Below are 288,358 nucleotides of genomic sequence, written 5' to 3'. Positions count from 1 at the left end.
ATTTATTTATATTTCACTTATGTATTTTTAAACATACTCGTAGATAGGTTTTTGGAATCACCTGGACCATGTACGTTCTGTGTGCACTAGAGACTGGAGACACTTTGTGCACGCTATTTTCAAGTACAGACATCACGCTGATATCGCTAGGATGCAAATAAAATCGCCACTCGCACAGAATGCCTGTCACATATACAATGATATGTTACAGTGATCTTGAGTGGCACAATAAGAGGACACTCCTCTTAATGAAAGCATGCGCACAAATCCACGCATGTCCACTTGCGGTTATCACTATACCGCTAAAGGGGAAATGAACACGGCGGAAATCATACCCTTGATATTTTTATATGTTGTTTGTCTCTACTTTCCTTTTCAGATGGAGCCTGGCAGTTGACACACACCCACTCTTACGTAATATCACGTGGAGCAGCTACTCTGCCCCCACCATACTGACAGGATAGGGACACCCCATCCCAGTAATTTCACTCACATAGGGGAGTTACATCCTTGCCCTGAAGAAAGTCCTGGACCATTTTTTGGCCCCTTTATTGGACTGAAACATGTCGGCACTAGGGTCCTAGGACCATAACACTCCTATAAGACCCACTTTTAACTTTTTTTAATTACCCAGACAGACCCAAAAATAAAGGGAAACTGGGGATCTGCCTGAGGTATTTTATTTAGTTAATCCCCTCTGTCTTTAACATATTAAAAGCACTCCCAATACTGTGGTCGAGCCCACCCGGACTTCTAGGGGTCTGGGTGACCCGATGATGAAGCATGACACCACTAGGGTGTGTGAGGGTAACTTAAAGAAATACTTATTTCCCCCACGACCACGGTTGTATTAGGCACAACCTTTATTTCAGGAGTTTTCATTTTCCTCTTTCCTTTAGTTTTTTGGATCCCTTTCTAGGTCCGTTAGAGTATTTTTTCGTGAATATAGTTACTTGTAGGGAGGATATACTCTACACAACTCTGCCTCTCTTACCCTTTAAGTCATTGGGATTTCCCAGTGCCTTGTTGTGTTATAGATAATTGAGCAGCGCACAGCTGTGGGTTTGAATACCATTATCCTGAGAACTGAACTGTCTCTCAAAAAATTGAAAAAGAAAATAGCTTAGCACTTTTGTCTCCTCAGCTAGTTTTTATATTGTCACTAAAATACTTATGATTTAAAATAAACATACACACACCACATACCTGCCATGGCTGAACAACTAGGGATTGGTTATACAGACGAGATGGCGTCTGCTATCTTAGCAGGACCATCATTGCTTCCAGACACAAATATTGGTCAGAGTCTTTCCCAAGCACAGAATTGGGATGAATTAAAAGAACTCAAACGCTGCCAGATGAGAACTCTCCTACACGGAGCCATCATGACAGAATATCTCCGTGGGAATATAGCAACCAACAGGCTTGTTGGTCTCGAATGCACCCATGATTTTCCTGGATGATCCTCTTTTTAAAAAAGAGTGGTCACTCATTGCATGGCGCTGTTCGAGAGATTGGCTTATCCTGATAATTAATACAGCCAAGCGCTTGTCAGATGCCATATTAATCAAAATCAAAACCAGCGAGGACCACCTCATTACAGAAATTAAATTATCACTCTATAAAAAGAAGCTTGAAGAGGTGAATAAAGAGATTATTGAACACAAGGATTACCTCATGCAAAAAAAGATTTCCAAATTACAGAAAGACCTCAAGAAATTTAGCCATGAGAAGATATACCCTTACATAAAGGACGACTACAAAGGACAGGACAATTAGGACACAGGGTCCTCACGGAATGACCAATCGGGATCCTCTGATTCCGAACAGGATAGCTGGTCTAGTGATGGCTCATATAAGAATTGGCAAAACAAACCAAGAAGACCTCGACGAGGGGGCTACAATCAGAGATTTGGACACCCACAACTGTACCCATGGTCTGGTCCATTTGGCCCAGTCCCATTCCAAGGACCACCACAATATCCAATGGGACCCTACTTCCAACCTGAATTCAACCAGCATTTTTTAGGTCAGGGCGGAAGGAGGGGGAAACGAGGAAGACGTGGCAACAGAAGACTACAATGGGAGGAAGACAGGCCAGGACCAAACACAAGGAGCAACTCCAGGGATCAACAACAACCGGGGACAAGCACAATGAGGGACTAGTAGTAAACCTAACAGATATAACCCTCACTACAGATGAGATGTCAGTCTTGGAAAGAGGCCTTGGATTCGTTCCAACTACCCACTTAGACAAATTCCAGTTACGCTGTGAATTCGGAGAATCCTTTAGGAAAATCAGACTCAAGGTTTTCTTCCAAGACAAGGAAGAAGTCATCAGTGATGGAGAGTATACTGATTTAAGACTAAAATCAACCTTCTACCCACCCTCGAACATGATGCCCCCAGAGGTACTAGCTTTCGAAGAAGCAGTTGCTAAAGAAGTAGAAGAACTACAACCCAGAGTGAATACTTTTAACAACTTAAGTAACAAAGAACGCACGGCCCTGACAAAATTAAAAAATCGAACAGAAATAATAATCAAACCCGCTGACAAAGGGGGTGCAACAGTCATTCAAAGTTCATCTGCCTACAAGACAGCATGTCTCACTCTTTTGGCTGACACAAAATTCTACAGAAAAATTACCCGAGATCCTACAAAAAAACTCAAGACAACTATATCGACACTAACATCAGATGCACTTGGTAAGGAATGGATTACCAAAAAAGAACACAAATTTTTGAATCAAGAGGAACCTAGAATTCCGCTATTCTATACCATCCCCAAGATCCACAAAGGGAAATTACCACCTCCAGGGAGACCTATAGTCTCAGGAATTGGCTCGATCCTTGAACCACTCTCCCAATATACTGACTGGTTCTTGCGCCCTCTGGTTAAACGAATAACATCGTATGTACAGGATACTAAACATCTCCTGAATCTTCTGACCGACATTGAATATGACCCGATGAATTGTTTCCTAGTATGTCTAGATGTAGAAGCACTATATACTAGTATACCCCAGACTGAAAGCATCGAGGTCATTGAACAACTCCTGGAAAATGAGGACTGGCAATGGACTGCACCTAAGAAATGGATCATCACTTTAATAAGACTGGCACTGACGGAAAACTTCTTCAAATTTGAAAACCAGCTGTATTGGCAAATCCATGGAACTTCTATGGGTAGCACCTTCGCTCCTAGTATAGCATGTCTATACATGAGCCATTTTGAGAACCTACATATATGGAATACAAACCCATACACCGATAACATCTACAAATGGTATCGTTATATCGATGATATCTTCATGGTATGGCGAGGCGACACTCAGAGTCTTTCAAACTTCACTCTATGGATTAATGGACTTAATCCTCACTTACGATTTACCATCAATAAAGATAGAGAAACAATTCCATTTTTGGATATCAATATCATTGCAAAAAATGGCACACTGAGCAGCTCGCTATACACTAAACCCACTGACAGAAACAGCCTGTTGAGATTCGACAGTGCCCATCCACGATCTCTCAGGGAGAATCTTCCGGTAGGACAATTCCTACGTATACGTAGAAATTGCTCCGAACTCCAAGACTACAGAAAAGAAGCGGAAATACTCACAGACAAACTTAAAGAAAGAAGTTACCCAATCAAAATCATTGAGCAAGCCAAGAAAAGAGCACGGAACACTCCCAGAGAGGCCTTGCTTGAAACTCAAGAAAGACAACAACCCCAGAATATGATGTGTGTTACCACATTCAATTCATCTTCAAATGATGTAAAGAAGATTATAAATAAGAAATGGCCCATCCTTATCTCCAACAAACTCTCGTATGAAAAACCCATGTTCTCTTTAAAAAAAAACCGCAGTCTAAGAGATACTCTAATCCACACAGACACATATGGAACCGTGGTCGACGTCCAAACAACATTATGGAATACACCGCCAGTAACCGGGCATTATCCCTGTGGATCCTGTGTAGCCTGTGAATTCACCAGACACAGTAAAACTCTAGAACTTGGCCTACGTACCCCATGGGAACAAAGATCACATACAAACTGCAACTCAGAAGCAGTTATCTACCTTATCAAGTGTCCATGTGATTTGACTTACATAGGCATGACCAGCCGCAAAATAAAAATCCGGATAAGTGAACATAGAAGCACGATCAGACGTATGATCACAGCTACCAGACTCACAGCACATTTCATGGAAAAACAACATAAAGACACAGACATACGATGGACAATCATTGAGAAGATCAATGGTACCAGAAATCTACAGAAAAGACTCCTGGAGAGGGAACAACGCTGGGTATATCGTCTGAGAACGCATGAAAAGGGACTCAATGACTCTATACCATGGAGCCAGCTGAACAAATGATATCCTCGCTTCTCCAATGCTAAACACCAGACCTTGAGTTGAGGACATAAATGTAATACCTATGGGCTCCTATAGATATCCTTATGTTCTATCATTCCATCACTGAGATACTAAATTGATAACGATGAACTACCTGTGTGGCAACACGTCTTATATATCACTACAGTGGTATCCTTGCACTTAGGACAGACGGGTTCCACAATATCACTTACATACGTTGACAATTGAATATTCTTATCCAACATGTAACACCAAGTATCCTTATTCCAATTTTGTCTCCCTCCGTGTTCTTTGAAGGATTCTAATAACCAGCAATTTGCAGACTGAGCAGCGTCTCCCGTTTTATTGACCTCTATCTAGTGCTGTTTAAATTATGTACTACGCACCATGACACAGTAGGCAATCTATATCCAACCACGTTTGCACACTAATTAACCTTGGTTGATTATACCTCCCTCATCTTCAATATCGCCGTCTTTACATACACACGAGCACTTACTACGATTCACTCGTAAACTTCTATAGTTCTTGATGGACCCATGACGAGTCCGCAACGCAAAACTACATTGCCCAACTAAAAACTACAAATCCCTCCACACAAGTTCCGCTGCACGTCGTGACGTTCAACGTCATTTCCTGTACCCGAGGGGCGTGGTCTTAATTAGCCCGATGTCCCAGCGCGCTTTGATGATACTTAAGCGCGACACCAATACAACGAACTTGCGAAAGCCGAGGACCAGAACCAAACAGGTAGCAGGCAGGGCGACCGATCTTAAATAAGTAAGTACTCTGTAACAGCGCGATTTCTGCCTTCACCGTTGTGTGATTAGCACTCGCCATTACCGACCCCACCTATTCGGATCCACACAATGGCAGATCTACTATTTCTGCTCGTTGACACACCTTCTCTTCACGGTTCCCCCCAGGACCGCCCATTCTGACTTTTTGGTCCTGTGAGATACAGTCAACCTCCCCGAATTGGGTAATGTATAACTGGAAACTAAGTATGATTGAATGTGTTGTATGCCTGTGTATTTATTTATATTTCACTTATGTATTTTTAAACATACTCGTAGATAGGTTTTTGGAATCACCTGGACCATGTACGTTCTGTGTGCACTAGAGACTGGAGACACTTTGTGCATGCTATTTTCAAGTACAGACATCACGCTGATATCGCTAGGATGCGAATAAAATCGCCACTCGCACAGAATGCCTGTCACATATACAATGATATGTTACAGTGATCTTGAGTGGCACAATAAGAGGACACTCCTCTTAATGAAAGCATGCGCACAAATCCACGCATGTCCACTTGCGGTTATCACTATACCGCTAAAGGGGAAATGAACACGGCGGAAATCATACCGCTGATATTTTTATATGTTGTTTGTCTCTACTTTCCTTTTCAGATGGAGCCTGGCAGTTGACACACACCCACTCTTACGTAATATCACGTGGAGCAGCTACTCTGCCCCCACCATACTGACAGGATAGGGACACCCCATCCCAGTAATTTCACTCACATAGGGGAGTTACATCCTTGCCCTGAAGAAAGTCCTGGACCATTTTTTGGCCCCTTTATTGGACTGAAACATGTCGGCACTAGGGTCCTAGGACCATAACACTCCTATAAGACCCACTTTGAACTTTTTTTAATTACCCAGACAGACCCAAAAATAAAGGGAAACTGGGGATCTGCCTTAGGTATTTTATTTAGTTAACCCCCTCTGTCTTTAACATATTAAAAGCACTCCCAATACTGTGGTCGAGCCCACCTGGACTTCTAGGGGTCTGGGTGACCCGATGATGAAGCATGACACCACTAGGGTGTGTGAGGGTAACTTAAAGAAATACTTATTTCCCCCACGACCACGGTTGTATTAGGCACAACCTTTATTTCAGGAGTTTTCATTTTCCTCTTTCCTTTAGTTTTTTGGATCCCTTTCTAGGTCCGTTAGAGTATTTTTTCGTGAATATAGGAACTACACTGTACCTGCCACTTGATGTAGTGAAATGTTGGGGGTATCATGGGTACCCCCCCAATGCACCCTCACCTCCCCCCACCACAAGGGGGCCCGCAAAGGGCCCCCAAAACCAAACTTTGCCAGCCTTTCAACTGAGGTTGCACTGCCGCGGAAAGGCTGGCTGGAGACCGCATCATAATTTGGCGGATGGTGCTTGCTAGGCACCGGCACCAATTTGTGGATGCAGACTGCTCCGCCTGGCAATCGTAACGATTGCCTTGGGCGGTTCCGTGGTGGACGGGCTTTGCCTACGCTGCGATCACGGTCTGAATCCCACCACCTTTGTAATTTGGTGTTGGGAGAATCGCAGTCCACAGGGCAGGTGGACCTCACTGCCGGCCCGGCGGAGGCAGTCCTTCACCCATCATAATGAGCCCCTTAATGTTGATAACTGTCAATTTGTATTGTATTAATTGAAGAGAGATGTTAAAAATAAATGTATAAATTACCAATGTATTTTATTATTTATTACCAATACATTTTTTTAATTAAAATAAAAAATATGTAAACATTTGAAGTGTAAAAGAAACACAACACAGTGAGTTACAGCAACACTACAATAATAACTAGGAAAGTGCATGCATGGTGGAAACATGAAATGTTTTAATAAGGCATTAATAAGATGGACTGATACAATAGATACAAACTGAGTGGGTCTGAAATGGTAAAATTGTGGATATTTTTTTAAATGTCAGTAGTGTATCCATTGCAAAAAGTAACATCACAAGTTATTGGCTGCTGGTGAATGAATGTTTCTTGTGAGTTTTCAATGTTTTGATCAATGAGGAATCATTCCATAAGAATCTCAATTGTATTGTTCATTGATTAATATTGATTGTATAAATGACTTGTGTTATTAAAGTTATTTTGTTCTCACTTGGATTTTCTGTTCCAAAAATGAGAATTGTGTATTGTTTTCAGGGGGTCTTTCTGTGACCTGCAAAAAATGAGAAATAAGTACATTTTGTTAATTATTATTATCAATACATGTTAGATTTTGTAAGTGCTAATTTTACCTAAAGTTGACTGTACTTAGTTGAGTTTAAGATATTTTTTCTCTGTTGTAAGCATTTACGGTGATATGCATTATTTTTACATAATCTCCAATTTTACATCTGAAATTGGTAGCCTTTCTCTTCCATTTATTTAAATGCTGTCACTGGAGTCTTTGATTAGAATTGACTTTATCTGGGTTGCTTGACCAGCAATGAACACATTTTAGGTTATTTCTTCCTATAAAACAAAAAGATTTGTATGAAAGTTGCATATTATGCATACAATTAATTATTGTTAACTTAGTATGCTATAGAAAATCAGTGATTGAAAGAGTAGCCATTCTGTAATAATTGTTATTGTTATTATTGCTATGTATGTTAAGAGTCTGAATGGATATGGCTAAAAGAGGGTTTACTCTTTTAAATGTTAAAATCCTGTGGGTATAAAGACATGCTTACCATTTATTAGGAAGCATTGTTTGGAAATATAATATTAGAAGTGTTAGCATATTATGAGGATTGATAGAAAGTATAATGTTATTACTGTAGAATTTGCAAAGAGTTAATAATTTGTTTACTTTTCTTATTTATATTATATAGATTTGTGTTAATGTATGAGACTCTATTAGTTAGTAAGTTTAATAAATGGTTGGGTCATTTATATTATGGAATTGCTTACCTGAATGACATTTCCGCTTACGGACATGAGCGTTTTTAAATGAACTTGTTTAATGCTTTTCAATGGTGACATTGGTGGAGCTAAGGGTGATCGGTGGTATTTGGTCAATTTGGTTTTACTTGGTTATGAGAATAACCTTAGATAATTTCTAAACAGTATTCCATAATTTTCTTTGGTTTGATTATAGTTATTTTCATTCTAGCATGTCCCTTTTCTGGTTTCAGTTTGGTCTGCAGAGTGTTGATACAAGACTTTGTTTTCATTTTTTGCATTTTTATAGTTTGTTTTTGCTGAGCATTTGATTTAGTTTGCTTTTATTGGCTTTTGATATGCTTTGTTGTTGTCACTGGTTGTCATATTAAAATTTCCTGTAATGGTAATCCTCTGTTTGGAAAAAATAAAATGATATTTTAGCGCATATTATGGTGTGGGCTCTGTTGTATTTCATTTAGATGGATTGTATTGTACATGGTATGATTATAATATATTACTAGGAATAGCTATCCATAGCAGCTTATGATCATGGTAGTAGGTTTCTAATGTTCCAAAGTGTTGTAAGTCATCATGACTATAAATGTGCTCTAATATTGATTTGTAATTAGTTGTATAGTTATTAACTAATTATGAGCATTTAAATCTATGTTGCATACATGCTGATAATGTCAATGCATGGCTATATTGTTTTGTGATAGCAATATTAAAGTCGCCAGGAATTATATATGTATAATTTAGGTATAATGTAATATTTATTAGTAACTGTAAAAGTGTTTGTATTGGTATTTGTGATGATATATGAAATTCATTTAATAAATATTTTATATCAGTAGTGTTTATTCAAAAAATATAAAATGTCAGTTACATCATGATGTTCATAAAGTGGTAGTATAAATATATGTTTTTGTGATATAAAGCTGTACTGTGTTGAATTTATTGATCATGATATTTGTCATAAATGAAGTGATTATAACCTGCGATTGAAAAAGTAGTGTCAGATGATTGTCTTGCAGTATTTATTTCTGCAAGACAAATATTGTCTGCACTCATGAAGTTAGTATCAGATGTCATTGATGTAAAATTGGTTTTAATGGATCTGAATTTATGGAATTTAATTTTGATATGTGTGTTGTATGTGTGCAATTGTGGAATGGCCAATTGGAATGGCCAATTGTAATTGCATGTTGTTCTTAATCATATCAATTCTTAGGATAAATAATGTTTTTTTCATTAAAGGTTCGAAGGTATATATTATTAATGCGTTTTGCTCGGGTAAAGTCAACATAGTGTAAATGATGTATTTTCTTATAGTTAAAGTATATGTAAATTGGTTATATTGCATCAACTTGTGTTCTATATGTAGGTCTAGCTGATAACTGGCATAAAGAAAACTGTTTATGTATTACTATGTTTTGTGCACTGGAATTGTCTGGAAACAGCTTGAACTAGTGTCTAATCCTTAGCAATAGATGAGTGGTATAAATGTTCGTTGTGCTATCTTGTTATTTCTCCTGTTTTTAGATTATTAACAAATCCAAAATATAGAGGTTGTGCTGTTAATTGTGTCCATATATTGCACTATGTCTGATGCTCAATTTGTTAATCCATAATTTACTGCTATATTGTAAGTAAAATCATACCGTAGTTTAATAGCAGTATGTAGGGTGGGGTAGAGTCCCACTGTTTTACTTGGATGTTTTAATAATTTGTGTATTATGTTTTGTTTGACTTCTTCTGTGTAATCTGAAATGATAGTGTCATGTGCTATTTGTTATAAAACTATCACTAACTTGATTAACTTCATTATTTACATAATATATGGGATATTTTTGATAATTTTGTCATTTGGTTTGATTTGCCTTTTTATATGTTTAGAAGTATCTGTTTGTGTATGTTTACCTTCTCATAAACTACTTATGGATTCTGCACAACTAATGTCATTAAGTTCATATATTTGAAAGCTTGTGCCCATAAATTACTAATGAGTGGACCATTGGAGTACTTACAATTTCTAAAGATGCAGGAATCAAAAATAGGTTTTAAGTGGTGAAAATCACCTAAAGCTAAAGTGGAAATGCCACCAAAAGGTTAATTTGAAGATGTATTTACCGTAATCTGTTATGTATGAAATTGAACATATTTGCACCAACCATAGATATGTCATCAATTATTAGTACTATTATAAGCATTACTTGATTTTGAAGAAAAATTATTTGTTAATGGGATTGCGGTTAGTAATTATGGGATTGCGGTTAGTAATTAAAACTCTGTAAAACTGGTATTTTGAAAGTGCTGTGTGATGGTTTCCCATTAATATTATGTGCTGCTTTACCTGTTGAACCTGTAAGTAATATCTACATATTATCTAGATTTTCACCAGCTTGTGCATTGAAGTATCATAATTGTTCTGATATAGAGCAGTAATTGGAAAGCTTTCTTCCAGCTCCTACACCACTAGTAAAGAATATATAGCATGATGCAGTTTCTAAAGTTTTCTCCAACAGTAGTGCTTTCAATTCCTAAATCTAATGTTAAATCATAATAATCTTTGTTTTCATTAGTTGTTTCAATAGTATATGTCATTTGGATGGAGGCTGATGATACTTGTGTATTAATAGTTATTGGACAGACTAGTTAGGGGAGAGAGAGGAGGTGTGAGTTTAAGATCATTATGAATGTTATTTCAAATGACTAATGATTTTTTATTGACATTTTACTGGTTATGATTGTGATCAACAATTGTTTTAACGTGAAGATATTTTTCATAGTATGTGTTTTAATTTCCAGTTATTTTATGTGCTCTCCATGGGAAGAAAAGCATTAGCATTTCTTGGTAATGGTTTTCTGTGTCATTTTCTTTGTTAAACCAGTAGTATTGTATAATTTCTTTTTACTGTTTTGCTTTTAATTTATATGTTGTACATTTTTGCATATTGTACTAGTTTTCAGTTAATTATTGTATTTCTAAATTTTCCTCATCTGAACTGTAAAAATTAGTTTCAAGAAGTAAAAGTGCATTGTCTTTTGTAATATTTGTAGTTTTTTTGTTTGGTATATTGATATGAGTTAATGCATAGCTGCTAATGTAAATTTCTCTGATGCATTTGGGTGTCTTATGGATATATTATATAATATTATCATATTTCATATGAGTTGATGAGTCTGGTAATGAATTAGTGGTCTCTAAATCATTCATTAGATGTGTCTGTTTATCTTGTGGATTAGTATAGATAGGTACAAAATGTCTACAGCATTTTCATAAGGATAATTGCAGTGTAAGATAAGTGGCTTCTTGTGCACTGATTTATGTACTACTTTGAGGTTTGTTTCCAACGTGTTTTGGTTGTTCTTTTATATTTGGCCTGTAGTGTATCTCATGTGCAGCTTGAGCTAATCACTTACTAATACCTCTTTGTGATTTACTGATGTAAGACATTCTGTACACTGAATAAGCATAGACCTCTAAAATGTATTGTAAATCAAATATTTGCTTTTCAGGCATGTGACAGTGTAGAATTATAATTGTGGAAAAATATTCAGCTGGCTTTCTTTTTAGAAATCAAGTTTTTGTATTAGTGATCGTAGATGCTTAATATATTGCTCATGATTTAATACAGTTGCTAACAACAATTGGTAAAAGCTTGAATTGTTAAGTTCTGGATTATGAATTGCCTCTTAAATTTTTGTACCATGGTTTTGCAAATCATTCTGTGTTATTTCAACAGGCAATGGCTCAAATATCGTGGTATGTGGAATTGGGTATGTAGGCTATTGATATTTGCAAATTTTTGTGCTTTTGGCGACAGTTTTGTATGTGTGTATGTTTTTGTTAAGGTTTAACATTTTCTAAGTTTGGATCAATTCACTTAGAACATGTGGTAATATTTATCAATAATTTTGATGGTTTCATTAAGGTATGATTAGTCATATCAAAGGGCACGTTCAATCAAAAAACGTATAACATGTTATGCACATATATGTGGTTGTATGTGGTGTAACATTACAATGTATGAACATGGGATGTGTTTGAATTGGTGCAATACTTTTCAATGATTTTTTATGCCATAATTAGGTGTTTGTTTTTTAAAATATGTAACTTTTTTAGGGTTGCTATTTAATGTGCTTGTGGCAGTATTCCTTTCATTGATAATGTTAAAATTGGTAGTATTTCCCTTGATACGTTTGATATCTGTTTGTGTTAATGTTGTATCAGCTTTTCTGTTTTGTCCCTTATTTTAAAGTTGGTTGGCAAAGTGTGATATTTAAACATACTGGTTTTATTGTGTTGGTAGTAACTGTTGGTTGTGATGCATTTTTTGATGTGTTTTGTATAAGTGTGTGTGTTACAGTATATGTGTTTTCATCCGTATTGTGTTTAGTTAATATTGTATTAGAGCGTTGGTTATGACAATTTGATATTTGCTTTGCATGGATTTGTAATGATATAGCTGTAGTTGGCTGTACTAAATCAGGTAGAATTGGAATGCAGGGTCTCATATTTTCATTGATTGTAGTAGGTATTTCATATTGAAAGAAAATTATTTATCTATTAGTGTTTGCTGTTTTTTGTATTTTACTGTAGCAGCTAACAAGTATTTTTGTATTTTTTTAATTTTAGTTTAGATATCAATCAATCAATCAGAGTACTTGTAAAGCACGCTACTTACCCGTGAGGGTCTCAAGGCGCTGAGGGGAGAGGGGTGCCGCTACTGCTCGAAGAGCCAGGTCTTGAGGAGTCTTCTGAAGGCGAGTAGGTCTTGGGTCTGCCGTAGGTGGGCAGGGAGGGTGTTCTAGGTCTTGGCGGCGAGGTAGGAGAAGGATCTGCCGCCGGAGGTCGTTCGTTGGATGCGGGGGCAGCGGCGAGGACGAGGCTGGCAGAGCGGAGCTGGCGGGTGGGGGTGTAGAAGCTGAGTCTGCTGTTCAGGTAGGCTGGTCCGGCGTTGTGGAGTGCTTTGCGGGTGTGGGTGAGGAACTTGAAGGTGATCCTCTTGTTGACGGGGAGCCAGTGTAGGTCTCTCAGGTGGGGAGTGATGTGGCTGCGGCGGGGGACGTTGCGGATCAGTCAGGCGGAGGCATTTTGGATGCATTGTAGTCGTCATAGGTGTTTGGCTGGGATTCCTGCGTAGTGTGCATTGCCGTAGTCCAGGCTGCTGCTGACGAGGGCCTGTGTCACCGTTCTTCTTGTTTCGGTCGGGATCCACCTGTAGATCCTGCGTAGCATGCGGAGGGTGTTGTAGCAGGAGGAGGAGACGGCGTTGACCTGCTTAGAAATGGAGAGGGAGGAGTCGAGGATGAATTCTAGGTTGCGTGCATGGTCGGTGGGTGTCGGTGCTGTTCCCAGTGTGGTCGGCCACCAGTAGACGTCCCAGGCTGAGGGGGTGGGTCCGAGGATGAGGACCTCCGTCTTGTCCGAGTTCAGCTTCAGACGGCTGCTCCTCATCCAGTCGGCGATGGCCTTCATTCCCTCGTGGAGGTTGGTTTTGGTGGTGTGTGGGTCCTTGGTGAGGGAGAGGATAAGTTGGGTGTCGTCGGCGTAGGAGATGATGTTGAGGTCGTGATAGCGGGCCACTTGTGCGAGGGGGGCCATGTAGACGTTGAACAGCGTCGGGCTGAGGGATGAGCCCTGGGGCACGCCGCAGATGATGTCGGTGGCTTCGGATCGGAAGGGTGGGAGGCGGACGCTCTGGGTTCTGTCGGAGAGGAAGGACGTGGTCCAGTTGAGGGCCTTCTCTTGGATTCCGGCTTCTTGGAGGCGTGTCTTTAGGGTGCGATGGCAGACCGTGTCAAAGGCGGCTGACAGGTCCAGGAGGATGAGGGCTGTTGTTTCGCCGTTGTCTAGTTGGCGCCTGATGTCCTCTGTGGCGGCGATGAGGGCTGTCTCAGTGCTGTGGTTTTGTCTGAATCCGGACTGGGACGGGTTCAAGATGTTGTTGTCTTCGAGGTGGCGGGCCAATTGTATGTTGACAATTTTCTCGATGACCTTCGCAGGGAACGGGAGCAGGGAGATGGGCCGGAAGTTCTTAAGGTCCTTGGGGTCCACCTTGGGCTTCTTGAGGAGGGCGTTGATTTCGGCGTGCTTCCAGCTTTCCGAGAATGTCGCTGTTTCGAAGGAGATGTTGATGACCTTCCGTAGTTGGGGTGCGATGGCTGCGTCTGCTTTGTTGAATACGTGGTGTGGGCACGGGTCTGACGGGGATCCTGAGTGGATGGAGTTCATGACCTTGCGTGTCTTATCGTCGTTGACGTTGGACCAGGAGGTCAGGTGGTTGGTGCTGGTGGTGTTCGCAGGGGAGGTGGAGTCTGGTGTAGTCGGGGCGGTCGTGGTGTTGAAGCTGTCATGAATGTCAGCGATCTTGCGGTGGAAGAAGGTGGCTAATGACTCGCACAGTTCTTGTGGGGGTGGGATGTCGTTGGCGTTGGTGCTGGGGTTGGAGAGTTCCTTTACGATGCTGAAGAGTTCTTTGCTGTCATATGCATTGTTATCCAGGCGGTCTTTGAAGGAGGTTCTCTTGGCTAATCTGATGAGGTGGTGATGTCTGCGGGTGGCGTCCTTGTGAGCGGCGTGGTTGTCCGGTGTGCGTTCGTGGAGCCATTTCTTCTCTAGTTTCCGGCATGCTCGTTTGAAGGTCTGGAGCTCGTTGGTGAACCAGGTGGCTCTCTTGCTGGCGTGGTTGTTGGAGGGTTTCTTGAGCGGGGCGAGGGTGTTGGCGCAGTCGTCGATCAACTGTTTGAGGTTGCGGGCTGTGGCGTCTGGGTTGGTCATAAGTGACACAATCATTATTTAGAGCCTTAATACCATAAGCTAGTTTTTTAAATATAGGTAAAGAGGAACAAAAAAGGAGAGGAGAGAAAAAAAGCAACATTGATAATTGGTTGCATGCTTTAAAAAAAATGGTAAGTGTGTGCATGGGGGAATTCCCAGCTGGCAAACCAGATTTGTGGCTCTATGAACACACAATTCATGAGGCAAACAAAAAGTTTGGGAGCAATGCATGGCATACGTATGAACAAGGTCTGAGACTAAAAATGCAAACGTGACCCACAATGGAATGGGACCACGAGGATCTCATAGGCCAAAAAATGACAGTTTCGTCCAGCAGCCCCCAAAGGAAAACAATAGAAATTCAAGCCATTTAATACAGCCCAGAAGGGAAACGTAATAGAGTCATATGCTGGAAATAAAGACATTGGAAGTGCTCTTGGGGACCAGCTTGCAAATTCAAGCAAGTGTGCAGCATATATAGAGGACATCACCAAGATGGCGAGTGTAAAATGGGTTAAAGGGCAGGCAACAGGAAGCAATAAACACAAGAAAAGCAATAAGGAGGGTAATCTCCACAAACTATCATCATTACCAATAGTTAAAAGTATGTTAAGGGGATGCTAAACCATTACCACAGAAGAGAGGACCTGCCAAAGGGTTTAAGATACAATGCAAAGATCCCCAGGTGGACAGTCCAAGCAATTATATTTAATCAGCCACAGAGCGACTCACAGAAGTTAAAAGAATAACTGAGAAAGAAAGGAAACTTGGTAGGGTGGAGGACACATGTAACATCCCACCAATGAGCAATGTCATGGTTTCATCACTTGGAGGTGTGCCTAGGAAAGACCCTGGACAATGTATGGTAATTCATCACCTGCCTTTCCCTGAAGTGAAATCTGCCAACAATGGGATTATGCAGGAGCACTGCTCTGTGTTATAAGCCTCAATGGATGATGTTGTGGATCTGCTGAAGGCAGCAAGAAAATAAGAACAGCCTTCAGCCTCCTACCACTCCATCCAGAGAGTTTCCACTTCCTGGATTTTCAATTTGAAGGGAACTTCTACTATGACAAATGCCTTCCAACGGGCACTACATAAGCAACACCCTAACACAGTAAACTTCATTATCTTGATGAGTTTTTACTTTTCAAGGAAAGCCCACTCAGAGGAATGCGTGATGCTGCTGGATATGTTCACAAACCTAGTGAGTAACAAGGATTTCATGTTAGCCAAGTTCAGACAGTTGCACCTTCCACAATCCTGAAATCTGTATGGGGTGGTTTCCTATCACACTTCAACAACACATTAATATGTATGGAATCCTGGATAACATCTAACCAGCTGGAACAGTTCATGGATGCAGCGGGTAATGTGAGATTCAGGGCAATGCTAGGGTCAGCTTGGTGTGCAAGGAGATGATCAGCCTCCTGGTAAAGCATTTCTCCATAGTAGTAGCCACCTTCAACATATGAGAAGAAAGGTTGAGAAATGAAAAGCTGCCACTAATGTGAGCATCAGGCAGACGGTGAGCTGCCTATTGGTTGTGCAGTTTTTAAAGCAACTGGATATGGTCTATTTGTGGGCGAATGTTGAAATAAGGATGAGGACTATTCCAGGTTTCGACAACCCATTAGCTCATGCCCTTTCTCCTTTGCAGTAGGACAGACGCAGAGAACCTGCCCCACACATGAACCATCAGATCACGTCTTTCCTCAACAGACTAAGGAGACTGGTAGACCTGATCCGAGCCCTCTGTTGGAGGAAGCTTTGGCCCCAAGGACACCCAGGAATGACCGTAGATACCTTGCCACTTACAGGCATGTGACAGGTATGAACGGAGTGTGCAAGGGCACAGAATTAATTGATATCTGCATAGAAACAGGCACATGAAGGGAAGTCTTGGGCACAAGCACATGGGTGGCAGAATCATACTTCACAATATTCTGCAGGGGGACAGACCCAATAAATATCTAATACCAGCCTGCAAAAATGAGAGGGTGGGAAGGCTGGAAGGTGGAAAGAGAGACCCACAGACTGCCAATGGACTTTAGCAGGCTGACAACACTAATAGGGACTACACTGATAAGCGATACAATTATAAGGACTACAGAAACTGAATGTAGCCCAAATTTGAAACATTGGATAATAGAGCTTGGAAGCACTGGGGAAGGTAGAATCATGGCACATACATAGAAGGAAGTGAGTTTTTTTAGCAGCATTTACTACACTTGGCACCTGAGCAACATTTAAAGCATCATCCAGGCTGTACTTTCATCACTCCTCTCATGACTATATTGTAAGGAAGGTCAAAAAGTGAAGAAACTCAATGTGATGTGAAGATGTCCCATCTGTAACAGTTCTTCTGTCACTTCTGCTTTCCTCTAACCACACTTCGAAGAGGATCATTTCTTCAGCTCTGCCTACAGCTCCCTTTCTCTTTTGCTGCCCGCTTCTTTTTCCCTGTTCCTTAATGCTGCTGTGCTACTCCCCTCATCCCTCCTTACACCCCATCTGTATTCACCCTTTGTCACTCTCTTATCCCATGCCGTGCTGGAGCTGGACTGCGTGGTATCCTCTATCACCCCATCTGCATTCAGGTGCAGCAGGAGACAGAAGCAGACCGGCTGTGTGCTGCTACCTTAGTGCTACATTTAAGGCTGGATGGTGCGCCAACTCTTCAGCTCATCCAATCCTAAAAGCAACCCCATGTTCTCTAGTAGTCTCCAGTAAGTTTCCTGTGTCCCATTTTAGATGTACAGTCGTTGCTGTTTAGGGAAATTTCTATATCTAAATTACATCTGCTAAGCACATCAGCACAAGTGCCAGAACGTGAGAGTATGCTTAGATTCCATTGATCAATGTCCCAGAGAAGGACAGGTCAGTGTTGTGTTCCCCAAAAGATTAGGGATCAGAACAGTTAGTTTCTCTGAAACCCAAAATGAAATTACAACCTTTTCAGAGGAGAGTAAATCTGACAGGGGACTCCTACCCCCATCAATATGTTATACATGTGTTAAACAGGGTGTTAATAGTCAGGCAAGAACCTATCAGAGAATCAGGTTCATATGCAGGTGATATTGTGGAGTCACACCCAGAACCTTGAAATTAGTACACACACATGTTGATAATTTGTTATATCATTAGTATTTATTGTATGCTACTATTATAGAAATTATATTAGCAAGAATTACATCATGTATACAAAAATCTAGGCAAGTATAAACAAAATAAGAGTGAAGCTTGATTACAGCCTAAATATCAGGTTCATCCCTATCTTAGTAGAATTTTATACTAACAATTTTTGTTTTTCTGGTTTACAGCTTGATACTTTAAATGAGCATATTATTTTCTGAGTCATGTAATAGGCCCCACATACCAGTAACTTTTAGCATCTCTAAACAGAAACTAATCAGTTTGTTTGGTCTGCCCCAATAACTAAGGTTTTTTATTAAACTTTTACTGGTCTGGCTTGATAGCGCAGCTGTCACCAATTATCTGAGAATCAGCAGGAGAGGCGCTTTGGCTCCGCCTAAATGTTGGGCGCCAGGAGTACATGTTTTGATTAGGCAGAAGTTGTGTGATTCCAAATAAAAGTGTTTGCCATCCAGCCGGTTGTGGTCATTTTGTTTATTTATCCAGCTGCCTGAGCTTGAACTTTCAGGGTCAAACATACAACATTGTAACACTACTAAAGTGTCTTAAATACCCTGAGAGTTTATTGTGTTTTTTCTCGAAGCAGCTCAGATGGAAGGAAGGCTTTCATTAACTTACATAGATTTTTTTTTTAAAGTATTCTAAAGACTTCTAGATTTAAACATGCAAAGGTGGCCCTGTTATTTTTAAAATTGTCTACAGACACACTGACCCTGTTCTGCACTGTAAACTTTTTAAGGGCAGCCATCAGACTCAGAAACACAAGAGGTACCAGATGAACAAATTGTGATGGGAGCGAATATATATCACTTCTAAGCTGTCAAATTATTATGTTCCTCTCTTAATGTTGATGTTTTTTATATGTACCTTTGTGGCCCGTGATGTTAGCCTCTCATTGGTCTTTAATATGAATTTCATGTGATAAGGGGTTCCCACTCATGTCAGGATCGAATATGTATTATTTTAAGCAGTTGATTGTTTTGTTTTTATATTATGATGTATTTGATCTGCACTTTTATGGTATTTTTTTTATACCGAATAAAGTATTATTATTATTATTACATAGATTTTAGATCTAGCTTGACAGTGGAACTGTCACCTGATCTTTTAACCTACACCAATATTATTGTACAGTTCTTTGCTTCCACACATATACATATCCATTCCAATGCTATCTTCTTGTAATGCTTCACATTACCATACAACATTCCTTTAAAGCCAGATCTATTGGCATTGCCAATGCTTCTCTTAAATTGTGGTCTACAGGGCAAGGGAGGGCTTCTGCGCTCGGGTCTTACACTTGTTACACAGAACGGAAGAAAATGCCTCTACTGAATTTAAGAAGCTCACATAGATGCTAGTCCCTCCGGGCCAGAGCTTGCAAGGTCAACTTGCAAACAAATCTTTAGCTGCTGCGAATAAGCAGAGCATCTGTAGCTTTCATTACTTGAGAAGAAATACTTGGCAATTTTTTCACATGTAAGTTGTGTTGGCCTGCACCTGAAAATTATGCCAAGATCTCACATTAGTAAAGGCCTGCTTTAAGTCTAGTAAACTATATGTGAATCAAGTGTATCAGTGCACAGAATACGCTTGTTAACAAGTGCCAAGACCTGTGACACATATAACATTGTCACAGAAAAGAATGCACACACACAAGACCAGTCTGTTCTAAGTTTGCTCCCTTTTCCCTCTTCTCCCTACAGCCAATTCGTTTACAACTAGTCCAGGTTGATTCAGAGTCTGACTCAGAATTTGCTCTTGCTGGTGAACCCTCATGGTTAAATGCCACAACCTGTCAAAAGTATCATTTTCTGAGGTGTAAGACCTGGGAGGTCACCTGCCATAGAATGGCACACTGACTCTGGATGTCACAGTAAAGTCTGCCCTAGTGAAGGCACATTCTACCTGGGAGGGCCTCACTTGTAAAGCTACCATAACCAAGCATCATTTTTTTTTAAATTAGAAAATAAGATAAACACAAGAGGGTCCTCAGGAAGCACAGTTGGCACCAATACATAGTTAGAAATATCCAGAGACAGAGCTGCATGCAGAACTAAATAAAAAGAGCTGTGCAGAGCAATGATTAGCCTGAATGGGCCAAGCAGGTGTGCACAAGATTCGGTAGGTAGAAGTGTGTAAATAAGTATTACATATCACTCAAAAGCAATGGATGGGCTTAAACTTATTATTGGTTTGAGCTGTGGGAACTGGTAGCTCGGCAGAAGGTAGAATCATGAGGCTCTAGCCCTCTGCCAGTGTGGGGCTGAAAGATTTGGGGCCTGATTAAAAGTTTGGTGGTCTGTGGCCCGGCAAACTCACGGTGGTGCGGCGGTGGCAGTCCGCTCACCACAGCACCAGCGGTCCAACCACTGTATTACAACTTTGGCAGTCGGCCCTCCATTGGACTGCCACAACCGCCAGGGAACCGTGTTCCCTAGTGGTGGCACGGTGGTCAGGGGCTCACAATAAGCTGTTGGTAACGCTGTGGCACCACCATGCATATTACGAGTTTCCTGACCACCACCAGTCTCATGGAGGTTCTTACTCCATGAAACTGCTAGTGGTCAGGAAACAAAGGGGGCCTTACAGGGCCCCCCCTTGCCCCATGCATGTTGGTGCATGCAAGGGGGCACATGTTGTGCCCCCCTGTGTGAATGCACCCCCAGTTCCAGTAAGTCATGGACTTTGCAGTCCATGCCATGCTGGAACACGCTTTGGCGGTCCTGCGGCGATGCAGCATTAAGGCTCACACTTGAACCTTTTTACTGCACCCCCGCTGGACCGCATACCACCCGCCCACCAGACCACAATTTCACTCGTAATCTAGCGGTCGGCGTTCGGGCTTGGTGGCATGGGAGCAGGGCAGTGGCATTCCACCCCGCTCCCACACCACCTAACTCGTAATCAGGCCCTTTAACTGTGGACATGAAACATAGCCATTTATGTCATGTTCTCCGCACTCTAGCAGCTAAGGCTGGAGTGTAACTGGGCTCCACTGGCTGCTAATTTGTATCCCACTTAAATGCTGATTAGATTTTTATGGGCCTCTTCTGCCTGCATGTCTTCTGTTTGCTTCTACGCAAGTGTAAATCCTTCATCAGAGGTGGGGCGAGGGAGTCCCATGGGGACATCATGGAAAGTTTTGAAGAATCCACAAATTTTTGGATTTGTAAGTATTCACAAACCTCTCCATGACCCATTCCCACACTGGAATCAGTCTGAGATTTACTCATTTTTTGTTTCCAGGGTGGGAGTTGGGAAGCAGAAGCCCGAAATTGGTGAGCGTGGAGGGAAAGGTGTTTTCTTTGGAGAATAAAAAGAGATACAGTTGCACACATACAAAGGCATTTGGTGTGCACGTTTGCACACTATATAAATAGTTCATGCATTGCTGTCACCATATGGTCATAATTCACAATTCATGATTTTGTTTCTAGGAGTACCTTTGAAAATATTCTACAACCCACGCTTTCAAACATGCTTTGGGATCATCTGGGAGTTCCTAATAATCATAAATCAGCCCCAAAACAAGGTAGTAAATCTATGGATTCAGATTTTCAAGTTTCTTTATGAATCTGTCTCATTATGTGAATGCTTATAACACTCGTAGTCGCATAGAGCCAAAGACCTTTCTTCCTAATGATTGATTAATCCTTACATAAATAACATCATCAAACCTCCTGTTTATTTATATAGCATTTATCAGAATATATATGTTTGCTTGTGATGAAATGTGTTGCTGTTAGTTTTGTGTTCAACTTTTGATAAATGAAAATAATAATAATCCTATGAGGAAAAGTGGGACTCCAACTTGGCCATGACAGGGGAAAGCGTTCCATCCGCTCAGGAGGACAGGGCGTGTAGGTGGACACGCCCCCTTTTTGACGTTATGAAGCATTGGAAGGAGTCGGGGTGTGCGCGACAGGAAGTGTGCACAGACGACTTCACTTCAGACGCCGGACAGGAAGAAGACGAGAGGACAGAGAAGGCGGCCACGACAACGGAGGAGTTCTCTTTGGGAGTTCCACCCTGCACCGGGCACTCAGCTGAGGAAGTGTTGGAGTGCCCCGAGAAGGCCGGAGCAGAGGGCCCAAAGGAGAAGCTGATCTGCGGAGTCAGCTACGGGACCAGTGAATGAAGGAGTGACACCAACGCCTTATCTGACTCCAACCACTGCGACCCAGGAGACGGGTCGAGGTTCAAGACAAGAACCACAACCCAGCCGGTGCTTTTGGTAGGGATGGTGAGGCACTACGAAATAGAGAGCACACTAGTAACAGCTGGCATACAAAAGTAGTGCGTGAGAGGTCGGGGGTAACCTGCCCAATCCCCCACCTCGAATCCCCTGCTGTACACTCCCTACCTGGTAACGGTGGCACATAGGTGAAGCACCCCTTCACGGAATAGCCCTTTTCTAATTGGATGTTTTTGAATTCTTTCTTTTTATTTTTTATTTTATTATTTCCTCTTTCTACTGACAGTGATGTGCGAGGAATAAAGTGTCCTGAAGACAAAAAGAAGATCCCTAAACGCCCACCTGCTGACATGAGAGACTATTCGGGACTTATTCCTACCTTGTTTCCGTTTTAATTGTTTGGTTCCCCAATAAAAAATAGAGTAGTTACTCCAAGAACCATATTGCCTGTGTTCCTGCTTTGTCCAGTACTACAAATCGTAATGATGCTCATCTTCAGATTTTTATTTTTTAATCCCCTTCGTGACATCTAATTTTGTTTTAGTCATCATGTGTTGGGTATAGACATGACTCTGGAACTTTCTTAAGTGCAATTACATTCGCTGCAGTGTAGTCCTAATGTCGTATGGAAAGGCTCTAGTTTATTCATTTTCTGACAAATTGAGACTCCAGCATATATCTGAAGCTTTGATCCATGAGTAAGAGCTAATGTTCAGTCCTCAGCCTGGCACTGGAGGGTGGCAAAATAGGGTGTAACCCCAGTCCAAGGAAGGGACCCAAAGCTGCACACACCCCCAGATAGCCAAAGTGGCTAACCCTCCCTCCCCTTCAGAGACTAAAACAGCCTCAGTGTGGACCCTGATTTGCTCTGGGCACACTATTGATCCCTTCTGGAGATTTGCCGCACCAGTAGAAACTGGAGGGGGACTATGGACTGGTTTGTTGTGATAGACAGGATCTCCAGTTCAGTGTCCCTTCTTGCTGCAGTGTAAACACCAGGCCTTAACAGGATCAAAATGTTTCCCTTTGTACCCACTATTAGGCTGGAAGAGTTCTTGCCCACCCCCCTGACCAGGATTTTGGGGGCCTCTAGAAGAATCTTGTGTTTTATCTTTGGGTTTCTCACCCTCTTTCCCCTGGGGAGGCTTTGTAACCCCTTTCTTTTGGTCATACCCATTGGTTGTCTTTTGTCCCATTGGTCCACCTTCTTGCCCAATTCTTGAGGAGAAGTTGGACCTAGGTCTACCAGATGCTGATACAACCTTTCATTGATGCAGTTACTTAAAATGTGTAAAAAATGATAAAGTCATTCATAATCATGCACTTTGCTTCCCATCAACTAGCCATGCAATATTTTTATTAAATAGTCTATAAATTCCACCCAGGACTTACTATGGGATTTCTGAGCCCCCCTGAATCTAATTCTGTGCTCCTCAGTAGTGAGTCCAAATCCCTCAATCAGGATGCCCTTTATGAGTTCATAAGACTCTGCTTCTGTCCCAGCAAGGGTCAGGAGCCTGTATCTGCACTTACCAGAGAACAGTTCCCAAAGGAGTGCCCCCTAGTGAGTCTCCCTCACTTGTCTGGCCTCACAAGCCATCTCAAAGGCTGTGAACTACTTGGTGATATCATCACCCTTCTTAAACTTAGGGACAATCCCTTTGGGGATTTTAGGATCATAGGATCCTTCCCTTTCTTGATTTTGTAAGTTACTGTCATCATTGAAGGGTCCTAGGCCCATCTCTGCTCTCTCTCTCTCTCTAGAGCTAGGAACCTAGTCTCTAGCTCTAGTCCTCTGGTCAACCTTGCTAAAAGGCTGTCCTCTTCAGTGAAGCTGTCCTCACAGACTGGTACAGAGTTAGCCCTACCTCTGTAGGATCTAGACCTTGTGCTCCTTGGATTTGGACGTTGGGACACCAAGTTCCCATCCTCCCTAAGTAGTTGGGGTGGGTGGTTTAAGACCTCATCATCCTCACTACTCTCCCCGTTTTCCTGAAGATCCTCATCTTCAGCAGTTGGGTGGTTCCCTCTTCCTTCTGCTGATTGGCTGAAAACAGCGAGAAGGTCAGGATTGGTTTGTAAAGGAGGACCAGCGGTTACGGGGAGGAGGGAGACGAGTCGGGAGATGGTAGAGAATGCCAGAGTTCAGACAGAGGCAGAGGCAGCAACCGAAGGAGGATTGGAGGATGGGGTCCAGACGAAGAGCTGGTCGATACTGTAGACCGATATAACCGAGGAGAAAGTGGCTGATGCATCCATTGACCAGCACAAAGAGCACCGGAAGGAAGACTTTCTGGACGAGGCTGAACCAGTGTGAAGTAGGGTTTCTATACTCATGACTTTCATTAAGTACACAAGGTTTTATTGGTGGAGGACCTCTACAGTATAGAAGGCAGAAACTTAATATCCTTTTATTTATGTTTCCTGAAAGTGCTGAAAAAAGAAGCCGGACCGGTTGTACGGAGAAGGATCCTGGACCCTCACCGAATAAAGAAGTGACTTCCTATCCCATTTATTTTGATTACTGACAGATCGTAGTGATACTTTGACAAAAAAATAAAACAAAAGTGATAAAACAACTTTAGTGGGTATAGATTCTCTTGTCCTGTCACAGTGCTAAATAGATTTGTTGCAATGTTCATAAGTCAAAAATTGTCAGAGTTATGGATATGTTATGGAACAGGTGAGAAAAGACACAGTCCTGCTTCATATTCTCTACAATAAACCTGACCCAGATGTGCCCAGTGTTCTCATCAAGGCACATGTTCTTACAGGTGATGACACTATGAGCAAAATTGGAAACAAGCTTTTTTAAAAATACGTTATCAATTTTCAAACAATACATGCAGTTCCTCTTTAGTGACAGCATATGAATATAATGTAGCAAAAATACAAAGTAGTTCCAGGAATGGGAGGAAGCGCAAGGTGAGCATTTAGTTCTACACAAGCATTGACAGTTGTAGTCAAACGTGAGCCCATCGAGCATCATTAAATTACTTGTATGGCTGTTTCAACCAATTCAGGCCCGGAGGGGTGGGGAAGAAAAAACAAGTTCTGAGGAAAATCAGCACTAATCATGGAGGTCTCAGTCTGTCCCGCCAAGGGCTTGTTGCTGTAAATAGAGGCGTAGCTGCTGCCAAACGTCACATGGATGGGATGTATAATGAAGCATACAGCTCGCTAGTGGTATCACAGAACACAAGACTCTTAAGCCACTGTGCGGCGGTGGGATGGCGATTACTGCCAACATATCCCAACTTCATATTTTGCCAATAATATTGCGATTGCTGTGAAGCGTCAGAGCCCCTTTGGGACAACACACGCATACCCTAGCAGCGCCAGGGTGTGGCGATTGAGCCATTTCCACCATCAGGGATAGTTGTGCAAAAGTATTTGTCCAATAGTTGTCTATATGCGGACATGTCCACGCAAGATGTAAGAAATCTGCGTCATCAGCGTGACATTTAGGGCATTTAGAAGGACAGTGAGGATCTATCTTGGCCATGAAACTGGGCATAATGTTTGTTCGTCAGAGAAATTTAAGTTGTATTAGTTTGAGTCTGTAGTTAGGGGAGAGTAATTTGGTTTGCTGACAGCAGTAGTACCAGACATCATCTGGGAAAGGACGCTGCAGGTCCTCTATCCATGCCCCTCACAACTAATCATCCACCGTGGGCAGCATAGCCAGGCATGCCTGGTATAGTTTAGATACCAAGTGTCCACCATCTGTATCTTCTATGAGGTTTGTGAGGGGGTGAAATCCGTGGAGCAATGGGGTAACAGGGAATCTGGGCATGCAATGCACTTTGGGTTCGATGTAAAATAAATCTGTTGATTGAGGTAGCCATAGCAAATCATGTGTCCTCTGCCCAGGAGATGGCTTGGCCATCTGGAAATAGATCCCTGGATGTGTGTAACACAGAGTGTTTCAGAGTACTTTTGACAATGGCTTCTGACAGAGGGAAGAGCCGTCAATTATCAGCAAGCAGTAGTGCAGGGTAGTATAGTCGCCTCATCCCCAGGAATCATAGGAGTCTGTTACATGCCCACCATGTGGTAGACAAATGTTGGATATCTGTGAGGTGTAAAGGTAGGGCAACAGGGAATATGGCATGGAGCAGGATCCCACCAGCATGATCTCGTTCCACATCTTCATAGGGAAGGTGAGCATCTCTATGGTACCAGTAATACTCGTAATGGCATTGCGCAACTACATAATAAAGGTGAAAATGAGGTATCCCGTAGCCACCACTTTCATAGTGGAGAACCAGCATACACCAGCCCAACCTCGGTCTGCAGACCGCCCAAACAAGGCGTAGTAGAAGGCTTCTCAATGTGCTAAAGTAGACATTTGTGAGGGGAATGGGTATACTGAAAAACAAATAACGAAATTGGGGAGGATCCACCATTTTGATAATGGTGATTCGCCCTGCTATTGACAGAGGCAATTTAATCCATCTCTCAATCTGTGTTGTCAGCTTATCGACCGTGGTCCATAGTTCAGTTGTAGGATCTGCTCTTTGTCCTGGTGAATATGAATTCCCAGATATTTAATAGTGTTCTCCTGCCACTACAAAGGATAAGCGCAGTGAAACTGCGTCATCACCGCGGGTCAGCGGAAACAACTCAGTTTTCCCCCAGTTAATTTGGCGCCTGGAGTTAAGGCCGAACCTCTGACTTTCTTGGATGATGGGATCGAGATTCGTAGCGGGGTGTCTAAGGGAAACCAATATGTTATCTGCATACAATGAAAGAAGTAGTGGACCAGGGTCGAATTGCAATCTGCGCTGGAGGTGTCTCTCCTGCAAATGTCATACCAGGGGGTCCATGGCGATAATAAATAAAACCAGGGAGAGAGGGCACCACCCCTGCTTCGTGCCTCTGGCCAAGGTAAATGAGGTGGTCAGGGACTCATTGATGCGAATGCGTGCCGTCAGCTGGGAGTAAAGGAGCATGAGAAGGGATGTAAATCTACGCAGAAGGCCAAGTTTCTGAAGTGTCGCCAAATGAAAAGGCCACTCAAGGGATTCAAAGGCCTTTTCATCATCAAGCAGTGCAACTGCCACTGGAACGTCAGGAGAAATCCTATTCAGCAGTGAGAACAAGGTACGCAAATTGATGGAAGTGAACCGATGTAGAATAAACCCAGACTGGGGAGAGAGTCTGGTGGTGATAATTTTAGCAAGGACTTTATTGTCAAAATTCAGTAGAGACAATGGACAATTAGACTGACAAAACTTATGGTCTTTCTGGGTTTTACCAAAAGGAAAAACAATTGCTTCTCGCAACGTAGAGGGGAGATGCCCACCTCCAGCGCTTTGGCATAATGCTCGAGAAGACAAGATGCAAGTAGGTGTTTATACGTTTTATAAAATATTCCCATCAGTTCATCAGAGCCCAGGGCCTTAGACCCATCCATGGAGTCAATAGCAGAAACAATCAAGTGTTAATGGCTCACTAAGGAGTTGCTGCTGTGGGGAGGACAGCCAGACTATAGCAACCTCTGAAACCTAATCTGCCAATGCACGCTCCTCCCCAGTGTAGCAGGAGGTTTCAAGTCCAGTATAGTAACGCATTCATTCCGCCAGGACCTCAGCATTATCCGCGGCTTGAGTACCATCTTCAAGTGTGAGTTCCCGAATATAATCACTGTTCCCCTGCGGGCGAAGCAGTCTAGCCAGTGTGCGACTAGGGCATTTAACCTCACCGTAATGGCGGCCCTGGCATACTTCCCAAGGAATTTCCACTTCTGATCTGGAAGTTTGTGCAGTTTGTGAAATTCCTCAATCGTCTTTGCCTGAAGTCGTAACTGGGCGTTATCGAGTCACTGGGTCCCGGCGTCATTGATTTGCTGGAGGGCAGCCTCAACCCGCACTAGGGAACACATATTACGTAGTGTTCTGCACTGTTTAGCTATAGTTTCCCCCCACGTATATGGGCATTAAAGGCCTTCCAGAGAGTGGCCTGTGTGGCAGTTGTGCTCAAAGTATTCAGTGATAGCAGATCGGCGTTCGTCCTGGAACACTGAATCTGACATGGAAATCTCCACACATATGCCACACCCCCCGGAAATGGAATGTTTAACACTATGTTCACAGAAGCATGATCTGACAGCGTGCGGGGAAGGCAGTTCACCTCACTCAGCCTTTGCAGAAGCAACATCGATAGCAGCTAATAATCTAAGCGGGACCTGGTGCTCTGTGTTGCCGAGTAGAAGGTATGACCCGGAGGTAGGGTGTGCCGATGTTGTCATGCATCCCTAAGGGAGTACATGACACATATATCTTGTAGTAACTGAAGTCCGCTTGGTTTCCCACCAGGGCCACTCACCATTGACTCCGGAGCAGGATTAATTCATAAATTAGAGTCGCCCCCCCCATCATAATGTGGTCTACTGCAACTCCCATAAAAAAATAGGTGAATCTACATTTGGTGTGTACAGGTTTAATAACAGTCATTTCTGGTCAGCCAGCGACCGCTACAAACCTCCCCACTTTATCGCTGAAGCACGCTGAATTGTGAAGGGAACTGAACAGTGAACTAAAATTCAAACCCCATGAGAGTAGGTGCTGTAGGTGAAGAAGAATCTGTGTGGGCACCAAGTGGAGGCATAGGACAGGGAGGATCCAAGAGAGACATGCATGTCCTGTAAAAACGCTACCTTCACCCTATCCCGGACTAAATAGTCTCAACAGCCAATCCCCATTGTATACATGGAACAGTAATGATAGCACTGGATAAAGGATACATATGAGTATATAATGGTAACCATAAGTTAACTAATGTAGCCATGGCAGTATAATGTATCACAACATTGTTCTGCAGCAGAGTCTCTGCAAAGGCAACTCAGTGGCGACCATCCTGTCGGAAGGCACCTGTGATCAATCCATGGGAAACAGGCCAGAGCTGTTAGTAGCCTGGAGGTCAGGGGGAGTGGTTAGGAGAGTTCCCAGCACCTGGTTGCGTTCTTTGGCATATTTTTTACAAAAGGGCTGGACTTATGCGGGGGAGTAAAATCAACGTGGTTTACCCTGAACAAATGGACACCACACAGGTTTTTATATCAAAAATAAGGATTCTTTATATAGAGTTACCACAAGACCATTAACAACAAAAATACACAATACTGTTACTTTAGATGGTCGAAGTTTGCTTAGTTCTCTTAAGTTCTTAAATGCAACACTTTAAGTCAATGTACCTTAGATGCGACACGCAGGGCAACGAAAGTGTTGCAACGATGCTGATGCGATGAAGTTTTTGGTGCAAAGAAATAAAGACGTGAAGATCTTCCAGATGCGTCACCCCTTTACGCGATGCGACGACAGCGGCCTTGGCAGCGGCACTCTTCTCCGACGTTTGCGAGACACTTCCGCTCGATGCGATGCTGCAGCGGCGTCACCCCTTTACGCGATGCGACAACAGCAGTTCCGACGGCGGCACGCTTCTCCGTGGATGCGAGGTGCTTTTCTTGATGCGGTGCAATGCGACAACTACGATGACTGCGATGGCGACACGCTTCTTCCTCGATGCGAGACTCTTCTCTTGATGCGGTGCAATGCATCAGCTACGATGGCTGCAATGGCGACACTCTTCTTCGGCGTTGCGAGACACTTCCGGAATGATGCGAGACACTTCCGCTCGATGCGATGCTGCAGCGGCGACACCCTTTGCGAGATGCGACCACAACAGCTCTGATGGCGGCACGCTTCTCCTTCTCGAGTCGCGCTTCCAGCTCCTTGCGACACGCAGTCCCTCAGAAGACCCAACAACAGCAGCAGGCACTTCCAAACGACTCTGGGGAGCTGGGGGTGAAGTCCACTGGTCCTGGGACTTCGTTCAGGGGGCAAGCTCAGCACAAGCCCTTGGAGATCTTTTAAGCACAAGTTGAAATAAAGTCTTTGTAGTCTTTTCTCCTCTCCTTTCAGCAGCAAGGCAACCACTGCAGGCCAATCCCCCAGGTCAGGGACAGTACTCCTCCTTACAGCTTTCCCAGTTCCTTCTCCTCAGGCAGAGGTTCTTCTTGTCAAGCAGGATCTAATTTCTTGGGAGCAGGGTCCCAATACTTATACCCCTAATTCCTTTGTTCCTCTGGGGTAGAGGGGCCTTTGCCCAGTCCAAACCAGTTCTTGAGCACTTTGTTGACATGACTCTGCCTTTCTATTCAGGGTGCAGGGCAGAGACATCAGTCGCTCCACAGGAGGTGGAGCCAGCATTGTGGTGGCAGAGCACAGCCCTATTCAGAGTCCAGGTGCACTCCTCCCACCCATCTGGATGTCAATCTCTCCATTCACCACCAGGCCACCTAGCCCTGCCCCTCTGGGTTTCCCCAGCCCTGTCACTCACACAAACCAGACAGGCAGATACACATCATAGCAGAGGCGGGCTGAAATGGTTAGGCAAGCAAATACCAACTTTCTAAAAGTGGTATTTGCAAACACAGAATATTAAAATAAACTTTACTAAAAGATGTATTTTATTATTCTGAGTTCAGGCATACTAAACTCGATTTTCTACCATGTTCCCTGGGTCTGTTAGGATCGTAGGATGTAACAATTCTAACAGCCCATTCTGGCATATGGAGAACAGGTAGCCTTACAATAGTGAAAAACAAAAATGGCTGTAATTCACTATTAGGACATGCCACACACATCAGGGCTTGTCCTACCTTATGCTTACAATGCACCCTGCCCTTGGGCCTACCATAGGGGTGACTAATATGAAGTTAAGGGAAGGTTTAGGGACTGGGAAGTGGGTGCACTTGCCCAGTCAGCATGACAGTACCAGACTGCACGCAGGTTCTGCAATGGCAGACCTTAGACACATTTTACTAGGCCGCTTCTGTCGGTGGCACAACCAGTGCTGCAAGCCCACCAGCAGCATTTGTATTTACAAGCCCTGGGCACTCCTGATGCACTTTACTGGGGTCCGACAGTAAACCAAATAAGCCAATCATGGAATCCAACAAACATATATATTTTAAATAGGGAGTACTTGCACTGTGGCACTGGTTGGCAGTGGCACAGTGCTCTGAGTAGCTAACAGCAGCAAAACACATGAGGCACAGCGACAAAAAGTGCAAGGGAGACTCACGCCAAGGTGCCAGGTCTAACACGGGTTATAAACCCGAAACCGGTCCCAGGATGCTTGTTTCCGGTCCAGGGAAGACATGGCTTGGCAGTTCGGGCTGGACTGTTCCCAAGAGGCACAGGGTCAGACTGATTTGCATATGGCCATGTCTGAACTGGGGTGGTAGAGTGAGCTAAAGGATGATGATGGATTAAACCCAGATCAGTTGACTGGGGGTGAATGTTTGATTTGCTCTAACGCTCCCTCCATCAACCCCTTTGGTATCGCTTTTTTCGCCCTAAGTTGGCAGGGTATGCCAGACGTGGGTCCCTTGCTCACTTTGCCACTGGATTCAAGATAGTCTGGCTGACGAGGGTTATGAACCCGAAACCGGTCCCAGGATGCTTGTTTCCGGTCCAGGGAAGACATGGCTTGGCACTTCGGGCTGGACTGTTCCCATGAGGCACAGGGTCAGACTGATTTGTATATGGCCATGTCTGAACTGGGGTGGTAGAGTGAGCTAAAGAATGATGATGGATTAAACCCAGATCAGTTGACTGGGGGGGAGTGTTTGATTTGCTCTAACGCTCCGTCCATCATCCCCTTTAGTATCGCTTTGTTCGCCCTAAGTAGGCAGGGTATGCCCAGACGTGGGTCCCTTGCTCACTTTGCCACTGGATTCAAGATAGCCTGGCTGAGAAGGGTTATGAACCCGAAACTGGTCCCAGGATGCTTGTTTCCGGTCCAGGGAAGACATGGCTTGGCAGTTCAGGCTGGACTGTTCCCATGAGGCACAGGGTTAGACTGATTTGCATATGGCCATGTCTGAACTGGGGTGGTAGAGTGAGCTAAAGAATGATGATGGATTAAACCCAGATCAGTTGACTCGGGGTGAGTGTTTGATTTGCTCTAACGCTCCGTCCATCATCCCCTTTGGTATCGCTTTGACAGTGAAACAAAGCAGGCATCCATAGCCCTAAACCCCACTTGGATCTCTGCCTGCAGAGCTTCCGTGGTTGCAGGCTGTGCCACCTCGGATGGTCCCTCCGCCATCTAACAGGCATCGCCGCCTCGTTCCACTCAGCTGCACGTTCAAATGACAATTTCCGTTGTTTGAGGTCCGTGCGACCCATTCTGTTAATGATGCAGAAGGGAATGTGGGGGCCCGTAGGTAAAGGCAGCACACACCAGAACCAGCAGCGCCACGCCAGGGATCCATACTTCAGGACCAGGTAGGGCTCAGGTCGACATATACCTCTGGTGTCTAGGTGGGGTATTCCATATTTGTGAGTCAACAGTGCCCTGCACAGTCTAACTCACCAGGGCAGCAAAGAGGTCCCCACCTCACACCCCCCCGGGTCCCGGCGAATCCCAATACCAATCTTGGGATGACACTATCAATACCCCCACTGGGGCAGGGGGTTCAGGGCCACAACTCACCGCTCCTTCGGGTCATCTAGCTACACTTTCCTGCGGCAGCAGCGATCTCAGCAGCACTATGACAGCAAGCAAATGTGAGGGCCTCGGGCAGCAGGGCTCCGGCCGGGCAATGCAGCTCCGGAGCGGCAATGAGGGCGTGTGCATAGCGGAAGGTTCCAGCAGGGCTCGATACGCCCAGCCTCAAGCCCGCACATGGCCCCTGTCGCCGCGGGCCTCCGAGCTGAACCAGGCCCGCACCCCAAGCACATTCATTCCTGCCCATACCGCACCTCCCCTGACCCACCTTCAGATGTCTGCTTCACCAAGTGGAGGGCGGAAATGATTTTGGGTGGTGTGGATAGTCCTGGTGCGGTGGCTATTCAGTTGTTTCTGGGATGAGCTGGCGGAGCTTCAATGCTGTGCGGCCATCTTGGTCACCACATTAGCCACACCCCCCAAATTGGAACAAAGCTTGAATCTTTAACTGCCGAACCTGTGCAGTTTCTAAAAGGATTTCCTGAGACATGTGAGAGTGTGACTTTGAAGGCATAGAAAAATACCTTGTGCAAATGTGGAAAACGAGTTCTGACTGTCTCACATTTGACAATCTGCGGTACAGTGAGTTCATGAGATCAGTCCCGCTGAGTTACCTTCCACCGATGTCATATTCTGTGCGACACATTAAAAGAGCATTCTACTTGATCAGAAGATGTTTTAATGTTTTGGATCATGCACACGTAGAGAAAGATCCATGTGAATTTTGTTGGGAAGATATTGATGGGGTGCTAAAACCTACAAAATTTCCAAAGCCTCTACCCACAGAACTTAGACGCATGTACTTGCAAAACCTGTGCTACTAAAAGATGTCCCTGTGAATATGCTCATGTCAAATGTTCAATATTCTGCAAATGTACCACGAGCGATTGATAAAACAAATAAATGAAGGGAACTATAATGTGTCAAAAACAGGAGTGATAAACATTATTTTTGTTTCATATTCAGATCACAAACATTGTCTGGTGTATACCTAAAAGGATTAAAAACCATTATTATTTGTTTCATTTCTAAATATGTCTCTTCTTCCTCCAATTTATCCGCCATTTTGGAAAATGGTGGAAGGGTTTCTCTGAGAAGGTATTTTCTGTCTCGATAAGATCACTTGAAGCCCAAAACAAAATGAAGTATTTAGGTCTCATGGTTCCTGAAATATTGCATCAACACATTCGACATTTTTAAAAATATTGTCCATAAAAATTTGCCCCTTGATCAGCAATGTCTTTCCAAGCTAAATTACATCTCTAATGATCCAAAAACAGAAATCAAAAATTAAAATCTCTGGAAAACCATTTTTTTCTGGAGGTATATCAGTGGGCCGGGATTATGTTCTTGGTAATGTGTTCTTTGAGGGTAAAGTTGGTGTTCAAAGTGAATGACTGATTTGGTGTTTAGATCTGTAGAGGGTCAAGTCATTGAGTTTGACTTGAACAAGTTTGTTTTTCTTGGTGAATAATAGAAATTCTCTCTTGGTAAGGAGGAGCTTCAGTTAAGTGTTGTACATTGAGGTCTGGATGAGAGACAGTCAGTGTGTAAGGCACTGGATATCTGGAGCAGAAACCTTTATTAGAGTTGTGAACTTGTGAGTTATCAATGTGCTGATGACTTTTGATGCTGGTAATGGTGAGTCTGATCCCTGGTCTCTGTGCCACTTCCCCTGTTGCAGCTCCTTGAGACTGCTGCATAGCCCGCAGCCCTCTACACCGCTAGTTCTATCCCACAGTCTCGCCATCCGCTAGATTAAGCCTCTGGTATTTAGCATTTTGTCAACTCTGCTTTCTTTTTATTCTGTTTTGTGTTCTGTTTGGCTAGTTTTTGCATTGTTTTATTTTGCATTTGGCCCAGTGCTTCCTCAGAAAAAAAAAATCCTGCCATTTTCCCCCACTATCGCTGCCCTCCCGCCTACCTGCCAGCCACTGTCACCTCCTAGGACTACTTATGGAGGCTGCTGCATGGCCGTGCCAAAATCAAGCCTTTCTGCGCCCGTCCGTGCCCAGACCAAACCCAGCACCAAGAAACCTGGCCCTCTGCACTCCCAGAGGAACTCCACCGCAGACTTCCATGCCCTGGACCCCGGACAAAACAACAACTGCTGTTTCGCATCGTCTTGCTCCACAGTGAGACCTTTCACCTGCAGCCACCACAGGTTCACCTCCACCCCAGTGCCAAACACTATCATAGCAACCAGTGGCATGCCAGCCCCGGCAGCCAAGACCATGCCAAAATGATTCAGCTGCCTCCCGATCAATGCCAGATTGCTCTGCAAACACAACACCGAAGTCTGGGACACTATCTCTACCTTCACCCCCGACGTGACCTTCATCACAGAGACCTGGCTCACCCCCTCATCTGCCTCGGACATCGCAAACACAACACCAATGGGCTGCACCAGCAGACACTTGGGCAGCATAGCCATCGTACACAAAGAATCAATCACCTGCACCACCACTGATGACGAGACCATACCAGTTATGGAACACATGAACTTCCAGCACTGCATTGATGACAAAACCCCCATCAGAGGTACCCTCGCCTACAGACCCCCATGACCATGAACCGGCCTCAGCATCTCCATAATGGAATTCATCATCCTGCTTGCCATCAAATTTGAACACTTAGTATTGCCGGGAGACCACAACTTCCACCTGAATGACCCCACTGACCTTCTGGAATGATTGGACAACATTGGCCTCAAACAGCTGGTCACAGATCCCACGCACAAAGCAGGACACACACTGGACTGTGTCTTCACGTCCAGCAACAGAATCAAGTAGAGCCACACCACGGAACTCACCTGGTCTGAACACTCCATTGTACACTTCACCAAGGTCACTCAACACCAAAGGACCAACACCCTCAGCATCACCCAGCCCATCATCACCACAGACCTGAACCAGGTAGTAGAGAACTTCAAAGCCTGGATTACGAGCGCTGCCAACGGAGTCGCTCCCACCAAACCGGCCATAACACACAGATCCACCAAAAAAAGCCAGTTGGTACACCCTGGAACTTAGCAAAGTGAAAAGCAGATGCAAACAACTGGAAATAAAGTGGCGAACCAGCAGGAAGAACATGGACTGAGCCACCTTCAAGTCGGCCCTCAACATCTACCACCACCAGCTCAAAGCTGCGGGAAAGAAGGCCCAGACACACAGGATCGAGACCAGTGCCAACCAAACCAAGGAACTCTTCACTATCGTAAAAAGTTCACCTGCCCATCAGCCCTCCCACTCTATCCCTACCTCACAGGAACTTTGCCACGCCCCCCATGACCACTTCCACAAGATTGCAACCATCTACAGAAACTTTGATCCCCAGCTCACCGACCTCCACAACATCCCATCAACCACTGCTGCAGACCACCCGCTCACCACATGGGAACAGCTCAGCAGCCAAACACAAACACTGTAATGGACACCATCCACTCAAGTGCACCCACCGACCCATGGCCCCATTGTTTTCAACCTTAAAAGGGGCGAGATCAGCGACATCCTCAAATCCTACATCGCCACCTTTCCCAATGCCTCGAAACACGTAGAGATCAGACCTCGCCTCAAGAAATCCTCTGAAGTCCCCAGCGAGCTCCAGAACTACCGTCCCATCTCACTGCTTCTGTTTCCCGCCAAAGTACTGAAGAAGACCATCAACCTCAAACTCTCTGAATACCTAGAGAGAAACAACCTGCTAGACCATCCCAAATCAGGATTCAGAGCCAATCACAGCACCGAGACGGCCCTGATCGCCTCAACAGACAACATTTGCACCCTACTCAATAGAGGAGAATCAGCCACCCGTATTTTCATGACCCGCACATCTCCTTCAACAAATATGAACGCTGCATTCCCTTGGCAAAGCATACCATGTGTACATTAAAGATATTGTGTTGATTTTGACTGAACACAATACTTTCTATGTTTTATTTTTCAGTTGGCCTATATCGAGACTACATTGCCCAAAAGTCTGTGCTGCCTCACAGGCCACACAGTTTTGGGCCACTGACTCATAGCCCGACAGTTTCCTGCCATTGTTATTGATGACTCATAGGAAGTTACTGTCATGAACCTCTATGGCTCCAGTGTGAGCAATGAGCAATAGCATGGTTTTGTGCGCAATGACGTGCGGGTAGTAGACTTGATGAACGGTTGTGCCCATGTGTATCACAGAGATCGCAGTAGATAATAAGGATCTTAGCAACAGCATACCTCTATGCCTAGTCGCTATATGTTTATACTATTTAAATATGCCTTGTGTATCCCATTGTTCTGTTTGTTTCGTTTTGGCATTCTTGTTTCCTTTTGGTTGCGGTCGTTATGCAGGACTCGCAACATGACCCGATGCAGCCGCCATACACTTTCAGCCGCATAACTCGCAACATGTCCCCGTGCGTCCGCCATACTGTTACACACTCATCCACCTGTGCAGTAAGCAAGCATCCCACTTTCGCACTACAACACCCATAATGCACCACTTCAGGGTTCGAGTTGTGTACCGTCCCAATCCCTCATTGCACGAGCTCATTGGTCCGTCCCTCATTGCACGATCTCATTGGTCCTGGATGATTTAAAACTAAGCTCCGCCTTGAGTTCATTGCTTGGCTTCTCAAAGCTCTGGCGAATCTCGTTGGAACCCTTGTCTTTCTGTGATCTGGATTACCTGTATTCCCTGGACAACGGATCTAGCTGTACTGAAGTTCCCCGATCCCTGGTGGGTACTTCCCTGCGCTGCTTGTTGTCACCGACAACCCTTAGCCGAGGATTGTTCCTGCAATAATGTCTCCGCTTCCCGTGTAAAGAACCCCGGGTCCCCGCGCTGCCTGCAGGGGGAAGGATTCTCTTTAATTCTTCCGCCTACCGCATTGCACCAGCGTCAGGAGACTTCATCCACAGTCATCAGAGTCTCTCTCCGCTCCTCCTCCCGCTCCAGTTCCCAGCATTCTGGTACGTCACACGCGCAGCGCGCGTACAGTTGTTATTGATTTAACTCTTCTCAGGACTCTTGCTACCATTTCTATTCGCATCCCGGCTGAATTTGGTGATTACGTATTCAGGGCAACAAACACTCGAGACTCTGCCAATCTACTAAATTGCCTCTTGCGCAATCTCAAAGACTTCCTAGCGGATTGAGGTGTTACGTTTTGTTTTTTGTTTATTTTTCTTTTTTACAACAAAACTTTATTGACACTATTCGCCCTGCCTTTCAAGTTGCTTGGAAGCTGCTTCAGTCAGGAGAGTCAAGTTCTCCCTCATACTTCATGCCTAGCTCACTGGATGGAACATCCGTATGGTACTGAGCAGAGTCATTGAGAACAGCCACAGATTGCGAAGGTACACACCTCTCTTAAAACACATAACGTCTTACATAGTGAATGGGGGAAGAAGTGTGGTTTAGCTTATGGTAATATTGCCAGTAATTCTTCCCTTTCTTTTTCCTTGTTTATTATTTTTCCTGTGCTGCAGCCTTCTGTGTCACTACCTGACTCCTCCCATCTGAAACCCTTCAGCCTCCCTGGTGGGCTACCCTGAGATCCATCCTTGGTCCCGGCTCTTCCCCTGGGTATAACTCATTACTCAGTTTATGGTCACCATTGATGATGACTATACCCTAGGGGAGAGTTGTGATTTTGATCTTCGCTCCTGTGGATGTTGGCGTTCGCTCTAAGCTCATTCAAGTAAGTCAACTAGCCTGAGTGACACATACGCTCGCAGCCACATATAAAGTGTGACCACATCCAACTACGTACCGCGGATTAACAGCGGTATCGAAGAAGAGCTGTTCCTTGTTTTCGTCGGCTCCAGTGTTGCGCCTGACATCGTTGTAAGACAAACCTCTACCAACGCGCATCGCTCAGGTAGGACAGCCTTTAAAGAACTTTGGGGGCTTTGTTTGATGCTCCACACGTTGTAAGCTATTCGGATAACAATGTGGGACAATATGAACAAAAAGATTTTCTTTTGACAGTAACTGTGGAATGAACAGTCATTGGCAAAGCTTTTTTGCACAAAAAAAGACAAACATGAACGATTGCTGGCAACATATTTTATTGTAACTGTGAATAAACAGATATTGGCAAAGTTTATTGTGCTGGCAACATATTTGATTATAACTGTGGATGAACGGATCCTATTTGTGATTCAAGCGTCCTAGAACACTATTGAAGTATCTGAAGTAGAAGCATACCACAGTATTGAGTTTTTCTTTTTCACAGGTAATCTTCATTTGTTAAAAAGCATATCTTTATAGTTGTGTCCAAACCTCTTTAACAGCTACATGACATCATTCATGGACATCCTGAGAACCCATGAGATCAACATTGTCTCCTATGCTGATGACACCCAGCTTGTCTACCTTATCTCAGCGGTCCCCACTACAATGAAGAATACTTCCACAACTGTATGAAGAACGTCTCAGCCTGGATGAAGAACAACTGCCTGAAGCTCAACATGGACAAAACTGAAATAATGATATTTGGAAGATACCTCCTTCTAGAATGACTCTTGGTGCCCCTAGGTACTCGAACCCACCCCCACTCCGAAAGACCACGCCCGCAATCTCTGTATCATCCTGGCCAGCGAACTCTCCATGAAATGTCAAGTGAACGCTGTCTCCTCTGCCTGCTTCTACATTCTCCAAATGCTCTGCAAAGTCTTCAAGTGGCTTCCCATAAGCACCAGGAAACTGTGACACAGGCCCTCATCACCAGCCGACTAGACCTCTGCAGCACACTCTATGCAGGTATCACCAATGAACTCATGAGGAGACTCCAGACAATCCAGAATGCAGCAGCCGGACTGCTCCTCAACCAACAAAAGAGGAATCACATCACCCAGCACCTGAAAGACCTCCACTGGCTCCCTTTCCAGAAAATATGCCAATTCAAACTCCTGACCCACGTGTGTGTGATTCCCTGCATGGATGTGTGAGTGGTTGATTCACTGGGTGTAGTGGGTCATGAGTGCTTCTGCGAGGGGCTGTATGGGTGAGTGAGCATGCGTATGGCTGTGTTGGTGAGTGACTAGATGTCTCAGTGGTGTATGTGTGAGTAACTACACATGTGAAAGACAGTATATTTGAGTGTTAGAGTATCTAAGTGACTGTATGGGAGAGTGAGTGATTGTGAGAGTGGCTGTATGGATGAGTGTGTGCTTGTGTCTGTGACTGTATCAGAGAGTAGTAACTGTGTTAGTAGCTGTATGAATAAGTGAGGTGGTATGTGTATAACTGTATAGGTGAGTAAATTGCACTGAGATTGGCTCTGTGTGTTGCTCACTAGGTGTGTGAGTAACTCTATGGGTGAGTGGTGGTGTGTGAGTATCTGTATGGGTGTATGAGTGCATATATCAGTGACTGTATGGGTTAGTGAGTGGTTTGTGTGTGTAGACCTATGAATTACTGAGTGGGTATGTGCTACCTGGTATTAGTGTGTCTATGGTTTCGAGAATGGTAGTCTGTATTTTAGAGTGGGTGTATGATAGGTTATATTAGGGTGTTAAGAGGTGCAACAGAGAGTAAGTGGATGATGTCATCAGTGATGTCATCAGTTATCTCCTTTGAAATGTCATCAGTGATGTAATCAGTGATGTCACTGACGATGTCATGAGTGATGTAATATGTGACGTGTTCAGCAGCGCATTACAGGGGTGAGAGTTATAGTTAGCTCAGCTAACTATAGCGGCCGAATCGCTCTGGTTTTGTACGAGTAAAATGTCAGACTAACTATAACATCCCTGAACCCTGTGTTTTTTTCAGTGAGTTTCTAAGGTTTTTTAAATGCTAATTACTAACTATAACGTGCCTGAAATCTGAGTTTTTTTCAGTGAATTTCTAAGGTTTATTAAATGCTAATTACTAACTATAACGTCCCTGAAATCTGTGGTTTTTACAGTGAATTTCTAAGGTTTTTTAAATGGCAATTTCTAACTATAATGTACTAGTCGCATTTGCAGAGTGCTGCAGAAAGGGGGCTGGGCCTCTGACCAGCGCTCAGGAATTCCGCTGCGTAGGACTTACAGGAGGTATCAGGTGGGCTGCTTGGCCTCCAAAGTCTCTCAGGAGTAAAGAGAACTTCATCCCCCAATTCGTAGTGTGCCAGGAGGCGCGTTTGCAGAGTGGTGGAGAAAAGGGGGTGTGGCCTCCGAAGACCTCTTAGCAATACCACTGTGTGGGACTTACTGGAGGTCACAGGAGGGGTAGTTGGCCACCAAGGACAACCATCGGGGTCAACTACCCCTCCTATTACCTCCAGTAAGTCCCACACAGCAGCATTGGTAAGTTCTCAAAGCAGGCCACTTCCCCTTTGGCCACCAGTCTGCAAACGCGCTCCCAGGCGCGCTTTTGGATGGGGACTAAAGTTGCCTTTGCTGCTGGGGGTCGTTAGGGGCCGACTAGCCTACCTGACACCTCCAGTAAGCCCCAGATAGTGGGATTGCTGAGAAGTGGTCCCAGGCCATGGCCCCTTTCTCCATCACTCTGCAAACATGCCTCCTGGTGCACTCTTGGCTGGGGAATGAAGTCCCCCTGCATCCTGAGGGTCCCTGGGAACAACTAGCACTCCTGTTATCTCTAGTAAACCTCACACAGCTGGATTGCTGAGAGTGGTCTGAGGCTATGCCCCCTTTTTACACCTCTCTGCAAACGCGCCTCCTGGTGCACTGCTACTCGGCGGATGAAGTCCACTTTTGTCCTGAGGTCCTAAGGACACAAGAGGATCTCATCGCCCCACCAGCAATTCACCAATAGGCGCATTTGCGGAGTGGTATAAAAAGGGGTGTGGCCTCGGACCAACTCTCAGCAATCCCACTGTGTGGGGCTTACTGGAGGTACCTGGTGGGCTAGTTGGCCCCTAAAGACACTTAAGATTCTAGGGAACTTAATCCCCCAACCCACAACGCACCAGGAGGTGCATTTGCAGGGTGGTGCAGGGAGGGGTCGGGGCCTCCGGCGAGATGCCGGCTTCTGTTTTCTTTTTTTTTGTTAGAAGGGGGGCTGTGTGGCCCTCCTTCTCTTAATATTTTGTGGGTCCCGGGGACCCCATCCCCAGGGCATGGCCACATATTTACATTAAAAAATCCTTTTAAAGGAGGAGGTCGCACGGCTCCCCTCCTGAGGCCATTATTGGCTCCGGGACCCCATCCCCCTGGGCATTGCCTCTTTAAATTGTTGTATTTATTATTAATTACCGGAGGGGGACCGCATGGTCCCCCCCTTCCCTGGGCCTCTTTTGGCCCCAGGGACCCCATCCCCCAGGGCCTGCCTAGCATTCTTTTACAAAGCAACATTTGTAGGGGGGCCGCGTGGCCCCCTCCTCAGGCCAATTTTGACCCCGGGGGCCCGGCATTATTTCCTTTTTCTTTATTATTTAAAATTGGCGGGGGACCAGTGCAGCCCCCCTACCCGGGCCATTTTGGGCCCCAGGGGCTTGGCTTCACTGTTGGGGACCGCAGGGGGAGCCCCAATGCCCCCGCAGTCCCTGCTGGCTCCCTGCTGACATGCAGCTCCCTTTGCCCAAAAGCAATTCTGCTTCGCTTCATGGAAGAGAGAGCAGGTTTCCTCCTCACACTTCCATGAAGCAAAGCAGTGTTTGCTATGGCAGGACAGGAGCCATGCTCCCGCCCTGCCACAGCAAACTGCAATGAGAAAGTAAGGACAGGGTGAAAAGCCTTCTCATATCTGGTGCCCTCCTTATGGAACCAACTTTCCACAGCTTTAGGGCAGTGCCCAGACCATCTGAAATTTAGGAAGGCTCTGAAAACTGCCCTTTTCTAGATCTGTCTCATCGTGAAAGCTTCCTTTTGTAAGTTCGCGAGCGCTGAGATACCCCTCTGGGGGTGATTCAAGCGCTATATAAACACACAAATCAAATCAAATTTCCCGGGGGTGGGCACCCTGGGACATTGCTGGAGCCGGCCTAGGGGGGTGGCGGTCCCCAGGGCCAAGGAGGGCTCCAGGAGGGGGGCCGCATGGCCCCCCTCCAACAGATTTAAAGCCTCGGGGAGGTGCCGGTCTCTGGGCCGGGGGTCCACTACAGACCCCGTATTTAATTTACTCAATGCCCCGGGGAGGTGGTGGTCCCCGGAACAGGTTGGGGGGCCGGAGACGCCCCACACTTCATTTAATATAATGCGGCCCCCGGGGAGGTGGGGGACCCCGGGGCTTGGAAGGGCCCATGAGGCCCCCAGCCCATATTAAACTAATGCCCCAGGGAGGTGGCAGTCCCCTGGGCTGCTGAGGGCCACGTGACCCCCCACATTATTGATAAAGCCCCGAGGAGACGGCGGTCCCCAGGGTTGTGTGGGCCCCAATAGTCCCCTCCATAATAATTAAATATTGCCCCCGGGTCCGGGCCCACCCAGGCGGGAATCACGCACCCTATGCAAATCCCGCCGAAAATATATTTTTAAAAATGTTTATTTTGGCCCTGGGACCCCCTGACCAGGCCTAGGGGGTCAGGATGTTTTTACCCTGCCCCCTTTTCTTGTTTTTTAATGTTTTTCTCACCTTGTTGCTTTTGACTCCGTTTAACCAAGTCACAAGATGGCTGCCAACACTTCCGGGTTAGAAGTGTTGGCAGCCAATCAGAAACAAGCTTGTGATCGGGAGGGTTCAGCCAATCAGATCTCACAATTCTCAAATATCGATATCTGTAAATGTTTAAATTTCTCAAAAACTACTGAACGTATTTACACTATTTAAAGGAAAGAGTGCTTTCTGGACCAAAAGCTACCTTTTTGCCAAATTTGGTGTAATTCCGTTCAGCAGTTCAGGCTGTATCTAAAGTTCCCTATGGAAATTAACATGGAGAAAACACGTTCTGGGACCCCCTTTTTTCTTGGCCCTTGCTTTATGAATCACCCCGAAGAATTCAAGACGGGGGCTGACGGGAGCGCCCCATTCGTTTTGAAAATTTTGCGAAGATTAGTGAACTGGTGCCAAAGATATTGGCAAAAGAAAAAATTATTTTTGAATAGAAACAAGGTTCTAACTATAACTACCTACTGGCGACCGCCACATCTGAGCCAGCATTTAAAGTCACGAGATTACAAGACCAGGTAACCAGCCTCACATGTGATCAAGGCTCACAACTGAGCTGAAACGCATTAGGAACGAGGACTTGCATGTTGTCACTTTTGATTTGAAAATATAACTCCGAGATATGGCTTCAGCGTCTTCTGTTATTTGTTGGATTTCAGTATGGGCCTTCTTTCCCGTTTGCTGAAGTCGGTGTGGATCGTGGGATCCCTTAATGGAAGGATGTATGTTGCTGCTTTCCTGGACTTGGGGGCCCTATCCAGCTTGCCATTGGGTCAACACAGGATTTTCCTAAAATCATGACAGAATGAGGCAAGTAAAGCAGGGAGAGGTAGCAAGGAGCTGCTCTCTCCTGTTTTCGAGGTTTCAGGGATGATTTATAACTGGTACAATGTAAGATAAAATTGACTTTTTTAAACTTTTAAGTGCTTGCAGTCACTTTATTTCTCCAAGCACGATTGCATTTGAATATTAAAAGCTACTGCAATGTTTAATGGTATTTAACCTGGACGTGACTCATCGCAAATATGCTGCCATAACCTGCATATCTTATCCAGATGCATGTTGGGTGTTGTATTTTCTTAGTACTAAGGGGCACATTGGAGCCTGCATTTAAAGCAACATGGTTACTTGGCCTGGTAACAAGCCTAACCTGTGATCAAGGATTGCAACTGAGCTAAAATGCGATAGGAATAAGGACTTATCTTTACAAAATGCATGTTGCCACTTTTGATTTGAAAATAAAATCCTGAGATATGGCTTCGGCGTTTTCTGTTTTCGTTAGAGATACATATATATATATATATATTCACTTAAAAAACCATAGGTTTCACACATGTTATAGTTAGGTGGACATTTCACTCGTAAAAAAACAATGAAATTCCCCCGTTATAGTTAGTTCAGATAACTATAACTCGCGCGCCCGCAATGCACTGCTCATGACGTCACATATTACATCACTCATGACATGGTCAGTGGCATCACTCATGACATCACTGATGACATCATCCTTTTGATAGAGTGGCGGTCGCGCGAGTTATAGTTATCTGAACTAACTATAACGGGGAATTTCATTGGTTTTTTACGAGTGAAATGTCCACCTAACTATAACTTGTGTGAAACCTATGGTTTTTTAAGTGAATTTGCAAGGTTTTTTAAATGCTAATTCCTAACTATAACGTGTGTGAAACCTATGGTTTTTTCAGTGAATTTGTACGTTTTTTTAAATGCTAAGTTATGTATTTATTATTATATTTTTTATATATTTATTTTACAATAAACTACGTATTAAAACATTTTTTTTTTTTTATGGTTTTTCACCATGCGCGCACCCCGCGATTTTTAAAAAAAATAATTAAAATGTTTTTTTCTGCCTTCGTGGTCCTTCAGGGACCCCCTGACAAAGGCTAGGGGGTCAGGAACTCTCTACCCTGCCCCCTTTTCACGTTCGCCACCTTACTTTTCCACTCTCGCTCTCAAAACAAACAAAATGGCGGCCGACACTTCCTGATATCGACCAATTCGAACGTTGACTGACATGTAACCACCAATCAGAATTACGCTTGCGCACGTTAGGGTGAGCACACGGTGCGCGCACGGTGCGCGGCTATAGATATTTATGTACTTTAACTGCAATTTTCTCAGGAACTACTGAACAGATTGACTCCATATATGCAAAAGGCACATCCCTGACCTGAGGACTACCTCTTTGCCAAATTTCAAGTAATTCTGTTCAGCCGTTCGGGCTGTACCTTCGACTAAAGGTCCTATGGGAAAATGCATGGGGAAAACGCGTTTTGGGACCCCCCTTTTTACTCGGCCCCCGCTTGACGAATCCCCTCGAGACTTTCAGGGTAGGAGCTTAGCGGAGAGCCCCATTAGTTTTGAAAATTTCGCAAGGATTCATCAACCGGCGCCAAAGTTATTCAAAATAGAATTTTGAGATTTCCTACGGAAACACGGTCCTAACTATAACTATCTACTGGCAACCACCAGTAGATTATATATATATATATATATATATATATATATATATATATATATATATATATATACATACACACACACAGGTTAGTGGAACCAGCAGCTTTAATGAACCAGCATGAGGCGTTTCAACATGACTGCCTTTCTCAAATGCTTCAAACAACAAGTGTTGCAGATGTTCACTGTTAAAAATGGCACTGGCTTCGATCTGATAGGCGGAGACCCACAAGTGGGCATGGCAGAATCCCCGATCCCAACACTCTGGGTTAGCAGGTGAAGGCACTCCAAGAAAGTACCTCCTCCCCAGTGGGTGGCGCCAGCTGTTCCCCGACACATACACCAATTGCCCAAGTACCATGTTGCCAGGCTCACATAGCCCTCATCCTGCTACTTTCGCCCTATTCAATTTTAGACTGGAGTCAGTCCCAACGAGTGTTGTTCAAGCTCTCACCATGGGCTGCGGCGGTTCGAGTTTTCCAAGAAGATTAAAACCACCACCATGTGCCACTCAATCTGCCAAACTGCTTTTAGGATGGGCGCTCAAGGTGCTCGTGGCCGCACCAAATATCCAAGTCCAGTACCTCCCCAAAAAAAGAGAACCGAGCACACACAGGTTAGTGGAACCAGCAGCTTTAATGAACCAGCATGACGCGTTTCAGCATGACTGCCTTTCTCAAATGCTTCAAACAACAAGTGTTGCAGGTGTTCCCTGCTAAAATTGGCACTGGCTTCGCTCTGATAGGCCGAGACCCACAAGTGGGCGTGGCGGAATCCCCGATCCTAACACTCTGGGTTCGTAGGTGCAGGCGCTCCAGGTAAGTACCTCCTCCCCAGTTGAGAAATGATCCCCTAAACCCCCCTTTTTAAAATACCCTTACAACCCAATACCCACCCCTAAACCCTAGAAATACCCTTACCACCCAATCCCCCTCACCCAGCTCTAAACCCTCAAAATACCCTTACCACCCTATACCCCTCCCCATACCACCCAAAACTCTTATCCACCCCTAGACCCCAAAAACATCCTTACCAATCAAGACTCTTACCCACCACTAAATCCTAAATATACCCTTACCACCGTATTCCCCTACCCAAACCACACAATAACTTTACCCACCCCAAACCCTAAAAGACCTTTTCCACTCTATACCCGTACCCAACTCTAATCCTAAAACCCCTACCCAATCCTAAACCTAAAACCCCTACCCAACCCTAAACCCAAAACCTTAGATGTGTGCATATATATCTATATTTAGATATGTATTCACTGGAAAAAACACAAAGGTTACAAAGACGTTATAGTTAGGCTCAGGTTTCACTCATTCAAAACCAGTGAAATTCAGCAGTTATAGTTTCCTGAACTAACTATAACTCACGCCCCGGCAATGCACTTACGACCTCACATATCACATCACTCATGACATCTCAAATGATATACAAATATATACATACACACACACAAACATTTATACTTACCCTATATGTGTGGTAAAGGCATGCGTGGTAAAGGCACATACGTTGTAAATACATTTGTGGTAAGAAATGAGTGGTAAACATCCTGCGCTAAAAAAACTAATTGTAAGGACTGTTCCCGTCTGTCTTGACAGCTTTTCGGATGGTTCCTTGAGTGTAAAGAGGTATTTATGCTGCTGGGTAAGGGTGAGAAAGCTTTTTTGGAGAGTCCTTTTATGAAAGTTGAGTGTTATATATCATTTTAATCAGAGGTGGCTTTGAGGGATTTGAGGATATTGGCGAGGTCTGTGAGAGACATGGATTAGAAGGATGACTTGTGGGATGTAGCAAGAAGGGATGGATCTTGATGTTGACTCTTCTGTGTTTTTTCACCTAAAACACCTTGAAAGCAATGCACTTGTCTGTGAAATGTGGGATTGGTAGGTCAGGCAAGGGAATAGTGCAGTACTCAGTTGTCCTGAAGAGTATTCTTTTTTATTTTTATTTCTTCATTAAGTTTTGAGCACAGTGTACAGAACTTAAAAGGAAAACATTACCACTCGATAATCCAGACAGGGTGTATAAGCCGAACATTCGATAGAGAAGTTGTAGTAACACTATACATTAACTGACAACGTTCTCATTTATACATACAGCGTGAAATTTACATTCCAGACATACTAAGGTGTGATAGGAGTCAGACTTCAACCTACTGACGAGTCCCGTCCCTCGTCCGGCCATGCGTCTGCGTCGTTAGTGGCAGCCTGCGCCAGAAGGGATGCCTGGAGGGGGGACCATATGTCGCGTGGGCGAGAGGAGGGTGGTAGGAGCTCAGCGTAGGTGTGCAATTGATCCTTACAAAATATAAGGTCCTTCAGCCAATCTTTAAATTTGGGTGCCCTTCCTCGGCCCCATCTACAGGCGATTCGCCGTTTAGCTAGCAAGAGTGCCAAGGAGATGTATCTCCGCACTGATGCGGCCAGGGCACCGGTATAAACAAGGAGTGCGACTAGGGGATCATCAGGAACATGCAGCCTGGTCATCTGGTCATGCGCTGCCAGCACCTCGGATCAGTAGCAATGAATGGGGGGGCAGTCCCAAGCCAAATGTCTGAAGTATACCCCATCCCTACCGCACAGTCGCAGCACTCGGTGTCTTGCAGCTGAAGGTGCATCAGTCGTGCAGTTGTATAATAGAGATGATGTAGGTATTTATAGTGAATGATGCGCAGCCTATTGTTGGCAGATATGTTCCCAGTCTGTTGACAGCAGAACCACTGGTCGTCCGAGAGGGGGGAGCTAAGTTCTTCCTCCCAGCGCACCCTGGATGAGGGGGGGTTGTGTGTGCAGTCTGTTTGGGTGATGCGGTACAGCATCGACACAACGTGTGTGGGGGTATCTTTCTGAAGGAGAGCATGTAGAGGGGTCACGTGGGGGGCTCCTGTGGGAAGCACGGGGTTAAAGCCCTAACGTCTTGTCGCAGACAGATATAGAGAAAGCGTTCCAAGGGGGTAGGTGGGGTGTTGCCAAAGAACTAATCGCTGGTGCAAAATTTACTGTTCACATATAGCTCACCCCAAGTCTGGATAAGGAGTTTCCGGAAGAGTTGACAGCAGCCTCCTTCCTGCGTGACCGGGATGTCGAGTCTGCCCTGGAGGGGCAGCAGGGGGGAGTACAGTGTAGGCATGTGGAGGCGCCGGGCTACGTCTCGCCAGGAACTGGTGGTGCAGTCTATTGTTGTGAAGGCTAGGTGTCTCGGAATGGCGGGAGCGCTCAAGTAGGCGGAGCATGGGGGTCCTGAAGAGTATTCTGTCTCTGTTTGCAGCTATCTTAATTCATCAGTTAGGCTGTGTGTGGCGGTGTCTGTATTTTACTGTGAGATTCGATTGGTAAAGTATGTATTTGTGGGATTTAGATGTAACATTGACATTCTTCTATGTAAACTCTTTTTTCTCTTTCCTGATTGTATCTGCATGTTTTTCCACTGTACTTATTTATGTGTGCTTTTACTTACAATGGTTTATACTATATATATATATATATACTGGGCTACCTAACACAAATACCTTCACAAGGGAATTTACAGCTGTTTTGCTCAGGAGATATTTCTTTGATTTCTTGGGAAGATCCCCTTCTTGTTCAACTAACTATTGTATTGCCGTAGTTTGATTCAAAAGCAGCAGACAGGTTATAAAATGTCACTTTGTTTTAGGGATGTATTTCAGCCTCTTACAATGATAAGAGGAGTACATTTTTACAGCACATAAATGAAAGTTAAGTTATGCTCGCCAGGTAGCACAGTGCATCTACCAGCTCTCTTTGTAGAATTTGTTTGTATGCATACCAAAATTAGTCTACAGTGGTTCAATAAAGAATATATCATGTAAGTTTAGGCAAAGGGGTTCCAGGTGAGAACATGAATATGAAAGCAAAATATTTGCAATCATTGCACACTAATATCTTTATTTTGACAAAATAAAAAGACGTAGCCCGTTAACTATCAGTAAAACAGATCATACTTGAATAAGCGCTATACATAAAAGTGGCAATAAAAGGGTATTTTAGGTACATTCACACACAACAAAAATCGAAATCTATAGTCCTAGAAGAGTACTATATTTGACTGTATCTGTCCTTTAATTAGCAACCAGTGTCACTAACTTAATTTAATAGTGTAAACATATATTTGATTTATTTTTCCCTCAGTGCTGGGTCTTAAAAGGTTAAGGATAAGTCAGTCAGTCAGTCAAAAAACTTTATTCGATATGTAAATATCATAAAAGTATAAAACATATACAAGCAGAGATTAAAATGAATAAAAACAAGAGAAAGTTATTACAATATCTATAGCAGCATAATTCATAGGCCCGAAGGGGAGAGGTAATCAACAATCTATACAATATGAGAAAAAGGACAAGTATAGCAGCAAGGCCCGTTCAAATATTGCTAGGGCTAGGCTGAGTCGAGGAACATTTGGGCTTGGCACAAAGGCTAACAGTTCTTAAGTAGCCTCTGTCTAATCCTCCAAGCCCCCCCCCAAGAACTTGGCAGTCCCACAGATGATACTGGGGACTGTTGTCTCGTAAGTAAGGATGCGCAGGGCCACCCTACAGCCCAGATTTAAACAGACCGGTTTCAGCTATCTAGATCGTACCTGGCTGTATGCCCGACAAGCAAACAGAAAGTGGGCAATTGATTCCGTGGGAGAGGCACAGCCCGGGCAGCCCTTTGCAGCACCCTGCTTGCCACTCCACCCTGTCTGAAACTCGTGTAGTGGTAGAGTACCATATCTAAGCTTAAGGTATAATGACCTATCGCTTGGAGACTCAATCATATCCAAAAAGGCCTCTAGTCTGGGTATGGGTTTAAAATCTAAAAATTTCTCACTAAGAATACCTTTCTGGGACCTCGAGGTAGCGGCGTTGATCCAGGCCCAGTAGATTTTTTTTACAATGGGTTTGGAAGGGGGACTCTGACTCTCCCAAAACTCGCTCAGACCTAACGCCACCACCAGTTTGTATAGAGTAGATACCCAGGGAATCTTGGAACGAGCACCAAGTAGAAGGATGTCATTTAGGGCAAATGCATACTGGCACAAGTCCGGGGACCTTCTAAGCCTAACCCAATACAATAAAGGGCGTAGTCTGGCCACGTCGCTTATGGGGTGTTTGCCTAGGTCACTGCGAAGGGGGGCTAGAGGAGTGGACAAGGGGAGTGAAACAATAGCTCTAAAAAATTAGTTTTCTGATTTAATCAGATCTGTAAGGTTATCGAATCCCCATAGTTCCGCCCCATAAAGAGATGCAGATAAAGCCTTCCCCTGGTAGACCTCTGTGGCTGCAGCAATAGGACGACTATAGGACAACTTCTGGTGTCTCGCTATAGCTCCGGCTGTGCGTTTGTGGCACAGGAGCATTTTAGAGAGGTGTGGGGCCCAGTTCAACTTGTTATTGACCCTCACCCCAAGATAGTCGAAAGCTGTAACCAGCTCCAAGTTGGTGTTATCCACCCTGATGTTGTTCTTAAAATTCTTGGAAGGGGACATGGCCATTAGTTTGGTCTTGGAGGTGTTGATTACAAGGCTCCTAGTGTTGCAGAAGTCGGTGAAGCGGGTCAGGAGTTTTTGAAGACCCATAGGGCTTTTCGAGATCAGCAGCGTGTCGTCTGCAAACAGCAGGGAGGGTGTTTTTTCCCCGTTCAGGGTTGGCGCGTCGATCCCATCAACCCTCAAATGGTCAGCCACCCCATTGATAAAGAGGGAAAATAGGGTCGGCGCCAGAACACAACCCTGACGGACCCCTCTCCCTACTGCTATTCTCTCAGTCGTCTGTCCCTGCAGGCCCCACCTGACTCTCGCAAATTTATCTTCATGGAGCCGAATAAGGAGGTCCAGAACCAGAGGGGGAATACCAAGATCAGCCAAGACCTGCCACAGCTTTGAACGAGGCACCAAGTCAAAAGCTGTCTTGAGGTCGATGAACGCCAGGTAGAGGCTGCCCTTTTCGATAGTCACAGATTTCCAATATAAGGTGCAGAGTCGGAAAACCTGGTCGATGGTTCCCACTCCTTGCCTGAAACCTGCCTGAAAATGGGACAAGATACCAGCCTCATCGATCCAGTCCCTAATCCTGGTTAAGAGGACCCTGCCAACCACTTTTTGGATCACGTCGATTAGGCTGATGGGCCTGTAGTTGGCAGGGTCCTCTCTGTCACCTTTTTTATAGATGGTCACCACCTCTGCCCCCTTCCAAGAGTCTAGTACGGGGTGACCAATTACAATGTTATTCAGGGTCAATAGGATAAACTCGGCCCAGGTTTCTCAATCGTGAAGAAGGAGGTCACCAGGAAGGCCATCGGGTCCAGCTGCCTTGCCAGGAGTAATCATATTTAGAGCCGAATGGATCTCGCTAAGACTAAATTGCCCCCCCCCCCCCTTGGGGGGCAAAAGGCTCCCGAATTGGGCCATCGGTCTGCAAGGGAGCGTCTTCCCTCGATGAATATAAACCGGAGAAGTGTTCAAACCACTAATGCCCAGTTATGTGGTTCGGTATTGGATCAGCCCCACCCCTTGCGCTAATATTTATGAGGTCACAAAACAGGGTCTGATCTTTGCGTTGTACTGCAGATTTCAGATCCTGACAATGATCCTCTTCCCAGAGTCTCTTAGCTGTCTTTGTGGAGTTGTAATAAGATTTACGGGCACAGACAATAGAAGGCTGATCCCTTGATTTTAGAGCCCCAACAAGTTCCTGCCTACTTGCCCTGCAGTCAGCCGAAAACCACAGGTTACCCGGGTTTGGTCGGGGTTGCTTGCAAACCCCGTTGGAATTAATTACAAAGAAGTTCCCCACCTTTTTAATGGTCTAAAGGTAGATCTTTTCAAAGCTACTGGGTGATGTAATGCTGGGAGGGCAAGCCCGGGCAGCCTCCAGCAGACCCGTGCTTTATACCACGATGTCTTTTATCCTGGCCAGATCTAACTCTTGCTTAGCAACTTTAAACCACTTGAGTCGTCTGTTGTAGTTGGATGGGGCAACCTCTCTGGACCAATAAGACTGAACTCCATCGGGCGCAATAGATGTGGTGATCATTTCACGTCTGAGTTGCATGGTTAGTGGGTTGTGGTCGCTCTCATGCCTAGGCAAGACTTCCATGTCAATGAGATCCGGCCACAGCTCCACATCCAGCAAGATGCAGTCTAGGCGCGAGGGGACCATAGTTCTAATAAATGTGGGTGCTCCTTTGATATCGGAGCGAGATCTACCATTTGTCGCCCTTAGATTGAACTCCAGAGTTATGGCAGTGATTTGGACAGCCCTTTTTGACCATTTTTTAAGTGGTGGTAAGCCAAGCGTGGGAATTCCTAGCTTTTGATCGACCAACTCTGTGCAGAGGATGTCATCATCGCCAAGGGGCTCGAAAGTGCAATTGAAGTCGCCAGCAACTACAATACCCGAGGTGGAAGTAAGGGCAGAAAGCAAGGACTCGAGGTGAGACAACGTAGGACTCTCTTGCGCTCCTGATGATCCTCTAGCATATAGGTTAAAGATTTCTAGGCCGTGGTGGAATTCGGACCTGCTGACTGATAGGTGGAGAATATCGTGGGATAGGCTAACATTATGCTTGGCTGACCAGTTCAACTTTATGTTCACCCAGGTAAGTAGGCCCCCCGATGGGCGCCCTCTGGGAGAGCTGATTGCCGGGACAAAATAGGTAGCGAACCCAGATCTATGAATGGGTTCCAAACACCAAGTTTCCTGGAGAAGGATGACATCAAATTTATTAATAAAATCGTTCCACACAGGATCGGTGAGATTCCTTTTTAGGCCAGCAATATTCCAGGATAAAAACTGGATAACTCTTGTTGGACACGAGGTAGTTGGAGAGACTAGCGCTCCAGCCCTGCATATTGTAGGTCTCCTAGTAAGGATAAGTCAAAAGGTAAAGTCGACGAATACAAAAAAAATAGTGAAAAGCCATACTGTGACCACTGCAAAAACACATGGACTTTAGTACACATTGACAACAATAGTGTGTTTTTTCAAGTATGCCTTGAAGTATAAAGTGGATTATAATAATAATTTCATAATAATAAAAAAGATTGCAATTAAATCTTGCGCTCCTCAACGAAATCTATATGTGTTTCACTTAGACTCACTTGCTATTGAGTGATTTATGTTATTCTGAAGAGATTTCAATGTTATGCTGAAAGTGTCCCTTAAGAGGATCCCAGGTGAGCACTTTTAGAGAGACTTGAAGCTTCACAGACATTCATTTGCTTTAGAATTTTTATAGCATAATTAGTAATTCTTACACCCCAGATATAGTACACAAGAAGGTAGGCACAGATGCTGACGTGAAGACAAGAATGGGCTAAGCAAGGGCTGCCATCATTCAGCTAAAGAAGATCTGGAGCTCCAAGGACCTAACACTGCAAACCAAGACCAGGCTGGTTAAGACCAACGTAAAATCAGTCCTTCTGTATGGAGCAAAAACTTAGAGGACAACAGTAACCACCACCAACAAAGTCCAGACCTTTATCAACACCTGTCTGAGGAAAATCCTTCAAATCCGCAGGCCAAACACTATCAGCAACAATCACCTATGGCAGCAGACTTTCCAACTCCCTGTTCCCAGCTGTGGCTGGATAGGTGACACCCTCTGCAAACCCGCATCAAACACCACCAGGCACGCTCTGATCTGGAACCCTAAAGGGAAAAGGAAAAGAGGAAGACCAAGGAACACCTGGTACCGAGGCCTCAAGGCTCATTGCACGGAGATGGGTTACACCTGGAGTCAGATTAAAAGTAAAGCCCAGGAAGAGATGGCTGGAGAGTCCTGGTTGATGGCCTATACCCCAGGATTTGTCCATAAACTTCATTTTCTCAGACTTTGCATAATTATTCAGGCACAGTCTTGATAAAGGCAAATTTTGCGGCACTTCTTGGAGTAGAAAACTGCCCTTGTTATTTTGATACCTACCTTTCTGAATGGGGGCACTCTGTCATTTTTGTTATAACTCTTTTTATTAGGTTTTGCATGAGATGAAAACCTAAACACATAACAATGGAAGCGTTGCACCCCCAACACCGTGCCTCCCCATTTTCCCCACCCCGATCGACACCTGTCATTAAGCAATCCTACCTTCCTTCTTCAAGCTGTTTCCTACTACTCTTCCCCCGCCATCTAATCATTCGTCCCTCACTACTTGCCTGTTCTGCCACTACTCTTCTGCCTTACACATCTCAAATGAAGCCTGGAGCAACCAGCAAAGAGGAAAAGAAACAATGTGCTATTAATCATACCATTTAATCGAATGATTGGAAACCCTACCTTCAACAATCTTTGCCAACTTCTTCATTTCAAATCGCTTGCAAGGGCAACTTTCCCTCCTGTCATTTTCTGCAGCAGAAAATGATCCTGAATCTTTGATTTGTCACACGTCCAGGCTTAGTCCAACTTAATGGTTTCCCCATTTACTTGCAAAACGCATCTAATGTCACCACTGACGCCTTTAGAGACTTTTCTGGCTCCATTTAACCTCTTCTCCTCAGTGTAATGCTGTTATGGCTGCAAATCATTCAAAGAAGAAACCTAACGAAGCAATGCACTAAATCCATTGATGGCAGATATATTAAAGAGAAAAGACCAAAGACGAAATTAATAACTAAATGTGTACAGCCCTTGCTAACATAGGGCTTCTTAGCTCGACATATCTTAACATTAACCAACTTTACAGTTCTCATTACAAATAACAAATCACTCAAGGCAAAGGGATTAGAACTAGTTTCATAAAGTGTGCAGAGATTTCCGCAGATGGCATCTTAACTGAATTAGTTTGAAACTAGTGTAAATTTCCACCACTCTCAGATCACAGCAATGACAAACTGTTTACAAAGAAACTCCCATCATACGTGCATACATCGATAAATTGCAGTATGCTGGCACAATAATCTCAACATGCAGAGCCACTCGGCTAGTACCAATAATCTGAACATAACAAAATCTAAAACGAGGCAATTAAAATACAGGCATTTTGTAATTTACAAGCGCTCATGATTTGGTTATTAGCCATACAAAAATAAAGAATCTTCACCAGTATTATAAAAATATATATGTTGATGCCGAGGGTCAAACATGTAAATAATGCCCCAGAAAAAAGCAATGTAAAAAGTGCTATTTAAAAAATGTCTTGGAATAAGCCACTATTAGTAATATTTTTGTATTATATCATCCAGTTAAAAGTGCTTCTTATTCTCTTCTGTCTGTTCTCTACTCGAAAATATACTTATAGTCAAAGATGTCTTTTATCATCTGTAGCCATCATTCAGTTCCGTTATGATCCTGAGTTTAGCCCCCTGTAAAGAAAAATAAATTGAAGTGAAATTCAAGAATACTACACAAGCATTCATTGAAAGAGAGTATTACTACTCATACTTTTTTTAACACTTACTACAATGCTTCAGATCATTTTCCTGCCTTTGGGCTGAATGTGTATCAATGTGATAGGCGATGTTCATCAACTATAGTAAATCTTAACTAATGCTTTCTGATTCACCATTCCGAATTCCATGTCATGCACAGATTACATTCTACCTTTCATATTGCAAAAATGAACATTCACAAACGGACAGAATCTGATAGTAATGCACGGTACCAGAATACCATTGTCAGAATACCATCTGAAATAAATATTTGTCCAAAATATCACCTCTGTGGAGTTAATAATATAACATCATCTCAACGGAACAATATTTTATAAACAACATTTAGCACACAGTCTTTAGGTCATATCCTATCTAAAGCGTTCGTTTGAAAGGTATCCATATATTTCAACCGATAAAAGAGATCATTCATCCTGGATAGAGGGGAGGAATTAAATGAACTCAAAAACATGGCTTGATAAAAGAGTAACCTTAATGAATTGATGATCTGCCAGTATTCGAAATATGACCTCCTGCTCCAAATGGTGAATATCTAAGACTTCCTACTCAGTATTTTCAGCCTAATAAGGGAAAACATAACTTCTATTTTATATTATAAAGCCATGGTGATGGCAGAAGTGTTACTATCCAACCCGTTTTACCACCTTCATTTGGCCTTCTAGGGGAGTTCCGGTCTTCGATCTGAAATGATACAGCTCAGAAACCAATACTCCTGCAAGTTCTAGATGAGGTCCCATAACACAGTAGACAAAGGCGAGCCCTATCTATTAGTAAAAATCTATTTACTGCACGTGGTACTGACAATAACACCTCTTCTTAATCCCTAAAAGATGCTCTCACTCCAGTGCTGAGTCCTGAGGGCTCTAACCCACCGCCTATGCTCTACATTTATGTGGAGCCTCTCAAAAACTTACTTTAAATTATGAGCCTCTGTTCCACCAATAATTACATATGGTACAGTCGTACTTTATTAGAGCACAATACAACCACCCCTCCAGGTGTTTAGAACTGTATTTTGCAACACCACCTACACCACATTACCACTGAGTGGGGAACTTGCTTCTAATATCCTTACTTTACTATTTCCTATCCAGATGTGGTGATCAACTTGTTTTATACAACTGATCCATTTGATTCTGATTTCAAAAGCAAGCTCCCCATCCATTCAGTCTGGACGGAAATTTAACCATTATGCATTTGGACATAAGAACTGTGGCAACTGAAACTGCAATTGTGCTGTAGACGATAAATGGTAAACTATATATCTATAAGCTCCACATTGAGATAGGATATGAGAAAAAAGGAACCGGTCCTAACACGATAGACATTGATGCTAGCTTGTTGTAGATGGGCTGCCACAGGAGGCCACGCCACAAAAAGTCTTCAGGATTTGTTTCAAGTTTTAGCTTCCTAGTAGGAAACAGCACAGTATTTGTATTCAGGTCTTTGTGACCTAGGAGCTTGTGAGTGGGCACACGCAGAGATGTTCGATTCCATTATGATTGTTAAATGGACTGATACTGAGACATTAACCACAGGGGGGCTTATTTACAAGCCCATTGTGCCGCCGGTGCGTCACTTTGTGTGACACACCGGTGGCACAACCTGCTGCGTGATATTTCCTAGCACAGGTAAAGCCACTCTGCATGGCTTTACGTGTGCTTGTAAATAGCGTCCCTTTTCACGCAACACTTTGCGTGTTAGGGCCATGACAAGGGTGTTCCCACACAACACCCATGTCCACTGATGCATTTCCAGATTTACGAGCTTTCATGAACCTGGAAATGGGTCTGAATGGTACGCCACCCCAGGGGTGGCGTAGCGAGGCACAACGAGGAGAAATGTTTTAATTTCTCCTCGTTTTTTTCTTCTTTCAATGTGTGCTGCATTCTACAGCATGCATTGGAAGAGGAAATCACCTCAATTGATTGTTTTTGTGCAAGAAGGTGCCCCTTCCTGCACAAAAACAATCTCCCTACGACGCAGATATCCTTGCACCATGGGAAAAGCACAGAGATACAACATATTGTTGTAAATATGTCGAAGCGCGGTGCAGCAAAATGACTTGAAGCGTCGTTCTGCTTAAGTTTCTCGTAAATCAGAACCAGGGTATTTATATGAATGAACCTAACTCTGCAGGGTAGTAGAGAGCTGTGCACAGAGCTGACCATTTTGTGTCGCCACATACAGGTTATGGGAGTACCGGCAGCCATTCACTAGAACAGAGGAGGAGCAGATTACATCACAATTACAGTTTGAGTTTAAAGCGCTTTATAAATTATACAGACTACAATACATAATTTGCATTAATTACATTGCGCTTTCTGGGAAAGGTGGTGATCGAATGGGGGAAATGCAGTGAGAAGATTTGGGCCTTGAGTTTTTTTCTGGAAGTAAGATGTAATAGTGCTAATCTTAGTTGAGGGAGAGGTTGTTTCTGGAGGGAGCAAAAGAACAAATTCTTGTTTTCTTTTTTTACCTTTCTGGTTTTGGGTGCAACCAGAATCACTAGATTGGTGCTGTGGGTGGTAGGCACATGATCAGTTAAAGGCAGTTTATCTGCGAGGCGGTCAGGTGCGTGTGAAGCACGTTCTGGTACTAGAAGCCAGTCCTGATAGAGTGACAAATGTTGTGAAATGAAGGATTAATCAGGTAGCTTTCAGTGTGGCTTCAGAGCCACCAGTGGGGAGAGGACTGCCATCATCAATGTGGGAGAGGACAAGGGCTTGCACCGTCATGGATGAAGGGTGTTACATTGTGTACGAAGCTGATGCTGACCAGGCCGTCTGTAAGGGAACGCTCCGACTCAAGGCGGATGAGAAGTAATTCCATTGATGGAGAGGGTTACATTTTATTCATCCAACTTTCTATCTTTCATCGTAATTTGCCATCATTATAGAGAACGAGTTCTGTTGTCAGAATATGCCAGACAAATAAGTTCCAGTAACAGATGTGCTTGGAAAGGTTAACAAAAATTAAATTGACTTCTCAAGCATGATACCTCAAGAAAATATTTGTTTGATGAAAGCCTGGGACGCTGAAAAAATGCAGTTTTAGTTTGTTAGGCAGGGGAGAACTGGAACTGGAACTGGAGTGCGTTAGAGGATCTTTACATGTACATTTGTTAGAAAGAAGCAAGGTGAGTGAGGACTGGCTACGGATTATATACAGAACTAATATGATAATGGGCATTTAATACTGACACCACTTATTTTATTTTGTTCAGTCAAGAAGACGACTTTGTCCGGGAAAAGACGCTAATATCAGCAATAAATGAACAATAAAGTCCTTTTAAACTATGAAGAAGAGAAGATGTGTGACTATGAAATTGGAGATGGCTATATTTGATTTTAGGGAAGGTTTCTAAGAGTAAATTGTATTATACAGTGTTTGTTCTTCCATGCTTATACCCTAATGTTACATCGCTTAGCACAGCGATGCTCATTTTTAGGTTGAGCCTACAGCGGCAGCGCGCATGCGCCGCTTGCTTTGCTAGGCATGCAGTATTCAGTATGGAGTGGAAGCTCCGTAAAAGCACTGCCCAATCTCTGCCCATCTTTTTCATTAGCGTGTCTTTGTCGGTCCTAAATGCTGCCTTCTCATTGGTTTTAGGCTTGTTAGTCCCTCCTTATGACCGCCATGTCGTCATTTGTATCCTTCCATGGCTACTGGCCCCTTTACTTCGAGTCCGTGCCTTCTCACGCCCCCCGTACTCCATTGTTCGTGCCTTCTCAGCCACCCACAGTCCCGTTTGCAATGCAATAGGTCTTGCATAAATGCGAGTCCTATTGCATTGCAAATGCTTGTTGTCTTTATAATAGTACATAATTGAAAACAAATAAATAAACTTTGTTCTTTTTCTTAATGTAAATAACAATTTAAAGAAAAGAAAAGAATGAACTACAAATTGTTAATAAAGGAAAATTGACAATGGGACCTGATAGGTATTTCGAGGGTGGGGGACCTGTGGAAAAAGGGGGAGATCATCACATTCACGCAGCTGCAAGAGAGCTATGGCCTGGCGGACTCGGAGCACTACAGATACTTACAGATAAGGCACGCATTGACGGCACGCATACCCCAAGGCACAAAATTGCCTGAATCCTCTCCACTAGAGGATAGGCTCCTTACTGATCATATGGCTAAGAAAGCCATATCATTCACTTACAAAAAAATCATAAATAACCAGCCAGATCCCACGCAAACTCTAAAAGCTAGATGGGAGACTGACGTGGGGGAGTTGGATGAGGCAGATTGGCAGGAAGCGTTAGCGTCCCCCAGGGAGGTGGCGATTTCGGCCCGACTTAAACTGGTACAACTTAAGATACTGCATCGTACCTATTACACGAGGACGCTACTACACAAATTACACAGAGCCGATACGCCGCTTTGCGTCAGACAGTGCGGGGAACAGGGCACGTTCTGGCATATACTATGGGAATGTGTCGCCATCCAGAACTATTGGAAAGCAACAATACGCACAATGGCGCAGGTGATGGGAGTGACCGTGATTCCCGATCCACGGGGTTGCATCCTGAATGTCTGGGAGGCAGCGGACATCACTCAGGCAGTTCAAACATGGGTGGCTCTAGGGGTGGCCTTAGCAAAAAGGGATATAGCGCAGCACTGGGGAGCCAGGCAAGCCCCGACACTCAGGAAACTCAGTGGTATGGACGAACTGATGGTAACCGAAAGAGCAGTCTACGTGCATAGAGGCTGCCCAAAAAAATGGACCAAGATATGGGGAAAATGGAATGTATATCGGGGCAACATCTGCTATCCCCCACAGGACGACTCACAATCAGACACTTCCGACTAGTAGGGGAGCACGCGGAGGGATTGGGGGAAGGAGATGAGGGAGTGTTGCAGGAGACAGGTGTCAAGATAATGAAGAACCCGACAGGGGTCTCTCCTGTTGATTACGATTGTATTCGCACAAGCTGTAATGTACGTTGTGAAACACGATATGGTAATGCAGTAAAGGTTGTAAGTAAAAAGGTTAATAAAAAGATTACAAAAAAAAAAATAAAGGAAAATTGGACTATGCTTTCATTTCAGGAAGTGTTTCAAAATAAATATGAATTCTCAGCTGTAATTATCCAAGGGAGTCTAGAAGCGATGTGCTGTCCACCTATGTTAGTCTTCAAGGCAACATGGGGCAAACATTTTTTCAATATATGCCAAAACATAAGCGGGCAATGGCAGCAGTGGGCATGGGTCAGAGGCCCTGAATCATAACAAACGGTTCATTGTCTCGTCCAGAATTCAGCATCAAGGACATTTAAGGCAGATATTACACGGACTGACCGAGGCGAACACCCATTCACAATTGGGCACCTGTAACAACTCACCATTTAGGATTTTTAGTTCTGGTGCCTTACAAGAAGGGATCTCAAAGTAATTCTCAAGAAGGGATTTCACAGTAATTTAGCTCAAAAGGTTGTCCAGTAAGAACATGTCAGTCATTTTGCTGGACACAAATGAAAAATTGTTCAGCACGCTAATAAATGCCATCGTGACAGATTAAACAGGTAACATTATTAACCATTGTTGTACACTACTGCACACTCATCCTGTCTCACACATGTTCAGCATTGTAGAATGGGGTGCCTCCCACCTGATTTATTTCTTGTCTGGGGGCTGATGCACAGCTGCCTGTAGCAAGAATACAGGCTGCTTGTTGTACTCTTGTCCCTTTGCCTACTCCTAAAATCTCATTCCCTCACAACATGTCACATGTTAGGTTGAATTCAGTGAGGGTTTCTCACTCATCCCTATCTATGATTCAGTTGCAAACAGTAGGGTTCTTGATTGATATAGTCTTTCCCTTTCCGGGAGAATGACTACATTAGTGAAAATTCCTCCTGTACATAACTGGTTTTACTTAGCAGATCCAGGTACCTGCAGGCTCACATGACATGGCAAGTGTATGTTTGTATGCATCTGTATGTATATATATAGGTGTACGTGTGACTGTTGTTCCATAGTACACAATAGAAATGACTAGCCCAAATGATGAAATTCAGGAGCACATCAATGCATCGGTTCGCCAAAGGAGATTTTCTAGCACATGATGTATGGACGAACCTAGACCAGGCATCTAGAGTTTATCAAGGCTGACCAATATGTGTCTGAGACCCATCAAGAAGGATGCTGGGCAAAACAATGGATTTCGATCTTGGGGTAACCTTAAAAAACACCCTCTGTGAGTCAGAAGTTCACTGATATTGTGAACATTTTCCGTTATTGGCCCTAATCTGGTGATTCAACAAACTAAAGCTTCCATTGCACCATTTCTGTTTGGCCATCTAGTGACAGGTCTGTATCCCAGCGAGTCCACACCACGTTTCATCTTTTCGAGCTCAGAAAGTGACCATCACTGAAATGGCTAGCAATCTGTTATCCTTAAACATAAACAAGAGCAACCCTTATGTCTATGTGAACGTGGGTACAAAGTGATCCTTGGACAGTGGCGGTCGCCACAGCTCGCAAGTGGTGAGGTGGGTGGACAGGGGGGGCATTGGTCGCAATGAAAAAGAAAATAATTAAATTAACACTTACCTTGCCGCTGGGTCCTACGTTGCTGCTCCTGCTCTCCTACGTCTGACTCCAGGAACAGGAAGCACAGCCAGGCTCCCCTGACCAACCATAACACTGCAATGCAGCATTGTGATTGGTCTGAGTGCTGTGACACAGCGCTCAGTCAGGGGCTGGAGGGATGAACATGTTCTCCATGCAAGCTGTGATGCAGCCTGCATGGAGAACAGTAAATGTGCGCATGAATATTTTGGGCAGCCCAAGAGGGCTGGCCAAACAGTCATTGCACACTTAGGAGGGTTCTCCCACTTATCCTCTGCTCTGCAGCCCTGCACCCTCACACAAAGCTGCCATAGCAGGAGGACAAAATTAAATGATAATTACATTATGTTATTATCATTTTATTTTTTTCCTATCTTTAACTGCTGCAGAGTAGTGAGCGATGCTCCTCCGCCTTAGTGGAGGAGCCGCCACTGTCCTTGGAACAAGTGTTCATATGGAGCTCATTTCAGAGAACAATCTATAGTTGCACAGACCTTTCTGTGTAGAACCAATCTTTATGGCAACATTCTAAACTTAATCAACATTGATATTTAATTAAAGATTGTAGAAAATATTGAAGCACAGCAAATATTTTTCATTAAATACGGTTCAGCCGAACCGAGTTTAATTGAAAAACAGGTATGTTATTTCAAGATATTCACTTGGTGAGTGATAAAGACGTTTCTTTAAAAAAAAAATGAAATAAGGAGAAAAAATGAATAGATCCCAGGTGTCAAGAAAACCAAAACCAAACAAGGGAAATACAGTGAAAGGAAATTTGACCATCAATGGTATATTGGTTACTTTCTATCAAAGACAGCAATGTATCCCTACTTTCTGGGTTAGACCCTTCACATACCCAGCTAACCCCAGGTTATTACAGTCCTGATGAGACCCATGTATTCCTTTATGGGTCGAAACACCATCAACACATGTACAAAGACAGACTGTGTTCTATTATTGTGATACCCTGTGTCCGTGGTTGTACTGAATATAAAGGATCAGCAATCTGTTATCAGTACAAAGAAATTGCCATAGTCATAAATGTGTGCTTTACAAATAGACGGGTATTTGTTTTATGTGAATGCTATTATCAACTAGACCACTGTTGAAAGATACCCAAACTCTGAAAGATAGATGTATAGGAGCCCTGGTTGTCGTAAATAATATCAGTGAATTTAGTTACTGTGGAAGTCCCATTTCATTTTTCCTTTTCATGACGTAAGGTTTAGCTGGAGAGAAAAAGTGCTGAATATGTTGATCGTATAGAAACACGGATATAATATAAATAAACATTTGCAATGCAATAGGTCTCGCATTTACAAGAGTTTGAGCTATTGGAGTAGTAAATGACAATCCATTTTATGTGTTGGTTTTAAAACAGATAAATAAAAGGCATTGCCATTTACAATGCCTATAGCTTAAACTCTCGTTAATGCGTGACCCATTGCATTGCAAATGCGTTCGGGTCCGTGCTATAAAAATTAAAAAATAGTGTTAGGAGAGAGTGTGTCCTGCCTGGAACAGCAGGCAGGACAAAGCTATTTGAGAGAAAATACTGCCCGAGACTGTAATTTAGGCCTACCGAGTAACAACACACGTACCGGGAGGGTGCCCCGGGAGGTTACAAAATGAGACAAGGCGGTACTAAGGAGGGACTACTAAGCCTATTGACCAATGAACAGCCACAGTTTACAGTGCACAATGACACAAGCCAATGAAAAATATGGGCGAAGAGTGGGTGGAGCTTCAAGTCCCTACCTGAATACAGCATGCCTTGCAGAGCAGCGCATGCACTGCCCAGGCTCGACCTAATCAGCCTTTAGATCCACTGAAATAACCTTTCTCACTGTTTCCCATATTGGGGCTGCTCCCCAGTGGAGAAACAGATGGTGCCAGCAGCAAAAATCCTTCATAACACCTCAGTTAATAAAGAAGATTAAAAGATTGCTAGGCCACAAATATTATGTTTGTAGCAAATTCTGTGCTGACGGGTAAGATCTCTTCTAACCATGTCCTGGGGCATGTTTTCAGATAGAATTGGTTGTGACTAATTGCTACTTTAATGAAAGTAGAATTTTCCCTTTACATGACAAAGGACAAGTGAGTCTGGGGGTGTTCATCAGTGCACCCCCAGGTCACTCTGTTTTGTAGTCAATCAAGCAATTTCCAATGTAATAGCTGGAAAGTAATATTAAAAGTAGCATTTAAGCTAGTTTTGTGGCATTAGCAGACACTAAAAGTCACACTCAACCACTTCAGAAACAAGGTATTCTGTACATGACAGGGATTAGGTTAATTTCAGTTTGGCCAAATTGAATGATCCTGGCAAGATCACTTTTGGACCCAATTTACAAAGCATGTGTAAAAGCAATGAAACATTGTAAATTCTGTATACATAACTCATTCACAAAGCCAGATTTCTCCACGCGGGTTACACTCATGCATTTAGCTAGGCAGAGATTTTCTGCATTCGTTAGTGGCAGTAAGAGGAGTAGTTATGGGACTCCTCAGAGGAGTATCAGGTGGACTGTGAAGAACGGACAGTGCAAATAAGGTTAACGTCCACACACTTCATTTTTTTTTTTAATTATATAATTTTTTTATTTAAAAAAAAAAAAAAGAGTCAAGTCAGTAGCCTCCCACATGTTTAATAAACAAAGTCATGGGGAGTGAGTAATAGTTTTCCCACATACCCTCGTAAGCGTGGTGACAATTTGCACCCAGTATGAATGAAGGAGTGGACACTCCCATACCGTGTGGAAAAAGGTACCCTCAGTCGTGCACCCACTAAGGCACCCCAGATCAGGCCGACGTCCCATCTTAACCAATGTATGTGCCACTAAATAGACTCTATGTAGGATCTAGAGTTGAATCAGTCGTATTCGCATTGGAATTGCAACTTCTTTGGGGGAGGAGAGAGCTTCTTGCCAATCATCGTCTTCTAGATACCCAAAGTCCGATTCCGATTGCCACAACTGTCGGAGATGCACCAATGGGTCAGGCTTGTTATTTATTAGTTTGCGGTATGTAAGTGATATCGCCTTGGGTGTCAGGGGGTCTGTTAAGAGTCGGTCTTCTAGAGGGGATGCCTCAGGTACAGTCTCAACACTAGCCACAACGGAGGTCACTGCATGACAGAATTGTAGGTAACAGAACGTCTCTGAGCCTGCCAGTTGGTATTCTGCTTGTAGCTCACAGAATGGGATCATCTCATTTCGCCTCCATTGAGGAGAGGATTTGGTCTAACGCTAGGGCGGCCGACCTCGAATCTGAGGACCTGGGTTCGAGTCTCGGCAATGACTCTGAACATCCTGTGATTCTGGGCAAACCACTCTGCCTAACAAAAATGAATGTGACCTCATGTAATGCAACTGGTGCTATGTAAAGCACTCTGATACCTGATTCGGGTCAAGTTCGCCCTATATAAAACTCTGTAAAAAAAAAAAAAATGGGCCACCAATGGAACAGATACCGATTAAGTCCCATTTATCAAACCCATGACACCTACTCAAAATGCCGAGCTGTTCAGATTCCCACAAGGGAGTAAGTAGTGTCAACTTCTTATGCCACCCCAGCGTTTTTGTCACCCGGTGCCAAAGTGTCACGGTCTGGGCCGTGGGGCCAGTAAGGCATTGGCGTTTAGGGTTGGAGTATAGGACACGTTGAAACCCCCCTCCCCCGAGACATTATACATTTATCTGTGTGGTATGCCGGCTCAGACGGAGGGGCAAAGACCCACTGATTAAGCACCGGAAGTTAGGAAGCCCAATAATATTGTTTTAAGTCAGGCAACGCGATTTCGCCATCGTACCCACCCCTGGGCAATGCCCTCGGCATCCATGGTACCGAACCCAGAAGCATGAAAAGCACAGATTTTGTCCAATTGATTGTATACCCCGAGTGGGCACTGAAAATAGCAAAGATATGGAGGATCCTGTGAATCGATATAAATGGTGCCGCTAAGCATAATAGAATATCATCATCATAGAGAGAAATTCTATCTTCATGTTGGTCTGTCCACTTCAAGCGCCGGGTCAAGGGGTCCCCCCTAACCCAGGTCGCCAGAGGTTCCAATATTAGGGCGAAGATGAGAAGCGACATGGGGCAACCCTGTCTGGTCCCCCTTTCTAGTCGGAATTGTCGGGATGTATGTTGATTAACCACCACTTGGGCCGTGGGGCCTGTGTACAATGAAATGACCCATTTTATAAAGTACGGGCCAAACCCCAAACGTTCGAGGAGAGCAAATAGGTAAGGCCACTCAATGGTGTCAAACGCCATTTTAGTGTCTAGGGACAGCAGGGCTGCATCTTCCTGGATAGTAGGAATTCTCCCCATCGCTCCATGTAGTCGTCTGAGATTGAGGGACACACTTCATTTTTAAGTATTCACATGCATGTTTAATGCATTTCTCAGCACCTCCAAACTATGATGTGATGAGTGATACTGGAAAGTGCACTAGTAGTCTCAATTTTTCATAGACTGTGGGTGGGGGGAGAGGAAGAAAAGACTTTGCATGGAAAACCATTTTCCATAAAATGAAAACAAGGGGATTTTTGTATTTTTTATTTCTTTAACTGAACAGTATATATTAGGATTGTTAGCAATGAGGAAACTCTGGGGATTTAGGGTTAGGAAAAGCAGGTGTGCACCAGCAGTTAAACATTGAAATGCCTTCATTCTCCTGCACTAAAGTTAGGAGCTCCACAAGACCATGTCATGTTGTGCGGCTACAATACCCAGTGGTTGTAGACGCATGGGCCATGAACATGGGGTTTATTTACCAAAATGCCAGGGTAGCAGAAGTGACATAATGCACACAAGCTTTACTCTCAGTGATATAACTCGGTTGGTCTGTTGTCCTCTTCTCCTTTTCTGCTTTCAACACCTCTTTGTTACATGGGACTACCAGGAGAGCAAGAAGTGGTAACTTCAGAAAGTAGAAAAGACTTTTTGATCCCTGTTTATTTTCTGTTCAAGAGACCAAGCGTGTCAACGGCAGTGCCAGGAGGACCAAAAGGAAAGTCAGGGTTGGTCTAAGTTACCTCTGTATACCGAAACGTATCTCTAAATATTTTATGCAAATACCAAAGAATCCTCTCCTGAAGTCATCTTAGTTGTACATGCACCGGGAAACAATCAAAATCCATGATTGTACTGGTCAGATGAGGCATCACAAGCATAACCCCTAGGCCTTGAAGCAGAGCTTCATGTTCTCAGGGCTCAATACACGGAAGTAAAAGTACTTTTGTAAAAGTAAACACTCGTAGATGTACAGATACTACTGTATATAGGATTTAAAAAAATACGCTGTCCCCAAAAGTCACATGAACAATTATGTCTATGTGCAGGCATATGTCGACACACTCCCTTACTGCAGTAATTCAGGGAACGTGTTGGCTTATACTTGAACATACAAACATTGTACTTCTACACATAACTTTACGTTTGCAGATCGTATGTATCATTGACTGCATCATTTTTTTAAAACAATTTTTATTGGCATTTAAAATAAATTCCATTACAGAACAACATGTACATTCACCATACAACTGTGAATGGAAATCGCGTCCCGAAAGAAGCACGCATATATGTTACAGCAACATGGCACCACAGAACTGATAAAGGCTACGTGTCTGTATGCTAATGAGAGGCAGGATCACAGAAACAACAATGAACAAGCATTTGAATACAATCACGGCACTCGTGCTTTAGCTGTAAACATCTTAAGCTAAAGCACGGGTGCCCTGATTGCTTCAAAAGTAAGGAACTAGAAAAACACTGTTTTCTATTGCTTTACTTTTGAAGCAATCGAGGCACCGCACTTTAGCTTAAGATGTTTACAGCCAAAGCACGAGTGCCGCTATTGTAACCAAAGTAAATAAAGAGAAAAAAATGGCGGAAGCACGTCTTTTTTTTCTCTTTATTTACTTTAGTTACAAATGCCGCACTCGTGCTTTAACTGTAAATATCTTAAGCTAAAGTGCAGTGCCACAATTGGTTCCCAAGTAAAGAAATTGAAAAACATGTTTTTTTTATTTCTTTACTTTTAAAGCAATGGCAGCACCAGCACTTTAGCTTAAGATGTTTACAGTTAAAGCGTCAGTGCAGCGATTTTCACCAAAGTACATAAAGATTTAAAAAAATATTTGCAATGCAATAGGTCCCGCATTTAGATGTGAGACCTATGCCATTGAAAAGAAGTGTCCGCCATTGCCCCGGCTGCTTCAAAAGAGAAAGCGGACATGGCGTGCTGAATGTAGTAAAGCACGTCGTGCCTTCAGTGAGAGAAACTCAATAAAGATAATAGTGCTTACATGCTTAAGAACACGTACAGTGTAACAACCGAAGTAAAAGGGCAAGTTGTCATGGGAGGTTACAGATGAACACAAGGAAGCACGAAGAAGGGACTAACAAGCCTATTTACGAATCAGAAGCCAGCATTCACGAAGAATAATGACACAAGCCAATGACAAATATGGGCGGGGCTTCTATTCCATACTCCAGTACAACAAGTCTCGCAGACCAGCGCATGTGCACTAACTCTATGCTCGACCTAAAAAGAAGAAATGGCATATTTTTGCTTTTGGAAACTTAGAAATCTACTTCAAATAAGTTCATTATAATCAAGTCTATTGTAAATTTGTCATTCGTCCCATTCAACACAGATTTGGATAGGCTGCTCCCTGTTCTTCTTGTACATACCATAATAGTATACTGTATAGTTTTTAGGCCTGGGTGTAGTTCGCAGAGTTTTGCTACGTGGAACTCCGTGAAGTTACAAAAAACCTCAGCGAAGTTCCGCGAGTGGCAGAGTGCAGTGCGTACTGCAGTTTGAGCTGGTATTCCTGCCGCTTGGGTAGAATTTCTACCCGAGCAGCAGCTCGCTCTCTCTTCTATGCTTTTATGGCCTATGGCCGAAATAAAGCTTTCTTTGACTGACTGATTTAGCAGCAGACAAATCTTTATTGATTTGCAAGTGGACAGCAGAGTGAATAAATCCTTGTCTAAAAATAGATATCCGCTTGTGAAAACGTGAGAGAAGTGAATTCAGTGCATCGTTAATATCTATGGTAAACGCTCGCTTTGGCAAGTGGGAAACAACATTCATGATGCTATTTTACACTTCAGAATCACTGGAAGGAGCATTTGAAAAATGGGAGCAATTTATACTCTAAAAGCCCATGGCAAAGGGGTTGACTTTAACTTTCTGTCTGAACTGAAGGCAATGCTTACAAATGCAGATGAGATGGGAAACACAGACTCATAGCAGCTTGAAGCGAAGTGGGAAAAGATACAGTCTAAGACGGCAGGAATATTTGGAAGGAGGGTGCTTTGAATTTCCTCAAGCAAGGAGCAAGCATTACATGCGAAAGGAGGTCACGCAGCATCTCTGCCCATATACAGAAAGTCTGAAGCCATGACCTGTCCTAGAGTTGTTTGCATGGTCTGGCGCTACATCAGTATGACCATACACAAGTACCACACAGTTTGCAGCTTTACTGTGCACAATCTTTAATACATGGGTAGAAAAGAGGATGTAAGTGCCCAACCTCGCTGGAGGTATTCTTAAGACATGAGAACGGAGGAGAACAGCTGTTTTCTGTACATGCAGCTATATGACCGATTTATTTATTTATTGTTTCACATAGTTCCAACCAACTTCACCACACTGGGGTCAGAGCACTGTATCTAAGGAGTGCGCGAAAAGACAAGCGGGCTGTTCTGCTATTCCCATGTCCTTTTAAACTCTTTTACTGCACACCTCTGCATCGCTTCTCCTGGAAGGCTGACCCCTGCATTTCCCATCCTTCTGTGAAGGAAGGATGCTTAATGTTACTCCCATGTCCCCATTCCCGAGTGCTCTCCTTTCATGGCCCCTCCTGCTAGCAGGCCTCTGCACCTGAGGCAAGCACCTCTTTGGGAGAGTGGCTGCCTCCCTCACCTCCCTTACCAGTGCCCAGGCCAGGAAACAACCTGAAATTTGGCAAATCAGTCTTCTAAATAAAATACACGTTATACCCTGTTGATGTATTCAATGCATCCTTGGCAATGTTTGCCTGACGCATCGCGCCAATAAGCTGAGTTGTAGAGCACGGTCCTGATGTTCTGGTTCAGCTTCTGTCTGGGAGGCGGAGGGAGGGGGGAATCAAGCCCAAACGTTTCAGTACTGGTTAAAAAGGCTCACCCCAGCTTTACACAAAGTTTGCACACATTTGCATTCGTTATTCAAACATATTTCTCATTTAATCTTTATGAGATGTAATTGTGTCATTTTGACCGTTTATGTCCTGTTGTGCACACATCCTTGTTTTTCTGCTTCCCCCATTGGGCCACATATGCCAGCTGAGGCATCTGCAGCCTGAGTAATCGTTCGGTAAAATGTACTGTATTGTTTTCAAAAGAAAAGTATGATTGTTTTTCCAAAGTTGGATTACTGCATTGTACATGGATTGGTCGACGTAAAGAACACATTCATGTATGCTCGGTAGTTGTTAAAAACAAGTTTTCCACTATTGTTAAATGCAGGATGGCACACTGTACATCCCCATTCCAACCTGTCCTTTGCAATGACCTGAATACCTCTAATAAATACAGATTTGCACAGCATCACCCAAGCACCACCTCAGTATCACTCAGCACCACCTCAGTACCAGTGCAGCACCGCCTCAGCACCAGCACAGATCGGCACAGCACCACCTCAGCATCAGTGTGCAGCCCCACCTCAACATCAGCACTCAACCTCAGCATCAGCGCAGCACTACCTCATCATTGCACCACCACCAGTGAAGCACCAACTCAGCATCAGCGCAGCACCACCTCAGCATGACTCAGCACCACAGCACCACCCATCATCACCTCAGCATCATCACAGCACCACCTCCTCAGTGCACCACCAACTCAGCATTAGCACAGCAACACCTCAGCACCAGCGCAGCACTACCTTAACATCAACACCGCACCATCTCAGCAGAGCACTATCTCAGCATCAGTGTACCACCACCAGTGCAGCCCCACCTCAGCCACTGTGCAGCACCACCTCAGCACCAGCACAGCCCCACCTCACCCGCAACTCAGCACCACCACAGCATCACTCAGCAACATCTCAGCATCAACACAGCACCACCTCCTCACCAGAGCAGCACCAACTCAGAATCAGTGCAGTACCATCTTTGCATTAACACTGGGCCACTGGAACACCACCACACCACCACAGCACCACCTCAGTATCAGCACAGCACCCCTTCCACATTAGCACAGCACCATCTCCACATCAGTGCACCACCACCTCAGCACAAATCCGCATCACTCACCACCACCTGAGTACCACCTCAACATCAGCACAGCACCATCTCAGCATGAGCACAGCACAATCTCTGCATCAGTGCACCACCAACAGCACAGCCTCACCTCAGCAACAACTCAGCATCCATGCAGCACCACTTCAGCATCAGCGCAGCACCACTTCAACACAGCACCACGTCAGCACCACCTGAGCACCAGAGCAGCGCCTCCACCTCAGCATGATTCAGCACCCCCTTAGCATCACTCAGCACCACCTCAGCAACAGCACAGCACCACCTCCTCATCAGTGTACCACCAACTCAGCATTAGTGTAGCACCACCTCTGTACCAGCTCTGCACCACCTCCACATTAGCACAGCACCATCTCCGCATCAGTGCACCACCACCTCAGCACAGCACCAAATTAGCATCACTCAGCACCACCTGAGCACAAGCTCAGCACCACCACCTCAGCATGACTCAGCCACACCTCAGCATGACTCCACGCCACCTCAGCTTGTTCTCAGCACCACCTCAGCATCAGCACAGCAGCACCTCCTTATCAGTGGACCACCAGCTCAGCATTAGTGCAGCACCACCTCTGCTGCAGCGCAGCACCACCTCTGCATTAGTACAGCACCAACTTTGCATCAGTGCCCCAGTACCAACGTAGCTCCAGCTCAGCACCAGTGCAGCCACCCCTCAGCAGCAACTCAGCACCAAAATGCAGCACCACTTTAACATCAACACAGCACACCTCAGCTTCAGTGCAGCATCAACTCAGCAGAGCACCAACTCAGCATCACTCAGCACTATCTGAGAACCAGCTCAGCACCACCTGAGCACCAGTGCAGCAGCACCACCTTAGCATGACTCAGCACCACAGCACCACCTCAGCATCATCACAGCACCACCTCCTCATCAGTTCACCACCAACTCAGCTTCAGTACAGCACCACCAGCGAAGCACCGCATAAACATCAGAACAGCACCATCTCAGCATAGCCACAGCACCATCTCTGCATCAGTGCACCACCACCAGAGCAGGCCCACCTCAGCAGCGCAGCATCACCTCACCACCGCACCAACTCAGCTTCACTCAGCACCACTTGAGCACCTGGCCAGCACCACCACCTCAGAATTACTCAGTATCACTCAACAACACCTCAGCATCACTCAGCACCACCTCAGTAACACTCAGTGTCACCTCTACACCAGCACACCGCCACCACACCATCACTCAGCACCATCTGAATATCATTCAGCACGACTTGTGCATCACCTGTGCACCAGCACACCTACACCTCGGCACCGCTTCAGCATTAGTCAGCACAACCCCAGTCTGCCCTCAGAATCTGGCATCTGTTGATTCTCCCCTAGTGTCCATGTGTGTTGTAATTTAGGTACAGTACCCCCTTCATAACAAAAAAAGCTATAACAAATAAGCATTAGAACAGGATGAAGAAGTTGCCAGCATTGCAAGGACAAAAAAACTAGAAGACATTTTTAATGTTCTTTTTTTAAATAGTTGTTCAGTTGTACATAATGTTTTCTTTAAACTCCACTACATAACATTCCACAGCACAAAATATAATTCCACATAATCACACACACTCCATTATATACAGTCCCACTCCACATAATTCCAATAAACTCAAAAACACATAATAAACTATTCACACAATGCAACTGTACACTATACCACATAATTCCACTCCACAAGTCCACTCCACACCACACAGTTTCACACCAAACAATACCACAACTAACAATTCCAATTAAACCCACATGATTCCACTACACATCACATACATCCACTCCAATCCATAAGACATAGGTAAGAGAAATTTACAACGCCAAAAGCTATAACTCTTTCCCTTTTTTTTAAACACCTAAACACACAGATCTAGAGCTTAGCTCCTACCTATATGTTCTTTTTCGACACCAAAAACACAAAGCTATCCACACAGTTCCACGACACACAATTCAACTCCACACATTTCCAATCCACACCACATAATTCCACATCATGCCGCAAAATTCAACAACCAACACATAATTAAACTGCATTACATACCACTCCACAACACAAAATACAATTCCGCATAATTACACTCCAGAACACAGTCCTACTCCACATAATTCCACTACACTGAATACCAAGTAATTGCTAACCATATACTTCCATAGCACACCATGCCACATAAACCAACTACACAAATCAACTCCACACCACACAATTTCACCCCACACAATTACACAACTAATTAATCCAATCCAACCCATATAATTCCACTACACATCTCATACTCACACTCCATAAACATAGGTAAAAGACATTGCCATTTACAAGGTCAATAGCTTCAACTCAAAGAAATGCAAGACCGATTGCATTTCCAATGCTTGTTCATTATTAGCTACCTTCTAATTTAGCTGGTGTTCTAGTTTGACTTTCTGTCTTTATTTACTCTACCTATCAGCCGGCCAAACAGAATACCCACAATATGTGATTAGTTAATCACAGAGTCATCCCAACTTCCCAAGGTACATCTGCACAGCAATCTGTTTATTGAGATTATCTAGATCACTGACTTTTAAACTGTTGATTTGTATGCAATGCCTTTCTTCATATGCGATAGAAGAATTACCACAATATACTGCAGCGATCTTGACATCACCACAGGAAAGACCGGCATAGTTCTGTAAACCTAGATAAAGTGAAGCCTTTGAAATATTAAACTGGAGTTTAGAAACATAGTTTACCATAACATTGACTAAGGGTGGCCACTGCAATGAATCCATTCATACGACATGTCCCGCGAGAACCATAAACTCTATTATAAAACTATTAGGCCAGGGTGGTAAACTTCGCTCCGGTCGCAGAGTTTGCCGAGTTTTCTGCACTCCGCGGAGTGCAGAAAACTCCACTTCGCGATGTGCAGTGGAGTTTTTTCCCCGCTCGGTAAGTTCGCGAGAGCGAGCTGCTGCTCGGGTAGAAATTCTACCCAAGCGGCAGGAATACCAGCAAAATACAGTATAGTATAATATTTCATCATAAAAACTATATACATTGTTTCTGTAGTTTATAATTGCAACATTTCAAGTAGCAAGCTTTTACTTCTTTCTCAAGTTAGCTCTCCCGTGCCTGCTCGAGGTGCTGTAGCAGGATATAGTGCAATGCTAGATAAAATGTATAATTTCCGCACTAGGCATAATACAATATTAATGCGGGATAAAGTGCAATATGCAATAAAAAAATATATATAACTTCTGCATTGGGTGGGGAAAAGGGGGAGCAGTGGCAAATATTATAGCAGTTGACTATTACATTTGGAAATTAAACCACGTTTGTTACTCAAAAACATTATCTTTATCTGATAGATATAAAAAATATTGTTAAAAAAAATCTAAGTAAAAACAGATAAAAATGTTGAATTAAAAACACCTCCAATAGAGAATTTAATACGGTGGGTAAACATACAGTGCAATATGTACATATCACTATGCTCTAGTCGGTGAATAATGTAGCGTAGGTTATAATTACTGCTAAACTAAGAATTTCCTTTTAGAGTTTTCTTAATAATAGCGCTACGAATGCACCACATGGAGTATAAAAACCTCGAGATGGAGAACACAATAGGTCTGTCGGTTTCATACTGAAGAAGCCTAAACGCCTTCTGTACGGTGTCTTCTCCCCATGTTCCTGCACAATTGTAGTAACCATCGTGACCTTGTCGTTCCAAAGGCGGGGCAGAAAAAGAGAACGTGAATTTCAGTTTCCTCAGCTCGGTCACACCCTGGACACTCTAATGTGTGGGAGCCATGCCACTTGTTAGTAAATGACGGAACCCTGAACAACATATTTCCGTCATTAACAGGGATACAAATTGATGATGGAAGAATGTATTTTTTTACGTGAATGTTTGCACTTAAGCACTGTGACGAAAGGCTCCCATGAGTAGCTTGAGCCCGGGCAATGCACATCTGGCTTTAAGTGACCTTATTGCTCATAACAGCTTCCTCTCCATGCAGATGCCAGCTTTGTTGTCGCGCCATGGTGAAACATGAAAACAGCGCCAAGATGACATTTACAGGCCTGTTTTCATTCACACGGAAATGAAAGCACTAAAGTATACAGGAGGTCTCCAATACTCGAACTAAAAACAACAAAGGGGGCAGGGGTGTTGTAAATGTGACCAATATAGCATGATTTACAGCCCTATTGACAGACAGCGCTGCAGCGAAGCTAAGCTGAGAGCAAGGATGCTCTGCAAACTAGAGCAGGAAATCAAGAACAACAAGCATTTGCAATGCAATAGGTCTCGCATTGGCAAGAGTTTAAGCTATTGACATTGTAAATGACAATATCTTTTATTTATCGTTTTTGTGAATTAACACATAAATAAAAGGCAGTGTCATTTACAATGCCAATAGCTCAAACTATTGTAAATGCGAGATCTATTCACAGAAGCGGCCACCATTGTCCTAGCTGCTCGGAAAGTGAAAGCACGCATGGTGTGCTGAAGGTTGCAGGAAGGCATGTCGTGCCTCCAGTAGGAGAAACTCATTAAAGAAAATAGTGCTTACAGAAGAAAAAAGATGTACTGTGTAACAACCAAAGTAAAAGGGCCAGTCCTCATGGGAGGTTAAAAATGCAGACAAGGCGGTACTAAGGGGGGACTAACAAGCCTATTAACGAATCAGAAGCCAGCATTTACGAAGGACAATGACACAAGCCAATGACAAATATGGGCAGAGAGTGGGCAGGGCTTCTATTCCATACAACAATACAGCATGCCACAGAGCAGAGCATGCGCTGCCCAGGCTCGACCTAAAAATGAGAACTTTAGGAAACTGGCTTAGTTGTTGAACACTTTAAGGTAGAAATGAGCAAATGTGCTTCAGTAGAAGGAGTTTGTATTATATGAAAATAGCCTTTGATGGTATGCAACCAAAAGAGTACAAGCCAACAAGCTACCAATAAACTTCACATCACGAGCTTCTGAACCTTAGCTATATCGCAGAGGGTATATCTTTTTTGGGCCAAATGCAACTCTAGTATGTTGCTTTTTCGTGGAGAACAAAGTTCGGATTGATTTGGGAATATTGCACCCAGTGGAGGAATCCTCATTCACATTAAAAATCAGAGTCGAACAAATGAAGACTGAAAATCAGAAATGACAGCTTATACATTTAACACTAGGAGGGTCCTTTAACATCTTTCAAACCTTTGATGAATACATGTTAAATTAAAGGTATCATTTATTGACCATGGATGGATCCAATAGGTGCAGCTAAACTGGCGGGACTCAGTAGCAAGGTAAATCAGACTTTTTGAATAAGACAGTAAATACACAGCCATTGTGTTATTTTACTATACAAATAATGTTACCATTTAATATAAAATCGACAAACATTGTTCAGTAAAGCCTAGGCTGTTTTGCAAATTTAACCTTTATACTGCGCTAGAAATATTTAGCAATTTTGGGCAAATCACAAACTCCCCAGTCTGTTTGGCAGATTAAAAAAATGTTGGTGCTTAGAAATAGACTAACAATCATTGGCAAAGCCAATCGGTCTCGCAATATGTATTTTAGCCATGTTATGTTTGGCACATTGATTAAAAAAAACACCTTCCCATAAATCTTTCAAATCAGCAAATGTATCTTGTTGAATGTAACAGGGCACAATGCGCAAGATTATATTTTGGTGCGAGAAGCTGGCTTTGTGCGTCCCAGACAGGTGAAAGCTCAGAACAAAGACGAAAAGGGAAAACGTTAAACATAAAATATAGCATTAAATAATGGCCTATTCGCTAAACTGCACCATTTCCTCAAACCGTTTTTAATATTTCCAATTAGGCAAATGCAGTTCACAGGCTATATCCTACTTTACTGATTAAATGACTAGAGTTTACTAATGGTAACCATGGCTGCTTACACGGTTTAAGTGGTGAGACGAGCCTACTGGACACCAGGGGGTTCCTTCGTATGTTTGCCATTCGGATGGCGAACATTCGATGAAATGGCAGCCAATGTGAAAAACGGACTATTGCATCTTTAGAATTCCCCCAAAATTAGTGTCTAATTACATTCAAGCAATGCAGAGACAGCGAAAGGGGTGTTGAGGCGGGGAATCAACCAATTAGCATGCAGGCTGCAGACAAACGTCAGCAAATACATTACAATCATTAAAATCATTTTGAATGCAGCAATGGACGAGTGCTGTTTTTTTTCCAACTTGCAAATGCCAACAAACGTGGAACCTTCAAAACATTTCTGTCAGTCGTTTAAACACATTCTGGGGTGTGGGAATCAGAATTTCAAAGTATTTTCCAATAAGATGCTCACCAGGTTTTACCTGTGGTAAACTTGTGCACAAATATTGCAGGATACACCATTCACGCATGAGTAAATAGCATATGTGCAATTAGCACATGAGCAAATATCATGTAACGTGAAATTACTTTCAGGCCCAAACTAGCATTTTCACTCGATCAGGGGGTAGCCCTGAATTTGGAATTAGCGCCAAAATAATTTAGGGCGAGCGGAGGCATTGACCAATTATGATCTTGGAGACGTTGGCATGAATAAGTGCTGACTCATTTTATCAGGTTGGCTTTTACCTGATAGCTCTATTTGTATAAAAAGATATTCACACTGTAACATCAGCAAGACAAGGAACAATGTTGAAACAAGCGGCCGCGAAAGAGATCGCGATCAAACATCAGAGCGGCCGTGCCGCCGCGAAAGTGAAAGTAATCGCGGTAAAGCACGGTCTGCGCACATGCACTGTAGCTCTAGGCTGGCCTGGTAGCACTTTTTGGAGCCCTCTCAATAAGTCTCGCCAGACCAGCGCATGCGCTGGGTCAGGCGAGACCTAAAAAGGTCCTAAAAGAACAGATAAACGCGACAAAGCGTAAGAATACTGTAGTTAGTCCCTGCTGCTGGGAGGAACTAAAGAGAAAAGGAGGAACAAAGAGGCAGGACTGACCACTAGCAAGCAAGGAGTTTTAAAAAACACTGAAACAAACAAATAAGAAGCATGGAATGGCTTTATGTCGTACGCTTATGCTTGGCCTAAAAAAGACGAACCATAGCTGTCTAATGTCACCTAAGGTCTTGATTTTGAAAGCTTAGCCAAGTAAAAGGCTTCTTGAAAAGGTTGATGTGGTGTCAGTATTAGTTAAAATTATCAAGTAGATAGGATTACATTCCAGTCAAGGGAATTCACAAATGATTAATGTATAAAATAAAACTATGAGAGAATGAATGAATGAATGAACAAATGAGGTACTTGTAAATTGCATTGGTTATACGTAAAAGGGTGTCCTGGAGCTAAGATCGCGATATAGAAGAAAAAGGCAACAAAACAGAGAGTGACAAGATGTGTTTTGTGTCCTGAAGTCCATGTGTGAAATGCTTAGTCTGAGTGTAGCAGGCAGAAGGTTCCAAGCCTTAACAATAAGATAGCTGAAAGGGCGAACTCCAAACCTTTGAAAGCAAAGACAGGGAACAAAACGAATGATGGCAGAAGCTGACGGAAGAGAGGGTGCGGGTGCCTAACAGTAAAGCAATTCTGGATGTAGCTAGATCCTAAGTTGTTTATGGCCCACGGGCAGTAACAAATAGCTTTAAATATGCACCTCTGCTCAATTTTAAGACAGTGCAGATTATCTAACTGTTACAACACATGTCAAAATAATTTTTGCTCTACAATCAGGAGGGCTGCAGTTTTTTGTATAGCCTGCAGATGAGCCATTTGCTGTTTTGGAAGGCCTAGAAAGACTGCATTACAGTAGTCTACCGATAAGGGCATTGTGGCTTGGATAACGGGTTTTCTCTGTTCTCACAGGGTATACATAATAAACCAAAAAGTGTTAAAATATAACATCCAACCTTGTAATAAGCAAGTAAGATATAAAGGACATAGATAGGGGAATGGATAGGCTACTCACTAAAGTTTAGAAGAATTGGTTAGTGTGGTTTTGGAAAGGACAGTTAGATGAGGCCATTGAGAGGAGCTTACCAAAGAAGTACCTCAGTTTTTAAGCATCAAGGGTTTTTCCAGTGGCGGCCGGCACAGACGGTGGGTGGGGTGGAGGGGGTGGGAGAGGATGACGTGGGAGAAGCGGGTGTAAATTTAAAAAAATTGAAAAGAAGTTACCTTCTCGCCACTTCCTTGCTGTGTCTCTCCTCGTAGTCCCTCACTCTGTCCGGAACGGGAAGCACACCCAGGCTCCCAGTCAGCCAATGACAATGCTGCAACGCAGCATTGTGATTGGTCTGAGCGCTGTGCTTCGGCGCTCAGACGCCGACTGGGAGCATGGACATGTTTTCCACGCAGGCTGTAAAGCAGCCTGCACGGAAAACATGCAAAGTGCGCATGAATGTGTGGCTGGCCTGAGACGGCCAGTCAAACATTCATACGCACTTACAGTGTGCTCACCACTCCCCTTGCTCCTGTCGTGAGAGCAGCCATGCCTGCAAAGCTGCCAGACATCATGACTAAATAAAATGATAACGCATGTTATTCTAATTTTATTTTTCCTTAACTTCACTGCTAAAAAGCAGTGGGGCGACGCTCCTACGCTTTAGCGGAGAAGCCGCCACTGGGTTTTTCACTCTGGAAAAAGTGCTATTGGAACATAGGGCCTGGTTTATATATTGGCAGAGTTCCTTCTGCACCAAATGTAATTGCCTGCGGACCTTACATCTGGCCACAGCGGAGATTACTCTGTCATCCCCATGGCCAAACTTCTCCGACGGCCCTGGGGAGTCACGGTCATCGGAGAAATGGCTACATGTCCTCCCACCCAATTTAGATGGGTGGATATTTAGTCCTTTTTTACTGTTTCTTACCGCCAGATAAAACCTGGCAGTAAGGAACAGTAAAAACATTATAAGGCTCACCCCGCCATGGGAGAAGACTCCCATGACAAGGGAGCAATATTCTTTTAAAAAATAAAATCCTGTTTCGAGAAGTTCTATTTGAGAAGAAACAAAGAATACTGTTTGCTACAGGACTACATTGGAAGGACCAACGAACTAAGGGCATAATTTAAAGTTTGGCAGCCTGAAGTTGTCAATCTTTCAGGTGGACCTTTTGCCCTCAAAACGGCTTCAGTATGCATTTTTGGACACCCTAATGGATAAAACAGTGGGGTACATTCTACAGTGCTATGGCAGCAAAGTGGATATTGTCACCTTTGAGCTAGCATTCCTGTACAGTACTCACACAACTAATGTCCCTGGATGCTGGGATTGGTCTCTTAGCACGGCAGGAACATGTAAAAAAAAATGGATGACCCTCCCCAGAAAGAAGACCCACTGGCAAGAATAATGTTGAAAAATAATTTATGTGTGTATATTTGTTTGCTTACCTTCAGTTTAGCTCCTCTGACTCTATTCCAATTGGGATCTGGAGTGCCACGAGCGTGCCCCAGATGACGAAACTGGCAGTGGCTCTGCTATTAGGAATTCAGCCTTCCGTGAAACTCGAAATGAGGTGGGAAAAAATGGAGTTGGGAGGATGGAACATCCACTGATTTTGGGCAGTTGTCCCATGAGCAATCACCTCTGAATTAGTTTTTTTTACAGCTGCACGTATGTTACAGCTTGTGGTACTTAAAATGTAGCTTTATTTCTTTGAGACATGGTACACACACTGGGAGCGGCCCTCCTGAAACCCTCTCAACTAGAGCTAGAGAGACTAGGCAGCACTCCATTGGAACTTAGAGGTCTGTACAGAACGGGAACTGGCCTTGGAGAAATAATCCTATTTGGCGTACAGTATTTCATGAATGTGTCATTGGCCTCACTTCACAGGAGCTTCCAGGATCTCCAAAAGAGGATACCCTCACAGCTCCAAAATATCCCAATAGAGAATCTCTGGAAAAATGTTCCCCTGTGAAGCCTTCTTTCCCCCAGCTCTGAGTGGAAATGAATAAGTCAGATTGCGATTGCGGCATAGAAAAAAACCTGGAGGTTATTTAGGGTTTGTTGATGAGCATCTTAAGCTTGCCTAATATACAATCAGAGCACGACCTAAGTAAGACAATCTAGCTGGGATTCAAAGGGTTATTCAGAGGTTTTGATCTTCCAATTTTAGTACTTTCTGAGGAGTGTACACCAGGAGCATCCATTATCAATCTATAATGGCCATAGCCATGCCCCTACGTATTAGTAGCAAACCCATAGGGTAGACTCTCCTGCCATAACTGCATAGAGAGTTTAGCATCTGAGGTGATCACCATGTTGAGGTTAGAGGGACAATCTAGTGTGCTGCCATCCAGTGAAAGAATTAGCACGGGTTGGAACCCATGGTCGTTGAGTCTTTCTCAGTACAGAGATGGAGCCTGGTTTCTAGTGCTAAACTTGTAAAAAACATAAGTGCCAGGGCCCTCGCCAGGAGGCCACTACAGCTTGCACCACTCAATGTCACTGCCAGTGCCGCCAGCGACTGTATCAACACAAGTACTAAACATCACACTCCTACAAGAGTGACCATTCAGATGACTCCAGGCCTCTAAAGCTATAGGAATGGCTTGGGCGGCAGGTATTATTCATTTTTAACGTATTTTGAATCAATAAACAATTTTTTTGCTCATTTCTAAATTAAACAAGTAGTGCCACCATATGGTGACTGTTATAAGTGCCGGTTTTACCAATTAAGTGCCGGTGAGGGGCACCAGAAAACACCAGTTCATATTAAGCACTGCTGGTTAGCCTGGGAGGTGGCAGAGGAATAGGCATCAGAAAGCAACAAATATGCTGGACAAGGGGAGAGTTCAGATGGTGATCAAGTGTGACTATAGCTAGAAAACTAATAACATATACAGAGGACATACTAAATAGAGTATCTCAGGCAAGTTATTAGTTTCGAGGAGTACATGTGCAATCCCTTTTTAGGTCTCGCCTGCGCAGCGTGCATGCGCTGCATAGGAGACCTTTAGCCGTCGTTCAGCTCTTTTTTGAAGCACATACTCGTGCTTGTGGCGGCATATACCTTGCGGGAGCGCGCAGGGCGGTGCCACAAGCATGAGTATGTGCTTTGAAAAAGAGCAGACTGCGCATGCATGCATACACGCACGCACCTCTCCCGGGTCAGCAAACACTTGGATGCTGCAGCTGCTTTCACTTTAGCCACCACTTGGCCGCGCGTGCACCACTCGCGGGACGCTGCAAATGTAGCTCTCAAAACAAAACTGATAGAAACAAGGAGTCTTTCATTCAATTCGGCCAGTACCACCTGCTGCACTGAAATCAGTTCTATTACCTTCTAAAAGTTAGTACATGCCAGAAACATTGCGGATGTGGTGGCTTTGGGGTTTGTTTTGGGCTGCACTGCTTTGAATGTTTTCTTTTCCAAATTACACCTTTTTGCCATACCACGGGTCATATTTTGATACATTCAGACTTTCAGTCTCTGACTTCATAGTCAAATTAAAAGGGAGCTTGCTGCTGGCTCCGGCTAGCTGCAGTCAGTGAAAATTATACAGTTTTGTCAACTCGAGTCCTGAAAACATTAGCATATAGAAATTACACCTCTCTGCTTTTGTTTTCAGTGTTTGTGTGCATTCAGCTACCCTTTTAGGCCACCACATGCCATCACAATAAAATAAAGGTATTTATTTTGGGTACCATTAAATTATATAGCAGTAACCTATAGTATTGACCACATTTTTCCAAAAGCAGGCTATTAGGATGATTTTTATTACTGTGGTATTCATTTGAGGGGTTGGTAAAGTCCTACACACAGCTATCACCGCATACCATGCTCGATTTGCACAGGCCTGCTCAGCCTCTTAGTTGTCTTTTCTGGTAGTGACGCAGTGCCAGCGCGCTTTCCAGTCCACAGTGCACCAATGCAATGCTCACCTCGTGCCCCAGTGCTCAGTCGAAGCCCAATCACTCCCATAGCCAAGCTGCATCAAACCACGGTCTCCTCATTGCTGAGCTATTTTCCCTGACTGAGCCCCCACATCAGCTGCTGTGTGGAGGAATTAGAAAGGCATTGAAGCTATGTGCGTGGAAATAAATACGGCTCTCTCACATACCGCCCTCCCAGCACTGCACGCTGCCTCCTTTCGCTGCGTGCTCTAAAATAGCATTTGATCCTAGATACAAGTATTTTCTTTAGCAGCATCAAACATTCACTGCTGCACCCAATGCCAAATAGAGAAGGAACACACGCTTTACTGTGGGAGCTGCAAACCCCTGTTCTTCCCAACCAATGGAATGCTAAATTGGTGAAAGAGGGCAAACTCACCTCTAACTTACAGATGGCCTTCCGCAATGGACCAAAGATCAGAGAAACATAAGATCTGATGGCAGATGATGAAGAGCGCTTAGCCCATCCACAGCCTGTGCCAAATTTATTTTGTGTGTTTGGGGGAGGGGGTGCAAGTACAACAGGCTGAGGGGCAGAAGCCTTTCTCCTGAGTCATCATCGAAGGGGGACAGTAGACTTTGTTTTGCAGGAAAAATAATCTAGACATGGATTTTCAGTTTCTTCTAAAAGTGGAGGAGGGATGGAATTGCCAGTTCTGAGTGCCAAGCAGAAGAAGTCTTTTCATAATCAGTGAAGTTGCCTCCTGGAGGGTAATTTTCAAGTGTGTCACCTTGTTGTCTAGGAGCGGGCCAGCTGGATTTTGCTCTGTTCAGAAGACGTAAACCTGGTGCTTGACTGCCAATTCTAAAGCTGAGTTGTCCGAAGCTGCTTGAGTCTTCATTGTTGAGGGACTTTACACAATCTGACACTTGTGTGGGGACTCATTCAGGAATCACTGTCGACAGCTAACAGTAATCTGGTGCTCGTCTACTGCCATTGTTGATCCCTACAGACTCTATTGGCAGCGTGTTTACCTTGAAGCAAGCCTTGAACAACCATTCCTAATCAGTATAGTCTTACTATTTAGTGTATTGTTTTACTGAATCACACATTGTTACTCACTACTATAATAGGACAACCTCACTCAGGCTATCCGTATAGCAATCCCTACTTCTGAATCCAATCTGAGCGTTTCCAGGGTAGTAGAAAAGTTACAGTGGTATCACCAGCCTCCTTAGCTGCTGCCCAGACACTGATTATTACCATTGGCCGGATTGCAAAGGGCTGTTGACCCACAACTGCCACAAATAGGGAAATTGAAGAGCAGAGGTGGTTCTCCCGCTATGGCAGAGGCGTGTCGCCCCACCCAAAAAACGGCAGGAAAGAAAAAAAATACAACACTTGTTTTGTTTCTCCTTTCCTGTCGTATTGAGGGTGAGGCCGGGGGGGGGGGGGGGGGGGAGGGGTGGCAACACTGAGGGTAGTGGTATGTGCACTCCCTTCACTGCACATGGCGGTTTGGCCGTCTGTCCCAACCGCTCTACCTAGGACTAAGACCTATCCTGAATCTCAGCCCGAGGATTTGCTGTTGTCTGCTCTTACCTTGCAGTTGAAAGAGGCTTTATTTAGATGGTGCAGCAGGTGTAGTGACACTGGGTCCCAAAACTCTAGGAGCTCCTCTAACCACCAACTATTGCAATATTTTACTACTAAACAGGCAGTCATAAGTGCTCTACAACATAGCTTAAACACATTAACAAAGCCAATAGTTCTGGCAAAACACTTATAAGGCCCCAAAGGCGAGACCTATTGGCCATGCCAATGCTTGTTATTTAGGCTAGCTAAAGGAACGTTACCTCACTTTACATAATGTGTGACCTTACTCTTATGAAATTGTTGCATGAGAGTCGACTTGCTAAGCATCATCTGCATCACTACAGTAATTGAACAGAAAAATCAGTGGCACGAGGGAAATCCTGAACTATTCTAAGCAATACTAAAGTTCTTTAGTTTAGTTTAGTTTAGTTTAAAGGAGCTTGTAAAGCGCCTGGTGACGCCTCCCGGCGTGTCCCCGCGCTGAGGAGAGAGTGATATGAGTAGAAAAAGAGAGCCTATCACAGATCAAAGAGGAAAGTTTTCAGTTTCTTGAAGTTTCTTGAAGTTTCTTGAAGAATATACTATTAAAAAAGATTTACACTCTTCACATTATGAAAATGCATGCCAATTTTGAAAGCATCCTGTGGTACATAAATGTTCTGTTATTTTGAAATGTTGCCCAAACTAGAATAAGATTGTAGTTGAGACATTTAAATCAATAGATGAGAACAGTCAAAAGATGTGAGATTGATAGATATGACATTTTAAGGGATTCACTTGAACAGTAATTTTGAGGGTCGTTAAATTCAGCATATGTTTTAGCAACATTTCCCCCACTGAACCAGTTCTTAAGCAGGACAATAGTGACACTGCAATATTCCAGATATAATATGTGTGGCTAAAAGTCGTACTGTAAATCAGAAGCTAAAAAACAAAACCGAAACCTTGATATCATAGGCTTACAATACCAGGCATTTATTAACATTTTATATATATATCTTTGCTATCTTAGTACTTTACTTTTGCGTACTTTGTAATTTAATTTGACTAGGGCACTGCAAAAAAGGTGTCAGAATGTGTAACCTCTTTTGTGTTCTCTACTACCGGAAACATATGCCAGGGATGGCATAAAACTCATCCAGAAACCAAACATTTACTGAGCATGGCTTCCACTCGAATCGTTTTCTCAAATACTGGATTCAAAACCCAGTTATTTACTGTTGTAAGTCAGAGCAGATACGAAAATTGTTATCACTGCGGTAACATCAGTAGAGTGACACCACTTTTCTTGGTTTACCTTGCTCACTTAGATTTCTAGAAAATTCAACAAAGTATTGGAACTGTCAATGGCAGGCCATGCCCATTAACCCCACTTGCTCACACCTCTCTTGAGCCTCCGCAGATCCGAAAGAGGAAGGGACCACCGAACCAGTAATTCACTTCCTCTTTGAAAGCAGCTCGCACAGCACCTTGATCGAGGGAGGATGGGAAGGAAGGCCCAGAGGGTGGTCGGTGAAGGCAATTTCTAAAAATATTTTGGTGTTAAAGTGGAAACTTTAAACCAAGAGTGGAAAGACTCCAAGTTCGTTTTTTATTATTAAAGAAAAGGGAAGATGGAAAGACATCATCTATTTTTTAAAGGGAAGTAGGGGTATCAGAACGTAATTATAGATAACTTATAAGGTATGGCATGGGGGCGGAGACAGAGAGACCATGAGCATAGCTCCTACATAATTAATTTACCGCTACACATCTGATCCATGGTCCCAGCTGTACAGGTAGATGGGATTTTGGAGGAGCGGGTGTGGGTTACAACATCCCATTGTATATTGGTAGCTGTAATTAATGTATTTTCCACTTGGGTTGGTTCTAAGTGACATCATAGACATACTGAACTTCGCTCTGATTTATGATATGCATTGGAACCATTTGGTGGAAAACTTACAGAATTACAAATGGGTAAGAGTGAATAACAGATGTTTTCAACCATAGAGCTCTAAGTAAGATCAAATAGACAATGAAACAAAAGGTCAAGCTGTCTTTGATGAGCCCTGTCAAAGCCCTAAGAACCCTGTCAGAGCAACTTGGAATTCAATTTTTTTTAAAAAAACAAGCTTTATTGTACTTTGTTAGAAATACAAACAACGGTTGGTGCAGGACCAACCACACCGGACCAACAATTTCTGATCACCCCCAAGCTTGTAGTGCCTTGTAGATTGATCACCAGGAGTACATTGTCACCATAGTGAGGGTGGCATAGAGAAAAGTCACTGGTTGTAAGTCGGTGCAGGGAGGTGGACGACACCAGCATATGTAAAGGTGTGGGTACTAGAAGAGCTAACATGGGGAAGCCAAACAATTGAAAACATGAGAAGAAACCAGGAAAAGGGGGGTCTGGGAGAGATCAGAGTGGAGAGAGGGAGGGCCCATGCCATTTCGAGGCAAAAGGTTGAACACAGAAATCAGCAGTTGTGTGGAGAGAGGCTGAGGGGGAAGATTACCCTCTCAGGGATGGGAACTCCAATAGAGCCCCTTACCTCTTTCACCAGAGGTGTATGCAGTACACAGGTAGAGGGGAGGATCTGGGTTATCAGCAGACAGTGACGGTTCGGCAGATGCCAGAGGATCGGACATTCTAGAGAAGAAGCCCTCTCAGATATGGGCTATGGGTCGACGGCACAGGCCCGTTGCCTCTTTTTGTTTTAGGGACATTCCCTCAACCTTTGCCCACCTGATGAGGGTGTGTTCTCAGGCCTCTTTGGAAGGGAGCGAGGAAAGTCTCAATTTCCATTTCAATATGATGGATCGCTTATCCAAAATGAGTGCCATATCTAAAATGTGAGCAGCCTATCCCTTGGGGCATTTGAGGATGCCAGGGCGCAGGTGTTCCAGGGTTTGGTCCCTATTATTCCCATGACTGCCTCGAGGAAGTACAAGACTCCGTCCCAAAAAACAGGAATCTGGTTACAGTCCCATATTATGTGCCGCAGTAATGTGCTGGGGCACAGCATCTGGCACAAGTTTCTGTGACTTCCGGAAAGATCCTGGAAATCTGATGGGGAGAGAGATAGGCTCTGTGGAGTACATAGGACTGAATCATATGGTGTTGAACATTCCTTGAGACCTTCCTCGAGTAGGCCAGCGCTCTGGCCAACTCCTTCTCATGAAGGGTCCAGCGAAACACGCCCCCAAACGTACCCCTTAGCATCTACAGTGACACCTAGGACTGTTCCGTAAAAGATCCGGCTAGCCAACTGATCAGTCTCCGGCCATCTTCTAGGCTGTGTATGGTTTGAAGAAGTAGATGAGTAGCAGGCTCTTCACTCTGGATTCCCGAAAGGTAACAAAGCATACCAGTTAGTGCTGCATATAGCAGAAATTGGCCCTTTTGAAGGCCAATTAGTCCATCAGGGCTGCAAAGTCATTGGATGGATGAACTGCAACGTTCTGCCAAGGCAATTGAGGGCCACCTGAAGTAGGCCTTGGGAATTTTGGCTGAGGTCGGGTCCTACGGAGCATCCATTGTAGCAGTTGCTTCTGAAATACAGGGGTGTCAACCGTGCTCATGTCCGCCTAATAGCGGCCCGCTAGCCAGTAAGAAAGCCCTTGTAGTTGGGCTGCTAAGAAATAATATGCAAAATTGTATGCTCCAAGTCCTCCCATGTCGGGATGGAGTTGCAATTCTGTGGGAGTGACTCATCTGCATGCGGTAGCCATATGAGGTCTCCTGAGAAGGGGTGTGAGCTCCAGAAGAATGCACTTGGAGTGTAATTGGGAGGCTCGCGAAGCAATGTAGAATATGGGGGAGCATAACCATCTTAGAGATCACAATCCAGCCCATCACAGACAGTAGGAGGGACCTCCAGAATGTCACCTGGGAACAAAGGGCCAATACATCTGCCAACAAATTAGCTTCTAGTATGTCTGGAATTAAGTGGAATATTTGGATACTCAGTTATCTGAAGGAAGTGGGTTACCAGCAGACCAAACCCTCCCCCAGGTCAAGGTGTTCTGGTTGCGTCGCTGGTGATAGGGGGAGCACACAATATTCATGTCAGCTGACCAGTAGACAAACATGGAATTCCATTATGACATAACAACAATGAGAAAGACTGTTGATAAATCATAGCAGTAAATAAGCAGTTTAATAATTTGGCATTCACACTACTGACTGTCTGAGAGCCAGACATAGCACATAGAATTGTAGATGGGTAACTGTGAGTTAAGGAAATGTTTTTCACTGAGGGCTTCCGTGTGATATCAAGTTGTCTATGAATATCCCGTAGATCACTTTCCCGTTACTCAAGTTACCCATCTATAATTTTATGTTATCTATTCCCTCCCACCACCAAATAATCTGCCACTGCTTATAACGGATGTATGACGTTACAACGCACACTTTTACAACGCATGCACTTACAACGCATTTTTTACAACGCATAATCCATTACAACGCACTACACTTACAACGCATGACACTACAACGCATTTTAAAAAACTACCTTTACAACGCATACCATTACAACGCATAATATTAAATTGCATTTAAGGTAAGTATTAGATAGTATAGGGGTAAAAACTACTTTTCTAACTCCAGGGGGTGCAACAGTAGGGTAAGTGTTGGATAGTATAGGGGTAAAAATTGCTATTCTAACTCCAGGGGGTGCAACAGTAGGGTAAGTGTTGGATAGTATAGGGGTAAAAATTACTATTCTAACTCCAGGGGGTGCAACAGTAGGGTAAGTGTTGGATAGTATAGGGGTAAAAATTACTATTCTAACTCCAGGGGGTGCAACAGTAGGGTAAGTGTTGGATAGTATAGGGGTACAAATTACTATTCTAACTCCAGGGGATGCAACAGTAGGGTAAGTGTTGGATAGTATAGGGGTAAAAATTACTATTCTAACTCCAGGGGGTGCAACAGTAGGGTAAGTGTTGGATAGTATAGGGGTAAAAATTACTATTCTAACTCCAGGGGGTGCAACAGTAGGGTAAGTGTTGGATAGTATAGGGGTAAAAATTACTATTCTAACTCCAGGGGGTGCAACAGTAGGGTAAGTGTTGGATAGTATAGGGGTAATAATTACTATTCTAACTCCAGGGGGTGCAACAGTAGGGTAAGTGTTGGATAGTATAGGGGTAACAATTACTATTCTAACTCCAGGGGGTGCAACAGTAGAGTAAGTGTTGGATAGTGTAGGGGTAAAAATTACTATTCTAACTCCAGGGGGTGCAACAGTAGAGTAAGTGTTGGATAGTGTAGTGTAATATTATGCGTTGTAATGGTAGGCGTTGTAATGGAATGCGTTGTAAAGGTAGTTTTTAAAAATGCGTTGTAGTGTCATGCGTTGTAAGTGTAGTGCGTTGTAATGGATTATGCGTTGTAAAAAATGCGTTGTAAGTGTAGTGCGTTGTAACAGTTGCGTTGTAAAGGTTGTTCCCCCTTATAACTGCTAGACTGAGGCACAAAGTAATGGAGGAGCCATACATAACATAACCTCTCCTCTCAGCCCCAACGGGGAAAATACTTTACTTGTCATCCCTAACCAACTCCGACCACCTTCCTTGCTTTCCTTCCCCTTCTGCGAGCTGGGCTTTCTACTTTCAGTCAAAGAGAGAATGAGCCGTGTACTGATAGGCTCTCAGAGAGCCTGTTAGCCTGGCCTGGAATCCTTTATAACATACCATCAGTTGGTAACGAGTTTTGTTAGCAACTGTTGCTATGTCATAGCAGTGAATTACCACATTTAGAATCTGCTGTAAACAACAGAAGCTTCGTATGGAAACCATGCATAACATATCGAATTATAGATGTGTAACAACTTCAGCAGTGCATAACCAGATTTAATCCAGTATGCAAGATACTGGTGCTCAGTGGGATACACACATAACACATTGAATTATAGATGAGACTGTCAATAATACAGAGGGATTCAAAATGACATCAAAGGTACAACAAGAGCAAAGCTTGAGTTGGTCTGATTCCCAGGGTCAAAAACCTTCCCTTTATTGACAAATATTCATTTACAATACCATACACAATATCCATCCATACCCATCCAATGGATCAGTAGTACAATGGCTGTGAATAGACAATGAACATTGTTACATCACAGCAGTAGAAAACTAGTTTTATTTACCACTGCTGTGAGTAAATTGGTGCGAATACCAGCATTTAGAAACATCTGTGCATTAAAGTGAAAGGGTAAGTGACACATCTATAGCAAGACCATTATTGATTTCCAACATAGTTATATCTTGATGGTTTTAAACATATCATAAATTATATGTTGCCACGCTTCTGGTATACTCCTGCCTACAGTAACAATAGTTATAAATAATACCACATAATGTAAATCAGAATAACTTTATATTCTTAACATATGGTTTTGAACCCAATTGTTAACTATTATTAGGGCATCTTTGTAATAGAGATCAGATACTAAACAGTAAAAAGATGAGGGAGCACTAGCTGCGTCCCCCATTTTCTAATTCAATAGTTTGAGTGCTACACAAATGTACAAGCAGCACTTAAGTATACTCAGCGGGACATACTACTGGAAGCTAGAAGGGATTTTAGGGTTAATTCATTACAGCTTTTGTTATCTGTTTGAAAGATGTAACAGCTCAGAACAGTTACTTAACTGACACAGAAAGTCAATACGATCGCAAGTACATTAAGAAAGCATAAATAAGATTTCATTTTCAATGTCTGTAGACAGAGGTGTTCGGTTTAGCTTGTTGTCTCCTTCAGCCGGGGCTACAGTTTAACCCCTCCATTTCTATCCTTCATCGACCCATCTACCCAAGAATGCTCAACAATGCAAGAGATCACTCTCTGAGGCTTCCACAAAGTGTTCTGAAAATGTACCTTCCCGTTTTTTTTATGTTCGTTGCTTTTCTGAACACGTGTCCGTTTAGAAAACTATTCTTTGAAAGGATTATCGTATTTGAATTTAGAAAGTAATTTGTCCACACTTTTGTGTCTGGAGGATTATGAACCAACTAATACATGTAAGATGTGTTTCAATGACACTTACCTGGAACTCCTGAACATATGTTAAGAAGAAGGAAACAAATCCAAAGGCCACGATCCACTCACAGATTGCACTGGTCATTTGGACTTTGTAATGCTAATGGAGATGAAAACAAAATACATTACCTGACCTGATACTTATGAGGCATGCTAAAAATATAGTCATAATTATATCTTCAAAAAATATATATTTTTGCAGTGTAACAAATGAACCTGCCGCTTTAACTGGTTTCTAATTTATGGTGTAGGGTGGGTAGAGTTGTCGCAACACACAATCTGCATTTCCGGTTTCAGTCTGAGTGTTGAACTGAAAAATTAGCACCAAGTTCTTTTCTTGTACGCATGAAGCATGTGGTTCCTACAGCAATATACAAACGTAGATTTCAGCTGCCGCAATTCGTGGGGACCAGCATATCGCAGGTAGAATATCGCCTGACATAAACATCATGTCCCACATATGGGCCGAGATTTACTAATGCTCTGCGTCAGGTTTGCACACATAAGTAACAAGCAAAGTGTCAGGTTGTGATTTACTATCCAACGTAATCAGGATTTTGTTAGATAGTCTCCTAAAGTAATGCAAAGTTGCCCTTTTTTTCTGCCTTGGGTTACTGTGTCTCAAGGGGGCGCTGCACAGATGGTGCTTTGTGTTCCCATGCAACCACTCCAGGGTTTTGACACAAATCCTTATCTACTAACAATCGTAGACAGGGATCTGTGCCAAAATTCGACACCTCCTTGAGGCAGGCGCAATGAGGAGAAATCTTTTCATTTCTCGTTGTGCACTATGGCACAGGGGTCTGTGTGTGGCGCATGCCATGGCACCAAGACAGAAAAAGAGGAAAACAGTGCCACATCTTAGTAGATAGGGTGCTGATCTGCTCTCTACCTTTCAGGCAACTCAGCGCCGCAACTTTAGTTGTTGTGCTGCATTACATTTTAGTAAATCTGGGCCATGGTGTTCAAAACTTTCATCCCATCTGCGTTAATAATAGAAAATCTACATCACATAAGACAATTTTTTGTAAACTACATTTAGGACATCATATTCTGAAATACAAATCCCATTATGGCAGGTAATGTTAGTCCAGCAAAGCCTTTCCTGGTGAGGCCTCTGATATTGGACTTTCAGGTTTTTGCTCACAGCCTTCATCTCCTTCACACTGTAGGATTCCAACCTTTCTCCTAAAAAGCTACTTCTAGTGATGCAACTGATGATACTCTTGAATCAGGCATGATTCAGTCGGAAGTTCAAGCTCAACCAAATGGAATGACCAAAAATAAAAAAAGAAAAGTATGTGGTAAGTAGTGGTTTGCGATATGGTAGTAGTGTACACCAATCACTGAAGGTCAAATGCAAATGCAAGTCCTATCCTTACTGCTGACAAGCAACCAAGATTTAAAATCTCTAGTTGTCAGAGGTATGCACCTTGTCCAAATCGGGACCCTTCCTTCTAGTCAGGTTAAGAGGAATACACTTCTAAAATAACCCCTTGGTAGCTTGGCACGAGCAGTCAGGCTTATCTCAGATGACAATGTGTAAAGCATTTGCACATAACCCACAGTAATACAGTGAAAACATTACAAAAGGACACCACACCAGTTTTATAGCCAATATTTATCTAGTTAAAACAAGACCAAAAAGATAAAAAATACAACATACAGTAATCAAAATATGAATATTGCAAAAATAGACTTAAAATACAGTTCCTTGAAGTTGATATCTCCAATCAGGGCTATCACGGCATCGTGAACAAACAGATCCAACAGTTCAGGCCAACCGCAGCATCGCAGGCCAGCTATGGTGTCGGAAAGACCCGCAAACAGTTCAGAAGAAGTAGCGTCATTGATTCCAGAGGTCGGTGCAGGAGTCGTCGGGCCCTTGAAGTCACAAGTGTTGCAGATCGAACTCCGTGATTTTGAAGTCAGGAGCACCAGCGTCAGCAGGAATTGGGGTTGCAGTGTGAAGTGGAGCGGTGCAGCGCACGGTGCCCTCAGCAGTGGCTTGGTGACAGCGTCCAGCGACATTGGTGAGACCAGGGCTGTGGTAAAAAGTGGGGCGGTACTCGCCGCAGTGCTGAAAGGTCACGGTGCAAGCAGTGAGATCATCATTGCTGAAGCGTTGTCGTAAGTAGACGATTAGGAGTCAATGGCCCCGGCGTTGGTAAGCTAAGGCTGCAATGTGGGACAGGGCGGTGCGTCAAGTAACTTACGAGCGGTGCCCCCAGGCCACAGTGCAGGCAGCAGCACCAGTGTCGTCATGGAGCGACAAGGTACCAGAGCGGTGATGTGAAAGGAGGCAGTGCGAAGTGCAGTGCCCTCCATCCATGGTGCAAGCAGCAACTCGGTGGCAGCATCGGAAATCAGTGAGACTAGGGCTTTGGTGTGAAGTGGGCAGTGCTCTCTGCTGTGCCAGCAGGTCATAGAGTTGGCAGCGGCGTGGTTGATGGCGTTGGGTTGCTTTTTCTTCTGTTGCAGAACAAAACATACAGTTCCCAGTGCTGATAGCAGATGATCCTGAAGTGTTTGCTGTTCCTGAGCCTTCTTGAACAGAGGTCAAGCTCTACCTCAAGTCCTTGGAGAAGCTCTGGAAAATAAGTTCCAGAAAGTCCAGTCCAGTCCTTTCACTGCAGAAAACAGAATCAGCCACTGGAGGCCAACACAGCAAAGCATACAACAAAGCGTTAGTTCCTCCTCACAGCTTTTCCAGCTCTTCTTCTAGGCAAGTTCCTTAGTCTAAATGAGTTCTTTTTTTTTTTTTTTGTCCTCATATGCCACCAAGGTTTTATATGTGTGATCTATAGGTTAACAAGCGATATGCTGCCACAGTACATACCGACTGGAAGGAACAGACATGAAGCGAGGACCTCGTCCCACAGCAATATGGCTTGACATACCTGCGATCTCCATATCGTAACCTTAAGTGAGTTTCTGGAATTCAGCCAGAATACTAAAAGAAATGTCAAAGCACTGCTTAGACCCAAAAATGGGATAGATGGCTTAATCATTGGACCTGGGGGAAAAAAAAAAAAACAGTCACTCAATGATCCAATTTCAAGAGGTGCCAAAAAGATCTTTTATCTGGATTCCCTACTCTGGCCAAGTCCAGCTTGGAGACCTGCAGGGCAGAAGCGAACCATTCATTGATAGAAGGGGGTGAAGAATCCTTCCACTTCCTACATATCTCCCTTCTGGCAAGTAGTATAGCATAGAAGACTAACTTCTTTGCCAATGTGGAAACCCCCTCCAGGATTCCGAAAATCACCAACTGAGGATCTAATATTATGTTGAAATTTACTGAGGACGACAGGGTCTTGCAAATGGCTTCCCAGAACTGAGACAAAAGAGGGCACTCATAAAACATGTGGATGTCCGAGGCTGCCAAGTGTCCCCATCTAGCACACACCACCATATTCCCCTGAGTAAATTTAGAAAGTCGAAGGGGGGAGTAGTAGGCTCTGTGGATAGTATAAAGATGATTCCTGCGCAGCCATGCTGGTTTCACAACATCCCACATCATTCTACATGATGTACTCCATAGCTCTTGCAAGTTAGTGTTGCTTATATCTGGCCCCCAAAGCTCATCTGGTAACAAGAATACCCCGTCCATCTCCTCCAAGATTAGGTTATACCAAGACGAAATCTCCTTCTTAGCAGGGGGTTTATCAATCAACAAAGTTATAAGGGTGCTATAACCACCTAGTGGGAACTTGCTTCTTCGAGAGGGCTGTGTAGTATACGATCGAGACCAGCTGGACATCTGCAGATATTTTAGCCTAGCTAATCCTGGGCCAATCTTCCTACTCAAACACTCCCAGGAAAGCAATTCCCCCTCCACAAATAAGTCTCCCCAAACCTCCATCCCTGCCTCTCTAATAGGTACTGCAAGTGAATCTCCCAGCCAGGGTGGATTATCGGGCAGATCCCATAAGGGAGTCCTGCAGCCATAGTACCCTATTTTAATAGATTTTAATATCTGGGCCCAAGTCCTTGCCATTCCTAATAGAATCTTCAATTTAATTTTTTTAAAGAACTTGGGATCACCAAATTTTAAAAGGAATCCAGAGTGGCTAACCCCCTCTTCAATAAGCAGTGTGGTGTATAGAGTTCCCACCCCATACTCTAATGGTTTCTTTAACAGCATCCTGGCATGAGATAGCTGGAACGCCCAGGCATACGCCTGGATGTCCGGGGCAGCCAACCCCCCCTTTTCCCTACGCCTCCTTATCTTTTTCCACGAAATTCTTGGGAGATGTTTATTCCAAATAAATGTGTTAATCTCAGCCTGAAAAGTTTTAATAGAAATTGGATCAAAATAGAGGGGAATAGTATTAAAAAGAAAGGAAATCTTAGGCAAGATAGACATCTTTACCAAGTTAGCCCTTCCTAATAATGACAATGGAAGGTGGGACCAGGACTGAAGTAACTTACGGCAATCCTTAACTATCTTGGAGAAATTAGTGTTAACAATCTGGTCTATATCCTCTACGATGTCAAGGCCCAAATATCTCATCTTCTTTCCTGGCCGTATACCAGCTATACTCAAACTCTGATCCATACCCCAAGTCATCATCTCGGTTTTTGTGGCATTGATCTCATACCCAGATACTTCCCCAAATTCCGAGGCTAGCTTGAATATTTCCGGGAGGGCCGTATGGGCGTCAGATGTAAAAATGAGAATGCCATCAGCGTACAAGGCCACCTTTCTCTCCCAACCGCTGTACGCAAACGCCTTGATACTAATACTATCCCTCAGACTTTGGGCAAAAGGCTCGGCGTATAGATCAAAAAGAAGCGGGGAGAGGGGGCAGCCCTGCCGTGTACCCCTCGAGATGTTAAAGGGGTCAGATAAGCTGCCATTGACCAGTACACAGGCACTTGGGTTCTGATATAAAAGACCAATTGCCCGGTGAAACCCTACTCCCACCTTAAATTTTGCCAGGGCCTCCGACAGATACAACCAATTGACTCTGTCGAAGGCCTTGGTGGCATCCAAAGTAAGGACCGCCAGGGGGAGAGATTCCAGAGCTGCCAAGTCAATACCCCCTATTAGGTCAAAGGTTAATTCATATAACTGCCGTCCCTTGACGAACCCCTTCTGATAAGGGTGCAGAATGTAGGGGCAACAAGAGCTAATCTATTGGCCAAAATTGAAGCAAATATTTTAAAATCTACATTTAGTATGGAGATTGGCCTATATGAGCCACATGCAGTGGATGGTTTCCCGGGTTTTAAAATTAATGTTATGGACGCACTGTCCCATGACGCCGGAGGACGACCACCATCCATTAGAATATTATTAAATAGTAGGACCAGGAAGGAGACAAGTTCTCGCTCCAGTACTTTATATATTTCGGCCGGTAGGCCATCTGTACCAGACGCCTTCCCCTTTTTGGCATTATGTATGGCCTTGATAACTTCCTCCTCCGAGATTTCACTTTCTAACATCTCGCTTTGCTCAACAGAAAGTGCTGGAAGGGTAATCTTACTGAGCCAATCTTTAATGGTAGCTAAGCTGATGTTCTTGTCTTCACAGTAAATTGTTTGAAAGAATTCTCTAAAGGCAGATCTAATATCTTCATCACGGGAGAGTGGGAAGCCACGGCATTAATCACCTCGATGTTGTTCCGGACTTGGTCCGTTTTGGTTTTCCATGCCAATAGCTTCCCCGCTCCTTCTCCATACTGAAAGTGTGCGAGTTTGCTGGCTTCCCACCTTTCTTGTATCCGCTGATTTAAGATCGAAGCAAGATGGCCCTTTAAGGAAAGTAGTTTTTCAGACAAAGAAGAGCGAATCGCTTCTGTATTAGAATCAGCGACTAGATCTAATTGAGTCTGGGTCTTAACAATATTTGCTTCCACTAATGCCACGGCCTCCCTATATTCCCTCCTCCTGTAAGCCGTTTTATTTGTAATAAGGCCTCTCAAAAATGCTTTCAGAGAGTCCCACATTGTTCCGAAGCCTACCGATCCCACATTTATTTTTAAAAAGTGGCTCACCTCAGACTTAAGAAAAAGAACATCGTCTGGGTGGGAGAGTAAGGAGCGATCAAAAGACCAGCTCCTTGCCGGCACCCTTAGCATTGATATAAGCTCCAAAACTACGGCAGAGTGGTCAGATAGATGCAGAGGGAGGTATTTAATGTCTTTAACAAAATCTACTAAGGTATGGTTAATTAGTACAAAATCTATTCTAGACTGATGGCGGTATTTATGGTTTCTATAAGAGACACCCTTCTGTTCACCTGCCCTTAACCTCCAAATATCCTAATACCCATACTGCTTCATTGCGTTTAGCAAAAGTGATCTTGATTTTGATGGAATTCGAGACCGATTATTATGGGATTTGTCCAAAGTGGGATTTAAGACAATATTAAAGTCACCTGCAAAAATTACAGGTTCTGGAAAAAACAAAAGGTGAGAAAAGATTGCCTCCAAAGATGACGGGTCGTCCTGATTAGGACCATAATACCCCACAATAGTAAACTGAGTACCCAAGATGGAAAGAGAGGCAATAACCCATCTACCTGCTGAGTCATCCTTAAAATCTAACACCCTAGCCCTAAGATGTTTTTTAAAGATAAGCGATACCCCTCTACAGGTCAGAGACTCAGAGGTAGAAATTGCAAAGTCGATCCACTTATTCCCTTTAACTAACGCATCCATTTCATCCTGAACCAGATGCATCTCTTGCAGTATGATGACCTGTGCCTCTGAGTCCCGAAGATATTGTAGTATTTTCCTGGCCCTAGATTTAGTACGCAGGCCGTTCACGTTCCAAGATATTATCTTTAGACTAGCCATAACCATAAAACTTGTCCTGACAACTGACCCTAACACCACCATGCCTTACACGGAGGCTTAGAACATCTTTCATCTGACCTACCCTTGTATCGAATAGCAGCATATCTAAAGTTATCATACACCAAGCATAGTACACTAGAACACAAAGTTGGCACATGAGGAATTTTATAAAGCATTTTATCCCGTGACCCTCCCAACCCCCCTTCCAACCACCCTCCCTCCCATGGAGAACCCTTGGTGTATCTAACCGGATCAAGTCCAGCAGATGGCACCCCCCATCTCAAGCTCCCGTAACCCCCCCGACCTCTGAGCCGAGTTTTCCCCCCAAAGTGACCAAAGTGACCATTTATGAAATGCATTTTTTTTTCCAATTTAGTAAAAAATTATTTGTTTCTTTCCACACCTACATTTATGCAATTATACTTAATACTCAAAACCCTTTCTTGATTTGTAAGTTACGAGGCAAATATTTTAACCTGCCGCCTTATTGCCCAGATCTAAAAGGAGCTCGTCCGCAGCTTGCACTGACCTGATATTAAACATCTTATTATTGAACATCACCTTCAGGGCAGCAGGGAACATCAACTGAGCAGTTGCTCCCAACTTTCTAAATGCGTCAAGCCGCCTGCCAAACTCCCACTGTTTCTCTAACGTAACTCTAGAAAGATCTGACCTAATAAGAAAGGTAAATCCCTTACCAGGAAGAGATTTTTGTTTTAGGGCTAAATTGAGGATCTGCTCTTTAAGGGCGTAGGTGTGAAAATTGACAAGGATTTTACGGGGCTTAGATCTCTGTTGGTTTCTCCTGAACGGGTCTCTATGAACCCTTTGAATGTCAATGGTCAACTCCTCTGAGGATTTGTCAAGACACAGTGACTCCTTCAGTAATTGCACCACAAATGTTTTGACATCAGAGCCTTCGGAACCCTCCGGTACATTAAGTATGCGGATATTAGATCTTCTGGCGTTGTTCTCTAACAGCTACATCCTATCTAGTAGGGCCTGATCCTCCTTCCGCAACTTAACGATGTCCTCCTCAGCTTTATCTAGATGCATAGACAACACAGCGACCGTTTCTTCTAACTCCCCCGTCCTGGTGGTTAGCCCATCAATCTTTTTGTCTAGAGATTCACAGTGTTTACGAATGTCCATCTGATTGGCAGAGGATTCTTCAAACCCTTTTTTTATGTCTCGAGATAAGGTTGAAAACATTTCAAATAAAGAGGCCGCAGAAATTGTGCCCTCTGTATCAGGGATTGATAGACTGGCTTGCTGTTGGACCAGGTCTTCCATCACCTCCCTACTAAACTCTGTGCCATCAGATTCCTCTTGGGTTAACAGACTGGGGGTAACGCAATCCCCTCCCCCTTCTCCAGCTAGATCATGCTTACCACTCCCCGGGGGCTCGCATACTGATGGTCCGGTCGAGCCACTGGACATTAAATCGCCCTTGGATGGAACTGACTCCACCTCAAAGAAAACACTCACAGGGGTGAGCGGAGAACCCGAATCCCCTCCAGCGGGGCCACAAGAGACAGGGACAGAATCTGAGAGTGGGACATCCATGATGTCCAAAACATCTGAAACAGGCGGATCTACATCCCCAGAAGCCATTACTGACAGGGGGGCAAACATGTCCTGCGCCTCCGTTAAACAGAGCACTTGCGGTATTACTTTAAAATAGGAGCGCAGGGACGGAGTTATCTTAGTGCCCAAATCCAGTGCTGCGTTCAGATCCCTTTTAAGTTTTGCTTTACCTCTGGCCCCGTTTAATCTTATGCCCTTTGACTTCACTTCTGCAGACAAATAAGATGAGGCTTTCTTACCTTCAAGTGGTGTGGACCCATTTCCCAGATTAACCAATTTTACCTCACGTGGAGCGGGGGTAGGGGCAGACTCCTTCCACAGTGCCCTTGTAGGCACCCTGCCTCTTCTGCGAGCCCCTCTACCCCTATTCTTAGGTGAGTGCTGGTGTAGCTGCAAACATTCCTTTGCGGACTCCTCCGAAACTCCCTCCACACAGCTTCCCGCGTTCTTCGTGCCCACAGGACACTCAGCAACCACTTTGCCCTCCACTGCTCCTGTTCCCGCTCCTCGAGAAGTGAACTCGAACTTCTGAGCCTGGGACTTAACTGAAACACTACATGCAGCAAGCACCAGACAGCCTGCCTTCCTGCCCCGCCGCAGCTCCAGGGCGGCCGCGGACCACAGCCTCAGAACGGCCGGTACTTTGATGTAAACTTCACCGTCCTTAGAGCCGTGCTTAGAGACAGTAGCACTCACTGCCCCCCTACTGCTCTCACCACCTCCGAAAATGCAGGACTAGCCGCCGCCGCCTGCATCTCCCGTCATAGAGAGGGAGAGCAGACAGCCCACGCCGAGCTATATCAAACGCCAGGTACGTTTTCCTTTCTTCTTTTTTTGTGAAAAACTGGAACTTTGGTCATCGAGGGATCCAGAATCTAATCACCAAAATATAGAGACATTGTTTTTTTTACTCGGAAAGTATTTATATTTCCTTCGGTCATCAGAAATCAAGACGGAGTATTACGGGAGCTTGACCCCGGAGCGCCGCAGCAAGTCAGCCGACTGCTGCCATGTTCTCCCGATTTCTCCTCCAACCTATAGTTTAAAATAGATGTTATTAAGTTCTGGGGTCAGAGGCCCAATATTTATACTACTTTTTCCTTTGAAGTTTTAGGCAGAAAATCTCTGAGTTCAGTAAAAAACAATTATGTCCTCCCTGGTCCAGCTTCACTACAGGAGGTGGAGACAGCACTGTGCAGAGCACACACAGCTTATTCATGTGCTAGTGAAAAACTCCTCCTACCACGCTAACTGCAGAAAAGTCTATTCAGTCTGGCTTTGAGTCACCCAGGAAAGGCAGGACACACCTCAACCCCCCTTGTGACTGTCCAGTGTGAATGCACATCTCCAGCTCCTGTCACTCCAAAACCAGAGGCCAATACACAAACAGACAGAGGCACACAGGATGGTTAAGTAAAAAAAATAGCTACTTTCTAAAAGTGGCTTTTTCAAACACACACTTTAAAAACCACCTTCACTAAAAAGTGTGTTATTACATCCTGGGTTCAGAGAGACTAGGCTCCATTTCTCTACCTTGTCCCAATGGAAAGTTACAAGGCTACTCCCATGTTAACCTATAGGAAAGACAGCCTTTCAATAGTGAAAAACTAAATTGTCAGTGTTAGACCCGGCCCTCGTAACATAGCCATACCTGACCCCTGCGCCTCACACAGCCCCCGAGCCCACGGCCTAGCCGATCCTTCCCACCAGAACACACACACCCGACCCGGACTTCCCCGTCCGTGGCCTTCCTCCTTTCGGCCACACCGGGCCCGCGTGCCCACTTCATGCACCAAGATGGCCGCCCGGCCCCAGCGCGACCCTGGCCTAGAGGCGCCACTCTGGCTGGAGGACATCGTGCTTCCATTGGGATGAGAGAGGGAGGAGCAGTTTCCATCGCACCTCTGAGCTTCCCTGGGAAGGTGGGTTTCGATCGGCCTGCCGGCCTCCCCGAGGGCTGGCTCCACGCCTGCTGGGTGTCTGGGACTCCTCCCGACCCGGCCCTGAAAGGATCAAAAGACAATGGCAGGAAACCCCGACAAGCGACCCCCAGGTGACAAGACCCCTGCCTGCACAGACTCCGGACATCAAAGAGGAGTCGCCCTATAACAAGGGGTGCTCTGGGACTGTCCGGGAGATTCGCCTTTGGCAACACCTGAGCCCTGCTGAGTGACTCGAGGCTCCCTGAAGATCGTAAGACCTCCGAACTCGTGCTTGAGCCTTGCTGTGTGACTCGCGGCACCCTGAAGATCGTAAGACCTCCGAATGTGTGCTTGAGCCCTGCTGAGTGACTCGCGGCTCCCAGAAGATCGTAAGACCTCCGAACTCGTGCTTGAGCCTTGCTGAGTGACTCGCGGCTCCCTGAAGATCGTAAGACCTCCGAACTTGTACTTGAGCCCTGCTGAGTGACTCGCCGCTCCCACAGACTCTCTTGGTCCCGCCGGACCCCACGACGACAAGCGTATCCCCCAGCTCGAGGATTGTGAGCTGTGCGCCGGGTACGCTCCTGCATTTGATCCATATCCCCAAAGACTGTCCCGCTACCTCCTACCCCCTCCAAGACTCTGTGAGCTCGCGCTCCACTTGTATATATTTGCCTTGCTGATCATAAAGATCCTACAACTCCGATCTGATAAAGATTTATTCTTAAGAACTCAAGGTGTGGTGTCTCTTTGTCGTGTGGTGCCGAGTGTACGATCCTAGATACGAGATTCCTCCCCTGAGGAGTCTCCCGCCAGTGCCCGGCTACGATACCTCGAGGGTTGGTCTCAGGACAGTCAGGGCCCCCTCCGGGCTCCTCTGAGGTCGCCTTCTAACAGTCAGTATTTCACTATCATGAAATGTAAAACACACTACTTTATGTCCTACCTTCCACGTACACTGCACCACACCCACAGGGCTACATTGGGCCTCCCTTAGAAGTGACTTACATGTAAGAAAAGAGACGGTTAGGGCCTGGCAAGTGGGTGCACTGGCTAGGCAGACCTGGCAGCACAAACTGTGCGCAGACACAGCAGTGGCAGGTCTGAGACACCTTTGAAAGGCTACTTGTGTGAGTGGCACAACCAGTGCTTCAGGCCCACTAGTAGAATGGGATTTACAGGCCCTGGGCACACACAGTGCACTGTACTAGGGACTTACTAGTAAATCAAATATACCAATCATGAAAAACTAATCATAACACAATTTACAGTAGGAGCACTGGCTTTAGCCCTGAATAGCAGGGAAAAAGTGTGCAAAGACATTAAACCAGCAAAAATAGGAGGCCAAAAAGCAAACAGTCAGGGGATATCTGCTAAAAATGCCAAGTTAAACACAGAGAGACCAGGAAATATTCCCTTTTCACCCTGGCAGAGGAAATCATGCCAAATTTAAACATGGCCACCATGCCAGCTAGACTTTTCCCTCCAGGCAGCTTAAGCCATCACAGTGGGGACAACCTTGGGAGAAATCTCTGTATTACAAATAACATGGTGGAAGGGCAGCTTGGTGAAATAAGTGCTACAGCTTGTGGGTACAACAAATGTCCCTTATGTAATGGGAGTTTTCTCTCAACACACCTGGGGCTACTCTCTGCAGTTCAGTGTAAGATAACTATAGTTTACACAGAATTCTTGCATGGCATCAGTGCGCTACAAATGGTGGTAGAATAACAAACCTAAATTTAGCAGATTGTCACATTCCTTACAAGACACTCACAATGGCGGGGCTGGTTGTGGCCCTGCTGCCGTGAAGGTCATCCTGCTCCATTCTTCTAACACGATGGGAGAATGAAGAGGAGTGCTAATGGGACTACTGATCTTTTTTTTAGGAAGTCCCATTAGGTTTTTAATTAATTGTTATTCAACGAGGGGCACGGTGTTTTACTTCTCATTTCCTTACAGCTCAGGAGCCTTTAATACAGTGTAGTACTAAGAAGTGTATTAGTATCTAACTCTTTGGACACCTTACTAGCAGAGTCAACATGAGTTCATTAAGTGACTTGTGGTTCCATTGTGGTTTGTTTTCTCTTGTTTGTTGTGAGAACATGGACTGTAAGTTCATAGCATAGAAGGTATGTGGAGTTCTACGTGCAATTCAGATTTTGTATTCAAAATTGAAAGGTTGATGTGTGATTTACACATTACATATTATCTGCTGTACATTTGAAAACTATATAATCCTTTTCTCCTAAGTTCTCTCATTAATTTTGATTTGCTAAGAGAGTACTAGAGTTCTGACATATTAACGGCACAGAAAAACTTTGTACTTACCAATTCAGATAAACTGTGATGTTTACCATGGGCTCTTGCAGTCTGCAATGAATACAAAAAACATGAAATTCCAAAAGTATAAAATAAATTAAATAGCACTGGTTGATCTGGGTGTAGCCGAGATCCGCCATATCCGTCCAGCAATACAGGCCCATCATTTTGAGATCTATGGTAAATTGATGTCTACACTATGCAAATAGTCGGTATGCGGTGATTGCTAAGTACCCGGTTAACAAGCTACGGATGGATCAGAGCACCGGAATTAGAACGCCATTAGGATGTGTAAATTCAACCAAATGTCAGAAAGGCATGAATAGCTCCCCGGGCTGACAGTGGGTGGGTTGGGCTGTTTGTTCCAGAGTTCACGGGCAAGGACTAGGTTATTATAGGGCAACCTTAAAATCTAAGATTATTGAGATTAGCAAAAAAATATTTTGGTTACATTTGGTTACAAACCGATGCCAGTGCCAGAAATGAGGGGGAAGAAATCCTTGTCTCCTGCCTCCATGTTCCTGGAATGCTCTACCATTTGAGGTCAGAAAAGAGGACCACTGTCTGAAATCCCTGTACATAATAATAAAAACACAGTAGATTCTTTGCCCGTTTTTTCAATATAATTGTTTGAGGATTTTAACAATGAATATGAACGACTTCTCACATTGACATACCACTCCATCATATATATATATATATATATATATATATATATATATATATATATATATATATATATATATAAAAATTCACTGAAAAAACCATAGGTTTCAGGGGTGTTATAGTTAGCTGGACATTTCCCTCGTACAAAACCCTAGAAATTCCCCTGTTATAGTTAGTTCAGCTAACTATAACTCGCGCCCCCGCAATGCACTGCGGATGACGTCACATATTACATCACTCATGACATGGTCAGTGACATCACTGATGACATCACTGATGACATCTCAAATGACATCACTGATGACATCACTGATGACGTCATTAGGCCTGGGCTAAATATCCGTTCCGCTCGCAGAAATTGCGATAATTTGACATTTTCGCGTTCCGCGGAGAGCGCGAAAGTGTCAAAATTTCCGCATTCCGCAGCTTAGCGATAATTTGTTTCTTGCTCGTGCTGTAAAATAATACATTCTCGCGCGATCGCCTTACCTGAATCCCCGCGTTCGCCAACAAGTTTTCCCTATCTGGTCGCGTTCTCCACGAGATGTTGGATTGTTGGTAGCCATTTGCGCTGTCTCGCGACAGTTCGCGCCCGCAGTAATGTCATTGGTCGCACGATCACGTCTTTCTTCTCGCGATCATGCACCGCGAGAAGAGTGAAAACAAGATGGCCGCGCCCGCGAGCAACCGCATGGGTAAGTTGGCGAGCCGCGACCAGGCAGAAAATACTGCGAACGGGCGGGAAAAAAACTTCCGCATCTTCGCGATATTTCCGCGTATATGCGGAGATTTTTAACATTTTCGTGATAATTTGCGAAAGTCCCTTTCGCAAATTCCGCCCACCCCTAGACGTCATCCATTGAGTATGTGTTTCTGAACAGTTTTATTATGTTTAATATATATAGGGAAAGGCCTGTTGAAAAATAAGTGGGTGTACAAGTGTGTGAATGGATGATTTTCTAGGTGCGTAACTGAGTCTATAAGTGAGTCATTAAATGTATCTTACTGCAGACTAGTGACTTAATTGTGTGAATGTCTGTATGTGTCTGTGTGTTGGTGTATAAGTGGCTACATGGTTTTGTGGATAGCTATATGAGTGTCTATATGGGTTATTGATTGGTTGTCTGAGTATCTGTATGGGTGCCTGAGTGTTTGTGTGGGTAGGGTGTGTGTGACTCTGTGACTAGATGTATGAGTGGGTGATTCAGTGGGTGCATGTTTTTAAGAGTGCATCTGTGATGGACTGTATGGTTGGGTGAGTGTATGTATGGGTGTGTTAGTGATTGAATGTATATCTCAGTTGTACATGTGTCAGTAACTACATATGTGAAACGCAGTGTATATGTGTGTAAGAGTATATAAATATCTATATGTGAGAGTGTGTGATTTTGGGAGTGGCTATAGGTGCCATAGTGCAAGGATATCTGTGGCATGTGCTGTTTGTTTTTCTGCAGGAAGACACAGAATTTGTTAGTTTTTTTATGAGTAAGTGAACTTGAGTGTTTTTAACTGTATAGGCGAGTAAATTTTACTGTGATTAATTATTTGCATGACTGACTAGATGTGTCAGTACCTCAATGGATGATTGGCGGTTTGTGAGTGTCTATATAGGTGTATAAATGCACAGAGTGACTGTAAGTATGAGTGACTGTACAGGTGAGTGAGTGGAGATGTATGTAGACCTAAAAGTCAATGAGTGGGTGAGTAGTTATTGGTATTGGAGTATCTATGGTTGTCAAAATGGCCGTCTGAAATTTTGAGTCGGTGTATCAAAGGTTATATTAGGGTGTGAGAAGATGCACTAATTTATCACATGGATGACGTCATCAGTGATGTCATTTGAGATGTCATCAGTGATGTCATCAGTGATGTCACTGACCATGTCATGAGTGATGTAATATGTGACGTCATCAGCAGTGCATTGCGGGGGCACGAGTTATAGTTAGCTGAACTAACTATAACAGGGGAATTTCTAGAGTTTTGTACGAGGGAAATGTCCAGCTAACTATAACACCCCTGAAACCTATGGTTTTTTCAGTGAATTTCTAAGGTTTTTTAAATGCCAATTCCTAACTATAACGCCCCTGAAACCTTTGTTTTTTTTAGTGAATATATATATATATATATATATATGTATATATATATATATATATATATATATATATATATATATATATATATATATATATATATATTGTTCATTCGTTTCCCCGCAGGGCTGGGTTCTCGCGCACTCACGGAAGAAACAAATCGTCACCAATTCATATCGTCAGGTTTCTTTCTTTATTTACAGCATGCCAGTTAGAAAAACTCTACGCGTTTCAGTCCCACCAGGGACCTTGTTCACGAGACTGATTGTGGGTCGCTTTGCAGATATATATATATATATATGCAACAAAGTTTGTCCAGAAAAAACGAGGCCGCACTCTACAGAAAGTATCTCCATCCAGAGTTTAATTACGCGTGAAACTGGCATGTCGTCCGATATATTTCATAATGCCTGACGCGTTTCGGGCCGCATCAGCCCTTGTTCACAGGCAGCGAAGGGACCCTTGCAACCGCTTCCAAATCTCCTACATGGCTTCATGAGTTCTATTTTTCAAGCCCCGCGATGAGGCCTCCCAGGTGAGTCCGTTGCTATTGGCATGCTGGGACATGTAGTGTCTTTTGGAAACAACGAAAACATTTCATTTTATCCCTTCAGTGGGTGTGCAAGAATCATTCCGCGATAAACGTTTTTAATTTACATGCCCTCCAGTGGGCCTCCGGACACCCAAACCAGCTTCCAAACCTTCTGTAGCTGAACCGGGGCTTTGAGCAGTTCTTTGCCCCGACAGCTCCATTTGTAAGTCAATGGTGGTGCGTCGCCTCACGGCGGGACAGCCGTAGAAATGCAACAAAGTTTGTCCAGAAAGAACGAGGCCGCACTCTACAGAAAGTATCTCCATCCAGAGTTTAATTACGCGTGAAACTGGCATGTCGTCCGATATATTTCATAATGCCTGACGCGTTTCGGGCCGCATCAGCCCTTGTTCACAGGCAGCGAAGGGACCCTTGCAACCGCTTCCAAATCTCCTACATGGCTTCATGAGTTCTATTTTTCAAGCCCCGCGATGAGGCCTCCCAGGTGAGTCCGTTGCTATTGGCATGCTGGGACATGTAGTGTCTTTTGGAAACAACGAAAACATTTCATTTTATCCCTTCAGTGGGTGTGCAAGAATCATTCCGCGATAAAAGTTTTTAATTTACATGCCCTCCAGTGGGCCTCCGGACACCCAAACTAGCTTCCAAACCTTCTGTAGCTGAACCGGGGCTTTGAGCAGTTCTTTGCCCCGACAGCTCCATTTGTAAGTCAATGGTGGTGCGTCGCCTCACGGCGGGACAGCCGTAGAAATGCAACAAAGTTTGTCCAGAAAGAACGAGGCCGCACTCTACAGAAAGTATCTCCATCCAGAGTTTAATTACGCGTGAAACTGGCATGTCGTCCGATATATTTCATAATGCCTGACGCGTTTTGGGCCGCATCAGCCCTTGTTCACAGGCAGCGAAGGGACCCTTGCAACCGCTTCCAAATCTCCTACATGGCTTCATGAGTTCTATTTTTCAAGCCCCGCGATGAGGCCTCCAGGTGAGTCTGTTGCTATTGGCATGCTGGGACATGTAGTGTCTTTTGGAAACAACGAAAACATTTCATTTTATCCCTTCAGTGGGTGTGCAAGAATCATTCCGCGATAAAAGTTTTTAATTTACATGCCCTCCAGTGGGCCTCCGGACACCCAAACCAGCTTCCAAACCTTCTGTAGCTGAACCGGGGCTTTGAGCAGTTCTTTGCCCCGACAGCTCCATTTGTAAGTCAATGGTGGTGCGTCGCCTCACGGCGGGACAGCCATAGAAATGCAACAAAGTTTGTCCAGAAAGAACGAGGCCGCACTCTACAGAAAGTATCTCCATCCAGAGTTTAATTACGCGTGAAACTGGCATGTCGTCCGATATATTTCATAATGCCTGACGCGTTTCGGGCCGCATCAGCCCTTGTTCACAGGCAGCGAAGGGACCCTTGCAACCGCTTCCAAATCTCCTACATGGCTTCATGAGTTCTATTTTTCAAGCCCCGCGATGAGGCCTCCCAGGTGAGTCCGTTGCTATTGGCATGCTGGGACATGTAGTGTCTTTTGGAAACAATGAAAACATTTCATTTTATCCCTTCAGTGGGTGTGCAATATATATATATTCACTTAAAAAACCATAGGTTTCACACTGGTTATAGTTAGGTGGACATTTCACTCGTAAAAACCAATGAAATTCCCCCGTTATAGTTAGTTCAGGTAACTATAACTCGCGCGCCCGCAATCCACTGCTCATGACGTCACATATTACATCACTAATGATGATGTCAGTGGCATCACTCATGACATCACTGATGACATCATCCTTGTGATAGAGTGGCGGTCGCGCGAGTTATAGTTATCTGAACTAACTATAACGGGGGAATTTCATTGGCTTTTCACGAGTGAAATGTCCACCTAACTATAACCTGTGTGAAACCTATGGTTTTTTAAGTGAATTTGCAAGGTTTTTTAAATGCTAATTCCTAACTATAACGTGTGTGAAACCTATGGTTTTTTAAGTGAATTTGTACGGTTTTTTAAATGCTAAGTTATTTATTTGTTAATATATTTTTTTTTTTAAGGTTTTTCACCGTGCGCGCACCTTAAAGGAAAACGGGGTGCATTTAAAAAACTAGAAATTAAACTTTTCAGTTTCATTTTTAAGGGCAGGCAGTGGTCCCTGGGACCACTGCCTGCCCTTATAAAATGCTTGTGCATGCATTCCGAAAGGTGACAGGGTCCCCTGGGGACCCCTTCCCGTTTGCGAGTGCTTTACCACCCTTCTGAGAAGGGTGGTAATGCTTTACCACCCTTCTGAGAAGGGTGGTAAACTGCGAGTGTTTTGCGACAACAATTGCGGTTGCAAAACATTCATACATAGCTTTTGTAGTCGCTATTAGCAAGGGACGCCCTTGGAACGCCCCTTCCTAATAGCGAGTCGCTAACCCTATTTTGCGAGTCGCAAATTGTTTGCGACTCGCAAAATGGGGTTGGTTCATGCCCCACACGTTTTTTGCAGTCGTAAATGGGCCTAAAACCCCTGTTGGGACTGCAAAAAACAGTCATTCCCCCTAACCCGGCCCCACCACCCCACCGCTGTTACCTGCACGGACCGCGGCTGCTGACAAATAAATACGTACAAATCAGAACTCTGTGTATGGCGTGGTCTGTCGTATGCTCCTGGGCTGGGGAAGATGCTGCAACTGGCGACAAGATAGGGGATACGTGCTCCCCAACGATACATGGCTGCTCTCTCTGAGAGTTTGGTCCAGTAAACTGGTTGTGCATACAACATGCACCTCAAAGAGCGGTCTACAGTTGGCGTATGTGAAGTCCAAGCGCAACTCCAGGTTTTCAAAGGCCGTCGAAAAACGTGAAGGCTCTACAGAGGAGAACAGTCAATAAGCCTACCAAACATTTATTGGTGAGGCCAAAAGAAGAGATATGGCGCCACAACATAAGACAGTGACAAAAAAGGTATGAAGAAGCACTAAAGGTAGCAACAGTCAGGCATAATGCATAAAATCCTACAAGAAATTAAATCATTAATCACAGTGCAAAAGGAAGATGGCGCCCACCGACCTCAGCTTGGGCACTACGACCTGAGTACTAGTGAGCAGGCTGATGCTTGCAGAGGTGTCACAGGCAAAGTGACACTGAAGGACAAATGCTGTTCGAACAGCTCACACTAGAACAAATGGAGAACTGTAAAAGCACCCAATACAGCACAGCTGCGTTCCTGAAACCACAATCTCCTTTCGATACTGGGAAAAAGCAGAATATTGACACCAGATGGACTACCTGGATTGAAACAGTGGATGACTTCATAGGTGCTATAGAAGAAGCAGACACAAAAATACCAACAAATACTTAAAGAACCTTGCAGGTGACAGATTAAAAGAGGTGATAAAGAAGATTTCACAAGCTGCTGAAATAGCATACCGTCAAATCAAGAAGATGTTGGAGGCCCAGTCAATCCAATGCTAAATGTCGACTATGTCAGGTACATTATCAACCAAGCAAAACAGCAACCTGGTGAGACAATGGATGAGTTTGGTGACAGACTTGATGAGCTTATAAAGCACTGCAAGTTCAATGAATTCAATGATGAAGAAGCCATGCGTCCGAGTTATTAATGGTTGCCTCTCCGACTCATTCCAGTGAGGCATGCTGTGAGAAAAGCTCAGTTTGTGGAAGGTGCACGTGGCTGCAACTGCAGAAGAACTTGCCGATCGACAAGCAGCTGATATGGAAGCTGTAACAACCCAAAATGAATCAGCATTCAGCCTGAAAAATAAGCAGAAACACAAGGCAGAGTCCCACCGAGTGATGTCTCCAAAGCAAAATAAATTGTGTTTCCAATGTGGATTCTCCTTTCCACATGAAGGTAAATGTCCTGCTATCAGACAAATATGCAAAGACTGGGGGAAGGAAAACCATTTCATAATAGGTTGCAAAGCAAAAGAGAAACTAAGTGTGTCACGAAGAGACGAGAGGATGGATGCCAGAAAGTTCCAGAATCACTCTAGCCACTCTCACAAAGGCCAATCGGCAACAACGGCTAAGGCAAATGGAAACGAAACTAAGTTGATCATTATCAAATTCTTCTTCCAATGGTTTGTTGATGTAATCATTGAGTGACAATGAGGAAAATGGATGTGCAATGGTGATGTCAGTCACAGACCGACGTGCGCATGTAGAACTGGCTGCTAACAAGGAGAAACACAAATTTGGGAAGAATCGATATATGAGCAACAAAGTTCATTTGGACATTGTCCTAAAATCATGGTAAAGATGAATGGTTGCCCTACAACTTTCATTATAGACAGTGGTGCATCAATAAACATCATTTCGGCAGAAAAGTACAAAGAACTGTGCCAGATACCATGTCTCAAACCATCGAGAATAAAGGTGTATAACTGGGCAGCTTCCACACCCTTGAAGAGTAAAGGATCCTTTGTGGTGACCATGCAGCACAAGAGAACGTCAATGAAAGCGTCAATTCATGTTATCCCAGGTACTTTGTCGAGTGCATGCTTACTAAGCTTTGATACTACTGCTGACATGGGGCTGATTTCTATTAACTACAACTTGAATCCCCAATCTGAAATTGTGAGCCAATTCCTGACGTTTTTCGTGGACTTGGGAAACTTAAGACAATGAAGGAACAGCTTCACATTAACGAAGAGATTCGCCCTGTTGCACAGCAACACCATCAAATTGAGAAAGAACTAGAAACACTACTAAAGCATGACATCATCAAACGCACTACTGGTCGGTCACCGTGGGTTTGACCCATTGTGGTGCTGCCAAAAAAGGACAGTGGTGATTCAGTGCGCATTTGTGTTGATATGCAACAGGCCAAAAAATAATCGAAAGAGAAAGACATCCAGGTCCACACATTGTGGATATGATCACGCAGCTGAATGGTGCCAAAGTCTTCTCTTGACTTGATCTGGGATAGAAAGGATATCGTCAACTTGAACTGGAAAAAAACTAGGTACATTACTACTTTTTCAACGCATGTTGGTTTGTTCAGATATAAAAGACTCAATTTTGGTGTGTTGTTAGCAGAGCTTTTAAGATGGCATTCGTCGAGTAATTCAGCCTGTCACACATGCTTTTGACTACAGTGATGATATACTGGTGTTTAGGGCAACACGAAAGGGACATTACAAAGCACTCACCCAAGCATGCCGTCTGCTTACTGATGCAGGTTCCACACTAAATGCTGAGAAGTGTAAATTCCACAAAAAACACGCTTACATTCTTTGGGCATATTTTCTCTGAAAAGGGAATGACTCCTGACCTCGAAAATGTACAAGCATTTGCATCTACTTGCCTTCCAGAAGATATGACCATGCTGCGATCCTTTTTACACAAGAAAATAAAACATGCAATTGAAAATACAACTGAAATGGCTTACTTTGATTTGAAGTTGCATAAAGAGATTAATATAATAATCCATATTTGTAAACTGCGAACATATCACCCCTTAAGGTTTCAAGGCGCTAGGGGCCATCGGGGAGATTAAGTGAGCTACTACCCAGAGTCACATGATGCTGAGCTGGGCTGCCGCCGGGTATCGAACTGTGAACCCCAGGCTCCAGAGTCCACCACTCTGACCGCTGCTCCACACCTCTCCCACCGATTCCGTTGGATACAAGCCTGGTGGGGTTGGGAGCGATCCTTGCCCAACACAATGGACAGCCCGATACTCAGAGACACATTGTGGCCTATACTAGCTGGAGTCTATCTCAGACTAAACATGCTTATTCTCAACCGGAGAAAGAAAGCTTAGCTGTTGTTTGGGCATGTGAACACTTCCATGTGTTTCTGTACGGAAGGCATTTAATTCTTGTCACAGATCCTCAAGCATTGCTACCCATTTTCTGAAATGCGAAAGCCAAGATGCCCCCTCACATTGAGAGGTGAGGGTTTGTGTCTGCTGGAATATGATTACACTGTCGTGCACAAACTGGAGCTTTGAAGAAAGTCTCATAGCTTATATCTCCTTGTTCTATTCAGTGTTTTCAGCTGTCCTACATTTGAGTTTTCTTGAAGCAACACACTTCCAAGATTCAGCTGTGTTCCATTGTATATAGTTCCCCAGTATTTCCTGTCACACTTCTATACAGCATAGTAGCATCAATGACATTTGCTTCGGTTTTTATGAACGTTTTTTCATGAGATCTAGGACAGCTTTTCTACAGCTGACCCTTTGCAGATGTAAGCGATAGTCCTGATGCCTCAACCTGGCTCAATTTTATTGACTACGTTTCACAAGTGCCGCTACAGGGTCATAGCACAATGTCCAAATCGACTGAGGCCTACATCAATTTCTTAGTAAAGTCAACGGTGTCTGCAGCTCCTTCTATTGAACAGATTCTGACGGCTACTATTACTGTCAAAGTCATGCTTAAGTTCAAGCAAATCATTACAATGCAATCATGGAGGAAGCATACTCGACCTCTTAAGGATGATGTTGAGTACCAGAAATTCAAGCATATTTTTTACGAGCTTTCTCTTACACATGATGGTTCCATACTAAGAGGGTCAAAAATAGTTATCCCTGAAGCCTGAGGCAACAAATTATTGAACTGTCACACAAAGGACATCGTGGCATTACCGTAACTAAAAAAGCCCTCAAGAATCAAGCAAGGTTCTTGTGTCTTGAAGAACAAAAGAGAAAGAGAGCTTAAAGCTTGTCATCTATGTAACTGATGTCTCCCAAAACAACTCAACACCTTCTGAACAACTTTGGGAGAGGATTGCGGTTGATTTCTTTGGACCCTTCAATAACGGACATCATCTAATCCTAGTTGTCGATGACAATCATGTTTTCCTCTAGTGGAAGACTTATCATCAGCCACATATGATAGAGCCATCGAGAGGCTAGATGACATATTCACAACATGGGTTGTTTCCTCTATTCTCAAATCTGACAATGCACCACCCATCAATAGCAAAGAGTTCAAAGACTTTCTTAATTGTTTGAACATCAAACATCAGAAAAGTACACCTCTCTGGCCAAAGGAAAATGGCATTGTTGAACGATTTATGAGTACTTTGAAAAGGGTGGTTCAACATGCTGCACTGGAAGACATTGACCTCAAGGCTGCTTTATTCCCAGATCTTTGTGCCGACTGTTCACTCCTCATTCCACGATAGGAAAAAAAGTCCTGCCACCTTGCTGTGCGACAGAACTCTTGGAACGAAGATACCACAATGGGCCACCAGCCTGTCATTAGACCCAGACGAGATTCGTGTCACTGACACCTCTTGCAGATGCAAAATAAAGGCTTACACCGATAAGAACCAACACCCTTGAGACATGTTTTTTTTAAAAAGAGACAGAGTTCTTGTCAAGCAAAAGCGTACATGCAGATAGACACTGTTTGATTCTGAACCGCTAAGAGTTGTGGTGAGCAAAGGACATAAGGTAACTGCCCAATGACCTGGAAAATCCATAATCAGAGACTCATCAGACTTTAAGCTTTAAGCCTTTGCCTCGATGTTTGTCAGCTACAGACCTCACGAGTGAGGCAAGTCCACCTTAGTGCCCAAGTCAAGCATCCAACTCTTCTCTAGAGATGACAGATGAAAGCGCCCTTCCTCTATCTCATACAACTAGATCTGGAAGACTGGTATGAGCACCTCAATGACTCATCGTGGGTTGTAATGTGTATATGTATATATATTTGTTCGAACTTTTTATTAAACCAAGGGGGGCAGATGTCGTGTCTTGTGTTTATGTGTATGAGGACTCTAGTGGTCCTCGGCAGACTCCTTACAAGTATAACTTAATCTGGTGGGTGTGACTGGGTGTGGTTAATAAAGTTTGCGATGCAGTGCGTTTAGTTAACGGTTGCATGCTGAAGAGTAAAGATGTGCAAACCAGAGCTCCGTATGTGTTGTGGTCTGTTGCATGCTCCCGGGCTGGGGAAGACGCTACAACAATATTCTGCCATGTGTAAATATGGGAGAGTGTCCTTGGATCTCTATTTATTTATTTTCAAAGTTTTATAGAGCGCGAACAAGATCCTTGCGGATATCAGAGCGCTTTACATAACAACTGGCTGTAAGTAGAACAAACAAGAATATGCAAGTAAACAATCATGAAAAACAATAATTAGTGCACATATAGTAGGAGGATTAACCCCTTCAGCGCGGCGCGGATTACCGCGCCGTGCTGAAGGTTCGTTGCGCGGGCAGGGCCGTGATGGAGCGGTTCTGTCATGCGCACAGCGCGACCGACGCGCATGACGGAACCGCTCCATCACACGCATCGAAGGGGTTAAAGCATGGTGCTGTCTATTATAACAGGAGCTAAATAACTCAGGTCTGAGGAGATAGTGTTCATGTAAATTTTGCCATGAGAAACGCTTTAACTTCTTTTTTGAAAGAGGCGGAGGAGGCATTCCGTCTGGTTTCAGGGGGAAGAGTGTTCCAAATTTTGAGCGCCATCTATGAGATCCTGTCTTCAACATCTCATGCTCATTAGTCCTGCAAGGAACCAGGCACGGCTATATAAACCACATTTATGGATTTTATAAACAGCTCTAGTCCACCATTCATTTCCATGTTTCACAGAGAAAGAACGATGCACTGATAGAAAGCTATTAAAATATGGAGCTTTGAAGAAAGTCTCATAGCTTATATCTCCTTGTTCTATTCAGTGTTTTCAGCTGTCCTTACTTTGAGTTTTCTTGAAGCAACACACTTCCAAGATTCAGCTGTGCCTAGAGGCACTTGTGTTCCATTGTATATAATTCCCCAGTATTTCCTGTCACACTTCTATACAGCATAGTAGCATCAATGGCATTTGCTTTGGTTTTTATGAATGATTTTTCATGAGATCTAGGACAGCTTTTCTCCACCTGACCCTTTGCAGATGTAAGAGATAGTCCTGATGCCTCAACCTGGCTCAATTTTATTCTACCATTTGATTATAATGCCACTTGACTGACTCTGCCCTCTAAGCTCAATTAACCTTGTCCTGCTCTCTGATTCTAAGCAGAGCTTCAGTCATGCCCAGAAACCTTTTTCTAGACGTCTTCTCCTGTGTATTTTCCCTTGTTGTATTAGTTTACAACCAGTTCTCTCTTGTATATGACTCACATCTGCACCCGCCTCTACTCCTGATCCCCTTTGTAGTCCTTCTACTCATCTGAAAGATGTTTATAGATTGCTCTGATGTGTTTATTCCTCCTCCTGTTTTACCTTCCTTCATATGTTTCAACATGTGTATACTTTATAGTCTACCTCTGTCCACCTGCCCTGCTAGCTCCCATATACATTGGCCAAATCAGGTGCATTTCAAAACCTCACTGTACATTAACTCATTTGCAATTGTAGTGATTATAAATTGCATGATAATCACTTCTGATTTGAATTCAGTAGAGTGTCCTAACCAATTTGAGAGAACCTCTTATCTAATTCCTGAAGATATATCTGATTGAACTCTATAATTATGGGCCAAACCACCCTGCCAAAGTTTATTGTTTCTGTACAGGGGACCAAATAACACCCATGGATCTAGACTTGCACTCATAAGAGGAAATAATTAGTCTCACAAGAAATACTATTCCCTATAGGTTTTTGTAATATCCCTGAACGATTATGACCATCTTTGTGGCAAAGATCCACACCTAATGTCAACAAGTATAATTCAAGATTCTAATAACTAGAGATCCTAGAGTGAAGATGTAAGTCCATCTAGCAGCACCGTCAAGGGAAAATAATTCTTATAAACGAAACATTCCATCAACCAGCTCAGCAGCAACCCCACGCCCCCCTCCCAAATAACTTTAAAACACCTCATTTCAAATTGTTGGTAAACAGGACAGTGAATGCTTCTGCTTCTGCTCCTATATTCCTGAAGATTAGTCCACACAGTGGGTTATCCCCAGGCAGAGCCTTAACAGGAATTATGCTGATGAAATACCAGGATGGGTTCAATTGCGATAACCTGGTTTCTAACGTGACTCAGTTCCCCATTCAGAGGAGTTGATTCTTTCTCCAAGAAAGAATTCAAGGAAAACCCTAGAAGCATTACAAAGACATATTTGAGACTAAGGGACTGATTTAGAGTTTGGTGGGCAGTAATTCAACAGCCAGGGTCGCAGAGGACATTACGTTGGCTATCATGTTGGACTTCCATTCACCAGATTTAGAAATCACCGCCAGCCCAGCAGTGATCTCTGAACTCTCATGGGAACTGACAGTATGGCAGTTCCTCTTAAGGACCAAAGGTTTGCACGACTTCCATCAGTTATAACAGCCTTTCACAAGCTTTTTGTTTTTAAAAACTAAATCCCAAACTGGGAGTTATTTTTATAAACAAATAACTAGTGACCCACCCATTCACGGGGAGTTTTTTGGGGGGATATTGGGGCCATTATAATTTCTTCCTTTGAAAGAAAATTGGTTGGACGCCCTTACTCTGATGGCCAGCCCTCCATCAGGCAAGTTTCCATCGACTGAGTCAAGGGAGCACTACTGATGGTAAGTTGATGGCCCCCCCGATTCTAAATAGTTAGGCGGACAGAGAGTTTTGTGGACTGGGTACACCACCATGTTTTTGATGGAATATCCTGTCTGCCAAACTTTAAATAAGGCTCCAAGAGGACTTAGAACAAGGTAAACACTGATCAATTTAAAGCTAGCTCATTTGGGACCCAGCTTAAGCAGTTCGACTTGCGAGATGCCCCTAGTTTGGAAAAGTGCAAGGGGTTACTACCGTATCACCCATTAATCTCTCCTAATTTTAATATTTAGTAGAGCTTTGATGAGTGGTACAATCAAGAAGCCTTTGAAAGGAGACGTTTTTGTAGGAACGCATGAATATCTGCTAAATTTCATTGCAGAAATTTAAGCTGTATTTGATGAAAGGAGACCTATGAGCAGAAGCCAAGGAAGGCAAACGTGAGTGTTCAGCATTACCCAGGTGGGTAGATGAGAACAGAACCTTTTGAGGAGAGCTCTGTTGAATTACAACACACACTCAACTTTAAGGAAAAGTAGTAGTCTGCTAGGAAGGGAGCAGATGCGTCAGTCCAGCAAAAGACACACAATTGATGGACGGAATGCAGAACAAATCAAAACATTCACCCCCAGTCAAAGGATCTGCGTTAAATCCATCATTCTTTTGCTCACTATGCCACCCCAGTTTAGACCTGGCCATATGCAAATCAGTCTTGACCCTGTGCCTCCTAGGAACAGTCCAGCCCGAACTGCCAAGCCAGGTCCTCCCTGGACCGGAAACAAGCATCCTAGGACCGGTTTCGGGGTTTCACCCTTCTTCAGCCAGGATAGCTTGATTCAGGTGGCACAGTGAGCCCAGGACCCACGTCTGGGCATACCTGGCACACTTAGGGCGAGAAAGCAAAAGACACACAGTTGATGGACGGAATGCAGAGCAAATCAAAACATTGACCCTCAGTCAAGAGATCTGGGTTAATTCCATCATTCTTTTGCTCACCATGCCACCCCAGTTTAGACCTGGCCATATGCAAATCAATCTTGACCCTGTGCCTCATGCGAACAGTCCAGCCCGAACTGCCAAGCCAGGTCCTCCCTGGACCGGAAACAAGCATCCTAGGACCGGTTTCGGGGTTTCACCCCTCTTCAGCCAGGATAACTTGATTACAGTGGCACAGTGAGCCCAGGACCCTGGCTGACTAACAGAGCAAAGTAAGGAAGCAGTAGTGAGCTCACATTGTGGTGATGAGAATGAGGGCTAGATCAAATGATCAATCCTTCCTTAAGAATGGAAGTGCAGATCACTTGAAAAGCTCCACTGTAGACCACATATACAGGTGGCAACAGCCTATGACAAGAGTAGTAGTTAAAAGAGTGGAGAGTGATGCAAACCTGTGTGTGGCACCATGGAAGCCACAGAAGATCTACTGAATGCCTTCGGAACAGAGGAAGCCTGGATAAGGAGACAGATTTGACATTTGTGCTAAAAAGAGCAAACATGGGTATACTTGAGGGCAAGACCCATACCAGTATGGTAACTCCTTGTGTTAAAATATATGTGTGTTGGACCCATGGATCATGAAGGTGGCAAGTGAGAGCAACACTTAAGATAATAATGAAGACAGCCATATTGAGTACTACAGTGAAACAATAAACATAGAAAGACTGATGACAGACCTGCACTGCCATAATTATGTGAAATCAGAAACAGCACTAGGAAATCAACTGAAAAGTGGAAATGTCCAGCACCAGTAGGAAAGCCTTAACAAACCACGATGATACAGAGCCATGTAAGAAGGTGTTATCAATATCCAAGTTTGTATTCCTGGACCTTTTACAGAATTGAGACAAACATTTGCCGAACGTTTGACCATGGCATGGTCGAAATGCTGGAGTTAAGGGTCTCAAATTTGGAGACAGGGAAGCAGGCAGGAACAGAGGACACAAGGTAGTATTAGGCATTTACCATAATGCTGCAGAAAACACAAAGGAACAGGTGTAGGGTCAATTCAGCACTAGAGGCGTACATGGAGAAGGTGGAAAAACTCAGTTTAATGTAATAAGTTGAATGGGTATCCGGCAGGATACTTAATAGTCAGAAGTGAGAGTATTTATAGAGTACTGGGGCAAGGGTGCTTTGAATATTTTAGGAAGACCTTTGCAAGTGCTTTGGGATGAGACTGCAGGACATTAAAACAGATTGCTAGAAACGATGTAACTAATGAGACCACTAGTAATAACTCTAGGCTGAGACTGCTGACTGTCGCAGGATGCCGTGGGGAAGAATACTAGGTATGGTGCAGAATGAACTGTTATGAAATGGAGTCCCATAGTTATCAAAAACTCTGAGATACATATTGTTTAGAGGAAAATACGAACATTTCTCCCTGGACCATCTCCAGTCATAGAAAAAATAAAGTATAAATATTGATGCAATTCAGAATGGCTTATGCAATACAAGAGCAAGCAATAGTCAAAAGAAGGGGGTTTCTATCTGCTGCAGAGTGTTCACCTTAAACTTTCTGTCACCAGCAATGAAATTAATATTTCCAATGACCACAATGCATAAACGGAAGAACTGCAATGGGGTAGTTTAATGTTTTGATGCACAATTCCAATATTATTAATTCCAACTATCAATAAAATATAAAAAAGAATGGTATTAATGAGGTGTCCTAGACCAAGAGTTGGTCTAACATGGGAAATGTTAGGGACAACTCTAATGTCTCTCATATTGCCCTTAAGACATACACTGAAATCCTGGTGCTAGGAAATGTTTTATTTCATACATCACAATGACAGACATATTATGTAAAGCTCTTTCCACCTATCCTCTATTTCACTTATTTAACTGACCTGCCGTGCCATTCACTATGTTAATGAGTCCCTGTGCGCATGTATGAGCCATCCATAGATAAATAATGCATGTGTTCATGAAAGAAGCCCTAACAAATGCATTAGTACATTCTTGTGATGGTTAAAAAAACTGAACAACATTCAGAGAACTGAATTAAATTCTGATGCAAAGCTAGAGTAAAGTTTTGCAGTATTTGACACTGGGTCAGGCCACTACCGCTGCGCCCATCAAGAACTCTGAAGCTTACTGTCAGAGGCTGGCTTAGAATGTGGTGCTAACTTCTGTAAGTGTAGCATCCTGCCTAATCCAGACAACCCTTATGGTGATTTTAGTGGTCTTAGACAACCTTGGCGAACTCTCTAAGTGGTAGCTGTGGAGAGCTGACTTCAGGCTTAGTCCAGGAGTGTAAAGCAGCTTGTTTTGCCAGTATTAAATCTTATGGTATAGGTTAAGTGAAAAAGAACCACACAGTGTAGTTATACAAATAGGCATTTATTATTAACACTCACTAACACAATGTATTATCTCCTACTCGGAGATACAACACAATACACATAATATTTTGTCAATAGAATATGTAAATAGCACAGAATACACAGTGGTCCCCAGGGGGAGACCAAACCATATACTAAAATAGTGGAATGCGATCTACGACCTAAGTCAAGAATGGACCCAGAAGACGTAGAAGAGCCAGCGACCCAAGGAACCACCCAAGGTGATTCTCTAGGAACCCCAATGGGATAGTGTGCAGAGTGATAACACGACCACATGCTCACTGGCCATATGCAAATCAGTCTTGACCCTGTGCCTCCTAGGAACAGTCCAGCCCGAACTGCCAAGCCAGGTCCTCCCTGGACCGGAAACAAGCATCCTAGGACCGGTTTCGGGGTTTCACCCTTCTTCAGCCAGGATAGCTTGATTCCAGTGGCACAGTGAGCCCAGGACCCACGTCTGGGCATACCTGGCACACTTAGGGCGAGAAAGCAAAAGACACACAGTTGATGGACGGAATGCAGAGCAAATCAAAACATTGACCCCCAGTCAAGAGATCTGGGTTAAATCCATCATTATTTTGCTCACCATGCCACCCCAGTTTAGACCTGGCCATATGCAAATCAGTCTTGACCCTGTGCCTCATGCGAACAGTCCAGCCCGAACTGCCAAGCCAGGTCCTCCCTGGACCGGAAACAAGCATCCTAGGACCGGTTTCGGGGTTTCACCCCTCTTCAGCCAGGATAACTTGATTCCAGTGCCACAGTGAGCCCAGGACCCTAGCTGACTAACAGAGCAAAGTAAGGAAGCAGTAGTGAGCTCACATTGTGGTGATGAGAATGAGGGCTAGATCAAATGATCTATCCTTCCTTAAGAATGGAAGTGTAGATCACTTGAAAAGCTCCACTGTAGACCACATATACAGGTGGCAACAGCCTATGACAAGAGTAGTAGTTAAAAGAGTGGAGAGTGATGCAAACCTGTGTGTAGCACCATGGAAGCCACAGAAGATCTACTGAATGCCTTCGAAACAGAGGAAGCCTGGATAAAGAGACAGATTTGACATTTGTGCTAAGAAGAGCAAAGATGGGTATACTTGAGGGCAAGATCCATACCAGTATGGCAACTCCTTGTGTTAAAATATATGTGTTTTGGACCCATGGATCATGAAGGTGGCAAGTGAGAGCAACATTTAAGATAATAATGAAGACAGCCATATTGAGTACTACAGTGAAACAATAAACATAGAAAGACTGATGACAGACCTGCACTGCCATAATTATGTGAAATCAGAAACAGCACTAGGAAATCAACTGAAAAGTGGAAATGTCCAGCACCAGTAGGAAAGCCTTAACAAACCACGGTGATACAGAGCCATGTAAGAAGGTGTTATCAATATCCAAGTTTGTATTCCTGGACCTTTTGCAGAATTGAGACAAAAATTTGCCGAACGTTTGACCATGGCATGGTCCAAATGCTGGAGTTAAGGGTCTCAAATTTGGAGACAGGGAAGCAGGCAGGAACAGAGGACACAAGGTAGTATTAGGCATTTACCACAATGCTGCAGAAAACACAAAGGAACAGGTGTAGGGTCAATTCAGCACTGGAGGCGTACATGGAGAAGGTGGAAAAACTCAGTTTAATGTAATAAGTTGATTGGGTCTCCTGCAGGATACTTAATAGTCAGAAGTGAGAGTATTTATACAGTACTGGGGCGAGGGTGCTGACTGTCGCAGGATGTCGTGGGGAAGAATACTAGGTATGGTGCAGAATGAACTGTTACGAAATGGAGTCCCATAGTTATCAAAAACTCTGCGATACATATTGTTTAGAGGCAAAAAGAAACATTTCTCCCTGGACCATCTCCAGTCATAGAAAAAATAAAGTGTAAATATTGAAGCAATTAAGAATGGCTTATGCAATACAAGAGCAAGCAATAGTCATAAGAAGGGGGTTTCTATCTGCTGCAGAGTGTTCACCTTAAACTTTCTGTCACCAGCAATGAAATGAATATTTCCAATGACCACAATGCATAAACGGAAAAACAGCAATGGGGTAGTTTAATGTTTTGATGCACAATTCCAATATTATTAATTCCAAATATCAATAAAATATAAAAAAAGAATGGTATTAATGAGGTGTCCTGGACCAAGAGTTGGTCTAACATGGGAAATGTTAGGGGCAACTCTAATGTCTCTCATATTGCCCTTAAAACATACACTGAAATCCTGGTGCTAGGAAATGTTTTATTTCATACATCACAATGACAGACATATTATGTAAAGCTCTTTCCACCTATCCTCTATTTCACTTATTTAACTGACCTGCCGTGCCATTCACTATGTTAATGAGTCCCTTTGCGCATGTATGAGCCATCCATAGATAAATAATGCATGTGTTCATGAAAGAAGCCCTAACAAATGCATTAGTACATTCTTGTGATGGTTAAAAAAACTGAACAACATTCAGAGAACTGAATTAAATTCTGATGCAAAGCTAGAGTGCAGTTTTGCAGTATTTGACACTGGGTCAGGCCACTACCGCTGCGCCCATCAAGAACTCTGAAACTTACTGTCAGAGGCTGGCTTAGAATGTGGTGCTCACTTCTGTGAGCGGAGCATCCTGACTAATCCAGACAACCCTTATGGTGATTTTAGTGGTCTTAGACAACCTTAGCGAACTCTCTAAGTGGTAGCTGTGGAGAGCTGACTTCAGGCTTAGTCCAGGAGTGTAAAGCAGCTTGTTTTACCAGTACTAAATCTTATGGTATAGGTTAAGTGAAAAAGAACCACACAGTGTAGTTATACAAATAGGTATTTATTATTAACACTCACTAACACAATGTATTATCTCCTACTCGGAGATACAACACAATACACATAATATTTTGTCAATAGAATATGTAAATAGCACAGAATACACAGTGGTCCCCAGGGGGAGACCAAAAAATATACTAAAATAGTGGAATGCGATCTACGACCTAAGTCAAGAATGGACACCAGAAGACGTAGAAGAGCCAGCGACCCAAGGTCATTCTCTAGGAACCCCAATGGGATAGTGTGCAGAGTGAGAACACGACCACATGCTCACTGTTAGTCAATGGGTAATTTGCGGTTGCAATTTTAAAGAAGAAGGCCGCTTCTCAGTGGACCTTGAAGGAACCCAGTGGAAGATGGAAGGTTAGAGAGCCACCCCACCCGTGGATACCTACACCAGGGAAGCCGGATGCGTAGGTGCAAAATTACGTATGAAAACGGCATAGACCACAACGGAGGACTTCAAAAAAGATGCAGCTGGCGAAGAAGGTGAAAGTGTCTGGTGGAACCCAAAGGTGGATTCAAGATGAGAGGTATCTGCAAGCAAAGGGGACAGAGTCTATGCCACTCAGGAGTGACCCAGAGGCACAGAGAAAAATGCCCACTGATGTCGGAGATGCAGGAGAGTTGACAGTATCCTTGAAGTTGCAGCTGTACGGACCAGAAGATGCAGAGGAGGACCAAGAGCCATGCACAAGCTGTCCCACATCGGATGTCAAGAGCCAAGGGATCAGTGTCCAGTAGGGGCACCAACAAGCCTTGGCAACGGCAACCAACGCAGTTGAAGAACAAAAGGTGCGGTGCTTGGACCAGCTAGGTCCAAGTGACTCACCACAAGTAGGTAAGTCAGAGCAGGCCCAAGCAAGTATGGGAGCCCACTGGAGCCAAAGAGGACCCTCAAGAGGACCCATGGCCCGAAGGCATGGGAGTCGCAAGAGGACCTTGAGCAGCTCACCAAGGGATGACAGCCACCAGTGCACAGGATGCGATGGCGGCAAAGAACTTAGCTGCAGGAGATGCTTGAGGTTGGTGCTTCTTGGAGCCTGAAGAGCTCTGGAGGAGAGAGTCACCAAGCCTTGGCAACGGCATGCCGATGTGATGCACAGGGGTTCTGTTCCAGTGGTTCCAACGAGGGATACTGGCCTCTAACTCGATGAGAAGACAGTGGAGGCCTTGAGGGAGTTGCAGATCCACCACCTGTGTTGCTGAGCCTTTTGGAGTCCTTGGGAGCCCAGGAGCAGCAGACCGGTAGGCTGTATTGCAGGGCCTGCAGATGCAGGGGAGTGACTCCTTCACTCCAAAGGTGATTCCTTTGGGTGTCTTGGATGTCCACAGGCCCTGTGAAGAACCTGTATGGAGCACAGGCACAGACGTTGCAGCAGACTTGTAGGACGATGAGACCAGGAGCAGCAGGAGTCTTCCCAGTTGCAGTCTCAGTTCCCAACGCGAATCCCAGCGAGGTCCAGAGGGCCCAGACAGCTGAAGTTTAAGTGGTATGTGATCTGAATCTTGTTCCATGGCGAATCTGGGTACCCACCCACAGGTAAGCCCTTAAGTACCCGAAGGAAAGGGTTGGAATGATTCAGGGGTCCCTCGTAGAGGAGGGGCTGACATTGGGGAGGATACTGCCATGACCTTTGTCCAGTTTCGTGCCTGAGCAGGAGCCAACGGCTCCCTAAACTGGTTTGGACTGGAGTATGCAAGGAGAGCACCAAATGTACCCTTCAAGCAGTCTGAGTGGTGCTGGCAAGTGCCCCCACCCTGTCCCAATACACTAAGTCCTGTCTGAGAGGTGGTCACACCTCCCTGTGACAGGATACCTATTGTCCTGCCTTCATCTGCTCAAGCTTGGCTCAGCAGCAGGAGGGCAGTATCATGACTCTAGTCGGCAGCAGCCATAGTTTGCTGCTCAGGTCTAGAGGACTGGTACTGGGAGCACTGAGTGCCTCCCAGAGGAGCTTTACAGTGCATGGAATCATACCCCCATACTAACATGTTTGATACCAAACACGACAGCGTTTGTTACAGCCATTTTAGAGATGGTCATAGCGTAATGACACATGGCCACTCTATGTACCTAATGGCTGATGCACTTACAACCCGGTAGAATGGACTCTGAAGGTTGTGGGGGTGTCCTACTCATGCAGAGGCACCCTCACACTTAGAACCGAGCATCCTGCCTTCAGGGTTGAAAGGCCCACCTTAGGGGTGACTTATAGGTTTTAAGTGCCGTGACCTCAGATTTAAGGAAGCTATATCTGTCGTAAGGGGTGCCAGCACCAGCTTACACAGGCTGCAGTGTCAGGCCTGTAGTCACAATTTGAGCGGTCTCTCTTGGGTGGCATAATGCATGCTTCAGCCTATAGGAGACCCTTGGTGTACCTATGCCCTGGGCACCTTAGAACCTTAACAAGGGATTTACCTGACTACATCAGTAGTCAATCTGGCATGTGCCTAATTACTCCCCATGTCCAATTTACGGAAGAAGCACAGAGACTGGAGTCCTGATTAGCAGGATCCCAGTGAGACTAGTCAGAAAAACATAGCAACCCAGGCAAAGATTGGGGGTAACCATGCAGAAGGATCCTACTTTCCTACACTTACAATATCAATTTCATTCATTTGAATTAAATATAATTTATTTTAAAAGAAAATTCAGGGCTGAGGCAGATAAGTAGCTCTGCTGAAAGCAGTGATGGCAGTTGTTCAGTTTGCCTAACCGCTTCACAAATGTGGTTAAGTCCAAAGAAGTCATCCTTCATATAATTTGAGATTCATACTTCAGTGAGGGTTGAACTAAATTCAATATTTCATTCACTTTCAGTTTCTCTTCAAACCGAATAAATGTTTCACCTTTTAAAGTCGTTGTTTCATTGCAGGTTGGGAAAGAGGTCAACATACCAGTTACTAAATCGTTCTCAAATTCAGACTTAACTATGTCCCCGATCTCCCTTGGTCCAGGCAATGCCTGAGAGAGACACTGAACCCAGTCTTAAGTCAGATGCTGCATTAAATGATAGCCCTGAACTTTGGTAAAGTCTGAATTCATCCTGTAATCATCAAACTGAGCCTAGGTATCACCTGGCAAATATAATGAGCAATTTATCCATTTACATAAATGAAAATGTTTTTTCTTCTTTACGAGTTATGATTGCAGACTCGTACCTCAAGCTTGTGAACTTGCAACAGGAATTCCCACCTCACAATCATAATTGGTGGAGATATTGCTTTTTGTTTTAGGTCTACGAGCTTGGGGTTCAAGCTGTTGGCTTAAATCAGTTACCTGATGGCTAGGGCCATGTTGATAATTATGGATGCTTATATGTTGAAATCAGACTTTATTAGCCAAAATGCTTAGGATTCTCAGACCCAAAAACTAGAGGTCCAAAATCTCAGAGAAGGAATGCCCCATCAAAAACATCACTGGTGGAGACAGAAGTTCCTGTTCATAGTTTTCCAGCTCAGTTTTGGGTCTGCAGGGATCCGATTATATGGATTTGAATAACCTTCCTGTTCTTAAAAATAGTTCATGCTCCACAAAAAAATACCTTTATCCATTCTTTGTAACTGCTCAGTAGCATACACTTCTCAGTATTGAGTTGAAACTGCACAACAATATGGCTTATTTTGCTGAGCAAGGAGAGGGATATTTTGTGTAGGCGAGAGGGGAGCCTTTACAAACTCTGGCTACACAGATGATGAAAGTGTTGGTCTGAAGCTGCTGAACCAGAAGAGAATGTGATAAAGTACTGAAGAGACTACTGCTGAAAAAAATAAGCATCTGGACATTTTTTAATCCCCAGGAGTAAAACAACTAAAATAATATGATGTGTAAACTTTGTGATCAAGAGTTGAGCCTGGGGACATATTGATTTGGAATGTCAGCCATGAGAAGGCCCTTGTGTACACAAGATGTGAACTAGAATTGCAGAGGAGGAGCCAGAAGAGCAGCGTCAGAAATAATATGAAGAAATGGCAGATGTCTTGAAGTTTTCCTGCAAAGGTGATGCAGGAGAGAGATGAGAACAATCTCACATCAGTATCTTCACATAGTCCTGCAGGTATTATAAAAGCAATGTGTGGCCCTGAGAACAAAATCCCAGGATTGAAAAACAGATGGTGGAAGACACCTTCAAAACATTACCAGTTTTTGCAGGTATGAAGTGGCCGTTTTCAACTACAGTTTTATCAAGTATATAAATAAAAATAATAAATAAAAAAAGAGTATTAAACAATAAACACAAAACCACACAAAAACGTTTCTTTTCATGGCTACCAAATATGTTTGAAAAAGGTGTTTTTTTCCTTTAAATCTCTACTTATTCCCTCACATTTCATAAACATCATAGTGTTTATTTTCCAAGAACCAAATACCTTAGTTAAGAGGACTATTAATGACACCAGTTCACAACAGGCAATGGATCAGAGAAACCTGGTGTATAGGACTGCCAAAGGCCAGCCCATAAGCCCAAACTCAGCTGGAGGCTGTGCATATCAGGCAGGCTCTGTGCCTAACCCCTGCTGTGAATAGCACAAGGCAAGGCCTGAGCCTACAATTGCTATAGGGGACCTCAATTGCGCTCAGCATTTGGTGCAGCAGGAATTGCTTTAGTAGAAGGTGGAAGTAGTATATTGACAAAAATCTCACAAAACTTGTTTTTGGCATGGTCTATTAAATTAAATAAATAATACAGTTAAAGTGGAGTTATGGTTACAGAATGAACTTGGAAAGTACCTCAAATTGGTCAGTTATGGTTAATTAAGAAACCATGCATTTTTACCCCTCAATAAAACCATAGTTTGCACCACAAACATTAACTAAAAATATCCAATGTTGAGTTTCAACACAAAGATCTAAACAACATAAATAAACAAGCAACTGTTGATGACAACAGGTCCACCATACCTTTTTTCCCGTATCCCATTCTCGATGTGAGAAGAAGATGAATGCTGCACATATAATCACTAAGAGCAAAGTCAAGGAAATTGAAGGATCAGAAAACAATAGAACATGGAATGGCTATTATTTGTAAATTGATTCCTTTATAGACGTTTACAATATATTTGCAATTTAAGAATGTGTACAATGATCTATTCAGTATATACACACACACAAACACACACACACACATAGATATATTCCTGAAAACAATCTATAGATCTTTTGGATCTGTGGATCCTTTGTGTGCAGTATACAGTTATTTGTTAACCTTCATTTCTCCCCAACTACTGAACGGTACACTTTCTGGACCACGATCTAGCTTTCTGCCAAATTTGGTGTAATTCCATTTGGTCGTTTTGGCTGTATCTGTGTTCAATTTTTCCTATTGAAAAATAAATGGGGAAAACAGGTTTTGGAGCCACTCCCCTTTTTCTCGACCCCCGCTAGATGGATCACCCCAAAAATTTCCAGGAAGAACCTGAGCTGGATGAGACTTTATTTTGGAATGTTTTGTGAAGATTCATCAAACGCCGCCAAAGTTGTAAGCAAACCAAAAAATGCTTTTGCTATGGAAAAGTGATCCTAACTATAACTACCCAGTGATGACCATGACCGCCATTTGGGTCATAGATAAAAATATATATATCTGATGTTGTGATATATATATATATATATATATATATATATATATATATATATATATATATATATATATATATATATATATATATATATATATATATATATATATATATATATATTCTGCTCAGTGGGGATGACCAACTATTGAGCTGCACTCTAACACAAGACGATTTTCCCCGTAAGAAACCTTTATTCGTGGTATGGAAAGTCACTCTCACCAGTCCTTTTAAGCATTAGTCTGCGCCTGACGTGTTGCGAGAGGTTTCTCTTAATCAAGGGTGATGCAGTCTATGAACGCATGTGCGGCTTTAGACTCCTTTAAACGATATCACATGCCATGATTGGTCGCTCTATATGAGAAATGCGTTGCCATATGGTTGCTGAAGTCCGTTCATCTTTCCTGAATGGATGTGCTCCAAATAATACATTGATTGAGGAAAGCAGTTCTCTCCAGGGCTCATGGCGAGCTGTAAATCGCATTAATTTGGAGCGCATTCAAACAGAGAAAATGAACGGCCTTCAGCAACCATAAGGCAACGCATTTCTCATATAGAGCGACCATTCATGGCATGTGATATCGCTTAAAGGAGGCTGAAGCCGCACATGCGCTCATAGACTGCATCACCCTTGATAAAGAGAAACCTCTAGAAACGCGTCGCGTGCAGACTAATGCTTGAAAGGACTGGTGAGAGCTACTTTCCATACCACGAATAAAGGTTTCTTATGGGGGAAAACGTCTTGTGTTAGAGTGCATCTCAATAGTTGGTCATCGCAACTGAGCAAAAAAAACTAAATATATATATATATATATATATATATATATATATATATATATATATATATATATATATATATATATATATATATATATATATGTGGTAGAAAGTTTCCCGACACTGTCAGCTCCACTCCTCTCGGGGTCGGTGCGAGTTCCCGGGTTCGGGTCCCGGTAAATATTGATGAAAATTCCACCGCACTTAATCCACAAAGGAACACTCGCACTCCAAGGTTCGTTATTCAACAGAAAGTTTTATTGGCTACGCGTTTCGAGCAGACGCTCTTCTTCACTGGCCACAAAAAGTATAACACTCGTCCTCCATTTCTAGTGAATGTAAACATAAAAAGCGGACCAGGCGTTGCTCGCTATCCGAGCAATGTAATAAACAAAAGACTTCAAATCACTCCAAGTGAGAAAAGAAAAAATCCTTGAAGTTTACAAACGCGAGTGCGTAAACAAAAGAGTATGAGTGAAATACTGAAAGCCAAGTGGCTATTTTACTGAAAACAACAAATATGCTTTTCACAAACAGTTATTTCCATACGAACACTCCAGTAAACACAGGTCATGTGACCATTAAACACATGGTCCCATACAAGAAAAGTTAGAGTGAAAAACTAAATCACAAAAAATTGTTCACTACGAGATTATGAATATAGCAGGAGGGAGCAGGGGGTACTGATTGGACAACATTGTCCTAGGAGCGAAAAATGAGTCACACAACCAAACTGAATATTGAAAGAAAATTATTTCCATTAACTATTCATCCGATATGTACAAAAAGTTCCTCATCTTCATTGAGGCCAAAGGGATTCTTCGACTCAAGAAGAATAATGTACTGTGACTCCAGGATTCTTAGTTGTTTTTGACGATCTCCCCCTCTGGGGTTGGCTGGCACCCTGTCAATTCCAAAGAATGAAAAACAGTTAGCATCCTTATTGTGATGTTTTAACCAATGCCTGGCTGTTGAGTAGTTCAAATCGACATTTCTGATTGCCCTAAGATGCTCCAAAATCCGTTTTTTTACAGGAAAAATTGTACTTCCCACATACAATTTGGAGCATGGGCACCTGATGACATACACACAGAAATCAGAGTTACAATTAATGAACTTCTTGATAAGACCAGTCTTCCCTGTGGGTAAGGGATAAGTCTTGACATTTTTGCTAGTAGTGCAGGCCTTGCATTTCCCACATTTAAAAAAGCCTTTTTGCTGTTGGATCCATGTCAGCTTCTTACTCGCTCCCAAATAACTTCTCACCAGCATGTCCTGTAAGGAACGTGCTTTGCGATAAGTAACTTGAGGATGTACATTAACACTTGTACCCACCACTGGGTCACTTCTGACCAAATGCCAGTGTTTGTTGAGCGTGTGGCTGACTGCTTTTGCCGCCACATTAAATGTGGTAATCATTCTAATGGTGTTACACTTTTCTTCAGGGACAGGTCTCTTTATCAGTAACGTGGTTCTCTTCTGTTTGGCTACTTTGTTCTGAGCAGTCAAAAGGACATCCTCAGGGTAACCCCTCTCTCGGAACCTTTGCAACATCGTCTCCTGCTCTCTCTCAAAGCTGCTCTCAGAACTGCAATTGCGTTTGGCCCTCAATAATTCCCCATAAGGGATACTCCACTTTAATCTGGAAGGGTGGTGGCTCCTAGCATGTAAAATGCTGTTCCCAGCAGTGGACTTCCTATATAGGCTAGTGGTCAAAACGCCCTCTTCAATCTTGACTCGTACATCAAGGAAGTCCATCTCATCCTGGGCAACTTTATGTGTAAAACGGAGGTTAACACTGTTGTTATTGAAAGTCTCAAAAAGTCTATCAAGATCTGATCTTGATCCACCCCATATCAGAAAAATATCGTCGATATACCTAGTGTAAAAGACTGTATTTCACTCATACTCCTTTGTTTACGCACTAAGAATCCTGGAGTCACAGTACATTATTCTTCTTGAGTCGAAGAATCCCTTTGGCCTCAATGAAGATGAGGAACTTTTTGTACATATCGGATGAATAGTTAATGGAAATAATTTTCTTTCAATATTCAGTTTGGTTGTGTGACTCATTTTTCGCTCCTAGGACAATGTTGTCCAATCAGTACCCCCTGCTCCCTCCTGCTATATTCATAATCTCGTAGTGAACAATTTTTTGTGATTTAGTTTTTCACTCTAACTTTTCTTGTATGGGACCATGTGTTTAATGGTCATATGACCTGTGTTTACTGGAGTGTTCGTATGGAAATAAATGTTTGTGAAAAGCATATTTGTTGTTTTCAGTAAAATAGCCACTTGGCTTTCTGTATTTCACTCATACTCTTTTGTTTACGCACTCGCGTTTGTAAACTTCAAGGATTTTTTCTTTTCTCACTTGGAGTGATTTGAAGTCTTTTGTTTATTACATTGCTCGGATAGCGAGCAACGCTTGGTCCGCTTTTTATGTTTACATTCACTAGAAATGGAGGACGAGTGTTATACTTTTTGTGGCCAGTGAAGAAGAGCGTCTGCTCGAAACGCGTAGCCAATAAAACTTTCTGTTGAATAACGAACCTTGGAGTGCGAGTGTTCCTTTGTGGATTAAGTGCGGTGGAATTTTCATCAATATTTACCGGGACCCGAACCCGGGAACTCGCACCGACCCCGAGAGGAGTGGAGCTGACAGTGTCGGGAAACTTTCTACCACTTTGCTTCTTAACGTCAGCTCACGCCGCCGAGATACTTTCACCAGATTTCTGGAGCCGAGCACCGCAGCAGCTGTGTGGGTGAGTGGGGGCCGGAGAACGCGTTCCGCAGGGAGCGCGTGGTCCGTTCTTGCTTTAAACCCGTATTTGGCGCTGCTTCAACCTACGAGTATTTTCATCGGCAGGGGTTCCATGCACTCACTGTTGTGAGCGTATCAGGCAAGGTTTCGTATTTTCTCGAGTTTGTATGTAGCGGAGGCGAGCTGGGGAAATACTGATTGGCACAATGTCCACGGAGACACAACTAAGGGACAAGAGAGCGGGAAGACCAAATGCTGCTCAAGATCTGTTTTGTGAAGCAGATGACGGTGAAAGGGTCGATTTACAAGGGTCAGCTGATGGAGTATCTGCAGCCAACAAAGACCTGAAACAACTTTTGTTCAGTTACGAGAAATTGCGAAAAAGAGAGATCAACAGGTGGTGGGAGGTGTCCTCCCTGGACAATTACATCGAGGTCGGCAGGGTGCCAAGAGGACTTCGTATTCTGATAACGCCTACATATCAAAATCCCCATCCTAAACTTCTGGAAGACTGGTCGAATCTCATGTCCGAAACCTGCAAACATATGTTGGCTCTTTTATCAAAGTATGCCGCTATTGAACTTGAACAGGTTATCAAAGAGATTGATAAATTAAAAGAAGAGCTTGACAATCATACTGCGCAAGAGGAAATCAAAACTGCACTTGACCAAATGGAAATTCGGCTAGACAAATATGAGGAGGAAATCAAATTAAAGAAAAAGCGGAAATTTTTGAGAGACAAGTATGATTATGCCAGTGGCAGGATTCTCACATTTGGCAAGCGATATGATGGTGCAATCAAGCAGTTTAAACAACTCAAAACAGTCAGAAAAGAACCGGCAGTGGCCACGTCTGAGTCTGGATCAGACCTCTACTCAGACTTGGAGGAGGCGCCCGTGACTACTGGTGATCAGGTACCAACTTTCACGCCCCTTGAAGAATATCGTTTTTTACAAACAAATATGACTCTAAGATCTCGACCCCCAGAGACAGTACGTGGAAAAGGAAGAGGAAGAGGCGCAAACCTAAAGGGAAAAAAACAAGGAAAGGGGGAAAGAAACGCCAAAGAAGCAATGCCGCATGGGAGACAAACACGGCAATCGAAGCAGAAGTAATGGGTGAGAGAAACTTGACAGTTTTAAATTTATCTTCCCATGTTTTGACTAAGGCGGAGGAGTCGCTGCTTGAACTTGGTTTGACTTTTTGCCCGACGGCAAATTTTTATTACACCAGAACTCGAATTGATGTGTTTCTGTTTGTCCGAAAGTTGAAATTGATGAAAATGTTTTTACAAAAGAAAAAACGTGCTTTGGAGGGTGGTACTTCTGAAGGTGCTGTCAGTTCTGGTGCCCAAATTTCTAAAAATCTGTGTTTAGAGGACATAGAAGGTTTGGCGTCTGCATTGGAGTTATGTGGGGATGGAATTGGTGAGAGGGATGAACGTTTCATGTTGGAACAAATGGGCTTGGAGCTCTCTGGTACAGTTCCCACTAAATTTAAACCAAAGTCCACTTTCAATCCCAACACGCCACACGACTCACTTGACACTTTTCATGAAGTAGTCACTAGGGATCTGATGCATATTTGGGACACTATGAAAAATAGACATGCACAGAACTTAACATTTGAACAACGACAGGCATTATCCACTCTGAACAGTGATCCGGGGTTTGTAATTAAACCCTCGGATAAAGGGGGGAATGTTGTCCTGTGGGATATCAACCTGTACAAACAGGAGGCCAATACACAATTGATTCTTTCTGGTAATCACACCAAATCAAGCAGGGAAGACTATACCTTGGCAGCGAATGTTTATTATAATAAACTTGGGGAATGGAGGAAGAATGGCCTTTTAGAGGAAAATGAATACCGTTTTCTCTTTGTTAAACATCCGGTAGCACCGTGTTTTTATATGTTACCGAAGGTCCACAAAAGTCGAACCATTCCCCCTGGCAGGCCAATAGTGTCAGCTAAAGGTAGTTTTCTTGAGAACACCTCTATCTTTTTGGATGCTGTCCTTTCTCCCTATGTTCTGTCTCTTCCGTCATACTGCAGGGACAGTACAGATTTCATTAACAAAATTGAAGGTATAGGGTGGCAGGAGGATTTTTGGTTGACAACAATTGACGTGGTTTCTTTGTATACCTGCATTAGACACTGTGATGGAGTACAGGCATGCAAACATTTCCTTAGGGACAGGTCTATCTTCTTGTTTGATCAAACAAATATGCTTTTGGACATGTTGATTTTTTGTCTAAATAACAACTTTTTCCTCTTTGAGGATCAATGGTTCAAACAGGAGGTTGGCACGGCGATGGGAAGTTGCTTTGCGCCGAGCTACGCCTGTATGATGATGGGATGGTGGGAGGAACAACTGTTGTGGACGGAGGTGAATGAATTTTTGACGAAAAATATAGTCTTTTACACTAGGTATATCGACGATATTTTTCTGATATGGGGTGGATCAAGATCAGATCTTGATAGACTTTTTGAGACTTTCAATAACAACAGTGTTAACCTCCGTTTTACACATAAAGTTGCCCAGGATGAGATGGACTTCCTTGATGTACGAGTCAAGATTGAAGAGGGCGTTTTGACCACTAGCCTATATAGGAAGTCCACTGCTGGGAACAGCATTGAGGGCCAAACGCAATTGCAGTTCTGAAAGCAGCTTTGAGAGAGAGCAGGAGACGATGTTGCAAAGGTTCCGAGAGAGGGGTTACCCTGAGGATGTCCTTTTGACTGCTCAGAACAAAGTAGCCAAACAGAAGAGAACCACGTTACTGATAAAGAGACCTGTCCCTGAAGAAAAGTGTAACACCATTAGAATGATTACCACATTTAATGTGGCGGCAAAAGCAGTCAGCCACACGCTCAACAAACACTGGCATTTGGTCAGAAGTGACCCAGTGGTGGGTACAAGTGTTAATGTACATCCTCAAGTTACTTATCGCAAAGCACGTTCCTTACAGGACATGCTGGTGAGAAGTTATTTGGGAGCGAGTAAGAAGCTGACATGGATCCAACAGCAAAAAGGCTTTTTTAAATGTGGGAAATGCAAGGCCTGCACTACTAGCAAAAATGTCAAGACTTATCCCTTACCCACAGGGAAGACTGGTCTTATCAAGAAGTTCATTAATTGTAACTCTGATTTCTGTGTGTATGTCATCAGGTGCCCATGCTCCAAATTGTATGTGGGAAGTACAATTTTTCCTGTAAAAAAACGGATTTTAGAGCATCTTAGGGCAATCAGAAATGTCGATTTGAACTACTCAACAGCCAGGCATTGGTTAAAACATCACAATAAGGATGCTAACTGTTTTTCATTCTTTGGAATTGACAGGGTGCCGGCCAACCCCAGAGGGGGAGATCGTCAAAAACAACTAAGAATCCTGGAGTCACAGTACATTATTCTTCTTGAGTCGAAGAATCCCTTTGGCCTCAATGAAGATGAGGAACTTTTTGTACATATCGGATGAATAGTTAATGGAAATAATTTTCTTTCAATATTCAGTTTGGTTGTGTGACTCATTTTTCGCTCCTAGGACAATGTTGTCCAATCAGTACCCCCTGCTCCCTCCTGCTATATTCATAATCTCGTAGTGAACAATTTTTTGTGATTTAGTTTTTCACTCTAACTTTTCTTGTATGGGACCATGTGTTTAATGGTCATATGACCTGTGTTTACTGGAGTGTTCGTATGGAAATAACTGTTTGTGAAAAGCATATTTGTTGTTTTCAGTAAAATAGCCACTTGGCTTTCTGTATTTCACTCATACTCTTTTGTTTACGCACTCGCGTTTGTAAACTTCAAGGATTTTTTCTTTTCTCACTTGGAGTGATTTGAAGTCTTTTGTTTATTACATTGCTCGGATAGCGAGCAACGCTTGGTCCGCTTTTTATGTTTACATTCACTAGAAATGGAGGACGAGTGTTATACTTTTTGTGGCCAGTGAAGAAGAGCGTCTGCTCGAAACGCGTAGCCAATAAAACTTTCTGTTGAATAACGAACCTTGGAGTGCGAGTGTTCCTTTGTGGATTAAGTGCGGTGGAATTTTCATCAATATATATATATATATATATATATATATATATATATTCTTTCGTATCGTTCGCTGGTTTCCCTGCCGCTTTTGCGGTGGCGGGCTCAAGCGAGGTAGCGATCCTCATTCATTTGTCCACAAAGCCTTTCCACGATGAAAAAAGCGTTCTTGAGCCCAGTTTCTTTAGCGTGATTATTTATTTAAGAAATAGCAAACAAACACCCGACGCGTTTCGGTGCCACTGCACCTTGGTCACGGGTAATCAGCAGTTTGTGTAAAGTGCTACATATAGTGTTTAAACAAAACATAACATAAAGGTAGGACTACCTGCCCCAGCTCAATAACAAAGACCTTCAAAATTGACATCCATTTTGTAATGGGCAGGTAGTCCTACCTTTATGTTATATATATATATTAAAGTTCACATTCACCCAAGGTGCGGGGCGCACTCACAATCAGCGCGTTCAACAGGCAGGGGAGAACCAAGGTGCCACCAGCATCAGCAGAGCCTGACGCGTTTCAGGAATCCTCCCTTTTTCAAAGGCTTTTCTGCTCCAAATGAATGCCAGCAAACAGATACCAGTCTTATTTCCCTTTTTATTCCAACGATAACTCTCAGGTGAGTAACATAACAGCAATGAATTATGGGACTGGTAGTCCGTACCAAATAATACCCCAGTGGGCTGATGGCAAACATCCGGAAAATAAAGTTCAAATCACGGGAGCACCCTTCTGTTACTCCCCCCTTCCCAAATAACGCCAGATTGTTCCAAGGCGCTGATCAAAGAACCAGCAGCGGAACAGCCAAAGTCCGCGGCGGTGCGTCCCCCGGCCGGGTCGGCCGTATTTATTAAAGTTCACATTCACCCAAGGTGCGGGGCGCACTCACAATCAGCGTGTTCAACATGCAGGGGAGAACCAAGGTGCCACCAGCATCAGCAGAGCCTGACGCGTTTCAGGAATCCTCCCTTTTTCAAAGGCTTTTCTGCTCCAAATGAATGCCAGCAAACAGATACCAGTCTTATTTCCCTTTTTATTCCAACGATAACTCTCAGGTGATTAACATAACAGCAATGAATTATGGGACTGGTAGTCCGTACCAAATAATACCCCAGTGGGCTGATGGCAGACATCCGGAAAATAAAGTTCAAATCACGGGAGCACCCTTCTGTTACTCCCCCCTTCCCAAATAACGCCAGATTGTTCCAAGGCGCTGATCAAAGAACCAGCAGCGGAACCGCCAAAGTCCGCGGCGGTGCGTCCCCCGGCCGGGTCGGCCGTATTTATTAAAGTTCACATTCACCCAAGGTGCGGGGCGCACTCACAATCAGCGCGTTCAACATGCAGGGGAGAACCAAGGTGCCACCAGCATCAGCAGAGCCTGACGCGTTTCAGGAATCCTCCCTTTTTCAAAGGCTTTTCTGCTCCAAATGAATGCCAGCAAACAGATACCAGTCTTATTTCCCTTTTTACTCCAACGATAACTCTCAGGTGAGTAACATGCACCTTGGGTGAATGTGAACTTTGTAAAATTGATTGTATAACAGACTGATTAAGTGTATCTTAGTGAATACATGGGTTAGTTAATGTTTAAATATGTAAATATCTGTATCAGTCTCTCACTTTGTTTATAAGTGACTGCATGGGTTGGTGAGTAGCTACATGAGTGTCTATATGGGTTATTACTTGGTTTTTCGAATATCAGTATGAGTGTCTGAGTGTCTGTATGGTTCAGTGGAGGGTATTACTTAGTGCATGAATGAGTGCGTCACTGTTTGTATGTATTGAAGACAGTATGTGTGCAGGACTGTATGGGTAGATGGGTGTGTGTATGTGTGTGTTAGTGAGTGAATGACTGTCTCAATAGGGTCTTTATAAGTAACTACATATGTTTTAAACTAGAATATGTGAGTATTGCTGTATATAAGTGAGTATATGTGAGAGTGAGAGATTGGAAGAGTTCCTGTATGAATAAGTATGTGTTTCTTTAAGTGATTTTTTAAAAGAGTAAGTATGTGTAACTTTCTGTAGAAGTAAGTGTGCTGGTGTGTGTATAACTGTATATGCAAGTGAATGGATGTTTGATTCTTTATTAGCATGAGTGACTATGTGTGTGAGTAACTCTATGGATGAGTGGCGGTGTGTAACAGGATGTATAGGTGTATGAGTACATATGATGAGTGAGTACATGTATGAGTGACTATATAGGACTGTTGGCATATGAGTGGGTGTGTATGTAGATCTTAGAATAAGTGAATAGGTTGTTGTAACTGGTATTGGTATGACCATTGTTTAGAAAATGTTAGTTTCTATTTTTGAGTGTGTGTATCAAAGGTTATATTAGGATGAGATGTGATGTCATCAGTGATGTCATTTGAGATGTCATCAGTGATGTCATGAGTGATGTCACTGACCATGTCATGAGTGATGTAATATGTGACATCATCAGCAGTGCATTGCGGGCGCACGAGTTATAGTTAGCTGAACTAACTATAACGGGGGAATTTCTATGGTTTTGTACGAGTGAAAAGTCCAACTAACTATAACACCCCTGAAACCTATGTTTTTTTCAGTGAATTTCTAAGGTTTTTTAAATGCTAATTCCTAACTATAACATGCCTGAAACCTAGGGTTTTTTCAGTGAATTTCAAAGGTTTTTTAAATGATAATTTCTAAATAAGCCTACAGAGATAGGACATGTGAAGAAAGAAGAGAAAACGCACAGTAAGAAAAAAAAGAAATGCAGAAAGAAGCAACAGAAGTCCTCAAAGTTGAAGAAAAGTACAGGAAGAAGGAAAACGTGCAGAAAGTACAAACAGAGGAGCAGAAAGAAGCCTTGTTGCAAAATCATCCTGTACCCTGAACTTTTTTCAGACGGATACTGGTGGTAACGGAGTCTAACTAACCAGTCCTAGAGCCAGAGCTATGTTAAAAGACACTTAGAATACAGTGAAAACACCTACATACACTAGGGAACACTATGTGTTGGGGTCCCCCTGTGATTAGCATGACCTCCTCTGTAAGCCCCTAGTATATAATAGGGCAGGAGGATTAAAACTACCTCTTAAAATGCGCCACAGGGCGTGTTTGCACACTGGTGAAGTGAGGGGGGGACTGAGCGAACGTGTGCAAACACGCCCTGTAGCTATTTTAATTTGGGGGATAAAGTCCCTTTGAATCCTGGGGGTCCCTGGGGTCCAACTAGCCCACTAGGTACCTCCAGTAAGCGCCACATAGCTGCGTTGCTGAGAGGTGTAAAAAGGGGCACGGCCTAGTCCACCTCTCTGCAACGCCGCTCCATGGTGGTTACTGGAAGCACCTGGTGGGCTAGTTAGCCCCCAGAATCCCTCAGGATTGAAGGGGAATTATTTCCCCAACAGAAAACGAGCCATAGGGCGTGTTTGCACACGTCACCTCAGGCCCCGTCCCCTCCATTCACCACTGTGTAAACACGCGCTGTGGCCGTTTTAAGTTGGGAGAATAAGTCCCCTTGAATCCTGAGTATCCCTAGGGGGAAGTTAACCCACTAGCTACGTTCAGTAAGCGCCATTGCAGAGAGGTGTAAAAAGGGGCACAGCCTGCACCACCTCTCTGCAACGCAGCACAGTGTCGCTTACTGGCAGCAACTGGTGGGCTAGTTGGCCCCCAGGGTCCCTCAGAATTTCCCCAACTTAAACCGCGCCACAGGGTGTGTTTGCAGACGTCACCGCAGGCCCCGTCCCCTCCCTTCACCACTGTGTAAAAGCGCCCTGTGGCCGTTCTACGTTGAGAGATTAAGTCCCCTTGACTCCTAAGGGTCCCTAGGGTCAAACTAGCCCACTAGTTACCTCCAGTAAGCACCACAGAACTGCGTTGCAGAGAGGTGTAAAAAGGGGCGTGGCCTATGAACACCTGTCTGCACCGCAGCTCCCTGGCGCATACTGGAGATACCTCGTTGGCTAGTTGGCCCTCAGGGACCCTCAGTATTGAAAGAGAATGAATTCCCCAACTTGCAACTCGTCACGGGCGCGTTTGCACAATGGTGAAGGAAGGGGGCATGTCCTGAGTTGACATGTCTGCAAACACGCCCTGTGGTGCGTTTTAAGTTGGAGATTTAATTCCTTCTCTAAACTGCGAGTCCCTGGTGGGTAACTAGGCCACCAAGTACCTCCAGTATGCGCCAGAGAGCTGCGTTGCAGACAGGTGTTCAGAGGCCACGCCCCTTTTTACAACACTCTGCAACGCAGCTCTGTGGCGCTTACTGGAGGTACCTGGTGGGCTAGTTGGCCTCCAGGGACCCTCAGGATTGAAGAGGAATTAATTCCCCAACTTAAACCGTGCCACAGGGTGTGTTTGCACACATGTCAACTCAGTCCCGCCCCTCCCTTCACCACTGTGCAAACGCGCCCCGTGGCGCATTTTAAGTTGGGGAATTAACTTTGCAGAGTGGTTCCATGAGGGGGCGGGGCCTAGGCACGATCACGTCTTTTTTTATTTTATTTCTTTTTTGGTATAGGGGACTGTGAAGCCCCCCTTCTTTTTTCTTTTTTGTGGCCCTGGGGACCCCATCCCCCAGGGCCTGACCCCCAATGTCAAAAACCCAAAAATTATTACCAGGAAGGGGGCCGCGTGGGTCCCTCTCCCGTGCCCAATTTCGGGCCCCGAGGACCCCTTTCCCCGGGACATGGGCTTTTTTAAATAATATTATTTTGGAGGGGGGCTGCATGGCCCCCCTCCTCAGGCCATTTATGGCCCCGGGGACACCATCCACAGGGCCCTTCTTTTTCGTTTAAAAAAAAAAATATATATATATAATATTGGGGAGGGGGGCCACGTGGCCCCCCTCCCTGGCCACTTCTGGCCCCGGGGACCCCATTCCACGGGGCCTGGCCACCTCGTAGGGGACCGTGGGGGGAGCCCCAATGCCCCCACGGTCCCAGCTGGCTCCCTGCCTCCTATGGGAGCCGGCATTGTTTTTCCACATGGGGAGCTGCTAAGATGCAGCTCCCCGTGTGGAAAAGCAATTTGCTTTGGTTTTTTCCTGCTCTTTCTTCCAAAAACCAAAGTAGTTTACTATGACAGAGCAGGAGCCGCGAGGCTCCCGCCCTGCCATAGCAAACAGCAGTTTCCCAGGGGTGGGCAACCCGGGACACTGCAGGAGCCGGCCCTGGGGGGTGGCGGTCCCCAGGACCATCAAGGGCTCCAGGAGGGGGGCCACGTGGCCCCCCTCCCAACATTTTCAAAGCCCCGGGGGGTGGTGGTCCCCGGGGCTTGGGGATTCGTCACGGACCCCCCAATTTAAATATTTAGAGCCCCGGGTCGGTAGCGGTCCCCGGGGCGTGTGGGGGGGCTTGAGCCCCCCCACACACAGTATTTTATTTTTTTAAAAAGCCCCTGGGGCTCAGGGGGGCTTAGAGGCCCCCCAATATTATACTATCAAGCCCCGGGGGGGTGGCAGTCCCCAGGGCAGTGTGGGGGGATTGGAGCCCCCCACACTTTTTTTTGTGCATGCCCACGGGGGCTAATTAGCAACGAAGCGTGGGAGCCCGCGCTTTGTTTTTTTTTTTGATCGGCAGGATCCGCACACCCAGCGTGAATTTTGCCTATTTTAAAAAAATAATAATTTTTTGGGGGCATTGGGGGTCCTTGTGGGACCCCCTGAGCAGGCCTATGGGGTCAGGGTGTTTCTACTCTGCCCCCTTTTTGCCGTCTGCGTGTTTTTCTTCTGTTTTCTTGTGCCTCGGTTCTACCGAGGCACAAGATGGCGGCCAAAACCTCCTGGTTTGGAGTGTTGACAGCCAATTAGAATACAGCTCATGCTCGGCAGGGTGCGCTTAGGGTGCGCAGATCCACCACGCCCATAGATATATCTATGATTTTACTTTTGATTTTCTCAGGAACTACTAAACAGATTTACACCATTTAACCAAAAGCCATGACTCTGAACCAAGGGCTACCTTTCTGCCAAATTTGGTGTAATTCCGTTCAGCAGTTCGGGCTGTAGCTGCGATTGAAGGTCCCTATGGAAAATTGCATGGGGAAAGCACGTTTTGGGACCCCCCTTTTTTCTCAGCCCCCGCTTGACGAATCACCCCAAGACTTTCAGGAGAGGAGCGGACAGGAGCGCCCCACCAGTTTTGAAAATTTCACGAACATTCGTCAACCAGCACCAAAGTTATTCCAAATAGAATGTTGCAGATTTCCTATAGATAATAGGTCCTAACTATAACTACCTACTGGTGACCGCCAGTAGGATATATATATATATATATATATATATATATATACATATATATATATATATATATATATATATATATATATATATATATATTCCTTCTTAACAAACATCACTCTCGGATGATTCGGCCGCCATTCCCCTGGGACTCCAATAAAGTTGCTACACAGTCAATATTTATTTTTCAGTTTGACATGGAACGCCAATGCGTTTCGGCTTACGCCTTCAACCAGGCAACCAATATCTATTCACTGAAAAAAACAAAGGTTACAGAGACATTATAGTTGGGCTCAGATTTCACTTGTACAAAATCAGTGAAATTCAACAATTATAGTTACCGCTGCTAACTATAACTTACACCCCCCAATGCACTGCTTATGACCTCCCATATTACAACACTCATGACATCATCAGTGACATCATTGATGACATCACTGATGGCATCTCAAATAACTTCACTGATAATGTCATCAAATGGGAGGAAGTGTTTATGAGTGTTAAACATATATACTAATCTACTACGAAAGTTACATTAGTATACTAGGTGCACTACTACTGAATGATACTACTTCTAACATATATTATGTGAGTGGCTGAGTGCCTGTATGTATCATTGTGTGTATTGGTGTATAAGTGTGTGTGTGAGTAGCTGTGTGGGTGAGTGAAATGTTGTATGAGTGGCTGTATTGTGAGTGAGTGGGTATGTCAGTGGCTGTATGAGTGAGTGAGTGGCGGTGTGAGTGGTTCTACGGGTGGGTGTAGTGCTAGAGGCACTCACATATTTTGAAACCACATGATGACCTTTGACTACCATCATTTTAATTGACTTTTGGTGTTTTACTGTACCCTAGCCTGAATGTACACCCTGCATATGCCTTTTTCCTTGAAGATTTCTTTTGTGTAATCTCTTTGCAGTTTAAAAGTGGGAGCTGTCACAGAGTAGAACAGCCTTTTTTTTTTGTTGAAACATATTTTATTATTTTCCAAATCAACAATGACTGTTCATTACACCACGGATCCCCGTGTTCATTAAGAGTATCTTCCCTCCCAACCCCAACTCGTCCCCCCCCCACCCCCATGTCAGTGCGCCCCTGTCCCCTACTTCTCCCCCGATGTGCCCCCCCTTCCAAGGAGATCATTTACAGTTGCTCACCCCCTCTCTGCGTAAGCAAATCATCCTTTTTGTCCAGGCCTCTGGTATATGTCTAGGGACCTCCTTCATTCCCTTCTCATCTCAATCCCCAGTTCCCCTCGCCTCTTGCCGATCCGAAGTGCTCCCTCCTTCCCCCACCTCAGACATCAGCCCCTGGAGCTCCACTACCAACGCTTCCCATGCCCTGGCCGTCGCTAACGCTTTCTCATCGTCTCTCCTCAGAGCCACCTGCACCCGGAGCGTACCCTCCGCCCCCGCCCATCTCACTAGCGCTGCCCTCCACCGCACATATCTAGGCCCCCCCCTGGATTTCCAGTGCAGGGTCAATTCTCTCTTAGCTAATATCAACCCCAGATCATAGAACCTGCTAGTGACCTTCGTGCGGCGGGTGTGGGGAAACCATAGCAACAAGCAAGTCCCCATCTCTGGAGTGATAGAGCGGTCTGTCACCTGATTCAGGCAGTCCACTACCTCAGCCCAATAATCGCCCAACTGCGGACAGGCCCAAAACATGTGGCGAAAATCTGCCCCCTCTCCCCCACACCGAGGGCATGGAGATTGTGTTCCACCAAAGTATTGCAAGACCTTGGCCGGCGTCATATACGCCCTACGTGCGTTCCGAGTTCCCTTCCAGGCCCTCCGCACTAGCGTGGACCACGTGGTCTCTGGTATCGCTTTCCCGAGGTCCGTTTCCCACTTTTCCCGCAGAGAGGCCAGAGGTTGCAAGCCCTCCGTCGACAATCTGCGGTATAAGCATGTAATGGCTTTGGTCGTCCCTGCCGCCATCACGACATATTGACAACCCGCCGCGGTCGGGGGTTCCGACAGCCCCATATTCCAATGCTTCTGGATGCTCGCCACCAAAGCCGCATGGAGCAGAAAATCCCCCTGCGGGAGCCCGTAGGCGTCCTGCAATTCCTGGAAGGACAATAACACACCGTCTCGGAATAGGTCCCCTACCATCTGTACTCCCAGCTCATCCCAAATCGCTAGCCCCGACCAATCACCCCCATGCGGGAGCGCTGTACACATCCCAAGGGGGATTTCCGGAGCGTACGGGCGGACTATAGCTGCCTGCCTCTGGCATCTATTCCAGCACTGCCGGAGAGTGCGCTCCTCCAGGGTCAGCTGAGTCAAATCCAGGCGCTGATGGAGAACCGTAAAGGCCAGCACATGCCGTGGGATCAACCTGTCCTGTGGGCCCTCCGGGCCTCTATACTCCCGGGCCACCGCCTGCGTGAGCCACTGAAGCTGGGCCGCCAAATAGTACCATTCAAAGTCGGGGGCTGCCAGGCCCCCCTCCGCTCGTGGCCGCCGCAACGTGGCCAGCGCCACCCGCCGCCGTCCCGACCCCCAAATGAAACCCGTCGAAAGTGCCCGTAATCGCGCGAAATACGACGCCGGGATCCAAATAGGAAGTGTGCGGAAAAAATAAAGAAGGCGTGGCAGCGCCACCATTTTCAGCAACGCCACCCTCCCGGCACATGAGAGCGGGAGTGTACTCCAGAATCCCATACTACCCCGCAGACCCCGAAGCGCCCTGCCAACATTCCCCTCCAACAAATCTGCCTGGGTATGATAAATGTTAACCCCCAGGTAGCGCAGGCAGCTGCCCTCCCATTGGATACTTCCCGCCGTCCGCGGTGTCCCGCCGCCCTGCGACAACGGAAACAAACACGTCTTACCCCAATTGACCTTCAGTCCGGACATGCGACCGAACTCCTTCAACAGGTCGACCGCTCCCCTTAACGCATCAGTCGCGTCCCTCAAAAACAACAGCAGGTCGTCTGCATACAGGGAGATGTAGTGGGCGTCCTCCCTCAGGGAGACTCCGGAATAAGCACCCCCCTGTCGGGCATGAGCGGCCAGCGGTTCAACAGCCAGCGCGAACAACAAGGGGGATAGGGAACAGCCCTGCCTCGCCCCCCTCCGCACATGGTAGGAGGCCGAGATAGTAGTCCCCGTCTTCACCCGGGCCGTGGCCCCGCTATACAACAAGGCGGTCCAACGTACAAAGTCCTCCCCCAAGCCGAACTCCCGCAGCACTCGATACAAATATGGCCACTCCACACTATCGAAGACCGACAATGTGCAGGCCTCCGGGTATTCATCCCGGTCCAGTTCCATCACCCGCAGCAGCCGTCGAATGGAGGTGGCTGTGCTGCGCCGAGGAATGAAGCCCGCCTGATCCGGGTGGATCAAGGCGGTTATGTGGGTCAAGAGGCGCGACGCCAAAATTCTACTCAGAATTTTGTAGTCCACCGTCAGCATAGAGAGCGGTCGGTATGCTGTGCGCGCCCCCGCCTCTCCACCGGGTTTCAGCAAGGGTATCACGATCGCCTCCCGAGCAGAGGCGGGCAACTGCCCCAACCCCCATGCCTCGCTATACAGGGCCTGCAGCTGCTGCGCCAACAGATCCGGGTAGGCCGCATAAAACTCGACAGGCAAGCCATCCGCTCCCGGGGTCTTTCGACGAGCCATATGCCTAATTGCCACTCGGATTTCGCTCAGCGAAATCGCGCCCCCAAGGCCCTTTCCAGCGTCCGGGTCCAGTCGAGGCAGGCGGGCTGCCAACAGAAAATCAACAAGGCCCTCAGGTTCCCGCACCATAGTACTATCATATAACCCAGCATAATAGCTGGCGAACCGCATATTAATCCCCACCTGGGAATAGACCGGGACCCCCCCTTCCTCTACCAGTATGAGTATAGGGTCACCGCGCGCCGTCGGGTTCGCCAACCACGCCAGAAGGGATCCCACCTTATCCCTTTCCGCATGCGCTCGCACCAGATAAGATCTATGATCGTAACAACGAAGCTGTTCCATGCAGACCGCCACGCGCTCCCGTGCCTCTACAACCCCGGCTACCTCACCGTCCCCTTCCTGATGCGCCCGCTCTGCCTCCCGCAACTGTGCCTCCGCTCCGTCCACCCCTTTTAACAAGGCCCTCCGCACCCCGGCCGTGGATGATATGCAAGCCCCCCGGACGACCGCCTTAAACGCATCCCATTCCGTCGCTCGGTTCGCCGCCGTCCCTGTATTATGCCCAAAATACTGTGTTATACAGTCGCTAATCTCAGCCCGGAACACCGGGTCCTCTAGCAGCAAGGGGTTAAGGCGCCAAGTAGGGATCGCTTGCCTCTGCCTGGACCATTGCAGCATCCCCACGCATGGGTTATGGTCCGATATGGTCCTGGCTAAATATTCACTATGCCGCATCAAAGGTTGAACATCCGGTGAGCACAATATGCCATCCAATCTGACGTGCAACTCATGAGGAGCCGAGTAGAATGAGTAGTCCCTGTCGTGCGGGTGATGTGTACGCCATGTGTCCACCAAGCCCCAAGTATCTTGCCAGGCCCACCTGCTGTTGGCCACCCGACAAACCACCGACTGTGCAAGGGGCGGATGAGACCTGTCCAACTCTACATCCAACACTGAGTTGAAATCCCCACCCAACACCACCGCCCCGTCAAATACTCCGCCAGCTGACCCGACAGTCTGGAAAAGAAAGCGGCCTGGTCTACATTGGGGGCATACACACTACACAAAGCTATATCCCTCCCGTCCAGCCGCCCCTGCACTGCCACAAACCTGCCCTCTGGATCCGCTAACGTCCGGAGAAGCTGCAGAGTAGAACAGCCTTACCAGGAACAGAACATGTTGGATGTGTATTTAAAAGCATGAGAGAGAGAGAGAGTTGTGGGATGTACTTTTTGGTCTCGAAGTGCAGTGTTATGAGCAGTGGTGCACAAATGTGCATTGTGTTGTACATTTGGAAGTATTATGAAGTACTTACTATTGGCTTTGACATGTCCTCATGTCATCTTGAATTCTGGCTCTGTCTTGCTTGAGCTTTTTGCGCGCACAGGCAGGCCACCAGATTATTCAAGTTGTTTAGGTTATTCAAGTTCAAGATTGCTTTGTTATTGTTGAATGTACTGCTGGAAACTTTTGTAATATATAGGCTGGGACACATGAAAATGCAGAAGGAATATGAGAACTCCTTTGCCTTGGAATGCTTGCATGGAAAGTGGCCAACGCCAGTAAATTTCCTTGGCGCAAGGAAAAGCCTCTCGGAACCTTCTAGTGTGTTTTGAGACTATAAAGCTGAGGCTTGTTGACTGGGATTGTTTGAGCCTGAACGGTGGACGCATCTTCAGTGAAGGCCTCTGGTTACTGAGTCTCTTGACCCTGGCCGTGAATCCCCCAGTCTAGAGTGGGCCAGGATGAAGTTTGCACCAGGTGAAGTGTTTGATTTTTGATTGTTGCCAGTGTGATGTGTGGCTGTTTGTGTGCATATTCAGTTTACAGTGGATATAACAGTCATTGTGATGCGTGACTGACTGTGTGCACCTTCAATTTCCAGTGGCTATAATCATCTGAGGTGTTTTGTTTGAGTATTGACTTTGTGATGTGTGAGAGTCTGTGTGAACATCCAAGTTAAGCATCTGATGTATTTAGTGCATATATCATTCTGATTTCTTGCAGGACGTCCAGCATAATCTGCTTGCGCATTTTACTATTATTATCCATGCATTTAACAGTTGCATTTGTCAAGTGTGTTAATGTATTTGTGTGTGTGTGTGTGTGTAGTGTGTATGCATATATATATATTCACAGAAAAAACCATAGGTTTCAGGGGTGTTATAGTTAGCTGGACATTTCCCTCGTACAAAACCATAGAAATTCCCCCGTTATAGTTAATTCTGCTAACTATAACTCGCGCCCCCGCAATGCACTGCTGATGACGTCACATATAACATCACTCATGACATGGTCAGTGACATCACTGATGACATCTCAAATGACATCAATGATGACATCACTGATGACATTATCCAGTGACTGTGTGTTTCTGTAAAGTTTAAATATGTTTTATATATATTGGGAAAGGCCTATGGAAGAATGAGTGGGTGTATAAGTGTGTGAATGGATGATTTAGTAGATGCGTGACTGACTCTATAAGTGAGTGATTAAATCTATGTAACTGCGGACTAGTGACTAAACTGTGTGAATGTCTGTATCTGTCTGACTGTTGGTGTGTAAGCAGCTGCATGGGTTTGTGAACAGCTACATGAGTGTCTATATGGGTTATTGATTGGTCGTCTAAGTATCTGTATGGGTGCCTGAGTGTTTGAGTAGGTGGAGTGTGTGTGACTCTGTGCATAGATGTGTGAGTGGGTGATTCAGTGGGTGCATGGTTTTAAGAGTGCAACTGTGATGGACTGTATGGGTGGGTGAGTGTATGTCTGGTTGTGTTAGTGAGTGAATATATATTTCAATAGTACATGTGTAATTTACTACATATGTGAACGGCAGGATATATGTATGTTGGAGTACAGAAATAACTATAACTGAGAGTGTGTGATAGTGTGAGTGGCTGTATGGATGAGTGTATGCTTGTATCATTGATTGTATAAGACCATAAGAATTTGCTAGTATTTGTATGAGTAATTGAGCTTGTACGTGTATAATTGTATAGGTGAGTAAATGGCAGTGTGATTAATTACTTGCATGACTGAGTATAAGTGTGAGTAACTCTATGGATGAATAGCGGTGTGGTATTGTCTATATAGGCGTATGAGTGCATGTGATAGTCCTGTACTGAGTGACCATAAGTATGAGTGACTGTGCAGATGAGTGAGTGGATGAGTGTTTAGACCTAAGAGTCAGTGATGGGGTATGTACTTATTGGTGTTGGATTGTCTATGGTTTTGAGAGTGGCAGTATGTAATTTAGAGTGGGTGTATGAAAGGTTATATTAGGGTGTGACAAGAAGCATCAAAAGATCACATGAATGACAACATCAGTGATGTCATCAGTGATGTCATTTGAGATGTCATCAGTGATGTCACCAGTGATGTCACTGACCATGTCATGAGTGATGTAATATGTGACGTCAACAGCAGTGCATTGAGGGGGCGCGAGTTATTGTTAGCAGAACTAACTATAACGGGGGAATTTCTATGGTTTTGTACGAGGGAAATGTCCAGCTAACTATAACACCCCTGAAACCTATGTTTTTTTTCTGTGAATTTCTAAGGTTTTTTAAATGCCAATTCCTAACAATAACGTGCATGAAACCTATGTTTTTTTAGTGAATTTCAAAGGTTTTTTAAATGCTAATTCCTATCTATAATTTATCTCTAAAGATATGATGTTTATTGATTTTCATTGGATTTCTAAATGTTTCTATTTCAGTGTGTCAATTCCTTTAATTATGTTTTTTTAAATATTTTTTTCACCATTTTTTTTACTTATTTTATTTTTTCAATTAATTCTTTTAAAAATAAAAAAATATTATTTGTTTTTAATGGGTTTTTTTCTAATTGTAAATTTTTGTAAATTATTTTTTTATATTTTTTAAAATATTTTTTAAACTATATTTTCAATACTTTATTATTATTATTTTTTAGACATTTTTTGGGATTCGCGCTCCCTATGCGCACCTTTCTTGATCCCTGCGCGATTGCAATGCGACCAATACGTGACTCCAAGCCTATACGTGACACATGCAATGCATGTTACGCGACGCTTGCTTGCTTCCGCGATACGTCATGTGCGTGATTAACGCGGTGGGTGCGCGGATCCCGCGAAATATTTTAAATGTCAAAAAACATATATACATGTATTTCATGTGAATATTAATTGAAGACAAACTCTAAACTACTCATAAAAGTAATATATTTTTACTTCTAATCCTATATTCCTTTTAAATTCAATTTTGCGGATTCGCGCTCGGTGCAGGATGCCTATGCGCACGGTGCGCGGATCCCATGTGACCTAAAAAAAAGAGATTTGATTGGTTCATTACACTTCCTATTCTAACTATTGAAAGACCCCACCCATTTCAATCATTCTTCTTTGACCTTCTTTGGAGGAGCATCTCTCTGCAGAGAAGAACCTTTTTTGGACTAAGTTTACACTTAAAACAATGGCTTTAGGGCAGCAGGCATCTCCAGGATCTCCTCATTCATCTGAGGATGATTTTTTGGAGGAACCACCACGCCCACCAAGATATTCATCTGTGGTGTGGAAATTTGTCACTTTTCCTGAGGGGCAAAGCAAAACCAATACCACCTTAGTAAACTGCAAGATCTGCCAGCGAGTGCTCTTCCGTGGGGATCCCAACAAAAAATATTCATGTGGAACAGCAAGTTCTTTGTATTCAAAATAAGTCCAAATGTTCATGTTACCAACACTACCAAGAGACTTTCTGGTATCTTCATGTGCAAGTGTTTTAAATACCGGTTGTCCTTTTACCGCAGTCAGTTGCAGTAGATCTCCAAAAACTATGACGTGTTTTCCACCAAATAAAACGTCATACTCTGTTTTAAGAATTTGCTGCATTCTTAAATGCACAAAGGCAAGCATCAAGTTTGAGACCATGCTTACCTCATCAATAATGAGAAGTTTCATTTTCTTCAGGACTCTTGAAACTTCACAACAAGCTTCTCCATATAGCTTGTGGTATTCCAATTTGTTCTCATGCTCTACTGGTAGCATTAGTAAACAATGTAAAGTAATTCCTTTAATGTTATGTGCTGCCAACCCAGTTGGAGCAGTGACAGCACAAGACAAATGCGACTCAGTTGTTGTCTGCAGATAACTTGTAATTACTTTAATTAAGAAACTTTTTCCTGTTCCAGCTTGACCACTCACATACATTCCGATAGGTTGAAATGATGTACATGAGCATCCTTTCTTTTCATGAAGTAATCCATGGTCAATCTGCTCTTTCACTTGTTGATATATTTGTTTCTGTTCAACATTTAGTTGTTCTTCCAAGTTTCCTAACTGTATTACATCTTCTTGAGCTTGATATATTGCTGTTTCCACCTCATTCATGGCAAGTGCTGCTTCGTTTTCAACAATTGGTTGTCCTAGTGGATCTTGACTCAGTGCAGCAGAACTTTGACTGTCTTGAGAACTGTCTCTAGCAATCTCAGCTGCAATTGTAGCTTCTTGATCAATTTCATCATTCAACATTTTCACATAATTTCCAAAAGCACTGCATTGTATGGTATCTTTACAAGCATTAAATGAATCTTCATAGCTCTGAAAATCTCCAAGTAAATCCAGTTCTGAACGCCACAGTTTGAACATTTGCAAAAGGACTAAATAGTAAAATTCCCTTTTGTCAGCAGTGTCGCAACTCAGTTTCCTGTGATTAATTAAATTTCCTTTCCTTTGTTTCACCAGACATCCTTCGGAACCAATCACTGCATATTTTCCATCATTGAAGTTCTCTGTAGTATTCCGTTTAAAAGTGTAGTTTTGCAGCACTTCATAGAGACACATGTTCTCAAGATGATGACTTCTGTTTGGGTAATATGTGTCCAACATATTCGTTTTCAAAATATCTGTACTTTCTGGTTCTTTTTCTGCTAAATATTCAATTTCTTGAACAGATTTCAGTACCCGATTTCGCATTGCTGCAAGACCTAGACTCACCCAAATGATTCTTCTACTTTTGGAATATAGACTTGCAGATGATAACCGATCTGAGCATTCATATGCTCCAATTTCACGATGCGATAACATCTTCAAACTGAAACTGTATAATTTCTTACTTAGAGTCTTCTCGTGAGAAATCTCTTCCCACATTTCTTTCAATTCCGTCTCTTCTGATTTAGTAATGTAGGACGCTACATATCGAGCAACAGCAATGGAATTGTCCGCAACATACTGAATATCCATGTTAGCGTTCCACATGGATAAAATAACTGGATTGTAGTCATATATGTATTTTGATTCTTCGCTTCTTCTTAAGTTGTAGGTATTTTTTGGAGGCTTTCTTGTGATGGTATGTCGAATAGCTGACATAAAACTGTTCACTCTTCCTTTGGATAATACAGGACGTGGAAATCCAAAACGACATTTGGTATAGAACTTATCCTTTGACTTGGACTTTCGTCGACAGTATTTTCCACACCTATGGCTTTGGAATCGTAAGACTTGTTGTTTTAAGTTTTTATCTTCTCTGCTATTGGGTACGGCACATGTGGCATAATCTTCAATGAAAGACAAAACAGTTTCATCTGAATCTGTTCCAAATTTGTATATGAGGAGCACCTCTTGCTTGATACTTCTTTCTCAAAAAGAAATCCACAACTTTTCCAAGAGGAGGATTCTTTATATTGCAGATGAAAGACATCATAGCTTCAAATCTATGATTAAAATATCTGCATACATTAACAGGATCCAAAGAGCACAATTCTGCAGGTGTCTTGTATTCAATATTTTTTATATTGGAATTTGCCTCTCGAAGAAATTCAAGTAAATCATCCCAAGCATACTCAACACAGCTTAGTGTAACAAACCATGTAGGAGTTCCCAAGTTCCGTAGCATACATTTTAGTTCTCCATGACGACGGTACCAATATTCATTAGTCCCACACTGACATGCCATCAGATTAATCAACTGAGATTCTAAATGATCATCTCTCTGATGCACTTTATCCATAAAATCCTTTGCAGTTACATTTTGCAGATGCATTCCAATTTTTAAAATGTGATTTACTGCATATGAAAGTCCAGACAAGTCACTTTCAAACAGAAGATGAAACATATAAGGGATACATTGTCGAAATCTTGGATCTTCTGCATATAATCTTGTTGTCCGATATTCAGATGCAGGAATCTGCACAGGACGTTCATCATATCGTCCACCTTTTCCTATTGGAAACAACTGCGGGAAACAACGAGCTTCCAAGCTCTCTTCCCATACACTCATGGGACTTCCTCTTGCTTTTTTCATTTGGAACAACTCAATCGTATTCCCCATCACCTCTTTGGAATGAAGTGGATGTACACTGTAATGTTCATAGATTTCTTCACATCTGGACATGTCCACTTTTTCAATTTGTCCACTTAATGTTTCAGTATCTTCTGCTAAATCAATTCAATTCAAATACTTTATTCAACACTTAAGTTGTAAAAGTGACATAAAAACAATGTACACATGATTCCAATACAGATTTACATTTAAAAATGCATGTTGTAAAATAGCATATAATAAAACAATCAGTACGCAAAGATACATTGATAAACCAGCCCACATGATATATCAATCCAGTCAATTGCCTAGTGAAGAATCACTTTGGCATTTAATCAGTTTAGACCGAATTGCCCAAGCCCACTTAATATATTTTGACATTGCAATAGTAATGGTCGGGCTTGGGTCAGTAGACAAGATTCTCATAGCTACCTCATATCTTCGGATGCCCATCAATCGACAAACAGGTAGTACCCATTTCTTACGTAGAATGGTATACAACGGGCAGAAAAGGACAAAGTGACTCATAGATTCAATCTTGTCCAAACACTTTGGACACCTCTTTTCGGACCCCGCTGCCCAATGGGATGTAAATGAGCGCACCGGGAGTGTGCCTATCCTAAACTGGAAAAAGAGTTTACGATCAGACGGTACTTCAATTAAGCCCCAATATGGTTCCAGTCTGACATCAACCTTAAATTCCAGGAATCTGCCGGTTAGAGTAGATGAGCACCCCTTAGCAAATAATTCTAGGCCGATCATCTCCCAATATCTAATTTTCAAAGAGTCTTTTGAGGGGAAAACTGCATTGGAAGGGTCGTCGCATAGATCTCTCAGCCCCAAGCGATATAATAGTAATTTTACTGATTTCAGCCATTCAATCTTATGGGAAGTATCTTTTTCTTTAATTTCCTTTAAGCCCGTTGCATAGTGACCAAGCTCATCAGTTGTCCATACCCTACACCAGTATAGCAAGGGACGCAGATATGCTACGTCTTGCAAGGGTTTTAAGCCAAGATCACAAAAAGGGGTATCAAGGGAGTGCTCTGGGGAACGCCAACAGCTTTCCGAATAAACTCCTTTTCCATGGTATTTAAACGCTGTGGATTTCTACCATATCCCCACAACTCAGACCCATACAGAGCCGAACTACGAATCTTCATCTTATAGATTTCTAAAAATGGCTCCATTGGTTGAGACTGCGAGGTTTTAAAACGTTTCATTAACGTACCAGTCTGTTGTTGAAGTTTCAATAACGAAAGATCTATATGGTTATTCCAATGCATATTTTTCTGCAGAGTTACTCCCAGATATGTAAATGCATCTACCTGCTCTAGTGGGGATCCATTCATTAAAATTACGCCTTTAAATGGCCTATACATTTTGTTGGGTCTAGGACCATTAAGCACCATGAACTTGGTATTTGCGACATTGATTTCTAGTCCACGCAATAGGCAAAACTCTTCGAAACGCCGCAAGGTAAGCTGGAGGCCACTCGGAGTTTTCGAAATCAGCAGAGTGTCATCCGCGAACATGAGGACCGGAACGCGAGCTCCTGCCAAAGCTGGGGCATCAGTGGGGACACGGGAGAGGAACTCGGCCACCCCGTTGACGAAGAGTGAGAACAGAGTAGGTGCCAAGACACAACCCTGCCGCACACCCCGCCCCACGGGGAAGGAATCCGTGACCTCTCCCGGGCTACCCCAACGTACCCGAGCAAAATTGTCCTCATGTAGGCGGACGACAAGTGCCAGCAACTCCGGTGCCATCCCCAGCTCCCTGAGTACCTGCCACAGTTTGCCACGCGGGACCAGATCAAATGCCTCCCGCAGGTCGACAAATACTGCGTACAAGACGCCTTTGTCCAATACCACTGTCCTCCAGTATAATATTAGGAATCTCAAAACCTGGTCAATGGTGCTGGTCTTGGGACGAAAGCCAGCCTGTAGGGGGCTCAAAATATTAGCATCCTCCATCCAGGACTGGATTTTGCCCAAGACCAGCCGTCCAACGATTTTTTGTATGGCATCTATTAGGCTGATAGGCCTGTAGTTGCCAGCCAAAGTCTTGTCTCCTTTTTTGTATATCGGGACTATTTCGGCGCCTTTCCAAGATTGAGGTATGGCCATGCCCTGGGCAATAGCCTTGGCCAGATAGGTAATGTAAAGGCGCCATCTATGTCTATCATATACAAACACATCTACAGGAATTAGATCCATACCCGGTGCCCGACCCAGATTTGCAGTATCGAGAGCTCTATCTACCTCTTTACTGCTAAAAGGTGGCTCTTTATAGAAGCCTAGTTCATATTCAAATGGGCTATCATCTCTGTCTTTAGCATATTGGCATTTAAAAAACTTTATCCAGGAGTCTTGGGGAACACAATTATGTGGACTTTCTATAACTTCCCCCCTTTTCCACTTAAAAATCTCCCCAAACTTCTTTTGATTCTTTCCAGTACATGTTATCTTAAGATCTTGCCATTCACTCTCCTCCCACTCTTTTTTGGCGTTCCATTGTACCCTCTTATAATTACTCCGTGCTTGCCTTATTTTATTCGAGTCCTTTTGTTTAAGCGCAGTTCCTAGTTCTTCCCGGGCTTGTTTACAATTACTATTAAACCAATTCACTTGCTTTTTTTTATAGGACCGTTTTACTAAAGTTGTTTCACAGAAATAATTTTTGAGTTTAGCAAAAAATGTTGTGTGTATATTCTCTACAACTAGGTAGGGTTGGCTATTATTACAATCCATCCCCATTAGTATCAACACCTCATCCAGACTGTTTTTTATATTGTCCACAAGGTCGGGTTGTTGTAAAACTTTTTCCCACTTCAGGTGGCGTTCATCATTTGTTAGCCGAATAGGCAAACCTTTCGTAGTAGTTACCTTTTCTGGTCTTTCTCCCATTCCTGATCTAAAATAGGCTACTAATGGGTTATGGTCACTTTCGATTCGAGGTTTTACCATCATATCCTCAAGGCCATGCCACATCCCAAGATGGACCAAAATATAGTCTATAGTGCTAGACCTAATGCCATTATCAAAGGTTTTGCACCTCGCCCTATCAGAGGGTGTCCTACCATTTGCCGCCCTCAGTTGGTTGGCCAGGCAGAACCCCTTAAGATACAGGGCAGCCTCAGTCCATTTACTTACTATCGTTGACTCGAGTTGCGGGATGCCCCATCTTAGGTCCTCCTCCTGCGTTAGGAGCAGGTCATGATGACCCAACGGTTCAAAGATCGTATTAAAGTCACCTGCTACAAGTGGGAACGCATCAATTGATCTTGACTCGACAAGAAAGTTAAGTGTTGATACCACCTCTGACTTTTTACCACCCGGTAGACCTCTAGCATAGACATTGTAAATGTCTATACACGAGTTCGATGGGAAGTTTAGCCTTATTCCTAGGATATCGTTATTCTGGTTTGGGAAGGGTTGGATTTTACACTTTATGGATTGTTTAACCCATATGACCAAGCCTCCTACTGGACGACCCTTTGTCCTTTTGACTGCAGGGACATAAAAATTCAAGTAGCCTATCCTAAACACGGGCTCTACCGACCATGTCTCCTGGAAGAGGCAGATATCATGGTCATCGATAAAATCAGTCCATAAAGGTGACACTAATTTGGATCCTATGCCAGCCACATTCCAGGATAAAAACGTTGTACATCCTACAGCACTAAGGGTCCCTTTAGGTAGTCCTATATTCATACCAGGTGATTTAAGGGCAGATATTCCCCGTCCAGACTCAGGGCGGGAATCTTGCTCCACAACCCTGGTAGATTGTCTTGCGACAGCAAACGTATTTGTATCACTGTCGCCTCTAGGGTTCGGCGTTCTAGATGTCTCGCCCAATTTCTTTCCATGATCTGTCTCTGGGACTACATACTCCTTATCGAGACTAGGGCAACCATTACTACACTTCTGTCAATCACAATCAGTCAGTCCAGACAGCACATCATATCGGTTAAATGACCTAATGTCCCCCATTAGTTGACCCATTTGCATTGCTCTCCCTCCAGGTGTCCCAAACAAAGGCAAGGGGACCGGAGCATAAAAGTAAGACAGTGATACCGTTCTAACTGGGGATGAGAGATCAGCATTCTGGGACCATCCACAAATATGATCAACACAGTGTTTATCCCTAAAATTGATAATGACACAGTCTCCCTTGATTGTCTTAGGTTTGCTGCCCTCCCAGTTTACCCTCCTAGCGAATAAAATTTCAGCTCGCATGTGGCCCAGCAGTGGGCGTTTGGTATTGAGCCAGAATGTACATTTGTTTTTTAAAGCCCAATACGTCTCCCTAATACCATTTGACAAAGGCGGAACACCGATCAAGACAACTACATATGGGGCAGCCTCAGGGGGAAGATGATTGTTAATCAGGTCCGAAGGGGTCTGAGCCAAAAATTGTGCCTGTACGGGCTGTTCAACATTATTTGTTGCGGTAGATAAATTTCTATTAGGTCCGTCACAGGTTAGATTGGTTTTTGAGTTAATTTCTCCCTTTTTCTGATTGGCTTCCTTCCCTGCATCATGTTTTTCTATGACTCCTTGTGATTTGGTATTTACAACAGCATCATCTTGGGCATTCTTGACATGTTTAGACTTGCTGCAACGGGTTTGTTCACTAACACATTCCAATTGGGAATTCGGTTCACTTCCACCAACCCGTTGCCGTGCCGTAGACCATGCAAGTTCCATGCACACAAGTCTACTTTCGATGGACCCCAGCCTTTCATAGATAGGAGCACATGCGTTTTTTAGAATGCTATCCAATTTCTTCCAAAACGCTTTGTCTCCCTGTTTTGCAAGATCATCTCCCTCAGATAGCAGTGGATTTTGCCTTTCTTCACTTGTAGTGGTTTGGGAACGTGAAACAACGTCTTTTCCTGATTTAGTCACTGAACCAGGATTCACCTTTTTGCCTACCAGAGTCTGCTGGCCACCTCTACATTTATTTTTCCCAGTTAGGCCTGTGTACTGTTTGACAAGACCCCCCTTGGCGCTACTTGCAGATCGGGTCTTAATAGTTGATAAGGACTTAGATTGTGAGACAGTAGTAGTATCAACTACCAACCCTTCCGCCGTTTCACCCAGCATTTCAAATAGGGGGGGGGGGGGGGTTAGGTGATATAGTTACACTGTTAGGCACTTCCTTCAAGGGGGATATTGACGCTACAGTTATCTGGTTAACAGACGTGTGACACGGTGGAGATCTAGAGTTAGCAATATTTCCCAATGATGATCTCTTGTCACATAAAACATCCAGAGACAATCTTTTTTCAGTTAGCTCTATATCCTTAGCCAAGGCTGACTGGACACGCACAAGGAAATTGTCAAGGGTTCCCATCAAGGCTCCTCCGGTTGACTGCGTGGGTATTCCTTCTCTATTTCCAGGCTTACTCATTGCAAGATGTGTGTGAATCAATACAAGGGCCAGCTGATGATAGGGACTTAGGATCCCCCAGTGAGCAGAACCTCACCATACAGATCTTCCTCGGCAACTGTTAGTAGGTGGGCCCGGCCCGGCCTCAACCCTTGGCCCGGGCTTCGCCCGGCGCGCGACCGCGCGCGTCCCGCGAAGCGGGGACCGTGAGCAGTTTTGAAGCGTCTGGGCGTCTAGGCGTGGCGGGAAGAGAACACAGCTGATGTCAATTTCAGGGCTGCTGGTCCTCGCAGTCCCGTCGTGTATGCCTGCCCAGCAATAACGTGGAACCAGTCTTTTTCCAAAGGTAGGTGGAGGCTGCTTGGCTCGTAGAGACCTGGGCTCTTAAGTATTCGCACTTGGGAGGATTCAAATGCACTGACGCTCCTTCACGAATATTTCTTCTTCTCCTACAAACACATTTCTATAGTACTCATTATTTTTTATCAGATACAATGATGCCTTTTGCACTTTTCTAACATCCACTAACTCTTGCCAGATTTTCTTATTCTTAGTAGGAACACCATTAACTAGAATGACTAGTGGTTCATTTTCTGCATGGTCTACACCAATAGTTTCAATATTTTTCTTTAAATCTAACGGTAAATACACAACTATTCCTTTCAATCCTCTTTGTAACTCTGATGGAGGTAATTTACCTGTTTTAGGCTCCATACGAACAATAGCCTGAAACGGGTGCACAAATTGAATGAGAATAGACTTATACGTATTTAAATCTATCAGCTCTGGAGGAATAGCAACCAACTCTAGATTATTATGAACAGCTCTAGCAGGCATTTTATTCTCATCTAATTTGTTATAACAATATTTGCAAATACGCTGCTCAGATCCCAAATCAACACAATCCTCTACCAAAAAATAGGTTGCAAATTCCTTCCACTTATCATTATCTTCTATTTCACTTTTTAAATACAGATTGACACCCCTAGTCTGATTTTTATAGTGACTTCGCCAACAAATAATACAAGAAACATTTGGTCTTTCACCTGAAATTACCTTAAACTTTGTGATTTGATCCTCAACATTTTTTGTAATCACAGGTTCTACATTGTCTTCAACATTTTGTTCTACTAATGTGTCAGTTTCTGCACTCTCTTGCTGAGGACCAAAGTAACAAAACTCAATATCATCACAAACCTTCTTCACATCTGATACTGACCCACGCAAAAGAGCACTGCTCAACTCATTTAACTTTAGTGCTGGGCTTTTTGCATAATACAATCTTCTCACTAACTTCCGCATTTTAGTATGATGTACTGCCAACAACCTGAAATGGTGAAAAACACTTTGACAAACTTTCCTATAAAGACAAGCCAGAGAATGACCTTGCAAACCAGTATTTTTTCTCACTCTGCAAGGGTCTAGTGCTTGCAACACCTTAATCTTTTGTTTAACACTTTTTTTTACTATATGCTCATAAAAAACTACATAATTTATCAATAGATTCCTGTCGTACACTACAAATACTACTGCAATCCCAAGTGTACACAGGGTGTTTAGGACGTCTCCCTAGAACTTCATCAGCTATCACTTCTTCTGCATTTCTTTCAACCATTTTCTCTTTGTCAATTGGACAACCATCTCTAACCTCATAACCTCGACCACTGGTGTCAACTGCATACAATAATTTATTGCTCTGTAAATAACTCTCTTCATTAAAGAAAGGCTCTGGCGCAAAACCCGCCATATACACGCTCTGTTAGATAATTGATGTCTCTCATTCACTTTTTTTTCATTAGTTGTGGTTCAAATCTTATAAACAAAGATATCTTGTAATACATTGAGATTGTGACTGTTTATCGCCCATGCACCAATGTTTATTGTGATTTTAAAGCAGAATTAAGTATGAGTCATGCACCCCTAAAATAACTATCGGAGCTGTACATGGTTCATTGTCGCCATGGGGACACATAAGAGGCAGATGTATCCTGCCCCCTGATAGGAGGTCACAGTACGAATGAGCTGCAGACACTCATACCAATCGGTACATTTACACTAACTCTTGCGCCGCAGATGCTACCTGTGCCATGGTTGTCAGATAACAAATGCTTGGAACAGTATTCATAATGGCATAGCGACAATGATTCTGTTCCAAAAAAGAAAAGAGGGGGGAAAAAACAGGGAAAAGAGTGGAGAATGTATCAATGTTTAGCTTGGCTGTATCAGGAAAATTGAAAAATGTAATAAAGATATTTTTTTAAAAAAATTAAAAGAAAGGCTCTGAACTGGAACTGTGTTTCCATTCTCCCAAAAAAAATCACAAAAATGTGTTCTATTAATTACTCTGAAAAGTTTCCTTTTTACTTCAAAAGCCTTTTCAACAATGGTTTAAATATGCTTCTTCTTTTTATAAAATAGTGCTCTCTTTTTATATTTCTTCACATCTTTCAGGAAATTATGTACTACTGTCTTGTAAAATATTTTTTTGCGTATTTCCTTATACTGATTTTGCCTTCTTTTACCATACTTCGTCTCCTTTGACTGTCCATTTGCTTTTTTGCTTTTCCTATATAGTTGAAGCATTCTCAGAGGTTTCAGCATTCTGTACATTCTGTTTGGTCCTACAAACATTTTTAATAAATTGTTTTGTGATCTTACCAGAAGAGTAACTCTCCTGTCTCTGTTCTTTTCTTTTTCTGGCATGATTTCTCTATTTTAATGGTGAAAAACAGTATCTGTAAAAAATAATCACAAATAAATGTATATTAATAACTTTAAAATGTATACTATTCTATTACTGTACAAACACATTTTATAAATAATTACTAAGAAACTATAGCCCTGAAGCACACGTGTGACGATGGTTAAAACACTGCATGCATAGTGCATACTACTTTGAAGCAGTTCATGCCCTAAAGCCTGCCTCACTCAAAGACTACATGCTTACTGACTGAATGATTACAGTACTATAAGGAGAGACACTGGGTGAGTGACAGGGTGTTTGCTAGAAGTGTATGGCTACTGACTGGGATATTGATGGTGTGAAAGACAAGTGTGTAGGTGATTAGAGACCTACATGCATAGTGGATACGTGTTTGAATCCATTCATATGTTAAGGCCTGTCTCAGTCCTATAGTACTTGGATACTGACTGAATGTTTTGAGTATTGCAAGGAGAGTGCCAGGATGAATTTACAAGTATTTGTTTTTTGGCGCAGTAAATACATTGCTACATGGTGCTGAATAAGTCACTGGAGAAGTATAAGGGGAGTGACAGGGTGTTTGCGGGAACTGTATGAATACTGACTGGGGTATTGAAGGTGTGAAAGACAAGTGTGTAGGTGGCTAGAGACCTGCGTGCATAGTGCATAGACGTTTGAAACAGTCCATGGAGTAACATTTGGATCACTGCAAAACTACCTGAGTACTGACTGAATCATTAGAGTACTACAAACAGAGTGACTGGGTGAATCTTTTTAAGTTTTTGGGTTTTCGCGCAGTGAATAGATTAGTACTTATTGCCGAATGAGTCAGTGGAGGTATGCAATTGAAGTGACAGAGTGTTTATTGGAGTTTATAGATACTGACTGGGAAATTGAAGGTCTGAAAGACAATTGTGTTGGTAGTTAGAGGCCTCCATGCATAGTGGATACACGTTTGAATCAATCCATGTGCTAAGGCCTGGCTCACTGCATGAGTTCTTGGGTACTGACTGAATGATTAGACTATTGCAAGAAGCGTGTCTGGGTGAATTTATAAGTGTTTCAGTTTTGGCGCAGTGAATGCATTACTACATGGTGCTGAATAAGTCACTGGAAGAGTGCAAGGGGAGTGACAGGGTGTTTGCTGGAAGTACATGGATAATGACTGGGGAATTCAAGCTGTTAAAGACAAGTGTATAGTAGGTTAGAAGACTGCATGCATACTGCATAGACATTTGAAGCAGTCCATGTGGTAATGCATGGTTCACTACATGAGTACCTGGGAACTGACTGAATCATTAGACTACTGCAAGGAGAGTGCCTGGGTTCATCTTTTTAAGTTTTTGTGTTTTGGTGCAGTGAATAGATTACTACATAGTGCCAGATGAGTCAGTAGAGGTGTGCAAGTGCACTGAAAGAGTGTTTACTGGAGTTTATAGATACTGACTAGCTAATTGAAGACGTGAAAGACAAGTGTGTAGGTGACTTGAGGCCTGCATGCATACTGGACAGACGTTTGAATCAATCCATGTGCTAAGGCCTGCCTTACTCTATTAGTACTTAGGTACTGACTGAATGATTAGACTATTGCAAGAAGAGTGCCTGGGTGAATTTATAAGTGTTTCAGTTTTGGCGCAGTGAATGCATTACTACATGGTGTTGAATAAGTCACTGGAAGAGTGCAAGGGGAGTGACAGGCTGTTTGCTGGAAGTACATGCATACTGACTGGGGAATTCAAAGACAAGTGTATAGTAGGTTAGAAGCCTGCATGCATACTGGATAGACCTTTGAAGCAGTCCATGTGGTAATGCACAGTTCACTGCATGAGTACCTGCGTAGTGACTGAATCATTAAACTACTGCTAGAAGACTGCCAGGATGAAACTTTTAAGTTTTTCGGTTTTGGCGCAGTGAATAGATTAGTACATGGTACTGGATCATTCACTGGAGGAGTGCAAGATGAGTGAAAGGGTGTTCATTGAAGTATATAGATATTGACTAGTTAATTAAAGAAGTCAAAGACAAGTGTGTAGGTGACTAGAGGCCTGCATGCAAAGTGGATAGACGTTTAAACAGTCCATGAGCTAAGACCTCAGACACTGCATAATTACCTGGGTACTGACTGAATCATTACACTACTGCAAGGAGAATGCCTGCGTTAATCTTTTTAAGTTTTTGTGTTTTGGTGCAGTGAATAGATTACTACATAGTGCCAGATGAGTCAGTAGAGGTGTGCAAGTGGACTGAAAGAGTGTTTACTGGATTTTATAGATAGTGACTAGTTAATTGAAGAAGTGAAAGACAAGTGTGTAGGTGACTAGAGGCCTGCATGCATACTGGACAGACGTTTGAAGCACTCCATGGGCTAAGGCGTGGGTTACTGCATAAGTACCTGGGTACTGACTGAATCATTAGAGTACTGCAAGGAGAGTGCCTGGATAAATCTTTTACGTTTTTGGGTTTTGGCGCAGTAAATAGATTAGTATATGCTGCTGAATGAGTCACTGGAGGTGTGCAAGGGGAGTGACAGGGTGTTTATTGGAGTATATAGATACTGACAGGGCAAATGAAGGTGTGAAAGACAATTGTGTAAGTGGTTAGAGGCCTGCATGCATAGTGGATAGTCATTTGAAGTAGTCCATGTGCTAAAACCGGGTTCACTACATAAGTACCTGGGTACTGACTGAATCATTAGAGAACTACAAGGAGAGTGTCTCAGTGAATTTATAAGTGTTTGGCTTTTGGCGCAGTAAATGGATTAGTACATGGTGCTGAATGGGTCACTGGAGAAGTGTAAGGGGAGTGACAGGGTGTTTGCAGAAACTGTATAAATACTGACTGGGATATTGAAGGTGTGAAAGCCAAGTGTGTAGGTGGTTAGAGGCCTGCATGCATACTGGACAGACATTTGAAGCAGTCCATTATCTAAGGCCTGGGTCACTGCATGAGTACCTGAGTACTGACTGAATCATTAGAGTACTGCAAGGAGAGTGCCTGGATGAATATTTTAAGTTTTTGAGTTTTGGCGCAGTGAATAGAATAGTACATGGTGCTGGATGAATCACTGGAGGTGTGCAAGGGGAGTGACAGGGTGTTTATTGGAGTATATAGATACTGCCTGGGCAATTGAAGGTGTGAAAGACAATTGTGTAGGTGATTTGAGGCAAGCATGCATAGTGGATAGACGTTTGAAGTAGTCCATGTGCTAAGTCCGGGTTCACTACATAAGTACCTGGGTACTAACTGAATCATTAGAGTACTACAAGGAGAGTGCCTCGTGAATTTATAAATATTTGGGTTTTGGTGCAGTCAATGGATTAGTACATGGTGCTGAATGAGTCACTAGAGGAGTGCAAGGGGAGTGACAGGATGTTTGCTGGAAGTGTATGGATAATGACTGGGGAATTGCAGGTATGAAAGAAAAGTGTGTAAATAGTTAGAGGACTACATGCATAGTAGATAGGGGTTTGAAGCAGTCCATGTGCTAAGGCCTAGTCACTGAATGAGTACTTGGGTACTGACTGAATGATTAGAGTACTGCAAGGACAGTGCCTGGGTGAATTTATAAGTGTTTGGGTTTTGTCGCAGGGAAAGGATTAGTACATGGTGCTGAATGGATCAGAAGAGTAGTACAAAGGCAGTGACAATGTGTTTCCTGGAAGTGTTGGTATATTGACTGGGGGATTGAAGGTATGAAAGACAAGTGTGTAGGTGGTTAGAGGACTGCATGCATAGTGGATAGGTGTTTGAATCAATGCATGTGCTAAGGCCTGCCTCACTCTGTTACTACTTGAATATTAACTGAATGTTTACAGTATTGCAAGGACAGTTCCTGGGTGAATACATATGCAATGACTGGCTTCTAATTCTACCAAAACTTGAGAACAGGAAACGTTTTTAAGCAGTTATGTGTATGCAAAGATATGAAGTACCCAAATGCTTCTCTCACAGTGGTTCCCAAATGCACACAGACTCACAGTGTGATTCTAGACAAGCAACACTATCCCTAGGAGTTTACCAAAACTCATTCACTACTCTGGAAGGGGTAAGGGGACTGCACACAATCTATATATTTCAGTACTGTACTTTCTTGTCAAAGCTTGACTCATTTTATCAATGCATAAGCAAAGGCTGGCTTCTAATGCTACTAAAACTTGACAACATGACAGGTTTTAAAACAGTTATCTGTCAGCAAATACACGATGTCACCAAATGCTTCTCTCACAGTGGTTCCCAAATGCACACAGGCTCACAGTGTGATTCGAGACAAGCAACACTATCCCTAGGAGTTTACCAAAACTCATTCACTACTGTGGAAGGGGTAAGGGGACTGCACACAATCTACATATTTCAGTACTGCACTTTAGTGTCAAAGCCTGACTCATTTTATCAATGTATAAGCAAAGACTGGCTTCTAATGCTACTAAAACTTGACAACATGACAGGTTTTAAAACAGTTATCTGTCAGCAAATACATGATGTTACCAAATGCTTCTCTCACAATGGTTACCCAAATGCACACAGACTCACAGTGTGATTCTAGACAAGCAACACTATCCCTAGGAGTTTACCAAAACTCAGTCACTACTCTGAAAGGGGTAAGGGGACTGCACACAATCTATATATTTCAGTACTGTACTTTCTTGTCAAAGCCTGACTCATTTTATCAATGCATAAGCAAAGGCTGGCTTCTAATGCTACTAAAACTTGACAACATGACAGGTTTTAAAACAGTTATCTGTCAGCAAATACACGATGTCACCAAATGCTTCTCTCACAGTGGTTCCCAAATGCACACAGGCTCACAGTGTGATTCTAGACGAGCAACACTATCCCTAGGAGTTTACCAAAACTCATTCACTACTGTGGAAGGGGTAAGGGGACTGCACACAATCTACATATTTCAGTACTGCACTTTAGTGTCAAAGCCTGACTCATTTTATCAATGCATAAGCAAAGACTGGCTTCTAATGCTACTAAAACTTGACAACATGACAGGTTTTAAAACAGTTATCTGTCAGCAAATACACGATGTTACTAAATGCTTCTCTCTCAATCCTTACCCAAATGCACACAGACTCACAGTGTGATTCTAGACAAGCAACACTATCCCTATGAGTTTACCAAAACACATTCACTACTCTGGAAGAAGTAAGGGGACTGTACACAATCTATATATTTCAGTACTGTACTTTACTGTCAATGCCTGACTCATTTTATCAATGCATAAGCAAAGACTGGCTTCTAATGCTACTAAAACTTGACAATATGATAGGTTTTAAAACAGTTATCAGCAAGCAAATACATGATGTTACCAAATGCTTCTCTCACAATGGTTAACCAAATGCACACAGACTCACAGTGTGATTGTAGACAAGCAACACTATCCCTAGGAGTTTACCAAAACTCATTCACTACTCTGAAAGGGGTAAGGGGACTGCATACAATCTACATATTTCAGTACTGCACTTTAGTGTCAAAACCTGACTCATTTTATGAATGCATAAGCAATGACGGGCTTCTAATGCTACTAAAACTTGACAACATGACAGGTTTTATAACAGTTATCTGCAAGCAAATACATGATGTTACCAAATGCTTCTCTCACAATGCTTACTCAAATACACACAGACTCACAGTGTGATTGTAGACAGCCAACTATCCCTTGTACAAAATACATTTGCTAGTCAACAATATCTAAGGTGACTGCACACATTATAGAAAATTTTCTACTACACATTAGTACCAAAATGTTTCTCTCAAAATGATTCCTAAATGCACACAGACTCACTGTGTGATTCTAGACAAACAACACAATCCCGTGCACTATATCAAAACACATTTCTTAATCTACGAGTACTACATTTTAGTGTAGAAACATGACTCATTTTGCAAATTCATAAACAATGACTGGTTTCTAATTGTACCAAAATATAAAAACAGCACAGTTATCTGTCTGCAAACACATGAAAAACACAAATGCTTATCACAGAATGGTTTCTACATGCACAGACACTGTCAATAAGATTGTAGACAAAAAAAAGTACTCCCTGCACTTTAGCAGGAGAAATACATGAGTTTGATTAAAATCAAAATAGACCACATACATCCCCTCACAATTAAATAACTCACCTTTCAAGTTGTTTTGTAGATTAAGAAGTATATCAGTCACACACCAGATTTTCTTATACAGAACCTCTGCACTGGCACCTGTCAGCAAAACCAAAGAATGGCAAAGTTTCCCTCTCATTTTCCACACATATACATGTAAACATCAAATCACATTCCTTCCCACATTAATTCAAAAACTAACACACATTTCTATTGGTTAAACATTTCAACCCTTTCCGAATGACATAAATTTGAACCCTATCCCCAATCTGCCTTCTGCCTGTTACCATAGAAACAGGTCATGGAACACTGAACTGAGCACACAGGTCACAAGTTCAGCACACAATGTTGCTAATCAAAACAGCAAGTGTGCTTGACTTTTCAAAATATCAGCTTATCATATATAATGTTCCTTTCAATCAGTTTTTGTTAACCAATAAGAATCATGCGTTTAAAAAACAGAAACATGCACCCTAGTTTTCAGTGTAGAACAACCAATGATTTCTTGTCTTTTTTCAAAACTGCATCTTAGCCACCATTTTAGAAAAATCTTACTTTTCAAACTGCCATTTCATTTACAGAGACCATCGGCGTGCATCCAGACCTCCCTTCAAGATGCTTACAGTGTGGATTGTGGGACACAGCTATATTTTCTGGAGCCAAAGGTATGCAGAAAACAAAGGCATTCACAAAGACCTAGGTTTACCAAATGTAGACATTAAATGGATTGGATAGAGAGGGTTAAAGTGGCACCAATAGATGCTATTGGTAAAATCCTTTATGCATCTCCAACACCCTGACCTCATAATAGTGCACTGTGGTGGCAATGACTGGGGTAGGTCTGGAAATGCTTATGAAGGACACCTTTGCAGAATTGATTTCACTTTTGCCCAAAACTGCCTTTGTGTACTCTAACATATGACAAAGGCAGAAATGGAACTGGTCCAATCATTTTGGTCCACAGATTGAGAAAGCTAGGAAACATGTGAATAAATCTGTTTCTGCTTTTCTCCGAGACTATAGAATGGGGTCCATTTACAATAACAATTTGCGCTTTCATATGCAAGAGATGTATAGGAGAGATGGAGTACACTTTACTGATGAAGGAAACAGAGTCTTCCTCAACAACTTTAGACTCTGTATAGGTACCTACTTATAAGTACCAAAAACTCTCAATGAACACAACGGCTCTTTTTAGAGCCACTCAAGAACGAAACACATAAGCTTGATGTTTATCTCCAAAAACTTTCAGTTTTTTTTCCTTGGATCCGCGTACCCAACGCGCTAGGAACCGCGCACCCTATGCGATAGAAATCGTGCACCCAACGCGTTAGGATGCGCGACTCCTAATTTTACCGGAAAAAAAATAGCCCCAATCACTAATTTTTATTATCTCCGTGGACCCCATCCCCCGGGGTTTAGTAAAAAACGTTGAGGACCGTGGTGGGAGCCCCAACGCCCCCACGGTCCCAGCCGGCTCCCCGCGTACTTCGGGAGCCGGCAGTGCTTTTCCACATGGGGAGCTGCTGACATGCAGCTCCCTGTGTGGAAAAGCAATATCGTTTAAATTTTGGAAGAGAGAGCAGGTTTCCCTGCTCTCTCTTTCAAAATCCAAACAAAGTTTGCTATGGGAGGGCGGGAGACTCCCGCGCTCTCTTGGCAAACAACAGTGTCCTGGGGGTGGGCACCCCAGGACACTGTAGGAGCCGGCCCTGGGGGGTGGCAGTCCCCAGAGCCCTCAAGGGCTCCAGGAGGGGGGCCACGCAGCCCCCCTCCCTCAAACAATAAAGCCCCAGGGGGTGGTGGTCGCCGGGGCTTGGGGGGGGCGTTCAGCCCCCCCACCCTATCTATTTTCTAACCTCGGGGCTGGGGGGCCCCCCTTCACCCCCCATTAATTTTTACAGATTCTGTCCACGGGATTTGCCCCCCCTCCCCCCCCCGGGCTAAATATTAAGGAAGCGCAGAAGCCCGCGCTTCAGGTTTTTTTTTTCCGGACGGATCCGTGCACCCTGCGCGCATTCTGCCGTTTTTGTTTTTTAAAAAGAGGGGGCCCCGGGGGGTCCTTCTGGGACCCCCTAAGCACTAGAGGGTCAGAGTATTTCTACCCTGCCCCCTTTACATCTTTCACACACTTATTTCCCTTACTTAATCAGCCTCGCTTCTACCAAGGCACAAAATGGCTGCCAACAGTTCCTGGTTTCGAATGTAGAAAGACACTTGACAGCCAATTAGCATTCAGCGCGTGATCGGGAGGGTGCGCGCTCGGTTCGCAGAGGGTGCACTCAGGGTACACATAGGGTGCGCGGATCCTCCGATGCCATAGATATATCTATACTTTTAACTCTAATTTTCTCAGGAACTACTGAACGGATTTACACCATTTATGCAAAAGGCACGAGTCTGAACTGAGGACTACCTCTTTGCCAAATTTGGTGAAATTCCGTTCAGCAGTTCGGGCTGTAGCTGCGTCAACAGGTCCTATGGAAAATTGCTTGGGGAAAACGCGTTTTGGGACCCCCCTTTTTTCTCAGCCCCTTGACGAATCACCACGAAACTTTCAGGATAGGAGCGGACCAGAGCTGGCCACAGGTTTGGAAAATTTCGCGAAGATTCGTCAACCGGCGCCAGACTTATTCAGAATAGAATGTTGCAGATTTCCTAGGGAAAATAGGTCCTAACTATAATTACCTACTGGCGACCGCCAGTAGGTAATATATATATATCCCCACAACCAAGGGTTGGTTTCGTCCCGAGCCTCTAACACGGCGGACTCGAGGCAGGGGTAGCCATCCCCATTAAATCCAAACAGTCACCAATGCGTTCTTCCTTCGATCCAAGGATACAAAAAACACTGGAGCCGCGGCCTCTATTCAAAGTGCGATTTATTTTGTCGACACAACGTCCTACGCGTTTCAGAGTTAACAACACTCCTTCATCACGGGCAATAGACTGTGTTTGTTTGGTTAGTTATAAAGTGCTGAGGTGCCGATCATGTGACATAGACATGGAAGAAATCTTCAATGTCAACAACCATCTCCATAAAGTTCAACTTGATACATGAATTTAGACTTCATAAAAATAAATAAAAACAGTGCTGTAATTCATCGTTATTAGAAACAGGAAATCATACATGTGTTAAGAAAATATCATAGACCAAGTGGCTATAGTTGCATATATAAAACGGTTCCAGACATGATCCAGCGTGATTGATTCCGGCATCTTAAAATATGCACGCAATCGTTCTGAAACGTGTGAAACCAATATTGTAATGCATCAGTATTACAAACAGGAAATCTTACATGTGTGAGACTTGAAGTCTAAGTTCATGTATCAATTTGAACTTTATTGAGATGGTTGTTGACATTGAAGATTTCTTCCATGTCTATGTCACATGATCGGCACTTCAGTACTTTATAACTAACCAAAAAAACACAGTCTATTGCCCGTGATGAAGGAGTGTTGTTAACTCCGAAACGCGTAGGACGTAGTGCCGACAAAATAAATCGCACTTTGAATAGAGGCCACGGCTCCAGTGTTTTTTGTATCCTTGGATCGAAGGAAGCACGCATTTGTGACTGTTTGGATAAGGAGATATATATATATATATATATATATATATATATATATATATATATATATATATATATATATATATATATATATCACACTCCTCCTTCACATGCAAAAGAGTCCTCGCACTCGAGGGAGGGTGGAGCAATGAACTTTATTTAAAACACTGTTGTCCCAGAGATGCGTTTCGACATATGAATGCCTTGCTCAATCTGGAAATCTCGTGTAGGCTTCATAGTGAAAAAGTTTGGTGTCCATCCCTGTTAACATGGAGTAAATGCTCATGGTTTTTACTTTAGAAAGCAAACTGGCGTCCTGGTTGATGTTAATTAACCCAGAGTGCACAGTGAGTATTTAAGTGTCCATGTTGTGCACATCCAAGACCACACGATAAAAAGTTATTTCTTTAAAAACAGCATTCAGTTTGCGTTGTTCACCTCATTAAGAGTTTCTGCTCTCCCTTCTCTCCTATATATGAATATTGTTAATTTGCCATCTGGGAAAGGCTTTCTGTTAGAAAGCATTTCATAAATAAAACCCTAAGCCTTATTCTGAGACCAGCCTTTGATGCACTTCATTTTATGAAGTAAAATCCCTTTCTAGGTGGTGTTGTGTTATGTTTATTGCTTGCGCGTGTTTGAGCCTCTGTGTGGGAGAGTGGTATTCTGTATTAGCTGGAAGTATGAAGCAATACAATGGGTACGTGGGTGTCTAGTGACTGTATGGGTGAGTGAGTGGGTGTCTCAATAATTGTATGAGTGAGTGACAAGTGTGTAAGTGGCTGTATGGGTGAGTTAGTGGCTGTTTGAAGTGGTGTTTGGTTAAGTGAGTTGGTGGGTTGTCATCTAATCAGTGGGACCTGCATGTTTGTGGACAACATAAACTTTGGGTGAGGTGCCAAGACTGATTCCATGCACCCCTGTAGTACATGTTAGCCTAGCTCACAGACCCACCACAAGTCCCCCCAACCCAATCAGGGAGCTAATGGTTTCTAGCAACCACTGAACATGACAACCCTGTCCCCTTAGGGATTGTGGTAACAAATCTAGATCCCTTTTTCTCAGTCACTCGTGCACTCTTGTTCTCAAAGGTGTATACAGAGAATACACAATGGGACATTCTTCAATATATTTATTGAACCAACATTATTCTTGCATAGAGCACAGGTGCTGCGAAAGTCAGTAGGAAGAAGCATATGAAAGTGATAACAACCATCAAAATTATAAATAGCAGCTAAAGTTCCACTATGGTGCTAAGAACAGTGTCTCTGTCTAGGGTGTGTGTGTATAGCCAAGAATCCCCCCATGGGCTGATCCAGCCCCATTACTTTGCAGGACAGAATGTACGACCCAGTCTTGGTCATGAACTGGACTTCCGTCATGGCGATGTTAGGCAGTTGCTTGGTGAAGCATCAGCATGCAGGGGCCTCTCAATGTCAGCAGAAGTGTCTCCTCTGGCTAACCACCAGAAATTCGTATTTTTTTATAATAAAAAGCATCCTTGCGATGTATATACAAATTAGCATTGTTATGGGTTTACAGATAGCCCTGTCGCCCCGTGGATGAAGATAGAGCTACATTGTACAGCTTGTGGAAAGGCCTTGTACTCGGTGTTCGAGGCGTCATGATAATGCTGCGCGAAGCAAAATGTGTAAGCAAAACAGTTTCAGAGAAACGAATCCAACATTGTCATGCATGCAAATATGTGCAAAAGGATACCATAAAATGTTATTGCGCAGAACAAGGGCAATGTAGGTAAATGTGCAGCATTGCTACATGGCCTAACTCAGGCACATAACAGTGTGAGTGGTTGTATTGGAGAGTAAGTGCGTGTGAATCACTGTATGGGTGAGTGAGCAGATGTGCGAGTGCTTGTATGGATGTGTGAATGGGTATGTAAGTGGTTGTGTGGGTGTGTGAGTGAGTGTGTGAGTGCCTGTATGGTGAGTGAGTAGATGTGTTGAGAGGCTGTATGAGTGAGTGAGTAGGTGTGCGACTGGCTGTACGGCGAGTGACTGGTATATGAGTGGATGTATGGGTGAGTGAATGGTTGTGGGAGTGGCTGAACGAGTAAGTGAGTGGGTGGGTGTGTGAGTGGCTCTACGGAGGAATTAGTAAGTGTGTGAGTACTAGTATGAGTCTGTGAATGGGTATGTGAGTGGAAGTGTGAGTGGGCATACAAGAGGTTGTATGGGGGTGTGAGTAGGTGTGTGAATGGTGTGTGAGTGGATGTAATATGTGAGGTCATAAGCAGTGAATTGTGGGGTAATCTGTTTATAGTTAGCTCTGCTGAATTTCACTGGTTTTGTATGAGGGAAATCTGAGCTTAACTTTAACGTCCCTGCAACCTTTGATTTTTTCAGTAAATTTCTGAAGTTTTTTCAATTCTATTTCCTAACTATAACATCCCTTTAACCTTTTGGTTTATTAAGTGAATCTCTAAGATTTTTCAAATTCTATTTCCTAACTATAATGTCCCTGTAACCTTTGTTTTTTTAAGTGAATTTCCATGGTTTTTAGGTCTCACTGAGTCAGCGCATGTGCTGCTCTGCGAGACATTTAGTTAGTGGCTTTTCGAAGTGCTTCCAAAGGCTGTTGCCGGCCACCAGCTTTCGGTTACGCGTGCGTGAACGTGCATGCAAAGCTGCCATCTGGCTTTTGTAATGGCTCATTAAGCCTTACAATGCTCCTCCACCCCCCCCTCTCTCTCTGCTCTCACTACCCCCTCCCTCCTCGTAAGCTTTATGGCAGCACGTGAATCCTGCTAATTAAGCCTTCCAGCGCATGAATTATGCTCCTCAACCCCCTTGTGTTTTTTTTAGGTCTCGCCTGACCCAGCGCATGCGCTGGTCTGGCGAGACTTATTGAGAGGGCTCCAAAAAGTGCTACAAGGGCAGCCTAGAGCTACAGTGCATGTGCACGGGCGCGCGCGCCGCGCTTTACAGCGATTACTTTCACTTTTGATGTTTGATCGTGATCGCGATAACTTTCACTTTCGCGGCCGCTTTTTGGGACCTTATAAGTATTTAGTTATGCAACTGTTGCATGGCTAAACACTTATAAGGTCCCAAAGGCGAGACCTATTGGCTATGCCAATGCTTGTTTACTTTGAGCGCGAGGCGCTCGCGCGGCCAATGCTTGTTTAGTTAGGGAATTTGAGATGTATCCCCCTGCTTCTCTCTGACTAAACTGCGCCCCTGCCCACTGGGAGGTAACAAAAATAGCGGCACAAATCATGTTTAAGTGCTTTGCAGCAATTTACTTAAATACGGGCTCGGTTTGAGAACGGTCATAAGGAATGGAAAATGTTATCTTGAAAACACATCAGTTGACAGTTGGCCGCTTTTTTTATTGCTGTTAATTGTGGATTTATGATGTACTTTTATAGACTCTCACTTTCACGGAACTGGAGGTTTTGTTCTACAATTAAAAACACTGTTTTAAATATGTGAGGACACACATCATTTGACGTAAATTGAGAAACAGAATTTATGTCTAGTTTGCAATTCACAATTCTTTTAATTTGATGCCCTCTAGTGGCACATTTTTTATTAAAAATAATTATTTTTCTTTAATCCACAATTCTCTCATCAAAACATCGCGAATGCCAAATAAATAGTAATACAGAAGATACCCCCAGTTTCGTTTGCTCTGTTAGAATCCTATGAATTGCTGAGAGACGCCATAACCATGCATCGTAAGCAATGCATAGTACGATGATGCAAGTTAACTATTTCCCTCAAAATTCTAGCAGACCTAGTTGCTAGGTTTTTAGAAATCTCCTAATTTGCAAGGGAAAAAAATCTTTTTTTTACAAATTCCTTCATTGACCCGGTTTTGCTTACTGGTACTGTCCATTGAATTCCGTTGGAATTCTTATTTTGAACAATACAAACAAGCATTGGCATAGCCAATAGGTCTCGCCTTTGGGACCTTATAAGTGTTTTACACAATATCCTTGGTGCAACAACATCAACTGTTGCATGGCTAAACACTTATAAGGTCCCAAAGGCGAGACCTATTGGCTATGCCAATGCTTGTTTAACTAGTAGTCACGTTTGCAGAGTGGTTGAGAAAGGGGGCGGGCCCCCAACCAGCTCTCAGGAATCCCGCTGTATGGGACTTACTGGAGGTAACAGGAGGGGTTCTTGGCCCCCCAAGGTCGCTCAGTGTAACAAGAGGGCTTCATCTGCCAACCAGTAGTGCACCAGGAGGAGCGTTTGCAGAGTGGTGGAAAAAGGGGACCGGGCCTCCGACCAGCTCTCAGCAATACCGCGGTGTGAACCTCCTGGAGGTTAGCAGGAGTGGTTCTTGGCCCTGAAGAAAGTTCAGCATCAAATGGAACTTCTTACACTAACCAGTAGTGCACCTGGAGATGCATTTGCAGAGTGGTGGAGAAAGGGGGTGTGACATCCGAAGACCTCTCAGTAATCTGGCTGTGTGGGACTTGCTGGAGGTAACAGGATGCTGGAGGCCCCCAAGGACCCTCAGCATCCAAGGGTACTACATCCCCAACCAGTAGTGCAGCAGGAGGCGCGTTTGCAGAGTGATGGAGAAAGGGGGTGGGGCCTCTGATGACCTCTCAGCAATCCCGATGTGTGGTACTTACTGGAGGTAACAGGAGGGGTAGTTAGCCACAGAGGACCCTCAGTAGCCAAGGGGACTTCATCCAGAAACCAGTTGTGCCTCAGAAGGCGGGTTTGCAGAGTGGTGGAGAAAGGGGGGGGGGGTGGCCTCCAACAAACTCTCTGCAGTCCCACTGTGTGGGACTTACTGGAGGTAACAGAAAGGTTTGTTGCCCCAAAGGAACCTCAGCAGCCAAGGGGACTTCATCCCCAAACCAGTTGTGCACCAGGATTTGCATTTGCAGAGTGGTGGAGAAAGGAGGCGGGCCTCTGGCGACTTGCAAGGCTGCCTTTTTAATTTGCTTTGTTTTATTATGGAAGGGGGACCAAGTGGCCCCCCTTTCCTGTGACCATTTCAGCCCCGGAGACCCCATCCCCCGGAGCAAGGCCTTTTTGAATGGATGAGGGGGGCCATGTAGAACCCCCTTCCTGGGCCGAATTTGGCCGTAGGGACACCACCTCCCAGGGCCCGGCCTTCTTAAAGTGGGTGCCTCCAAGGCACCAACTCTCCATTGGGACCGCGGGAAGGCTGAAAGCCCCTGCAGTCCCTGCTGGCTCCCCGCCTTCAGTGGGAGCCATCATTGCTTTTAGACATAGGGAGCTGCTAAACATGCAGCTCCCTCTGTCTAAAAGCAATTCTGCTCTGCTTCCAGCAAGGAAGAGCTTTCAATGCTCTCGCTTGCTGGAAGCCAAGTGTTTTCTGTGGCTTGGCAGCAGCAGTAAAGCTCCCGCCAAGCCACAGCAAACAGCTATACCCCGGGGGTGGGCACCCCTGGACATAGCAGGAGTCGGCCCTGAGAGGTGGCAGCCCCCATGGTCACACATGGCTCCATAAGGGGGGTGCATAGCCCCCCTATTTTCTTGGTGTTGGGCCTGCGACAGGCTCCCCATTTTTAAATAAATAAGCCCCAGAAGGGGGGCCCATGTGCCCCCTTCTTTACTATTCAAATGCCTCCGGGACCAGTCCCACCCGGGGCCAATTATTAACGAAGAGTGGGAGTCTGCGCTTTGTTTTTTGCAATTTTCGGCGGGATCCGCGGATCCATCGTGACTCCCGATGAAATTATTTATATATTTTTTAAGGCTTTTTTGGCACCTACCCCTCCCCCCCCCAAGAGGCCTAGGAGGTCAGGGTATTTCTACATTGCCCCCTTTCTTTTTTTGAAACATTTTTTCTAAGACTTGGCCAAAGATGGCTGCCAAAATTGGTTTGAAGTGTTGGCAGCCAATCAGATCTCAGCACGAGATTGAGAAGGGTCGCAGATCCTCTGCGTCCCTATATTTACAATTGGAAATTTCTTTAAATAACTCCGCAATTAATGAACAGATTTACACCAAATCACAAAAAGGCACTTCCCTGAACCAACATCTACCTTTCTTCCAAATTCGGTGTTATTCCCTTCAGCAGTTCAGACGGTAGCCGTGTCTAAAGTTGCTATGGAAAATAACATGGGTAAAAAGTGTTTTGGAATGCCCACTTTTTTTTCGGCCAGCTTGACGGATCACCCCAAAACTTTCAAGACAGCAGCTGAAGTGAGTGGCAAACTCGTTTTGAAAATTTCGCGAGGATTCATCAAACAACACCAAAGTTATTGGCAAATGAAAAAACGCTGTTCCTATGTTAACTACATTATAACTATAACTACCTACTTGCGACTGCCAGTAAATATATATGTGTGTATATAGATATATATATTATATATATTTATATATACACACACGCACACACACACATTTATTGGAGGCTGCCCCACTGGATAGTTATGCTTAGGACCTAGTTACCATAGGAAATAATTGGTTTTTTTTCTTTTTTTTTCTTTTTCTTTTTTTGTCCTCATATATGCCACCAAGGTTCTATATATGCAATCGATCGGCTTACAAGCAATATGCTGACACAGTTCATACCAACTGGGAGGGATAGTCGTGGAGCCGGGCCTCGTCCCACAGCAATACAGCTTGACAAACCAGCGAACGCCATACCATAACCTCAGAAATTCAGGCCGGGTAATACCCAATGCCGAAAAGGGATCAGAGCACCGCTTATGCCAAGCGGTGGGATAGATGGCTTAATCATTGGACCTGGGAAAAAAAAAAAAAAACAGAGTCTCACTGATCCCATTTGAGAAGGTGCCAAAATGATCTTTTGTCTGGGTTCCCGGCTCTTGCCAAATCAAGCTTAGAAACATGCAGGGCAGAGGCGTACCAATCGTTGATAGAGGGAGGTAAAGGATCCTTCCACTTTCTGCATATCTCCCTTCTAGCCAGTAGTATAGCGTAGAATACTAGCTTCTTCGCCGGGCTAGAGATCCCCTCTAAGATTCCGAAAATCACCAACTGGGGATGAGCAGTTATTTTGGAGTCTATTGAAGACGACAGGATCTTACAGATGGCTTCCCAAAATTGAGACAAAAGGGGGCATTCATAAAACATGTGGATGTCAGAGGCTGCTGGGAGACCACATCTAGCACACACAACTATATTCCCCTGAGTAAATTTAGAAAGTCGAAGGGGGGAATAATATGCTCTGTGGATAGTAAAGATGTGGTTCCTACGCAACCACGCCGGTTTCACCACATCCCACAGCAGTCTACAAGATGTTCTCCATACCTCATGCAAATCAATATTACTTATGTCCTCCCCCCAGAGTTCATGTGGAAGCTTAAATACACCGTCCATCTCATCCAAAATCAAATTGTACCAGGACGAGATCTCCTTCCTAGCAGGGGGTCTATCAATTAACAGAGTTATAAGGGTACTGTAACCACCTAAAGGGAATTTATTTTTTCGAACGGGCTGTGCAGAATAGGAACGAGACCAGCTAGACATCTGCAGATATTTTAGCCTAGCAAGGCCCGGGCCAATCTTTCTACTCAAACACTCCCAGGAGAGTAGTTCCCCCTCCACAAATAGGTCACCCCAGACCTCCAAACCCGCCTCTCTAATAGGTGCTGCAAGTGAGTCTCCCAACCAGGGTGGATAATCGTGGAGATCCCATAAGGGGGTTCTACTACTATAGTACCCTATATTAATGGATTTTGAAACCTGGGCCCAAGTCCTTGCCATTCCCAATAGAATTTTCAATTTAATTTTGTTAAAGAACTTGGGATCTCCGAATTTCAACAGAAACCCCCTCTCTCCTAAGCAGAGTGGTGTATAGAGTTCCCACCCCATACTCCAATGGTTTTTTTAGCAACACCCTAGCATGAGACAACTGGAACGCCCAGGCATAGACCTGGATGTCCGGGGCTGCCAGCCCCCCCTTTTCCCTGCGCCTTCTTAACTTTTTCCACGAGATTCTTGGAAGGTGTTTATTCCAGATAAAAGTGTTAATCTCGGCCTGAAAAATTTTAATAAGGTTTGGATCGAAGTACAGAGGGATAGTATTGAAGAGAAAGGAAATCTTTGGCAAGACAGCCATCTTAACTAAGTTAGCCCTTCCTAGTAACGACAAAGGAAGATGGGACCAAGACTGAAGCAATTTACGACAGTCCTTAGCTACTTTGGAAAAATTGATATTCACAATCTGATCTATATTTTCCACGATATCAAGGCCCAGGTATCTCAATTTATTTCCTGGCTGAATACCCGAGATACAAAAGCTCTTATCCATACCCCAGGTCATCATCTCAGTTTTTGAAGCGTTGATCTCATACCCGGACACTATCCCAAATACCGAGGCTACCTTAATTATTTCCGGGAGAGCCGTACGAGCATCAGAAGTGAAAATAAGGATATCATCAGCGTACAGGGCCACTTTCCTCTCCCAACCACTATACGCGAACGCCTTGATGTCGACATTGTCTCTTAAATTTTGAGCGAATGGTTCAACGTAAAGATCAAAAAGAAGTGGGGAGAGTGGGCAGCCCTGTCGCGTACCCCTCGAGATGTTAAAGGGGTCAGACAAGATGCCATTAATCAGTACACAGGCACTTGGGTTCTGATACAATAGACTGATTGTCCGGCGAAACCCTGCCCCCACATTGAACTTAGCCAAGGCCTCCGACAGATACAACCAATTGACTCTGTCGAAGGCCTTGGTGGCGTCCAAGGTAAGAACCGCCAGGGGGAGGGACTCCAGAACTGCCAAATCGATAGCCCCTATTAAGTCGAAAGTTAGTTCATATAACTGTCGCCCCCTGACAAACCCTTTCTGATCCGGGTGCAAGATTTTGGGGGCAACAAGAGCTAGTCTATTGGCCAGAATTGAGGCAAAGATTTTGTAGTCAACATTTAATATGGAGATTGGCCTATAGGAACCACATGCAGTAGCCGGTTTCCCCGGTTCCCAGAGCCTGTTATTTTTGCAGGTGACTTTAACATCATTTTAGACCCCACTCTTGATAAATCGCATAATAGTCGATCTCGAATTCCATCAAAATCTAGATCTTTTCTGCTTAGTGAAATGAAGCAATATGGCTATGTGGATATTTGGAGGTTGAGGGTAGGTGTACAGCTGGGTTTTTCCTATAGGAATCAAAAATACCACCACCAATCTAGAATAGACTTTGTTCTAGTCAGCCATACATTAGTAGATTCTGTTAAAGATGTTAAATACCTCCCGTTACATCTATCAGACCACTCGGCAGTAATCATGGAGCTTACTTCAATGCTAAATTTGTCGGCTAGAAGTTGGTCCTTTGATCGCTCCTTACTTTCTCATCCGGAGGATATTCTTTTTATTAAGGCTGAGGTGAGTCACTTCTTAACTATAAATGTAGGATCGGCAAGCATCGGAGTGGTGTGGGACTCCCTTAAAGCGTTTGTGAGAGGCCTTATTACAAATAAAATGGCCTACAGGAGGAGGCAATACAAAGAGGCAGTGACATCAGTGGAATCAGACATCGCTAAGACTCAGTTAGACCTAGACGCTGATTCCATTACATCAGAGGATCGCTCTCTTCTGTCTGAAAGATTAATTTCTTTAAAAGGCCACCTCGCTTCGGTCTTAAATCAGCGGGTACAAGAAAGATGGGAGGCCAGTAAGCTTGCACATTTTCAGTATGGAGAGGGAGCGGGGAAGCTATTGGCATGGAAATCCAAAACAGACCAAGTTCGTAATAACATTGAGGCGATTAGTGTCAATGGCTCCCCACTCTCCCGAGATGAAGATATTAGATCAGCCTTTAGAGATTTTTTTCAAAATATCTACTGTGAGGATAAGAACATCAGTCCGGCTAGAATTAAAGATTGGCTTAGTAAGATCACACTTCCAGCACTCTCCGATGAGCAAAGTGAGAGGTTGGATAGTGTAATCTCGGAGGAGGAAGTCACCAAGGCTATACATAATGCTAAAAAGGGGAAGGCGTCGGGTACAGATGGCCTACCGGCTGAAATTTATAAAGTCCTGGAGCAGGAACTGGTCTCCTTCTTGGTACTACTGTTTAATGATATTTTACTTGATGGAGGTCGGCCCCCGACATCATGGGACAGCGCGTCTAATAATTGTTTTTGTTTTGCTTCTAACTTTGCCACTGTTTGTCAAATCTTCACAAATCACAAACGTTTCCAAGCTGGGGCCAAGAAAAAGGAGAGTTCTCAAAGCATAATTTCACCATGCAATTTGCATATTTTAAGCACCTTGTCAAATATTTTTAAAGGTTATATTTAGAGAAATCTGTTTCGGATAACAATTAGAAGGGAATTGGCCTCTCACAATAATTATGAACTCCAGCAGTATGGGAAATGTGCACTTTTCTCATTGTTATTACGAGTTGATTGGAGCTACCAATAGAGGAAGTATAGAATGAATAATACATTGATTGAACGAGCAATCCATCATCTACTGCTGCTGCACAGATAGGCTCGGCGGGCAGTCAATAACGGAGTACGGGCCCATGAAGAGGCCAGAGGAACATTTTTTTACATCCATAACTTAATAATATTAGCATAAAAAGCAGTACAATAACAGCCACATGAACAGCGCAGGAGCGGCGCATGAAAGGATACTTGGAAGGAGAGCAGCGAGAGACACCGTCGCGATAGCCATTCTGATCCGACAAAGACGAAGACTACTCCAGCGTGGGGACGACTTATAGGAGATCACAGACTGCAGCATGATGTAAAACACCCCCCCAAGGAACGTCAGGAGGGCTCCGACGTCATGGACGATAGGCACAGCTCGTTCCTTGAAAAAACAGACGAAGGGCAGGTTAGTGGGTTGATGAATTGTTAAGAGTTCAGTTTCATTTCAACACTGCATAAGAATTCTTCAGGTTATTTTAGAAAATGGAGTTTCAATGATCCGTATTCTTATAGTGCCTACGAATTACAAGGATCAGTTCAAAAGCTGGGAAAAAACGAACAAGACTTGAAGAAGCAGCTTATCTTTAAAAACATATGTTGCATGCTTGTCTGCATCATCTAATGACACCAATGCTCTGCTCATTTCGTTTTGTCATGACATAATTACTTTTAAGTAGATCATTATTTGTTAAGTTTACGCCTAAACTACTGACACGCTAATGACAGAACTATTAAGCCACACTATTTGCCTATGAATACAGCATGTAATGACGCTGTATCAATTACTACAAAAACATGCTTCTTATTTACAAATTAACCCCTTACAGTCTCATCAGAAATTAAGTTTGTTTTAAAACACATGCAGCAATAGTGAGACAGATCACAACAGCTATAAACCACGATTATAAAACAGACAACATAAACACCCCGACTAGCTCAGGGGCACACATGCACCATCACAACATAAAGTAAACACCACAAGAAACTACACAAATGCTGTAAGAGAAACACACCCACACGCAACACTGACATTCAACACTATAATCCACAACCATTTTTGTACATGATGCTTGGCGGCACACCCACTGCGTGCAGACAGAGGGCACCTGCATTACCACTGACCAGAACACATGGTCAAGGATCGACTATTGGCTGGTCTCTCATGACATCCAGACCTTGGTCACCAATATTTCACACTTACCCCACACACTTTCTGACCATGCTCCTGTACCGATGGAGCTTCCGATTCCTCAGTCAGACCCCTGCGCCTTCTCATGGCTGCGGGACTCAGTATTCTGCGTTGGGATCCGCAAAGAGATATCGGAATACATTGCACAAAATGAGGGCTCCGTCACGTCCCCCTCTACACTTTAGGAACCTTTCAAGGTGGTTATTCGCTGCACCTGTATCAACCAATCTGGAATTTTAAAAGCTGTTTGGGGAAGATTGGCCCTTCCGGAGCGGGAAATCTGAGTCCTAGAACAGGAGTATTTCACCTGTAAAAACCCTGCTATCATGGCCCAAATTCGAGACAAGCTCACTGAAATCTCTGATGAGGCAACTCATGAAACTAACTGCCTAGACCCGAGAAACTAAAGCACGTTGTTTCAGAGAGAGCGACCGCCCGGGTAAGACCATTGTAGGTTTACTGTGCGGGCCGTGGGCTTCCACATACATAGCAATTTTGCAAGATGACCAACAGGTCCTCCAATCCTCTCCCAAGTCTAACCTTGATCATATGACTTCCTTTTACACTAACCTCTACACCACCCCTTCAGCAAACACCAATAGGGACCTACAAGGTTACATGGATGACATACAGTTCATCTGGCTAGATCGAGCGCATCAGGAATATCTTGATTCCCCATCACGGTGGTTATTTGCAGTCTCCCGGGTGACAAAACCATGGGCCTGGATGGTCTAACCACCACTTTCTATAAGGAGTATGCATCCACCTTTGCACCTCACAAACTCACAATGTTCGAAGAATCCTTCGCAAACGGAGTTCTACCTCTGTCCTTTCATGAGGCGGTCCTAGTGACACTACTCAAACCAGACCAACCAGCGCAACAGTATGACTCTTACCGACAGTTATCTATGATCAATGTAGAAAACAAGATCTTCGCTAAGATCCTGGCTAATCCCCTCCTCCCCCCTGCTACTGAAGATGATACAATCAGAACAATCTGGTTTCATCCTGTGCGGATCTACTTCTCTTAATCTGCGCACCATTTTCACAGTCATGCATCAATTAGACCCCCGGGCCTCAGCAATGGCGGCGTTACTTGACTCCACCCAGGCTTTCGACTCCCTCGAATGGCCCTATCTCTTTTCATTACTGGGGTGTATGGGCCTCAGCCCCATTCATTAGACAGATAAAACTCCTCTATACTCTGCCCACCGCCCGGGTAAGACTGAACGGCATGTTGTGCGATCCATTTGCCCTCACCCATGGGACACGACATTGGGGGCCACTGTCACCCATTCTTTTTGCCATGGAGCTAAATTTAGGCAACATCTGGGCATCGGCTTCACCACCAGAGGACTGGTGATCTCAATGTACGCTGATGACATCACTTTACACATTCACAAACCATAGGCAAATTTGGCACCATTGACTTGTGAGATCATCAGATTTGGCGGCTTCTCTGGCATACAAATTAACTGGTCAAAATCAATATTATTTCCCCTCACAGACGAAACCATGGCTTTCTCTACAGAATACCCATTCAAATGGGCTTCCAAACCGGTCCGTTACTTGGGGATATGGCTTAGCCATGATCTTGACTAACTTTGGCGAGCTAAACATGGCTTAGCTATGTCTTGGTTTGAAGACAGAATCCCAATCTGGCCACGATTGCCGCTGTCCATCTGAGGGCGGATTGCCATAGCAAAAAATCCTGTATATCTTCATCAATCTGCCCATCCCCCTCACTGCTCAATTTTTACACCACCTGCGCTCCAACCTCATCACACTGACTAGGGCGGGTAGATAGCCTCGTATCTCCTGGGAGGTCCTAACGTCACTTTATGCCTTCTATGCCCAGGCACATTACCTGCACTACTGGCTCCACGCGACACTTTCCCAGCCGCACATGGCCATTAGAGGAACCAAGCAGCATCATGGCCTCTATTCACAGCACTCTACCTCACAAAGTATCTCGAATAAAGGTGAACATGGGGGGCTATGTAAGATGGGCCTGGGACGGTCTAAGGAGGCATGCCAAAGTACATTATCTTTATGCTCTGTCAATCCCGCTCGACCGAAATCCACAACTGCCCCTCTTATCAGATACCGGTGTCTGAGCGTGAGGTGCCTGTATTCATGATCTTACAACTTTCTCTGAACTTTATCCAGATAACCAGTTCATGACGCCCTTTGAGACCTCTACTGCTTCACAGCCATTGATATTGGAGATGCTGCTCTATCATCAGCTCTGAGCGGTCTGTAGCACACTGCACAGCACATTTCCAACCCCCCACCAACACTCCCATCTTTGGAGTACACACTCACAAGCACTTCACCGCGCAGGCTAGTATTCCGTCTCTACTCCAACATGCAGATTTCCGCACCGGTTGTCACCCCAGCCGCTCGTACTGCCCGGTCGATAGACACAGACCCACCCCTAAATCATGCCCAACGGACCTACTGCTGCAACCAGATATCATCCCTCTCACCCAACTACAGGTGCTCCGATTAATACACTTTAAGTTCTTGCACTGACTGTACCGTAACCCTGCGCAGCGGGGCTCATCGAGGATGCGCGGTGTCTGAGATGCGCATCACCTCTGCCCACCTTTCTACATCTGGCATGGGGATGTCCGCAGGTAGAGGAATACTGGGGGGGGGGCGTTTTCTCAACCAATCAAGCAATCACTGGCCATTGCTTACCCCGCACTACGTTAGTGGCCCTTCTGGGCTACATCAAAGATGTTCTGGCGTGTGACCGCCGAATTGTAGCAATGCTTCTCCTACTAGCTAAGTGCAGGTTGGCCATGCACTGGGGCTGGCGTCCTACTCCCTCCATCCGCACCTGCTTGGAGGATGGGGCGTACTGTCAGAGGCAAATAACAAACTATTGGGAATTGTTGCCCCCATGCTCACACCCCAAGGACATTTGGGAACCACTCCTCCCCTACCTCAGCGTCAGGGATTCTCCTTTCATCTCATCACAAGACTCTAATCCTGGTGATTCCTTCCCCAACTATTCATCCCCGAATCCTGCAGAGACAGAACACCTCACTGTCATTCTCCACCCCACTTTTAGGTCTGCACACACGATCCATTGAGGGTGAACATGTACCACTGTTACTGTTCAGTGGCGGGGATCATCCGAAGGGGGTCTCTGCTGCCAAAATTGATGCATCAAATACCTATGTGATCCCGTGCTTCCTTCGCTCCCTTCCCCTGCCCCATCCCAGACCCCTCAGTTTTGCAAGTTGTACTGTGTACTTTATCTCAAATGCCAATAAAAACTATTTGTTTTAAATGTATGTATCATGTATGCACTATTAACAACAGCTCTAAGCAATAGCCGAAGTGGTCTGGCCCAAGCCCCTATTTATGTATTAATAATGTATACCTTATTTATGTAATATTAACAATAGCTAACTAAAATGCATAACTAAACAAAAAGATTAACGCTTGAGTACTGCATATCGGGAACTGCTTCCAATTTACAAAACTGCATGTGGCAAGAACATATTTTAAAATGAGACTTATTAATGGTCAAGTAGTCAGTGCTCAAACTTCCCATGAGGTGCATTTTACTTCGATTCGGATTAAATACAAACAATAAAAAGCGTGTTAAATATGTAGGTTGCAGGCTGGGGAACTCAGTTTAAAGTTGCACTGTATATGTATTTTACTGATAGTAATGTAATTTCATTATTGAATGTTGTATGGCTGAGAAGGCAAAGATCTTTCGCTGCAACCTGTCTACTTTCAAGAAACTATGAAAATGCTGGCTAATTTGTAGCTCAGAGACCTAAAACTCTAATTTATGTTTCTTCTGTTGGCCATGTGACCTATCAAAAGAAACTGTGCAGTTGAAGTCTTTAGCTAGACATTTTGTTTGCATTGTGGTGTAATTTCCCCTCCCTTCCACACCGTGCTTCCACCACAGCCCTTCTGGTGTAATAAGCAGATGGTTAGTGGTTGATGCAATCAAAATTTCCAACACATTTCCCATAACAAAAGCAGGGTCAGAAATGCATGAAAGCAGAACTTGAGATGAAAGAGCTTTCTTCTGTGTTCAGAAATGAAGATGCAACACAATATTGAAAGCAATCTAGTCACTGTCCTGATATATTTAGGGGGAATAGAAAGCAACATCTAAATCAGTCAAGGGGACAGAAACCACACCAGCTGCTACAAGAGGAAACAACGCCCTGCCTACAGCAGCTCTTGGAGTCCCCAAGCTGATGACTAAGTCTGTTCCCATGACTGCTGCCAGGCCTGCCTGAGCTCCGTCTCTGACAGAGAAGCCTGAATAACCTCCACACTCACAGCTCTGGCTACGCTCACTTGTTCTCGCCTCAATATCTTGCAGTCGGACAAGAATCTCTAATAGTCTGCACCAAATGCACTCTCCGCAACATCATTATAGCTAGCTTCCATGGGACATATGTGTTGTTGAAGACCCTCTTCCCGAGGTATAGTGCATCGCCACAGGCGGTCCTTTGCCAGTGAGTGGAGGTCTCCCCTATCCGGGCGAGCAGCCTACGATTCTGCAAATTAACCCCTATGTAATGTGCATACATTGTAACATTTATCTGTATATATTATTTGCATTTAATAGAAACATATTAAAATATACACATGTATGTATTAATTACATTGGTTTGGCACATGTATCCTATGCACAACATATTCAAACAATCGAATGTGCTAAGGGCTACTTTGTGTGCATCGGCGGAAAAAAACCCTTTTCTAAATATGTTTTACAAGTTGCAAGCTATCTACTTCCTCTTTAAAAAGCAAGGAGAGAGGTACTGATTTCAGACATAGCTATGTGAAAATGTATGACATAGGAATAAAATGTACCCAGCACAATATTTGATGGCTTACATTCTGATTTCTAATTGCTGAATCCTACCTTTGCAGCTTGGTTGCCTTTGTTTTTCATTTGCTTTCAAGCTATTTCTCTTTTCCCCAGTTATAGGGGCATCTAACAACCATTATAGCCCGAGACAGCAGGGTTATAAAGCTATTAAAATGTCCTTCCCACTGAGGGAAGAATGTTCAAAAATAAAGGAGAAACAGGCGGGCAAGCATTGGAAAGATGGAGTAGAAGGTCTACACCAACAATTATTGGCCCTGAGCCACATCATTGTCCTCAGTGAAGCTTCCAACATTTCAGTGCCCACCATGGGATGATGACATTAAACAGTATTTAGGATATGATGTTTAAGTCAGGTGATATCTTTGCTAATTATATTTTAAGATACAACCACATTCAGGGTCCATTATACCTCAGCTCACAGATTCGGACTTAAAATCCCTTCATCATAGTCAGTTCCCACTAACATTACAACACATCTGGGCAAGGGCTCATCTAGTTGAGGGTATTCTATGCTAATATGGCCAACAAAATATTAACACAGGGTGTCTTGTCAATTGATGGTAGGTTATCTTTGTAATGTGGCTAGGTGGAGCCTACTTACCATTTCTGTGAATTCGATTTTTGTCACTAGCAAGCACAGCGCTCTTGTACCTTTAAAGTCATCAACTGCTGCTCTCCCGCGTGCTTCATCTTTTAAAGGGTGTCATGTTCTACTACTGGAAATGCTGACAGGCTCATCCACTAAAATGGCGCAACTGAGCTCGTTTGGAACTGCCAAAATGCCTGGCTGGTGCACATGGGTAGTTATTTCTATCCACAGTGCATCTGTGTGTCTCACTGAAGACTCTGCTAAAATACTTTCATTAACGGAAGTTACTTTATGACTTTGGGATACTGCACATATTCTCTCTATTTAAGTGTAGTTGTTGAGAGTCATGCTGGCGAGCAGCCAACAGAAAACGGAATAGGAACTACTTACCACATCAGACTACCTCCCAGGCCGGGACTGGCTATTGATCTTTTGCATTTTTGGATGTGTGTATTTTGGGTGGATGAGAAATGGGAGAGGCCGCACGGGCAGAGCAGCGCACAGACTTCCATGGAGTTGGCAATGGGGCTTGCATTCAAATGGGCATTTACATACTCGAGTCTGGCAAGGCAATGGTGCTGCACAAACCTGAGCGTCGTGAATTGTGGCATGACAATGAGCCTGTACATAGCAGTGCAATATGGAACCTGGCATGATTACCCATGATGCTTCACAAACCAGGGCAATATGGATGCTTGCACTGTAGTGGCCACTTAGGTACAGGGGCAATGTGGTTTGTGTAATGACAACTCTGTGTTACGTACCTGTGCAATGTGAAGTCTGGCCTGACACTGGTGTTTTATATACCCATAATGTGCACAGTAGTGGTGTTTTACATACCAGAGCAAATTGTCCCCTGGCCCCATGAAAATGAACTGCAAGCTAATGGATTACTTTAATGATTGAGGTTTAAAAGTGGTCTAGACCAGCCCTATCTGTGAGCGTCAGTGGGCACCTGTTACAGGCCAGCATTTTCAGAATCATATGACATTGATGCATCCTTAACTGGCACAGACGGTGATCAGTTCTATTATGGCAGACAGAGAGTTTAAAACTGTTGTATTTCCTGCCATATGGTTTGTATGAACACTTACTTAGTTGGACATTCTCTATCAGGTAGGCACCGCTCTCCTGTTGCATAAATATTATGCCCCTGCTGTGCATCCACTGGGTGGTATCTGGCACATCATTTCCTTATTGGTACTGTTGCAGGGATTCTGCGTATGCACAGAACTATGCGCAGGAAACCAGGACCTCAGAGAATTGTGGTGTACCAGAAACTCCCCTCAGAACCAAGAACCCCATATCCGACTAGCTTAGTGTCCCATTCGTTAGCCTAGATCTTGCTAGGCGGTCCCAATGTATAGACAAACCAGAACATGCGACTTAGATATTTTTCGGGAGTGGTGTGCATCCGAAATACCAGTTTGTACTTATTTAGCAGTCCACAACAGAATAATACAGACACGGTAAAGCTTAAAGAATTTATTTTATAAACCTCGTGTCCTAAGATGCAGTACTTTTGCTAACACTAGCAGACAAATGGTTAAGATCAGAACCATCAGCATTGTTACAATACCATACACAATGAAAGGAGCAATCATAATAATAATGACAGTGGTAAACAGCCACACTCCTTTCTCTAGTATCTAATAAGTTTATTATATTAATAGACGGTCTCTTAGGCTAACCGGGGGAACCCCATACCGTCTAGATCAGCTTAGTAGAATCACATCACAAGATCAGCTGGGCTCTCTCATGCATCAGCTCTTCTGTTCGAATGAATTCTAAAACATTCTGTACGGTAATATTAAAGGCACTTGTCCTTCAGATATTGGCAGCTGCATGTATGATATGTCTAAAAAGTGGTACGATCAATCTGAACACAACACTCTGCACCGTCTAGTGTCCTAGCCTTGTTCTTTACATGATGTACAGACGAAGGTCGCAGCACACTGTTAAGAATGTTAAACAATAAACTGTTATCCTGTAAGGCAAAGTCGAGTAAGCATTTCTAAAATGAATAACATATAACAACAGTGTCGCGTGCAAAGCAGCAGAAACGGCAAGCTGGCTTTCTAACAGTTGGCTCGGTTATGCTAACTTAGTGTTGTAAATAGGGAGTGGCTAACCCACACTACACCCCCCTTTGATCGAATCACTAACCACTAGGGGCGCACTTATCAAAAACGCAGAGTTCAAGTGATATAGAACAGAACCAAGGGCGTGAACTATAAGTCCATATAATGTAAGTGTAAAGTTCGAGAAGAAAAAAAAAAGAAAAAATCGTGTAAAAAATAAAAACGATGTCCCAGAGAAAAAACCTTTAAAAAAATGTATAAAAAATTTGACATCTATCGATGCATTCTGTCTTGACTATGTAAAACAGTCAATCCATCAAGGTATATGCACCGTACGTTGCAACGGCTTCCAAGAGGAAATCATTGGAGCGTTCCGCAAAAGTATCTGCCATCCAATTTAGCAAGGGAAAGGAACACACGTGTTCTTCAATTATCGGAACATCCAGCACCATAACAGGACAACTGTCTGTATCCTCGAGATAACTCTGTTCAAGGAATTCAATAGCGGCCTCTCCGATATCCCAGTTACCAAGGACTCCTTGTGTAGCACCCAAAGCCATAAACCCAATTCCAGAACAAACAAACTCATGATCCAGTAATGGACACATTAGTTCATCAAAATCCGGGTCAGGTGACACCAAGTTTGACAGACACAAGTCCAGAGCCCATTGGAAGGGACAATCTAGGCAATGAAAGACAGGCTGCACACAGGTAAAATAAGCAAACCGGAATGACAATCCATACTTGACGCTTAAGGTCGCCAGAGGTAAAGTGCCGTAGTAATCAAGCATCTGGCTACGAAGATGTAGCAGGCGGAGCATTCTGTCTTGTAACCCCAGGCGTGCAGCCATAACGAAATGCGCAGATCAACAAGAGGATCCCGGCCCCAAGAGCCAGTAGCAAGGGAAACCCTCCGAAGATACTTGAAAAAATAGAATGTAAAAACGCGGGGATCACACCAAAAATAGTTTGGAAAGAAGTCACGAGGCCTGAGACGACAATTTAAAAAAAATGAACAAGGCCAGTCGTAGACGAAGCATTAAAGATAGTCTGTATCAACGTTCCAAAATGTAGGGGGAGGTCAGTATTTAAAAGAGCTTGTACTTCAGTGCGTGTGTTTGCTATGTGAAGAAGAAATGTTTCACGGGACGAAGTCAAAGAAACTTCTCTTTGAGACAAAAGAGCTCTTATTCTACTCATCCTGTTGAACTCTGCGTTCAAGGTTGGAATCGCCGGCCAGATGGATATATCGAGCCTGCCGTGCGGGGGTGGGAAAAGGACGTTATTACAGCAAACCACCCTTTGTGAAACGGTGACTATGTAAGGAATACCCACGAGCATCCCCCAGCAAGCTTCATTATTTAAAAGCAAATAACTACCGTTGGCAAGCAGCTTAAAAGAAGACGTTATAACTGGCACCGGAATACCTTTTAGGACACAAGCTAAATTAGGAGCGTATATATTGCAAGCGCCATGTAATTGTATATGTCTACAAACCACAGAATGATCAGGAGCTGAAGTACATTCTTCACCTTTCAAGTACACTTCCTTGCCATCTCTCACGCATCTATATGTGAAAGGAAGTGACCAAACTTCGTGCAGGAAGGCATTACCAAGCTGTTCATATCTGCCTATGGCATAATGCTTCATGCACGAACTGAACTTAAACCTACTGAAAGGCAACGTGATCAATCCGTGTACAAGCCACACAGCCGAATTCAACTCAGCAATAGAAAATGGTAATGGTTCTAGTTTTTCAATGTGCAGTAATGCGTAAGTTGCATCTTTCATGGACATGAACTGCTGTTTATCGGTCAAATTAAAAGGAAGGAATAACGAAGACGTATTCATGTAATCCCAAGGGACTTTCCCAGCTTTTAGCGTTTGCAAGGTCCAAGCAAACTGCATAATTGAACGCAACTGATTTTGACCATGGTACAACACAGACACATCATCCTGCACAATGTCTACGACAGATGAAACAATATTATCTAATGTATAAATTCTAGAAGACAAGGTGTTAATACTATTATCTATAACAGCCAATACTTTCTCCATATTGGCTTGGTCAATAGCACGTAGCCTGGAAGCCGCTTCAATTTGTGATAACTTCCAAACTTCATTGTAAATAGCATAAACCCATCTCTTGGACCTGCCACTCGCAGGACCCTTAACAAAATCATTCAAATCCATTTTGTCATTTAATCGTGATAAATGAAGCTTAACTGAAGCTAATGTGGAATGTTGCAACCATGACTGACATAACTTACCTACCGAGTAGGTAGTTACCGTGTGTGTTGATTGAAAAAGAGGGTCTACTCTCAATTGTGTATACCCTGGTGTCAAATTCAGAAACCGACGTTGACAGGAATCGGAACCCGTCTGCCATACCAACCATCCTTCAGGGTCCATTGCTGAAATATTGAAGGTGGTGTTGGAGACGAGGGACTGCAACATAGTAAGGGATAGATCTGTGTGATTCGCCCAATTAGGATAAGCACCCAGATCCGGGATTGTGGGGGAATTCAATTTTTTAGATATAGCCAATCCAAAACAGGTGGTCTGAAAAATAATTGAATTCAAAAATAACATATGATTTGGGATAAGACAGGCACGATGCAAAGCTTCTGTTCCCTGTACCTGCCACGGTTTAGTTCCCCAAACCGATTTAAGATCGATAGTAGCTTTCCAGAGGTCATAACCTCCAATAGCCAATTTATCCATAACGGATTTGGAATATAATAATTTGGTGTGTGTCAGTCTAATTTTAGAAGCTGGTTCTACCAACACCTTAAAATAAAAGGAGTCAGGGTGAGACACACTAAAATCCGAAAAATATGTGAATTTTTTCACTAAAGTGGAAGAACTGCCAGGCCTAGGGACAGGACAATGTTCCCACTGAGTGAAATTAACAAAATTCCGAAAGGTATTTGCCCTGTGTAAGAAATGTGTGCCATAATGTTGATAGCAAAATTGTTCATCGTAATTTGCAGTATTTAAATACAAATCCTCAGCATCAAATGCAGCATAATATTTCAAATCAGAAAACAGTGTTTCTATTGTTTGCACATCCCAATCATCAGAGCGGATGTTCTGTTTAACTACATCACCCATACAAACACGAAAAACAGTTGGCACATTAATCACTTCGGTGGGACCATGAATTTTAAAGTTCACAGCATCCCAAGCAATTCCATCACGTACAGGCCAGGCGGTGATGTTCACAAAAGTCTGGTCCCTTTTCATGATGTGTGATGAAGAATGGGGGGCTAAAGTTCCATCAATTAATCGAATTGTAGATCGTTCATTCAGGTAGTGTCCATTGATCAATTTAAAAAACACTACCACAAAGCCAATGGACATGAACAAAAAAATACTTATTAGCACCAGCCAGATGTAAGTCCAAGGTGCAACCAAAAAATGTCTCTTGAACCAGGCAAAAAATTTAGAAATTTTGGAAGGGGCAGTGGAAGTCAATGATTCAGTTTCAAAGGAAGAATGTGACTGGGCAATTGTTGTTGAATGTAATAGAGGCAAAGGTACTTCTGTTGGATAAGCATACTCAGGATCATCAAGTAGACCACCAGTATTAGATGGCACAGAAGGACCAGTAACTGCAAGCTCAATGGAAACTTCAGGCAAGATGTTAGAGGGTGGCACCACAACAGAGTTTCTCAGCATTGAAGGGCAAGAAACTGAAGGTGTCATACTATGGAGAATCGGCCACCCGCTGTAGCTTGACATTGTCAATCGAGATGTACCTGTTATCCTTGCGACCAGGAAGTGGAGGTAAAACAACTGTACGCGTACCCAGGACGCCAAGCACAGGTACCGGTGCACGATAAGAGGGGCCGAACTCCTTCTTGTTCTCCACCTTCTCACGGACCAGGTCACCAACTCGAGGTAGCCAGCCGACTACCAGAATCTGGAGCGCAGCTTCTGATGTAGAGGGTACGTGTCCTTTCGCTAGAGTGTCTCTGGCTTCTTGTAGATTCTGCAATACAGCACAGTGGTCATCTAGGTCAAAAGGGGCGGCTGCTGCCGCCATGTCTAGACCATCAAGGTCCGGAACAAACATTCTTACTCCAAAGAGCTTCATGTACGGGGTCCTCCCACCCAGAGACCTTCTAGGGAGATTATTAAGTGCACGTTGTACATCATACAAGTGGGAGAGCCAGTTCCGGCCTGTACCTAATACCCTCGCTGTCAAAGATTGCTTTAGGTCACGGTTCATCCACTCCACAACACTATTGCCCTCAGGCCGGTATGGAGACGAAAATTTGACTTGGACCCCCAGTTCTCTCATGGCCTCCTTGTACGCCTTTGAGGCGAACGCAGGACCCTGATCAGAATGAAGGGTACCACATGCAAAACTCCCTACAAAGACACGCAAATCCTTGATGACAGTTCTGGCATCAGCACTCCTTTGTGGCCATACCCACAGGAAACGTGTGCACGAATCAACTGCAACCAAGATGTATTTGTACGCAGTATCAGAGGTAAAAGGACCGCAGTGATCTAAATAAACGCACGCGAGTGGTTGATTAGATATATGCAACTGTGTTTGTGGTGGACGCGCTGCAGTGGAAGGTTTAATCTGCTGGCAAATTTCACAAGTAAGAACATATGCCCGCGCTTGTTTGTACAAACGGTACCACCAGTAACGTTGTTGCAACAGAGATACAGTAGCCGACACTCCAGCATGCGCAGACGCAACACCTTCGTGAGCTGCTGAAATCAAAGAACATCTACGGTCCGCGTTGGGAATCACCCTGTCACCAACGTTGTTAATCCTCACTAACGGGACGTTATCAGGACTTAAACGATAATGGTATCGAGAAGGGAAGCCTTTCGGAAAAGTCGTCCCTTTCTCGGAAGCAGCAATAGCTGCAAAGACGTCATCATCGATCTTACTTTTGGATCTTGTAACTGCTGCTACTAGATATGTTGCCACTGCTGTTTTTGCTGCCTCGTCTGCCAAACTGTTACCGACAGCATGGACACCAACTCGTTAGTGACCAAGAGTGTGAATTACATTCACGAGTGGTAGCAGTTCTTTAAGTGCTGCCACTCGAACCCAAAGCTTTTTATGCTTTATTGTGCTACCTTTGGAATCATGAAAATCATTCTGAATCCAAAAATGTAGATTGTCATTGTAAGATTGAACACAATAGAACGAATCACACACCACTAGAGTGGGGATTCGAAGATCAGCGTACTCCAGCGCAAGCACCAGAGCACGTACTTCAGCCAACTGCGCGGTACAATCACCCAATGTCTGTGTATGCACAGCTTCAGATTGGAACTCTCCATTCACGAAGGTACCCACAACAATTGCGCAGGCAGCTGAATAGGCGTGCTTTGATCCAGTAGCGGGTTGCGCAGACCCATCAGTGTAAATGACACAACGGTACTCCTCAAGTGGGCGCAATGTCGAAGGAGTCGGATGAACGAATTCATAATCCAAGAACTCCTGAGACTGCAACGCCGCGTCAAAGATATATGTGACGTCTTGCGAAGCTTAGGAAGTTGCCCATTGTATCCACCTTGGATGCAAAGCCTTAGAATTTGGTACACTAGCTTTAGTGACTGCCTCGAGTGCAGGGTACGGTGTTACCACCAGCATGTGCTTTCCCTGTGATAGCGCTCGTTCTTTTAGGATCGCCATCTGAACTGCTGTCAGTATTTTTTCGACAGCGGAAAAGCGCAGCTCAGCTGAAGTGTACAGATGAGATTTGTAAGCAATGGGAACGGTATCGCCCTCATTGAACGTTAAGTACGTGAAACCCACTGCGCCTGGTACAATTCTAATGACAAGGTTAGTGTGGTTATCACGAGTTTGTAAGTATTTTGAAGCAAGAAGATCAGACTGCAAAGTTTGTAATGCAGCTGTATGCTCTGGCAGCCAGCATGATTTGGTAAAAGTAGGTTGTACCAAGGCATAAAGTGTCTTGATACGCTGGGCATAATTAGGAATGTAGGTACGACCGAAATTCAGAAAACCCAGCAATGATTGTAATTTCTTCAGCGTTGTAGGAGTACAAAGGCGTGCGCACTTCTCAAGGAAGTGCGGAGCCAAGCCGCGACCCTCATCATTGAGTTCGTACCCCAAGAACAACACTGTGAGCTCGGCGATGTGGCACTTTGCAAAATTGAATTTGTATCCGAAGTCTGCAAACATAGTGATTATGCAATCCACGCGAGCAAGGTGTGGAAGCAACTCGACGTCTGTCAGATAAATGTCATCAACATACGAGTATGCATCCGGGTCCATATACTCTAAGAGCGAGACCACTCGAGCAGCAAAGACCCCAGGGCTGTTCTTATAGCCCATAGGCAGCCTATTAAACTTTCTTTGTTTACCGCCCGAGGTAAAAGCCGTCCACTCACTACTTTGGGGGGACAGGTTATGGCTGTAAAAGCCATTGGAAATGTCAAGTGTGGTTTTAAACCGTTTTCTCACGAGACTATCGACGAGAGCCGACCCATGAGTATTCTGTACCGCGCACGTCCGGCAGTGAGAGTTTAAGTGCCGGTAATCCAAAACTAGGCGGTACGACCCGTCAGGCTTCGTCACAGTGAATAAAGGGTTATTCATAGGTGACACACAAGTTTCATTTACTCCCTGATATTCCAATTGTTCAAGGATAGTCGCGACGTGAGATCTAGCCTCGCGACGCATGGGATATTGGGGTTGAGGCTGGGGATCGGACCGCAATGGAATCGTATGGTCAGGAGAAATTTTATCCCAGCCCACTTGATTGCGACACAACGCAGGCGCTTGCACCTGTGCCCACTCCCCGGCCAACCTGTTAGCATGTTCCATAGGCACCATGTGCCCAAAGGCGGGGAGGATCACTACCTCCCCTCTAGGAACATCTAAAATGAAAGCCGGAGGCCAATCCTCCTCCGCTAACAGAATGTCATAAGTGGAGGACAAATTATCCCAAAAAACTACTCTAATTCTACGATGTATGTCACCCTCTATTTTAAGGATTATGTCAAACATCCGTTCAGGGGGGGCTACGCGAGTATCAGCAGTTTCAACACTCACATATGTATCAGTTGCTGTCACCTCCAGATACGGACGCAGTGCTTGCCGCACTACTGTAACTTCCGCCGCGCTGTCTAACACCGTTAGAGCCCATGTCCGGTTCTGAAGCAGTGTCCGTACCATCTGAGGCATATCTCACAGTTAGGGCAGCAACCTTCTTTTTCTGAAACGGAGGTCTTTGACGCGCAGCGTCTTCCTGCTTGCCTTTTACGTCAGTCTGGCGGGGTTGCTCACGACCTTGGGCACCCCTTCCTCTTCCATGGTCTCCGCCACCGGATTGTGAAGCCGATGTTTCCTGTGAAGAACGAGGAGAGCGTTCAGAAACCTGAAATCTATCAGGTGACTTAATATTAGAACGATCGCGCAAATCATATTTACGTTCAGTTGACGACTGAACTGGCGAAGCAGAACGCAACCTCCGCTTCTGTTGCTGTTTTCCCTGTTTTTTGGTTCGCCAACTTTCCTTCGGAAACTTGGGCTTCTCGTCTTTTGTAGACGAACTCACATTAGTCTGCTGTACTACATCAGGAATCTTAACGGTGGGTTTCACGCCTAAGGCGCTATGTCCCACCATTCTGTAGGCTTTTGCAATAATTTTTGCAAATTCCCTGGGCTTGTCGGTAGGAGCTACAAGTTCCAGCATATTGCCAACTTGGAACTGCAGAGCATCTCCTTTTAGGTTCCCCATCACCATGGAAGAAACCACATCGAAGCTGTCGACCAGCCTCATTCCCAATTCAATAGCCGCCTCTGCACCATGATTTTCCTGAAATTTCTTGATGACAGAGGGTAGTACAGACATAGACGGAGTGCCATAGCACTTCGAATAGGTCGCAGCAAAGACCGTGCCCCAATTGTTACAATCGACAATATCAGGGACCAGATCTTTTGGTAAAGTAATGGTGAGTATCCTGTGTTTATCCACAGGAGAAGTGTTTGGAAACACGGCTTCCAGTTGATCAAACTTTTCAGCAAGCCAGTAAGGAAATTCATCCTTATTTTGGGGGCGCTTGCCCACAACCGCATTAACCATCACGGGACTAATTACCACAGCTCAGTGGTCAGTCGTGTGACCCGCAACAGCAGGTGCCCCCACCTGTACGTTGCGAGACACGTACTGCACTAAAGCCCTATGGACCGTAATCAGGGCAGTGTGCAGTACTCGTAAGTCTGCCACCCCAACCGTCATGTAATTTGGATGGGGTGTAAAACCGGCCAGCACCGGCCAATCAGCCCCTGCAATTGACAAAGGGCCAAGTCTTGGCGGTGCTACCGTATGGGGAAGGGCGCCATTAAACCAAATAGTATGCTGCCAGGCAGAAATAGGTATTTCTAGTGTCCTATACGGAGCATAAGCTGCAGGTACTTGTGTGGCAGTATACTCGTGGAACGTATCATCTTCATCCACTTCTGGAAAAGTCACCCAAGAGTAAAACAACTCATAAGGGTGCGCTGCGTCAGCAGCTACCACAAAGACCACAGCCAGCCCGTCATCAGGCACCCCATACGTCCGCAAGTGCTGACGTAGAGGAACCCTACTATGTGCGGCTATATTGACCGTCATCAGGACACACTAAAGAATAACGACAAGTCTCACAGTAGCACTTGGGTTCAGTAAAAACTAATCTTTTTAATTGTCAAGCTTGAACGAACCTCCAGTCGAAACTCAGGTAGATTAAGCCGTCACTCCCGTTATCCGGAAACCAGAGTGAGGGCGTTGTGGAGTAATAAAAGTACTACTAAGGCGTATCAGAACTTAACCACATTGGGCGCCATGTTGCAGGGATTCTGCGTATGCACAGAACTATGCGCAGGAAACCAGGACCTCAGAGAATTGTGGTGTACCAGAAACTCCCCTCAGAACCAAGAACCCCATATCCGACTAGCTTAGTGTCCCATTCGTTAGCCTAGATCTTGCTAGGCGGTCCCAATGTATAGACAAACCAGAACATGCGACTTAGATATTTTTCGGGAGTGGTGTGCATCCGAAATACCAGTTTGTACTTATTTAGCAGTCCACAACAGAATAATACAGACACGGTAAAGCTTAAAGAGTTTATTTTATAAACCTCGTGTCCTAAGATGCAGTACTTTTGCTAACACTAGCAGATAAATGGTTAAGATCAGAACCATCAGCATTGTTACAATACCATACACAATGAAAGGAGCAATCATAATAATAATGACAGTGGTAAACAGCCACACTCCTTTCTCTAGTAACTAATAAGTTTATTATATTAATAGAAGGTCTCTTAGGCTAACCGGGGGAACCCCATACCGTCTAGATCAGCTTAGTAGAATCACATCACAAGATCAGCTGGGCTCTCTCATGCATCAGCTCTTCTGTTCGAATGAATTCTAAAACATTCTGTACGGTAATATTAAAGGCACTTGTCCTTCAGATATTGGCAGCTGCATGTATGATATGTCTAAAAAGTGGTACGATCAATCTGAACACAACACTCTGCACCGTCTAGTGTCCTAGCCTTGTTCTTTACATGATGTACAGAAGAAGGTCGCAGCACACTGTTAAGAATGTTAAACAATAAACTGTTATCCTGTAAGGCAAAGTCGAGTAAGCATTTCTAAAATGAATAACATATAACAACAGTGTCGCGTGCAAAGCAGCAGAAACGGCAAGCTGGCTTTCTAACAATTGGCTCGGTTATGCTAACTTAGTGTTGTAAATAGGGAGTGGCTAACCCACACTACAGTACATGCACGATTTTATGCTTTGTACAACTACAGCTTCTGGGTAATATGGAAGACCCCAAAGTATTGGAATATTGTATTAGTCCACCTTCTGAACTGTCTTTAAATGCTGTATCCTTTTAACTAATATACTTGAAGGAACATGTACTCTAAACGCACCTTTAGAATGCACCTCTAACTCTCTGACGAGGCCTGTGCTAGCTTGCTGCACTCGCTGTCCTGGTGTACGGGGGAGGGGGGCGGCTTGTGCTAGCTTGCTGCACTCGCTGTCCTGGTGTACGGGGGAGGGGGGAAGAGACTTGTGCTAGCTTGCTGCACTCGCTGTCCTGGTGTACGGGGGAGGGGGGGAAGAGGCTAGTGCTAGTTTGCTGCACTCGCTGTCCTGGTGTACGGGGGAGGGGGGGAAGAGGCTTGTGCTAGCTTGCTGCACTCGCTGTCCTTGTGTCCGGGGGAGGGGGAAGAGGCTTGTGCTAGCTTGCTGCACTCGCTGTCCTGGTGTACGGGGAGGGAGGGAAGAGGCTTGTGCTAGCTTGCTGCACTCGCTGTCCTGGTGTCCGGGGTAGGGGGGGAAGAGGCTTGTGCTAGCTTGCTGCACTCGCTGTCCTGGTGTATGGGGGAGGGGGGAAGAGGCTTGTGCTAGCTTGCTGCACTCGCTGTCCTGGTGTACGGGGGAGGGCGGAAGAGGCTTGTGCTAGCTTGCTGCACTCGCTGTCCTGGTGTACGGGGAGGGGGGAAAAAGGCTTGTGCTAGCTTGCTGCACTCGCTGTCCTGGTGTATGGGGGAGGGGGGGAAGAGGCTTGTGCTAGCTTGCTGCACTCGCTGTCCTGGTGTATGGGGGAGGTAGGGAGGGAAGAGGCTTGTGCTAGCTTGCTGCACTCGCTGTTCTGGTGTACGGGGGAGGGGGGAATAGGCTTGTGCTAGTTTGCTGCACTCGCTGTCCTGGTGTACGGGGAGGGGGAAGAGGCCTGTGCTAGCTTGCTGCACTTGCTGTCCTGGTGTACGGGGGAGGGAGGGAAGAGGCTTGTGCTAGCTTGCTGCACTCGATGTCCTGGTGTCCGGGGTAGGGGGGGAAGAGTCTTGTGCTAGCTTGATGCACTCGCTGTCCTGGTGTACAGGGGAGGGGGGAAGAGGCTTGTGCTAGCTTGCTGCACTCGCTGTCCTGGTGTACGGGGGAGGTGGGGAAGAGGCCTGTGCTAGCTTGCTGCACTCGCTGTCCTGGTGTACGGGGGAGGGGGGAGGCTTGTCCTAGCTTGCTGCACTCGCTGTCCTGGTGTACGGGGGAGGGGGGGAAGAGGCTTGTGCTAGCTTGCTGCACTCGCTGTCCTGGTGTATGGGGGAGGGGGAAGAGGCTTGTGCTAGCTTGCTGCACTCGCTGTTCTGGTGTACGGGGGAGGGGGGAAGAGGCTTGTGCTAGCTTGCTGCACTCACTGTCCTGGTGTACGGGGGAGGGGGGAAAAAGGCTTGTGCTAGCTTGCTGCACTCGCTGTCCTGGTGTATGGGGGAGGGGGGAAGAGGCTTGTGCTAGCTTGCTGCACTCGCTGTCCTGGTGTCCGGGGGAGGGGGGAAGAGGCTTGTGCTAGCTTGCTGCACTCGCTGTCCTGGTGTACGGGGGAGGGGGGAAGAGGCTTGTGCTAGTTTGCTGCACTCGCTGTCCTGGTGTCCGGGGGAGGGGGGGAAGAGGCTTGTGCTAGCTTGCTGCACTCGCTGTCCTGGTGTACGGGGGAGGGGGGAAGAGGCTTGTGCTAGCTTGTTGCACTCGCTGTCCTGGTGTACGGGGGAGGGGGGGAAGAGGCCTGTGCTAGCTTGCTGCACTCGCTGTTCTGGTGTACGGGGGAGGAGGGAAGAGGCTTGTGCTAGCTTGCTGCACTCGCTGTCCTGGTGTACGGGGAGGGGGAAGAGGCCTGTGCTAGCTTGCTGCACTTGCTGTCCTGGTGTACGGGGGAGGGAGGGAAGAGGGTTGTGCTAGCTTGCTGCACTCGCTGTCCTGGTGTCCGGGGGAGGGGGGGAAGAGGCTTGTGCTAGCTTGCTGCACTCGCTGTCCTGGTGTACGGGGGAGGGGGGGAAGAGGCTAGTGCTAGTTTGCTGCACTCGCTGTCCTGGTGTACGGGGGAGGGGGGGAAGAGGCTTGTGCTAGCTTGCTGCACTCGCTGTCCTTGTGTCCGGGGGAGGGGGAAGAGGCTTGTGCTAGCTTGCTGCACTCGCTGTCCTGGTGTACGGGGAGGGAGGGAAGAGGCTTGTGCTAGCTTGCTGCACTCGCTGTCCTGGTGTCCGGGGTAGGGGGGGAAGAGGCTTGTGCTAGCTTGATGCACTCGCTGTCCTGGTGTACAGGGGAGGGGGGAAGAGGCTTGTGCTAGCTTGCTGCACTCGCTGTCCTGGTGTACGGGGGAGGTGGGGAAGAGGCCTGTGCTAGCTTGCTGCACTCGCTGTCCTGGTGTACGGGGGAGGGGGGAGGCTTGTGCTAGCTTGCTGCACTCGCTGTCCTGGTGTACGGGGGAGGGGGGAAGAGGCTTGTGCTAGCTTGCTGCACTCGCTGTCCTGGTGTATGGGGGAGGGGGGAAGAGGCTTGTGCTAGCTTGCTGCACTCGCTGTCCTGGTGTACGGGGGAGGGCGGAAGAGGCTTGTGCTAGCTTGCTGCACTCGCTGTCCTGGTGTACGGGGAGGGGGGAAAAAGGCTTGTGCTAGCTTGCTGCACTCGCTGTCCTGGTGTATGGGGGAGGGGGGGAAGAGGCTTGTGCTAGCTTGCTGCACTCGCTGTTCTGGTGTACGGGGGAGGGGGGAATAGGCTTGTGCTAGTTTGCTGCACTCGCTGTCCTGGTGTACGGGGAGGGGGAAGAGGCCTGTGCTAGCTTGCTGCACTTGCTGTCCTGGTGTACGGGGGAGGGAGGGAAGAGGCTTGTGCTAGCTTGCTGCACTCGATGTCCTGGTGTCCGGGGTAGGGGGGGAAGAGTCTTGTGCTAGCTTGATGCACTCGCTGTCCTGGTGTACAGGGGAGGGGGGAAGAGGCTTGTGCTAGCTTGCTGCACTCGCTGTCCTGGTGTACGGGGGAGGTGGGGAAGAGGCCTGTGCTAGCTTGCTGCACTCGCTGTCCTGGTGTACGGGGGAGGGGGGAGGCTTGTCCTAGCTTGCTGCACTCGCTGTCCTGGTGTACGGGGGAGGGGGGGAAGAGGCTTGTGCTAGCTTGCTGCACTCGCTGTCCTGGTGTATGGGGGAGGGGGAAGAGGCTTGTGCTAGCTTGCTGCACTCGCTGTTCTGGTGTACGGGGGAGGGGGGAAGAGGCTTGTGCTAGCTTGCTGCACTCACTGTCCTGGTGTACGGGGGAGGGGGGAAAAAGGCTTGTGCTAGCTTGCTGCACTCGCTGTCCTGGTGTATGGGGGAGGGGGGAAGAGGCTTGTGCTAGCTTGCTGCACTCGCTGTCCTGGTGTCCGGGGGAGGGGGGAAGAGGCTTGTGCTAGCTTGCTGCACTCGCTGTCCTGGTGTCCGGGGGAGGGGGGAAGAGGCTTGTGCTAGCTTGCTGCACTCGCTGTCCTGGTGTACGGGGGAGGGGGGAAGAGGCTTGTGCTAGTTTGCTGCACTCGCTGTCCTGGTGTCCGGGGGAGGGGGGGAAGAGGCTTGTGCTAGCTTGCTGCACTCGCTGTCCTGGTGTACGGGGGAGGGGGGAAGAGGCTTGTGCTAGCTTGTTGCACTCGCTGTCCTGGTGTACGGGGGAGGGGGGGAAGAGGCCTGTGCTAGCTTGCTGCACTCGCTGTTCTGGTGTACGGGGGAGGAGGGAAGAGGCTTGTGCTAGCTTGCTGCACTCGCTGTCCTGGTGTACGGGGAGGGGGAAGAGGCCTGTGCTAGCTTGCTGCACTTGCTGTCCTGGTGTACGGGGGAGGGAGGGAAGAGGGTTGGGCTAGCTTGCTGCACTCGCTGTCCTGGTGTCCGGGGGAGGGGGGGAAGAGGCTTGTGCTAGCTTGCTGCACTCGCTGTCCTGGTGTACGGGGGAGGGGGGAAGAGGCTTGTGCTAGTTTGCTGAACTCGCTGTCCTGGTGTCCGGGGGAGGGGGGGAGGGGGGGAAGAGGCTTGTGCTAGCTTGCTGCACTCGCTGTCCTGGTGTACGGGGGAGGGGGGAAGAGGCTTGTGCTAGCTTGCTGCACTCGCTGTCCTGGTGTACGGGGGAGGGGGGAAGAGGCCAGTGCTAGCTTGCTGCACTCGCTGTCCTGGTGTACGGGGAGGGGGGGAGGCTTGTGCTAGCTTGCTGCACTCGCTGTCCTGGTGTACGGGGGAGGGGCGACAGGCTTGTGCTAGCTTGCTGCACTCGCTGTCCTGGTGTACGGGGGGAGAGGCTTGTGCTAGCCTGCTGCACTCGCTGTCCTGGTGTACGGGGGGAGAGGCTTGTGCTAGCCTGCTGCACTCGCTGTCCAGGTGTACGGGGAGGGGGGGAAGAGGCTTGTGCTAGCTTGCTGCACTCGCTGTCCTGGTGTACGGGGAGGAGGGGAGAGGCTTGTGCTAGCTTGCTGCACTCGCTGTCCTGGTGTACGGGGGAGGGCGGAAGAGGCTTGTGCTAGCTTGCTGCACTCGCTGTCCTGGTGTATGGGGGGAAGAGGCTTGTGCTAGCTTGCTGCACTCGCTATCCTGGTGTACGGGGGAGGGGGGGATCTGAAGATTTTTGCCAGGGGTGATTTTCGTTCCTGTTGTTGCCTTGAATTACCTCTGACTCGCTTCACGCTCGGCCGCACAGGTTGAGTGAGCAATTTTGAAAACAACATTGGGCTTCTGTAGTACCATCTGCCTAGAATGCTATTCTACTTACAATACAGTACTAGCTAACGTTGAGGGTGAACAGACTCTCTTAGCAACTCTGCCATAAACTTTAGTTTTTACTGAGAGTCTAGGTGAATTACTAGATGCTAATATAGTACGAAGTCCTTAGTTTCTCAAAATGTGAGATACCATGTAATTACCGGAACCTTGTTCCTATAGCCTGCGTTATTGAATTGTTTTTCTTTCTTACACGTGCACTGGCGTCTCTAGAGGGGAGAGGTCAGATAGGGCTCGTGCCCCAGCTCCATTTGTTCAGCCCCCCACCCTTGTGCCCCAGCACCACGGCTGTTGAATGAGTGGGAGGAGCACATAAAACAAGCATTGGCAAAGCCAATAGGTCACACCTATGCCGAGTTTATTGGCTTTGTCAATTTCTTTTTCAGTGTTGTGTTGTGTTGTGGTATGCAATGGGCTGTCATTCTATAGTGTTGTATTGCATGGCCTGTCATTCTATAGTATAGTATAGTATGGTATAACCTGTCATTCTGTAGTATGCTATGGCCTGTCATTTAATACTATAGCACGGTATGGCCTGTCATTCTGTAGTATGGTATGGCATGGCCTGTTATTTCATGGTACGATATGATATGATATGGCTTGTCATTGTATAGAATGGATTGGCCTGTCATTTTATGGCGTGCTAAGGATTGGTCTGCCATTAATTATATAGTAAGATAGTGCCTGTCATTGTATTTTATGGCATGGAATGGTATGGTATGACCTGTCATTGTATAGTATGGTATGGCTTGTCATTCCATAGTAAGGTAAGACCTGTTGTTGTATGGTATGGTATGTTATGGTATGGCTTTTCATTGTACAGTATGGTATGGCCTGTTATTGTAAAGTATGGGATGGTCTGGCCTGTCGTATAGTATAGCATGGGGTGGTATCGCCTGTCATTGCATAGTCAATTCAATTCAATTCAAAATTCTTTATTTTAAAGAAATACATTCTTACAGAAAAAATACACATTACTCAATTCACTGACATATACAATTACAAAAATCATAATATCAGAAGTACATAGCACTTAATTGAATCAATTCGACCAACCTATGTCATTGTATAGTATGGTATAGGCTGCCATTGTATAGTTTAGTATGGTATGGTATGGCGTGTTATTGTAGAGTTTATTATGGTATGGCCTGTCATTGTATAGTTTAGTATGATATGGTATGGCCTCTCATTGTATGGTATAGTATGGCCTGTCTTTGTATGGTATGGTATAGGCTGTCATTGTATGGTATGGCCTGTCATTCTATAGTATAGTATGGTATGTACTGTCATTGTACAGTACAGTATGGTATGGTCTGTCATTGTATAGTATGGTATGGTCTGTCATTGTATAGTACAGTATGGTATGGTCTGTCATTGTATAGTATGGTATTATATGGCCTGTTATCATATAACATAGTATGGTATGGTATTGCCTATCATTGTAAAGTATAGTTTGGTATGGTATGGCCTGTCTTTGTATAGTATGCAACGGTTGTCATTGTATGGAATAGTATAGTATGGCCTGTCATTGTATAGTATGGTATAGTATATCGTTGTATAGTATGGTATGGCCTATCATTGTATGAATTGTGGTATGGTATGATTTGGTAGGGTATAGTATGGCCTGTTGTTGCCGAGTTTAGTATTGTATTATATGGCCTTTCATTGTATAGTATGGTATGGCTTGGCCTGTCATTGTATAGTATAGCATGGTATGGTATGTCATTGTAGAGTTTAGTATATGGTATGGCATTCCCTTGAATAGTTTATTATGGTATGGTCTGTCATTGTATATTATAGTATGTTATGGCCTGTCGTTGTATAATATGGTATGTTATGGTATGGCAAGTCATTGTATGGTATGGTATGGCCTGTTTTTGTATGGCATGGGCTGTCATTCTAGACTCGGACCCTGTTATAGACAATGATAATCTCAATAATTGGCTCGAGTCATCTCTCAACTCTGTCCTTCCAAAAACATTTACTCACAAAAAATCAGGAATAAAAAAAAATGCATGGTACTCCCTGGTCGGATGTCCCCACCCTCCTACAGAAACAATGAGCAGGACTCACCTCCGTGCCCGATTCTTTCCCTCTTTCTCAGCCCCCTGACGAATACGGGAGAAGAGCATCTCAGACCGCGAGTATTCCCTCTATGGACTGGCCCTTTAAGGAGAACGAGGAAGTGAAGACCCCACCCCCTTCGGAGACGCAGTCCACGAACAGGAGCCATTTAACCCGGAAGAGGACGTCCATGCGAGAGGTGACGGGAACCAGGAAGCTGAGGACCCGGGTGTCAGAGGAGAGCGAAGCGCTGCTGGCAGAGCGGAGAGAGAAGTTCCGAAAGGCTACGAGGAGGACGCATCGCCCCGCCACGGGTCGTGGCTCCAACAGGTGCGTTCACGTTTCTATGGGCTGAGACGCGGGGAGGGGCTACGGGGTCCTACGGGGAGAACAGACGCTCAGGGGAGAACCCTTGAAAAGAGTGGGCTGACGATTCCTGGGTCTCCTCTCTGAACCGCTCCCTCTGGTGTTGGGATCCACCCTTCCCTCACATTGTGGGTCTTGCTGTGCATTATACCCCACACTACCCCCCACCCCCTTTGTTACACAAGATAGAGTGAGCCCTGCCTCATATTGGTCTCTTGCTTTTCCACTATATGTGGCGAGCCTGAAACGGAGAACGATAGGAGGGGGCCAAGACTGATTACAAAAGAGGAAGAACTTCCCCCGCAGGCCACCGTACGTCTGAAGAGTATCTACGGCTGCACTAAAGTCCTTGTTCTTGTTGTAACACTAAATAAACACCCCCCTAAGTATCATCAACCTCGTCTGATCTCCTCCCTGACCCAGCTATCTTTGACATCCCTGAAATTACGGGAGCTTAAACAAGCTTGTAAGAGATTAGAAAGGAGCTGGAGAAAGGACTATTCGGCCTCCAAAAAAATTGAATATAGAGCCGCAATTAAACTTTATAAAGCTGAAATAAAAAGCGCTCAAACGCTATACTATCAAGATAGAATTACATCTGCAGCAAACTCCCCCCGTGAAATATTTCGGATCGCAAAAGATTTGGTCACCCCTTACACTTCCCCTAATATCCTAGAGGACACTCAACTTCAATGTAATCAATTGGCAGACTTCTTTTTAAATAAAATACAAGTGATTTATAAGTCTTTCCCAGAGAAGGGGCGTGGCTTAGCAGCCGGCGGGCATGGACGCGTGAGCGAAGAGCTCCGCATCCCGCCCGGCTAAAATCCTGAACAGAGTGGTGCCCCCGGCGTTCCGGGGCTTCTGGAGGGCTCCCCCGCCTACCCTGGGCTATTGGAGCGGACTGCTGGCCGGGTTTGCGGCGCCGGAGGCAGGAGCTGCGACGGCGACTGAGGTGGAGACGGGAGGCTGCCGGCCATTTTGGGCGGCCTGTGAGGCGCTGGGCGGCCGCGGCCCACAGTACGTTGGTGGCCGGCCGGAAGTGCTAGGGCCCCGGCGGGCGTGACAGGAAGTGCCGATCACCGACGGGCGGAGGACGGAGTGAAGAGGCGGACGCCCGCGGCAGGAGACTCGCAGCTGCAAGTCACAGGCTGGTACTGCCGCTGGGGGTTGCCCCCGAGGTGGAACGGTGTACCGGTGAGAGGAGCCGGGCCTGCGGCACCGGAGAGGCTGCCTGGAGCGGAGGCGGTGGACGGCGGACCCTGTGGAGCTGGAAGGCGGGAGGGGCCACGGGAGTAGCGACTGGCCCTGTGAGCGGTATTGAGGCGCAGGACTCTCTGAACCGGGGCTGTGGACCTCGGACCCGGTGGAGAACGCGGCCGCTGGTGTGCGGTGGGGCCGTGGAGTATCGTGGAGCCCCGAGGAGGACGGCGGGGATGCCCCGACGAAGGACTTGACTAGCAGCGGAGCTGAGAGGGTCCCCGCAACCGACGCACGGCACGCGGGGCCTGGGTGCTGCCAGCTGCCTCGTGACCGAGGCCTTGTGGCGGCCTGCAGGTGCCGGGTGCGGGATCATGGGCAAGCCGCGTCCCAAGTTGGGAAGTGCCCCGGCGGACCCCGTGGGGGACACTGTCGCAGGCCGGGAGGTCAGACTGAGTGCGGATGCAGACGCGGCGGTGGGCCTCCAGCAGCGACCAAATCCTCCTGGCCATAGCAGACACGAAGTCGGCGTTGCGGGCGGACATTGCCCAGGTGTCCACTGACCTGGGGCTGCTTCGGGCGGATCACCGGAAGCTTGTGGATAGGGTCAAAACTGCGGAGGACAGGTTGGACTCGCTGGCCCCGGCTCAGAAGGTGACGGAGACCCAGGCGGCGGACCTCCTGCGGAGGGTAGTGGTCCTGGAGAAGAGGGCCGAGGACGCTGAAGGGCGTAACCGCCGCAACAACATCCAAGTGGTGGGTCTGCCAGAGAAAATTGAAGGGGGTGACATGTTGACCTTCCTGGAGACCTGGCTACAGGAGGTGGTGGTGCCGGAGGGGCTCATGCGGTTCTACGCCCTGGAGAGGGCACATAGGGTGCCTGCTCGGCCCCCGGACCCGGGCCGTCTGCCCCGGCCGGTGGTGGCCCGCCTGCTGCACTACAGGGACCGAGACATCATTTTACAGAGGGCTCGGACGCAGGGCCCATTCCAGGTGCAGAATGTCCCGGTTTCCATTTACCCGGATTACCCCATGGAGGTCCAGCGCAGACGCTCCTCCTTTCAGGCTGTGAAGAAGGCACTGCGGGACGAGGGGCTACAGTACTCCTTGTTGTTCCCGGCACGCCTCCGAGTGATGCTGGATGGAGCGACGTCGTTCTTCACTGACCCTGGTGCGGCCTGGAGCTGGCTGGAGGCGACCAGAACCCGGGCGGCGGCGCACTCGGATGGAGGGAAGCCGATGGGGGCGCTGGCCAAGCCCCGCCGTAGCAGACGCAACAAGGCACGACAGGCGGGGGTCCGGTCGCCGGGTGCCTCTCAGACGGTGCTGGAGCGGCGGGCTGCTCTGCAGGCGGTCTCGGAGATCTCCGGAGCGGTGGCCTCCCAGCCCAGCGACGCATCGGGCTCCCGGAGGGGTACAGAGGACTCCCACTCTGATGGTGCTGAAGAAGAGGCGGAGGAGTTACCTGATGTTACACCTGGGACTGCTGATGAGTTGCTGGACGCTTGAAGGTTTGGAGAACTACTGGGCCCCGGCTGGGGGGCGCAGACAGTGGGGAGCAGCGAGACATTGAGAGAGAGACCTGGCGGGGTCCTGTGGGGTTGAGGGGCAGATTGCTCTGGGATGGTGCTTTATGGCTGGCTGTGACGGGCGTGCTGAGGGGAGGGTGGGGGGGCCTAAACGGAGCGGAGCGCTGGGGAACGACCGGCTGTGACTGGGCAAGGATGCTTGGATACGGACTGTAGTTAAGCCCGTCTGGCGGTGAGCCACCACCTCCACCTCACGGACGAAGTGAGACTCTGGTGGCTACCAGAGGGTTTGGTTGCTGTTGGGGGTAGTATTTGGATGGGTACCTGCAGTTTAGCGCCTGTTCTGGGGAGGGGAGGGAGCTCGGGGAGTTGGGTAGTTATACGGTTTTTGGGGTTTGTCAGTGTGCCTCGGGGGTCCTGTCATGGGCAGTTGGTTCACCGTTGGAATGGGGAACCCCCCTGAACTGCGATTTATGACTTGGAATGTGAGAGGGCTCACCTCGATGGTGAAGCGGCATAAAGTCCATGCGTACCTAGTGCGGAGAGGGGTGCAGGTAGCATTTCTTCAGGAAACCCATTTGGACAAAGAAGAGGGGGAAGCGCTGCGTAGACGTTGGAGGGGCCAACTGTATTACACGACATTCTCGAAGTTTGCTCGGGGTGCCCTGATCTGGGTGAGGGCGGGGGTCCCTTTTCAGCACCTCAGGTCATTAGTGGATCCGGAGGGCAGGTTTGTGGCGGTGCAGGGGCGGCTATAGGGATATAGCGTTGTGTAGTGTGTATGCCGCCAATGTTGACCAGGCCGCTTTCTTTTCCAGACTATCGGGTCAACTGGCAGAGTATTTGACGGGGGCGGTGATATTGGGGGGGATTTCAACTCAGTGTTGGATGTAGAGTTGGACAGGTCTCACCCGCCCCTTGCACAGTCGGCGGTTTACCGAGTGGCCAAAGGTAGGCGGGTCTGGCAAGATACTTGGGGCTTGGTGGACACGTGGCGTACCCATCACCCGCATGACAGAGACTACTCCTTCTATTCGGCTCCTCATGAGCTGCACGTCCGATTAGATAGCATATTGTGCTCACCGGATGTTCAACCTATGATGCGACATAGTGAATATTTAGCCAGGACTATATCGGACCATGACCCGTGCGTGGGGATGCTGCGATGGTCTAGGCAGCGGCAGGCGATCCCCACGTGGCGCCTTAACACCTTGCTGCTTGAGGACCTGGTGTTCAAGGCGGAGATTACCGATTGTATAACGCAGTATTTCGAGCAGAATGCAGGGACGGCAACGACCCGAGCGGCGGAATGGGATGCGTTTAAGGCGGTCGTCCGGGGGGCTTGCATATCCTCCACTACCGGGGTACGGAGGGCCTTGTTAAAAGAGGTGGACGGAGCAGAGACTCGGCTGCGGGAAGCGGAGCGGGAGTTTCAAGACGGGGACGGCGAGGTGACTGGGGTGGTGGAAGCGCGAGAACGCGTGGCGGTCTCCATGGAGCAGCTTCGTTGTCACGATCATAGAGCCTATATGGTCCGAGCGCATGCGGAAAGGGATAAGGTGGGTTCCCTTCTGGCGTGGTTGGCGAACCCGGCGGCGCGCGGTGACCCTATACTCCTACTGGTGGAGGAGGGGGGGGTCCCGGTTTATTCCCAGGTGGGGATCAATATGCGGTTCGCCAGTTATTATGCTGGGTTATATGACAGTACTATGGCGCGGGAACCCGAGGGCCTTGCTGATTTTCTGTTGGCAGCCCGCCTGCCTCGACTGGACTCGGACGCTGGAAAGGACCTTGGGGGCCCGATTTCGCTGAGCGAAATCCGAATGGCGATTAGACATATGGCTCGTCGTAAGACCCCGGGGGCAGATGGCTTGCCGGTTGAGTTTTATGCGACAGACCCGGAGCTGTTGGTGCAACAGTTGCAGACCCTGTATAGCGAGGCATGGGAGTTGGGACAGTTGCCCGCCTCTGCTCGGGAGGCGATCGTGATACCCTTGCTGAAACCCGGTGGCGAGGCGGGTGCACGCACAGCCTACCGCCCGCTTTCTATGCTAACGGTGGACTACAAGATCCTGAGTAGAATCTTGGCGTCACGCCTGTTGACCCACATGACCGCCTTGATCCACCCAGATCAGGCGGGCTTTATTCCTCGGCGCAGCACAGCCACCTCCATTCGACGGTTGCTGCGAGTGATGGAGCTGGACCGGGACGACTACCCGGAGGCCTGCACACTGTCGGTCGACCTAGAAAAGGCCTTCGATAGTGTGGAGTGGCCGTATTTGTATCAAGTGTTACGGGCATTCGGTTTAGGGGAGGACTTTGTCCGTTGGACCACCTTGTTGTACAGCGGGGCCACGGCCCGGGTGAAAACGGGAACTACTATCTCGGCTTCCTATCGTGTGCGGAGGGGAACGAGGCAGGGCTGTTCCCTGTCCCCCTTGCTGTTTGCGCTGGCAGTTGAACCGCTGGCCGCTCACGCCCGACAGGGAGGTGCTTATTCCGGAGTCTCCCTGAGGGGGGACGACCACTACATCTCCCTCTATGCGGACGACCTGCTGTTGTTTTTGACCGACGCGCGTGATGCATTACGGGGCGCGACCGCGCTGTTGCAGGAGTTCGGCCGCATGTCCGGCCTGAGGGTCAATTGGGGTAAGACGTGTCTGTTCCCATTGTCGCTGGGCGGCGGGACACCGCGGATGGCGGGACATATTCGTTGGGAGGGCAGCTGCTTGCGCTACCTGGGGGTTAACATTTATCATACCCAGGCAGATTTGTTGGAGGGGAATGTCGGCAGGGCGCTTCGGGGACTACAGGGTAGTATGGGATTTTGGAGTACACTCCCGCTCTCGTGTGCCGGGAGGGTCGCGTTGCTGAAAATGGTAGCGCTGCCGCGCCTTCTTTACTTTTTCCGCACACTCCCTATATGGATCCCGGCGTCATATTTTGCGCGCTTACGGGCTCTTTCGACGGGGTTCATTTGGGGGTCGGGGCGGCGACGGGTGGCGCTGGCCACGTTGAGGAGGCCACGAGCGGAGGGGGGCTTGGCAGCCCCTGACTTTGAATGGTACTATCTGGCGGCGCAGCTCCAGTGGCTCACACAGGCGGTGGCCCGGGAGTATCGAGGCCCTGAAGGCCCACGAGACAGATTGATCCCACGGCATGTGCTGGCCTTCATTGTTCTTCAGCAGCGACTGGATTTAACCCAGCTGACCCTGGAGGAACGCACCCTCCGGCAGTGCTGGAATAGGTGCCAGAGACGGGCAGCTATAGTCCGCCCATACGCTCCGGAAATCCCTCTTGGGATGTGTACGGCGCTCCCACATGGGGGAGATTGGTCGGGGCTAGCGATTTGGGAGGAGCTGGGGGTACAGATGGTAGGGGACCTTTACCGGGACGGTGCGTTATTGTCTTTCCAGGAGTTGCTGGACGCCTATGGGCTCCCGCAGGGGGATTTTCTGCTCCATGCGGCTTTGGTGGCGAGCATTCAGAAGCATTGGAACACGGGGCTGTCAGAACCCCCGACCGCGGCGGGTTGTCAGTATGTTGTAATGGCAGCAGGGACGGCCAAAGCCATCACATGCCTATACTGCAGATTATCGACGGAAGGTTTGCAACCTCTAGCCGCCCTGCGAGAAAAGTGGGAAAGGGACCTCGGGAAAACGATACCGGAAACCACATGGTCTACGCTAGTGCGGAGGGCCTGGAAGGGGACTCGGAATGCACGATTCCAGCTCGTTCAGTTTTTTACATTACATAGGGCGTATTTGACGCCGGCCAAGATCCAGCAATATTTTGGTGGAGCGCATTCTCAGTGCCCTCGATGTGGGGGAGAAGGGGTAGATTTTCGCCACATGTTTTGGGCCTGTCCACAGTTAGGGGATTATTGGGCTTGGGCTGAGGTAGTAGATTGCCTGAATCAGGTGACAGACCGCTCTCTCACTCCGGAGATGGGGACATGCTTGTTACTATGGTTTCCCCACACCCGCCGCACGAAGATCACTAGCAAGTTCTACGACCTGGGGCTAATCTTAGCCAAGAGAGAATTGACCCTGCACTGGAAGTCCAGGGGGGGGCCTAGCTATGTGCGGTGGAGGGCAGCGCTAGTGAGATGGGCGGGAGCAGAGGGTACACTCCGGGTGCAGGTGGCTCTGAGGGGTGACGATGAGAAAGCGTTAGCGACGGCAAGGGCATGGGAAGCGTTAGTAGTGGAGCTCCAGGGGCTGATGTCTGAGGTAGAGGAAGAAGGGAGCGCATCAGGTCGGCAAGAGGCGAGGGGAACTGAAGATTGAGTTGGGAAGGGGATGGGGGCGGCCCCCAGACACATACCGGAGGCCTGGACATGAGGGACGATTTGCTTACATAGAGAGGAGGTGAGCAACTGCAATTGAACTTCAGGGTCGGGGGGGCACATCAAGGGTGAAATGGGGGACAGGGGCGCACTGACACAGGGGGGGAGGGGGGGGACGAGTTGAGAGTGGGAGGGGGGCTACATTTATGGCACATGGGAGCTAATGCTGTAATGTACAGTTGTTGTTGCTTTGAAAACTAATAAAAAATGTTTCAACAAAAAAGTCTTTCCCAGAGAATATAGTCCCTCAAATGGATTCTATGACGGACGTCATTATTTCTATCCAACTAGGTTCATTGGAAGAATTCCCTCATTTGGATATGTTGTCTTTTCAGGGGATCCTGGATCATTTAAAATCCTGTTCCCCTCTAGACCCACCCTCCATATTAAAACAAGTTAATATTTTGGTATCCCCAGTGATACTGGAACTAATTAATGCTTCATTTCGGACCGGAATTGTCCCCCCAGCCTGGAAGCAAGCGATGGTTAAGGACCTCCTAAAGAAATCCAATTTGGATCCAGAGGAGTTGGCAATATATCCTTGTTACCTGGAGTAGGTAAAATAGCTGAGAGGTATGTGAATTCCATCCTCTCTTCTTTTTTGGAAACCAATAACTGTTTCCACCCTACCCAGACAGGATTTAGAGAGCAGCAGGGTACGGAAACTGCCCTGATCAGTGTTATGGAGGAAACAAAAAGTATTCTTGATGCTGGAGGCTGCGCTGCCCTTATACTTTTAGATCTCAGCGCAGCCTTCGATACGGTGAACCATCAACTGTTGATTCATCGACTCAGAAAGGTGGGAGTGTCAGGAATTGTATTTAAATGGCTGCAGTCTTTTCTTGAAGATAGATCTTTTGCAGTCTTGGAAGACGACATAATGTCCAACCTGATGCCATTGAATTGTGGGGTCCCTCAGGGGGTCTTCCCTGAGCCCCACGTTATTCAACATTTATTTGGGCCCGTTGGCTCAAATAGTATTGCCATTTGTGGTTCAAATAATTACCTATGCTGATGACACCCAGCTGGTGGCTTCTATCAACCAGCAAGATAGCTCCTCATCTGGCTTGTCCGCATGTCTTGAAACCGTCTCTAAGTGGATGGATGAATCATACCTAAAGCTTAATGGGGCCAAGACAGAGCTTATGTTACTGGGTAACTCAGCTCCCTTGAATATAGATCATCTCTGGCCCAGCTGTCTGGGTCCAGCCCCTATCCCCAAAGAACACATTAAGAGCCTTGGTGTGTGGCTGGACCGTAAGCTGAACTTTAAAGAACAAGCTCGAAAGGTTGCAGCTAGTTGTTATGGAATGTTAAGGCTGATTAGAAAGATCTTTCCTCTTTTACCTTTTGGTGCTAATAGGTTGCTGGTCCAGGCACTGATTCTTTCACGGTTAGATCATTCTAACGCTTTATATCTGGGAGCACCGCTCTCTTTGATTAGAAGATTGCAGACTGTGCAGAATTGCGCAGCTCGCCTGCTGATGAATACTCCTAGGCGGCTCTCGGCAAAACCGGCTCTTGCTTCCCTCCACTGGCTTCCCATCAACGAACGTGTCCAGTTTAAGGCTTTATGTATTGTCCATAAAGCAATTACTGGCAAAGGATCTCCTTTGATGCGCGCTCTTATTCAGCCCTATTTCCCTAATAGAGCGCTGAGATCTGGAAATAAACGTTTAGTCACAGTGCCGAAAATCAGAAGAGTTCGAAGTGGGGGGCGACTCTTCTCGTATAATGTGGCAAAGCTTTGGAATCTTTTGCCTCTTCACATACGCTTAGAGGCTGATCATCTGACCTTTCGAAAGAAAGTAAAAACCCATCTTTTCCCTTGAGGACTGCCTAAGTGTGGAGTGCTGCCAATAACGCTAGGATGCCTACAGGCGAGCATGCGCTTTATAAATGGTACTTTCATTTCATTATATGGTATGGTATGCCCTGCCATTGCATAGTATTGTATGATATGTCATTGTATAGTATGGTATAGTATAGTATTTTATGGCCTGCCATTGTATAATATGGTATGCCATGACCTTGTATAGTATGGTATGGCCTGTCATTGCATAGTATGGTGTGGTATGGCCTATCATTGTGTAATATGGTATGGTCTGTCATTGTAGAGTTTAGTATGGTATGGTATGGCCTCTATATGTATAGAGGTATGGTATGGTCTGTCACTCTATAATTTAGTATACAGTATGGCCTGTGATTATATAGCATGGTATATGGTATGGTCTGTTGTAGAGTTCAGTATGGTATGGTGTGGTGTGGCCAGCCACTGTATAGCATAGCACGGTATGGTATGGCCTGACATTGTATGGTATGCTATGATCTGTCATTGTAGAGTTTAGTATGGTATGGCATGATCTGTCACTGTATGGTATGGTATGGTCTGTCATTGTAGAGATAAATATGGTATGGTCAGTTATTGTATAGTATAATATTGTATGGTATGGTATGGGCTGTCATTGTATGGTATGGTATGGCTTGTCATTGTATACTATCTCTCAGGCGAGACCTAAAAAAAAGTTTATATGATCTCTGATACAGGCCCAGCTCTGAATTACACGATTCACTGAATGTTAAAGCTTCACACAGACAAACATGAAATTGGAAAGACAAAAGCTCACATTGGCTTCAGATGATATTTACTGCTTGTTGGATTTAGTAGCAGCATCAGTACAGTGATACTGTATTGAATTATTGGCCTCTATTTAGCTGTGTATCTGTCAGAGCTTGAGTGTCCATTTGAGGGTAGGTGAGCTGAAGCTGAACCAGGGCTTTTCATGGCTGTGGGCACGGAGGAGGATGTGAGTTAATGGCGAACAGCTTGAATAACAGCGAGTTTGGTGTGGGGTGGGGAAAAACAAATCAAGCCAGGCTGACTAATACATGTTAACAACAAATATTAATGGTGGATGTCCAGTGTCTTTTGTTAACAGCTCTGGTTTTTCATGGCATTTAATTAAAATGTCTTCCAACAATATAAGGGAGGTACCCTGATGCTAGGAAAAGGGACGGGTCCGTAGAACACAAAGAAAAAGACTTCATTTTTCAAAGAGATCAAATACAAACAAAATGGACATTATTGATCATTGAGTAATTATTGCCACACATCGCAGCAACTTGTAATTTCATCTAAAAGGTTTTGCCATTTCTCTCTTTAGTGACAATATTAGTAGTTTTTGGCTTGTGATACTACAAGTACCTATACCACACGATCCAAACCTTGGGTGGGTTTTGATATCTACTTGCATATCCATTTTGTTTGTATTTCATCTCTTTTAAAAGGGAATTATTTTTCTTTGTGTTTCACGGACCCGTCCCTTTTCCTAGCATCAGGGTACCTCCTTTATATTGCTGGAAGACATTTTAATTAAAAGCCATGAAAAACCAGAGCTGTTAACAAAAGACACTGGACATCCACCATTAATATTTGTTGTTAAGATGTATTAGTGAGCCTGGCTTGATTTGTTTTTCCTCACCCCACACCAAACTCGCTGTTATTCAAGCTGTGTGTTGTGTTTTAATTAAAATGTGCTGCAATTGGCTTTGTGGAACTTCTTTTTACGTGCTTTTCTCTCTTCGCTTCTCACAGGGAAAATCTGAGGACGGCAATTAGAGTAAGTTTATGGCTGTTTGTTGTTTCATCAGCAGGGTTTCTGCATCACAACAAAATCTATTTTTGAGCAGTTTTAAATAGCACAAATTCGACCCAAAAGTACTTTCATGAAGTCATTAGGATATTAAGTAAAATGCAGAGAATCACAGGCTGTTAAGCCGACAGAGAGACTTGAACCTGGTTCCGCAGCACCATGGTGGAACTTTGGCCATAACGCCACATCTCTCCGTAATAAAATACAATTATTTGCACAATAGTATGAAATTTTAGCATTGTGGCACACAGCAGTTGCGATTATGTGTCCATTGCAGTGGTTTGATGCATTGTGGATGTTCAGCTCAAAAACAGCATTTCGTCAGGAATGAGACAGACTAAATCCACATAAGATCCATTTGAACGGCATTGAGAGGTTAAAGAATTTTGGCAAGATGGCACTGAAATGGCCCTGCTGAAATAAGGCAGATTCAGGCAGCCCTCAGTCCAATGTTGGTGACTGTGTTATATTGTCATTGTTGAGATGTTACATTCCTGTCCAGGTGGGAATCTTGGCAACAGAAAAGAAAAGCTGTTGGAAGCTTTCGGTACACTCCACAATGATAGATCCCAAGGTGCCCAGGGACCCATGGGTTGCAGTGTTCGGGTGTGCTGGATTCGGCCCTCACTGTAGGGTCACCCCCAAATGTTTTACCCCATACCTCCTGTTTTATGAACCTTTTGTGTTGCCTTTTAGGACTCTGTGCACTTTACCACTGCTAACTAGGGCTAAAGTCCTTGTCCTCTCTCCTCTAAGCTTGGTAAAATTGGTGTACATCCAACTGGCACATTTTATTTACTTGTAAATCCCTATTGAGGTGGTACTAGATGTACCCAAGAGCCTGTACATTAAATGCTACTAGTTGGCCTACAGCACTTATTGAGCCACCCACTTAAGTAGCCTTTTTAAACATGTTTATGGCCTGCTATTGCAGCCTGTGTGCCGTTTTAAACTGCCATTTAAACCTGCAGAAATAAATCTTTTGCCAGGCCTAAACCTTCCTTTTTAATACATATAAGCCACCCCTTAGGTACGCCCTAGACAGCTCATAATGCAGGGTGCGTTGTATTTAAAAAATTGAAAATGCAATTTTAAGTTCTATAAGTCGTGGTAGTGAAGAACTCAAAATCAGTCATACTTTATTTCGGTCATGCGACTATTAAAGTGTATAGCAATAAAATACATACAATACATGACAATATAGCAACAAAAATAACAACACCATTAAAGTGCATAACAATAGATACATACGGTACATAAAAATATAACGGCCAAAATAAATACACAATACCAGACTCAATGGAGTTACCAGATGGTCATATACATTGACCTCTGTACAGTCAGTAAGTTCAAATGGCTTGTCACTCCAGTTGTCAGGTCCACAAAATCAGTATGTGTCAAAAAACGTTTTTATAAAAAAGGATTCATGACTGGTTGAGCATTATTAAAATGTTGTCACTTGGTTCTAGCCATGCACAATAAATAAAAAGCAATCAGCATTAATAAAATAAAATAGCCTGAGTTGTATATCCAAGACAGCACCATAAAAACTCCTTTAGATAAGACCATGTCAGTAGCATACTGTCATATCCATAAAGTGCTGGGTGCCTATAGTTTTCAAACAATCCTAAAGTAGTGAAGAATGCTTAAATTCATTTTCACTGTTGCAAGGCCTACATCTCCTGTAGGATAATATTGGGTTACCTTATTATATTTAATAAGTGATAATTTATGGTGGAAATATCATGTTTAGTGTCTAAGCAATCATAATTTAAAAACCTCTTTAATTGTGAAGTTGAATTTTAAGTCACTATTCTGAAAATTATTTTAGAAAGTTGCCATTTTCTTGTCCTAACCAGTTGGTGTCTTAATCCTGGGTCACATGACTAGGTGTAGTTGGCAATTGGTCTTTGTGTATTCCGCCCAGACAGTATCACAAAGGGGGACTGGTTGTTGGCAGGATGGTGGTGCTGACCTGATGGAAGGGTCGGAGCTGTCACCTACATTTACATTTGCAAGGAGCCGCCTCAGCACACATACAAAAAAAAAAAAAACCCTCACACTAGACCTTTGTGATTCCAGACATCTTGAGACAAGGGTAGGGGGGGAAAGAAATTCCAGAACCAGATGTGGGGGTGGGAAGTCTAGAAATTTCTCCCTCTTCAAAGCTGGCACTTGGTATAAAAATTGGATCATCAAACCAACTCTTCAGTAAACTCCTGGATCTGTGGATACTATAGAAGGACTGCTCTGCTGCCAGAGGACTGCCCTGCTGCCTCAGTTTGCCCTGCAGTCTGAGAAGGAAGACAGGACCTTCCCAAGGGTCAGCTGAGTGGCCTCCTGTGCAGAGCTACATGGAAATAACAAGGTCCTGGGCTATTGGTTGGCATCAGAGTGCACTTCTCTGTAAAAGGAGACATCCTGAAGTTTTGAGCTCTTCGCAGTCACGAACAGGCCCCTTCACACCGAGATCTTGTCGCCCACAATGACCGCTAATGCTAAAGCTCTGGTGAATATGACTCTTCACACTACAGCGAACACCAGCGACAACCAGCAACACGAGATCTGCACTACAGCATTAACAGCCCACGTTGACTATCAAAATGAAATTCCAGCAACGACTGTCCACCACACCCCAAATGACCGAAGCTCTACAGTGAGGACCATCAGTCCAAGCCTGCTCTTTGCGCTATAGTGTTGACCATGCGTGAATCTCCCCCCTGCTCCTCGCAGCCTCCTCCACTGCAAACTGAACTCTCTGCAGCTGACTTTGAGAAGGTAACTTTTTCAGCAGTACTACCCTGATCCCTGTGTTTGGCCGGTGCTTCATTGTGGTCGGCTTGAACTTGTGGTCTAGCACAACCACATAAACGCTAGTGCAGCTTTGTGCTTTTAGGCGCTATACTTAGCTAAATCCATGAAACTGCATTTCTCTGGTTCTATAGATTGGATGTCAAATATGTTTTTCAATTTTACTCTATTTTTCTAAATTGGTGTGAGATTTTTCTTGTGTTGTGTTTTCAATGTATTACTGTTTAAGTGTTTCATAAATACTCTACAGCAGGGGTATCCAGATTTTTCTGTACCTAAAGCTGCTTATGTTCACTGAAAATTGTTCTGAGCTACTAATATTATAAGTGTTGTAACAGTGACCACATCACGGAAGATTACAATAGTGGCCACCTTATGCAAGATTATTAGAAAGGAATCACCTAAATGCATCAGGCAGAGTTGCCAGAAGAAATGAAAAAATGTGTTGCCAATTTGGAATGTCTCTATAAGGATAATACATGATAGCCATAGCTGCAATGCCACTGGCATCATGCTAAAAATATTACTAATACTGCTTGATTTATCACTCAAATATCAGATTTAAATATATTTTGAAATCCATTTTTATCCAATTAGCAGCATATGGATTCTGAAATGCACACATTTTCATGGCGAATTCCCAAATTTTATTTTTGAGATACATAGATTAATTCAACCAAACAAAACTTTCTAATTTAGTAGGCTGGGCTGTATAGAGGAGAGCTACTTCTAGGTAGATGGAGAGCTCCCGGTAGCTCCCGAGCTACTTGTTGGAGAAGCCTGCTCTACAGATTGCCTCTGTTAAGCCTGACTGCTTTTGTGCCAAGCTACCAGAGGGTCAAGCACTAGTTAATTTAGTAAATTTTGAGGTTCACCCTCCCAAAAACTGTGCTGTTGCTTGAGAAGGGCCCGCCCCCACCCCAAGCAACAACCCAATTTCTCACAGGGAGGGTGTGGGCAGATCCTGGTGACTTACAGGAGATATGCAGTCCTAGCACCATCACTGGCAAAGAGATTGGTGGCATGATGCTGGGGGATAGGAAATTCACCCAAATAAGAACTGGATCGATTCTCTAACATATTGCAACAAACAGTTTGATTTACTTGTCTCGTTGCTCCCATCATCATCATGTGTTTGTGGAGATGGCTTTCTTGGTTGCCAAGAGGGACATAGCATGGAAATGAGCACCACCTCCCACTCTGGTGGAATGGAATGGCGAATCAGAGTGGACTGGTCCGCCCAACAAGAACTGCCTATATAGGTGGCCTGTGGTTATCCACGAAAGCATCAACGGATTTGGAGCGAATGGTGAGACAACTATGGATTACAATGGGGAATTGATTGAATTGTGGTCTGTATGGTGCGGGGAGTCAGGGGTTGAAGTTGTGGCCTGGAAGTCTTGTTATGATTTTCTTTTGTGTTCATATGGAAAACAATAAAAATGTGGTTATCAAAAGATAAATTGAAAAGTGAAGCGGGGCCTCACAGGAGACAGCAGTGGTGTGCCCTGAAACCTCTGATAAGGAGCCGCTGCTGTCCTCAATATTCTGCTAAGCTGACATAAGTCAATCCTGCCCATTCAGGTTGACCTGTCAATCAAACTGCCCTATTGTGTAGCTCCTGAGAAGAATTTCACACCTCATTTACACATCATTCAGGCCAATTACAGGCTGGGATTCGCTTGGGAACCTGCAGGAGCTTAATGCAGGGTTAAAGGTAACGTTCTAAAAGTTACCTATCCTTAATCTTTATTAAAAATCTGACTTCACCATTGAATTGGATTTTAAACGCTATTAACAATAGTGGTTTAAATATGTTTCTAGCTGGTCACATTCCAAAGTTAGCATTATTAGTATTTTAATCTGTACTGTTGGTTTTCTACTTAGGACAGCTAGGCCTGCTATGGTGAAAATATATGTTTAGGCCTGTCACTGTAGAGACACGGTAATATAAATGTTCTACCTGTCCCACTTTTCCATACCATGCTCTCTGTCATCTGGGCTACAAGGCCTACATAGGGGTGACTTACTAATGTTTAAAAGGAGATCTCTTTCCGGTTGAAAAGGGTTATTTTGATATGTCACACTGCAGGATTTACACTGCTGGAGTCAGAATCCATAGGGTAGGCCTGTAGCCATGGTTGCTCTGTCACTGACGTAGATGGCACAATATGTGCTGCAGCCAACAAGAGGAATTCAACTTTCAGGCACTGGTTGTATCTTTTACACCATTACTAGAGACCTACAGGCAAATTAAATGTGCTAATAAGGAATAGGCCAACTTAACAATGTTTAAAGGGGGAGCATAGGCAGGGACGTTTTAAAGCATAGAAAAAGTGGGCACTTGCCCGGCCGCCACCTTCTAAGTGGTCCACTGGAAAAGTGAACTTTCTCTCTTTGACCTGTGTCTTTTCTATTTCTCTATCTAAACTTCTCTCTGCCTACCTCTACCTCTGACTCTGTTTCTCTACCCCATGTCATATTAAGGATTTTTGGGGTCCCTAGTAAGACATATTTCAACTATTGTGTGACCCTGTTAAAGTTTAAAATTTTACTTAGTAGTATGTCTTGTCCAGGCCCCTTAAATCTTATGGATGATATTGAGCACAGGCACTTTTTTTTGCATATTTTATTTTGTATATGTCAAAAATATATGCCAATTAAAAGGATGAAGGACAAAACAAACTAGGAAGTTCTTCCACCTTCTAATGAAAAAATAATACTGCAAACAATGTTCTGGAGCCCACACAGCAGCATAGCACAGTTGAAGTAACATGTTCATCTATGGACAATATTATTTTATGGAGGGTGGGTTTGTGAGTTCTCAGCTATCGTCAAGAACCTTCAGGATTCTGTTCCCTTACTATAGCTTTCTTGAATGACCCCTGTCAATGCAACAAAGGTAGCAGATCGATTGTTACAATGTATGAAGTATGCTATGAGCCAAGATTAAGGCTGAACACTACCCAAGATTTCACCACAGTACTTACTCGTGGGGGAGGGTTTTATGATACCAGTGGTGCCGGGGATTGGGGTACCGTCATTTGTGGCAACCTGGTACGATGCATGTGCCCTTTGCCCCATATCTTAACATCCCCGGGTACAGCTTAGTGGGTCTGGGACAAGGCTACTCAGAATCAGCCAAAATATCCCAATGACCAAAATATTTTAAACATCCAAAGTTTACAGGCACTTTTGACTTCTTGAGGCAATCCCCAAATGTCATCTCTTCTTGAACTTTGGCAACTCTTGGCGAATCCTCGAAAAGAGAAATGCAACCTCAGCTGCCAGAAACTGTTTAAGCCTGAGTTCTACAGAGCTATCATTACCAGCAGTAGTTTAGTAAGTGGTCTCATTTCCTAAATTAGAGTGGTTGCCAGACTGCCCGAGATATCACCCTTGACTCCCCATCCTCCAGCTGCAAGTCCGGATGAGGATGAGCTTGGATTGGTGTACTAACCTCAACTCACAATGGGTCAGCCATCTAAATATCCTTTCTCATCCCTGGGCCAGTATGAGGTTATACAACTTAACATCTACAGCCAGGATATCTTACCCTGAAGTATGAGATCCTCACACCTCTGTGTGCGCCAACATACGTTGGCGCTAGGTGTGCAACACTGGGGGTTCAGTTGCCAATTAGATTTATTATCCAAATCAACTCCAACATAAATAATACTATTGTTTTTAGCATCGCTGTTATGTGTAATATTGAAGACTTTAACAAATGATATCACTGTTTACATGGAATGGTATTAGCGAATTGAAAGAATTATATAAATGTATTATGTATTTTCCAAGAGTGTTGCACACTGAAATTGATAACTAATGTGGAAAGTAGTATAAACAAATACAGAGAATGGTTAGTCTACATAGCTGCTTGCTTTCACACCTCACTTTGTTCCAGATGCAGGTAAACATATGTTCCCTGGTATATTCTGCACTGAATTTGTTTCTTGAACAGCATTCTTTATGGCAAGGCCATATTATATTAAAGCGAGAAGATGCCCCCCATATCGGCATCGGTTACATTGTGCCCCTTCTGCACAAGGCACACACATCTTTGTGGGTCTCGGTCCATCTTCACACACATGAGTTTCACTTGATGTACCATGCTCTAATGTTGTCTCAAGTCGTGAAGGGATAAGTGGCTTCCACAGACACCACTCTAAATGGTGACTCTACAGTCTGATATAGGTTATGCGTAATTAAATAGAACAACAAACATTGTATATAACATCGTAAACCGAATTTCCACTAGGCTCCTGAATAACAGGTGCTATTTTAGCTCGTTTTGTGTATCTCATAAGAGTTACAGGCTCAGTTGCCTATGCAAAGATTTTAACCTGTGACCTGCTAGTGATTGATAAGGCACCGGGCTTCGAATCCCATACTACTTTAACATGTAACATTGGGGCGTGGTCTCGACGCCGCACAAGATGGCCGCCTCGGGCTTTTGCTCTGCAGTCCCGGGACCTGCATGCCGCTCTCCGATGCCCTTTTAGCCTTCTTCTACGGTGTCCCCCACCGGCATCTGACGTCGGAATATGCCCTCCACTGGGTGAGCTAACTTCCACGGAAATTTTTCAAGCGCGCTATGTTTTATTTCGACAGCGCACCTGATTCTCCTCAGAGCCCGCCATTTTAGATGCGCGCCTTTCTGCTAGCGCTCTTCAGACTCCGATGATTTCGCGCATTCGCCTGGGAAATGTAATCTTCACCCGCTTCATTTTGTTTCCCCCACTAATGTAGTCCTATTATAACATTGCTCGCTCATGGCTTAAAACACTTTTTAATTTTTAATTCTGTCACTTACATGACTATGTGGTTCTACCTCGCCTGCTGGTGCCAGCCCATAGCGCTTTTACACGGAGAATGGGCACGGAGCTGAACCTTGAACGTTGAAATGACCTATTTATTTTTTCTTTGTTGACTGCAGAGACCTCTTGAGGTCTTCTTTTCATCTTCCTGAAGGAGGCTGTGACGGAGAGGGCTCAGAGGCGCATTTTTAAGGAACAGATGGAGTGGGCATTTTTATGTCTTTTTCCCTAACTGCATTGGTGACCTACTACCGTGGTCTCGCAGAGCTATAAGTACGGTCCTCAGAGAAAGCCCCTCTGGGTGGTACGTACAACTGTGATTCTATCTTGGATGATTGTTTAAGGATTTTGCCGCTCATTACCAAGGTTCCCTCAGGCTGCAATTTGCTATACTGATTTGTACTGTCTTCATAGTGTGCCGATTTTCAACTGAAATCACGGAACGCGGCAGCGCGTCGTCTCCTTTATGATTTGACAGTTGCTTATGGGCCGCCTACGTAAACCAACATTTGTTTTTATTCCTTCAAAGATGTCATCTCAAGCCCCTGTGGCGCCAACACCGAGCTCTTCTCAAATGGTTGGAGTAACCACTGGCCGCACTTCTTTCTCTTCCTCACACTCTAATCCAGCTAAATCTTCTCCACCTGTTTCTTCCACTAAACGTATGAAACAAGATCCTCCTTCACCGGACAAACCACCTTCCCCTGTCTCTCTGGAACTATTGTTGGAAGAGATTCGTGCGTTGCGCCCGTTTGTTGAGGAAACCAACAGTAAAATGCAGCTTCTTGAGGAGAAATGGTCTACTATGGATGGCAGAGTGTCTTCATTGGAACAACAGGTGCCGGAGGTGCAGGCTAACTCCCAACGGATCTCCTCCTTGGAGAAAACAGTCCGCAGTCTCCAACAGCATACTGAGGATTTGGAAAATAGAAATAGAAGGAAAAACCTTCGTATTTATGGTTTACCAGAATCCCTCAAAGGTGATGATCCTGTGTAATTTTTCTCTTCTTTTCTTCCGAAGCTCCTGGAGATGCCTTCAACAACATCTCTCAGCATCCAAAGAGCTCACAGATTGGGTCCTCGCCTTTCCTCATCCTCAGCTCCAGCGAGGCCCCGAGGGGTTATCATCCTCTTTTTGAAGTTTACAGATCTTCTATCAGTCCTTTCGGCTGCCAGAGCTAAACGTCAACTTTCCTGGCTAGGTCAGAAAATATTCCTTTCCCAAGATGTCTCCAACGCTACTGCCTCCAGAAGAAAAGAATTTCTCAATCTTCGTGCTCCTCTTCGTTCACTTGGTGCTAGATATGGTTTATTTCACCCATGTCTTTTCAAGGTGACATTCCAAAATCAAACTTGGTCTTTTCAAGATCCTGCTGAACTTAAGAACTTCATCCTTATACACACCAGCAGCGGCCTGGACACCACTAACTCTCCTAATGGTTGATTATTTAACCTGTCTCTTTTTTCCCTCACGGGTCTTTAGTTGATATTTTTCAGTTTTCTTTGTTCTCTGATCTGCATTGTTATGTTTTAGAACTTACCTGTGCTTGTTCCGACGTAATTATATATCTGTGATGTTGCGGTTTTGACTTTGTTGTTTCTTCTGAACTTTTTTATGCTCTTTGTTGACTTCTTTTATTTGTTTTTATGCTTCTTCTGATGTTTCTTTTCTCCTTTCTTTTATTTATATAGACTGGTCCGCGCTTGTTCCCTTGACTCCTCTTGCTCCCCTGATATATATTTTTTCCATGTCCCGGTTGGATCTGGACTTCCCTTTTGGACGGCTCGTCTTGTTGAGTGTCGCCACTACCCTATTGTCCTTTTTTGTGTCCCCTTCAGGTATGTTATCATCACTCATCCAGTTTGGATATGTACTGTCTCTTCTTCTGTCCCCTTTTTTCCTCCCTTTCTTTTTGCACATTTCCTCTTCTTTTTCTTTAAGTGTTGTTTACTTCCTTTCCCTCACTGCGTTTCTATATTCGCAAATTCTTATTTCTTGGTCATTGTTCTTCTTTCTCATTGAATTTTTTATTGTTCTTGTCTTTTATCTTTTCTTCTTTTATCTTCTTCTTGGTACACTCTTAAATTTTCATTTGTTTAACTGTTTCCATCTTATAACTGTTTATTGCATTGTATGTTTTTGGTTTAATGACTTAATTCATATTCAGTAACGTTCATAGTTACCACATGAAATATTAAAGGTTTAAACAACCCTATTAAAAGACAACGAGTTTTATCCCACTTAGCTAGATTGAAAACTGATGTTGCTTTTCTTCAAGAAACTCACCTATCTGATACGGAAGCGTCTAAATTAAAGAGATGTTGGGTAGGTAATGTATTTTCTTCCCCAGCTCTGGGCAAGAAGAATGGTGTACTTATTCTTACTCACAAAAAATTTCAGGTCTCGGTTAGCTCTCAAGAAATTGACTCTGAAGGTCGTTGGGTTATTGTCAAATTACTTATTAATAATATACCGTTGGTTTTCTTTAATGTATATGCACCGGTTTCTGTTGATAATATGTTTTGGTTACAAGTGTCTGATAAGTTACTTTCACTGGATGATGAATATATTGTTTTTGGCGGTGATTGTAATCAAATTTGTGACCCCATTTTGGACAGGAATTCCCCAGTTAGATTTGTTAATCATAAAATGCACTCACAATTTACCTCTGCCATTTGTCAAAAATCTTTAGTTGATGTTTGGAGATTGTGTCATCCTGACCTTCAAGAATATAGTTTTTTTTCTCCCCCACACAAATCACAATCCCGCATTGATTATCTCTTTTTAAGTAAATCTTTAACGCAGCATGTACTCCACTCCGAGATAGGGTCCATTCTAATTTCTGATCATGCCCCGGTTTTTATGGATTTTGATCTCCTTCCTTATCGCCCGCCTACGGGACGTTGGCGTTTTAATAACTCACTGTTACTGAATCCTACTTTCTCTAGCCAATTTAATTCTTTTGCTTTGGAATTTTTCAACATAAACACGACTCGGGATTCCTCTCCGGTTATAACTTGGGATTCTTTCAAGGCGGCGACTAGAGGCTTCATTATTAATTTTGTCTCTCAGAAGAAAAAACGGTTTGAGAAACACTCGGCTCATTTGCTTGCCCAAATTAAAAAACTAGAATATGCTTATTATCATTCTTATTCTGAATCTTCTTTGAAAGATCTTCTTGCCGCTAAGATTACTTTTAATAATTTATCCACGGAAGCGGCCTCTTCCTATCTTTTGAGAGTAGTGCTCGTTACTATGGGGGTCAGAATAAAATGGGGAAGTTATTGGCTAATTATTTGAAAACGCGTCGGGACAGGATTAGGATTGATTCCCTGACTAATTCTGCTGGTGACACTCTTCTTAAAGACGAAGAAATTTTAACTGAATTTGTCACCTTTTATAAAAATCTTTATACTCCAGAAACTCAACCACTTCAGTCTGATTTATCTTCTTACTTTCAATCCATAAGTCCCCCCTCTTCGCAACACATTGATTTAGATCCGTTACAGGTAGATATTACATTGGCAGACATTTCCCATGCTGTGTCGGTTTTGCGACGAGGTAAGACACCTGGCCCTGATGGGTTTACTATTGAATTCTATGCGCATTTTTCAAAGCTTCTTCTCCCACAACTTCTTCTATTATTTACCTTTTTTATTGAGAATGGATCGTCTGAGGGCACCTTCCAAGACGCCACGATATGCTTAATCCCTAAGGAAGGTAAGGACCCTTCCTCTTGCAAAAATTATCGTCCTATATCTTTAGTTAATACAGACTACAAGATTGTTACTGAAATTCTTGCTTTGCGTATCGATCCAATCTTGCCTGATCTTCTCGGACTGGAACAATCGGGTTTTGTTAAGGGCCGTTTATCCTCTGACAATTCTAGAGTCTTTTTCAATATTATTAGTAAGGCCTCTTCCATAGATTACCCGCTTGCTGCCATAGCTTTAGACGCGGAAAAAGCCTTCTATAGGATTGGTTGGGAATTTATGTTCCATGCTCTCAAATGGATAGGGATTCCTCCTAAGTTAATCTCCTTGATTTCCCTCTTGTATTCTGGTCCCAAAGCGTCTATTTTTGCTAATGGTAAGATTTACGATTATTTTTCTCTTTCCCGGGGTGTACGTCAAGGTTGTCCCTTATCCCCCCTACTATTTGTAGTTGCATTAGAACCTTTTCTCACTAGAATTAGGCAGGATGCTCAAATTACTGGTTTTCAGTTGGGCACTCATCACGTCAAAATGTCTGTTTATGCAGATGATATCCTTTTCTATTGTTCCAACCCAGACACTACTCTTCCCTCTTTTTTCTCTCAGGTAGATGAGTTTTCAAAGTTATCAGGGTACCGCCTAAATCGCAATAAGTGTGAAGTCCTACCCCTTAATGTTTTATGCCTCAAACACTACTTTACTCAAACTGGGTTCTCCTGGCAACCCTCGAAATTGAAATATTTAGGCTTATGGTTTTCCCCAACTATTTCGGAAACTTTAAAACTGAATTTTGACTCTCTTACTAAAAAATTAAATGATTCAATTGTTAAATGGCATCCTCTCTTCCTCTCTTGGTGGGGTAGATTAGATTCCATTAAGATGATGCTTGCTCCCATTATTTTATATTCTCTTACGATGATTCCTGTACAGATTCCAGGCTATTATTTTAAGAGACTAGATCACATTTCATTAAAATTTCTTTGGAAGGGTAAACCTTCTCGGATAGCTTTATCTACCCTTGAGAAAGATAAGTCAAATGGCGGGCTTAAATTTCCTGACTTTAAATCTTATCGTTATGCGTTTTCACTAAAACAAGCTTCTTCCTGGCTCTCTTCTGGCTCTTCTACCTATCCTCCGGTTTGGCTGCACATGGAAATATTCTTCAATTCCCCCTTCAGCTTTCTAGAATCTCTTGCTATCTCTGCTAATTCCTCTGTTTTGCGTCACTCTGTCGTCTCTTACACGCCTAAACTCTTGGTCCCTCTTCTTCCATCTTCTTATCCTTCGCTTATCTCACTTTCTCAACAATCCATTTGGCACAATAAACTGTTGCGTATTAGGAATAGATCTTTCTATTGGAAAGCTTGGCACTCTAAAGGCCTGGTATGGATTTCTCAACTCTTGTCTGGTACCAAACCCTTGTCTTTCTCGGACCTTAAAGCTACTTTTAGCCTTCCTAACCCTTTCAAGAAGCAATATTATCTTCTACTCCCTTCTCTTCATCAATATCTCTCTTCACTTCCTTCCTCTCCTGACCTCCCTTCGGCATGTTCTACGTTGTTTCCCTTATTGGATACTTCCCCTTCTGCGTCTTCCATTTACAAATGTTTATTATATCCTTCGGTAAGATGTAAAACGAAGGTTGAATTGGCATGGGAAAAGGACCTATCACAGTGTTGGTCTACTTCTTTATGGGATAAATTGTGGTTAAAAATCCACAAAACCTCACGGGCAGCTAACACTACTCAAACCCTTTATTTTGTGTATCAACGTTCACTTTATTCACCAGCCAGTTTAGCCTCCTTTTCTTCTAATGCCTCATCACAATGCTGGTCTTGTCCCTGTTTAAAGGCTGATTTGAAACACATGTTATTTGATTGCCCCAATATTAAACATTTTTGGCATTTAGTTTGGTCTCAAATTAATAAAATATTTTACACTAAGATCCCCTTCTCTCTCAAAAAATATTTTCCTAGGTTCTTTATCCCCTTCTTGGCCTCATCCCCCAAGCATTTTCAGTTAATTGATTTATTACTTGCCATAGACTTACATTTAATTACTTCCAATTGGAAACATGCAGATAAAATTACTTCTAGAGCCTGGTGGAATGCCCTTTGCTTTCATCATAGGCTTGATACCAATTATGTTACCCCTATATCACTAGCAATTAAAAGAGATTTGCTGTGGCTTCCTCTTTCTACCTATTTGTCTGCTTCCGCCTTCTCAAACACCTCAGTTAATACTCTGGTGACAAAGTCGGATGAAGTCCGTAAACCACCTTGATTGTTTTATTTCGTTGTCCTCTTATCAAACATTTAATGCTGTTTTAAATATTACACTTGTACGATTTTATAATTATATTTTGATTAGCGTATAATTACATGCAATGCTTTTCCTCCCTATTGGGTTTCTGTCTTGAATGCTTTACAATGACATTTATATTCTTTCCACTCCTCTCCTCTTTTTCTTTTCCTTTTATTCTAGGACGCTATGTTTATTGTAACCAGTATAATTTCTATCTTTCATTATATATATTACGGTTATTTATGTTTTTTCTTACTGACCTTTGATTATATGCTGTAATGTTTTTCTGGTTTCAATAAACTCAAACTTAAAAAAAAAAAAACATGTAACATTTTAGCAAATAGGCGTTCTAGGGATCTGTTGTGAACCCAACCGGACCAACCGCTAGGATTTCCCAGTTTTTTCTATTAAATCACTTTTGCAGTTACTCAGCCAGAGATTTTAAATTGGCTTATTCGAATGGAGGATGTTTAGCAAAACAAATTAGCATGATTTATATAATTAGAAATCAATTACGTTCAAGTTAAAAGTGCACATAACATTATCTGAAATGTACCTGAAAAGTAGCTACTATCACCATTCCAATGCAGCCAAGCATGCCGATTATCAATGAGAACCTGTTCAGCCAGGGAGGGATGAAAGTGGCCGCTTCGTTTTGCTTCTGCACTATTTTGTATCGCGCGTACATCGTGAAGGTACCTGCAGTAAAACACAAGGGCGCCTGTATGAAACATTCCAGCAACTTCGTGTCATCGTAAAACACTGAATACTTTGCAATTTTTGTATTTGTTTTTTACCAAACATAATATAAACACAAATATCTCCAGGAGCACAGCTCCCCTTTGTGAATCGAGTAGGGGAGCCTTAGGGGAGCAGGCAGTAGTTAATGGCATTTTATGTGAAAGCAACGTCTGTACATTTAATGGACGATGGATGCTCAAAAAATGTTGGAAAGCAAATTCAATGATAGTGGGCCACTGTGCCTTGTAGGCGACTGTCCGTGCATTTGTAACCATTCATAGTGGGTGTAATATTTAGCAGACAGGTTTTTTGAGACCCTTTAAGCAGATTAACAGTTTTTCAATTCAACTATCCATATTTGCACACCAAACTGTGTGAAATTTACCCAATCCTAAATGGCGAAAAATAATAACAGATCTGTCTTTAAGGTCTAAACTCATTAAGGAGGTTCTGTGGCCTCTCCAAAACTTGCCGAAAGATGATTCCCTGTCCCCTTGAGTATGTTGCAAGTTTGTAGTATCTGATGCATGGATACACATAAAGCACTACATACTTTGATGACACCCCAATTGTGTCCCCAGCCCTCCCTGTGTTTTCGGGTACTAGCGCAGGACCCCTCTTCCACCTCCAGTTTCACTCAACATTGCTACTAATTGACTGGTACACTGTGCGACAGTTTCCTTCCCTCTCCATATGCCATTAGTTTAAAGTTGAGGATCAAATAAGAGACATACAACTTAGGAAGTTTTGCTCGCAATTCTTTCTTTTACTGTAATGACTGATGGTTGAAAATGTTGTGTTATATGTTGCAATACGATTATGGTGGTTGCGCTTTGCATATCATAAATGACTATGCAGTTTACCTGCTAATCTGTGTTGGACGTCTCGCTTTCAGCAAGGCATTCCCCAAATATTTTACCTTCACCCCTCCTCTTTTCTGACTTTCATTTTTGTTGGCATTAGGACTCTGTGCACTTTACCACTTCAAACAAGTGCTAAAGGGCTTGCACTCTCTCCTTTAAACATGGTAAAATTGACTTGCACATAATTGGTACATTTAATTTACTTATAAGTACCTAGTAAAGTGGTACTATATGTACCCAGGGCATGTAAAATGAATGCTATTAGTGGGCCCTAGTGAGCCCTTCTTGTGCAACCCATTTAAGTAGCACTTTTGAAATGTCTCAGTCCTGCCATTCCAGCCTGTGTGCAGTTTTAAACTGCCATTTCGACCTGGTAAAATAAACTTTTTGCCAAGCCTAAACCTTCTTCTTAATACATATGTCAGCCCTAAAGTAGGTCCTAAACAGCCCTTAGGGCCGGGTGCAATGTATTTTAAAAGCTGGACATATACTTTTAAGTTTTACAGGTCCCGATTATGAAAAAAATCCCAAATTTGTTTGTCACTATTGTGAAGCCTACCTCTCCCTCTTGGGTTATCTCATTATATTTAATAAGTGATAACATTTGTTTGGGAACAGGTTAAAATGCCATGTTCCGTATCTAGAGAATTGTAATTTTAAATCCCCTAAATGGTAAAGTCATATTTTAAGTCACAATTCTGAAAATGCTACTTTCAGAAAGTTGGCATTTCCTTATCCTAAACATTTGGCGCCTGCAGTCTGTATCCTGGGTCTCATGACTAGGTGTTGTCGGCAGTTGGCTTTTGTGTATTCCTCTCAGACAGGTGTTGGCAGGATGGGAGGGGCGCAGCTGTGCACAGCCCCAAATACATTTCAAAGGAGCTGCCTCAGCACACAAACAAAGGACTTCACACTAGCATTTTGTCACTCCAGACAACCTGGGACAAGGATAGGGAGGAGGGAAATTCCAGAACCATCTATGGGGCGAAAACGTCAGAAGTTTCTTCCACTTCAAAGCAGGCACAAGGTATAAAAACTAAGACTCTCAGACGCACTCTTCCATACACTCCTAGATCTGTGGTAGACTACAGAAGGACTGCCTTGTACTCCAGAGGACTGCCCAGCTGTTTGAGGCCTGTCTTATTTCTCCGAAGACTGCCCTGCTGCTTGAGGCCTGCCTTGTTTCTGAGAGGACTGCCCTGCTGCTTCAGGCTTGCCTTGTTGTTCAGAGGACTTTCCTGCTGCTTGAGGCCTCCCTTGTTCTTCAGAGGACTGCCTGTTGCTTGAGGCCTACCTTACTGCTGGATGGAGAGAGGACCATCTCCTTGAACCCAGGACTACCAGGGTGAATTCAAGGGTCAGTTGGCTAACCTCTTGTGTTCTGAGCTACAGGGACACAACTAGCTCCAACTGGCCCTGCCTGGACCTGCAACTGGACCTGCATGATACCTGCAGTCCTCTGCTGGAGTGAGTTCCTGGTCTCCAAGTGGTGAGTCCCCAGGTCCTGGGCCCTTGGCTAGCATTAACTGAGTTCCTCCTGTGAAATCCTGATGTTTTGAGCTCTGCACGCCAGACTTTGAGAAAGTAACTTTGTCAGTGGGACTAACCTGGTCTCTGTCTCTGCCCTGCATTCCATCATGGTCGGCCTGTGACTTTGTTCCAGTCTAGCACGACCAGATAGCCAGAGTTAGCACTGCTTCTTGGTGCTATTTTTACTTAAACCATTACAATTGTGTATCTCTGTTTCTACTGGTTGGATTATTGTTGTTTTTGTTGTTTTGGTCTCATTATATTTATTACATTTTACTCTACTTTTCTGATTCTCCTTGTGTTGTGTTTTCACTTTATTACTATTGGAGCACTGCATACATACTTTACAGATTGCCTCTAAGTTAAGCTTGACTGGTTTTGTGCCAAGCTACCAGAGGGTTAAGCACAGGTTACTTTTGGTGACTTTTGTGGTTTCCCCTCACAAGGATTATAGTTGTTGCATGAGAAGGGTTTCACACCCCTCAACCAATAACCCCAATTTCTCACACTCTGATGTGAGAAATTGGGGTTATTCGTCTCACACTTGTCATGACAAATGGTTTTTGTTTTTCAAAAGGTAATAAAGAGATTTAAAAGAAAAAAAGGGGTTCCGTGGCTTTGTGCGTGCTAATTAAGTTCCATGAATGCCTCCCTATCTTGATGCGCTTGGGCTGGTCCATGGCCACTGATTCACCAGAAGACCAAAGGAAGTCGATGTGACATAATTTTACCTCTATATAGAACCACAGGGTTGATCCCATGTGCACAGACCATCATGCAATAGGCTCATCATTGCTACTGATGGTCTGGGGGGAGGGTAAGGATTGGAAGCAACAGAATATAAACAGCTTTTACCACCCTACTCTTGCCTGCATCATCCCTGGAACAGGGCTAGCATTAGCACTGGCAAGAGAACCACAGGAGCAATCTGGAGTGATAGCTGCCACCACTGCCTACTCCTAATGGACGTCAATTATGTTTTCTCACATTGTTGCATCTTTTGTCAGATGTGGCCTACATCTGAGAGGTTCTCTACATCTCATTAAAAGAGGATCACAGAGCAGCACTGATATTCCACAAGCTGTTAAACAGCCTCTGACATACAAAGCTATTTGTTAGAATAAGCACACTTCTGAGGCAGGTAAGTTCAAGCGTCTTTATTCTGTCATCCACTCTCCGCAACTGACAGCCTGTCGAACATTCCATGGTGAACTCTGGAGGAACGTTCCAAGAGGGAGGAGGGGGCGGGGGAGAGAGAGGAAGCTACCATTAGGGAAAGAAAAGAGAGAAACACCACAGAGGAAAGTACCAGGGGAAAAAGAGAGAGATTACAACACATCTCCCTACGGAGGGAAAGGGAAAACAAGGGGAAAAGCTGAAAGAGAAAGGAAGAGGTGAGAGGGTACAAGGAACCTGTGAAGTAACAAAGCTTAAACGTATCAGTAACATGGAAACCCCTAGGCCTGGAAGGCGGGGAGCACTCAGCAGTAAAAGGAAGAAGAAAACGCCCGGTTACATATTAAGAAACAATTAACTTGAAGGACAAATCAGGGGGGTACAAAATTGGCAATCGGATCTCTTCCCCTGATGGAAGCAAAAGGGGTAACTCCCGTTCTCAAGTCAGAAGAGGTGTGATATGCCTAAATGCTTTCTCTTAACATCTTATCTACATCCATATTGTTGGTACAAGCTAGATGAGTGAGATTTTTGATCCAAAGCATTGACATCTGAATGGGGTCATTGTCTCCTTGGCCATATTCAGTAGATTCCTCATGCTTGATGCCAAGCTCACAAAGGAATGTCTTCATTGCCATAGATGAGAATTTGATATCATTGTTGGTGACTATGCAAGCTGGCACACCTTCGCAAGCGAATGAGTCTCTTAAGAAGTCGATAAGGACTTTTGTCGATACCCGTGAGACACACTTGTATTTAATCCAGTGAGATGTGAAATCCATGAGAACAATCAAAAATCTCTTTAGGACTCCTGATTGTCCCATGGGACAGATTATCTCCAATGCCAACTTAGTCCATGGAGTTTTTGGAACTGCTGTGGGATTGTCAGACAGATTACAAATATTCTCTGCAGGCAAACTTTTAACAACCTCCGTTCCTGATACAGCATGAACCAACTCTGGCACCCCCCCTTCAACAGGGGTTTTGGCACTTTGTTTAGAAATGATATACACTCCCGTGGGAGGTACGTCGCAGGCATTGCTATTTACTCTTTGGCCTATTCTAGTGAACAACTCAGAACACTTGTATACATCCCTGTTGGTTTCATTCACCTCCTCAGCTATGAGAACTTGATCTTTACTGTTCGGGTCGAGTACAATCCCCAGCTCTCTTTGATGATGCCAACCCAACAGATTTGACCCTTTGCTTACCATGTATACTTTGCCCCATGTGGATCTTCCTTTGTATTTAATACACACACTCATCATCCCTACTAAAGGAATGTTCTCATTGGCATACCCTACTGCTGAAATGTCAGGTTCCAGCATTTTGAGACAGGAGGTATCAAAAATGTCATATATGACATCAATATTGAATAAGGTAACCGGGGCACACGAATCAGCCAACACATCTATGGGCTTATTATTCACAAAGATGGTACATTTAGGATGTTCCATAGGCCTGTCGTCATTGAATTGCTCTTGAGAACTTGAGGAAGCTTGACAGTCCCAAGCTTTTACTTGGAAAACATACTTGGGGGCCAAGTCCTCTTCACTGTGTACTAATTTCACTCAATAGTTTTCACTGTTGTTGCACACTCTACCCAGGTGCCCCTTCTTGTTACACTTTACACACGTGACATTTCGGGCAGTACAACGTACATCATTGGCAAGGTGATTGCTGCTGCCACATCTATAGCATTTCAACCTTCCCTTTTCCCTGACAGAATGGTTATCTTTGACATCTCCGGGTCTAACTTTGAATACCTCATTATCAAAGGAATTGGCCTGTGCATCACTGCTATTGCGAACATTGGCAACAAGCTCATTGGGAGTCTTCATCTCTTTGATACACTTTGCAGTGTGTTCCACAGAGACTGCTATACTAACCGCTTCTTTTAAGGTGGGGTTTTTTGCCAGGAGCTTTTCTTGAATACGACTATTGTTTGTGCACCTGACAAGTTGGTCCCTGATGAGTGAATCGGTGAGTTCACCAAAGTCACATAGTTGTGTCAGGCCTCTAAGTGCTGCTATATAATTGATGACCGATTCCTGTTTACCTTGGATGCGGGTAAAGAACTTATGTCGCTCCAAAACTATGTTTACTCTGTCACCAAAATGTGTCTCTAACTTTAACAGTGTGACTTTAAACTCATCCGTATCATCCTCATCCTCTTCTAGTTCTGGTTCAGGTAAAGTGTCATAAATCTTCCTACCTTGTACCCCTAGGTTATGCAACAATATGTGTTGTTTGCGAACTGGTGAATACCTTTCGCCGCCTATGGCAATGAGGTATGAGGCAAATAAATTTATCCATTCCTTCCAGTGAATTTCCGGCTCCCCGATTTCATTGAGGAACGGAGGAGGTTGGCTCATAGCTTGTCCAGCCATAGTGGGAGGAGTAAGCTATCAGGCAAGCGGAACCGGAATATCCACTGGACGGAGGGAGATACCAATACTAGTTATATCAGGGGTGGAAGAGAAGAGAGCTTACACAGGGACTGGGAGAGGGAAAATTGTATAGCTACCCTCAATGCGTAACAAATACAAATAAGTAAATTACAATCTGAGCGATACACAGTATGGACTGTAGAGGTTACACTACTATACTCTACTTACACTCTAAAATGAAGCATGCAGGAAGACTTATCTTGAAGGCAGTACTCAGTAATACTTTGTACATACTCTAGAAAATGAAAGCTTTGCTATTTAAGCAGTACCCTGTAAGCATAATATGCCCTCAGAGACACATCACATACCTGGCAGTATTACCACTTTTGGACACTCTATATGAAAGAAACATGCAAGACAATTTAGCTTGAGAAGCAGCGCGATAAGGATATGCACCACCTCAGGGAGATAATTATATAACTAGAGTAATGAGAGGATAAGAACTGAAATGGGAACTCAGCGAGACAGGGAGGGGTAGAGGTTATACATTAAAATTTAAGATGACCAATAGAGCAATGATGTAGGTGTGCGTGTCACCGTGTAGTGGTGCACACACACAGTGCTTAGACCAAGGTGGACAATGTATGTAGGGCAAAGTTGTACCGTACTTGGAGTCCTCCACTAGCTGTGACGGATCACGCCCTAGGGGAAACGAGGCTGTGAGGAGAGGTACTCTTAAGTGTCTCAGCCGTGGATAATGAACCTTAGGTATGCAGAGCAAGGTTGGTGTGTGTATCACCGCAGAGGACACACAATGAAGTACCGGAATATGGCTACGAATGGTGATTGTCACTTTATACTGCTGTAGAAAAATATCTTACTTGGTAGGAGGAAGCTTCATAAAATCATAGGTAAACTTGCCCGGAGCAGCTATCCCCTGGGTTAGACGGTCTCAAGTACAGGCAGACCTGAAATGGAAGAAATGCCGGATGACATGGCCGGTCCCATAGCTGCTGGCGCGCCGGGAAACTGATTTGCTGCACTCTGAAGGAAACTGACTTGCACTTCTGAAAGGGAAAGTGTCTCCGCACAGCGCCTGCCCAATCTCCACTGCTGACAGGATTCACTTTGGAAGAGCTGCTGCTGCGCAGGACAAATGAGAGTGAACCGAGGAAAAGGTGTCTCCACACGGCGCCCGCCTCAGCGCGTCCTCTGCTGAAGAAATCCACACTGGGAAAGCTCAAACTGCGCAGGCTCAAGGAACGCACACAGTCCACAGACACCACAGAGAAGGACCACCCAGGTGCGCAGGACCACCACTACCTCCCGCAGACTTCTGAGGGAGAGCGTGACGGCAACGCACCTCACGGGGAATAGGCCCACAATTTTCTGCTTCAGCTTCACCGAGGAACGGTCGCTGGGATATGCAGAGGGCCGTGACAGAAAACCTGCCAAAGCAAGCAGACACTGCACAAGGAAGAACCGACAGGTAACACACTGCAGTTTCCACTGGTGAAGGCCACTCACGACCTGTGGTGGTCCGACGACAGAAACACTCAGCCACAGTTCATAATGGAGATGAAGAAGAGGGGCACTAGGGCAGCACTTCACAGCAGAGCACGTAGGATCCACGATGGTCTTGAAATAAACTCAGGAGACTTTTGCGACCTTAGTCAAGGAGCTGGGAAAAGCCCCAACTCTGCATCCTCACAGGCACTGAACCGAGGAATAATCCATCCAAAATGCAGAAAGGAGAGAGCACTGAAAGGGGAGATGACAGGGATGCCCCCCTTCGCCAAATCGTCGCCAGTGTTATAATAAGCACACTTCTGAGGCAGGTAAGTTCAAGCGTCTTTATTCTGTCATCCACTCTCCGCAACTGACAGCCTGTCGAACATTCCATGGTGAACTCTGGAGGAACGTTCCAAGAGGGAGGAGGGGGTGGGGGAGAGAGAGGAAGCTACCACTAGGGAAAGAAAAGAGAGAAACACCACAGAGGGAAGTACCAGGGGAAAAAGAGAGAGATTACAACACTATTGAATACTACTAAACCATGTGTGAGTCTCAATGGAAATTGTAAGACTCTCACATATATGGAAGAAATCTTCAGACAACAGATCACAAAAGGTACTTTCACATACTGCAAGAAAAAAGATGCCAGAGGGGACGCAGGATGCCAAAAGACACATCCCTTTCACTAACAAACTTCAATTACAAAAAAAATGTTTTTTTGCTTTTCAGATTTGAAAACAATACAAAAACAACATGCATTCAGCTGTTATATAGCGTTGACACATCACACAGGCAATTACATAGGTAGCTCTTGCTTTACTACCTGTAGTGACTAGCGCATCTCCCGTCCCCGCCAACCCAACACCTCACATGTGGTAGCACTTCCGGATTGTCCAATGGATAGGTCGTTAGGAGACCCCATATGTCTTTTGGGTGTGAGGATGTCGGCAGCTCCTCCACATACAGTTGAAGGTTAGCTTTACAATAAATCATGGACATTATCCAGCATTTACGCTTAGGTGCAGTTCGCTTGGCCCAGTTCATTGCCACTTGCCTCTTGGTTAGTAATAGTTTTATCGCTGTAAACTTATGGTTGTATGTCTGCATCTCCCTGACCAGACCCAGCAGGCACATCTGAGGGGTACAGGTTACTAGATCTAATGTCACGGTCCTCAGGGCCTGCACCACCCTTGCCCAGTACTCCTGCACCAGGCCACAGCTCCAGGCTAAATGCAAAAAGTCTACCTCATCCATGCTACATCTATTGCAGTGTGCATCTACCCTCATTCCATACCGGAGCAGCTTGATCAGTGTGTAATACATTTGTTGTATATATTTTAAATGAATGATAAGTAAATTACAGTTGGGTGTTAGCATCCCTGTTAGTGTGCAGTAAAAACCCCAGTCTTCCAACGATAATGGTGGATCTATGGAGGAGTTCCAGCACACCATCGCTGGAGGCTCTTGTGTCAGTTTATACCCCTGTGCGGCATTATAAGGTCTAGTGAACAAGTGTCGACGAGAGGAGCTGGCTATCATTGTTTACAGGGCGCTTAGTGTGGGAGATTCCTCCGGGAATGTAGGGAACAGTACCCTGATGGCAGATCAGAGACGTTTATATGCGAATGGGAAAAGCGACTTTGTGTTATTAACAAATGACGAGTCCGTCTGCTCTATAAATTCCCGCCCTGGGGATATATCCCCCATTGTTGCCTACCCCTCCTGTTTACATAGGTCAAGCAAATTTGCCTCTTGTGTCCCAGATAGGGCCGGGTGATGGCCCAGGGGTAGTGTAGAGGCATACAATAGGAGTTTGTTGGCTCTCACTCCCAGAGCTCTCCAGGCCGATGTCATGCAGAGTATCGTGTTGCGGGGTGTGTACGTGGCTTTGTGCGTTAAGATGTATTGGAGCGGTATCGGGTGCGCATCTCCCGCCTCAATCCCCAGATGTCATAATATAAATCGGGTTCGCCCAAATTCCCCTCCACTGTCTGGGCAGTAAATATCAACACAATAAACAGTGGTGTGGAGGAACAAATACACCCAAAGTATTCATAGGATACATTCAATTACTCCTATGTAGTGGTACCTAGTCCCATCTCATTAATATGTACTTCAACAAAGTCACATACCAACGCTTACTCCTGATCGTAACCAATATTTATTTATTTTAATTGGTTTACTGATTAAGATTGGTTGTTCATTTTTCTTAATTCAGCCTTCATTAAATCAACATAAAACAACAACACAGTATAACATAAGCACAAATACATACATAATTATACAAAAACATAATTTCCTAATCCCCTAAATACAAACAAAGTGTCCACTTTCTGAGTTCACTGCGGTCCACAGTGAGGTAATCCTTTGCACATTTGAGGTACCCTATCCACCCTATCCACCTCTACATTTTTTTGGTGTGCATGTCTATTTTTAGCGCGATAATTGTAATTTAATGGATTCCTCCTTCTTCGTCTGTCGACGCGTTTCTGCCCTGTTACTTGGCCTCATCAGGACAGGGGTGCAAGGAACATCCTTTAATACTTCTATTGCACTCATGTTCAGGCTGGATAAATCTGAAGCTAGTACCGTACTTTATAGCCCCAGGACTCCTCTGACCTCTGGGTTGAAAGACGGGGCTTTATCCGATGCCATCAAGGGCCGGGCTTACACCTTTATTCCAGTGTGAGCAAGCAGCACAGCTACTGCAACACAACTCAAAGCTTAACTTTAACAACGCAGGTCAATCACCAGATGCGGCATGTGTGCCTGTAGGGAGTACCAGTGGTTTGCATATTGCGCTTGGATGCTGAGATAGTATAGATATTTACCAGGCACACCAAAGCCTTCCTGCTTGTAGGGTAGTGTCATACTTTTCCACTTAATAAACTGCTGTTTGCCAGTCCAAGTTAGTGTAATCCGCTGCGTACGGAGAGTTTTAAAAAAGGATTTGGTAGTAATACGGGTATATTGCTAAGTAAATACAGAAAGCGTGTCACTATGATAATTTTCATGATTGCCACTCTATCAGCTAGGGAAAGTGCCATCCTTGTTCATCCTGCAACTTGGTTTTCCAGTCTCTCCACTGCCCATCCATAATTTTTGCGTATCACTAGGTCAGGGTCTCTTTGTATCCATGACCCCAGATATTTCACTGAGTCCGTGCTCCATTCTAGTGGGTAGTCCAGAGCATGTGGTGCTGTGGACTGTGTCAACAGCAGTAACACCGACTTTGACCAATTTATGCCCAAGCCAGAAAGTCCCTCAAACAGAATGTATTTCCTAAGTAATGCCACAAGATGCTGTGTGGAATATGGACATACAGGACCATGTTGTCTGTGTATAGAGATATGCCAATCAGTCTTTGTTGAAATCTTAGTGCTGCCTCCGTAAGCCGCTGGCGAATCATGCTGGCAGTTCCAATGCCAGCATAAATAGAATTGGGGATAGTGGGCATCCCTGCCTTGTGCCTCAGTGTATTTGCAGCGGTCCCGATGTGTGCCGGTTAATCCGTACCCAACTAGGGCAGTATAAAGTAACGGCGCTCATTTCCAGAAGTTGTCCGGTATACCCATACATTCTAAAATAATGAACATATTGGACCATTCTATAGAGTCGAAGGCTTTGTCAACATCTAACAGTACCACCGTTGCCTCTAGGTCTGGATTCAACTGATGTAATAGCGCAAATATAGTCCGTAAGTTGTGCGCAGTGGATCGCTCGGGCACAAAGCCAGATTGGTCAGAGAGGACCATGTTTGGCTACAGGGGTTGGAGTCTACTAGCTAGAATCTTCACCGGGATCTCTGTATCAATGCTTTTATGATTTGCATCTATCCGGCTGCTTGTCTGGCTTCAATACCACTATAATAAGGGACTAGCAAAGAGTTGGTAGTAGCGCTTGTTTAGTGTAAGCCTCCGTGTACAACCCCAATAGAGGGGACGCAAGTAGATCTGCAAATTCTTTGTAGAATTTGCTACTTAAGCCATCTTGTCCTGGCGCCTTTCCGTTTGGCAAGATGCAGATTTCCTCAATCGATTATTTCACCTCAATTGACTGTAGTAAATTTTCCCGCTGTCCATGGGACAGCCGCCCTAGGGCTATATTGTCTAAGTATTTGTTAATGTCGGCTGTAGCTGTTAGAAGCAGTGCTCAGGTTTTTTCACGGAGACAGAATGATGCTAAATTCCCATGCCCACCTCCCAGAACTAACTGCGTAAATGCAGCCGCTCTAGGTAGGGGGAAAGGGGGAATGGGACAGAGAAGAGTCACTCATGCACCTGGACTTCTTCTTTTAGCAGGAAATGTAGCTGGTAACCTAATGCACAGATGAGACAACTATTTATTCTGCATTTATATTCGACTTTAATTAATTACCCTTATCCAATTTCCTACCAGGTATCTGCAAGAGTTCTTGCCCCTCTTCTGTTCAGCAATAATACTGGCTGATATTTGATGAGACCTAATGCACAGAGAGATACAATGGGTTAAACAATCCTACTCTTCCTACTTCTCTTTTGCTTTCTGCCTTTTTTCCTTTTTCTCTCCTTACCGTTAGAATTAGGTCGTCTCGCTCTCTGTCCTTAAAAGGTTATTGTTAGTATTATAGATTCCAAGGACCTTGAGGTTGATTTACTTCTTTTAGTCCTTATCCTCTTATTCCTGAAGTTATATCCTGATATTCTCAGGGTAGCGCTGGCACAACTTCTCACAGAAAACGCGCAAAAGGGGACAGGGAAGGGAAACTGAGGAAGGAAAAAAAGCAGGAAAAGCGCAAGGAAGGAGACTGGAGAAGCTTGAGCGCTGGCTACTGTCTTAGTTGTTAATAATACAATGAATTCAGTCTCAGTCACATGAGCTTACTTGTTTGTAGATGCAGTTCAATTCAGGAATCCGGTCTCCTCAGCTCGACGGTAAGCCTACCGGAGCAAGGAGACCCTGCAATTGCATGGTATTCTATCTAGCTGTGAAGCGAGCGGCTTTCTGTAAACTCGCACTCACCAGGAACTCGATGGCATCTCTGGCAGAAGTTTTAGGCGTGACACTGTGGTTTCTTGGAAACTCTCCTCACATATTCCAACTTGATAAAACAACGTATTCAACTCTTCGCTGTGAATACGTTTCCTCTAGCGGACAAAACTCCCGCTTCAACTGGAACAAAGGCAGCGCTCAGGAAACTTTTACTGAGGAAGCGCTTCGACCTTCTACTCACAGCTGAAGCAAAATTGAAGTGCGCAAAAGAACGCGCTTCGCCTCCACACTAAGCCTCACCTCTCGTGAGATTTCTAACCCCTTATAAAATATATTAGACAGTCTGGGAAGCACGGCGGCCATCTTGGAAGGGAGTCTGCCACCCACATTGTAATCCAGCTGTTGTTAAGAGAGGGTTTTACAATTACCCCATGTTTGCCCACTGACTTTTTCTGAATTACACTAACATTTAGGCTGTCCCTGACAGTACCCCCTCTCAAAGACCGATTTATCGGTCTTGGTTTTAGAGGATGTTGTGCATGAAATCTTCTTAACAATTTTGGGGCATGCACATTTTCAACCGGTTCCCAGGATCTCTCCTCTGGACCATAGCCCTTCCAGTCAATAAGATAAAATAGCTTGCCTTTCGTTTTCTTGGAATCTAATACCCTTTTTACTTCATACTCTAAATGTTTCTCAATCAATATAGGGGTTGGTGGTTTGTCTAATCGTAGATTAGAAGCCGTCTTCTTTAAAAGAGAAACATGAAACACTGGGTGTATTCCTAATTGACTGGGTAATTTTAGCTTGACAGTAACTAGGCCTAAAATTTGCTCAATAGGAAATGGACCAATGTAGCGAGGCTGAAATTTTCTATTTCCTTTTAGTCTAAGGTGCCGTGAAGACAACCACACTGAATCCCCCACCTGATAATGATGAGCTTTTCTCCTGTGCTGGTCTGCCTGTCTTTTGTATCCCTCCTTAGATTTTAATAGGTTGGACTCTGCAGATGTGCGAGCTAAACTCAGGTCAGATAACAGATTGCTAACTGCCGGAACCCCAAAATCTCCCTGATTGGTGAATGGATTTGGATGTCGCCCATAATTTTTTTTAAATGGGGAATACCCCGTGGAAACATGTTTGGCGTTGTTTTGTGCGAACTCTGCCATCCAAAGAAAGTCTGACCAATCTCCACCCTGATTCAAAAGGAACAAACGCAAATACTGTTCTAACTCTTGATTCACTCGCTCAGTCTGCCCATCTGTTTCTGGGTGATAACTAGTAGAAAGCCTAACCTCCACTCCCATTCCTTTCATAAAAGCCTTCCAGAAGCGTGACACAAACTGGGGTCCTCGGTCGGAAATCACTACCTTGGGGACCCCATGAATCTTTACTATATTCTCTCTGAAGAGCCGAGCCAACTCAGGTGCCGATGGAACCCCTTTCACTGGGATAAAATGACTCATCTTGGTGAAGGTGTCTACAATTACTAATATTGTGTCATAACCTTTACTTAACGGGAGGTCAACTATTAAGTCTAATGTGACCGTATGCCAAGGATCTTTGGAAATGGGTAATGGTTGCAGATACCCCTGTGGAGCTTGTCTACTTGATTTCCCTCTTGCAGAAAGTTCACATGACTCCACGTAACTTTTAATTTGGGAATTCATATTTGGCCACCAACAATGTCGTTGGATTAGATCTATAGTTTTTAAGGTCCCCTTATGGCCAGCTAAGGGATGATCGTGACAGTCTTTCAGAACTTGTTCTTGAATCTCTCTAGTGGGTAAATAAAGAGCTCCTTTTTTATAAGGCACAGAATCCACTATCTCTCTTCCATCTTCTTGACTTGCCCACGTGGTCATTTCAGTTGCTGACATCAGACTTCCAATCTTTTCTTTTTAACCAGTTACTGATAAGGCACACACAATCTTAGATTCAGGAATGATGGGTTGTGAGGTTACTGAATGTTCTACACTTTCCGTCTGAATCCTGGACAAGGCATCCGCCTTACCATTTTTATTTCCTGGGTGATACGTTATCACAAAATCAAAACCCGCGAAGTAAAGAGACCATCGCAATTGGCGCGGAGTTAATGTTCTTGCAGATTTAAGAAATTGGAGATTTTTGTGATCTGTGAACACGGTTACTGTGTGTCGGGCCCCTAGCAAATGGTGTCTCCATTCCCCAAAGGCATCCTTGACAGCCAACAGTTCCTTCTCGGCGATTGTATAATTTAGTTTTAGTATAATTTAGTTCAGCAGGATTTAGTTTCCATGAATGGTAGGCTACCGGGTGGAGCTGCCCGGTGGATTTATGTTGTTGCGACAGAACAGCACCAATCGCTTGATCCGAAGCGTCATTTTCTACAAAGAAAGGTTCAGTTGGATCTGCATGAAGTAAGATGGGCACCGAGGTGAAACTGGTCTTAAGATATTCAAAAGCTTGTTCTGCCTCCGCTGACCAAAGGAACCGGACTCCTTTCTTTAGCAGCTTGGTAATTGGAATGATTTTCTGTGAAAATCCTTGGATAAATCGCCGATAAAAATTAGCGAACCCCAGGAATCTCTGAATTTCTCTTACATCTCTAGGTGAAGGCCAGTCGACCACTGCTTGTACCTTCGCCTCGATCGTTATTCCTCCCAGAGATAACACAAAACCCAGCAATTCTACAGTCTGCACACTGAAGGCACATCTCTCTAATTTTACATAAAGATGATGCTCGCGTAACCTCTCTAGAACTGTTTTGACATGGTTTGAATGTTCTCTTGGGTCTTTTGAATCAATCAAAATGTCATCCAGATATATTACCGCTATCCGATCCACTAAATCACCCATTATGTCATTATTGAAGTGCTGGAAAGCTGCTAGAGCATTACATAAACCAAAGGGCATGACATGGTATTCAAATAACCCATATTTGGTTTGAAAAGCAGTTTTCCACTCATGACCTTCCTTCATACGAATGAGATGATAAGCTCCTCTGAGGTCCAATTTGGTAAATATTCGAGCATCCTTTAGTTGGTCTAAGAGGACCGAAATCAAGGGCAGTGGATAGCAGTTCTTCATTGTCACTTGATTAATTGCACAATAATCTATGCAAGTTTTCAGAGACCCCTCCTTCTTAGGAATAAAAAAAAGCGGCAAAGAAACCGGGGACTGGGACGGTCTGATAAATCCGTTGGCCAAATATTTGTCTAGGTATTCCTTTAGATAGCCATTTTCTGCTTCTGTTAGTGCGTAAATCCGACTGCATGGTAGTGCAGCTCCTAGTTCAAGGTCGATGGTACAATCATAAGAACAATGTGGGGGATGTTTCTCAGCCTCGTGTTCACTAAAAACGTCTTGAAATTCTTGATATTCAATTGGAATTTCTTGAACGTCTATTACTCCAATCGATGCTCCACTCTGGGATAACAAGGCCGCCAAGGATGGTTCCTGAGAATTTTCCCTAAAAGAGAAACAATGCTCAGCACAAAAGGAAGAATCCATATCCACAGTTCTATCCTCCCAATTAATGGTAGGATTATGCAAGGTAAGCCAAGGAATTCCCAAAATTATCTGGAATTGAGGAGCATCAATTAAGTTAAACTGGATATCCTCGTGATGGCCATTGGACTGAACTAATTCCACTACTTCGGTATGATGAGTGATCGGGCCAGAGGAGAGATTGGTTCCATCCACTGCCCGAACAGAATCCTTTTGTTTCTTACGTACTGCTTGGATTCCGATCTTCTTTGCGTACTTGATATCGAAAAAAATTCCTGTGGCCCCTGAATCGATCATTATGGCCACCCCAAGAATCTCTTGCTTATGGAATTTCAATTTCATTTGTAGTATTAAATGTGGAGTCTGGGTCTGAAGAGTGTTTATGATGTGATGAAGCCTGGGAGTCTGGTCTTCTGCTTTCACCACCTGAGCGCCTCCGCCTACAGATGGTTTTGGTAGTTGCCCAAATTCGAGGTTTTTGGCTTCTTTGGAAACTCTCTCACAAAGTGTCCCGATCCCCCGTAATACATGCATAACTTCTTTAACCTCCTCTGTTCTTTTTCTTCCTTACTTAAAGGGCCTCGAACTGTTCCAATCTGCATGGGCTCACTTTCTGTTGTTCCTCCAGAAGTTTACTTGTCTCCGTCTTAGTTCGGTCAAAACGTGGAAAATTCCAATGAAAATCCTTGGTCTTCCTCTCACCTCTTCTCTACAAGCTTCGGAAGTCAATCTCCATTACTAAATCTACTAGTTCTGATAATTCAGTGGGACGATTTGGAATTTGCGCCAAAGTATCTTTTATTTCATCTCGCAATCCCCGATAGAATAAGGCGGACCTCTTCTCTTCTGGCCAATTAGTTTCAACCAAGAGTTTATTAAACTGAGTCAAATAGGTGATCAAATCCCTATTCCCTTGACGCAATTCTAATAATTCATTGTCTGTAGCCTGAGAGACTCTGCGCCTATCAAAAATCCTAAGAAATTCTGCCTTGAACTGTTCCAAATTATATAAAAAGGGGTCATCTCGGGAAACCAGAGGCATGATCCAATTAGCTGCATCCCCTCCCAGATAAGACAAAATAAAAGCCACCCGTGATTGAGCGTCAGGGAAGAGATTGGCCCGACACATGAAGTGTAAAGAACACTGAGTAAGAAAGAGTTGAGCCTTTTGAGGATCTCCACAATATCTTTCAGGAGGGGCTAAAGTAATGATGGGGGAAACAGAGTGAACAACCTGAGCTACCGTACGTGGGTCTTGAACTGGTTGGACATTACTAGAAAAGGTTTGAGCCGTGGAAGCTCCTGTGGAAATTTCACTAACCCTCTGAGATAATAATATGGTTTCTTGTCGTGAGGCTGCTACTTCCTGCCTTAAACTCTTATTCTCGCTGAATCCCCTCCAACATGTCTCTTAAAGCTTTTGAGCTAAAGCCCTCCGTCATTCTGCCCAGGTGAGGGTAATTTCGTGGGCACTTCAGAAGCAGTGCTCAGGTTTCTTCACGGAGACAGAATGATGCTAAATTCCCATGCCCACCTCCCAGAACTAACTGCGTAAATGCAGCCGCTCTAGGCAGGGGGAAAGGGGGAATGGGACAGAGAAGAGACACTCGTGCACCTGGACTTCTTCTTTTAGCAGGAAATGTAGCTGGTAACCTAATGCACAGATGAGACAACTATTTATTCTGCACTGACATTTATATACGACTTTAATTAATTACCCTTATCCAATTTCCTACCAGGTATCTGCAAGAGTTCTTGCCCCTCCTCTGTTCAGCAATAATACTGGCTGATATTTGATGAGACCTAATGCACAGAGAGATACAATGAGTTAAACAATCCTACTCTTCCTACTTTTCTTTTGCTTTCTGCCTTTTTTTCCTTTTTCTCTCCTTACCGTTAGAATTAGGTCTTCTCGCTCTCTGTCCTTAAAAGGTTATTGTTAGTATTATAGATTCCAAGGACCTTAAGGTTGATTTACTTCTTTTAGTCCTTATCCTCTTATTCCTGAAGTTATATCCTGATATTCTCAAGGTAGCGCTGGCACAACTTCTCACAGAAAACGCGCAAAATGGGACAGGGAAGGGAAACTGAGGAAGGAAAAAAAGAAGGAAAAGCGCAAGGAAGGAGACTGGAGAAGCTTGAGCGCTGGGTACTGTCTTAGTTGTTAATAATACAGTTAATTCAGTCTCAGTCACATGAGCTTACTTGTTTGTAGATGCTGTTTAATTCAGGAATCCGGTCTCCTCAGCTCGACGGTAAGCCTACCGGAGCAAGGAGACCCTGCAATTGCGTGGTAGTCTATCTAGCTGTGAAGCGAGCGGTTTTCTGTAAACTCGCACTCACCAGGAACTCAATGGCATCTCTGGCAGAAGTTTTAGGCGTGACACTGTGGTTTCTTGGAAACTCTCCTCACATATTCCAACTTGACAAAACAACGTATTCAACTCTTCGCTGTGAATACGTTTCCTCTAGCGGACAAAACTCCCGCTTCAACCGGAACAAAGGCAGCGCTCAGGAAACTTTTACTGAGGAAGCGCTTTGACCTTCTACTCACAGCTGAGGCAAAATTGAAGTGCGCGAAAGAACGTGCTTCGCCTCCACACTAAGCCTCACCTCTCGCGAGATTTCTAGCCCCTTATAAAAGATATTAGACAGTCTGGGAAGCACGGCGGCCATCTTGTAAGGGTGTCTGCCACTCACATATTGTAATCCAGCTGTTGTTAAGAGAGGGTTTTACAATTACCCAATGTTTGCCCACTGACTTTTTCTGAATTACACTAACATTTAGGCTGTCCCTGACAATAGCGGATGTCCCCCTTAAAGCATATGCATTCTCATATAAGTCTGCAAATGCCTCCAGAGCTCACGGTGTATCATAACAATCCCTCTCATCTCTTGCAACAAATTTTGTCTCTGGCTTATGCCCCCCCCAGTTAGTCTTAGTTTAACGGCTAAAACGCGACCTGGTCATCCTCCCTCTCCATATGCTCTTGCTAGGTATCGACAGGACATGTACCGTGATTTTCATTGCGCCATATCATTGTAATTTGTGATTTGTTCTCTGATAGCAGCCAGGATGTCTGCTTTTGGCTCACTCTCCAGTTCCCTCTTTAGCTCCTTCAGTGTTTGTTAAATTTTTTAGAGTTGCCCTCATATGTCTTTTAGTATGCCCGAATGTGTACCAATGCAGGTCCCCCTTATTGCGGTTTTAAAATGCCTCCTAGAGGGTGTCTGCCCCCTCAACCGAGCCCTCATTAATGTCGAAATATTCCACAATGGTCTGTTTTATGGTCTCTCTTTATATTGGGTCTAATAACGACGTGGTGTTAAATTTCTAGAGGAACTGCGTTGGCCTCTGTGTTGGGATAAACATGTCTAATTTAAGTGGGTTGTGGTCCGATAAATTCCTGGCAAGGTGCCATATATCTGTTGTCCATGTACTCACCTCCCCAGTCACCAGCCAAGACCAGGAGGTATGTACCTATGAGGCAAAAGTTCCCTCTCAGCCTCTCAGGTTTCTCAGCCTCCAAAAATCAACCACTCCAAATTCCTCCATACCTTCTCTTAGAACTGTTGCTGCCCGTTTATCATGGACAACAGTCTGCGGTGATCTGTTATGTAAGGGATCAAGACGTGTGTTTAGGTAGCCTCCAAATATTATTGCTGACAGGGCAGGGACCGTAATTTGTTCCATATTTGAGTAAAGAACTCTGGGTTGTCCACATTTGGTCCTTACATATTCACCAAAGTCGCCATGGAGCCCAAGAGTATTCCCTGTAGAATGGCATATCTACCCTGGTCATATATTATTGTGTTGGTAACAGTGAATGGGATGCCTTTTTTGACCAGTGTTGGTGATTCCCCTATGGAGTAGGATGAGAACGATTAAGCCAGTTGGACCGCGGCCCAGCATCCCCCAACTGCGTCCTCTGACCTTGTCAGGTGCATCACTGAAGGAGAGCAATTTATATATGGTGTCTGTCTAGGTCAACCAACACTTGGCGCATCTCGCAGGGATTATTTAGTCCGCGGACGTTCCAGGTAATGAGAGATGTGGTGTCCAGCGCCGTGGGTCTATTTTGTCCGTCACGTGGACAGGTTAGGAGCCAGCATGTCTGTAGTATAGTAGTGTGTGTGCCAGCATTAGTGTGTCGCAAAAAATGGAGGCAGCAACATTCAGTAACAATTACCCATACAAACATTGACATTAACCTTTGTTGGCAGCTGAAAGCTACCATTTGATTACTAGCTGTAAAACTCATTTGCGGTGTACCCTCATCAGGATTGTCAAAGTCCCGGTTACCCTCCTATTTTAAAGGGACGGCTGTGAGACTCTTGTGTTTCTGACGTGCAATGCTTATGGTGGATGAGAGACAGTGGAGGTGACACAGTTTTATAGTTTGTGTGAAACTTGCCTCTATCCCACTCATGGCTGAAGCTTGTTATTGTTGTCTATATAGAAAACAAGTTGATCTATCCTGCAGTCCACTAACCACACCTCTGCAGCCCACAGGTCTGGGGCCTGGTTGGTCATCTACTCCCCCTAAGTAACTGAAAAAAATTAAGAAGCGATTGGGGAACAGTAGCCATGCTGTCGGCACGTCCAATGAGTCCACGGTCCTAATCTTCATCTGGGTTTTTACCTTGGGCCTGTTGTTCCCGTGGTCGAGGGGTGAGTTTGTTACTGTATAACATTGGTTTAGGCGTCGAGAAAACTTTCCTCTTGCCTTGGTAGTCGATTCGCTGCCTGACCGGGTAGAGCATAGCATATTTAATTACCACTTTTTGCAGATTTTTTTTATGGGTACATATTCCTTCCAGGCAGCTTGGACATTAGCCATTAAGTCTGGGAAGAATGACACAGCATTTCCTTGGTATGTGTTTCCGTGGCGTTTGTGCGCCAGCCATTAGACTCTCTCTCTGTCCCTGTAGTTTAAGAGCTTGGCAGTTATCAGCCTTGGAGTGACCCAGCGGATCAGTCATGCTGCTAGGGATCGATGGGCGTCCTCCACCACATGCAAGTGCGAGAGGCTATCAGTGCCAATCACTTCTGTCAGTATGCGCTCAACATACACCTCCATTTTGCCTTGATTCATCGATTCCAAGATCGAAGTTATGCGTAAATTACGCCTACATGAGCGTGCCTCCAAGTCTTCATTTTTTGCCTGAATAACTACGAGCACCTTTTCCATGTTTAGGCACTTGTTATTCACAGATTCCATGTTAGATATTCTCTGTTCAGCTTCCATCAGTCACATCACATGCTTATCTAACTTAGTGGTGGTCCTTTTAAATATTGAGACGGTCTATTTTGCTGTCCATTGATTGCAGGCTCTGTTGCATCACCATCAAAGTGGATTCTGAAGACTTAGCGCCTGGTTGGGGTCTTCTGTGCCCAGCTTAGTCGCTGTTTCTGGCAACACCGTCGCACTTTTCCTGCTTTCAAATGGTGATCTGGATTGTGATTTGTTTGTTTTTCCCATTGGCGCCATGGGGCCTCTGGTGTGCACCAATTTCAGCTGGGTATTGGCTGTGCTTGTTGGGCGCAGTCTCTGGTACGCTGTGGGCCGCTTTTGCAGCTCGGTCTCTTTGGCCTTAAAACCCGGGTGGTGGTTCTGTCTCCCTTGCCTTCTCTCAGATGAGGTGGTCATCCCACTGCCTGCTGCTTTTGCAAGGCACAACTGCGTGCCGTAGTATCAGGGCGATTGATCACCTTCTCCGTAGTGCCACTGTCCAGCCTGCAGTAACCACCGGCCAGCACACTTCACATTCACAGTGTGGGCAAAATCACAAGTTGTTTCTGTTTATCTCAAAAGGCTGAGAGGTGTTTGTAGACATCTAAGGGCTTACTCTAAACCGTGCTTCTCACCTTGGCTAGGGAACCCCAGCGAGGTTACCACGATGACGATGGTGTGCTGCAGGACAGTGGGTGATGTATATTAGCCATCTGTGTGCCAGCCCTGGACCACTCCAAACAAGATTGTGGTCACACACCGCACCGCTCCACCCCACCTCTGCTCCCTTCAGCACAACTGCCAGATCAGCATAGCTCAGCTATCCTTTTTATGGTCAATCAGGACTATCTACCATTACACAGCCTCACTAGCAGCTTCAAATGCGCCAGGTCAAGGCCCGAGGGCCCGAATCCCCCAGTCAGGATTATCCCCACGCTGCAAAAGCAGCGCCCTTTGGGCCTCCTGCTCCTCGGCTCCGTATGTCCCGCACAGCAGCGCTGCTTTGTATTTCAGGGGAGGTGTTAGTGCCTAGTCCCATCACGCCAGCTCCCCACTTACTGGCATTTAATCCTTCGTCAAGACTGATTTGCATGTGGTCAGTGGCGGCTCCTCCACTAAGGCGGAGGAGCATTACCCCACTGCTATTTGAGCAGTGCAAAAATAAAAATTAAATTATAAGAATTTGACGTTATTATCATTTTACTTTTCTGTGTGGGACTGGAGCGAGGTCGGGGTGGGGCTGAGCAAAGTAACGATTGGTTTGCACTCCCTAAGTCCGCATGAATGTTTGGCCCGTCCTCTTGAGCCAGCCAAACATTCATGCACACTTAGCATGTTAACCACCTGGCTGTGTTGCACACCCCGACGGAAAACATGCCCAGCCTCCCAAGCACTTACCCTGAGCGGCCAAACAGGCCGCTCAGACCAATCAGGACGCTGCTCATGCAGCATCATGATTGGCTGGGAGAGTCTGCGTCCGGTGCTGCCAGTGCAGACAAAGAGGACAGGGGAGAGGCGTGCGGCTGCGGGGAAGGGAATGTAAGTTTAATTTTACTATCCACCGCCCAACCCCACCCCATTCCAAGGCAGCCGCTGCTGCATATGGCTGGGTCCAAACTGGTGTGGCAGAGTGAACAAAAGAATGATGGATTTAACCCAGATCTCTTGACTGGGGGTGAATGTTTGATTTACTCAGCATTCCGTCCTTCCTTTGTTGCTGTAGCGCTTTTCACAACACAACTCACAACTTAAAACATGATTTACCTCTTGCCAGATATTGGAGGATGTCTGGCCTAAGAATAGTCTTGCCAACTGCATGCTTTAAAAAATCTTTTGAAGCACATTGGACCTACTAACAAAGACTGAGTTGAACTGGCGTGAGATTGCCACATGTGCAGGTGATACTGATTGCTGACTGCAGAGCATACTCTTGTAATTTTCTATTGTTGGACCAGGCATTTGCGGTGGTTAAACAACTGGTTGGCTAGACATGCTTGTCTGGTTTCAGCAAATACGTTGACCTCTGAGACACTGCGTCAGTGGGTACCTCATAACTCATTTTCTGATGATTTTGCCCGTTGTGTTGCTTTATGCATCTGTGCACCTCTAGGGTCACAAACCTTAAATACTAAATTTGCTACAAAGTTACTATTTGGATGGGAATATTATACTCCCTCCCATTACAGTATCTTGTGTTTTTCAGCCATTGTTCTCAAACATTAGCTCTTTGCAAACAAAGTATCACTATATTTCTCTTTCTATATTACATTATATTGTTCCTGTGCCTTTTCCCATTGCAGTTGTATTTTGAGTTTTGTAACCACAGAACTGTTGAAACAATAGACTTTTGTGAACATTAGAATTTAGCAAACCGTAAATTTAGTGTATAGCCAGGGGCCCAGTTTTTAATTCCTAAATGACTATTTTCATGGAGTATTGCGCTACATATTGTATTTTGTTTATACTGTGAATATAAACCCCCGCAGTCTGCCACCATCTGACTGCAGAGAAGTGAAAAAACAGAAGAAAAAAAGATCACAGACCTTCTCCATTTATGCACCATGATCTGGAATGGCATTGCCATGTCCCCCAGGACGTCCTCAACACTGCTGCAATTTAGGAAAAGTGCTGAAGACACACCTGATATTCGAAAACTACTTCTGTGCGAGACCAATATATTCCTTGGAAAAAAAAAATTCCTGACGTTTGGAGGTGTTCATATATGGCCCATACAATCCTACTATTTCCTGTGGTGATAGTTGTTTAAGATTATTTCAGCTTGGATACTTGATGATTGCTCATACTCTGGTGTTATCCTGCAAATTCAGTTTCAAGCATCAAACTTCCCACGGCCTCCTGTACTTTTATTGTGACGGTTGTAAGGTTTATTATTGTTCTGATTTACCTGTTTGCTCACCTGCATATATGTAAAGCGCTCTGATACCCTTTTGGGTCATGTTCGCACTGTATAAGACTCTAAAAATTAAATTAAAATGAATAAATGGTGTGCCATTGTTTATTCACTTATTTTTTCAGATGGCCAAGGGGTTAATTTATTGACCTTCTAAACATCAACATATTTGTTTTCCTCTTGTCTCTAACTAGAATGAGCTACTCTTCCACTGCACTGAATGAGTCCTAGGTAGCATGTATAAATGTAATATCTGTGTTGTTTCATCCTATTGTTTGCAGCCAACAGTAGAGGGCAAGCTGAACCATCGATAGTAAATTGCTTTCATTCACCTCATTAATACAATGCTTGATTTATCCTATTAAATACTACTCTGGACTAAATCTAGCTGATACTAGTAAGTATTTTGCCTGCAACACTAGACCAATCTCAACACACAGAAAGAAGTAAGGTTACTGTAGTAGCAACTTTTACTCAGTGTTAATCTAAAATAAAGGTATGACAAAGTAAAATACATTGTAAAAACTGCCCTCACCCACAACGAATTGTGGCATGCTTCATCATAGGGCTGCTGCGACGCCTCAGCGCAGACCAACGCTTGAGGCGGAGCAATAGGGTGGGGGAGACAATACAAACAAAACAGAAAAGGATAGAAGGATCCAAGAGAAAAAGGTGCAGATAAGTCTAAAACTAACTAAGGGATATCCTAATAAGAGTTTTATTCCTGGACTCCCCTGTCAGGATTAAAAAGGTAGGTCGTACCCTAGGATGGTGGTGAGGTGAGTGTATTAGGCACCCATCACCCCTCCATTCTGCATAATGGTCGACATGTTTCTGCTGAAATCCATGTCTCTACTGGCTTTCATTAGGACTGTCGGATCCCTATGCTAGATTCCCTTTCTGCCAATATACCACTTGGATATCATACTACTCAAGATTACTCCACCTGTATTATGTGGTATGGTCCAGAACACATACTGCTAATAGGATCTGCAAATGGAAAGAATAAAAATACAAGTGAAGAGAGTTCTTGTATAAATGAACAAGCGAACAAAACAGTGATGCAAGTGACTAAGTGCTATATATGCTACATTTATTAATTTATAACCCTTTTGGTTCGACGAGGCCGTAATCGTTTAACGTCACCGCTCATGAGGGAACACTGCCCTTTTCTTGTTAGTAAATTCACAGATGCAGGTATCAAAATGCAAGCACCATGTACATATGTATGAACACATCTACTTATAATCTCTTATAGGAAATCATGTCCACAGCAGCCCTATGATGAAGCATGCCACAATTCGTTGTGGGTGAGGGCAGTTTTTACAAAGTATTGTATCTTTGTCATACCTTTATTTTAGATTAACACTGAATAAAAGTTGCAACTACAGTAACCTTACTTCTTTCTGTGTGTTGATACTTCCCTGGAGGAGGTCGAAGTAAGGTGCTATTCTCCTCCCCCTTCTTTTTGTGTAAAGTCTAAAAAACACTAGACCAATCCCCAGCAATATTTTCTTGGTTGTTCTGCCGTCGCTATGTCTTTTATTATGTACAAAGTTCAGATCACAAAGGATGTAAATTCCACAGTTAATAATCTGAAGGATTTAATTTTAAAGAAAAGTTTTCTCTGCATGAAAACTGAATAAAGTGATGTTTTACCTAAATTGTTTGCCAGAATGAAAATAGAAAATGCTACCCTATTGAAATGGATAGAAAATTCAACAGATTTGCATGGCTGTCACGACCTTGACATACACAGATACTGGGTAGTGAGGCCAATCCCACCTTTCCCCTTTTAGGTTAACCTGCCTTCTTTATAGCTACTCCAGGGCAGTAAATGGACGCTAGGACCAGGGTAAAAGGGGCTGGGGATGAGAAAGATATACAAAGAATTATCTCGCCAGCAAACTGGATAGTAGAAGACCTCCACTGATCTCTTTAGACTACAGAAGTCACTGCCACACACAGATGTAACTCAATTATCTGTTAAAACACCGAGAGAGTGACTTAAGTACTGCATCAGATATTAAGCAAACAGACATACACAAGACTTGGTGGCCTACCTGGTGACCTGAAAGACTCACTGTTACTGGCCCCCAGGCAAAACAGGAACCTTACCCAAAAACTGAAGAGTGACAAACTCCACAGAACTTGGCAGGATGAGCAAGGCCGGCTATCCAAGAAGGAATAAAAAAGCGAAGACACTTGTTTAACAAATACTGTAGATAACTGGGTCGGAAACCCCAGAGAACAGCCACAGAGGACAAGCTAAAGGAAAATAGACTAATTGAAGCAAGGATGGAAAAAATAAATGTGTGGGAACGAAAACAGGTGCAAACTAATGTGAAACTGCTGTTGCCCGACACCCACTCTCAGTTCAGAGTCTTTATAGGACTCTACCTGTTCCGGTATGGAGGTGCCTCTAATCAATCAGCCCTATAGTAGCAGGAGCAGCGTACATGTCCTACTGACTTGAAAGTCTCAATAATGCATAGTTGTAGTCTCCACTGCCTTGTCCTCCATCTCCTCCAAGTGGGAAACTTTCTGGGCGTTTTCTGTGTTGTTTCTCTTGGTGATCTGAGAATGGTCCTCCTACTGTTTTTTTTTTCAAATATAGAAGCAAATTAGTGACAAATCGTTCACAGTACACAAACATGTTTTGGATTCTGGCATTAAGCTAGAAAGTATAGATTATGCTTTCTTGACAAATCTGTAGTTGGATGTAAAGGCTTTGCAAGATTTAATCGATAGCCATGAAACATTTTTGTCAAGGACTGGATGCAAAGGTATCTCCAGTTTTCTTACCAATTGCCTGAGGTAAAAGTGATTTTGTCTATTATTCACAGAGCGGTACTGAACTATAAAATCCATGCGAAAGGTTTTAAGTGGCTCATTAAGAGGGTTCCAGTTAGGAGGAAAACGTCACAAAGACAAAAAATCTACTTGGCTTTCTTGATTAAAGAGATATGTGGTGGTTGGGGGATAGACAGCACACACAGAACACCAAGTAAAAACTATCTAGTCAAAAGCATGTCACATGAAGCCCAAGCATTACAGCGGTTGCTCAGGGGGAGAGGGGTTAGCACCCAAACACCTCAAATTTAGACCAAGTCCAAGATTCCCAAGAGATCCCTCGGCACCCCAATGTAGAGCACTGGAGATCAAGCGTTCACAGTCGTATTGCGTCTTCTCATGAGTTTTATTCGCACTCAAGTCAATCCCCGTTTCTCAAATTCTAGCCAACATGTGTTTCGTCATATTTCAAGTGTTCATGACTTCATCAGGGCTACAGTAAATACAGAAAACTAAATTATAATAATTATTTATGAAATATTATTTCTGTTGTCAGTAAATTATAACCCATCACCAGTGCTGCAATCCATTACAGTATAAAGAATCAAGAAAACATGGCAGGTAAAGGAGCAGGGGGGATTTGCAATTGAAGAGGAACCCAAACCCTAACAGTGCACAATTTTTCTCAACTTATGCCAATACCATTGTATATTGTAATATCAAATACAAATTCAAAGATTGTGACACACCAGAGAATCATCACAACGAGTCCAAAGTGGCGGAAGCGACAACAACTATCTAGTAGACAAAAAGAAAACACCCTGAGACATGTAACAGCTTACCCGTGCCAAGTACCATAAACCAATCACCATACTCAACAAGTTGGTTTTTTCATTGGCTGTAAAGCATATGACCAATATCTCAAAGAGATGCAAATTGTTCTTGTATCTCTCACAAATAAATCATTGCTTGGCAGTTATACATACGCCAAAATCAAAGTAAATATCTCTTGCATTCGTGATTGTAGTTCAGTTTCACTACTGCAAGGCCTACCTCTCCCATAGGACAACATAGGAATTGCCTTTTTACATTTTATAAATGTAATTTCCAAATGGGAAGAGATAACTGGTTCATGGTTGGTATCTCTGGAATCCTAATTTTAAATCTAATTTATGATGAAGTCGGATTTTAAATTACATTTCTGAAAATACCACTTTTAGAAAGTTGCCATTTTCTTGACTTAGCCATGTGGTGCCTGCAGTCTGCCTGCGGTCACATGACTGGGTGTTGTTGTCAGTTAGGCTTTGTGTATTTGTCCTAGACAGCCACACGCAGTAGGAGCTTAGGTGTGACTGGATGGGCTATCACTGGCAGAATGGGAGAGAGGAGCTGGGCGCAGTCTCTTTTACACTTGAATAGTCTAAGCCTCCACACAAAGGGCTGCATACTCCCTGTAGTTAGTCTGGAGCCAGGGAGGTAGAGCAGCTGTGCACGTCAAAGGCATACATCTAGAACTTTCTTCCTACTTCAAAGGCTCAATTGTGTATAAAAGAAGGACCTAAGACACCACCACTTCGGTACACTTCTGAACCTGTGGATACTCTGCCAGGAAGAAGGACTGCCACTCTGCTGGACTGCAGTCTGTTTGACTTCTGATTTGCAAGGCTGACCTGCTGCCTGCCTGTGTGAGAAAGACTGGACCTGCATCTCTTGAACCCAGAACCTAAAGTGACTCCAAGGGCTAGTTGGCTGGCCTCTTGATCTGGAGCCTCAGGGGCACAATAGGCTTCCAACAACCTTGTATTTGCAGCTGAAATGTGAGTCTACCCAGCCACGTGGTGGCACCCAGTCCTTGAAACTTGAAAGTGGGCTAAAGGTGCTTTGCCAGTGTCTGTGGTACCAACAGAATCAACACACCTCTACTGCAGCATGGATTGGACCCATCGCAAGGACATTCAACACTACCGCAGCCCGCATCACCTTCGGAACTGCCACTAGGTGATCCATCCTTGGCGCAGGACATCACATCTCTCGTTGATGGCAGCCTCGACAACAACGATGGACTCTGCAATGCAGCCTCACAGCTCCTCAGAACCAACGCATCGCCCTGCCTGCACAACACAACACAACTCTGTACTTTGCATCGCAAGCCCTGTCGACAGAATCTTCAACGCAACAGGACCTCGCATCGCAGCCTTGCCACATCTCGGGACTAACGCATCACCTCAACTGTGTGACGCATCGTCAGCATAGCTCCACACAACGCTCCACAAACTATGATTTAAGGTACTTTGTTCAGCGGGCCTAACTGGGTCCCTGTAGCAGGATCGTGCTCCATCACAGTCGGCCTGAACTTGTGACTTTGTCTTGGTCTGGCGCAATCAGATATCCACAGTTGGTACTTTAAGCCTTGTGGCGCTACTTTCTCTAAAACAATTTAAAATTCAATATCTCCTGTTCTACTAATTGGATTTCCGTCGTCTTGGTCTGGTTTTATTTATTAAATTAAGCTCTATGTTTCTAACCTGGTGTGGGATCTTTCTTTAGGGTGTTTTCACTGTTTTTCTGTTTGAAGTACTGCACAAATACTTTACGCAATGCCTCTAAGTTAAGTATGACTGCTCTGTGTGAGCACATGTTAATTTGGGGTTCACTTGTGCCTTACACTGACTAGTATTGTGGTTACTGCTTGATCAGGGCTCACATCCCGTAACCCAATTTCTAACACTCCATGAACCTTGAAATATTGTAAATTGATGATGAAGATTTAAATGAGAATGCATCAACAATTTAATTCCATGGAATAGCTAAATTGGCACTTTTTAGTTTATGCTAGTGCTGAGTAGATTGGTTGAGAGTCTCGACTGGGTTTTGGAACTAATTACCACCACAGTTTGACTAGCAGTTTATACTCTTGCACAGATAATTGTGGAGAAACTCTGAGAACAAATAAGTGTGGGCATTGTTCTATCAAACTGTATATCATATTTACATTCATCAGACATTCTTCTAGTAATGTAGAATTTCTGCAATCACAAATGTAGCACTGGGGTAAATGAATATTTACAAACCTGTGAGTTTTCACTCCTTGCTGTTTACCAAACAAATGTACATCTACCTATTCAGGAAATGCACTTCCATGGATTGAAGTGGGGAGGAAATATTCTCCTATAGTTTGTGAGGGTGAAGGGGAAGGTGTTTATCCAAGAGGAAAAATATCACGAAGAACCAAAAACAAAAGTAAAATGTGCCAATGTATATTGGAAGTATATTCTCATATGCAGAAGTTTTAATGCTGTGGAAATATCTCTGGTATTCATTTTACACTTTTGAATACGCTTTAAAAACTATGATCTTTCTAGTTGCCCAGGATTAACCCAAAGATTTTTTCCAAATCCCGAGTAAATCTTAAATTTGATCCAAATATAGGAATTGTCTCACTTGAGGAAATTAGCAACTTGTTTCCCTACGGTTTGTAAACCTGACGCTTTCCATAGAGTCTGGTGAAATATGGGCTAATTATATTCACATCCTTAATCTTTAAGTAGGGTTTTTAAGATTACTAGACCGCTCACTTTTACTACCCTATCAGTATATCTTGCTCCTCTCTATTTTAAGTGTTCAACCTACTGTTCCTTTGTTTTCTAATTCCGTTTTATTTCAAACACTCATAATTATGTATGAGTAATTTTGCTTAGCAGTATTGCGTGTGCTCTAATGTCAGTGCAAAATACATGAACTACCCGTCTGGTTTCAGAAAATATTGAAGAAAGTCGGTACCTGTAATGCATAGAAAGAAAGTGTATTAAACATACCCTTTTCATCATATAAGACTGATTAACGTTTACGACGTATATACATTGGTTGTCTTCTACACACCTAAAAATGATGTTATACTTATCATGAACCCAAAGATGGCACTTTCTGGAGGAGTTGTTCCGGTGTCACTAAAAAGAGATGAAAGTCATGTTTAGGTTTAAATGCATTTTATGCTATTAATCATCATATTATCAGCAAAGTTCCTTGAGAAAATAATGTGAGTGAGTGCAAGTGTTCTTAGTCAGGCCACACGAGGAAAATAATCTGCTTTTCAAGGCTATTTTGCAAAGATCACGCACGGCCTTAAAAGGGTCTTTTATTTTACTCGAAAGGGTTGGCTATTCCCACTTCCAACACGAGCTCTGGGGATGGGGGGAGCGCAGGGGTTGGGGGCTAGCTGTCAGAACTAGTCTCCTGTCTGCAGGGGCGAACAAACAATAGTGCAGGAGGTGCAGTGACACCCGGACCTAGGACAGTGAGGGGCCCATTTTCCCTGCTTGCTTCGGGGTCCTCCTAAGGCACCCTTGCTACGCCACTGCCCACTTGTACCATGAAACAGCGCCACCTGCAGATGAGCAAGAGACTCTTATAGCAGCAGGTATGCGGGTGCGAGTTTTTGGAGTTTATAATTTTTATAATTGCATATAAATATTTGCAGGCAATTCCTACTTGGCCCAGGTGAAGCTGAATATTGGGGAGCATATGCCTCCATTGACGCCGACCTCGCCCACCCACAGGCATGTCACTGTTGGGGCAAATGTATCTTTGTGTTTATTTACATCAGGAGATGCTTAACCACAAATGCCACTGTGATTACGTTTACATTTGCACAATCAAAGGAGGATTAATATGTCATTATTAGCAAAATGCTCTCTGCCTGTCATTTTACATCATGGAGACCCATATTAGTACTTTATTGAGAGTGGTCCTATGAAGTAGACTTTCATTGTGCTTGACTCCATCCTGTGTGAGTACAGATCCCAGCATCCTCCTCCAGCACCAGGGCGGGTAAGGGCAGAGGCAGCTATGAACGGGCCAGAGATACATATCCTAAAGCTATTCTTCATGTTTACAACTATGCTGTCTTTTTAATATGTATATATATATATATATAAAGGAAACCTGGAGTACCACCCCTGTTCACATGGTAAACGACCTTTACATCGCAATGCCATTATAACGACCGCGTTGTTAGCACGCAATCCCATTATTACGCAAGTCATTACATTGACTTGCAGTAGATGGCGCGCTAATATTCGAAATAGTATAGTTTACTATTCCAACACCTTCCCTACTGTTGCGTAGGCTGGAGTTGAAATAGTAAATTATATATTTCTAATGTCAGCGCACCATCTACTGCGAATCGATGTAATGACTTGCGTAGTAATGGCATTACGTGGTAACAACCGCGTTGTAATGCCATGCAATGTAATGACTCGCGTGGTAACGAGTCATATTCCTGTTCACATACATGTCTATCTCACTTACCTTCGCCCAGCTAGCTCCAACAAACCAGGCCAGCCTACAGGGGGACTGATTATTTGGGTAAAAATTGCGTTAGCATGTACCACCTTTGAGCACCATTCTAATAGTCCCGATATTCTAGCAGTACAAATTAGGGGCGGAAATGGTACATCACTAGACATTTACAATATTTATGCCCGGGGATTCCTTGCAGGAAGACGATGGTCAACTTTACAAGAGCTGGAAGATCTACTTGACACTGGAGATACCGAGCCCCTATTAATCGTAGCGGGCAACTTTAAAGTAACTTTTGAGCCACTAGCTAGGGAGGACATTTGTTGGACCATGGAGGAGGACGAGCTGTAGCATGTTCCCCTTCTTCATCTACCTCCCATCAAAAAATGGTCACAAGTAGCACTACAGCTTAATGCTATAACCCTTGAGTACGGATTGAGGGCAACCAATGGCCGTACTAGGTCAGATACAAGGGGGGCTAACACTCTTAATAGAACCACCAATATAAGCTGTATCGACTACTTTTTGTTAGATCTGAGACTGTGGCCGATGATGGATGACATGGTTGTGGGTACTACCACAGATAGCGATCATAATCCTTTAGAGCTCTCTCTGGTATCACTCTGGGATAGGTGTATGAACTCAACCAACCCCATTGTTCCGACAAGGGAGGTATATCCTTCCAATGATAGAAGATGACTTAATTGGGCTCGAATATCTCTTGATGCAGAGAAACCTGAAGTAATTACATCCAATGGCCTTGATAGCATTACTCAGATATCTAGCCCCATACAGTGAAGCTGACCCTGCAACACACACAGTTCACAGTGGCCCTGATTAAGGAGCACAGGACCTCCTCTAGTAGACCTATTGCAGCTCTGCTTCACATTTATGACTGTAAGGCAGTAGGTTCAGCACTTTATGGGGCTGAACTGTGGGGGTTTGAAAACTTGGATGGCCTCCTAACCACGGAAAACAAATTCTTGAGAGCCCTGGTTTCACTCCCACAGAGTACCCCCCCCCTCCATCCTCTCAGGCTGGACATGGGCAGAACCTCTATCCTTGAGAATGCTAAGCTCCGCCCCCTTTTGTTCTAGTTGTGTCTTAGGAGTACTCCCGAGTTGCTCCTATATGCCGCTGCTCTATCTGAAGTAATTGCCCATGATCGCTTTAAGAAAATTAGTTGGTTTAACCCCTTCGATGCTCATGACGGAACGGTTCCGTCATGAGCATCGGTTGAGCTGTGCTCATGACGGAACCGTTCCGTCATGACCACGCCCGCGCTAGAACCCTTCAGCACCGCGGGGGAATCCGCGCAGCGCTGAAGGGGTTAACAAACTGAAAAGTCTGCTTACCGCAATAGGGGTAGATGGTTTATGGGATGTTAGAGATCCTGCACTACTTCCCAGTAAGGCCCTAATTAAGAAACAATATTGGGACTGGGTGGCCCAGTCCTCTTTAAGTTACCACAAATGGGGTAGTCTTACATCGGATTTTCTTGAGTTCAAACTGACAAGAAAATTTGAGCAATATTTGGAGGTCATTAAACTTCTGCTGGAGAGAAAGCTCTATAGGCAATTTAGATTTGGCTCCATTCCAATGAATTCGCTCACAGCCTCCTGAAGAAAGTCTCCCACTCAGTCCGGGTACTGTCCAGGATGTCCCTTGGCTGTCGAGTCGATAGCCCACATACTTTTTGCTTGTCCACGTTATAGAGCCCCAAGATCGAGATGGTTAGCCCCTCTTTGTAAGTTCCTCGGTACTCGTTGCCATAGAGTAGCACTGGGCATCTTAAAATCTGACACTAGGTTGCTGATAGTTTGCGTAGTTGCCAAGTTCCTAGGCAAAATGTGGGCTATCGGAAGATCTTTGTTGACAATTGCTAATTGATTATCTCTGGTGGATGTATATAGATCTTACTGTTTAACTTTCTTAATTATTGCCTAGTTTTAATCTCTCAAAGTTCATTTATTCAATAGAATTGTAATGTGTTATTGTAAGCATCTTAATTCCTTTGTACTGTGGGGGGAGGAGTTGGCCTAAAAAGGGAGGTCGACCTCGAATCTGGGGAACTGGGTTCGAGTCTCAGCAATGGCGCTGAACATCCTGTGATTCTGGTCAAATCATTTCATCTCCCCGTGCCTAACAAAAAGGAATGTGTCCTCGTGTAATGCAACAGGTGTTAGGTAAGGCTCTCTGAAACCCGATTCGGGTTAAGTGGGGGCTATATAAAACTCCGTTAAATAAAAAAATACTGAATGCATTTACACTTTTTATGGTCTGCAGACCAGGGAACTATGATGGGGCTAATGCAATTTGTACTTGGATATCTCCCTCATACTGTGTTATTGAGTATTTGATAAAAGAGCTATGTTACTCCAAGAGGTATTAATGAGCACTAGGTAGAATCGGCGCAAACAAGATATCCCCTGGGTCTTTGGCTGTCTTGTATTTATATTTTTAAATTTTAACCACAATACTAGTGTATATATGTATTTTATCCATTTGCCTATTTGTCTTTTTACCAATTTGTGTCGATATCTATCAATAGCTTACTTTTGTGGATTCATATACTGTACATTGTTGAAAAACTTTGAATGTGGAAAACGTTGATGGCATCCTTGCCGAAATAAAGTATTTGAATTGAATTCGAACGCTATAGGACTATAGAAATCCTCACTGATTTGCAATATCCTTTTAATGTATGATGCAAAAGGGTTATTTTATCCCATATATCAGTTGCTTTCTCTTCCCAGTTACAGTATGTATTACAAGAGGAAATAAAAAATAACTAGATAAAGTGTAATCATGAACAGACGAGAGATGTACACAATGCCGCACACATGCACACTGTTTTAATTACACAACTGCTGAAGTTAAGTTTGCGGAAGTGACGGGAAAGGCCCAGGAGCTGCCGCCCCTCAAATACTCAACTGGGAAATACCCTGGCGGGCAGCCCACGCCGCCGCATTGCTCCGGCAGTGCAACCCTGGAAGAAAAGATGGAGACCCCTTTCTTTTGTATTAGCTCGAGCAATTCTACGTGCTTTTCATGCTTGGCATATCAGTAACAGAGTTCAATGTTGTAAGCACAAAGCGGAATAAAACACGGAAAATGAAGTGCCCAGAGCAAGTGATCTTGAACTTCACGCGGCAAATAAAGCGTGAGTGTTTCCCTCTGGTTAGAAGAAAGAGACAGTCCAGTGCCACAACTCGTGTCGGAGAGAGCCGCAGGAGACTGTTAGCGCACCAGAGAGATGACCAGGGCACCCATGTGCTCAAGGCGCTCCGAGGGCTGGGGCGGAAAGGACGCTCTCTCTGTGCTCGCACTTTCATTTCTTTTCATCTATTGCTATTGGGCATTTGTTAAAGCGCCGAACACAGCATTAATACTACCCGCATAAAATGAATGCAACATAAAGTTACAAGTAAAGAACTGAACATATTGGCGAGGAGGGTATGACAGAAGGTAATTAAAAAGTGAGGGAGGAGGGCCTCCAAAAGGGCTGTGGCCTATAGAAGTAAGGGTGTGGCATAAATACAGCAAACAGAATTTCTGTGATTTTCACAGAGTGCCACCCGACCTGTATTTTGGTCCCTCTACATCCATACATTTAACACAACGGCTGACATACACCCAAACCCGCCCGTTAGGTTTAATCTGCGTTAAAGACGTCGCCCTTTTCTCTCTCTATATGATGTCCATCCGCATATTTTACACCTCATTTATTTCATCAGCACCCTCTTTTCACTCTCTCCTGAATGCACTCTGACCTCTCATTCACTTCACCACCACCCAAACACAACACACCCACTCGTCTGTAAGCACTGCATTTTCTTTTGTCTTGACAATATTTTAACAAATGTGCACCTCCTTCACGCACATTTGCACAGAATCACAATTGCAACTGCAATATGTGACTATTGCTCTGGGCGCTCTGCAGAGAGGCCAAGGATTGGATGACCGAGTATTCTGGATACCTTTAGCCTAAACTCCAGAGCACTTGATTTTGGGCCGTTATGAAAACCTTGAGGTGACTCAGTTCAAAGTGCACAAGAGTAATTTGCTACACGAAAAAACGTGAGAGAAAAAAAACATCCTGGAAATAGCTAACACTCTCAGGGGATGCAAGATTAAATAAAACATGTGAAATATAAACCAGAACTAAATCATGGACATGGATTTCCTTAATATGTTTTACATTCATTGTTCAGAAATCACTCAGTGTTATTGACAGGAAAGTTAAGGACGTGAACATAGGGCCTGATACGGCCCCGTTTCAATATTCGTTTTTAAATACTACCTGGTGTGGGACCCAGAGGGACCCGGCCTACTTAAAGCTCTGCGTAATCGATAAGGAGCATAGGGAAGGCTAGAGGAAGAACAGGCGGGGAGGGGCAATGCATCCCAGTACTTGGAGGCCCGGAGAGAAAAAGATCAAAAGCAGGACGGCACATAGTGGCAGACGGGGTTGTATGCATGGGCGTAGTTTCCATTGGTGCAGCAGGGGCAGTGACACAGGACCCAGAGGCCTGCGGGGTCCACCGAACCCTGATTTTTGCTGTATTTCACAGTTTAAACAGAGGCCAGGGGGGGGATGTCCTTCCTTGCACTAGGGCACATGACACACTCAATCAATCAGTCAAGTTGGTTGTAAAGCGTGACTACTCACCCGTAAGGGTCTCAAGGCGCTGGGGAGGGGTGCGGGGGGTACGACTGCAGATCAGTCGCAAGGCACTGTTGTTCAGTCGAAGAGCCAGGTCTTGAGGTCCTTCCTGAATTGGGGTAGTGACGGTGATTGCCTTATGAGGAGAGGCAGGGTGTTCCAGGTCTTTGCTGTGAGGTAAGAGAAGGATCTTTCCCATCACCATGGTCTTGCATATACGTGGGATGACAGCCAGGGCCAGTTCAGCGGAGCAGAGGTCTCTGGTGGGTGCGTGGAACGAGAGGTGGTGGTTGAGGGATGCAGGTCACGTGTCGTGTAGGGCTTTGTAGGCGTATGTGAGGAGCATGAAGGCGATTCTTTTGTTGCCTGTGAGCCAGTGGAGGTCTCTCAGGTGGCTGGTGATGTGGCTGCAGCAGGGAATGTTGAGGATGAGTCTGGCGGAGTCGTTCTGGATGCTTTGCCAATTCTTGGGGAGTTTCTGGGTAATGCCGGGGTAGTGCGTTGCCTAGTCAAGTCTGCTGCTGATGAGTGTGTGGGTGACCGTCTTTCTGGACTCGCTGGGGATCCACTTGAAGATCTTTCGGAGCAGGCATAGCGTGTGGGAGCAGGATGATGAGACAGCATTGATCTGGCGGTTAATGGTGAGCGAGGAGTCCAAGATGATGCTGAGATTTTTTGCGTGGTCTGTGGGTGTGGGGGGAGGTGCAAGATCTGCAGGCCACCAGGAGTCGTCCCAAGTGGAGGGAGTGGAGCCCAAGATGAGGACTTCGGTCTTCTCTGAATTTAGCTTGAGGCAACAGTTCTTCATCTAGGTGGCGACAGCCTTCATCCCATTGTGGAAGCTGCTCTTGGCGACTGTGGGTCATTGGTAAGGGAGAGGATCGTCGGCGTAGGAGATGATGTTGAGTCTGTGCTTTCTGACGATGGCTGCGAGTGGGGCCATGTAGATGTTGAAGAGAGTGAGGCTCAGGGAGGAGCTTTGAGGCACTCCACAGCTGATTTCTGTGGGCTCCGAGTGGAATGGTGGTAGCCTGATTCACTGTGTTCGGCCGGTGAGGAAGGATCGTATCCATTCCAGGGCATTTTCACGGTTGCCAGCGTCATGGAGTCTTGTGCATAGGGTGTGGTGGGAAACGGTGTTGATGACAGTCAAGAGGTCCAGGAGGATGAGGGCCGCACTTGTGCCTCGGTCGAGGAGGGTGTGGACGTCTCCTGTGGCGGCGAGGAGGGCGGTCTCCGTCCTGTGATTGCTTTGGAAGCCGGATTGAGAGCGCTTAAGGATGTGGTTCGCTCAATAAACTCAGAATGTCGGGCATTGATTGTCTTCTTGATGACCTTGGCTGGAAAGGGGAGCAGAGCGATGGTCTGAAGTTCTTGAAGTCCTTCGGGTCAGCAGAGGGTTTCTTTAGCAAGGGGTTGATCTCTGCTTGTTTCCAGTCTTCCGGGAATGTGTTGGAGTTGATGGAGCAGTTGATGGTGCGGAAGAGTTCGGGGCGATGGAGGTGCCAGCTCTGTTCAAGATGTGGTGCGGGCGGAGGTCCGAGTGTCCACTGGCTACTACTGGTTCTACGTCAGAATATCATATTCAGAAATATACTGAAGTATCATGTCCTAAATATTGTATACCAAAATATCATCCCATTAATATGTTATATTATAGGCTACTTTACTTATAGAGCACTCGTACACCACAGTTTATGACACTAAATAACCAATTACTGACACAGGCTACTGACCACTAACTATTGAAAAGGTAGGTTTTTAAAAGTTTCCTAAAGCGAATTATGAAATATTTCACCAGCAAGTTCATAGGAAGGAATATCAAATTTTGGCACTATTAATGGAAAAAGAAGGAACACTAAAAGTCATGGTTTTTGCAAAAAGACATTGACAGTTGCATCTTAATGCAGTGCTTAATTTGAGCCAGTGGTTTCCGGTGCTCTGCACCGGCACTATTGCCCATGCAGCACATTTGTGGTGCTGTCTGTCTGATAGTCGGATGAGTACAAAAATATGTTTTAATGAGTCAATATACATTAAAAAAGAATACTTGCCGCCCAAGCCCTTACTATAACTTTGGGTGGCTTGGAATAGTCTGAACTATCAAACTTGTAGGCCTGTGAGGGATTCTTGTTGAGTAGGTGCTGTCATTGGCAGTGTGGGCGGGGGCAATGGGTGGTGCAAGCTGCAGTGTCTTCCCGTGAATGGTTCTGACACTTACGTTTTCACAAATTAAGTACTGTAATAATGGCAATTCGACATAGATGCTATTCAATCAGGGAAGACTTGGCCCTGTGGACAATGACCACTGCTTCAAACAACCCTACTTCACATAGGCAACCACTGTAACTGTTTTGGAATGGGACAAGGCGTTGGCATCAATAAGACAGTCAATTAATTCCCTTTTGAACTAGACTGTCATTGTCCCCATGGGCTTGGTTTCCGTCACTAGGGTGCTGAACCTGCTCTGCTTGTTGAAGAACGTCTTCCAAAACTGCTTTTCTAAAGCAATAATCTCAATCTCAACTCTTAACCAGGCAGTAAGTACGGAATTTATTACAGATTTACTGGAAATCGCCTTATCCTTGAACTACTTTAAGTTTAACACTGAATACTACCAGCAGTATTCTGGAACATCTATGGGGGCAATTTTTGCCCCAAACCTGGCAAATCTGTATGTAGGCAATCTGGAGAAAAGATTCATCATCAATGTAACCAATCCTTTTTATAACAACATCAAATGTTGGAAGCGTTACATTGATGACATCTTTTTAATATGGGTTGGCACTGTTACCAGTCTGGAAATGTTCATCTCCTACCGCCATGATTGTCAAACGGCTTTGACCTTTACCTACAATACAGACAAAGATAAAATTCCATTTCTGGATCTACTAATACAGAACCACAACAACCAGCTTATTGTCAGTCTCTACCGGAAACCAACAGAGCGCAATACTCTGTTGCAATATAGAAGCTTTCACCCAAGGGCATTAAAGGATGGGCTTCCATATGGACAATTCTTACGTCTCAGAAGGAATTGCACGGAGAAAGAAGACTTCTTTAAAGAAGCCAATAACCTGAGTTACAGACTTCGAGAATGAGGTTACCCGAAAAGACTGATTAGGACATCCATGAAGAGGGCATGGTTCAGCCCACGTGAGGAACTACTAGTAAGCAACCTGACAGGTTTTGGCCAGCACCGTAGCAGGATACGTTGCCAGGTAGAAAACCCCTTGGTACAACACTACAAGGAGAAATCACACACTGCAGAGGAAGTACGCTGGCAAGTAATTGAAAAAGCCAGAACATCACCCAGAGGTGATAACATCTCCCTCACTCTGCAACTCTTGGAATGAAAATGGATCAAAAAGTGTGATTCAATCAGAAAAGGATTAAATAGTCTGGAAGAGTGGCAGAAATTCATTAGTCTAAAGTAACGACTATAAGCTATGCTCTCTACAGCAACCTCTAAGCCATCTCGCTCTACCTGCCTCTGTGAATTATTCATGCTTCACCCCCCAATAGTGTGACTAAACATCAACACCCACACATTAGATGCCACCTAGAAGACAGATAGATAGCTCTAGACTAGACCTTCTAGACAGTGCCAAATGACGAGACCCAAACCATCTTATACTCTAACATGCTGTACCTCACATTGGGTCATGGCCCTGACATTTTTCACCTTTCAGCCGGGCCCAGGTTAACACTTGAAAAGACACACGTACCAATCCAGCTCTGGGCTGGATTGAAGTTAATCTATTGAGCTACATAGTATTTCATTGCTCAGAATATATGCAATATTGATCCATAAATGAAAATATAAAAAATATTTTTTAGAATAATGTATAATCCAAATTGAACATTGATTGACATAATTGAATGGTGTCACCTCTGTAAAACCTTGAAAATGTATTGTAACCAATATCTTTGACACCATTGTGATGAGTTCATTGTCAAACACATTGTTGATCGCTGAGTACATGGTAGTGTAAGGTTACACGTTTTCTTGTCTTAACATGAGCCTTCTACTTTTTATACTCCCTGGTTAAATAAAACAGGCTATCACTGCACATGTAGTATAATTTCACCTTGCGAGCTAAAATTATCACGTTGATGTAATAAAATACGTAATTCCGTATGTACAACAAACCTCCACTGCTAATTCTTTATATTCCATGGGAAACTATGAATTGTATTGTAGAGGGAGTATTGTGCTTCCTAATCCTCGTATCTCAACCTGTGATTAACCACTCTGAAATGGCCACCGCCATGACAGAGTCCTTGACGAGACTCACTTACTAGCGCATTGTGCATGCGTCGCCCGGTCAAGGTTTCTCACGTATGCCCATTGATGACAGGCATAAATGCAAGCCATCTTGAACATGTCTTGCTACAAGTTTGCCAGTATCAGCGCCACGCCGCCGAGAGATTAGGTAAGCCATGCCGATCCTATAATCGGGAGCTCTTTGTAGTAGCATTCGTTGCCACTCCGCTTGTGAGCTGCATTCTGGCATTGCAGTGGGTTGCCGCTCTAATCTTGAACCTTTTCTGATTTATTTTAGCTCCTTTGCGGTTGCTTTCTATCCGTTCTACGCCTTGTGCCTCTTAATAATGACACAGATCTTCACCTACTAACAGACTAGTAAGGTGAGTCTCGGCCAATTGCATTAATCGGTTGGACAGGTAATAGTGCCAAATACCTGACACCACCTTATAAATTATCTGCAGGCCCCAAATCAATGGTAGTTGTTTTACACTGGGATTTTTACTACATGGTGGGAATGGCTACCATAAATTGGTTAACTGACTTTTCCTATTTGTAGGATCTACAGTAAATTTTGTTACTGTGAACATCATCAGAGGCCGAGTTGTGGCTTTTCCTCCTCTGAGGGTAAGCTCATTCCCCGTGCACCTTCACTTCCTTCCTAGCATCACACCTATACACAATTGCAGGTGGTAAATTGTATTCCACCTTGTCATTAATAGGAACTAAATATCCTTACCATGGGAAGTACCCGGCAAATTACCATTCAGGCATTCTGATTCAGTCACTTGGTAAGCCTGCTCAACATTCTGTCCCTTGGCCCACAGTTTTTACTCCTTTGTCACTATACTGAACCTTGTTCTGTCTTTAGTCCCAGAATTTTTGTCCTGAAGAGAACCCGTACCGTGAGAGGGTCAAAACGTCGTTGGCTTTTTAAAAAGGGAGAGCCCTCAACAATTCATATAGTTGTCTCCAAAAAATTGATTGTATTATATTTCTGATTGGCTCCTCTTTTATTGACCAATAACCATCATTACAAGTTTTTCTTTTGCACTTTTTATACTTCACGGGTTGGGTTATGGTTATTTCACTGGGGCTTTCTATTCACCTTTAAATATGCAGATGTATATAATGTAAATACACAGACAGGAAACATTTTTCTTATGCTCTTTTTGTGTAAAAAACGACTATGCAATAATAAATAACACTCACTTTGGCTAAAGTGAGGTGGTAAACATTTTGTCCTGTGTGTTGTAACGTATAAAAACTATTTAAATACTGATATGCTTTACTGAACTAAGGCTTTATTCTATACCTGTTTATTTTGTTTAAGTCAAGCAGGATACATTAATTGCAGACAACATTAATCACTCTACTGAAAAATGAGTTCCTTGTGAACATTGTCTCTGCTTAATTAGCACTACCCAGTTCACAAGGACATATGGGTCGCTCTTGTTTTTGTGAGAATTGTTTTAACTATGCTACTGACGCAAGGGGTAGGCAAATATACCGCAACGGCTTTGAACACTGTGCTGGTCCTGGTGTTCTTTGTCGATATAACAGTGGTCAGGAGGAGGAGGGACAACAACCTAATAGAGACCTTCAGATAAGGAATGGTGTTGCATGCTTGAATATGCAAAAACAATCAACAGAAACTAAAGATCAAATACTCGCAAATTAACTACATACATCATCCTTATTTAGCACCTATAGGAATTGCTAAAATATATCCTAGGAGCCCTAATACTTGTCCCAGATGTAGGAGGCTGCCGGAATTTCTAATACATGGTTTGTGTTTGTAGGTTTGTAGCTTAGTGTTGGGCACATGCTCGTTCACTGATAAATAATTTCACAGGTGGATATTTGGAGGTGGGGCCTGATCTCTCTGTGTGGGGCTAGCTACGTAGAACTTAAGCAAATATGAACATTTGTAAATTTGTGACCTGCCATTGATGTTAGCAAAAGGAGAATAGCCATATCTTGGAAGGCCGTAGAATCGCTTAGTGTTGTGGCTTGATCGCATGATGTATGCAATTGATTTAGACCTGAGATCACCATGACTGAGACAATGCAGAGAATGTTGGGAAGGAGTATTCCACATAAGACTGGGATGTGATTATGGCTGAAAATGAAAGGTCTCTGTGATATCTATACATAGGTGTTCAGTTTGAGATCTTTTAGACCCTAATGGGCAAATTTATCAATATTTCACGCAACGCAAAAAGGAGAAAAGAATTTGACTATGCAGTGGCCTAGCAAGGTCAGGTGGTACCTGTTGCAGAAAATGTCTTGTCACCCCCTCTCCCCCCTCGAGTACAAACTGCAGAGACAGACTTTGGTGGAAAGAAACACCCCCTCCCCTTCCTTATCCATACGCTCTCCACCATTTTCTCACCCCCTCAGTGATGACACCCGGGGCGGACCGCACCCACCGCACCCCCCTTCCTGCATCACTGTGACTGTGAGCACATGAGAAAACTGTGGACGTATAATGGACTATTGTGCTCTAGCCTGAGCGTGTGACCAAGACAATGTTCCCATGTCTTGTGCTGGATTTTTCTCTACTGTTGCAGTGTGTACCATGAAATTCCATACAGAGATTGAAACAAATACAATGGACTTTTATTGATAATGCAACCAAAGGGGAGTTGCCAACATGCTCTATCGATTATAACTTAACGTTTGATCTGGCTAAGAAGGGCAGATGACTTCGGACTTTCTTGCAGACTGCATGCTGAACCCCTTTATGCAGACGCTATGCAGAACCTTCCTCGGACTCTGACCCGACCCATTTCTTAAATCCCCATTGTCCCTTGAATGTACTCTTAAAGACATTGCCCTGTGTCCCGTTATTTTCCCTAAGTGTGGTTTAGACGGACACTTATTTCAGCCTATTGAAGACTCTTGACCGAACTTCTGTTATACTAATGCTAGTGTTACTTATAATCTTTCCCCTTATCCTTATTGTTTTATATAGAGTCATTTGATTTCTGAATTCTGAGCATTTTCTGTGCCTTGAAGACTTGGATTGATGATGTATTGAAAGGACCAATTTAGATTATTCTCTGAACACCAGATACTAATGGTATTGTTTTATATTGTAGAAACAGAGCTGCTTTAGTATTTAATTCTTGTCTGCCTAAATTTCTTTAAGATGCTTGGCCTCCCTGTTGCTATCTTGCACTTATATAGTATGGTCTTGAGAGTAATATAGTTAAACTTAATCATTAACTTGTAATAAACACCGTTGAACTTGGCTACCAATTCCAGGTCCTCACTGTGTAGCCAAATTGATTGCACTGTTAATTGAAAATAAGTTGATCTGACAAATAATGCTAACTCTCTTTCCCCGCAGTGCAATGCACAAAGGTTTATTGGAAGACCTAAATAGAAAGTAAGAGTTTAATGATCCAGTAAAGAAGGTAAATCCGCAGCACGAAGTGGGCCTAGAAACTCAGGGTGAAATCTGCTGGTTCGCTCCGCTGCGTGAAAGGAGGAGGGCAGGAATGCGCCATATTTAACATTATATGGCTGATTCCTGTCTTCTTCTTGCAGTGGCGCACATTTCGCTGCCTAGCACTAATGCAGGCACCACTGTGTCATGGTGTAAAGGTGCCTGTGTTGCAGGCAGGATTATTTTTGTGCACAAAAACAATCCTCTGAGGCTTTTATCTCTATGTGTGCTACAGAATGCAGAATGCAAAAAGGAATAAACAAGGAGAAATAAATATATTTCTCCTCGTTATGCCTCCCCTGGGAAGGCAGAGCATTTTGACACTTTCCAGGTCTACCACTCATGGTAAATCTGGGAATGTGCCCAAATCCATGGATGGATGCATGGGAACACCTACGAGCCACCCTTGAAACCCCTCCCTGGGGCAGAGTAACACAAGGCCGCTACTGATGCTGCCTTGTGTTATTCCAGATTTACCAAGCACCGCGTATCACGCAAGGTGCCCTTGCAGGGCTTAGTAAATCTGACTTTAGTGCTGCATCCCCCTTGCATTGCCTTGCGTGATGCATGGTAAACACAACACTTTGATAAATCTGGTCCTAAGTACCAGTATGCCTCTTGATGCACTGCTTTGTACAAGCTGCATTTTGGAAAAACTCCTGTTCGGCTTTACTGCCTTTTACCCTCATGTGGGTACCAACGCGTATGTACTGTATATTGGCTGAGTCCCACAGTTTTGCTTTGTTCGTTCTTCTGATTTGTTATATCTAGTTTTTCTGTAGCTGAGGTCTAAAATGCAAAGAGCAGTAGGTTGAAAAAGAACCTAGGTAGTGGGAGAGGGCTAAGGGTATGCCATAAGAGAACAGTGCTACCATCTGTGCATAACTGAGGGGTGAGTGACAGGAGGAAAGGGATGTAGCAAGGGCTGCTGGAGTAGTGGAGAAGAATCTAAATTTAAGTTAAGTAAAGAAATTGTAAATTTTGCATGAAACACATGTGAGAAGTTGGCCTGGCATAGGCTGTCCACTAGTTATAGTGGGCACCTTGCACCAGTACAAACAACCGTTATTGATGATAGGTTTAAAGACAACCTTTATTGAAAGCTATCCTAGTGGTAGCTATGGAGAGCAGCCTTCAGGCTAAGTCTTGAAGGAGTGTAAAGCAGCTTGGTTTACCCGATTATAACCTCTTGAATCACTAAATGAAAGGACAACCACACAAGGTATATATATAAAATATATGGATTTATTTCTAAACACTCTCTACTAACCTTTTTATGAAGTTAGAGAGCAAGGCACACAATAATACAGTTCTAAAAAGACAGTAAATAGCACAATAAACAATAGGCCCTAGCGGCGGACCAAACCATTTATTAAGAAAGTGGTATAAGAACCACGACTTGACTAGACACAGTGCCTAGAGCACGTAGAATCGCTGGGACCCAAGGAAACACCCAAGGTAGTGACACAGGAGACCCACGGGGTACGCGTGTAGTGTGAGAACACAGGCGCGAGCCCCGTACTATTCTATGGGAAAGTCGCGGTTGGTATTTTAGAAGTTAAGGACACCTAGGAGAAGACTTTGAGCAAGCCCCTTTAGACTTAGGGGGTTCTAGGGCCAGCACCCACGGGAGCACTGGAGTACTCGAGTTACCTCACCCAGGAAAGCCAGGTGATTAGGTGTCGAAAGGTGTCGGGAAACGTCGTTGATTTCAATTGCGATCTGCTGCAAAGTGCTGCTGCCGGGAAGGAGAGAAGTGTCCGATGTGATCCAAGCCTGGATCGATGATCAGAAGAACCTGAAAGCAGAGGGGACAGAGTCTGGGTCACTTACCAGTGACCAGGGGCACGATAGACTAATGCCCACCGATGTCGGGTGTTTTAGGTGCGAAGAGGTGAAGCTTGACTCTGCAGCCACGAGGACCAGGAGGCGTCGATGACAACCAGGAGCTGGATTCGAACTGTCCCACAAAGGATGTCGAGTGCTGCAGTGTCGGTGCCCAGATTGGACCCAACAAGCCTTGGCAAAAGCAACCCACGCAGGAAGAGAAAAGATGCTTCGGTGTGGACCAGCAAGGTCCTGGGGACTCCCCAAGCAATGGAGAGTCAGGGCATGTCTGGAGCAACCAGGTAAGCCCAATCAGAATTAAAGTTGCCTTCACAGAGACCCACCAGTCGACGGACTAGGGATCGCGAAGGGACCTCGAGAGAAAACACAAAGGGCCAGCTCACAGAACACTCGTGAAGTGTAAGCGGGCAATCTTCGGTGCAAATGCTGCTCGGGGTCAGGGCTACAAGTAACCCAAAGCTCAGCTGCAGGAGTCGCTGGAAAGCTGATGCTTCTGCAAATGGTTGCGGTGTCCAGGGGTTCGGGTTGCACGGTCTTCCACGAGGGATACAGGCCTAAGAACTGCTGAGTGCACAGATCGACCTCAGAGACCACGGAAACCCACCTCCTGTGTTGCAAAATTCTTCGAAGTCCGGCAAGAGCTTCGGAGATGCAAACCGGACAGATGCGTCTTTGGTGCCTGCCAAGCAGGGGAGTAACTCCTTTACTCCAAGGGAGATTCTTCAGGCATCTAGTTCAGTGTGGATCGTCGAAGTTCCAGGATTCAGTATCAGAGTTTCGTCCAGGTGTAATCCAAAATCCTGTAGTCAGGGGTTCCTTCTTTATACCCAAGGAAGGGGTTGGACATACTCCGGAGACCCACCTATGGGAGGGTCAGGAAAGAGGGGTGGCTACACCCATTTCCTTTGTCCAGTTTCGCGCCAGAGCAGTGGCTGGTAGCCCCTGCAACTGGTTTGAACTGGACTATGCACAGGGACACCAAATGTGCCCTCAGTGCTGAACTTCAAAGCACTCTTGGAGTGCACCCACCCAGCCCTAATACAGTAAAGCCTGTCTGGGAGGTGGTGACACCTCCCTGTGACAGGAAACCTAATGTCCAGGCCTCCCCTGCCGGAGTTTCGTCCAGCAGCAGGAGGGCAGACTTGCGTCTGTGGCTGGCAGCATCCATTTTGTGATGCCAGGGTTCTGTTAGCTGGTACCGGGTATACCAGTGCTGTCATGTCTCTCCCTCTAGAAGGGTGGGATCATACTCCCACATCAGTTACTAGTGTGGGGTATGATTCCAAGGTGTTTGACACCAAACATGACATGTTTCCGTGCAGCCATGCCAAAGTTAACATTTACCGTTTGGTTATAATGCACTTAAGAGTATATGCATCACAAACAACCCTGGAATAAAGGTTCCTAAGGCTGCAGAGGGGCTCTGCTCATACATGGGCACCCTCTCACATAAAACCCAGCACCCTGCCTTCAGGATTAGTAAGGCTTGCCATAGGGGTGACTGATAGGTTTATATTTGCAGTGATATTGAGAGATATAGTGAACCTATATCTCAGTAAGGGGTGCATGCACCACCTTACGCAGGCTGCAGTAGCAGTCCTGTGGTGTCATTTTGGAAGGCTTCCCAGGGGTGGCATAATACATGCTGCAGCCCCTGGTAATCCAATCTGGAGTGTACCTAAAGTACTTGTAATCAATTTAAGTGAGAAAGCAGATAGGCTGTGGTCCTGAATAGCAGGTTCCCAGCCAGACTAAGTCGAAAACCAGCAAAACACCAGGAAAAAAGTGGGGGCAACCATGCAGTCAGATTCCACCTTCCTACAACACAGACATCAAATATAAGGGAGCATTTATTGCAGATTGGGTGAGCAGTCCAGAGGCCAACAGGGCCAGGAGGATGGGAACAGAGACGAGAGATGGGTAGATGAGATTTTGGATCCAGGGGGTTAGGGAGAAGTGTGGGAAGAAGGCTAGTTGGTTCTGGAAAATGAGTGTTGGCATTGATCTTGGCTGAAAGCAGGCAAAAGGAGATCATGAAAGAAAGAATATGAAGGTGTAGTAGATCCATGTTACTGAGATTATGGAGAAGATGCGAAATGGCAAGGTGTATGGTCCAGTCAAGATAGGCCCCTCCAGAGGACTGCCCTGCTCCCTCGGAAGAAGGACTGTACTGGTTTCCTTCATCCCAGGCTAGCCTGAGTGACTCCAAGGGTCAGCTGGCTGACCTCCTGTTCTGAGTTACAGGGACACAACAAGCTCCAGAGGCCTCCCTGCAATTGCCCGGCTGCCTGCTGCAACTGGACCTGCAACTGGACCTGCCTGAGCCCTGCTAGCCTCTGCTAGAATGAGTCTGTGATCCCCAAGAGTTGCCTCCCCAGATCCTGGACCCTTGGTTGGCATCAGAGTGCACTCCTCTACAAGAAAGGGAGAAACCCAAAGTTTAGAGCTCTTTGTGACTGCAAATGGCCCTGTTTACGCCGAGACTCTGACTGTGATGGCCGCCACCACAAAGCTAGCGTGAACTCACCCCTTTGCACTACAACGACCACCAGCAACGACCAGCAACATGACACAGCAACAACAGCCGGTGGTGACTGCCAACACAAAGCTCTAGCAACGACCGACAGTGGTGCCCAGCCAAATGTTTGCACTACAGCGACGCCCATCTGCGACCCCAGGCTTGCTCTTCGCGCTTCAGTGACTACAATCCACGATGCTTTCCTTGCTTTACGCGGCCTCCGCCACTGTGAACGGAACTCTTTGCACCAGAGTTTGAGAAGGTAACTCTATCAACTGGACTAACTTTGTCCCTGTATCCGGCCCACGCAACATTGCAGTCGGCCTGGACTAGTGACTTTCTACCAGACTAACACGACCAGATGACGGCGAGCGGCGCTTTGTGCTTATAGGCACTATTTCCCCCTAGAACTTTAAATGTAACTATCTCTGGTTCTACTGATTGGATTTTTTGTTGTTTTGGTCCCATTCGATTTATTCAACTTTATCCTATTTTTATTAATTTGTTTTGTTTTCACTTTGTTGCTGTTTGTGTGATGCATAAATACTTTACACTTTGCCTCTTAGTTAAGCCTGGCTGCTTTGGTGCCAAGCTACAAGAGGATAAAGCACAGGTTGCTTTTGTGACTTTTGTGGTTCACCCTGACAAGGATTGTGGTTGTTGTCTCAGTGGGGCTTCCGCCCCCCACAACCAATAACCCAATTTCTTACACTAGCTATTTTGCCCATGTCCACAATATTTGTGCTTACCTTCCTATGAAGGCATATCACTTCTCATAAGATGGCACTTCTCACCTTATATCTCGTTTTCCCTACTTCTAATCTACCACCCACTAACTCCAGCCCTGCCTTTCTGGACTCATTCTGCAACTTCATTTCACACACAATATTTAACCTCCGTTACTAATCATCTTTGTGGACTTCAACATGTGATTCGACCTCCCAGACGACGACTGGCGTGGGCCAGCAAACAACCTCGAATACGGTGGGACTCTCTTACTCTACCCTATGAGTTGGGCAGTTTGGGAGCCCCAGATCAAGAAAAATATTACAGAGTCGCTAATAGCACATTCGCCCACTACTGGATACATGGCCCTCATGACACACCCTTTTTATATTTAGAAAAGAACGCAGCGGACCCGTTTTCATTACCACAGCTCCTCACGCGGCCGGCCTCCAGACGGTTCCAGGTCTTTGATTCTTTGGCTGTCCCAGTGCAGGCCTGGCAGACGTTACTACATATGCAAGCGGGAGCCTTCCTGTATTCCCCAGAGATGCCGCTCCAGTGGGGGTCGTGGTTCACGTTGGGTCAAGATACAGGGGCAAGAAAGGCACTACACACAATAGGTATCAACAAAATTGAGTTGTTTTTTTTTAGAGATGGTGCACTTGTATCCTTGGAGGCCTTGCAACAGCCAGATCTGCTGCCAGCAGGCACAGCACTATTCCATTTCTTTAGAGCCAGGCACACGTGGCGCGCACTGCTAGGCAATGACTTATTGGAACCACAGGCTATGACGACATTCACAACACTCATTAAGGCAGAAGAGCTCCTTAAGCTAATTACGAAATTCTATACTAGTTTACAAGAAACTCATAGGACAGAAGTCCTCAAAGTTAGGCAGGACTGGCAGCGAGATCTGGGCACTCCAGTGAGCGACAAAGAGTGGCAATATTGTTGTTCCTGTACCCGCTCAGTCTCTCTTAATGGAAGGAAGAGACTGCTCCACTTCAAGTTCTTGCACAGGACGTACTGCACCCCTGAACGCCAGTTTCGATGTGGGTTGTCGGAGTCTTCCCGCTGTCTAAGATGTGGGGCTGAGAATGCGGGATTCTGGCACCTGGCCTAAGAATGCTCTGGGATTCAGACATTTTGGTGCAAGGTGTTCCAGGATCTGGGAATCATTATCAGTGCTGACTTGGAGCCAGATCCCACAATGGCATTACTGGGGTTGGATCTCTCAGTGGGCAAGTCGATGTGTTTGTTACTGTCCATTGGACTTCTCCTAGCTAAGCACCAGGTGGCATTGCGCTGGATGGGCGGCCCACTGCCATTGATTAAAGATTGGCATCCTGGCATGCTGTACTGTCCCACCCAAAAGCCGCCCTAGGGATTATAGGGGGCCATACTAAACTTATCTCTTAAATAAAGCTGCAGATGCAAACGCAGATCCATAGACTGGGGCCACTCAGGTGTCATCACAGGAGAGGGGAGTATAGGAAAGTACTGTATCCATGGATAATGACAGGACATTTTGGACTGGGCTAAGAAATAGAAACTGGGCCTTATGTGAGACGCTGGCCAGTAGAGCGACAAGGTTAACCTGCGGTGGTTGGGACTATTCTTCATAGATGTTATTGTATGAAACTGAATTTCTGAACTGCCTGATTTATGCTTTGGAGTATGTAATTCAATATGTATTTGGATGTCCCATTCGTTATAGTTGTGCGTGTAAATGTATGTACTATGTTTTATGATCCAACTATTAAAAAAAATAAAAGTTTCATATATATATCTTAATATGTGGAAGAGTTACATAAGGCATTTTGATAGGTATACTAATATTTAAAGTTATTCACACAAATATTCAGAAAAGACACACGTGGCTCTAGGATAGGTCCACATACATAAAAGTTATTTACACAGTTCTAAGTGTGATAACATCTAGTCTAATTTATACGTTTGTATACCACTCACGAATAAAGGCCTAATTGTTTATTTTTTATAGCACTAACAAAAATGGAATGTGATGCTTAACCTCAGAAATTCTTCGATGGAAAACTGCACTGCTTCTCCATTGCACACTTTCTTTTATGCATTACAAATGCATGCTTCACTGCTGCTGTGCTAAGACGAATTAGCTGGTTGACATGAATTTGTGGTTTATATCTGATATGGTGCATTGTATAATTGCCAAATATTAACATGCATATTCAGTACATATAAAGTGTGTAGCTCGTATTTTCTGTAAAATAAACCTAGAACATTTGAAGAGCAGAGTTTGACATCACTTCCTGTCGGACAACAAAATACAAAGGGTCTGAGGGGGTGCAAACAAATTCACGTCTAATTCCCATAGCCTCCCATAGGACCAGAGATGGGTCCGACCACTAATCTGGTGACGCTAGATTCCATGGCTAGCAGCCATTTCAGCGATCATCGTGGGTCACCTTCTTAGACACTAGCAGGCAGCATGACGCGATGAGGCGCTGAACCGACTGAGGGAGGCTGCGGGGGTCTCACCTGATATAGGGCACCAGCGGCTCCACGTGGCCAAGGCTCACCGACGTCACATAGGTTATGATGAAGGCAGCTCCGGACCAGATGACCAACAGGTACGGGATGTAGGCCAGACTCTCCGGGAGACCAAACATGATGCAGCCGACCGTACAGGGTAGTAAGGGGTCCAGGTACCGTGTCAGGAAACCGCACTGAGGGAAGCAGAGTGGGGAGACCGCGGTCTCAACCTCACGCCAGGCCCCTTGTCCCCTCACGCCGGGCTCCCCTCCTTCACGCCAGATTTTAGCCCCCTCAAGCCAGGATTTACTCTGTGCTGGGACAGCGAGTTACCTTGGCGTGGGGGCGGGCGCCGCGGGGGGGTGTCTGTTACGGAGGCCGTGACTCACAAACCGAGGACAACAACCGCGCACCGGCTGCGGACCTCCCCGGCTGCTCCCCTTACTGAGTCCAGCTCAAACTCCCTCGCCGCTCCGGTCCTCCCGCGAAGAAACGTCATTTGTTTCGTTTCTCTTGTACTTTATTATATTGGATACAAGGTGCCGGAGTACTTCCTTGTAATACTTTCTTCCTGTTTCTTTTTCTTCCCCTCGCCAAAAAATCCCAACATGTGCGAGCTTGAGTCAAGGACCGGTGTGCAAGGGCTCAGCTTGTGTGTGTGTTGGGGGGGGGGGCCGAGGGGGGGTTGGGGTTTGACACCCCGCTAATAAATGTATGTTGTGATTAATAGCTGGGTACAGATGCTTTCCTTTGGGTATTGTCTGTCGGATTTCACCAGGAATTTTTACATGCACACAGACTAAAACGCACACACACTCTTCCTCTCCTAAAAAACGTTGGGTATTTTACTAGTGTTTTTTCTCACTTAGTGCATCTACCAGCCGTATCCCTCTTCCTTACCACTGCCCCGTACGCGCTTCTCATGCGCCCTGCTTGTTGTATAATGTATTTAAACAATGTATACCAGTCTGATTGTTGGAACCCCCCACTCCAATCTTACTGCCCTAGCTACGACCCTGCCAGTGTGTGCACAATAGAGTGTCTGCGAGCGAGTGGGGGCGTGCCAGTGACCCTAGCGGGTGTGTGTCAGGGGATACAAATGTGTGAAATCTGAGTTCGGATGTCTTGTCTCAGTGAGTGGACCTCAATGAGTGAGCGTGCCAGGAACCCCATCTGATCGAGGGTGTGTGAGTGGCTACTAGGCACACCACAAAAGGAACTCCACACAAGGTTATGTTTAAAATAGCCTTTGTATTATCATGAACACATTAGAATGGTAATCACACAATATACACTGTGCCAACTGGCACTAGGCAATATTTACAGGGAAATATATACACATGACAGGGCCAATTGGGCCACTGTCAGAACCATCACAAAGTAAAGATAGTAAATGTAGAACCAAATAATAAACGTAGAACACAACCAGTAATTACTGGCAAACACTGTACCCATCTATCAGGCGGGGCAGCTGTAAACAAAGTAAAGGGGCCCTGGCACGACTGTGCTCTCGGGGCCCCCACTAGGGCTCTCTAAATCAAATTGCCCCCATCGGTGCAGCTGCCCTCTTGCAGGCGGGGCAGCTGTAAGAATGGTCAAACGGGAAGAGGCACTGGCCCCTCTGGGTCCCCACGGGGGCCCTGAAAGCAATGTGGACGACCTTGGAGCGTCCCACTCTCCTTCGGGTCCGCTCGGATCAAAGAGGCACGACAATGTGCCTCGAACGGGTCAACCATGTCCCCCATAGAGCCATCACTCACTGGGGCTCAGCATGCTCTTCTCCTCTCAAGGCGGCTGGATGCGGGGAATGCGGCGGGCTTCAGGAGATCCCCCACTCCTCGGGGACTTGCTCTCCTCTCGCGCTCCT

General features: G+C 44.5%; 1 protein-coding gene across 2 annotated transcripts; it reads right to left on the bottom strand.

Moving 5' to 3' along the window:
• Positions 1-53,969: 53,969 nt before the first annotated feature.
• Positions 53,970-287,023, bottom strand: DRAM1 (DNA damage regulated autophagy modulator 1). 2 transcript variants are annotated; one of them, XM_085653224.1, is made up of 8 exons: positions 286,498-287,023; positions 265,083-265,150; positions 234,150-234,292; positions 183,691-183,868; positions 129,933-129,991; positions 105,114-105,155; positions 92,475-92,567; positions 53,970-56,053 (listed from the first exon to the last, which is right to left on the bottom strand). In XM_085653224.1, the coding sequence occupies exons 1-8, from the start codon at positions 286,626-286,628 to the stop codon at positions 56,006-56,008; spliced, it is 762 nt and encodes a 253-aa protein (XP_085509350.1). In that variant the 5' UTR covers positions 286,629-287,023; the 3' UTR covers positions 53,970-56,005. The 2 variants fall into 2 exon arrangements, with proteins under 2 accessions (XP_085509350.1, XP_085509351.1); XM_085653225.1 differs by lacking the exon at positions 105,114-105,155.
• Positions 287,024-288,358: the final 1,335 nt, after the last annotated feature.

The sequence above is a fragment of the Triturus cristatus genome, chromosome 4_1 (genome assembly GCF_964204655.1).
Source record: "Triturus cristatus chromosome 4_1, aTriCri1.1, whole genome shotgun sequence".
NCBI lineage: Eukaryota > Metazoa > Chordata > Amphibia > Caudata > Salamandridae > Triturus > Triturus cristatus.
This window is presented reverse-complemented; position numbering and strand designations above follow the sequence as displayed.

Bases quoted from the DNA above. Each gene is read 5' to 3' on its own strand.
- DRAM1 (XM_085653224.1), bottom strand. From the start codon at position 286,628: ATGTTTGGTCTCCCGGAGAGTCTGGCCTACATCCCGTACCTGTTGGTC. The intron at 183,869-234,149 runs GTACATTTCAGA...TGTTTTTTCAAG, and splicing joins TGATAGTAGCTACTTTTCAG to GAACGAGCTGTGCCTATCGT. The intron at 105,156-129,932 runs GTATGGTGGACC...TATTCATTGCAG, and splicing joins AATGGGATACGGGAAAAAAG to ACTGCAAGAGCCCATGGTAA.